At 43.3% G+C, this 266,067-nt stretch overlaps 3 protein-coding genes and 1 non-coding gene across 6 annotated transcripts; 2 read left to right on the top strand and 2 right to left on the bottom strand.

Moving 5' to 3' along the window:
* Window positions 1-25,435: 25,435 nt before the first annotated feature.
* Window positions 25,436-77,142, bottom strand: WDFY1 (WD repeat and FYVE domain containing 1). Its single transcript, XM_043444783.1, has 12 exons — window positions 76,935-77,142; window positions 57,227-57,294; window positions 52,230-52,303; window positions 45,056-45,110; window positions 43,398-43,548; window positions 41,568-41,680; window positions 39,377-39,503; window positions 38,323-38,428; window positions 33,612-33,713; window positions 31,690-31,820; window positions 30,039-30,147; window positions 25,436-29,017 (listed from the first exon to the last, which is right to left on the bottom strand). Exons 1-12 carry the CDS (start codon window positions 77,069-77,071, stop codon window positions 28,958-28,960), a joined length of 1,233 nt encoding a protein of 410 aa, XP_043300718.1. The 5' UTR covers window positions 77,072-77,142; the 3' UTR covers window positions 25,436-28,957.
* A 3,975-nt stretch (window positions 77,143-81,117) lies between these two features.
* Window positions 81,118-88,732, top strand: MRPL44 (mitochondrial ribosomal protein L44). The gene is made up of 4 exons (XM_043444784.1): window positions 81,118-81,332; window positions 82,884-83,352; window positions 86,874-87,052; window positions 87,879-88,732. Exons 1-4 carry the CDS (start codon window positions 81,154-81,156, stop codon window positions 88,048-88,050), a joined length of 999 nt encoding a protein of 332 aa, XP_043300719.1. The 5' UTR covers window positions 81,118-81,153; the 3' UTR covers window positions 88,051-88,732.
* A 9,359-nt stretch (window positions 88,733-98,091) lies between these two features.
* On the bottom strand, window positions 98,092-162,502 carry SERPINE2 (serpin family E member 2). 3 transcript variants are annotated; one of them, XM_043445495.1, is made up of 9 exons: window positions 162,372-162,502; window positions 125,911-126,191; window positions 122,683-122,910; window positions 116,822-117,019; window positions 107,277-107,475; window positions 105,194-105,294; window positions 102,989-103,075; window positions 99,870-99,953; window positions 98,092-98,719 (listed from the first exon to the last, which is right to left on the bottom strand). In XM_043445495.1, exons 2-9 carry the CDS (start codon window positions 126,167-126,169, stop codon window positions 98,682-98,684), a joined length of 1,194 nt encoding a protein of 397 aa, XP_043301430.1. In that variant the 5' UTR covers window positions 126,170-126,191; window positions 162,372-162,502; the 3' UTR covers window positions 98,092-98,681. The 3 variants fall into 3 exon arrangements, with proteins under 3 accessions (XP_043301430.1, XP_043301431.1, XP_043301429.1); XM_043445496.1 differs by lacking the exon at window positions 162,372-162,502 and adding an exon at window positions 161,766-162,038; XM_043445494.1 differs by lacking the exon at window positions 162,372-162,502 and adding an exon at window positions 161,134-161,155.
* Window positions 162,503-223,201: 60,699 nt separating this feature from the next.
* Window positions 223,202-223,273, top strand: TRNAC-GCA. The gene has a single exon. It is a non-coding gene; the product is annotated as a tRNA-Cys (tRNA).
* Window positions 223,274-266,067: the final 42,794 nt, after the last annotated feature.

The following is a 266,067-nucleotide window of genomic DNA, read 5'->3' as shown; positions in this document are numbered from 1 at the left end:
TCCAACCATCTCATCCTGTCGTCCCCTTCTCCTCCTGCCCTCAATCTTCCCCAACATCAAGGTGCTTCAAAAAAATTAACTGTTTTTGGGACTTCCCTGGGTTTCTCTGCTGGCTCAGATGGTAAAGAATCTGCCTACAATGCGTGAGACCTGAGTTCGATCCCTGGATTGGGAAAATCCCCTGGAGGAGGGCATGGCAATCCACTCCAGTATTCTTGCCTGGAGAATCCTCATGGACAGAGGAGCCCAGCAGGCTACAGTCCATGGGGTCACAAAGAGTCAGACGTGACTGAGCATCCAGTGGCTAATACTTCATGCTGCCAATGCAGGCGGAGCAGGTTTGATCCTTGGTCAAGAACATAAGATCCCACAGGCTGTGCAGTACAGCCAATAAATTTTAAAAAAGAAACAGTTCTTATTGATACTAGATGTTCATGATTTTTTCCTCAGGTAAAAACAAAGATCTCACTCAAACTTTCTGTCCCCCAAGACCAGTAGAGAATTTGGAGTTCTGAGTTTGCCCTCTGTCCTGGCATCCACACACAAAGGCAGTTATTTTTCAGTTCACTTCTGTCTGGAACACTCCCTAATAGGAAGCTTTCCCCAGGAGCACCTCAAAGGCAAGGCACAAGCTACCCCTCACTTTCTTTCTTTTTTTTTTTTAACCCCTCACTTTCTAACATAAATGATTAAAGACCTCACAGCTTGTGAAGACCCCAAAGTCACTTCCTTATTGACAAGCACCACATCCATACACCACCATTCCTTTCTTTGCTAAGCCCAATTTCACTATTCTGTATTTTGTCCCTACTGTGTGCTGGGCACTGAGTTAGGTGCATAAGTTCCATTGGATGAAATAGACAGCATCCCAGTGGATTATAATCTAGTGGAGAATGGAAAGTAACCAGTATGCCAGCAAGAACACTATCACTGGAAATTGTGATAAGTTCTATGATGGATAAAATCAGAGGCCAGAGTGTAATGGGGAATCTACCTAGAGGGGGAATAAAGGGAGAGACTCTTTGATGAAGACATTTAACCTGAGGGCTGAAAGGGGACCTGCCAGGTAAAGGGGAAGGGAGAGAACAGGTGAGTGCTTGGAGGGACTGAAGGAAGGCAGGTGGAGCTGCAACCACCGGGGAGCAGAGCATTTGTGAGGCAGGAGATCCTCCAGGTTCCACTTTTACAACTGGCCTCCTGTTTGCACTTCATGGGACCCTAAGACCTGAGCTTCAGGCTGAATATTTACAACTAGTCTCCTGCTTGCATTTCCTGAGAGGGGAGATAGGAGGGCTCCAGGTAAGGCATTTACCATCAGCCTCCTGTTTGCATTTCAAAATAGAAATAACAACAGAAACAGGGTAAATAGACAGTCTTTGTCTCTTGCAAACACCTTAAGATAACAGCCAAGGCAAGAACAAAGAGGGACAAAACCCTGTTTTTGTTTGTAAAGGATTAAGGAATCGCCACTCTCCCTCCCCCCACTTCTTGGGGCAAGGGAGACACTACACATGCTAGAAAGGCTCTTTGGGGTCAAAAGTCAGAATAATGCCAGGCTTCCTCCCAGAAGCCTTCCTGTCAAGATCTCCTGCTCAGGAGAAAATCTTAAGACAAATTAGCCAGAGGGGGACAAAACAAGATGATTGGCCTAAAGGAAGAAAAAGACCCAAGAAACTGTCCCCTTATACTACAGCCATGAAATTAAAAGATGCTTGCTTTTTGGAAGGAAAGCTATGACAAACCTAAGCAGCATATTAAAAAGCAGTAACTTTGCCAACAAAGGTACATGTAGTCAAAGCTATGGTTTTCCAGTAATCATGTACGGGTGTGAGAATTGGACAATAAGGAAGGCTGGGTGCCAAAGGATTGATGCTTTTGAACTGTGGTGTTGGAGAAGACTCTTGAGAGTCCCTTGGACTGCAAGGAGATCCAACCAGTCCATCCTAAAAGAAATCAACTCTGAATATTCATTGGAGGGACTGTTGCTGAAATTGAGGCTCTAATACTTTGACCACCTGATGCAAAGAGCTGACTCATTGGAAAAGATCCTGATACTGAGAAAGACTGAAGGCAAAAAAGAAGAGGTTGCAAAGGATGAGATGGTTAGATAGCCTCACCAACTCAATGGACATGCATTTGAGCAAACTCTGGGAGATAATGGAGGACAGAGGAGCCTGGCGAGTTGCAGTCCTTGGGGTTGCACAGAGTCAGACACGATTTAGCGACAGAACAACAAGATAAAGGATTTAAACTTCCCAAAACCGTGACTCGCTCTCTGAGTTCGCCTGTGGGTCTTTCTGCATGTACTTTTCTTTTCCAATATACTTTTTTCTTTTCTCCTTACCTTCTGCCTCCTCGCCTGAATTCTTTCTTGACAAGGCAGGCAAGTACTAGGGATCCAGGCCCTAGCTGCTGGCCTCTGTGGTCTAATGATTTAGGATTCCTGGTCTGGGAACTAAGATCTTGCTCCCTGCTACTGCTCATTGACATTTGCTGCTGCGTGTGTCCCAAATCAGTTGGAGAATATCTTGGTCCCAAGTGAGGCAGGCCTTGAGGTCTCTGGTAGAGATAGAATTTTATTTTTAAAAAACCTTAATTCTCTTACCTTTCTAAACAAAACGGGCCTTAGGAAGCACTGCTATCAATAAAGCTAGTGGTGTCAGTGGAATTCCAGCAGAGCTATATAAAATCCTAAAAGATGATCCTATCAAAGTGCTACACTCAATATGTCAGCAAGTTTAGAAAACCCAGCAGTGGCCACAGGACTGGAAAAAGTCTGTCCTCATCCCAGTTCCCAAGAAGGGCAGTATTTAAAGAATGTTCAAACCACCGGACAATCGCATTCATCTCCCACGCTCATAAGGTCATGCTCAAAATTCTGCATTCTAGGCTACAGCATTATGTGAACCAAGAACTTCCAGACATCCAGTCTGGGTTTGGAAAAAACAGAGGAACCAGAGATCAAATTGCCAACATTGGATCATAGAGAAAGCAAGGGAATGCCAGAAAAACATCTATGTCTGTTTCACTGACTATGCTAAAGCTTTTGACTGTGTGCTGTGCTGTTCTTTGTCCAACTCTTTGTGACCCCATGGACTGTAGCCCGCCAGGATCCTCTGTCCATGGAGATTCTCCAGGCAAGAATACTAGAGGGGGTTGTCTTGCCTTCCTCCAGGGGATCTTCCCAACCCAGGGATCGAACCCAGGTCTTCCACTTTGCAGGCAGTTTCTTTATCGTCTGAGCCACCAGGAAAGCCCACGAATACTGGAGTGGGTAGCCTATCCCTTCTCCAGGGGATCTTACCAACCCAGGAATCAAATCAGTGTCTCCTGCATAGCAGGCAGATTCTTTACCAGCTGAGTTGCCAGAGAAGCCCTAAACATATTTAAAAACACTTCATTTGGAGAAAGATGTTTTCATACGGTTTGGGTGAAAATGAAGCCATCCGACAGAACCGTGCCATAAACACCACCACCAAGTGCAGACTTCCAGGCTAGAATCCTTCCCGAGACCATAGTTCCCGCTTGCCTCTTTCTGGTCCAGGACCTGGCCACACTCTGTGTCACACGGTCACCACTGGGTACGTCTTCTGTTTGCTGTTAGTGTGAGGGAAGAGAGCCTGGATCTGCCTGCTCGTCTAGGAACAGGGGCACCGGGGTCATGGGTACCGAGTCTGGCTGCACAGTGTACCCCACGAAGTGGGGAGGCAGGTACTGCCCCTGATGGGGCACGATCTGGCTTGCTGGCAGTTGAGCACAATGTTCATGGGCATGTTCATGTACACGTTGCTCATGGTGCCCGCAGGCAAGCAACAGTTGGTCTGGGACCTGGTCAGGGGTGCCTGGGTCCCCGAGTTGGCGCTGGAGCTGAACTGTGTGGATCATAACAAACTGTGGAAAACTCTTAAAGAGATGGGGATAACAGACTATGTTACCTGTCTCCTGAGCAACCTGTATGCGGGTCAAGAAACAATAGTTAGAACCTTGTATGGATCAACTGACTGGTTCAGAATTGAGAAAGCAGTACAAGGTTGTTTACTGACACCCTGTTTATTTAATTTATATGCAGAGCACATCATGAGAAATGCTGGGCTGGATGAGTTACAAGCTGGAATCAAGATTACCAGGAGAAATATCAACAACTGCAGATATGTGGATAATACCACTCTAATGGCAGAAAGTGACAGGAATTAAAGAACCTCTTGATAAAGGTGAAGGAGGAGAGTGAAAAAAGCCAGCTTAAAACTAAATGTTAAAAAGGCTAAGATCATGGGCATCCAATCCCATCACTTCATGGCTTTCTATTGAAAGGGAAAATGTGGAAGCAGTGACAGATTTCCTCTTCTTGGGCTCTAAAATCACTTCAGATGGTGACTGCAGCCAGAAAATTAGAAGAAGATTGCTTCTTGGCGGGAAAGCTATGACAAACCCAGACAATGTGTTAAAAAGCAAAGAGATCACTTTGCTGACAAAGGTGCGTATAGTCAAGGTTATGGTCTTTCCAGTCACCTGTGGTTGAGACAGCTGGACTATAAAGAAGGCAGAATGCCAAAGAATTGATACTTTAGAACTGTGGTGCTGGAGAAGACTCTTGAGAGTCCCCCAGACAGTGAGGAGATGAAAACAATCAATCTTAACAGAAATCGACCCTGAATACTCACTGGAAGGACTGATGCTGAAGCTGAAGCTCTAATACTTTGACCACCTGATGTGAAGAGCCAGCTCCTTGGAAAAGACCCTGATGCTGGGAAAGATTGAAGGCAGAAGGAGAAGAGGGCGACAGAGGATGAGGTGGTTGGATGGCATCATCAGGGCAATGGAAATGAACTTGGGTAAACTCTGGGAGATGGTGGGGCACAGGGAGGCTTGGTATGCTGCAGTCCATGGGGTCGCAAAGAATCAGACACAGCTTGGCGACTGAACAAGAAGAGACAAATGGAGAGATTTCTCTGGGCAATCCAATGGTTAAAACTCTGTGCTTCCAATGCAGGGGACAGGGTTTGATTTCTGGTCGGTGAACGAAGATCCTACCTGCCGCAGAGGGCAGCCAAAATTTTTTAAAAATTTAAAACAAAATGGCACCCAAGTCTCATTAGTTCCAGTGACTAACAAATTTATGAACAGAATGTTTGTCCCCTACCCCTCTCTCCCCTCTCTGAATCCTTTTATAAATGGTGTCACCCATCTCAGCCCTTGGCAGTGAGGTTATTTGCTTATCTGAGCTCCCCCATAAGCAACCCAGGAAATCATATTTCTTGAAATAGGGAGTTTTCCACATTTACCACTGCTCCCATATGTAATCACTGAACATTTGCCCACATAGTTCTCTTGTATTAAACTACACTTCCAGGCAAAAAGAGGAGTGTGCATATTAGCCCAGAGCTTGATTTCTGGTAAAATGAAGCTCTCAGAGGAATCTCTGCTGGATTTAAAGACTAGATTCTAACAGTCTTAGGAGAGTTAGGTGTTCATATAGCTTTCAAAGAAGACCAAAAGAGTGAGCTGATTTCAGCCAAAACATGGCAGGAGAGACCCCGTGTGTTCATTTTGAGTAAGAGCTACTGGCATGAACCTGGTTTTCCCCTGATTAGAAACAGAAAGAATAAATCAGGAGCTTGGAATGAACACAATCCACTACTATACATGACAGATGACTGATAGGGACTTGTCTAGTCTAGGCGAGAGAACCTGTACGAGAGAAGATTCTGAAAAAGAATGAATATATGCGTATGTATAACCGAATCACTTTGCTGTACACCTAAGCCTGACAAAACATTGTAACCAACTATACGCTAATAAAATTAAGAACTTTTTAAAAAAGCAAATGGACTCCAGTTACATGCCTGACAGAGAGCAAGAATGTAATCAATGTTTGTTAAACTGAAATTCATTGATTTGAATACTTAGATTAAAAAATCACAAAAAAACAGAGACATTTCTCCCTTTTATTAATTTTATTTATAAAATATAAATAAATATATTTTATTTTTATAAATATTTTATAAATAAATATATTTTTATAAATAAATATGAAAATAAAAATAAATATTTTTATAAATAAACAAAATCTCCATTTTATTAATTTTATTATAAAAATAAGTGACATTTCACATTTAAAAAAAGAAAAATATTGGAGTTAAGTGTAAAAATGTCCTTTATGCACCAGAGCCATTCTTAAGAAGTTTTTTTTTTTTTTTTGGTAATTAGTTGCCACATTTCCAAATACAACTCAATAAACGAGAAAGTCAGCTCAGATTCAGGGGCACTAAGAAATAGGAAGTCAGCCTTAAAAATGCATTCCAACACACATTAGGTGCAGACAAGTACTGTTTGATTCTGCTTACACAAGCTACCTGCATGCGTGCCTGCCAAGTCGCTTCAGTTGTGACCCTATGGACTGTAGCCTGCCAGGCTCCTCTGTCCGTGGGATTCTCCAAGCAAGAATACTGGAATGGTCTGACACACCCTCTTCCTGGGGACCTTCCCAACCCAGGGATCAAACCTCTGTCTCTTACATCTCCTGCAGTGGCATACCTTCTAAGTTGTTTCAGTGTTTCAGTTATCCCAACTCTTTGTGACCCCCTGGACTGTGGCCTGTCAGGCTCCTCTGTCTATGGGATTCTCCAGGCAAGAATACTGGAGTGGATTGCCATGCTCTCCTCTAGGGGGTTTTCCCAACCCAGGGATTGAACCCACACCTCTTACATCCTGTATTGGCAGGCAGATTCTTTGCTACCAGAGCCACCTGGGACACCCGTACATGGTACCTAGAATAGTCAAATTCATAGAGTCAGAAAGAACACTGGTAGATGCCAAGGGCTGGGGATGCGGCAGGGACTGCGGAGTCAGTGTTTAATGGGGACAGAGTTTCAGTTCGAAAAGTGAAAAGTTCAGGAGATGGATGATGGTGAGAGTTATACAACGACGTGAATGTACTTTGTGCCACTGAAATGTACAGGTAAATATGGTTAAAATAGTATGTATTGTATTATGTGACTTTTACCACAATAAAAAACATTAATAAATAAATGGATCTGCAGAAAAGAAAAAGAAAAAGAAGTCAGGTCAGTAATGAACTGTCTTTCAGCCTTGTGGGGCCTTGGTGTTACCTTCAGTGAACATAGTATGTTTGGCCCATGTACTATCCTGTGGCCATTTCAACTCTAAACCTTCAGGAGCCTGTGATGACAACTGGAGATCTGGGTTCTAGTCTTGCCTTTGCCTTAGGTGGTTAAGTCACTGAGCCACACCCGGTCTCAGGATCAAGAAGGAGCTAGGGGATTGGATTTAGGCTCTTCTCAGCTGTGTTCAACTTGTAACTTTCAAAGCTTCCACCCAAATTCCCAGGCCTGAAAGAGTCCCCACTGCAACTTGTCCAAATATATGGCACTCCCCAAGCTTGGCTCTCAGTGTTTGGGAACACTGTGGTCTCTGTTCCCAAAAAAGAAGACCTGAGTACAAAGGCCAGTCGGGAGCCAGGGAAGGAAGATTCAGACATGAAACCATGGGAAGCAGTTGGACTCTTCAAACACCCTCTCATCAAGCAGGGCTGGGAACTGGGTGGACGACCTGCTTGACACTATCTCTGCCTGGATAAGGACTCCCAGACTCCACCCTGCTGGGCACGAGGGGCCTCTGAGTGTTTTGCAGGCCTCTGAGATACATTATTATTCTTTGAATTTCTAATCTTCTGGCCCAGGCTGGTGCATCAAAAAAGTTCAAATTTATTGGGCATTGAATGTGGCAGGCAATGTTCAGAACATTTTGCATGTATTAACTCATTTCACCTTCACTACAAGACCCTCTGCAGGTAATTACTGTCCCCACCACATGGGTAAAGAAGTCTTAAGCCAGAGGTTAAATAACCAATTTGAGACCACACAGCTCCTAAAGGAACCTCAAGTCCAGGCAGTCGGCTCCACAGCCCATGGTCTTGGTCACCCCCCAGTACTCTGATCCCCCACAGCTCTGCAGAGTGGCTGCCTAATGAATACATGTTGAGTGAATCCATGTTGAGTGAATGCTTAAATGAATCAAAATGCAACTCACTTCAAGATTCAAGATCCCACTGAGCAGTGTTCCTAGGTTCCAGATTCTCCCGGCCCCTTCCCTTCCTTTCTGGTCCCTAAGGGTTTCTCGGCCAGCAGGGCAATTCCTGGCCCATGGAAGGTGCTTTCCCTTCAGGACAGCAGAGCCCTTTGGCTACTTTTGGAGAGGTGGCCTCACCCATAATCACCAGTCCTGCTCACTCAGATTTATGTTTATTTTTCTTTAACTGATAACAAGTACCCCCGGGCCTGGGCTAAGGAACGCCTGCATGCCCTGCCCAGTATCGGCATTTTGTTAAAGCAACCGGTGTTCTTTTTAGGCTGTGAACCAGGAATTCAGGATGCCATCAGGCCACACACCTTAACTCTCCACCCTAAAGTGAGCCTTGCCTCAGGGAACATGTCTCACACACCCCTCTATCCCCCATCAGCCTCTCCAAAGCAGGTTCAATCTCCACTTTAACTCCACCGTTTCTAGTGAAGGGAAAGAGGAGAGAGAAACTAGTATCTAGTACGAATGCTAGGCTAGCTACTGCAAAAACTTTATGCTTTCACATATACAATATTATTGTACTGATTCTACAGGTAATGAAAGCAATGAGTGGCCAGGATGTTTGCATAACTTGCCAGTGTTAACCTAGCCAGTGAAGAGCAGTGCTGGCATTCAATCCCAGATAAGTTTGGGAGCAAAGTCCATGCTCTTTCTACCGCATGCTATGTTTGAAGGTGCTTATTAGCACTTCCCCTGGGCTTCCTCTAGGATGCCAGAATCAATGTTTGGGTAGGAAAAAAACAAAACAAAACAGTATTTAAGGACCATTTCTTTATCTGCAAAATAGGAATAAAAATAGTTCCTACCACAAAGGGTTCTTAAAAGGATTAAATGAAAAAACCCAAATGAAGAATTTAGCACCAAGATTAAAAAAGAATAAGCACCACTACACTTCCTCTTCCATTATTTTCCTCCTCTATCTCCTCTGGACAACAGGTGAACAAAAACTAGAGCTCATACAAGAGAAGCAGTAATGCCAGGCCATTTGGAAGATGAAGGAGCAGTGTGGTGGTTAAAAAACAAAGAAAAGAAAAGTAGGTGGGGTAAACATGTAACTTTACATCCAGACAGGCTTGGTTTCAAATGAATACAATTTAAAATTGTATGCTGGGACTTTCCTGGTGGCACAGTGGTTGAGAATCTGCCTTCCAGTGCAGAGGACATGGGTTTGATCCCTGGTCTGGGAACTAAGATACATCATGCTGCTGGACAGCTAAGCCCCTGAACCTCAACGAAGACTCAGCACAACTAAAGAAATAAAATAAGTAATCATACGCTAGCAGCAAACATGTTTTCAGTAAAGAATAGTTAAATTCTGATTCAAAAAAAATTTTTTTTTTTTGGCCACACCACGCAGATTTTGTGATCTTAGTTCCTTGACCAGGGAGCGAACCCAGGGCCATTGCTGGGAAAATACTGAGTCCTCATCTCTGGACCACCAGGAAAACTCAAAATTTTTAAAGAACTGCTGGAAATTCAACAGAGAAAATCACACATGCAAAGAGAAAGCAACAAATAACAAAACACAGAGTTCTGAGATGTTATGTGTTGTCATGGGCCAGCGCCCAGCCTGGTGGGCTACAGTCCATGAGGTTGCAAAGAGTCAGACACCACTGAGTGACCACTATTCCCATACTGAAAGGTCTTCCAAGGTGGCGCAGTGGTAAAGAATCTCCTAGCATGAGTCACAAGAGATGTGGGTTTGATCCCTGGGCTGGGAAGGTCCCCTGGAATGGCAACCCACTACAGTATGCTTGCCTGGAAGATTCCATGGACAGAAGAACTGGCGGGTTACAGTTCATTGGGTTGCAAAGAGTTGGACATGACTGAGCACACACACCCACACACACCCATGCTAAAACACAAGCACTGGATTCAAAAACAAAATGCAATTCAATCCTGTGCCTACTTTTACGTTTTTTTTTAATTTCAGCATAGCTCAGTGATTAAGTTGTGACGGACTCTTTGAGACCCCATAGACTGCAGGACTACAGGCTTCCCTGTCCTTCACTATTTCCTGGAGTTTGCTCAAACTCATATCCATTGAGTCAGTGATGCCATTCAAACATCTCATCTTCTGTTGTCTCCTTCTCCTATTGCCCTCAGTCTTTCCCAGCATCAGGGTCTTTTCCAGTGAGTCAGCTTTTCACATTAGGTGGCCAAAGTATTGGAACTTCAGCTTCAGCATCAGTTTTTCCAAAGAATATTCAGGACTGATTTCCTTTAGGATTGACTAGTTTGGTCTCCTTGCTGTCCAAGGGACTCTCGAGTCTTCTTCAACACCACGGTTCAAAAGCATTAATTCTTTGGAGCTCAGCCTTCTTTATGGTCCAACTCTCACATCCATACATGACTACTGGAAAAATCATAGCTTTGACTATGTGGATCTTTGTTGGCAAAGTAATGTCTCTGCTTTTTAATATGCTGTGTAGGTTTGTCATAACTATTCTCCCAAGAAGCAACCATCTTTTAACTTTGTGGCTGCAGTCACTATCTGCATTGATTTTGGAGGCCAAGAAAGTGAAATCTGACACTGTTTCCACATTTTCCCTATGTATTTGCCATGAAGTGATAGGACCAGATGTCAATATCTTAATTTTTTTTATGTTGAGTTTTAAGTGAACTTTTTCACTCTCTCTTTCACTCTCATCAAAAGGCTCTCTAGTTCCTCTTCGCTTTCTGCCATTAGAGTCGTATTATCCGCATATGTGAGGTTGTTGATATTTTTCCAGCATGCAAAGAAGCTATTCTTTGAAGGTGAACATTTTCAAGTTTATTTTTATAAAAATATGGCAAATGGTAAGAAAGAAGCTTATTAAAGTGTTTTAAGATTACAGTTAGAGGGAGCCAACGTAGGAAAAGCTGTAAATTAAAGATAAAAAGGTGAAATGGCACGGACCTACTAATGGTTCATAACATTGTATAGGAGGCGGTGATCAAAACCATCCCCAAGAAAAAGAAATGCAAAAAGGCCAAATGGTTGTCTGAGAAGGGTTTATAAATAGCTGAGAAAAAAAGAGAAGCAAAAGGCAAAGGAGTAAAGGAAAGTATATCCGTCTGAATGCAGCATTCCAAAGAATAGCAAGGAGAAACAAAAAAAACCTTCCTAAGTGAACAATGAAAAGAAATAGAGGAAAACAATAGAAGGGGAAAGACCAGAGATCTATTCAAGGAAATTAGAGATACCAAGGGAACATTTCATGCAAAGACGGGCACAATAAAGGATAGAAACAGTATGGTCCTAACAGAAGCAGAAGATATTAAGAAGAGGTGGCAAGAATATACAGAAGAACTATACAAAAAAGATCTTCACGACCCAGATAACCATGCTGGTATTGATCACTCACCTAGAAACAGACATCCTGGAGTGCAAAGCCAAGTAGGCCTTAGGAAGCATCATTACAAACAAAGCTAGCAGAGGTGATGGAATTCCAGTTGAGCTATTTCAAATCCTGAAAGATGATGCTGTGAAAGTGCTGCACTCAATATGCCAGCAAATTTGGAAAACTCAGCAGTGGCCACGGGACTGGAAAAGGTCAGTTTTCATTCCAAACCCAAAGAAAGGCAATGCCAAAGAATGTTCAAACTACCACACAATTGCACTCATCTCACACGCTAGCAAACAATGCTCAAAATTCTCCAAGCTAGGCTTCAGCAGTACATGAACCAAGGACTTTCAGATGTTCAAGCTGGATTTAGAAAAGGCAGAGGAATAAGAGGTCAAATTGCCAACATCTGCTGGATTATAGAAAAAGCAAGAGAATTCAAAAAAAAAAAATCTGCTTCATTGACTACACTAAAACCTTTGACTATGTGGATCACAATAAACTGTGGAAAAAAATTCTTAAGGAAATAGGAATACCAGACCACGTTATCTGCCTCCTGAGAAATCTGTATGCAGGTCAAGAAGCAACAGTTAGAACCAGACATGGAATAACAGATTGGTTTCAAACTGAAAAAGGAGTATGTCAAGTATGTCACCTTGCTTATTTAATTTATATGCACAGTACATCATGCAAAATGCCAGGCCAGATGAAGCTGGAATCAAGATTGCCAGGAGGAATATCAATAACCTCAAATACTCAGATGACACCACCCTTATGGCATAAAGCAAAGAGGAACTAAAGAGCTTTTTGATGAAGGTGAAAGAGGAGAGTAGAAAAACTGCCTTAAAATTCAACATTCAAAAAACTGGATCATGGCATCTGGTTCCATCAGTTCAGTTCAGTTCAGTCGCTCAGTCGTGTCTGACTCCTTGTGGCCCCATGAACCGCAGCACACTAGGCCTCCCTGTCTGTCACCAACTCCCAGAGTCCACCGAAAACCCATGTCTATTGTGTCAGTGATGCCATCCAACCATCTCATCCTCTGTCGTCCCCTTCTCCTCCTGCCCTCAATCTTTCCCAGCATCAGGGTCTTTTCAAATGAGTCAGCTCTTCACATCAGATGGCCAAAGTATTGGAGTTTCAGCTTCAACATCAGTCCTTCCAGTGAACACCCAGGACTGATCTCCTTTAAGATGGACTGGTTGGATCTCTTTGCAGTCCAAGGGACTCTCGAGAGTCTTCTCCAACACCATAGTTCAAAAGCATCAATTCTTCTGCGCTCAGCTCTCTTTATAGTCCAACGCTCACAACCATATATGACCACTGGAAAAACCATAACTTTGACTAGATGGACCTTTGTTGGCAAAGTAATGTCTCTGCTTTTTAATATGCTGCCTAGGTTGGTCATAACTTTCCTTCCAAGGAGTAAGCGTCCTTTAATTTCATGGCTGCAATCACCATCTGCTGGTTCTATCACTTCATGGCAAATTGATGGGGAAATAATGGAAACAGTGAGAGACTTTATTTTCTTGGGCTCCAAAATCACTGCAGATGGTAATTGTAGCCATGAAATTAAAAGACGCTTGCTACCTATGACCAACCTAGACAGCATATTAAAAGCAGAGACATTACTTTGCCAACAAAGGTAGTCTAGTCAGAGCTATGGTTTTTCCAGTAGTCATGTATGGATGTGAGAGTTGGACCATAAAGAAAACTGAGCACTGAAGAATGGATGCTTTTGAATTGTGGTGTGGGAGAAGACTCTTGAGAGTATCTTGGACAGCAAGGAGATCCAATCAGTCCATCCTAAAGGAAATCAGTCCTGAATATTCATTGGAAGGACTGATGCTGAGGCTCAAGCTCAAGCTCCATTACTTTGGCCACCTGATGTGAAGAGCCAACTCATAGGAAAAGACCCTGATGCTGGGAAAGATTGAAGGCAGGAGGAGAAAGGGATGACAGAGGATGAGATGGTTGCATGGCATCACCTATTTGATGGACATGAGTTTGAGCAAGCTCCAGGAGTTGGTGATGGATAGGGAAGCCCGACGTGCTGCAGCCCATGGAGTCCCAAACTGTTGGACATGACTGAGTGACTGAACTGAATTGATGCATGTTTTAAAAATCCTTAGTATGCAGTAGCTTCTGCATAACTTTCTACTCAGTTTTCTTTTTACAGAGAATGACTTTATTAAAGTTGTATATCTAGATACAGATCTATATCTTTATCCCATAGGGCTCTTTTACTAACCAAGCTAACTAGTCCTTTGCTAACCATCTTCATATCCTGCTCAGTGTTCCTGTCTCAACACCAACTAAGGAGTCATCTCCAATTAACGGAAGCTTCCCTGGAAGATGGACTTTTCCTCCTTGTTAAACTCTGTGTATCACTCAAAGACCCTGTAATTTTAATTAAGATCCAGATAGATTATCAACAGTCCCTGGACAACCAAAATTTCAGCTAATGATTTCTCTCATTCTGTCATCGTGTGATATAAAATCCATTGCTATATTCATAGTGTTTTTCTTAAAACAGTGCCAGAAACTAAATATGTGAGAAAGATATTTGAATAAGTGAATAAATAAATAAACACATGAATCAATATTTACCCTCTTTGAAAAATGGGTTCTTCAATGCTCTACTTTTTAATTTGACTTTGTTGAAAGCACCAGTTGGCTCTAAGTAATAACCCAATATTCTTTCATTTCACCAGAAGTATATAGAAGAATATATTGGACCCTTTTTTCCATTGAATTAACTCTGAACTCTGTGATGCTGGGAAAAATTAAAAAAGGGAACAAAGCTACAAGACTTACTCGTAGTACACACACTTCCTTTTATGTCATTTTGGACACTTGATTTCTAGACACTGAGCACAAACACTGAGATAAATTCTATAATGGTATCTTATTTTCTGAGATGTAAATGCCGCTCTGAATCCTGCCATGCCGTGACTTAGTTTTGAGGCTTAGGCAATAAGCAGAAATATTCAACATTCTGCATTTAATTAGAAGCTTTCATTGAATTCATTAGGATGCAGATATTTTACATCAGGAGATTAAAGAACAATTAAAATGATTATAGGAGTACGGAAACAACTTTGAAACTAGTGAGAATTCTCCTAAATGTGTAATTGCATTTTCAACACAATTAGGCGCTTAATTGTGTACAATCCTTAATTAATACATTTTAACATATAAACCCTTAGATTGGGTAGGGGGGGAATGTCTTTGTCTACTGCCTTTTGGCAATCTGAAAAATATATGGAGTTTTCTCTCTACCCTTTACCCAATAGGTTGCTCACGTTTTGAATGGTGAATCTAGAGTATGTCATACAGAGTGAAGTAAGTCAGAAAGAGAAAAACAAATATCATATATTAACACATAGATGTGTTAGGGGGAGCACACTGACTGAAACCGCCCACCCTGGCCAGGCACCGTAGTAACCATTTGCATGAGTTCTTTTACGACAGGAGGTCCAGATAAGGAACACGAAACTAATAAGCCACCACCAACCGGCAGAGTTCAAGAAAGGTCGAAAAGTGACACCACATGTCCAACCGCCTCCCAGAATCCTTCTCTCTGGCAGCCATCTTGGCTGAACAAGGCGTGCACCACCAGGAAGGACTCTGAGTCAGAGTGACTGGCTAAAGACAACCCAGAAACTAATCCCATCACCATAAAACCCGAGACTACGAGCCGAGCCGTGACAGAGCAGTTCTCCTGGGTTCCCTTACCTACTGCTCTCTGTCCCAGCACCCTTTCCCAATAAAATCTCTTGCTTTGTCAGCACATGTGTCTCCTCGGACAATTCATTTCCGAGTGTTAGACAAGAGCCCGCTTTCGGGCCCTGGAAGGGGTCCACCTTCCTGCGGCATACGTGTCGACTGAAAAAGATGCACAACATGAGAATTGCACGTTAAGTTTTATTTGGGGCAAAATGAGAACTGCAGCCTGGGAGACAGCACCTCAGATGGCTCTGAGAGACTGCTCCAAAGAGATAGTGGGGGGAGGTCAATATATGTGATTTCAGGGAAGGGAGAGTTCATGAAATCAAGCACTTATCTTATTCTACTAGTCCCAGGAAGCTGATGTGACCACGAAGGAATTCAGTGTTTTTCTAGATATGAGAAAATGCAAAGATTGGGATCATGAAATTCGTTCCTGAAAATGTCTATCTAAAGACCTGTTTCACCAGTTTTCCTGGAGCACAGAGTGACTCATTGCCCATCCTGAACACCCTTTGGGTGTGTTGAAGGTCAGCAGCTACAGCAGCACATGATTCCACGCCTTCAGAGGCAGATGGCAAATGCCCTTCCTTGATAAGTGCCAATTTGTAGTTGACATATGGAATCTAGAAAAATGGTACAGATGAACCTATTTTGCAGGGCAGTAACAGAGATGCAGACATAGAGAATGGACTGCACATGGGGTGGGAAGGAGAGGATGGAATGAACTGAGAGTAGCATTGACATATATACACTACTGTGTGTAAAAGAGATAGCTAGTGGAACCTGCTGCTAGTGGAACCTGCTGCTAGTGGAACCTGCTGCTAGTGGAACCACAGGGAGCTGACTTAGATGGGTGGGATGGGGGAGGTGGGAGGGAAGCTCGAGAGAGAGGAGATATTTGTATATATAAGGCTGATTAACATTGTTGTACAGCAGAAACTAGAACAACATTATAAAGTAATTATACTCCAATTAAACACTTTTTGTAAGTTTTGAGTGGTTCAAATTCATGTAAGTATAATCTGTTTAATATTTGTAAACAATGGTTAAAAGTTTGACATTTTTTACCGTAATTAAATATGAAGATTTGAGAGAACACTATATTGAAATTACATTTCTTAATTTTCATTGATCTACTTTTACAAGTTGGGTTGAAATGTAGCAGGAAAAATTCTTCAAGTAAGTCATTGTATATCACTTATGTCCAGGTTTTATGAAGACTAACAGGTTTTTGGGAACAGAGGCAGAAAGACAAAATTGTTTAAAACAGTCAGCACTCAATTTAAAAAAAAATCAGTCAAGAAGCTAGGTATAATTTCAAAAGAGAGAAAAAAAATCAATAACCTTCATATATTCAATTACCAATTAGAGGATATAATGAGAAGCTTTCAAATCAATAAAATGAAAAGAAAAAAAAATTGGGGAATAAATTTAACACAAAATGTGCAAAACTGTAAAGGAGAACCAAAACCACTGGTTAGGGAAGAAAGATTCCCCCACCAAAATAGCGGGTATTTTGGGATGTGACCCTATCAAGAGTCTAGGGAGGTAATTATACATGCTGTGCTGCTAGTAGCTCCGTCGTGCCCAGCTCTCTGCAACCCCATGGACTGCAGCTTGCCAGTCTCCTTTGTCCATGGTGATTCTCCAGGCAAGAATACTGGAGTAGGTTGTCGTGCCCTCCTCTAGGGGATCTTCCAAACTCAAGGATCGAGCCCAGGTCTTCCACATTGCAGGCAGATTCTTTACCGTCTGTGCCACCAGGGAAACCCAAGAGTCCAGCAGACATGGGCATTTATGCAGCAGTAACTCCTCAGCCAGCCCTGCTACTGTTCTTCAATATCCTCCTATTGCATATCTCCATAGACTAGAAGTCTATGAAGATGTAAGACAAAAACGTAGTTTATCAGGCATTCCTAATTAACAGATCATCGGGCATCATAGAGAATTCAGATGTCAAAAATAAAATGGTGCCGAAGTCAGCACAGCAAAGATCCAGAAACTATAGGTAACTTATATACCTATGCTTGGAAACCCTAGGTACTTATTACTAGCTAACTATATGTAAGACTCAAAGAAACTTGACTTCAACCATCTTTGGCAGCAATGTGTTCGACCTATACAAGATAATAAAACAGTAAGAACAGAAGCCATTCAAGTCGAATGGAGTAAATCAAGTTGATTTGTAAGTATAAGGATACTGGAAAATCTATCAGTTCAGAAAAATGATTTAGAAGGCAGTGACACTGTTTGTTGTTGTCGCTAATTTTCGTCTGACTCTTTTGTGACTCCGTGGGCTGTAGTCTGTCAGACTACAGGTGCTACAGTTCCTACAGGCTCCAGGCTCCTAGGTCCATGAGATTTTCCATGCAAGAATACTGCTGTGGGTTGCCATTTCCTTCTAGGGGATCTTCCCAACCCAGAGATCCAACCCACATCTCCTGCATTGGCAGGCAGTTTCTTTACCACTCCATCACCTGGGAAGCCCTGTGATACTTTTTCGTCAATAATTTTGTCCTACACAATTGCATAGTTAAGCAACATATTATGATAAAGTAATAGTGAAAATGCCAGCTGCTAAGATCCTAGAAAAAGACCTTGATGCTGACCCTGATGCTGGGAAAGATTGAAGACAGGAGAAGAGGACGACAGAGGACGAGATGGTTGGATGGCATCACCGACTCAGTAGACATGAGTTTGAGTAAGCTCCAGAAGATGGTGAAGGACAGGGAAACCTGGTGTGCTGCAGTCCATGGGGTCACAAAGGACATGACTGAGCGACTGAACAACAACAAGGTCCTAGTGGAGGAAAGCCCCCTGCCCCCCCCCACCCCCCTAACCAGGGTGCAGCAGAATCAACAGGCAGTAGAGTCGAAATGGAATTGAAATGGCTCTTCCTCTTAGTAGGTTGGGCAAGGTCACTGAACTTTCATGTCTCTGAACCTTTCGGAACTTTAGTTTCCTTCTCTGTAAAATGAGGATTCATCCTCATTCATGAATGTTGTGTGAAATCAAGCAAACAATGCACAAGGAGTATTAGTTCAGCATCTGGTCTGAATCAAGCAAAAATGCAGAAGGAATATTGGTTCAGCATATGGTCCGAATACGCTGGGTACTTTTTTGTGGTATGAGGTTCAGATAAAGGTTCCCAGCATCTACTCTTCAGCTCAACAACTGATCATAATTCTGAGCTATATGTCAGGTTCGTCCTTCCAATGCTCAGGGCAAACCTTGGAGCCTTTTCTGACTGAGCCACTGTCTTTTTGCCTAGATTACTCCCCATTCTTGCTACTACAGGCAAAGAACAGCAGAGTGGCTGGTGACCCTCCTAATACAAGAGTCAGATCACATCGCTCCTATACTGAAAACCTTCAGATGGCTCCTACCTCATTCAGTAAAAGCCAACATCTTTGCAGTGGCCTCCACGATCCAGCCCCCACAAAGCACTCACCTTCTCTGCTCTCTCCTTCAGACCACGGCAGCCACTCTGCTCTCTGCTGCTTCCTGACACACCAGTCTCACTCCTGTCTAGGAACCTCTGATCCAGCGGTGTTCCCTCCCTGGGACCCCCATCTTTGATTTCCACTTAGCTATCTTCCACATCTCCTTTGAATGCTTTCAATACATATCACCCCAATCATTCTGACAAATTGCCCCCTACCCCTCACCTACACACTCCACTTACAGCAATCTGCTCTGTCCTCTCTCTGTAGCACCATAACATTTGAGTATGGGTGTGTGCTCGGTCGTGTCTGACTCTTCGAGACCCCATGGACTGTTGCCTGCCAGGCTCCTCTGTCCAAGCCATTTCCTTCTTCAAGGGATCTTCCCAATTCAGAGCTCCAACCCACCTCTCCTGCATTGACAGGCTGACTCATTACCAGTGAGCCACCTGGGAAACCCACCTTCGAAGTATGCTGTATAATTCATCTATCTTTTAGGTTGATTGTCTGTCTCCCACTGCAAGAATGTAGACTCCACAAGAGCAGGGTCGTTGTTTAGTTCACTTTTTTTCAAGGATCTACAATAGTACCTATACATGGTGGAAATTCATTTTTCAAAGAATGGTGTTGTGTGAATACAAACACAATATATATGACACACATCTCATAGTAACGTTTCAGTGCTTGGAAAACTGGAAATTCCATAATTCAGAACTCCCTATGCCCTAATCATGGTAGATAACTTGCATTTCCATAATGGGCAAAAACACCGAGAAAATTGAGCATCCTTAAATGTGGCCCATATAAAATCTGAACATGCTTAGTGCAGACTGGGGGTTAATTCAAAACCAAATTCAATGTGGCCAAAAAGAAAACCTCAAAGAAAAATGTGGAGTGGAAATAGGGGGATGAGGCTTGGTGGGTAGGAATGTGGAAGAAATCTGAAGAAAAAAATGTGGATCATGACCCATTAGCTATAGGCATGTAAAATACTCATGCAAAATAACTCATTGTTTCTGAAGAAGCTCATCAATACTGTGTTGACTTGGGTCCACTTTTCTTGCTAGGGTTGGGGGTGGGGTGGGGAGGGGTGGCGCTCTGCCCTCTGGTTCCCAGATGGGGAATTAATGGCTCCTTGTTCAGGTTATTCTATTGCTGTAAAACAAATCACTCCACAACTTAGCAGCTTCAAACAAGCATTTTATTTTGTTGACAGTTTTGTGGGTCTGGAATTCAGGAAGGGCTCACCTTGGCAGCCCTCAACTGGGTGTCTCTCCTGCTACGGCAGTTGGCAGCTGGATCCGCAGGCATCTGAAAGCTCAGCTGGGCTGGACATCCAAGATGTCACATGCACTCGGCTGGCAGTTAATGCTGGCCATGCTCAAGCTCGGCAGCTGACCAGAACACCTGTTGGTCTCAGGTGCCTGGTGTCCCGCAGAGAACCAGGTGGAAGCTGCAGGGCGTGTTCTGATCTAGCCTCAGATACTGCACAGTCACTTCTGCCACATTCTATTGGAGAGTCACTAAGGTTGGCCCAGATTCAAGGGGAAGGCACATAAGACCAACCACTCAACAGAAGCAAGGTCTAAGCATTTGCACAGATATTTTAAAATCACACACCCCATCAATCACGAAGCTGCAGAGTGAAGTTACATCTGATTAGGTCTTATGATGATCAGAAAGCTGGAATTAGTGTTTGATGTTTTAGAAAGGTCTCATGTTCCCTGTGTACTTAGCCTCTATAGTATCTCCCCACTTTTCTCTAACTGCTCCTTCTGGCCTCTGGAAACTGTTGGAGTAGCTTGGAAGGAAGGACAGGGTAGGCAGGAATGATGGCAATGGAGGAACAGGAATTTCACACTACCGACTCACTCCCTGAGAAAATTCAGTTAAGTTCCTTGTCATTTATGCACACTGCATCCAAACTGTACACATACAGGCAATGTTATGTATTTATTTTTTAAAATATTGCTAGTTTAAAAATTTTTTTGGCTGTGGTGGCACAAGGCTTGCACAATGAGTCTTTGTTCTCAGGGATGGAACCGATGCTTCTTGAGGTGGAAGCACAGAGTCTTAAGTAAGCACTGGACCACCAGGGAAGTCCCACCTCGTTAATTATTGAGTGCCTACTGAGGTCTATGCTATTTGCACAAATTCTTGGTTCCACAGAGTTAGAGCGATGAACACAATAGCTGCGTGGCTAGACACGCAGAGTGAGCAAGGACAGCACAGAGGTCAGGGAGGTGATGACTGGACTGTTTACAACTAGGGGGTCTACTGTGGGCGGGGTGGAGTTTTGAGGGTTTTGTGTGCAAGAATGGGAGATCAGAGTCGTGTTTTAAAAGGCATGTTGAGAAAAGGCTGGTAGGGGTAGGAGCTGGGGGACGGGTTAGGAGGCCACTGGCACAGTCCAGATGCCAGGGAACTGAACCGTGGTAACAGGAGCCGGATGGTGAAAAGCGGCCGTACTGGGAGGATGCACTTTGAGGGTAGAGCCACTAGGCTTGTACTGAGGTTTGGGTCTGCAAGCTTGTCTGTTATTTCAACACACGTTTGCAATGTGGGACTCATTAGATAGATACAGCTGATAGACTCCTGCAGCAAAAGACAATTCAATGTCAATAAAATACAAACAACATGAAAGTACATTAATAATGTAGAAATAAAGTCCCAAGTCACTTGAGCAAAAAATTATTTTTATGTAAGTAAACCCAGAAATAAATTTGTTTGACCATATGCTTTTTTCCTCTGGGGTGGGTTGCCATTTCCTCCTTCTGGGGGTCTTCCTGACCCAGGGATCGAACCTGCATCTCCCACAATGGCCAATGGATTCTGTACCACTAAGCCAAATGGGAAGTTCCCTTTTGACGCCACACTGGGTTAAGTCCACCAGATGTTTCTACTTCATTTTAGAAGCTGCTCTCTAATTAGTTCCTCTAACTCTAGGTAACAGCTCAAGGAAGAGCACACAAAACCAACGCATTCAGCCTGATACGGCATTTTCAGTGGATGGGCAGAAACTCGGGTATGAAGGGCAGTGATGACACAGAAAGGCTAGTTCCCACCTTCCAGAGGCTCTCTGGCAGGAGCCAGTGCACATGTTAGCAGGCCATCACCATGCACGTGGCAACTTTCCTGTCGTGATTTAAAGTATGTGGTGGGTACAGAAGAAGAGTTTAAATAAACCTGCACATGTTGGAAAATCATCTTCCTCTCTGTGACTTCAGTTTTCTTGAATTCAACAAGTTGTGGGATCATGCAAATTTTAATATCACTGCATTAACTGGGAACAGCCTACAGCTAGGGAAATACTTGGTTACCATTATATTGTCAAAAGAATTATCATATTTAATAAGGGAATGACACTCTGAATTCTGAAACAGTAAAATCATGAAACATGTAAATGTAACATGAGACTCTACTAGGTGAGTTTGATTGTTTCCAGAGTCTACAAGTTATTGGCCATTCTTAAATGTTGCAGGGATAGATGATAATCCCCCTTATGAGGGAAGATCTAAATAAAAATCCATTACAAGTGTCATAGGCTTTAATAGCCATACTTTAGAAGAGTGATTTCCAAGTTCTTTCAAATTTTTTATTTGGGGACACACCTACATTCGTTGTTGTGCATTAATCTATTTCAGATAAAAATAAAATTTACTTTCTAGAAGGAATTTTTTAACCACTTCGAAATGATGCAAAAATAAGAAGAGTATCATAAATATCATAAAACATAGACTAAGGATCCCTGTTCTTTAGAGTATATGGGAAATGATTGGTTTGTAAGAAATTTTGGCATTATGTTACCAAAGAAACCACTTATCAGGGCCACCACTGATTCATGACTGGGCAGGGGAGCATGATAAATAGAGTCCTAATGGCCCATTGGAAGAACTGATGTTGAAGCTGAAATTCCAATACTTTGGCCACCTGATTTGAAAAACTGACTCACCTGAAAAGACCCTGATGCTGGGAAAGATCGAAGGTGGGAGAAGGGGATGGCAGAGATGGTTGGATGGCATCACTGACTCAAAGGACAGGAGTTTGGGTAAACTCTGGAAGTTGGTGATGGACAGGGAGGCCTGGCGTGCTGCGATTCATGGGGTCATAAAGAGTTGGACATGACTAAGCAACTGAACGGTCCTCTCGATCTCAAACACTAGGGTGTTGGGAAACATGCCACATGACCCTTAACATTGTAAATAAATTTCTATTACTTCAGCATTCTCCCGAATGTCAAGTTCAGGATTTAAACTCTCTTCAAAGAAAAAGCAAGATGGAGCACTAGAAAGAGGAGCATGGGTTTTGAGGTCAGACGGGCCAAAGCTTGACTCTTCAGTCTTCCACTTGGGTTTGACCCGGGAAACTTTCTCTCAGGTTCCAACTCTATACTACAAATGACAGAACTCATGGTCTCAGAATGCATTACTCAACTTCATGGGAAACTCTATGTGTCAATACGGGACAAGCTTCCTAAGGGATGGTCTGTATGTGCGGTGAAGGATATAGAAAGAGATCTAATTATACTGGTGTCAAGGAAACTCAGGGACTAAAGACTGGTGGATGGGAAAGGAAGCTATATCTCAAGTACCTACATTCCCTCCCGAGAATGTTTTCACAAGTCAGCCAGGTAACACCTAAAAGGGAAGGCAGGACACAAGAACTTGTTAGTCTGCTTCCACTTCCCAAGTAAAGAGAGACCAGCTCACCCTCCAGCAACCTTGGAGATATGCATATCAGGCCGTCGTGACAGCAGCAGGGTCACCCATCAACCTTTCTTCCTCTGCACCCTGTCCACTGAGCGGCCTTCCTGGGGTTACTGGGGTTCTATCTAGACTGTCCCACAGAAACTCAAACGTTAATAAACTGGAATTTCATAGACTGAGACACTTAAGCTATGCCTGTTTATCGCCTGTGCAAAGGAACCAATTCAAGTATTGGCAATGGTATGAGGATATTCGCAATAAGAGCAAGAACTTAGAATAGATATTCTTTGACCTAGCGATTTTTACTTCTAAGAATGCATCCTAAGAAAATAATTGGAAAAATGGACAAATATGAATATACAAGCACGCTGAGTTTAGTATTTTAAAATGTTTAGTTTTAATTGAAAATTTAAATATTCTAAAAATGTATAACCTAACTTCAACTAATGGCATCAGTGAAATAAAGGACGGTTTAGTCACATAATGGAATAATGGAATACAGTTGTTCAGGCTAGATTATGCTGCAGCTAAAAATCTGTGGTGTTGGAGAAGACTCTTGAGAGTTCCTTGGACTGCAAAGAGATCAAACCAGTCAATTCTAAAGGCAATCAGTCCTGAAATTCATTGGAAGGACTGATGCTGAAGCTGAAACCCCAATACTTTGGTCTCCTGATGGGAAGAACTGACTCATTGGGAAAGACCCTGATGCTGGGAAAGACTGAAGGTGGAAGAAGGGGACAACAGAGGATGAGATGGTTGGGTGGTATCACTGACTCGATGACATGAGTTTGAGCAAGCTCTGGGAGCTGGTGATGCACAGGGAAGCCTGGCGTGCTGCAGTCTATGCGGTGGCAAAGAGTCAGACACGACTGAGCAACTGACCTGAAAATCCTTACCTCAGCAGACTAAAGCAACAGAAGACTGAGTAACACCCACTGCAGATCCAGGGCACGTTGGGTTTCATGGGATGGCTTGGCATCCCAAAGAAACTGGTGGTTAAGCCTCTTACCCGCAATTAAATGCTCCTGACTGCACGTCATGGGCTGAAGCAAGTCACATGGCCTTACCCACCTTCACAGAGCTGGAGGCTGACAGTCCCAGTGCACGGGCACAGAGCTAGCACCCACTTCGACTCTGCAGCCGCTGATGAGGCTAACAGGGGGCACCACTTCTGGGCATGGGGCAAACTCTCCACACTACATCAGGTGGAGCAAGAAGGCAGGCACCCCTTAACAACAGATCTATAAGTATGAGTCCTGCATGTATACATGCATTAAAAAAAAAAGCAAAAATGCTGGGAAGATATATAGCATAAATTTAACAGTGGTTTCTCTGGGTGGTTGCACTAAAGAATTTAAAAATAAATATTTTAAATACTTTTTTTGGTATTATCTTTTTATTTTCCTTTTATTAAATTGTAATAAACATATTATTATATTTTTTTCTTTGGCCACGCTGCACACTTTGTGGGATCGTAGCTCCCTGACCAGGGAGGGAACCAGGGCCCCTGACAGGGACAGCACTGAGTCCGAACCACTGGACCACCAGGGAACTGCCAATAAACACTCTGATGATGAGAGAAAATAAAGCTTTGGTTCTTTTTAAAAAAAAAAAAAGCCCTCAATAAACTGCTATTCTGATCTCTAAATCAACCCCTAATCAGCTAAGCCGAGAATTCTGTTCTCCCGGATCTGAATCATCCTGTGTTTCTTGCAAAAACCTGAGCTGTTTGCGAGGGGACCCAGGGCAGGGCTCATGCTCTCTCCACGAGGCTCAGGGCTCTCAGGGGGCCTGGGTATCCTGAGCAATCTCACTCCAGGGCCTCATAAACTTCAAGACAGATCATACCTACTTCCTTTATACCAAACCCCCATTACACGCTAGCACATTAAGGCAGGCATGTGCCTTATAAAGAAGGCACGTGCTTTTGAGTCAGACGGACAGATAAGATCCACTTGGTCTTCTCATTTGTAAAATGGAGAAAACCGCCTTGCAGAAGTGTCACCAGGACGGAAGAGTATGAGGTCGGCAAGGCAGCCAGCACAGAGGCAGCACTAAACTCATGGCAGTTACTCCTGCTGCGCTATGTCCAGGTCAAACAGAACAAAAGCTAAATTAAACAACAGGGTAACAAGCAAGGAACACTTTATTGTACGCATGTTCTCAAAAAAACACAAAAACAGAACCCACAAACAGGAGCAAAGAACAAAGGTTTCTAGCTCTCTGGGACACGCAGGGCACCCTATTTTATAGAAACGTAGCTAGTAGTACAAGACAAAATGTACTAATCAACATTGCCCTTTGCCTCCCTAGTCAAAAAAGTCTAGAGAGAAAAACACTTTAAATTGTGTTCTAGTATAAATTTGTTGCACAATTAAACATCAACTTACTCAAAGAGTTATTGTGTAGTAAACTGCAGAAAATAGAGTAGGCGTTCAATGATCTGCTCACAATTAACAATTAAGCAATAGACACACAAATACAGCATGTATTACTTATTTGTTAAACTCACATTTATAATGAGCAGACGGTTTATCATTAATAGTAACCGGGTTTCTTACATTTTAAGGGATACCAGATCCAGGAATGAAGTAGGAAGTAATTAATGAAAACTGATTTTAGAAAATAACTCCATGAATCTGAGCCACTGTGATTTTATTCCATACTCAGGCCAGTTTCAACAGTTTAAATCTAACAAACTGAATGCTATAGGGGGAAAACAAAGTGACACCACCTTCTAAAGTATAAAGTAGTATGTTTCGTTTATGGCCTCTAGGCAGCAGGACAGAACTAAGACACAGTAAACAGATTTACAGTGTAATGAATGGTCTGCTTCCATCTAATGCTATAAGAGTATATTCCTATCACTTCCACTAATAAAGAGCAATTTTAAAACACGTTTAGAAGGAATTGGCAAGTCTTGATCACGAACCTTTTGTTGTTGTTTTTCAGTCACTAGGTTGTGTCCCACTCTGCAACCCCACGCATACTAGATCTAAACAAAAGGATCTTCTCTTAACATTCTGTTCTTCATGATCCCCAAGAGGGACTCTGCAGGAGTATTCAGGAATGGAAAAACTGGTAAACCATTATTTGAAGAACTATATATTGTAAATGACACGTTTAAGAGTAATGCAGTCAAAATAAGGCAATAACCAGAAGTCTATACTCTCTGCGCCCAATCACTAAAATTTTTACCCACTTCTATAAAAAATATTACCCCATTTACTACCTTGCGTGTGACAGAGACAAGACAAGCCTACCATATGTATGTTTAAAACAAAAAATGGCAGTAAGCTCTGGTGGAAAGAAAATATATTGAAACTTTCTCCTTTCCTTTTCCAGATACCTGGCTCCAATTCTTTCTGACACAGACCTCTCCCTCTTGATTTATGTTAGCTTCACCCCTAAGGAGGCGCTGGATCAGCCTTACACTCTCTATGAAACATTAGGTTTTTCATTAGGAATCTGTTAAAATTAAAAGTCAAAAAGCTATGGCATATCCTTGACAGCTACGGAACTGCTCAGGCCACCACAGACATCATAAAGTCACATTTTACAGAGGCTGAAGGAAAGCAAAACCGTTGTGTAGCATTCTCCAGCATGGCAAGGAGTAGTTCATATTCTCTTTTCCTTTCAGGACTTCCGAGAATCCCCAGCATAGCACCTGTGTATGTATGAGCTGAACCAGTAATTGAACTAAGCTGACATTCAACACTACTGTTCAAGTTACCACCACTCAATTTTTCTCCTGGATTATGTCAGCAACACACATTCTGCAAAGGGCCTAAGGCAAGTTTTGAAAGAAAACATCTTTTTCAGGTGATATAACACAAAAATTACAAGGAACAACAAAACCCTTCAGTCTTATTTCTGAAGGCAAGTCAATGTCTACTGCAGATCATTCTAGAACATGATGACCTGACCTCCTTTCCTAATCTGTGCCACTGGCCATTAAGACATCTTAATTGCCTGTCTTAAACTGTTATTAAAAACACATTTTCATTAACAACTGTTATTTAAAACTGTTTAGTCCCTTAGTTATGTCACACAGAATGATGCTGTCTTGGTTTGATCCCCTAAAAGCAATGCAGTAGTATTTTTCTATATCCATTAGTAAGACTTAACAAAAATACTGCTGCTATCTATCTTAAAATCTATCCTTAAAATAGTCCTAAAGTAACAAGACACATGATCTACCGTCGAAGTGAAGTCGCTCAGTCGTGTCCGACTCTGCGACCCCATGGACTGTAGCCTACCAGGATCCTCAGTCCATGGGATTTTCCAGGCAAGAATACTGGAGTGGGTTGCCATTTCCTTCTCCAGGGGATCTTCCCGACCCAGGGATCAAACCCGGGTCTCCCACATTGTCAGTAGGCAGACGCTTTACTGTCTGAGCTACCAGGGAAGCCCAGTCTGCCATTAAAAACAAATAAATATTTGAATATTAAAAGACAGGCTCCCCATTTCCTACCTCTTCCCCAATCCTGGTACTAAGTGGCCAAAAACTTTTAAATTAAAATGCCACGTGATAGCAAGAGATTTTGCTAACTGTTCTGGGAGTAACTTACAAGTTGGGAATACCTGTGCAGGACATTGCTAATAGTCACTGCTCTGGGTTACCGATTTCTTCCTATGAAGTAAGTTGTAATTAAAAGTCAACCTAGTTTAAAAAGCTTTGGAGTTCTCTTCTGAGGTGTCTACTGAAGTGTCACGGTATTTACAGGGGCTCATCCTGGGCTGCAAATAGACTGTGTCTTTCAGGAGAACTGGGCTGTTCCACGGAGCGGGCTGCTCGTTTCCCATCCCAGTCACGCTGGTAGCTGGGTTTGCCATTAGTCATCCCTAGTTGCAATGAGGAAAAAGTCAAGCGGCTTGTGCGAGTCCCGTGTTAACAGCACCATAGAGACGTCTTGTCCTCAGAGCACATCTGGGGGACAGGGAAGGGGGTGGACTCCCGTGGTCAGTATAGACGCCATACCGCTCACGTGGTGACAACCGTAAGGGTCCGCCCACGGCACGCTGGCTGGGACGGGAAACAACTGAAGCAGACCACACAGTAAGTGTAGACATTGCCCCACCCGGAGAGGACAGGTACCCTGAAGAGGTCTGTCAGTGGCCAGGGGTGGGGAATGTTCACAGACGCCAGTGGACGAGGAGGGTCTCTGGGTTCCTAAGACCCCTGCACCGCCCCCCTCCGAGAGAGAACGCAAGTCCTCCTCCCTGGAGTCCCTGCTCTGACCGGGGAGATGCGCAGGAGCCCCCGGGTGCCTGGCAAGTCTGGGGGGAGGGGAGTGTGTTTGCACTTGGAATTGCTTGAAGAAACTTCTAGGCTTTAACTCTTTTGTTCAGTGTTTTTCTTCTGAAACTCTCGTGTGCTAAATTACCGTCTCGGCACACGTCAGCTCACCGCTTGCAGGACGTCTCGCTGGAATAACTCCACTCCTCGGGGACCCACTACGTCGGTCCCCACGGATAGTTCCACAAATGCCCAAAAACACACGCTCACGTTTTGTTCTTTATAAAAATGCTGATTTGTTTTTTAGTGGCTGGCTGTCCATCCACGTGACAGGGACTGTGGAGCTAGAGGGAAGCGTCGTGTGTGGGGGAAGGCGGCCGCCGCGAAGACTCAGACCCCGCCGGCCCCGCATCAGTGTGGAGAGAAGCCGGTGGCCAGACTGCAGCCCACCACAGGCGTCATGTCCCAAATCTGCAAGAGAAGGAGGGGGAGGACCTGGAGAGGCGGCGCCGGCCACGTGGTCCCCGGGAGGACAGACAGCTGGGACACTGGCCAGCGGGTCAAGACACACAACTCATCCTCTTCTTTCCCTGTAAAACCTTCTGGAGGTTTACACAGTGACAAGACAATGTGGTTGGCTAAAACATAAAAAAATGCTTATAAGCAGTATTTCTCTCAACACCTGCAAATTACATCATAATAATGTTTCACTACAATTTACTTTTATTTTGACTAAAAAGCCCAGTGGGGAAAAGCCCACTTCTTAAATTGTGACAGTTTTACAGGGATTCTCAGGTGGCTCAGTGGTAAAAGAATCGACCTGCCAAAGCAGGAGCCACAGGAGACATGGGCTCAATCCCTGGCTTGGGAAGATCCCTTGGAGGGGGAAATGGCACCCCACTCCAGTATTCCTGCTGGGATAATTCCATAGACAGAGGAGCCTGGCGGGCTACAGTCCACGGGGTCGCAAACCGTTCGAGACAGCTGAGCGACTGAGCACATACGTATGCACGGCAGTTTTGTAACTCAAGAGTGGTACTGAGGATAAAGTGCTCACACTCAGCTTGTGTTAGTCACTCAGGGATTTAACACAGGGAAGTATGGTTATTTCTTATAAATGGGGAGTATTCTACCCAGGATAAAGGACCATTAGCCAAGGAAGGAGCCACCAGACAAAGAGGTCAGCTAAGGCCAGGCAGTGGGAGGGAAGACCCTGGGGCCGGCTCAGGGCAGATAGTGAAGAGGGGTGGCAGGCCCTCACCAGCTTACTTGGAGAGACTGAGACAGCGGAGGGAGACGCCACTGGACTGAGCTGCCAGGAAGGGCATGCAAACTCACAAACATGCAATTTGTTAGCCAGGGCTTTCACTTGGCCATGGGGAGTTCATCCAAGGGAAGGCGAGCTTGTCCATCAGAACTGCCTTACACACTCACAGCGTGTCGGTGGAGCAGTCTGCACGGAGGTGCTAATTGGGACAATTAGGCAGCTTACCTTCACCACGCGGTCGGTCCCGCAGGTTACCATCAGGCCCCTAGCGACGTCCATGGACATGTGGGAGATGTTATGTTTTCCTTCGTGGAAGGTTGCTAGAGATGTCCGACTGACAGAGAGAAGAGAGGCCCTTTAGACTCATCTGACGGTTTCTGGAGCTGAGGGAGGAGTCCTCTTAGCAACATAAAGGAAATATTTACAGTAACAGTGTCAAAACTTGCTCCCCGAAATGTGGCTACGGTTTTGAAAACCAAGTATAATTAAAGGATGACACAAAGCCTAAGTTGCAGGACTGGTTTTCGGGGTTTTTTTGGTCTTTCTTTGTTTCTGGTCTTTGTTTTTGGTTGTGCCGTACGACCTCAGGGATCTCAGTTATTCAACCAGGGACTGAACTTGCACCCTCAGTGGTGAGAGCAGAGGTCTAACCAATGGACCCCCAGGGGATTCCCACAAGCAGTTTTATAAAGGATTTTCTAAAATTCCCAAAATATTTGATTTTTTTTAGTGGACAGGCTGGTACATTCCTAGACATCAGAACGAGAACCTTTAACAGAGAAGAGGAACTACTCTGCACGAGATCACAGGCTGCAGGCTCCCCGCGAATCCAGGTGGGAGAGGCAATGCCATCCCTGGGTACTGACCCTCACTCTGCTCCAAAGCCCGCACCCTGGCCCCATCACCAGCTCGCTGACCACTCCAGCCTTCCTACTTGGGCATCCACCAAGGTGTGCCCGGCTACTGCTTTCCAAGATGATTCAAAAAGGAGCACAAGTGGAGAAGGAAATGGCACCCCACTCCAGTATTCTAGACTAGAATATCCCATGGACAGAGGAGACTGGAGGGCTATGGTCCATGGGGTCACAAAGAGGTGGACACAACTTAGCAACTTAGCACGCATAGCTGAAATTAACACACCAAAATAACTCAACTGCATTTCAATAAAATATTTCTTAAAAAAAGGAGCAAGAGAAAATGCTGGTCCTGCCTTCATGGATCTGTCTGATTCAGGACTGAATGGGGGACAGATGTGTCTTGTACACAGTTATCTAAGCACAGATCGCTAGGTCAGACTTCATGCAGGAGAGAAGGTGGGTCTCCAGGGTTTTCCCACTAATAAAACGCTCCTGAGTGTGAGCACAGGTCAAAGCTGGGATGCCTCTGAAGAGTGCCCGCTCAGCCACCCAGCAGTAGGCACACAGCCTTGACCCTCACAGCACTCCGAGTGGCTCGGGGGCTCAGACACGGCCACTCACGGCCTGAACAGTCTGACCAGCATCATTCCTCAAAGTGTTTGGGAGAAACCTGTCCTGAGTCACAAATCCAGGGCAGAATCCTGTCCTTAGAAACTGTTTACGAGAGATAAAAGATCAATACAGTTGATCCTTGAACAACACAGATTCAAACTGCACCGATCCACTTATATCCGGATTTTTTTTACTAGTCAATATAACAGTGCTAAATGATCTGCAGACCCGTGGATAGGAGGGTCTAAGGTATACCCAGCTACACCCAACTTTAAGTTGTACCCAGATTTTCCACTGCATGGAGGACAGGACCTTAACCGTTGTGTACAGGCTGACTGTGTACCCGTGTCATTTCCCGGGCTCTCCTGCTGCAGATGTACACACATAAGACAGAGACAGGCACTCACTCCTCGTCCTTGATGGAGTCGTAGCAGGAATCGCAGACTCGGACCTGGAACTCGAAGCCCATAACGGGGTAGCTGGAGCGCTTGCTGCTGCACTTGCCACAGACAGCCTGCCCGCACTTCCGGCAGTGATGCTTCCGGAAGGAAGGAGGGAAAGGGGGCGTTAACCTCCTGTTTTAAGGTACGTGGTTTCCCTTTGGAGTAGGGGAATGGGATTGGGGGATGATATGCCCTGAATGATACTGTGAAGTCACTTCAGTCGTGTCTAACTCTTTGTGACCCCATGGACTGTAGGCCGCCAGGCTCCTCTCTCCATAGGATTCTCCAGGCAAGATACTGGAGTAGGTTGCCATTCCCTTCTCCAGTTCTTGAATTATAATCACCCTTAATTCAATCTATCAATTAACATGCCAAAGGCAGACGATTTCAACACTTTCAAGGATTTCCAAATATCCTTGCTTTGTTATTGGTCAAATACTGACTTTTATTCATTTATACTTTCAGCCTAGATGACAACAAACAACGTTAAAAACAAGTTCAAGCTCATTTAGGAACCCAAATGGCTAGACTTCGGGAAGGAAAAACTGATTCTTATTAACAAAAAAAAGTTTGGAAGTAAAGTTTTAAATGTAATTTGCCCTCATTAAGAAACAAATATCCATTATCATGTTTTGCTATTTCTTTTACTCTTTCAAATTATGATTCTGTAAATGAGCTTCAAGAACATTGCAAAATAGTCCAGCTATTATCACTACTTTTATATATATATATATATATATATTTTTAAACCACTAAAATTTTGTGACCCATACCTTCCCATGCTCTTCTATTAGCTGTTAACTCATAAGATTAAAATTATTTCTCCATGTTTCCTTTGAAATAGGGACTACTTCACCCACCAGTTACTACCAGCCATATGTTGTGAGAACAAGGCTAAAGACAGAATATTGCTGCAATTTCTGAGCATTAGAATGTTATGAGTGATAAAATAATTCCTACACTGGAAGTCTTATATCTGATCTTGCTGTAGAGTAGCTTCATAAGTAAAAGTTTATTGACACACACAAACTTTCCACCAATTCCTTAGAGAGGGTACAACCCATAAGAAAAGCATTTAACATTGGCATTCCCTTTTTACTTGCCTGCACAAATTCACATTCAATCTGAGTGAGTGGCTACCTTCAAGGCTGCTGTAAAACTATGCTTTTTGTAGAACTTTAGTATTACATGAATAACTAATGGTAAGAGCTTCCTTAAACTCTATAGGCTATCTGGAACATGTTTCTTCAATTAATTTACAGAATTAAAAAACAGTACATACTTGAAACATGCTAAACAGAATTGCTCCAAGTACACTCACATGGAACAATCTAAAATTCTTACTGTCAGAGTATTCCAGTGAGGGCTAATCTGTTACATTTTATCTGTTCATGGAAGTTTAAGGCTTAGAGGCCGAGTTCATTCTGACTTTGTGCTGGGCTGGTACAAACACTGAGTTTAGCAAGTAATGGCTTGTAAATCCATGGCTGATTCACGTCAATGTATGACAAAAACCACTACAATATTGTAAAGTAATTAGCCTCCAACTGATAAAAATAAATGAAAAAAAGAAAAAACAAACAAACAAGTAATGGCCCTAAACTCAGAGCTCTTTCATCCATTTACAAATAGGCTCTGAGGGTTTTCTGGACATCCCTGATTTCCCAGTGCAGGATGAGCGACAGCACACTTTGGGAACGTTAAGTCTCACCATTTACCCCAGCAAAGAGCTACTCGTGTTTGTCACACAATGATGGTGACATCACCAATGCAGGAATTAACAGCACTCATCAGGAAAAGTGTGGTTCCAAATAAAATGTTAGACCGATCATATAAACAACAAAACACGTGACTAACACAGTGACAGCTGGATGCCAGCTACTCACCTGTCTCAACCCCAGTGTCTTCGTGTCCCACATCTGCTTAATATTCCAGAAAAAGGGCTGCTCACATTTCTGACAAGAATCACTTTCCAACCACTGAGGAGCCTGGGGGAGGAGAAAGTCAGACCCAACATCAGAGCATCTGCTTATTTATACCGAGTTTTCAGAAATTAATACAACAGTTCTAGACCTCACAGGGCTTCTCTCCCCCCCTTTTTTTTAAATTTCTCTATGCATTATAGTTGTTTCCATATTTATTCAATATTACGTTTGTGTTTTGAGTAATCTTTGCCATTTTAACAATGTTTTCAAGATTGTTTAATTTTAGATTGTTCAACCTATAGACAGGAGGGAGGAATTCAATCTGCATTATGAACTCTTAAGAGTTGTCCTTGCATATTTGACCTCCATCACTTGGCATCATATACATGCAATAAAAATAGAAAATACTCTAAAATTATACCAAAGATCATGAAGTTAGGAATAATCTTTTTTTGATTGTGAAAGTTAATACTCAAGAAAAATTTATCTGATAAGACAATGATGGGAGAACCAGAGAAAACAAACTACACTGACTGACCCTTAAGAAATCTTCAGTGAAGATGGTCAGTTTCATAGATTCGAGAGGGTGGTTTAAAAAGTGAGTATCCCTAATTCTTTGTTTCCTATTGCATCAAAACCTTTGGCTTTCCTATTTCTTATTTTAGGTATGGCACTAGAAGTATTTCTACATAAGCCAGCCATTACAAAAGTCTTCCTGGAGTGGGGGTGGAGAAGGCACCCACAAACAGAATGAAGCAGTCTAAGACAGAAGAGCCTTCTGTAAATGACTGGGGCAATGCTGAAGGTGGGAAGGGAGGACAGAAAGAGCGAAGAGGAAATACATCCCCACGTGACAAGGTTACTACCCGATGTAGAACTGCTCGTTTCTGTGATCAGGGAAGAGAGAAGGGGGGTTGAGAACCCTGCCTGTGAACAACGTCCCTCAGGGAAAACCCGAGACACAGTGGGGCCTGCTGACAACACCCCAGGAACGTTAAATTGCAGTGGAAGGAAAGCAGGGCTGCTGGCTAGTCTTAGCTTGTGACACAGGCCAGTGTAACTCCTGCAACACCACCCATGGCAGCGATACTCAAGTATGAGCACACAGTGGGTGAGGCTGTGAGCATTAAATGTGTCAATATTCGCAGGGCTTTGCACAGTGCCTGGTTACACAGCAAGTGCCACATAAGCCCACCAGCGTGCCAAGGGGTTTGTTTTGCTTCATTCTCAACAACCCTAGGAGATGCAGAGCAACATTCTCTCAGTTTTACAGGTAAAGAAACTGTGGCTCAGAGACTGAAGTGACTGTCCATGGTTGGTCAATGGGTGGAGCCCCCAGGAGATGCAGGACTCCAGCCCACATCTTTGCACTTGTCCACTGCTCTCTACACAGCCTCTGGACACGGTCCTCTTTACTTCAACAGGGTCTCCAAACATGTTTCTGGAGTATGACAACCAATGGGACTGAATTCCTGCCCTCAGGGAGCATAATTCTGTCTAAGGGTTAGGGAAGAATATCATTTTGCTGAGCTGGATGGGACAGGGACACACGGAAAGAAAAAATATGCTTAAAATAATCAGATAACGGACAAAAAAACAAACTCAGAAATAAATAGACTTTTTGGAACATATTTTAATATAAGAAATAACCATAATTCTTTTAATAGGATTAAGTGTTATGGTGTAAGCTCTCATGAACCATTCTACTGAATGCTCATTCTCTAAGGAGAAAAAGCTTTCTTTTGTGCTGAGAAGAGCAAAAGAGAACATTATTCAAGTATTCTCACTATTGCATTCTCTTTTCTAAATCTTGTTCCATCTGCCTAGCCTGGACAAAGATGATATAATAAGAACCGCAGGGCACTGATAATCTGTTTTGCACTAATGTATAAAATACTTCTCATTCTGTAATCAACTAGCTCCAAATACAATCTTCTCCATGTGGATTTATTATGGCTACTTGCTCATTTATGTCTCTTGCCTCCTTCCAAAAAGGAGTCTGTTTGATTACAATCTGGCAGAGACTGTCTGCTTCCAACCTGCCTGTGTGGTGGCCGACAGCCACAGTGGGTTGGAAACGCCCCAGTCAGTGTTTCCAGGTGACTCAGAAAGAAATTCCCAGCAAGGACTGTGGGGCTAGAGAATCTGGGGTTAATCTTCCTAGCCGGTGCCTAAGGAAGTCCTACAAATTGTAGAAAACCCTAAAGCAAGGTCAGAATCTCATATACCAGAGGCTGCTTACTTTTGCACTTATATTTACTCAGTTGGTAAAAACAAAACAACAACCAAACCAAAAAATCCTACTAAAAATATTGCATCATTTTGACATAATTTTCTTTCCCACCAACACTGCCAACCACTGAGACAGTGTTACCAGCCAGTGTGCACATGATTTGGGATAATTGTCCGTAAGTGATTCGGAGGAAAAGAGTGCACTCCACCCCCATCCCGCAGGAAGCACCTTGAATGAGTGGCCCCCCCAAAAGAAGATGGGACTCTTTCCCTAGAGAAAGAAAGATAACCTCACACTCACATAACCTTGGAGGTAGGAACCCTGCTCCTACTTTCCACTTCTAAAAGGACTTAGCAAGGATGAGAACAGCGGATTGATCCAAGTAACTAAACCCTTACAAGAGGGTTTAGCTAGTAGCATCAGGCCCAGATGGTCTCCTCCCCCCTGATTCACGGAACACATCCTCTCCCCATCCTCCCTGAGTTTCCTGCTCTCTCAGAATTAGACTGAAGAGCAACAAGTCTAGGAAACAGCCTGGCGTACTGCAGTGCATGGGGTTGCAAAGAGTCGGACACGACTGAGTGACTGAACTGAACTGAGGAAACAGCGTGGTACACTAGCCGCTGATGTTGCATGAAGCTAGAAGATGACAAATACATAACCCAGTTCAGATAAACCGTTGCAAAGGCAGCATTACACATTCTGTAATTCTGAGTCAATTTTACATATGTTTAATAACAAGTTATTCTAAGCCTTGCCAAAAAGCTTTCTAGAAAATTCAAACAGAGAAATTAACCAGCAGACATGTCATCAAGATTTCCTCTATTTGACTTGTCTTACAAGATCAGTAAAAAACTAGCCATCAGGACTTCTCCAGATTACAAACGAAATTTTATTATTTATAGAGTAATCTATTTCCTTCACGGGATTATAAGTTTCTGGCAGCCAAGAATCTTTATGTATAGAGCACAGTAATTATAAAGTCTGAAAGTGTAATGTCTGTAAAGTAATGTCACTGGGTTTTTTTTTTGTCTTTTTGTTTTTTAATAGACTGAACCGCTCTGATTATGTCCCCAAGGGGATGCTAAAGATCAACTGTATTCAGGGAGAATCAGACTCGCGAGCAATCAGAGGTAACACAAAGCAGACATGGGCAGGGCTTGTGGGGAACGCTGCGTTCACACCTGGCATCCGCTGCGGTGGGCAGCAAGCTGACCTTCATGCTGTGTAAAGGACAGCACTTGGAACATATCGCCTAACATCACCGTATGTGTTGTTTTTGACTAGCTGCTCAATTGTGCAATCCCATAGACTGTAGCCCTCCAGGCTCCTCTGTCCATGGGATTTTCCAGGCAAGAATACTGAAGTGGGTTGCCACTTCCTTCTCCAGGGGATCTTCCTGACCCAGGGATCAAACCTGTGTCTCCTGCATTGGCAGGCGGATTCTTTACCACTGAGCCACCTGGGAAGCCCTGTCACAATATGTACCACAATACAATATAATTTCGAGGTATATGTGCCTAAGTTTCCAGACTTCAGGGCCACCGTTTAGGTAATCAAGAAATGCTTCTGAAGTTAAACCGTAAGTCCCTAACCCCCCTCACAAAAAAAATCTTCTTTGGAATCAACACCACTCTCTACATCGCAGGTTGTAGACGTCACTTGGAAAAGGCAGCTAATACCTATACTGGTAAAGATGAGAATGGAAATCCTGCCTGGAAATCATCTGACAACATCTATAAAAAGCCTTAAGAATGTACATACCCTTGACCCTAAGGGTCTATTTTCAGAATTTTGTCTGAAATAAATAATTGAACAATCACACAATGACAAGGTCAAAAATGTTCACTGCAGCATTATTTAAAATAGAAAAAAAAGAGATTGTTTATAGTGTCTGTCTAAATAACTGGAAGAGAGCTGAGAAGTCATCTCATTCAATTATTTCACTTGATGGAAGAAGGAATGGAGACGAGGAAATCAAGGCACTTAAACTGAGGTCTCCTGAAAAGAACACTAGAGTGACACGGACTCAGTGAGACAGAACTCATGGAAAATAAAAACAGAGAATGGGGAAATATTTTCCCAGATGAGCTATGTCCCTGGTGAGTGTCTCGGGGGTCCCATGACAGGTGTGGAGCAGCACCCTAGAGCTCCTGCCTGCAGTCCACTCCCTGGATCGGCTGGACCGTCTCTAGCATCCTCTCCATGAACTTCCCTGTGAAAATCAGCCTAAATGCCCCACGTGTGTACTGCGTGTCCCTGTGGAAACTCTTCAGTGAGTGGGGGACACAGTGACTGACACGCAGGACCTCGCTGGACAATAACCAGTAAGCACAGCGGTGAGGGGCTGGGACCGCCTGCATCTTCAGTCAAAGGGTGGAAAACCAAGAGGCGGGTTGTGGGACCTCCCCGGGTCAACCCTGCCTCGCCCTCTCTCACCTCTTCTCTGCTGACGTCCATGTTCCACACTGCAATTCCACCATCCGAGGAGCAGGAGACCAGCTGCCTCGTGAGCTGAAGGTAGCACAGCGCCTGCACCTTGTCACTGCAAACAGACAGCAGTCACTGTCTCAAACCAGGAACACACGCACCGTCTTCACGCAGGCTCCAACGTCTCCCCTCGCTGGAATCTGCATTTTATCGCTAACTATTTGGTATGGTCATCTGGATCCCTGTATATACTTTACCAGGCATTCTATAATGTATTATACAGAATAACAGTTACTATGAAATAAACGCTACTACCTTCAAATCCATCATTAAGAACTGCAGGGCAGAGAGGAGGTGGTAACCATAGTCTTCTGGACCAACCACTATCATTTCTTTCCAGGTGCACAAGATTGCTTCTGAACAAGTAGGTGTTCAGAACTTAAGAGGTGTTACCTCTTAAAGGAGGTGTAACTCCCTTACTTACATAATCCATAAGAACAAGCAATTGAAGACGATGGAGATTAATGGTGTGCACACAGGTGCGCACGCGCGCACGCACGCGCACACACACACTCTGACAGGGTAAGGGAATCTGCCCTGCTCCTGCATGCTTGTCTGCCTCCTCCTCTGGACGCCCCAGGAAACAACCTCCTGACTTGTAGATTTGTGGGGACAAGCTTTCCTCTCCTCGGCTGCTTTTCAACTTGACTCTGCTCGTGGCCAAGCAACAGACAAGCCTACCCAACGAGGAGGAACGGGTTCCTCCTCAAGACTAGATGGCAAAAACCTGAGCATTAAAACGCCATAGCTTAGGCGAAGCAGGACTGGGTCAATCCAGACATTATTCCTTAATGAAATTTGCTAATGAGACTGGCTTAAGTGTCATACGCCCACGTCTGCCTGAAGCAGACATCTCACTGGGGTGACTTCTTGACAGAGAAAGGTGGGAGAGAGCCCGATAACATGGACAGCTGAAAGGATGCGATTTGGAGACAGGGGTCTCAGAGTACTCACGCCTCTCCCCAGCTTGATCCCACTCCCCACCCTCCCCCGAGTCACGCACTGGTGGCCCTGGAGCAGGAGCGTGCGGCCCTTCCTGCCCCCGATGTCCCACATGATGACGCTGTTGTCGGACGCTCCTGAGAAGAGTAACCGTTGAACAGGGTCCCACCAGAGGCAGGCGATGCTCCCTAAGGGTGAGAGAGGGAGGTTAGCTGGAACTTTCCGCTGGCACATGCACAACTGACAACAGAAGGCTGAACCAGGACCAGCGAGTCTGGATGTAAAAATGCACCTTTGTCGTACAAAAGGGCGTCTAACACTTTATCATGAGTCACGGAGGAGACACCGCACAACCCCTACCCAAGCTACAAGATGAGGCTTTTCAGTCGTTGTACATCAGACTACTCTGAACACAAAGGTGTTTAAAAGATTTTCCTCCTCTATACCAAAAATTATAAAATAGCTGTACATGAGGGTTAGTTCAGAAAAAGCTTTTGAAGGAGGGGGGGAAAACGCTACCAGTATCTAAAGAGCAAAGGCAATGAAGGTTTCAGGGGTTTTCTAAGATAAAAGGCTGGATTATTCCAGGTCCCTGGGACTTTGTGGGTGTCCTATTCCAGGATGCCTCTGTTTAAGGAAATTAAGCGTCTTAGAGGAAAGAAAAAAAATGTGAAATTGTACCACACGATTATGACAGAGAATATAGGTAAAAATCCAAATCCTACGTTTCACATTCTGTACTGACTAAACTTACTAAATTTGATACCCTTGGGAAAAATCTTTCTTTTAACAGATTTCTCTTTCAACAGATCTCTTCATTGTTCTACTAATTTCTGTTTGCCTAGAAAAAATTAATAAACCAATTAAACCAGTCATACAAGCTAACAGTACTTTTGGTGGGTGTATAGAAAACTGGTAAAGCCATATTCAAAAGCAACCCACAAGAGACTAGTTTCTCACAGAAGCTTAACCAAAGGGAAAAAAGAAGTACTGTGCAAAACTGGCTTCAGGGATCAATTCTGCAGAAACCCTAGCCCTGTTTGATCTTATGACCCATGTTTTTCAGCTAGAGCCTAAGAGCAGACAAGCCAGCTCTTTCTACATGAACCCTGCTGAGCAGTTATCAGAACTCATTCCGTCCTGAGCAACCCAGAGAACACTTAAGAGCCTGGGATCATGAGACCATGAGTCATAAACAGAAAGTGGTTTCTGAGGGCCTGTGTTTTCCTGCCTTTAGATTTATCTACTCAAACTTACTGTCCTTCCCTCCCCCTTTTCCTCTACAAGGTCACAGACTCAGACTTATCTAAATAAATTACCTATAGAGGACATTTAAACTTGCTATACTTAAAAACACTATTTTCATACATCAATCCATCATTAATTCCTTCAACAAACCCCTAATTCTTCAATCTGAACCAGATGGTCTCAAAGCTTCTAATCTGTTATGAAATACAGTCAATTGAGCTTTAAAGCCTTTCCACGAAACCCTGCCAACTCACTATGCTACAGAAATAATAGAATTCCGCCCAGTCATTCTTTTCCCTCAGTCCCTCTGCAGTGGATGTTTCCCAAATAAAGAACAAACCAGCTCATACACGTCTTCCAACTGTACTAACTGACCTACTGCATCCTGTTCGATGTCCTAGAAAGTGACAAATTTAAAACGGTAACAACCACCTTCTTCCAAAGATCCTACCATTTATACGAAATTTTAAAAAGGTCTTCTGAAAGTAATTTAATTAAAAAAGGGAAACAGAACAGAAAGTAATGTCACACAAGTATTACAAATCTAGAAGGGATCTGAACAACATGAAACCTAACCCTATACCTTGCCTTCACTGAGTTTTCACTCTTTAAGATCTTCTGGGACTGAAGTCCCATATCTGGCCAGTCAAACTGAAACCTGACAAGATCTTAGGGAGCTAATCAATCATGAAACCACAGAGCCGAAAGCTAGATCTGGATGCCCATATTAGGTGAAAAGGGCTTCCCAGGTGACGCTAGTGGTAAAGAAACCACCTGCCAATGCAGGAGACATAAGAGACTTGGGTTCGATCCCTGCATCAAGAAAATCCCCTGGAGGAGGGCATGGCAACCCACTCCAGTCTTCTTGCCTGGAGAATCCCCATGGACAGAGGAGCCTCGAGGGCTACAGTCCATAGGGTTGCAAAGAGTCGGACACTGAAGTGACTGAGCAGGCACACATGCACACACATTAGGTGAAAAACAGCGGTGATCACACAGCCTACCTTCATGTCCTTTAAGGGTGGTAATAACTGAACAGGTGCTCTGTTCAAGTTTCAGCAGGGTGATCTGTCCAGAGTAATCGCCGACAAACGCATACTGAGTATCAAAGTCATATCTGTGGAGAAGCAGTCAAGGATGTATAAAACAATCTGTCTCCAAGTTATAAAGCAGAAAATGTACATTCTATAAAGGGTAAGCACAAACCTAAAACTATGAGAAAAGAAACACTCCACTGAAAATCATACAGCATGGAAACATCAAAGAAAAAAATGCTTTAACCGAGAATTATCAGGAAAATTAATATTCATTCATTCAACAAGCATTCACTGAGTACCTGTTATTATTTCAACTGATATCCTAGGAATTGGCAACAAAAAAGATAAAAGAGCTGACAGAGAGAGAGAGAGAGAGAGAGACATAAAAATAAGTAATCATATTATAGTAAAGTTTTAAAAGGTAAAATAATAATGAAAACAGTCAAAAAGAACTGAAGAAAAATGCTTTTTATGAAATTATCTCTGGAAATAATGTAAAACTGACAGCAAATGATGTGAACTCATCTTCTGGGGGGCCTAGATGATTCAGATTTAAGTGAAGAGGATGGTTTACTTTAAATTGCTGTGAAGAGTTTAGCCATCCAAAAGGCAGTCATTTGGGATGGTAGTAAATTTAAAATTTAAAAATACATTAACTATTGGTAACAACTTATTATTAACACTCGGTTACTCTATGGCCATAGCAGTTTGTGGCAAATCAGGTGTCTACACACAATAAGGTAATTACTGTTTTAATTTCAAAACATGGATCAAAAGGAAGACCACAGGCTGGGCCACAGTGATGTGATTCTGTCCTATTTTCTATCAATCCATACGAAAGCCTAACACATAACAGAAAAGCTTATATAGCACATGATACATCTGAGTAGTCTTCCCTTGTTTGATTCTAAAGTGTATGGTACTATTTTAAGTATCTCATGCTGTACATTCATTTGTACCGAACATTGTTATAAAGGCTCTCAATGGAAGAAAGAATTTCACTACACCAGATGTCCAACACGGAAAGAGAAAATACCATGGGGTGTTTGCCTGCGGCTGACAGCCTTGACCTTGCCAGCACTAAGATACACTCGTGATGCAAGAGCGCGTTCTACATGAAACAAATCCAACAGAGCCGCAGAATTTCAGAGTCATATAAGGATTATGAACCCTCCTCAAACACACACAAGAAAACGACAAAACTTCCTTGTAGCCCTTTTATGAATTCCAGGGTCACAAATTCTTGTATTCTCTTGCCAGGTCTGCAAATAACCCACTACTAGAAGATTCATTCCTTTCTTCCCCTCTTTACACAACAAAAAGTCTTTTCTTTCACTTCAAAAAGCAAAGGAGTGAAGGGAGGGCTCTGCATTAACGAGGTTTAGATTTTCTGAGATTTCTGTATTAAAACACCTATAGCACACCCCAGCGGAGAACAGCAATTCATTTATTACTTTTAATAAACCATTTTTAAAAGTATTTCATTTGTTTGTTTTAATGTGGACCACAAGTCCTTACTGAATATGTTACCATAGTTTTTCTGTTTTCTGTTTTGGATTTTCTGGCCAAGAGGCATGCGGGATTTTAGTTCCCCGACCGGGGATTGAACCCACACACTCCGCACTGGGAGGTCAAGTCTTAACCATCAAGTCCCAATAAACCGATTTTATACCCAAGAAAGGAGAGACAGAAATCCTTCGATTTTATGTGAAATACGTAGGAATCATTCAGCCTTTAGATCTCGATGAGCAACTTAGGATCAGATGCAGAGCTAGCTCCTGAGACCGGGAAGGATACTGCAGACACGAGGCCCAGGAAGAGAAGAAGTGCCTCCCGAGCATGTTCCCGCTGCGGGTGCACATCCAGCTGACGCACTTGTCGTGGCCAGTGCTGATCACCCACTCGGTGGCCAGGCCGAAGATGATCGCCGTCACCCGGTTCTGATGAGCTGTGGGAACAGAGAAGAAACAAACACGACCTGGGAAGCCAGTCTCAGTGGGTGGGAACTGGAGCTCCCCTTCTCCACCCTGTCAGCCTGCAGACTCACAGGCTGGACAGGCCCACCCCAGAGAGTCTGTACTCTGAACAGGCGACAGAGAATCTCTCCAACCCCCAACCCATGATCTAATGGGCAGGCTCTCCAAGGCCCTGCCCTCTGCCTCCCTGCAAGGGAGGAGACCATCAGAAGCTACAAATCGTTAAAAGGATAATGCTCAAGAGGGATTCAAATAATATCAGAGGACAGATTAAAAAAAAACAACCATCAAACAACTATCAGTGAGTTTCACGTGGAAATCAGTAGTCTTTTCTTAACAGAACAGGTTTGTTTGTTTTCTACTGTCTGTACCTTTAGTGCTTTGACTCTTCAGAGAACACTGGCATCATGAAAACGGCAACTGAGATTTTCTGAAATTAACTTTTCATCATTTCTAAGATGAAGCATTTGTAAAGTTCCACATTCCAAAGTAATAGCTGAGAATGAGGAAGGTATTCTATTACCTAACTTCTGGAATATTTGTATCTCCAGGTCAATATTAAGCCATATCAGGGCAGTGACTCTACTTTATGTGGAGCAGGGTCCTGCATACAGCTGATGTTTAATAAATGCCCAGTCTGATGAATGAAGTCAGAAGCTAGACAGAGACACATCTGACCTTACTCTCAGCTGTACAGGCTGCTTCAGAAAAACAGAGGGACTGTTTCTTATAAACTAACCAGAAAACACTACAAACCCCTGGGAATGTGGGCAAAGTCGTGAATTCATAAAACATGACAAACGGTCAACATCAAATCACATTTAAATAATTTTAAAACAGAACTATTTTGACTATCAAACTGGCAATAAGCATTTAAAAAGAGCAATGAAGACTTAATGAACAGGCACTTTCAATCACTACTCATTAACTCATTAAAATATTTACACTATTGCTGGAGTTTTGCAAAATAAATCTAGAGTATTAAAAAAAAGTTTTAATGTTTCACCCACATATTCTACTTTTAGTAATCTATCTTAAAGTAATCAGAGTTACAGGATCTGAGTCAGTAACCACCAAGGACACACACACACATATATATATGAAATTACTTTTACACATATATATATGAAATACACACAGGTATATGTAAACACACATACATATGTACATACCATCATATATTTTAGTTTGTGTTATCAAAAAATGGGAGCAGTACACACTTTCAAAAATAGAGGAATGATTAAACTAAATCTGACACATGCACCCAGTGGAACAGTATATAAAATTTCAGATGTTAATAAGCAGGAAAAGGATGTGTAAATAACTCTGAAGAGGTAGCAGCCTCTTATGTAACTGGGGTAACCAACCTTTTAAAAAGTTAATGTGAAAACCTAATTTTGATCATAAGACACGGTATTCTAGCTTGTTGTGTGTATCTACGTGTATATGTGTGCAACTGAGTGTGTGTATTATAATTACCTGGGTAGGTCTTGATAAAGTTCATTTTATTAAAGTCTTCAGAAACGTGAAATTCCTAAAAGTAAAAACATGCAATAAGAGAACAGTTATAGTTTTAAAAACAATGGGAACTTATCTTCCAAAAGAATGTAAAACCTAAAACTGGCCATCACCAGCCTTATGACTCAAGACTGGCTCCATAAGAGCAGTAGGAAATTGCTTCCTGGTCCCGTCCTTATGACACTATTTCTTTTAGAACCAGACAAGTAAAGAAAGTGCTGCTGACCACCACAGAATTTTTGTCTAATTCTTCCTCCACAAATGAGTGCTCTACACTTCCTTTCCCTCTAATTGCAAAGGAGGCATCTTGCTAACTTTGCTCTCTTGGTGTCACTAAAAGTTTCTCAGGATGATACATCCAAAGAAAAGTGATATACAAAGACCCATTACTAACAGAGTTCTCAGCACCAGTGAAAATAAGGCATTGGGTATCTGAAGCAACAGAAGGGGCACATTACATATATTTAACACACACACACACACACACACACACACACAAAGAAATGTAAAGATTGTGGTGGTTTTCCTTTTTTATCTTCCAAAGTTTTTATGGACTGTGTAATACTTTATAACTAGGAAAAAATTAAAAGTATGTGCTTCTTAATGAAAAAAATGAGCCTCAGGCATAAGACTAAGATAAAACTCTAAAGAAAATGCACTACTTAAAAATTCTATTGATCAGTGCTAAATTGGTAAGCTCTTAACTGTCTAGATAATATGGACATTATGAATTGTTGATTGGTCAGGATGAAAAAAACCCACAAAGGAATACTGATTTCTTGTCCTTCATCTTGGTTCTACAAAGTACAAAAATGTATTGGCATTTTATATATACTAATCTCTGTTGGGACTCATAACTCAGTCGGTAAAGAATCCACCCACAATGTAGGAGATTCAGGTTCAAGATCCCCTAGAGAAAGAAATGGCAACCCACTCCAGTATTCTTGCCTGGAGAATCCCATGGACAGAGGCGACTGGCAGGCTATAGTCCAAGGGGTCACAAGAGTCAGACATGACTTAGCGGCTAAACCACCACCACAATCTCTGATGGGGGGAAATCAACAGTTCGATACTAATGCTCAATTGGACTTACACGCCCCTTTCCGCCGAAGAGCTGTAAGGGTTTTATATGCCATCCTATAATGGCAGTACAGTACCCTTGAACCAGGAGCCACAAGAAGGGTCCCTAGAGAAAGAAATCCATGGCCACTGCCATTCCTGGAGATGCTATTTGAGGCCTGCACTCCTGGCCTCTTATTATGTGTATGCACATCACCATATTCCGATTAAAATCTTCAGGAGAAAAACAAGACCACTGGCATTTATTATCACACAACGGATTTACAGCAGCCCAAAACTGGTGGGCATCAACCCCCAACCATGCAGATCCCCCACCCCGCCCTCCGTTCTCGCCACCTATTGTCCAGTGAACTTCTTATGCAGAGCGCCTAGCTCCTTCCTCCCTGGCTCGTAAACACACTCAAGACTTCTTCTAATTTAAAAAGCAAAACAAGTGAACACAAAACCCTCTTAACAATGCTAAAACTTTCTTTGCCCCCCCCCACCCCATCCCAGCCAAAACCTTCCTATAGATCAGCCCACACTCGACACTCAGGCTTTCTAGCTCCTCACCCTAGTCACTCTTCAATCCGCTGCACCCCAGGGCACCAGCCCACTGCATGGCAACGGCTCTCCCTGCAACCACCAGCTGCTAATTGCCATCCCCAAGACCATGTTCCTGTCTTGATCTCATCCTCTCTCTGCCCCACCGGAAACTTACTGCCCCTCCAGGTTCCACGACCACACTGTCCTGGCTGGTCCTCCCACCCCTTGGCCCATTTCACATCACCCATGAATGGTGTCTCCCTGGTATCTTAACTGTACCACGGATCCCTCACTATCCTTTCACTCTAAACGCCCTCTCCCCACACACCCCTATGCCATCTCTTAATAAATGATAGTACCATCCACCAGACACTCAAGCCAAAAACCCAGCTGTCACCTGACTTGCTCCTCTCCCCACCGCTGCAGCCGACCTGCCATAGCTGCAGCTCAAGACATCTGCTTCTGTCCATCATCACTGCCACAACCTTCTCACCCAGACAGCGACAAGAACTGATATTTCCGCCTCGATTTTTAAAATTTTTGTGGCAATATAACTGATTTATAACATGTGTTAGTCTGCGCTGTACAACACAGATGAACAGGCACACACACATAATCCACTCTTTGTAGATTCCTTTCCATTATAGGTCACTACAGAGTATTGAGTAGAGTTCCCGGTGCTATACGGTATATTATTATTTACCTATTTTACATATAAAAGTGTGTATATTATCAATCCCAATGTCTCAATTTATTTCTCCCCTCTAGATCCCCCTCTGCTAACAACAAAATCTGTTTTCTACATCTGTGACTCTATTTCTGTCTTATAAATAGATTCATTTGTACCATGTTTTACCATGTACATGTAAATGACATCATATATTTGTCTTTCTCCATCTGGTTTACTTTGTATGATAATCACTAGGTCCATCCATGTTGCTGCAAATGGCATTATTTCATTCTTTTATGGCTGAGTAATATTCCATCTTCTTTATCCATTCATCTTTCAATGGACAGTTAGGTTGCTTCTATTGTATACAGTGCTGCAATGAACATTGGGGTATATGTATCTTTTCCAATTAGAGTTTTCTCTGGATATATGCCCGGGAGAGGATTGCTAGATCACATGGTGGTTCTACTTTTAGTTTTTTAATGAACTGCCATACTGTTTTCCATAATGGTTGTACCAATTTATATTCCCATTAACACTGTAGAAGGGTTCCCTTTTCTTCACACCCTTTTCAGCATTTATTGTTTATATATTTTTTGATGATGGCCATTGTGAGGTGATATCTCATTATAGTTTTGATATGTATTTCTCTAATAATTATTGATGCTGAGCATCTTTTCATGTGCCTCTTGGCCATCTATATGTCTTCTTTGCAGTAATATCTATTTAGATCTTCTGGCCATTTTCTGATTGGGTTTTTGGTTTTTTTTAACACAGAGTCGCACAAGTTTTCATATATTTTGAAGATTAATCCCTTGTCAGTCGCTTCATTTGCAAATTTCTCCCATTCTGTGGGCTTTTTGTTTTATGGTTTCCTTTGCTTTGAGAATCTTTTAAGTTTAATTAGGTCCCATGTGTTTATTTTTGCTTTTATTTTCTTTACTCTAGGAGGTGGATCACAAAAGATATTGAATGCAATTCATGTCAAAGAATGTTCTGCCTATGTTTTCCTCTAAGAGTTTTATAGTGTCTGGCCTTATACTTGCATTTAGGTCTTTGATCCATTTTGAGTTTATTTTTGTATACAGTGTTAGAGAGTAGGCTGGTTTTTTTTTTTTAGCTGCACTGCATGGCTTGCAGGACCTTGGTTCCCTAACCAGCCAGAGAAGGAAGAACCCAGGCCCTCAGCAATGAAAAGGCTGAGTACTAACCACTGGACCACCCTCCCACCTCCACTCTTGTTGCCCTTCAATCCGTTCCCCACTGAGCAGCCAGGGGGATCTTTGTAAATTAAATGATACCATTCTTCTCCTGCAAACCCTGGAAGAGCTTCCCATGGGTGTACAAAACTGAAAACCTCACCCAGACCCACAAGGCCTTGAATGACCTGCCCTCAGCCCACCTGGCCCATCACCCTAGCGCTGCCCTGTCACTCAGCACCAGCCAGCCAAGAGGACGTCCTGCAAGTCCTCAGACCCACAGACACCTCCTGCCTCGCGCCTCCACACATGCCTTCACTCCTAGAAAACCTGCTCTGCCTGGCTGTCTCCTGCCTGCCCTTCAGGCCTCGGCGGGACCTCACAGCATTGGAGCAGCCCTCCTTCCTGCCGATCCCGTCTGCTGGGCGTGGAGCCACACACCTCTCTGCACCCTCTCCTTCCCACTCCTGTTCATTTCTCCACCGCACCCAACACAACCTGCAATGCGACACTGACTTGTGTATTACCTGTCCTTCTTACTAGTCCAAAAGACCCCTGGGAGCAGGGCCCATGTCTCCTTCCTTCTTAATTAGCATTCTGCAGGATGCCCAGTGCTGAGTAAAATCTGAACGCAAGGCTCTCTCTGCCCTGCTCCAGCCACCTCTTCAGTCTTACATGTTTCATGCCGCCAAGCCGCTTCATTCTTGTTCTCTGCACACACTCTGACCTTGCAAACCCCTCTGTCTTTGCTCATACAGTCCTCTGTGTCTGGAAGTCCTCCTCCTCTCCTGTTAACTCCTTGCCACCCTCCAGGGCTTAGCACAGTTGCAGGCTGCCCCTGCCACTCTCTCCGGCCAGGTGAGTCCAGGTGCTGGTCTGTGCATTCTTCACTTGACCTGTGATGGAACCCCACTAGCTAAATCTTACTTTTTGCTACCAATCCCAGTTCCGTAAAACAGTGCTACTCAAAATGAGGTCTGCGGACCACTGGTCCTGATTAAAGAAGCAGAAAAATAGGGAATAAGTGTTCAGAAAACTTTCCAGCAATTTAACATCGTCATGACATTCAAGCAGATAAAGTTAAAAGTGAAAGTCATCCAGTCGTGTCCAACTCTTTGCGACCCCACGGACTGTAGTCTCTGTCCACAGAATTCTCCAGGCAAAAATACTGGGGTGGGTTGCCATTCCCTTCTCCAGGGGATCTTCCCGACCCAGGGGTCAAACCTGGGTCTCCGGCATTGCAGGCAGATTACCATCTGAGCCACCATGGATCCTTACAAATTTTCTCACTCAATAATGTAATATTCAAATTATCAATCCAGCAAACTAAACTCAAAGCAAACCGAAGGAAAAATAAGAGCTGAAACACATTATCAGAGAATAGAAAAATAATAGAGTAAACAAATCAACAGAGAATGAATGAAAACTGGTTTTTTGAAAACAAAAAAACACCTAACAAAATTGACAAACATGTAGCAAGAGTGGTGAAAAAAAAAAAAGAGAGAAGCAACTCAAACTACTAAACTCAGGAATGAAAAGGGGACTATTAAATCTTACAGAAATAAGAAGGACTAAAAAGGCTGCTATGAACAATTATATGCCAACAGATGAGATAAGATGGATACCACTTCACACTGACTAGGCAATAAAACCAGAAAATAATAAGTGTTGGTAAATATGTAAAAATTCAGAATCTTTATAGATTGCCAGTGGGAATGTAAAATGGTATAGCAACTTTGGAAAACAGTTTGGCAGTTCTGTAAAAAATTAAACACAGAGTTACCGTATGACTCACAATTCCATTCCTAGATGTGTATACCCAATAAAATGGAAAACTTGGGTTCACACACAAACTTTTATGTGACTGTTCATAGCAACACTATTCATAATAGCCAAAAGGTAGAAATAACCCAACTACCTATCAACTAATGAATGGATAAACAAAGTATGGCATATAACAGAATATTATTTCACCACAAAAAGGACTGAAGTATTAATTCAAGCTGCAACATAGATGAACCTTGAAAATATGATGCTAAGTGAAAGAAGCCAAATATAAAAGGTTATACATTTTATGATTCCATTTACATAAAATGTTTAGAACGAACTCAGAAAGTATATTACTGACTGCTAGGAACTGAAGGAAGGGGTAATGCAGAGTGATGGTAAAGGATATTGATTTATATTTGGGGGTGGGAGGCACTGATAAAAATAATCTAGACTATTAACGGTTGTATAATCTTGAAACTATACTATAAAACCACTGAACCGCACTCGTTAAGCTGGTGAATTTTATGGTATATGAAGTGTATCTCAATGAAATATATGCACACACACCTTGTGGCTCTGACAGTAAAAAATCTGCCTGCAATGAGGGAGATCCAATTCCATCCCTGGGTCGGGAAGATCCCCTGGAGAAGGCAATGGCAGTCCACTCCAGTATTCTTGCCTGGGGAATCCCGTGAACAGGGGAGCCTGGCAGGCTACAGTCCATGGAGTCGCAAAGTCGGACACGACTGAGTGACTACACTTTCACTTTCAATCTTCTAACTATACTACAAAACCAGTGAATTGCACACTTTGGTGAATTTTATGGTATACGAATTACATCTTAATGAAATATATGCATACACACACATACAATTAGACTTACAAAAACACCAATCTCTAACAAATTGAAAATTTAAATGTCTGGTTCTTCACCAAAGATGGTTTGAGAAGCACTGCCTCAAAGAGTTACACGAGTTGTTGGCTGAATGACTAGTCCCTGATCTTGTTCTTCTTCTCCCTCCTGTCATACACACACATACACACACACACACGTGTGCGTGATCTCCCCCACGTCCTCCTTGCCCCAGTCTCCTCCTTCATGGGCTCAGGGATGGGGGCTGCCATGGGACTCATGACAATGTACAAAGGCTGTGCATTGTGGGTCAGCCTGAGAATCAGCCATCAATCATCAGAGCTCTATGGAGCTACAGCTGGTCCCTGACTTAGGATGATTCAACTTAGGATTTTTCAGTTTTACAATGGTGTAAAAGCAAAACACATTCAGCAGAAACTGTACTTTGAGTTTTGAATGTTCATCTTTTCCCAGACAGGTGATAAGCCGTACGATCCTCTCTCGTGATGCTGAACAAGGGCAGCCACAGCCCCCACTCAGCGTCCTGAGGGTGAACAATCGACACATAACCATTCTGGACTCAGACAGTCATTCTGTCTTTCCCTTTCAGTACGGTATTCGATAAATTACATGAGATACTCAATACTTTAGTATAAAACAGGTTTTGTGTTAGATGACTTCATAGGCTAATGTCAGTGTTCTGAGCATGTTTAAAGTGGGTGAGGATAAGCTATGATATTCAGTAGATTAGGTGTATTAATTGTATTTTCAACTTATGATATTTTCAGCTTACAATGGGTTTATCAGGACAAAGCCTCATCATAAGTCAAGGAAAATCTGGAGTTTATTAATTTATTAATTAATGCTAGTTAATTCTAGCATTAACTAGAATTAATCCATTTTTGGGTCTACCATCTGTACTGAATGAAACATTTCCTAATGCCAAACAACTGGGCATTCTTTGTTAACTTTATTTAAACTGTCCAATGGTGAACATGGGGAGGTCAATGCAATGAATACATTCTGGAAGCTACCTACCATCACGGCTCCATTATCCTGGCCCACAAATATCCGTCTGCTATCATGATGGTAAGCCATAGCAGAGCAGGGAGCTGCCAGAAAGACAAAGACCATGTTACGAGCAGAGCTAAGCACGTTAAGTCATTGTTCAAGGTACGTTATTAAAAAGAGCTATACAACTTAGGTTTAAAAAAGAAAAAAAAGAGGGCAAAGATGTTTTATTTTTAAAAATGTTATTAAACTTCTTTCTGCTGTTTTAGTTTCAAATTTTAGCTTTAATAACCTTCCAAGTTACTTTTATGACTTTGGGTGAAGCAAGTCAGCATGAAGTTTCATCTGGTTGAAATTCCTACCTGTTTCTGGAAAGGTGTGGGGACCAGTGTTTAGAGAAGGTGATCTGCCACCCAAGCTCTGTGGGTCATCCTCCCCCTCCTCCCTTCCCCATCACAGGCAAAACAGTAGCGGGCATCTGTGGAAAGAGAGGTGTCCAGTACCACAATTCCCGTTCCAAGGCATGTGAGCAGACTGGGAGGCTACTTTGGGATTATTTGTTGTTGCTTTTTCCCCCGATGGTCAAAAAAAGTTCCATTTTGCAGTGACTCATACAATCCCAGTTTGTTTCTTTGTCCAAAGCAGTGTCATGTGACTGGGACAGCCTGACTCTTCCCATAGACACAACCCTTCCAGGTTCCACCTATATTTCTTCCAAAACGCGTCACCAGAGAATGAGTTTCAGAAAGGAGAAACTTTAAATCACTTCCTTCTGCTAAAAATCAAAACTAAAGTGATTTAGAAAATCAAACACTTGGAAAAAGAAATACTCGGGTTCACTTCAACCTTAAGAATTTTAATTGACCACAGAAAGAAATGAATGCCAGGAAACAAACAAACAAACTTGAGCTTACTTTGAAATAAAATGTCTTATAAAAAAGTAGAAGAGAAAAATCCTATAAATGAAGTTACCACTTGAAAACAGTCTAAGGTCTTTAAATACCATGGCGGATATTCTCCACCAAAGGAAGAAAACTGGAAGAAATGCTGGATTGTACTCAAAGGCAGAGACATAGTTAGCTGCATGATCAGACTATAAAAAAAGATTATTTCAGTTGCATTCCAAGAACTATCTCGTTGAAATGTAGATACTAAAATTGTCTACACACCTAACAATCAGAATAGACTACAAGTTTGTACACCCTTATCCACCATATTGATGTTTGAAACTACAAAGAATGATCCTGTTTAAGGATTATAAGCACAAAGATACATGTTTCTTTGTTTTAGTCACTAAGTCGTGTCCAATTCTTGCAATCCCCCTGGACTGTAGCCCACCAGGCTCCTTTGTCCATGGGATTTCCCAGGCAAGAATACTGGAATGAGTTGCCATCTCCTTCTCCTGACCCAGAGATCAAACCCGCATCTCCTGCATTGGCAGGCAGGTTCTTTACCCCTGAGCCACTGGGGAAGCCCAAAGATACATGCTATTGTCACACAAAATGCTCTTTAATAATCACACACAAAATTATCTTCAACAAATCAAATCCCTTTGATGATTCTAAAGATTCACTGTCATCATTTTTGCTTGCTTTTCAGTTGTTACTAAATCTTAATATTTTAGTTTTAAGCTTCTTTTCAATTCTTTTTATGCCCAATCCTATAACAAACTGCACATGAATATGTAAAATCTCTCCTTTGTGTAAAAATTACAACATGCTGAGTAATTTTATAAGGTTAGAGACTTCTCACATTAAAAAAAAAAAAGCAAGCCTTCCTGGTTTATTTGTTTAGTATATAAAAATGTTCTGACTTTTTTCCTAGAAGGGAAGCTTCTAGTTACGTAGTTTTTTTTAAAAGATAATCTTTTTTTTTTAATGTGAATATTAACATAGTTTTATAAAAAAGAAAAACACAAAACATCTTCCAAATCAGAGACCTTTTAAAGAGGTCACTGCAGTACAAAATCGTTTGCTTTAAACTCTAGTTTTATAAACAAAGGGTTTTCTGGAATACAGCCAGGCTCATTCATCTATGTATTCTTTATGACTGCTTTTGATTCTGCAACGGCAGAGTTGAGAAGCTGCCACAGAGACTGTCTGGCCCACAAAGTCTAATATTTATGTCTGGTCCCTTGTAGGAGAAGTCTGTGGACCAACCCCACACTGTGGTGAGCAGTCCAGTTCTGGAATTGGATGCACAGGACTGGAATTCCAACCTCTGGCCTCAGGTTCCTTGTCTACTAAATGATGAAAATATCATCTTTCTTATAATAGCTGTTGTGATGATTTGGTAAAATAGTACCAAGAAAAATGCATGAGACACATAGTAGATGGGCTTTGCAGGTGGTGCTGGTGGTAAAGAACCCACCTGCCAAAGCAGGAGACATGAGAGACACAGGCTTGATCCCTGGGTCGGGAAGACCTCCTGGAGGAGGAAACAGCCACCCACTCCAGTCATCTTGCCTGGAGAATCCCATGGACAGAGGAGCCGCGCAGGCTACAAGCCATGGTCCGTGGGGTTGCAAAGACCCAGACGTGACTGAGCAGCTGAGCAGGAGCACACAGCAGAAGCAGAAACTGACAGGTTTTTCTTCAGCTAAAGCAGATTCTCAAAGTTATTTCTGTTACGTGAGGTACTGTTATGATTCATAACTGGTCCACGAACAGCGATACTCTAAGGTTTCGCTTACTGATCACCTCTGTTGCGTCACAGAGAACAGTTTAAATCTGAGGATGACCACTAAAATGTTAACTGGTGAATCTGCAGCAGTTTTTAGAGCAACGTGGTACTTTTCTTCTTGTGTTTTGAATTTAATTTTAAAAATCACCCTAAAACAGACAAGCAAATTTCTCAACATTCATTCATTCTGTTTTCTTCGGGCAGTGTTCCCGCAGTTTCATCAGCAGACACTGCTCCAGCTGGAGGTAACAACCAGCCATCTGGAAGCAACAGGCTGCATGCATGTATACAAACACGAAGGTGTCAGTCACCCATGGCAGAGATGCTGGGCCTGTTCTGTCCTGTTTTTTCCTGGTCCTTCCAGCCACAGAGTTCTGGGAGCTACTTCCGGAGCATACAGTTAAGCCAAGCTAGCAAGGGATGGTGATGGAGAAAGCAAAGCCATGTGCCCAAGACTCAGAAGCCCAGGAAGAGTGTGCTGCTGCTGCTCGGCCCTGGTGTCCCGGGAGAGAAATCAGTTACAAAGCGAACTAAGTATCTGGGGGAAATGCAAGCCAAGGGGTCACTGTACTAAATACTGGACATTAGTACAAAAATCCATCTTAGACTCTCCTTGTTCTAAAGAACTCCACAGCTGAGGTCTCAAGGAGACTGAGCTGTGGCCAAAATCTGAAGTGTAAGGGAAGGGGGAGGAGGGAGGAATCACAGCCAACAGCATTAATAAGACCATCCACAAGGATGACAAACCATCTCCCAGCACTGTTGCTGTGGCTATTTCCAGCTACAGACCCATCACTGGACCATTGGAAGTAAGTAGTTACTCACCTAAGAGAAGCCCTTTTTTTTTTTCGGTTGAGTAAAAGGTAGGCTCAGTGGATGAAGGTGCTCCATCTATTTCTGCCCCGCTTCCTCAAAATCCCAAAGTAAATTTATTAAATGGGCTTGTAAGGACATTTACTGAGACAATGGCCACTTCATGTTCCCACATTGAGTAACCAAGGTGACCCATCCACAGATAAACGCGGATGCAGGACAGAAGATACTACTGCCTGCACAAGAGACCACGACTAGGGTTTCAGGTGGTCTTAACACACTACGTACATACAGTGAAGTTATACTTTTTATAATAGCTTTTTATAACTATTTTATAATTATATAAAAGGGTCCTTTTATAATAGTTAGCTTTACACCAGTATTCCAAAAAGTCTACTTCATTCTCATTGAATGGTTATCAAGACAGAGAAGGTGACCGGCCTGCCCAAGCTGTTAGCGGAAGGTAAGACAAAGGAAAATCCTGATAAACTACTAATTCTTTGTGCAAATGTTTATAGGATCGAAATCCTGCAGGTACCCTGCAATAAATGTGCAAATGAGAAAGTGCTAGCAAGACAAGCCGTGCTTGGAAGGGTGACTCGAGCTGACTGAATAGAATCTGCTGAATAACTGGCTACTTTGCGTTTGTAACACACCCCACAGTCCCTGCAGTAATTCTTCACGGAGCCGCAGTGTCCACAGAGTTTGGCCCTGGCACGCGCTCTTCTTTGGAGAACTCGGTATGGTCTTCAGTAACAGACCATCAAGCCTGCCCCAGAACCGTGTCTTTTCCCAGGGGGGGCCTCTGAACACTGAAACCTTAACTGAGGAAAATCTCCTCATTAAGGACCAAAACCACCCGGACACAGCAGCTATGATGCCTTCCATGTGGCCACTGGGGTGGCAGGACTCGATTCCAGCTTGGACCTGGGTGGTACCCAGCCTCCTTTTTTCAAGAAAGGATGGAGAAGTGGGAGTGAAGGAGACAAAGCTTAGATTGGCAGGAAGGGCAGGATTTAACTGCAATTTTATGTCACTGCATCTCAGGGCTCTTCTAAAACATCAATGCAAACGTTTTATCTTTTGGGTTTATTTTTAGAACATATTTGACTACTGGGAAAAAAATCTCCATTTAGTATGTTTCATGCCTTGGACCAAACTTCTCAACAGTATCCAGAGTTTATGAAAAAGCACAAAAGGCCAGGTATGAGGCAAAGGAGTGTTCAGAATCCTGTTTTAGTGTCAGTATCAGCTATTACTAAGTAGAAAATTACTACTAATATAAGTTGGCAAAATGAAGACAAAGGAAAATGGGGGAGGTGGGCAGCTTTCCTCTTCCTTTTTTTTCCTCCAAGTTTTGTCCAAGTGATTCAGTTAAACCAGTTGACTCAGCTTCCTTTTTGCAAGAGAAGGGGAATTTTCCTGCATTTTAACACAGAATACTGTAGGTATTAGGTAACCAACAAGCTCATTTTGAAATTTAAATCATCAAAGACATTCTTCTTGGGTGCAACAGTGCAGCTACTCACAGGCCATTGTGTGGTAAATGCTGGGCCAGTACTGACCGCTGTCTCTTTTCAGCCATACTCGGATAGTCCTGTAGAAAAAAGAAAAGAATGAGTAGTCTTTAATAAATTTATCCTGTCACCCAAGTAAACTTCTTATTTTCAATACTATTTCCCATTGACCTTATAACATTAATCGATTGGACAAATTAGACAAATACACACACATACACACACAGAGTACATGGTATATTATACTAGTATGTACATGTCTACACATACACACATACTCTATATATTTATTGTTGCTATTCAGTCGCTCAGTCATGTCTGACTCTTTGCGACCCCATGGACTAGAGCAAACCCAGGCTTCCCTGCAAGCTGGCCAAAAAGTTCATTTGGTTAAGTGACTACACTGTTCAATAAAGTTCTTGGTGAAAATGAAAAATATGTCTTTTATTTTTACTTACTTACTTTATGGCCAGCCCAACAACCCAACTGACTACCTACAGTTATGTCCATACATGGTAAGTTATACAGGAACCAGGAGTCAGGATTCTGAATAACATCAATAACATGGAAAGTGCTCATTATATAGTGATACACAAACAACGCTGAGGACTACCGACTCTTGCCAACCAGCTGCAAACTTGGTGTCTTGGCCATCTCACCCAAAGGAGGAGAGTGCTGCTGCTGCTAAGTTGCTTCAGTCGTGTCCGACCCTGTGCGACCCCATAGACGGCAGCCCACCAGGCTCCCCCGTCCCTGGGATTCTCCAGGCAAGAACACTGGAGTGGGTTGCCATTTCCTTCTCCAGTGCATGAAAGTGAAAAGTGAAAGCAAAGCCGCTCAGTAGTGCCCCAATCTTAGGGACCCCAGGGACTGCAGCCTACCAGGCTCCTCCGCCCATGGGATTTTCCAGGCAAGAGTACTGGAATGCGTTGCCACTGCCTTCTCCAAATGAGGAGAGTAGCTGAAGTAAATGGAAAGAAAACGTTTCTGGAGAACTGGGAGAGCCCTGCATACAGAGTGGAGCCCACACGGCCGCTCATTCACCGAGAGCTCCCAGCCCGCTCGGCCTTGGGAGGAAACCTTCCACACCAGTCCCCGGGCCTCGCCTCTCACCAGAGCACATGCGGGAGGTGAGGCAGTCCTGCCCACAGGCGGGCAAAGGACACACGACCCAAACAGCCCGGGTTCAGTATTTTGGCTCATCCCTCAGGAGAACAAGGAGGAGCGCCCCTCCTGCACACCACCAAGCCTCCGGGAAGCTCCGGGCCTCCTTCCCTTCAGGGCAGGACACTGGCCGCCCTGGCCGGCGCAGGCGTGCTCTGCTTCACCTGAGCCCCAGCTCTCTCCGTGGCCCTGACCGTCAGCTCTGTCACAGCCACTCTTGTATTTCAACGGCAACGAGATTCTGGCTCACCGCCAGCACTGAATTAATGTCTACAACCTTGAGCTAGAATACATTAAGGCTAGGCGCTGACACTCTCCGTTTCCATTCTGTTTGAAGTTCGAGACAAGGAAAACTGCTCTCTGAGGATAAAAACCAGAACAGTGGTTGCTTCCCAGGTTGAGGAAGGACAGAACACAGCAAAGGATACGAGAGAACCTTCCGGGGCCGTGTCACCGTGGGGAGGTGGTGACGTGGGTGTATGCATGTGTCAGAATCTGCCCGGCTTATATAAGATTATTGTAAATGATGAGACCGTAATAAAGAAAGGCTAGATGTTGACCCTCATTTATCCAAATAAGTACGATGACTGAGCAGCACAGCGGGCATCATGCTATTTTATGTGTGACCTGGAGACAGGCCTGAGTGTATGAACTGCCGTTTGTCCCATCTTCCAGCCACGCCACGGCGGACTGGTCACCACGGAACCTTTGCCAAGTTGAATCCAGGATTTTCCTCTACATTGTCCCACCTCTGATCACCACTGGTCAGACCAGAGAAGAGATTAGTCAGTTCCCTCCCGGGGAAATCAGAAACCAGGAGAGAGAAACAGACCCGTACCTCTCCAGGAGCTGGCATGACTGTTTCTGGCCACACGTTTTGCAGTTTGGACTGGAGAATTCTGTATGTTAACAAAGGGGGAAGAATGAAGCCGACCTATGAAGAGAAACTGGAGACAGTCCACGTGGAGGGTCCTCACGCCAGCTGCTCTTGAGGCCCCTCCTGTGTTCTGAGGGTTCTGTGAGGCAGACGCCCCAGCATCCTCACCACGAACACCCTCAGCAGCTTCAGCGAATCCGAGTGAGCCGTTGTTTGCAATCACGCAGGTACTAACATACCACGTCTGCATGGACACCATGAAGGCATGATGACACGCAGTCTCTCTGTTCAAGCGCCATTAAATGAGCTGCTACGTCACAAGGGTCACAAAGCCAGACCATCAGGCAGACTCCTTCATGAGTACCTAAAGTTCAAGTTCACATCCCAAACTAAAAGGGAAAGCGGGACGCAGATCAGACTAAAGCATGTGTAAACAGATATATACTTTTTATTGTTTGTAGTTCAACATCTTAAATCAAAATTTGACACTCTTTGAGCTAATGTTTAAACCGCTCTGTTACTATTTGTGGGTTCTTGGTTACCGTTGATGATTATTTAGTTTTCTTCTTCCACAAATCTCAGAGGTTAAGACATTTCCATGAACAGAAGGAACAGAACAGGAAGAGAAGGGGACAACAGAGGATGAGATGGTTGGATGGCATCACTGACTCAATGGACATGAGTCTGAGCAAACTCCGGGAGTTGGTGATGGACAGGGAAGCCTGGTGTGCTGCAGCCCGTGGGGTTGCAAAGAGTCGGACAGGACTGAGCAACTGAACTGAAGTGATGGAACAGATCTTTCTAGTTGGAAACCATTTAAATGAAGTTATGAAATAGAAAAAATAGTTAATGGCATGGGAAAATGTTCATGATATAATGTTAAGTAAAAGGCCCTATATAAAATTGGTAATACCAACTTTATTTTACAATACATCTGGTCAAACCTCTAGACCCAACTATCAATCTATAGGAAATGCAGAGAGGAACACAATAACCGCCACCACTGGATTTTATTCAGCAAAAAAGCAAGACTGCAGGAAACTCTGTAGACAAATGACCTAGTTTCTTCAACACCTAATTTGCAAGGAGGGAAACACAGATGGAGGACCAGCCTACCACTACAGAGGTTTAACAGACACATCAAGTAATCACCATGTGGAGACTTACTAAATCCTGATTCGGCCAAACTGTTACATATGCTGCTGCTGCTGCTGCTAAGTCGCTTCAGTCGTATCCGACTCTGTGCGACCCCATAGACGGCAGCCCACCAGGCTCCCCGTCCCTGGGATTCTCCAGGCAAGAACACTGGAGTGGGTTGCCATTTCCTTCTCCAATGCATGAAAGTGAAAAGTGAAAGGGAGTCGCTCAGTTGTGCCTGACTCTTAGTGACCCCAGGGACTGCAGCCTACCAGGCTCCTCTGTCCATGGGATTTTCCAGGCAAGAGTACTGGAGTGGGGTGCCACTGCCTTCTCCAACTGTTACATAAACATGCTTATATTATCATGCTGCTGCTGCTGCTAAGTCACTTCAGTCGTATCCGACTCTGTGCGACCCCATAGACAGCAGCCCACCAGGCTCCCCCGTCCCTGGGATTCTCCAGGCAAGAACACTGGAGTGGGGTGCCATTGCCTTCTCCAATACTGTCATGAAACAGCTACAAATAGGAACACTGACTAGATATCTGATATTAAAAGATTCTGTTCTTAGATGTGATAACACTGTGGCAGGCTTCTGCTTGTTTTTTAAGAAGTGAGCAGTACTTCCAACCTAAGACACTGGATCTTGCCCCTGTTCTTGGCACGTCCACCACCGCCCAATGCTCACCACTCATGCCTCAGGGCAGCCTCCCCCAGGTCACCTGGGGTCTCCTCCCTCCAGACCACCTCGGGTATGTCGACCACGGGCAACAACTCCCAAGGAGCCACGCATCCCGCTGCCCCTGGGCACAGAGGCCACGAGTGGTGGTCTCAAATCAGGGTTTCAACTGACATGCTTGTGATTCCCATACCCAGACCCTGCATCCTAGCAAGCTGTCATCCTCAGGTGCCCAAAATACTGAGCTCAGGTTGCGTCCAAAGCCCCCGTCCCTCACCTCCCTACCAAGGACTTTTCTCTCCAGGCAGGAGTCCGCCTGGGCAGCACACCGCAGGATGAACAGCATCTGGCATGGCCTTCCATACCTAAGGGCTTCCCTGGTGCCTCAGCTGGTAAAGAATCTGCCTGCAACGCAGGATACCTGGGTTGGCTACCTGGGTTGGGAAGATCCCCTGGAGAAGGGAAAGGCTACCCACTCCAGTATTCTGGCCTGGAGAATTCCATGGACTATAGTCCACGGGGTCGCAAAGAGTCGGACACAACTGAGTGACTTTCACTTTCACTTTCCCTCACCTAAATTAATCAAAAGAAGCTTATAATGATGATCCTTAGGCCTGAACTATGAACACAATATCACATTTTGTTGACTATATTTTGTTATTTAGTACAGAATACTTATGGATACATTCCATTACCTATGTTCAACATAGGGGATGAAACATAAGGAATTATAAGTTAAAGGCCAACTCTCCTCTAAGCGTTAAATCTGCTCAAGGAGGGAGTTCCCTGGTGGTCCGGTGGCTAAGACTCCGTGTTCCCAATGCAGGGGGGCCTGGGGTTTGATCTCTGGTTGGGGAACTAGATCCCATATGCCATAACTAAAGAATTGACACACGCCTCAACTAAGAGTTCACAGGCCGCAACTAAAGATCCTGTGTGCCAAGACTAAGACCCACTGCAGCCAAATAAATAAATAAATATTTCTAAAAATTACATTAAAGCCTGTTCAAGGATTCTACTCTATTTGCAAACAGGACAGTAAAAGCCAAGGCACTTGAAGATGAGGGTGTCAGGCAGCACCTTCCTTCACTCAAAGCGATTAACAAACTAAGCTCCCTATCTGTGTGGCTTTAAGGGTCTAAAGATCAGAATGCTGATATATTCTAAAACTCCCAAAAATCAACCCCAAAAGTTGTAGTCACAATGCGCCGGTAGTTCAATGGAGGGGTCAGGGGACATGCTCTTGCCTGTGTCTTCTTGAAAGAAGAATGATTTCAGACAGCAGAGAAGCTGCTGTGAGCGGAAAACCTTAAAGTCATCTCTTCCAAAATTCAATCATCTAACCTGAAAAAATCATGCTTTAACTTCATGAAGCTTCAGAATGATAAACTAGCCCAAGGTCAAAATGGGACCTAGCTAGACCCCAGGAACTTTGAAACACAGTAGTATTTCCTTTGAGGACAAACAACAGCACTACCATCTGGTCTGCAGCCAGCTCAAGCGGACACACTAGAAAATTGGCAAGACTTACACTATTTGTTGGGGGTGTTTCACCTGAAAATTGTTTATCACATTCAGGCTGAGAGAAGACCATCCTTGCTTGCGAATCAGGTTCCAAATCAGGCAGCTGACCTTGATAGCTGGCTCTCCTTCTGTACTCACACGTTCTATCTAGAATTCCTTTCTCTTTTTCCAGGCATACTCCTTTACTTTCTTGGGTGACAAATTAAAATCTCCCACTTCTGAGATAAAATCAAAACAATATTAAGTTCAACTCCTAATACTCCAGCACTCTCAAGAAACTACGTATTAAACAAAGTTGTATAGCTTCTATTAAGTAATACAGAAATTTGTTTTGTATTTAGGATAAGTCTCCTTGGTTTAAAAAATGGTTATCAAAACAGGCTTAAGTTGGGCTGTTTTATTTTTAAAAATCAACAAATTCCACAGACTAAAAAAATTTACTATTCAGCAAATTGGAAACAAAATCTACTGTTCACAACAATACAGTTTAGCAACATTTTAGAGGCACAAACTATTAAAAATTCCTGAATGATATTAATAAACCATATCAAAGCATCAAGATCAGATGGCTTTATTTTTACAAAAACCACCTTCATGAATGTCTAAGCCATGTTCTATGTGTTACTCGAGCAACTCTTTGCGACCCCATAGACTGGAGCCCGCCAGGCTCCACTGTCCATGGGATTCTCCAGGCAAGAATACTGGAGTGGGTTGCCATTTCCTTCTCCAGGGATCAAACCTTGGCCTCCCGCATTGTGGGCAGATTGTTTATCATCTGAGCCACTAGGGAAGCCATGCTCTGCACCGAGATAAAACAGCTTCCTTTTCCTTCACTGTTTTGACAACTTACACCCACTCACTTAAACTCACTGTATGTTTTGCTTGCTGCTTATTCTACCCATTTTTCTAGTAGAGGGATTTTCTTTGATAGTCTAAGACTGTGTCAATGTAGATTAAAAAAAATTTTAGAAACATATTCATTTTGCCAAGCTCTATGTTTAGGTTATTTTAAAAACAATAGCCTGAAACTTTTCCAAAAGGTACTTAGAAAGGAAATGTGTCATTTCTTCCAGAGACTACATAAGTGCTTTTTAAAACTTCCTACACTCCTGCTGATCCTGTGGAGGGCTCTACCATCAGTCTGCTTTGCCCTCCTAGTCTGAGAAGCACGAACTCATGTGGGGCTGCAGAGTTTTTCATGGAGAGAGGAAAACAGGTCTCTTTGTAAGACTATAGCCCTACTGTATCCACACCAAACCATCATCCGATTTGTGTTGCTGTTCACACCAGTGGATCATCATCCATTTAATTTCTGGGAAAATGAAAATGCCAAAGCTGGATTGTATTTCTTTATTTTAAATATTTTAGACTGAAACTGCTGAGCAGGGCTAAGCAAGAAACAACTGAGAACAACAATAACGTACCATTTCCAGGGTTCTCATGATTTTTTGTCAGCACTGTACATTAGAACTACTTCTGTGGCAAGAATCCTGTTCCCTTGAGTGAGAAACACATTACCTACCTAATAATAACAATAGTAATGATGATGATGATGATAAAAGCAACAATAAATTGATTTAGGAATTCCAGGCTTGGCAACTGATTCTGCAGAAATTTTTTAACAGATGAAAAGAAAAGAACTATGTATTTTAAAAAGTTCATATGAGCCTTATTCAAAGGAGTAAAAATTAAGGGAAAATGCCATATAATCAAACGGGTTAATGACATTATTAATTCAATAGCCTATATAGTCACTAAAATGAGTTATGATGACCATGTAAGCATGAAGAAATGTTTACAATTTTTTTAAGCATAATAAAAGATGATGGAACTAAATTGCACAGCCACGCTGAGTCAGTCTGGGCAGAGAGGGCAAGAAGGCTGATGAGGGGCAGAAAGAGAGAAGTGAACAGGTCTTTGAGGCAGACTAGGATTTTGGCTTCTGAGGAGGGCAGGGTGGGGAGTGGTCCCCAGAGAAAAGATGGAGCAGCCGAGAAGCAGGAGGACGGCAGGGCCGACAACTAGGAAACACTTTGTCATGAGCTTGGGGCCTCCCTGGTGCTCAGACAGTAAAGAATCCACCTGCAATGGAGGATGCCTGGGTTCCATCCCTGGGTCAGGAAGATCCCCTGGAGGAGGAAATGGCAACCCACTCCGGAATGTTTGCCTGGAGAACCCCATGGACAGAGGAGCCTGGTGGGCTACAGTCCATGGGGTCGCACAGAGTCAGAAACAGCTGAGCGACTAACACTTTCATAAGCCCTGAGATACACAGGACTTATTCTGTCTGATTTTCAAGTGTGGCTATCTCAAATTCTAAGTGTGAAAACCGTCCACTCCCTGGAAGCATGCTTAACAAACTGTTACCACTGAGAGCAGGAGAGGGTGGGGAGTGGAACAGGGTCAGCCTGAAGCTCTGGGCAGCAGCAGGCTCCAGAAGCAGTGCACGCGTGCTCACTCGCTCCGTGTGTCTCTGGTCACAGTCTGTGAACCCAGGGACTGTAGCCCGCCAGGCTCTGTCCGTGGGGTTCTCCAGGCAAGAATACTGGAGTGGGCTGCCATTTCCTCCTCCAGGGGGTCTTCCCGATCCAGGGACCAAACCTGCATCTTCTGCAGCTCCTACACGGGTAGGAGGATTACCACTGAGCCACCTGGGAAGCAGAGGCAGTTTCAAACAGGACGCAACCACTTTCTTTTCAGTGCGGCAGACTCTAAGAGGCTCTGTGGCCCCTCGGAGTCCGTCTGATGTATCCATGGAGGTCAGCATAGAGGGGTGAGGAGGGCGTGGACATAAGGGCGAGAGGTGTCGGGTGGATGGGGCCTTGAGAGCAACAGTTACTCCCTGGGATCTGTGAGCAGGGGCAGAGCTGAGCAGGGAAGTCTGGGGCAGAAAGGCAGGAAAGAGAAGGCACCAAAAGGCAGGGACTCACTGGCCTGAAAATTACAAGGCAATAAACTGTGACTCTGTGCATTCAATATCACAGTAATCCAAGTCTATGCCCCAACCACTAATGCCGAAGACGCTGAAGTTGAACTATTCTACAATGACCTACAAGACCTTCTAGAACTAACACCAAAAAAAGATGTCCCTTTCATCATAGGGGACTGGAATGCAAAAGTAGGAAGTCAAGAGATACCTAGAGTAACAGGCAAGTTTGGCCTTGGAGTACAAAATTAAGCAGGGCAAAGGCTAGTCCAGTTTTGCCAAGAGAACCCTCTGGTCATAGCAAACACCCTCCTCCAACAACACAAGAGACGACTCTACACATGGACATCACCAGATGGTCAATACCAAAATCAGACTGATTATATTCTTTACAGTCAAAGATGGAGAAGCTATATACAGTCAGCAAAAACAAGACTGGGAGCTGACTGTGGCTCAGATCATGAACTCCTAATTGCCAAATTAAGACTTAAATTGAAGGAAGTAGGGAAAACCACTAGACCATTCAGGAATGACCTAAATCAAATTCCTTAGGATTATATAGTAGAAGTGACAAACAGATTCAAGGGTTGAGATCTGATAGAATGCCTGAAGAACTATGGATGGAGGTTCGTGACATTGTACAGGAGACAGTGATCAAGACCATCCCCAAGAAAAAGAAATGGAAAAAGGCAAAATGGTTGTCTGAGAAGGCCTTATAAATAAATGAGAAAAGAAGAGAAGCTAAAGGCAAAGGAGAAAAGGAAAGATACACCTATCTGAATGCAGAGTTCCAAAGAATAGCAAAGAGAGGTAAGAAAGCCTTCCTCGGTGATCAGTGCAAAGAAACACAGGAAAACAATAGAATGGGAAAGACTAGAGATCTATCTCTTGAAGAAAATTATATATAACAAGGGAACATTTCATGCAAAGAGGGGCACAATAAAGGATAGAAACAGTATGGGCCTAACAGAAGTAGAAGATACTAAGAAAAGGTGACAAGAATACACAGAAGAACTATACAAAAAAGATCTTAATGAGCCAGATAGCCACGACTGTGTGATTACTCACCTAGAATCAGACATCCTGGAATGGGAAGTCAAGTGGATCTTATGAAGCATCACTACGAACAAAGCTAGTGAAGGTGATGGAATTCCAGCTGAGCTATTTCAAGTCCTAAAAGATGATGCTATTAAAGTGTTGCACTCAATATGCCAGCAAATTTGGAAAACTCAGTAGTGGCCTCAGGACTGGAAAAGGTCAGTTTTCATTCCAATCCCAAAGAGAAACAATGCTAAAGAATGTTCAAACTACTGCACAATTGCACTCATCTCACATGCCAGCAAAGTAATGCTCAAAATTCTCCAAACTAGGCTTCAACAGTACGTGAACCAAGAACATCCAGATGTTCAAGTTGCACTTAGAAAAGGCAGAGAAACCAGAGATCAAATTTCCAACTTCTGCTGTATCACAGCAAAAGCAAGAGAATTCCAGAAAAACATGTACTTCTGCTTCACTGACAATGCTAAAGCTTTTGACTGTGTGGATCACAACAACCTGTGGAAAATTCTCAAAGAGGTGGGAATACCAGACCACTTTAACTGCCTCCTGAGAAATCTGTATGCAGGTCAAGAAGCCACAGTTAGAACCGGACACAGAACAATGGGCTGGTTCCAAACTAGGAAAGGAGTAGGTCAAGGCTGTATATTGTCACCCTGCTTGTTTAACTTATATACAGAGTACATCATGTGAAATGCTGGGCTGGATTAAGCACAAGCTGGAATCAAGATGGCTGGGAGAAATATTAATAACCTCATATATGCAGATGACACCACTCTAATGGCAGAAAGTGAAGAAGAACTCAAGAGCCTCTTGATGAAAGCAAAATAGGAGAGTGAAAAAGCTGGCTTAAAACTCAACATTCAAAAAACTAAAAGATCATGGCATCTGGTCCCATCATTTCATGGCAAATAGATGGGGAAACAGTGGAAATAGTGACAGACTTTCTTTTCTTGGGCTCCAAAATACCTGCAGATGGTGAGTACAGCCATGAAATTAAAAGATGCTTGCTCCTTGGAAAAAAAGCTATGACAAACCTAGACAGTATATTAAAAAGCAGAGACATGACTTTGCCAACAAAGGTCCATCTAGTCAAAGCTATGGTTTTTCCAATAGTCACATATGGATGTGAGAGTTGGACTATAAAGAAAGCTGAGTGCCGAAGAATTGATGCTTTTGAACTGTGGTGCTAGAGAAGACTCTTGAGGGTCCCTTGAACTGCAAGAAGATCCAACCAGTCCATCCTAAAAGAGATCAGTCCTGAACATTCATTGGAAGTACCTTACTAGAGTAGATACATAAAAATCAGACTAAAACCAACAGGTTTAAGAAAGAAGCACCTATTCCAGGGAAATGAATCTGTGACCTGCTCACAGATACTCCTGATGAGGAAAAGAGGTTCCTTTGATCTTTTCCAGCCCCTTGGTTTCACTCTGTCAAAGAACTGATCAAAAGCGAGTTACAAACATACTTTAGGAAATCACCAAGTTTATAAAATCTCATTTACATATGCTACAACACAGTAGAGAAAAGCCAGATTAAAGCATAATTTTCCTCCTGAAAAGCACTGGCTCTCAAACCAGGAGGCACCTTGGGCAAGACATGATTAATACTGTTTTCAAACCTATCGCTCAATGAGAACATACATTTGGGTTCAGTAATATATTATTTTCTGGTATGATTACTTTGAAAATCATGCCCATACTTTGATAAAGAGATTCAAACAGCACACAGGTGTTTCTATAAAATCCCAAAAGGCCAATTTCTACCTTGCCTGATATATCAGCATTTCTAAAACCAGCTCTTTCAAAAAGCTCTCCAAAAACACCCTGATCATCCCCAAAAAGCTCTCCAAAAAACACCCTGATCATCCCCAAATAGCTCTCCAAAAAACACCCTGATCATCCCCAAATAGCTCTCCAAAAAACACCCTGATCATCCCCAAAAAGCTCTCCAAAAAACACCCTGATCATCCCCAAACAGCTAAATTAAAGCAATTTAGTCATCTTTAAATTGTAAACTGATACACAGGGCTTATTCATTGAATTGGCTTAAAAGAACACAGAATATAGCATGTGTTACAAATTAAGCCCCAAGCCTGTTTCCTGATTTCTTTTAAACTTGGGGAAAAAAGTAAGTTTGGGGAAACCTGATTTTCCAGTCGCTCTTAGGATTAATGATGTTATTTTATACCTTGGTAAATGACCAAACATTTGTGTTACCTACTACAAAGGATGTTTTTTCCTAGTCTGACAGTACCTCCAGGGTTACAGATAAAAATGTGCAATTCTGATAGCCCAAGTAATTTCTTCTGATATAACACTAAGATGTTAGCCTAAAAGGGAGAGGAGGAGAGGATGTGGTACAATCTTGTTTCAGTCGCTTCACTCGTACCCGACTCTTTTGTGACCCCATGGACTGTAGCCCACCAGGCTCCTCTGTCCACGGGATTTCCCAGGCAAGAATACTGGAGTGGGTTGCCAGTTCCTCCTCCAGGGGATCTTCCCTACCACGGCATCGAACCCACGTCTCCTATATTGTCAGCTGGGTTCCTTAACAATGAGCCACCAGAGAAGCCCTAATGGTTCTATCTGCTTTTATCAAATAAACAGCAGTTTCCTTCCAGCCACGTCTCTTGAACTTTGCCTTATTCATTACTAGGGCAGAAAGCAGCCTTCCTCTTTGAATAACAAAGGGGGAAAACACTAGATTTTTACTGAATTAACAACTGAAAGGCAGGGGAACTAGTCTTTTTTGTATAAAGGAAAATCAGATTAGCTTAGACAATTTAAATTTCCATCCCCTTCTACAGTCTAGGGAAGGAATCCTGTCCACGACGACAGTGACCCTCAGACTGCTGATTCTGTCACCGGCAGACTTTTACCCAGGGGCAAAGGACACATGCACCTTTGCCAGCCCCTAAATTAGAATAATGGCTCCACAAGCCGGGTGGCTGGGTCTTCTACCTGAGAACATGTTTTCTTTCTGACTTAAGGAACCATTCCTGTTGCTATGTTTCCACTGTCAGCCTCAAAATTATCTTTTGTGACCTCTGTGCTACCCAGGAGGGTAAAACCTATTACAACCTCTGAGGAGCAGGAGGAGAGGATGGAGTCAGTCCACGTAGGGTCCATGCAACATTAACTTCCGAATTAAAAAAAAAAACAAAAAAACGTTCCAAACTCTTCACACCCTTGAAACACAAGGGCAAACAAAAGAAAAACAGCTGGAGACAGTGAAGCTATTTCGCAATTCTGGTCCAAGCTTCTTCCAGATTTATTTATTGAGGATTTTCTCAAACTAACATTTGAGCGACTTCCCTGGGGGTCCAGGGATTAAGATTCTGAGCTCCCGATGCAGAGGGCCTGGGTTTGATCCCTGGTCAAGGAACTAAATGCCACAAGCCACAACCAAGAGTTTGCATGCCACAACTAAGACCTGGCATGGCCAAATAAATAAATATGGGGAAAAAAAATGAAACAAAAACCAAACTGCCATTTGAGAGACCACTGACCTCCTGCTTTCCTTCTGGGAGTCTGGGATTTTGGCACATGTGAGGCAGAGGCTGCCTTCAGGAACATCCCCCAGTGAGAGCCTGGGTAGCCTGAGCCTCTAACCAGCTTGCAGGTAGCCAGTGTGAGTATTTCACACGTGCAGGGATAACTCCTGGCTGGGGGAATGGAACATCTCCTGAGAGTCTCTACAGGGCCGGGACTCCTGGAAGCTCACGCCTGGTTTCCTCTGGACTTCACCCCATACCTTTCCCTTCATCGATTTTGTTTCCTGTCCTCCCACTGTAATACATCGCGGCCGGGAGGATGACCACACAATGGCAGTCCTCGTCCTGAATCCAGGAACCCGGCAGTGGTCTGGGGGTTCCCTAACACAGCGAGCAGGGCAAGGACTTTTATAAATAGAAACATGGGACTGACATGACTTGTAAGCGACCAAACGCGGAAATGCTGAAAAGGCATGACTCAAAGACAGTTATAAGATCTAAGGTCTGTAAGGGACCCCCGAAGTAGAAGCTCTCAGTTTATACACAAAACCAGAAAGTTAACTGCTATATTTTTGTTGTCTCGCAGTGCCTAAAAATAGACTCTTTCATTTGTGTTACAAAATAAAGTGAAGAAGTGAGAAGTCAGAAGCCTGGACAGGAAAGCATCTATTGCTCTGAAACTATTCTATTCAGGCAAGAGATTTTTCACTTTATTTGCACACACACATATATACCAGGGGCTTCCTATGTGGCTCAGTGGTAAAGAACACACCTGCAATGCAGGAGACGCCAGAGATGCCAGAGTCAGACACAACTGAGCACGCACGCACATGCATACTCAAAAGTCACAGTAAGCAAAGACATGTTTAGCTTCTGATGAGATTAAAGCAATTAAGTGCAAAATAAATGGGATGGAAAATAATAATAGCCAACACACATGAAGTGCCTCCTCTGTGCCAGGTACAGTTCAAAGTGCTTTACATGTGAATTCATCTAATTCCCACAATTAGGAGCCTGGAGCCTTATTTATCTCCATTTTACAGATGACAAAACTACAACACTGGGAGAAAAAAGTAACCTGCCCAAGGTCACATGGCTAGGATTCAAACTCAGGCATCCAAGATTCAGAATCTGTTCTAAACTATGCTATAAAAGAAAATGATCTTAATGAAAACCCACTCCTAACGACACAGCAACAGACGCTTTCCTGCCCAGGCTTCCAACATCTCACTTCTTCACTTCATTGTGTAACACAAATGAAAGTCTATTTTTAGGCACTGCAAGACAACAAAAATACAGCAGTTAACATTCTGGTTCTCTGTATAAACTGAAAACTTCCAGCGACACCAGGTTTCCTCCCAAGGATAACACTTAAAAATCAAGTTGCTTGTTTATTTAGCATTGTTTCTATGAGAACATCTACTAAATATACAGTTTTCCTTCAACCCATCTTAATATGCTTACAAATGTCTAAAAGGAAACAAACAAACAAACAAAAATAAACAGCTAATGTAATGGGGGGGGGGGGGGGAGGAAGATGCTACCAAAAATATTTTAAAAGTTGGTCTTCTGTGATCTCTATTGCTTACCAGCCTAAGTGCAATATCCTAAAATATACGCAATCTCTCTTTGTTTGACTTAGGCCAAACAAAACAGTTTCTTGCAGAAATCAACCTTGACCTTTAGGCCCCTGAAACAGTAGTATCAGCAAGCAGCTCTCCAAACTCTATTTTTCAAAAATGAAGATAGCTAGCCCACAGCCTGAACTTACTGGTAAGACTTTTAGTAAGATTTTACCTTTAAAAAAATGCTATCTATCCTTTTCAACCAACTGTCTAAATTGTTGGTGCAACTCAAAGCAAAGAAGTTCAGAAAGCAAACGTGTCCGGGGAATCATTTCCTGTTGCCTCACATTTCAGTTCTGTCCTGAAAGTACAGTCTCACTTTGTTTCTCTGACCAGGAAAATGACTGCTGCAGCTAAATTCTGAAATGTAATACTGAGGTTATTACTTTTATTTTTACAGTTTCCTGACTAGAAAGACAGTCATACTCCACTGACTCCAGAATATCATTTTTTCACTTTACCAGTGCATCAATTTTCTACGCTGCCTGCTCAGATATTCTAGTTCCAACGTGCAACTAACTGAAAACTAAAATTTAAAAATACTAAGGTTTCATGAAGAACGAAGCTTAAACAAAGGAATCTGTGTGTGTGTGCTTAGTCGTTCAGATGCGTCCAACTCTGAGACCCCATGGACTGTAGCTCGCCAAGCTCCTTTGTCCATGGGACTTCCCAGGCAATAAATACTAGAGTGGGTTGTGATTTCCTCCTCAAGGATCTTCCTGACGCAGGGATTGAACCCACATCTCCTGCACTGGCAGGCAGATTCTTTTATCACTGAGCCACCTGGGAAGCCTCAACAAAATACAAATGAATGCATGTGAAAGAGCAGCACCATTCTCTGTCAACCCTTCAGGGCACAGTAATCCCTGAAGGTTTCCGATTAGACCCCTAAACTTGCTGCCCAAACCATTAGCAGTGACTCCAGGTCCCATGGAATTAAGCTGAATCCTCCATATTAGTTTATTACTCCTTGGGGGAATTCTCTGTATTTAGCACTATCAGATGTAGTTTGGTTTTACTAGGAAATAGATGGGTATATGTAAATGGCTCCAGGCAAATACATCCCATAAACTGACCAAAAAAAAAAAAAAAGAGGATAAGGTATAAACAATATTCTTTCCCGGTGCCTCTCCACAGACAAGCACGATGAATAATTCTTTTGCATAAAGCAATGGACCTCCAAGTGTGACCAGCAGCATCAGCGTGGACATCACTGGGAACCTGACAGAAAGGGAAACTCTGGGGCCCAGCCCCAGACTTACTGAACCAGGATCTTTGTGCTTTAACAAGATCCCTCTCCAGGTGACACTGATGCACATGCAAGCTTTGAGAACCACTGTCTAGACAAATCAGACAAACAAGTGCATTAAGCCTAGACAAGGGTTTCTCCAACTCGGCATTAATGACACTTGGGGCTGGACAATCCTTTCCATGAGGGACTGTCCTGAGTGTTACAGGCTGTTCAACATCCTCTACCCACTAGATTCCAGAGTACCCTCCCCCAGTTATGACAACCAAAATATCTCCAGATATTGCCTAATGTTCCCCTCCCCCCAGAGGACAGCGGCGGGGGCAGGGGAGGGTGGGGGGAGGGCAAAAGGCAGAATCCTAGCATTTTACACTTGCTGCTGGTGTAGTCAACCACTGACACTGCCTTAACTCAGCGTCTCCAAACATGCAGGGCCAGGTACATGGCAGAAAGAACCAGGGCCTCAGAGTCAGACCTGGGTTCAAATCTCATTCCCGTCATTTACTGGCAATGTGACCTTGGGCATTAATAATTACTTCAGTGCCCCTTGCGCCCCAGTTTTCTAAATGGCCAAATGCCCATTACACCTACACTATGTTCCATAAAAGTCCCCGTGGGACCCGCAATAAAATGCATTGGTATCTCTGCAGTAAAACAAATGAATACTCATGCCACATGGAATAAATGAAGATTACAAATACTCTCAACTACGGAGATCAAGTTTTAGCACCAATGAGTTTTCAGGCCTAACTCACAAAAACAAACAAAAACACCTCTGACTTTTACAATACCTTCAATTTTGGAACTGTCGATAAGAGAAAGTGACTGAACCCACCTCACAGGCAGATGTGAGGACTGGATGCAGTTACATACATTGGTCCAATTCTGTACTGAAAGAGGGAGGGGACTTTTAAAAGGTTAACTTTGCTATTTTTAAAGCACAAATTCTGGAGGACTTCCCTGATGGTCCACAGTCCCAATACAGCGGTCCTGGGATGGATCCCCGGTCACGGAGTTAGATCCCACATGCCACAACTAAAAAGAACTCACAGGGGTCTTCCAGGTGGTGCAGTGGTAAAGAATCCGCCTGCCAATGCAGGAGAAGCAAGAGATGCAGGTTAGATCCCTAGGTCGCGAAGATTCCCTGGAGGAGGAAATGGCAACCCAGTCCAATATTCTTACCTGGACAATCCCAGGGACAAAGGGGCCAGGCGGGCTACAGCCCATGAGGTCACAAAGAGTCAGACATGACAGAGTGATCAAGCACACACATGATGCACCTAAGACCCCCTCGTGCCAAGTAAACGAATAAATATTTTGAAAAAAAGAAAGATTTCAAGTACACATTCTGATGGTGTCTTTGCTTGCTCTAAACTCTTTGATGGTCCCCCACTGCTCACAAACTGAAGTCCAAATCTTAACAGTGGCACACAAGGAAGATCCTTCTATAACAGGACACTGGGCCTTCCAGCTCTCAGTACACTTTCTGCTCTGGGCATCTAGAAATAACCATGGTTCTGTACCGCCTGCGATTCCCTCCTGTCCTTTCCCTCTGCCTGGACCAGGGTCACAGAGACCCCACCTTTCATCAATGATATCTCCTCCAGGAGGCTTTTCTTGAAACCCAGCGCTCACCCAAGGACCCTCCTTCCCTTCTGTCTCCCCAGCACCCAGGGAGTGGAGAGCACAGGCCATCTCTTCACCACACCATCCAGCCCTTTGCGAACAGCAATTTCAGCGTCCGTGTTTTCTACCCACAGATCTAAGATGGGCCTGGCACACAGTAAATGCCCAATAAATGCTTGTTTGATGATAAACGGTGGTCAGTGTTCTATTCCCTGGCTGGTTCTATCAGGTTGGAGGCCATAAAATAATGAATCAGAAGTTACATAAGGGCAAGTGCTATGACTTTTGCTCCTTGTTCTGTCTAGGGCCTGGCACTCAATAAGGAGATTGTTTCTGAATCTATAAATGAGTGAATAAACAAACGGTTGAAGAATATGACACAGACTTATGACAATGTAAAAACAAACCACCACATCCAACAACAACAAAAACCTCATAGCCATGTGCTTTCATAAATCTCATAAAGTGTAGAACCTGCTACAAAGAGTGTCCTGCCTCCCAGGAAGTTCCATGGGCCTGAAACACAAATTAGAAACCCGAGGCCCCAACCCCCACCCGGTCCAGTCGTCTGCCAGGACCCTGCTGTGCCTCCATGAAAGTGTCTCCCGGAACACTTCAGTCCCAGAGCAGTTAAGTAATCACTTTCCATAAAACATTGATCAACACTGCTCCTGGCCAGTAATCACAAATACTCAGCAATTTACCCAACACACATGAGTCATTACTAAAATATTTTACTGAACAAAGACAGCTAACTTGTATAAAGTGATGTCTCCATCTATGTTCATATCATGCAAATATCATTATTCTGTCCTTTGTCTTTTTTTTTAAACAGTCCCCTCTTCTCCCTGAGAGGACAGGAGACTTAGCAACTGAACAAGAACAATTTCTGCCTGTGGCTCAGGTACCCCAGTTTCCTACTCCTTCCCAGTGACACACCCACATCCAGGTTTAACCAATCACTCTCCACCTCGTTTGCGGTTAGTTACTCCTAAATTGCCTGCTCACAACAAACTCAACTCAAAAGCAAAATACAAAGGTCAAATAGGCGCCGGGGGTTTCAGGTTTCCTCTTCTCAGTGGGAGCAGGCCCTCAAAACTACTGACTACAAAAACTATTGAGGAAAGGCTGTACCTTGCCTCCCACTTTAACAAAACAGCAGAACCCTCCTTCTTCCAGAAAGACTTTCCACTTTTGCAGTATCACCGTTTAAGAACACTCACTGCAGCAAGCAAACAGTTTCTCTCAAAAACATCAGTCATTTCCTCCAAATTCCCACAGTAAAGCCACTAACCTTTGAAACTTTCAAGGGTTTACAAAACCCTAAAGTTACAACACAAACAATCTCTCTCCCATCCAATCACAAAACCCTGGAAAGACCAGAGAGCTGGACTGGGGAATCTTGGGGTGCATTTCTGTGCCTCCCCACGAACCTCAGTTGCCTCTTGGGGAGAATGAGAAAATCGCACCGGATCAGTGTTTCCCAAAGTATGATGAGCAAGACGCCCCGTTAACAAGACAGAGCTGACTTTAGGTGCACATAGATGAACGTTTTAGCCATCAATTTTTTATGGCAAGGGATAACTGGTTTTCCATTAACAGTGGAAATATCAAATTTCTTTAAAAATAACAGCATTTTTATTATTCTTAGAGTCTTTTTTTAAGTGAGTCACTTTTGGGGGGGGGGACACACATTGTTTTGTAAATAACAATTCAGGTGGTTCTAACAGCTGTGGAAAAGTAACTGATCTAGAGACCTGGTGAGCGCCCAAAGAGAGGTGTAAACCCCAGTATAGGGCAGAAGTGTGCTGAAGCCCCGGGAGATTTGTTGCAAGAAGGGGATCCTTGGCACCCGGTCCCGCGGGAACCGGAGGCCAGTCCTGGCTCCCAGAGAAGGCGGCCTGGAACGGACAGCGGAGGGGACGCTTCCAGCTCTGGGCAAAGGAGAGTTGGGGTAAGCGGGGGTCCCGGGCTCGAAGGGCATACCATGGGGGGTCTCGGACCAGAGGGGCGCGGCGGGGATGAGGGTCTCGGGCTGGGGGAGTGCAGTGGCCGGGGGTTGGGACAGGTGTCCCGGACCGGGAAGTGCGAAGCACGGACCGGGGTCGGGGACCAGAGAAGCGCGGCGGCGGGACGAGACTAGAGGAACCCCACGGGCGGGAACTCGAGGGAGGGGGTCCCGGCGACCCAGACGGGCTGGCGGGGGCCGACGGGCCGCGGGACCCGGGGGCCGTAGACGCCCCCACGCGGAGAGGGCCGCGGCCGGCGACCCCCACGGCCCCCACACCCGGGCGCCGGTGGAATCCGGGCAGCCCTCGTCGCGCCTCGGCCCCGCCGCGCACCAGCCGCCGGCCCTACCTGTCTTCGCTGGCCGTGATCACTCCGTCCTCCTTGGGGATGAGCAGCGCGGCCGTGACGGTGTCCTGGTGCCCCTCGATCTTGCTCAGCAGCACCGGGCGGCTGCTCTGCGGCCTGGAGTGGATCTCGGCCGCCATGTTCGAGCGGCGGCGGCGGTCTCCGCGACGGGCGGCCCATCAGCTGACTGCGGGCGGGCGGGGACCAGTTGGGTTTCGCTTCGGCTCCCTCGGCCGCGTGGGTGCCGCGCCGCCGTAAGCTCCCGAGTGCTTCCGCCGTCTACCGTATTGGCTGAGGAAGCCGCGCAGCTAAAAATTACGTGGCCAGGAGAGAGGCCTGTAAAGGGGCTCGCCTGAGAAGTGGGGGAGGTTACAAAGTTCGAAAAGGAAACTCATGGGTCCAGGAATGGATTGAGCAGTTGGCGGTGAAAAGAAATTGTCCCTTAAACTAGAACCTATCGAAAATAACAATACTATACTGTATCCATTCTAAGAAGCCTTTGTTTGGACCACACTTCCATTCCAGACATGTTAAAGTGCGAAAAATAAGAATGCAATTTAGAATCTTTGAAAGGCACTCACAGAGTGGTGACTGTATACCAAGCACGATCCTAAAATCTTTATTGAGTTCAGTCAGTTCAGTCACTCAGTCGTGTACGGCTCTTTGCGACCCCATGGACTGCAGCACACCAGCCTTCCCTGTCCATCACCAACTCCCGGAGATTGCTCAAACTCATGTCCATTGAGTCGGTGATGCCATCCAACCATCTCATCTTCTGTCGTTCCCTTCTCCTCTTGCCTTCAATCTTTCCCAACATCAGGGTCTTTTCCAACGAGGCAGCTCTTCGCATCAGGTGGCCAAAGTATTGGAGCTTCAACTTCAGCATCAGTCTTTCCAATGAATAGTCAGGACTGATTTCGTTTAGGATTGACTGGTTTGATCTTGCAGTTCAAGGGACTCTCAAGAGTCTCCTCCAATACCACAGTTTAAAAGCATTAATTCTTTGGCCTCAGCTTTCTTTATAGTCCAACTCTCATATCCATACATGACTACTGGAAAACCATAACTTTTTGACATGGGTTATTTTCATCCAGATAACAATTTAAGAGGTGAAGAGGTGAGTGCGCTCGCAGTCTCACTTTGGAAATGAGAAAACTGAACGATGGAGAAGTCGAATCACTTGTTTAAGGTCATAAAGCTATGAGAAAGAGAAAAGCAGCCCTTGACTTCTAGGAGTTGGCCTGGTACTGTCAGCCAGACTTGGGTGTTGCTGGGAGCTGGCTGGATGCTCACAGCTAGTATCTGTGGAGCATAAATGTGCGCATAAATGTTGCTGAACTGAATTTGGATCTGTTAGCCCAAAGCACAGCAAAGCTACTGACACCACACTGTAGTGAAGGAAAGTCAGTATTTATTTGCAGGGTGGCTTCCCTGATGGCTCAAACAGAAAAGAATCTCCCTGCAACACAGGAGACCCAGGTTTGATCTCTGGGTAGAGAAGATTCCCCTCAAAAAGGGAGTGGCTACCCACTCCAGTATTCTTGCCTGGAGAATTCCATGGACAGAGGAGCCTGGTGGGCTACAGTATGTGGGGTCGTAAAAGAAAGAAAAAAAAAAAAATGACCAAGCAACTAAGAGAAGGAGAACAGGCAGCTCACGCTCAAAAGAGCCAACTCCCAGAATGGCTTTCAGGGAAGGTTTTAAAGGCAACATTTGGGTAAGGGTTGCAACTCATGACTTTCTTCTGGTTGCTTGGTGGTGATGCGTTATGTTTAGAAATCTTAATCGTCAGCCTTCTGGTTCTGACTGGTCTAGGGTACACGTGCTTAGAAATCTTAATCGTCAGCCTTCTGGTTCTGACTGGTCTAGGGTACACGTGCTTTTGGTCAGCGTATAGTCACCATTCTCCACCTGGGTGGAGGGGGGGTCTTAGTTTCTGCAAAACAACTCAAAGATATGTATCAGATTGCTAGACTCTCCCTTGAGGAGGAGCGAGGACTGTTATTGCTGAACTATTGTTTAAGCTATTATTACTTTTCTTGCTGGCTGCTTTTCCTTTGTTTCTGTGTTCCCTCAGTCCCCTAATTAGTAACTACTCTTTGGAACTCAGGAAAGGTCAGTGACTAGAGCATTTTTCTATAAGCAAAAAACTGTGGCCCCCCATTTTCTTTAATACTCCTCTTTCCAACTATATTAGTAGATCATTTATTAGAGTATTTCTCTCAGTTAATGAAATACAAAAATAACAGTTCCTTGTGCTTTCTTAAATTTATGTGAATGACATTCCATGAATTTTCAGTATTTCACATGCAGTGTAACACAAAGCCCAATCACAATCCCCTCTCACCTCTTCTGCGAGAACTTGCTTCACCCAGAAATACATCAGCTTGTTTTGCCATGTGTGTCAAATCCCTCTTTTCTTCTCTCCCTGCCCATAGGGAACCCTTTTACAAACGGGAATGAACCATTCAGATTCTTCCTCTTGATTGGTTAAGCTAAGAGATCTGAACTGAGTTGTATGACCTATCAAAGAAAAATGAGAGCTGGACAGGTTAATAACATTCTATTTAGGAACTTTTTAGGAACTATTCCCCTAAAAACAGGGGAAAAGAGACCCCAGCAGAGAACTGGGCTCAGTTTCCAACACAACATGGACAAGTGGTGATTTTTGAACTGTAGTATTGGAGAAGATTCTTGAAAGTCCCTTGGACTGCAAGGAGATCCAACCAGTCCATCCTAAAGGAAATCAGTCCTGAATACATACTGCAAGGACTGATGCTGAAGCTCAAACTCCAGTACTTTGGCCACCTGATGCGAAGAAATGACTCATTGGAAAAGACCCTGATGCTGAGAAAGATTGAAGGCGGGAGGAGAAGGGGACAACAGAGGATGAGATGGCTGGATGGCATCACCGACTGGATGGACATGACTTTGAGCAATCTCCAGGAGTTGGTGATGGACGGGGAAACCTGGTGTGCTGCAGTCCAAGGGGTCGCAAAGAGCTGGATACAACTGAGAGGCTAAACTGAACTGAAGTGGGGATTTAAAGCCAAGGAGTAGGGTAGAGGTTAGTGGCTGGAAACGTACTAGGAGGAAACATCAGGCGTACTAAGGGATTCTGCCTCAACTAAGTTTACAGAATTCGTACAAAAGGCAGGCCAGGGTGATCAGACATAACTGGAGGATAGTAAGGTTTATGAATTTGATAAGATATCAAGGATTGTCAGACATCGGGTGAGGGGAGCCTCTCTAAACTGACTTAACTTTCTTGTTGAAACTGTGATGCAGGTCTGTCAAGGGGACAGACTAGAGCCTGAGGTGGAAGCCTTGTTGAGAAGAGGGCTTAGAGAAGCCAGACTGAAGTTTGGTCAAGGAGAATCTTTGCCAGATCCTAACACTGAAGATTCTTGAGCTAAGTCGTAGCATGCTTTGGGATGGTTTTGGTCACCACCCCCTGTATGTTGTTATGAACCAGTTTTCAGGGAGGTGAATGTGAGTGAGATGTGTCCAGGAAGAAAGGAAGGAAGAAGATTGATTACAGTGGAGGCTGACTACAATAACCTAGGAGAGGAGTAGGCTAGCCATCAGATAGCTCCTGTGGAAATAAACTGAAAGAAGACTTGCCACCTGGACAAAAGAGGGTATTTGTGGAAATAGGAACAACTGAAGACATAGGAGTCCAACTTGGGTGACTATGGGGGATGCCATTAACAAGTAGAGAGATCACAGCAAGAGGTGCTCTTTCAACATCTACATGTTTTGTGGGCAGTTCAAAATTTGAGGATTCAGACAATCTTTTTTGGTGACTTAATATTAAGTTTAAAAAATAAATTAATAGTTTGGTAAGAAAGCAATATTCATTGGAAGGACTGATGCTGAAACTGAAGCTTCAATACTTTGGCCACCTTATGTGAAGAACCGACTCATTGGAAAAGATCGAAGGCAGGAGAAGAAGGGGACGACAGAGGATGAGATGGTGGGACGGCAAAGAGCCAGATACGACTGAGCCACTGGACTGAACTGAGGGGAAAAAATAAAAAAACTAAACAAAACAAAACCCAACGTTTGCGCATGCCCGCTAAAACACCCCCACTGGCCTCCACCCACCGGGCGCCGGCTCAGCCCCCGCCTCTCCCGCGTCTCCCGGTTTCCGGGGGAACTGTGTTACCGCGACACTGCTCCGGCTTTCCTCCTTCCGCCCTTCATTGCTTTCTCCGGTGCAATGGCATCCGGCCTGACGAGGTTGCTGCTGCGAGGTCCCCGTTGCCTTTTGGCAACGGCCGGCCCCACTCTCGCCCCGCCGGTTCGGGGAGTGAAGAAGGGAATTCGCGCCGCTTTGCGGTTTCAGAAGGAGTTAGAGCGGTGGCGCCTGCTCCGGTGCCCGCCGCCGCCGGTGCGCCGGTAGGAGTCAACCGGGGAAGAGGTTAGGGGTGGCGGTCGTGGAGCCGGGGCGCGCTCCCCCACGGATTCGACCGGGTGGCGGGTAGGGCTGCTCATCGCTCGTTTGCTCCTGGCTTGACCCTAGTTGTGCGATAAAGACACCCGCGGGTCGTGGACGCGTGGCGGAGGCCAAGGGAATGCATTTCTGCCGAGGAGTTGGGCGCGTGGCTGCCCCCGACGCTCTTGGAACTCCCATTTGGAGTCCTGTAGACTGAGACTTGTGAGAAATAAGGCCGGCTGGAGGGTAACCTTTACCCGGGCTTGTGTATCTTAGCCCCTGCGTTGTATTGCGGCCTCAGAATTCCTTGGGTCCGGACAAGAGGGAGGAAAGCACACAACAGTATTGCGCTATAGGGCAAGTAAGAAAGAGAAAAAAAAGTACACAATCACAAGTCCGCTGTCCAGAGGAAAGCAAACAGTTTGGCTTTAGGTTTTTGCCATAATTAATCTTGTTCTGCTAATGGAAAGTCTGGTAGGAAGACCCTCAGATCTTTCTATAGCTCCAGAAAAGATCCCCCTATACATGAGGTTTTGCATCTTTTTAATAATGTTTCTTTGACGTATAGTCGTGGCCGTACAAATAAATGCACCTCACTCTTTGATGGCTCCGTTTGGTGCGTGTTTGAGTTACTGTTGCTATTACAACCGAGTAACACCGAATAGCTTTGAAGTTATTGCTCCTTTGGAAATTTAGTATGAAAATTGATAGCTACTTCAATATTGCCCTCCCCGCCAAAAAAGCCGATCTAGTTTATACACGTGGTAGGAATATATATGTTCGTAGTCCTATATTTTTTCAACACAGAATATTAAGTTTTTTCCTAAAAATAATAAAATAGTGTTCCTTCTTGATCTACATTTGGTTATAGTGAAGTTAGTCGTTTTAGGCTTTTATAGTTGTTAAAACTTTATATATTATATAGATTATATATATTTTAATGACTTACAACCCAGACCTTTATGTGTTGCAACCCTTTTTTACTTGAGAATTTTATTTTTGGTTTATTGTCTTTAGTTTTAAAAAGACCTTTTAGTCCTTGAGAATGATTGTGAAGTTTTAACCTACTTAAAATATTGATGCTAGATTTTATTGCTAATTTTCAATGAATGCTTTCAAATCTTAAAATACAAGATAAATATAATGTACTTAGTGTTTATGACTTGAACATATGAAATTATAATTTGTATTTCATGTGTAAGTATAAAGCATAGTTCTGTGGTTATAACAGTAGAACCTAAAAGTGAGGATAAGGTTTTAGTCTCTGTTGATGAACTGCTTTGATGTGGCAATTGACTCAGAGGGACAATTGATCCAGCAAAGGACCACAAGTAATCATCTGACATAAGATTCAATTTTTAGAAAATCAGATTCTGGAATTAAAATGAAGCTCAATCTTTTAAAATTTTCTTTATATGATTAAAGAAAATTGCATCACAATGAGAAATGTTTGCGTCACTGCAACATCTTGTTCTCTTTACTGTGTCTTACTGTCTTCTATTTTACATTTTCAGTTCAGAGAAACCCAACTGGGATTACCATGCTGAAATACAAGCATTTGGCCCTCGGTTACAGGAAACTTTTTCGTTAGATCTTCTCAAAACTGCGTTTGTTAATAGCTGCTATATCAAAAGCGAGGAGGCCAAACGCCAAAAACTCGGAATAGAGAAGGAAGCTGTTCTTCTGAACCTCAAAGATAATCAAGAACTCTCTGAACAAGGGACATCTTTTTCACAGACATGCCTGATGCAGTTTTTTGAGGATGCGTTCCCAGACTTGCCCATGGAAGGCACTAAAAGTCTGGTTGACTATCTCACCAGTGAGGACGTGGTGTGTCATGTGGCCAGAAACTTAGCGGTGGAGCAACTGACGCTGAGCGCCGAATTCCCTGTCCCCCCAGCTGTGTTACGGCAGACTTTCTTTGCCGTAATTGGAGCCTTGCTACAGAGCAGCGGACCCGAGAGGACTGCACTCTTCATCAGGGTAGGTGATTGTTAGTTGCACATGCTAGAACATGCTTGAGGTAGAAAGAAAAATTTTTTGTACTTTACTTCTTTGTGCTATGACCTTGGCAGGTTACATGTGAATTTTTCTCCTGATCTAAACTGAGAAAGACCTAAAGCTTTTTATCAGTTCACTTCAGTCACTCAGTCATGTCCGACTCTTTGCGAGTCCATGGACTGCAGCATGCCAGGCCTCCCTGTCCATGATCAACTCCCAGAGTTTACTCAAACTTGTGTCCATTGAGTTGGTGATGCTATCCAGCCATCTCATCCTCTGTCGTCCCCTTCTCCTCCTGCCTTCAATCTTTCCCATCATCAGAGTCTTTTCCAAGGAGTCAGTTCTTTGTATCAGGTGGCCAAAGTATTGGAGTTTCAGCTTCAGCATTCAGTCCTTCTAATGAACAACCAGGACTGGACTCCTTTAGGATGGACTGGTTGGATCTCCTTGCAATCCAAGGGACCCTCAAGAGTCTTCTCCAACACCACAGTTCAAAAACATCAATTCTTTGGCGCTCAGCTTTCTTTATAATCCAACTCTCACATCCAGACATTACTATTGGAAAAACCATAGCCTTGACTAGACGAACCTTTGTTGGCAAAGTCATGTCTCTGCTTTTTAACATGCTGTCTAGGTTGGTCGTAACTTTTCTTCCGAGGAGCAAGCATCTTTTAATTTCATGGCTGCAGTCACCATCTGCAGTGGTTTTGGAGCCCAAAAAAATTGTCACTGTTTCCACCATCTCCCCATCTATTTGCCATGAAGTGATGGGGCCAGATGCCATGATCCTAGTTTCTGAATGTTGAGCCTCAGGCCAGCTTTTTCACATTCCTTTTCATCAAGAGGCTTTTTAGTTCCTCTTCGCTTTCTGGCATTAGAGTGGTGTCATCGGCATATCTGAGGTTATTGATATTTCTCCCTGCAGTCTTGATTCTAGCTTGTAGTTCATCCGGCCCAGGATTTCACATGATGTCCTCTGCATATAAATTAAATAAGCAGGGTGACGATATACAGCCTTGATGTACTCCTTTTCCTATTTGGAATCAGTTTCTTGTTCCATGTCCAGTTCTAACTGTTGCTCCCTGACCTCCATACAGATTTCTCAAGAGGCAGGTCAGGTGGTCTGGTATTCCCGTCTCTAAGAATTTTTGAGTTTGTTGTGATCTGCCCAGTCAAAGGCTTTTGCATAGTCAATAAAACAGAAGGAGATGTTTTTCTGGAACCCTCTTGCTTTTTCAATGATACAACAGATGTTGGCAGTGTGATCTCTGGTTCCTCTGCCTTTTCTAAAAAAAGCTTTTTATGATAGTATCATTATTATTCCAGTTGTCTCTTATTATTGAGGACAACATCAGAGGTGAATTAAATATTAAATTTAATGTTCACCTCATGGCAGGACTGCAAGCCATGTTTTTAGCTTTACATCCTAAGGGACAAGGGTAATGCCTGCACAATAGACACTCAGGTGTTTAGTGAGTTAAAGAGTCCAAAGGACATGGCCGGAAGGTGTAGTGTGACTTGAGAGCTCCTTGCTTAAGTACCAGCTGTTGTTCTGCTCTTCTGAGTAATACAGTCTTGGATTTCTGAGTCCCTATTCTGGGCTTTGCTGGTGGCTCAGATGGTAAGGAATCCCCCTGCAACTCAGGAGACCCAGGTTTGATCCCGGGATCAGCATGGCTACCCACTCCAGTATTCTGGACTGGAAAATCCCATGGATAGAGGAGCCTGGCGGGATACAGTCCGTGGGGCTGCAGAGTCAGACACAAGTGAGCGAGTAAGACTTGGATTATGTACGCCTGCTTCCTTGTTAGCCCATAGCTTGTTTAATTAAAACACTTAATTGGTGTGATTTAACTCCACTGTCCTTTTAGACGTTGTCAATTAAGAGAAGTTTTATTCTTTGCTTTTGGATGAAAGGTCTTTTCTTACATAATGGATAGTCCAGGCAATCACGTTAAGTCACAAAAAGAGTCTTGATTCAGGCCTTTGAAATCAGGTGTTTTAAACCAGTATCCCTTACTGTTGGAATCTATGTATTTAGTTTTGACACTAAGTTGATCTGATCATTTTGATCAAGAAGGACACTCGCATTAACCAGCACTCAGACTTCATTCATAGGTAAGGTCTCCCTTCCAACTTCCCAGCCAGGACTTATCTGTCTGTCTGTCTGATGGAAGCAGGTATGTTAACTGACACCTCTGGAGATGGAGCTGAGGGAAATGGAAAGGAAAGCAGAAGGTGTTGACTTGACTTGATGGCTAAAAGCTGGTTTAATGCTTCCTGAGTCTGCTCACTGTTTAAAACAGACACTAGTGAGCGTTTTGTTCCCAGCTGGAACCTTACAGCCATATACCTTCATGTGCTTGTCAGCTTCCAGTTTTCTGGAAAGGGTTCCTTTCAAAATGACATCCCTGCTGTGAATTCCACTTCAGGTCTTAAGGATTTTTATACCCCTGACATCAGGTGTGGACTTCGGCCCCATTACTGCAGGTAACTAGACTGTTGCTTTAAACAGGAGTATGTGTTGACTGCCAGTTGACTGAATGCCCATTGCCTCATATTCAGAGGCCAGGGACCCTTTGAAGCCCTCTAGGCTTGAGGTGAAAAGGAAAGCCTCACCTGCCCCCTCTTTCCCCTGCAATTGAATATTTTTTTCTAAAGAAACTGTAACAAAATCCTCCCTTGACCTCCATTCTCTCTCAATCACTATAGCTTATGTAGAGTCTTAGAACTGTCTTAAACAATTTTGGTCACCATTTTGAAATTTTCACAGGGTAGTCATGAGGCCATTTTGGAAATACTTGTTTACCATATTTGAGTGCCTTTGTTGACAATTCCAATTATAGATCCTCATAAAGATAGATAATTCAAATATCTTATTTCTCAGTCAAGAGCTGTGACATCTCCCATAGTAGAACTAACTGTGTTGGTGGTCTAGTGGTGAGCACAGCCAGTCTCCATAGTAGAACTGACTGGTTTGAATGGTCTTACTTCATTCATTTGTCACCTAATAGTTATTGTTTCCTGTGTGCAGGCACTGTGCCAGGCACTGGAACTGGAGTTTAATAGGCTTCGATCTTTGCTCACAGCTCACAGGCAGAGAGAGTGGAATGTGGACAGTGCCCCCAGGTACTGTAAGGCATAGAGGGAGCTCAGAGGAGGCGACTGCCAATTCCAGCAGGGTTAGGGAAGTTTTACAGAAGTGACATTTGCCCCAAGAAGGTCATTCCAGGAAGAAACCTTGAGGAGCATGTTCCCTTTGCTGTACAACATACCCTTATACTTTCCTTATTTTATGTTGAGTTGCCCAAAAAGTTTCTTTAGGTTATTCTGTCACATCTTATGGAAAACCCAAAGGGACTTTTTTGGTCAATGCAGTACATAGTAGCTCATACCTCTTAATCGTGTTGAATTTTAAAATTTCTGTTAAAAGTGAACTTTGAATTATGGTCCTTATTTTCCTTATACTAATTTAAATGTATAAATTATGTTTTTACATGCAGGACTTCTTAATTACTCAAATGACGGGAAAAGAACTCTTTGAGATTTGGAAGATAATAAATCCCATGGGGCTACTGGTACAAGAACTGAAGAAAAGGAATATTTCACTTCCTGAATCTAGACTCACTAGGCAGTCTGGAAGCACCACAGCTTTGCCTCTGTATTTTGTTGGCTTATACTGGTTAGTAAAATTTTAATTTTCATAATATTGATCAGAAGTTTTAAAAACTGACTTTTCACAATTCAATAAACCTCGAATTGCATTAAAAGATTTTTTGAAAACCTCATTCCTTTGGTGATCTAGTCACTACTTCCTTTCCTGCTGGTCATCCTTAGGGGAAGGTAGATAATCTGTGGTTTGCTAATAGTAGCTTTTGTTAACCAACCATTCACGATAGAAATCTCATGGAGTATCCTGCTAATCTAAATATTTCTTTAGAAAAAATTTGACTTGTAATAGAGATTTAACCCCAGTCCACACTTGTAACCCTTCAACTGAGCCTAGAACTGAAAAAGAAACTGAATGTTGTCCATCAAAATAAGTTAGCCTATGCTGAGAACTTTTAGGTTTCTTAGTAACAGTTGACCTGCCTCAGGTTGATTTCAGGTGGATAGAAGTGTTAAGTGTAAAGTGTGAATATTTATAATGACTTTTAAAATTTAGGTAAATATTTTTCTGATTTTATATGACATAGGACTTTGTAGGTATAAAAGCAGTTGAAGACATTGCAAAGGAGAAAATTGATGGTGTTATAAGATGTTTCATCTTTAGTTTTAATTGAAGTGCAAAGCAAAATGAGATGCTCTTGCTTATCAGATTGGCAAGCCTTAAACGCATCCTTCATCAGGAGTTCATACACTGCTGATAGAAAGAAAAGAAAAGGCACAATATTTCTGATAGCTTTGGTGAATATTGCTGCCAAAATTAGACCAGGGAAAACTGATGTGTGTGCTTTGTTTTATGATGCACCATGTAATTTCAGGCTATTGTTGCATTTTATTCCTAGTGATAAAAAGCTGATTGCAGAAGGCCCTGGGGAGACAGTACTGGTTGCAGAAGAAGAAGCTGCTCGAGTGGCACTTAGGAAACTTTACGGGTTCACTGAGAATCGCCGGCCCTGGGACTACTGTAGGCCCAAAGAGCCCGTGAGAGCAGGAAAGACCATCGCTGCCAGCTAGGCAGCCGGAGACACGCAGCCTGAAACTTGTGAGCAAAAGAGCGAGACGAACAAGCGTCAAAAAATGATCCAAGCTGGACATTTTTTAAATTGTAAAGAAATGTGTCTTATTCTTCATACTGAGTTCCTAAAATTGAACAAGTATTTATCAGGTCACTTCTTTTATTTTCTTTTTAGTCATTTTTGTTCTGTCAAAAATCTTTTGATCTTTTGGTATTTTCCTGATAAATTTTAACTCAAATTCTTGATCTTATTATTGTATTTAACTTGTACAGTTAGGTATATTTTATTCCCTTCTGACTTTGACATATCATAATTTGAATGTATGTTTTACATGAAGTTTGCTGGAATGCCAGTTAAAAAAGTTATTCTTCTTGTATTTCATTGTAGCTTAATTTGATATACCCAGATTAGTGAACTCTGCCTCTCTAGTACAGTTTTAGCTAAAATAGTTATAACTTTTAACCTTTAGAAATGTCAGGTGCTGATTATAACAATTAGGCATTTACGATAACTTAGGTGGCGACTACCGAGCCTGTGTTCCTAGAGCCTGTGGTCCATGGTAAGAGAAGCCTAGGTTTAAAATTCTGTATGCAAGTTAATTTCATAGCTATTTAATTTCCATAAAATGAATGGCGGGGATGTACATTTTATGCTTTTAAAATAAAACATGAAAATCAAAAGCAGATTAAAACATTGAAGCTAATGGAAGAATAAAGTATGTATTTATCAGTTTAGTATTCTATGGGAGAAGGCAATGGCAACCCACTCCAGTACTCTTGCCTGGAAAAGCCCATGGACGAGGAGCCTGGTAGGCTGCAGTCCATGGGGTCACTAAGAGTTGGACACGACTGAGTGACTTCACTTTCACTTTTCACTTTCATGCATTGCAGAAGGAAATGGCAAGCCACTCCAGTGTTCTTGCCTGGAGAATCCCAGAGACGGGGGAGCCTGGTGGGCTGCCGTCTATGGGGTCACACAGAGTCGGACATGACTGAAGCGACTTAGCAGCAGCAGCAGTATTCCATAATCACAGCGACCATGTCCCAAGCATGGCTGTTAAATATCTTATTGTAACACATTTAATTCAGTAGAAGACACATCTTAAGAGTGTGTCTTTCTGATTCTTTAATCCTTTGTGTTCAATTCAGTAATCCTCCTACTGCAAACTCCCTTTATTTCTTTTCAACTTTTTGGCAACAGTAATAATTTTCAGTTTCAGTCTGCCAGCAGTCACTCCCCAGAAGTTAACAAGAAAAGTGGGAGTTAAGAATAGAAAAGAGGTAAAATGTTTAAACTGGTAACACTTTCTGCCATGAGATCTTTTTGTAAAGGAAGAGGAAGAGTCTTTGAAACTCCTAACCAGTCTCAGGCAGCAGTTTCAAAGTGGACTTAATATCATCTAGGAGGACTTACTGGAGAAGGAAACAGAACCCACTCCAGTATTCTTGCCTGGGAAATCCCATGGATGGAGGAGTCCAGTGGACTTGAGCCGTCACAAAGGGTTGGATACGACTTGGCAACTAAACAAGGTGAAAAAAGAAGACTTACAGCTATGACAGCTAACACAGAGACTGCTTTTGAAGGGGAGTTTGAGAATTACCTAGTTGGCTGGATTAGTTAGGTTAAGGGTAAACTTCTTCACCTTTCTTTTGAGAGTAACTCCAGCTCCTAATAATTCAGCACAGGGATAGAGGACCAAACCCAATAGTGAAATGCTACCCTTACATGTATCATCCACAAGTAGACACATAAGCATCTCATTGACAACACAGGAAAGAGATACTATATAAAAAGTTTCTGGGAAGCAAAAGATGGTATGTATCCTCCAACCACTTCTCATCCAGCATGTGCTAGAGCAGTGTTCTAATTTTATTTTAGTTGAACTTTTTTTTTCCAAAAGTCTTTGGAGAACTCAGTTGCAAACTGAATAATCCTTTCCTCCTCTGTCAGTTCTACTGGTAGATATCTCCTGCTCAGGGCAGTTTGCAAGACCGTAATCTACAAGTTTGGAGGGGAATTATCTTCACCCTTAGGTTTTTCAAGCTTCTAATCCTTGAATGCTTTTAGGGTTACACGTGGAACAAGTCTAGCTCTCTAGTTCATAAAAACTACTTTCTAGTGTAGCATTAGTTGCTCAGTCGTGTCTGACTTTGTGACCCCGTGGACTGTAGCCTGCCAGGCTCCTCTGTCCATGGAATTCTCCAGGCAAGAATACTGGGAGTGGGTAGCCAATTGCTTCTTGAGGGGATTTTCCTGACCCAGGGATTGAACCTGGGTCTCCATTGCAGGCAGATTCTTTACCATCTGAAACACCAGAGAAGCCGGTACCTGTAAAAAGCACCAATTAAAATACCATGAACTAGAATGCAGAAGACAATTTATACACTCTCGCACTTCCATGTGAAGTAGCTTGAAACTTGGGACCAACTTGAACGACTACTTAATTTGCTATATGAGAGTAAGTATTACAGAAGTTTGATGTGTGGGCAAGAGGAGCATGTGGGTATGAGGGTATTGCCTAAAGGACTGTACTCAAGAGCATTCAGTGACCATTCCAGGACCCCTTTTTGACTGATGTCTAGTCCATGTTGAGAAGACCGTCGTTACGACTGTGGGAAGTTGATTGGATATGAGAGCACTGACTCAACCTTCGTACCGGAGAAAGATGTTGAAGTCATTTACTTTGAAATTCTGACACTCCCATCCTCCAGTTTCCTCAGCCCCCAAAAGGTTCCTTACCCAAAAGTGTAATATTGATGTCTATAGACTCAATTATCTAAGCATCATTCTTTTTTACTGTAGTTCATACTGTTATTATATGCATATATAAAATAGGGCATATTATTCTCAAAAGTGTTTAATGTGGTTTTAAGGAAGTGAAATATTAGTAAAAACTATCCCTGCAACTAGACATTATAGTAAGTGAAGTAAGTCAGAAAAAAAATAACATGGTATCACTTATATGTGGAATCCAAAATACGGCACAAATGAACGTAATTATGAAACAGACTCAGATAAAGAGAACTAACTTGTGGTTGCCAGTGGGGATGGGAGAGGAATGGACTGGGACTTCTATATTACATATCGAATCGATAAACAAGAATATTAAGCAAAACAAATACACCCCCCCACCCGCTGCCCCCAACTATTATCCTAGTTAGGAATGAAACAAGGCTGTTTTTTTAGTGTTCAGCATGTTAGGGATTTGGGCCACAAGATGGTGCTCTAACCCTACTTCTCAGTGAAGTATGCGTGGCATGCAAAGTAACAGGGGGAACACTTTTCTCCCCAAACGGGAAAGATTGATTACATGGAATTATAGCGAAATACGACTTCTAGACCTCCTACAGCTCTCTTCTGCGGCCTCGCCTTTTCTCCCCTCAGGATGTAAGGAATTTCACATATGAGCAATTCACTTCTGATGAATGAGCCAATGTTTGGACCTCGTTTTATCTTTACTAGAAAGAGTGAAAATTTAAGGGTTGTCATAGATAATACGTAGAAAAGACCTTTTTTTTTTTTTTTTCTTTTTTTGGCCCCTTCTTGTTATTCTTTCCTCCTCTTCTTTATGATGGAAGAAAATGCATGGCAGAGGCAAGGGACACTGTCCATCTTGACACTTAATAAAACCGGATGTGGCCATCCTTCTCATGGGGGTGGGGGTAGGGTGGGGTCCAGCTCACAGCGTTCCCCAGCTGCAGGCAGCCCCTTGAGGACATGGTCAGGCAGCATGCCACACACCTCTGCATCTTTAAGCCCACCTTTTCTCTTCCCTTCAGCAGATCCCCGAGTCTTCTCTCAGTGAAGCCCTCTAGCATGGTTGCTTGACCCTAGAGCCATGGTTCACAACTTCTGTTGCTTCTCAGAGCATTTGAAAGCCACAGTTCTGGGATACCAAGGCTGATTGCTATACTGAATTGAATCTTGCAAACTGAGGACAATTTTTCCAAGAAAAAAAATGCATGCAGTCAAAAATCACAACCGCAAGCACACAGGCTTCTGAAAGAAGCAAGCTTTCTTGGCATTAGTAGTGTCTGTGCTTCCCACTCAGTGTTCATTGGCTCTTGTCCAATTACCTGGCTGCCTGTTAGTTCTCACTAATGACCAAAGAGTAAGGGTTTTAAGAAAATTTTTTGAGATGGAGAAAATTGAATACGTTAGTTCATTCCCCTTCAATTGAGGAGGAACCCATTATTTGATTATTCAGTGAACACCTTTTTAACCGATCTGTTGTGTGGTAAAATTGCACAGTGAACGTGTGACTTTATTTTAATGAGTTTTGCAGAAGAGAAATGAGGATATTGTCAGCTGGAGAAGGACATTTTCAGTCAGACGAGGAAGGTCTATCTGACTTTCTGATGACACTTTCTTTACATAAACTATTGGTATCAGCGTCTCCACAGCAAAACATGTCAGTAAGAAAGATTTATCAGCAGACGATACAGTTAATGAGGCAAATGCAGTCAAAACTCAGCACAACCCTCAGACTAACAACAACGATCACCATTAGGTCAGGCTCCTGACAATCTGCCACTCAGGTTTTGATCCTGGGATTGCTTTTCATCTAAGAGGGACAAGCACAAAGGCCTACCTGTCTTCTCTTTACCTTCTGCAGCTGGGATTATAAACTTTACTTAAAGTTTTTTGTTATTTTTTATTAAACTTTTTTTCTAATGTGGACCATTTTAAAGTCTTTATTGAACTTGTTAATAATTATGTTTTGGTTTTTTGGCCACAAGGCATATGGGGTCTTAGTTCCTCAATCGGGGATTGAACCCACGCCACCTGCGTTAGAAGGCAAAGTCTTAATCATTGGACCACCAGGGAAGACCCAGGATTACAAACTGGATGAAAGAGGTACAGCATTAAGGAGTTTAAAAATTTATTTACATTTTGCTGCCTCATATACAATAATCTGCAAGCAACGATGTACCTGGCATTGTGTGGAGTAGTGGTTTCTCGTTTAGCAAATTCCTCCTTTAAATCAGAACTGCATCCTTTTTTCTTCAGGATTTCAGTGAGTGTCAGAGGTGCAGTTTGGGGAATCTTGAAAGAAACAGAGCTTAGCCAGCGGTGTTGTCCACTCTTTGGCCACCCAAAGTGGACTCTTGGTAGGACACAGTGTCTTTCTGCATCACAGGAGGTCAAGGACACAGCAGTCAGCCATCAGCTTACAAAAAACCTCACCTCTCCCAGGCAGTCACCACCAATCACATCTACTCGGCCTGTTCCCAGCAAACTCCACCCTTCCTCCTTCAGTTTTTTAGGTCCCTTAGTGCAGAGCTCAGGTGTCCTTCCATTTTTAATTTCGGAAAAACAGAGCTACAGGGACAAAAGCTACCCCTTTGTGTCTTTTTGTAAAGTTCTCTTAGGACTGGCATTTTTTTCAAGTCATCTGTCATCATTTCCTTTTCAGGACAAAGACTCAGGCCGACAAGACAGCGCTTTCAACTTACTTGGGTCAGTGCCCACTCTTTTTCCCATTGTGTCTCAGGTGAATTGAAATCCCCGTCTCATTAAGTGTCCAAGGAGTGAGTTTCCTGGTTGTTGATCTCTGCTTTTCCAGCTTGTCCGGGGGTTTTCCCCACACCAGCTGCGTGTCCTACAATTCAACTCAATTTCAACACTACCTACCTGGAGAGAGCATCAGGTTCCATAGATTAAGGGCTCAGAAGACTGCTTCCACTTGACATGCCAGTTGGAAGCTCAGGTGCCTCTGACCCACTGGCTATAAATCAGAGGTTTCCATGACCCTTCCGTGGGTTCACTAAATTTGCTAGAGCAGCTCACAGAATGCAGAGGAGTGTTTCATTTACTAGATTACTGGTTTCTTATAAGAGGACATAACTCAGGGACAGCCAGATGGAAGAGATCAATAGGGCAAGGGCTGAGGGAAGGGCAAGGGTAAGGAGTTTTCAAGGAGCATGCTGCCCTCCCTGTATCTCAACTGTTGAGTTCACCAATCCAAGAGCTCTGCAAACCATCATCTTGGGTTTTCACAGACTTCATTTCATAGCCTGCTGCTGTTGCTGCTGCTGAGTTGCTAAGTCGGGTCTGACTTTTGGTGACCCCATGGACTGTAGCCCACCAGGCTCCTCTGTCCAGGGGATTTCCCAGGCAAGAATGCTGGAGTGGGCTGCAATTTCCTTTTCCAGGGGATCTTCCTGATCCAGGGATTGAACTCCCATCTCCTGCATTGGCAGACGGATTCTTTACCACTGAGCCACCTGGCTTCATAAGCATGATTGGTGAAATCATTGGCCATCAGTGACTGATAGAACCACTAGCCAGCCCCCTAACCCGAGAGGTTGGGGTGTGGGGCCCCCAAATCACATGGTTGGTATTCCTGGTGACCAGTCCCCATCCTTGGGAGCTGCAAGTTACCTTAACATATTAACATAACAAAAGACACCTTAATTGTGCTCCTCACTTAAGACATTCCAAGAGTTTGGGGAGTTCTGTGCCAGAAGCCGGGATGAGGAACAAATACTTTATATATATATTTTTATTATAAATCACAGCACCACAGCAAATATAATCTTTTACCCCAGGTCTGTCATCTTTGTGGCAATCTCCGTATTTTAAATTTATTCCAGTTTCCTTCAAAGTGTTCATAAATGTTATCATTTTGAAGGCAAGGCCTTCAGACCCACTAAGTGTATCAAAATATAAAAGTTGAATTTTAGAAAAATAATTTGATGAACTTTCCCACTAAATCCAGGAATTATAAACAAGGTTTACGAATCAGCTCCCTAGGCTGGGACGATCCCCCGGAGAAGGGCATGGCAACCCACTCCAGTATTCTTGCCTGGAGAATCCCCATGGACAGAGGCGCCTGGAGGGCCTGTAGTCCATGGGGTCACAAGAATCGGACATGACTGAGCCACTAAGCACAAACACGAGTCAGCCAGGATCAAAACTGGGTATTGACTGATGAATATAAAAAAAGTTAATAGAAACTGCAGTAGGACTGGAGGCCAGAAGGGGGAGCTCTCACACCTGTGAAAGATGAACCCAGCAAGGAAAAGACAGACTTTTTGTACCAGGCAAAGACTCAGCCTGTGGGAAGCCATGAACCCTTTTCTATCACAGCTCTCAACTTCCTGTTCTCCTCTATAAAAGCATTTCCTTCTCTTGCCATGGGGGTAGATAGTACTCCTCTCACTATAGTTGCATATCCCAAATTGTAATTCTCTGCTTATCCCGAATAAACCCATCTTTGCTGAAGAAATACCTGGCATTCTACATGTTTTAGGCCAACAGGAGGAAGGGCTAAAGATGAGCTAAGTTGAGCAGATCAAATGAAAGAGAGAGGATATACAGATATATATGGGCTTCCCCCATGGCTCAGAGGGTAAAGAATCCGCCCACGGGGCAGGAAACATGGATTCGAAGCTTGGGTCAGGAAGATCCCCTGGAGGAGAAAAATGGCAACCCATTCCGGTATTCTTGCCTGAAAAAAATCCCATGGACAGAGGAGCCTGGTGGGCTACAGTTCACAGGCTCGCAAAGAGTCAGAGACAACTGACTCATAGATATATATAGCCTGAGACCCTTGGTGTTATGAACCTTCCATGTTCATAACTTCCACATTCAAAACTTCCATGTTCCAAGTTTTATATATCATAAATTTGAAACATTAAAATATTTTGAAGAAGCATTTAGAAATGAGACCAGATACTGCCAAATTTAACATGCCCAGTAAAATCTGACTAATTTACTGGGGAGCAGACTGCCTGTATTACATAACAGGGCCACTACATTGACAAGACAAACTCTTTTGGTCCTTTCTGGAATGAGAAGTGCAGAGTCGAGTCTTAGTGCTGCAGGCACTTTTATATCTTCCTGGACTAACGAGCACTTGGTCCTACTTCCTTATCTTAAATATACACTTGCAATAGTTAAAGACTTTTCTAGGCTAAGATTCTCTCACCCTTCTAAAATCAAGCCACTTAGGGAATGGACAATATTTATCTTTGTACTGCCTGGTACTTGGTACCCAGCAGGAATACGAATGAATGACTGAAGTGTATAATTCTCAAATTACTACTAACATTATACCTTTTTAAAACTATTCAAAATAACTGGATGGGATCATAAAATTCAACACCAGTAAAACTAGCATGTTTGCTAGAATACAAGTGGTCTCATGCAACCATTCAAATTCTTTTACACTTAAATCAGGAAAACAATTGTCCCCTCGCTCCCTTCTCTCTTGGTTAATAATCAAGGTGGTGGTTGTTCAGTTGCCGAGTCACATCCGATTCTTTACAACCCCATGGACCGTAGCTAGAGAATACTAGGGAAGTTTGCCATTTCCTTCTCCAGGGGATCTACCCAAACCAAGGGATCAAACCCACGTCTCCTGCTTGGCAGGTGGATTCTTTACCTCTGAACCACCTGGAAACCCTAACAATCAAGGTATCCACATTTAAAAAGTTGCAAACAGCAAGACTCAATCTATCTGACAAATAATTGTAAACGACAAACTGGTGAAGAGTTGAACATGAGGTTTTAACATACAAGGAGAGCAATAGAGCTAATGGGTTTTAAAAAAAAGTAGTTTTTGATTACTATTCTTACAAACTATTTTTACTTAGAATACAAACTATTCTTATTTAGATAAGGGTACCCAAATCTCTAGAAAATTAATAAAACAGATAAAATAAAAATGGTAAACTTAGAATTGTGATGAGTTCTCCAAAAACACAAAAGACAAAAAAAATCCCACAAAAACTTGCTTTGAAAAACAAGCATTCTAGCCTATCATCAAAAATGAAACCACCACTGTCCACCGGGTAACTTCTTTCTGCTCTTGCTACCAAACCCCTCCCTACCTTTGCTGGGAAACCTCAGCCCTGGCCTGAGGCACCCTATCTGAAATTAGAGACAGGATTTCTCTGTGACAGAAGTTCCCCTGAACTGATGCTTTTGAACTGTGGTGTTGGAGAAGACTCTTGAGAGTCCTTGAACTGCAAGATCAAACTAGTCAATCCTAAAGGAAATCAGTCCTGCATATTCATTGGAAGGACTGATGCTGAAGCTAAAGTTTAAATACTTTGGCCATCTGATGTGAAGAACCGACTCCTCATAAAAGACCCTGATGCTGGGAAAGATGGAAGGCAGGAGAAGGGGATGACAGAGGATGAGATGGTTGGATGGCATCACCAACTCAATGGACATGAGTTTGAGCAAGCTGCAGGAGCTGGTGATGGACAGGGAGGCCTGGCATGCTGCAGTCCGTGGGGCTGCAAAGAGTCAGACACGACTGAGTGACTAAACTGTGGGTGCTGTGCTAAGTCACTCAGTTGCATCCGACTCTTTGCAACCCCATGGACCATAGCCTGCCAGGCTCTTCTGTCCATAGAATTCTTCAATCAAGAATACTGGAGTGGGTTGCTATGCCCTCCTCCAGGGGATCTTCTCGACCCAGGGATTGAACCCAGGTCTCTTGTTTCTCCTGCGCTGGAACAGACGGAGATTTGGGGAGGTGCTGGCGTCAGGGGTTTTTTTGCTGTTTGCCTAAGTGCAAAGGTTTATTAGAAGAGGTTCCTGCTGCTGCTGCTAAGTCACTTCAGCCATGTCCGACTCTGTGCGACCCCATAGACGGCAGCCCACCAGGCTCCGCCGTCCCTGGGATTCTGCAGGCAAGAACACTGCAGTGGGTTGCCATTTCCTTCTCCAATGCATGAAAGTGAAAAGTGAAAGTGAAGTCACTCAGTCGTGTCTGACTCTTACGACCCCATGGACTGCAGCCCACCAGGCTCCTCCATCCATGGGATTTTCCAGGCAAGAGTACTGGAATAGGGTGCCATTGCCTTCTTTGAGAAGAGGCTGAGGTATTTTTAAAAGGCTGTTTCTTTTGTTGTATTTTCAAATAGCAGAGAAATAGCTTTTTCTTCTTCTTCTTCTTTTTTTTTTTTTACTACTCATAACACTTTATTTTTACTTTGTACAAAATACAAAAATGCAAATCCAAAGAGTACAGACCAGTAGTGACAGGCACACTGCACAACAGCAAACCTTGTCTAGCAAGACATTAGTTTTTTAAACTTTATTTTAGTGGATACATGCATTATATAAAATAACAACAACAAAAACACACAAAGAGGGTAAAGATTTCACTATTTCTACCCCCAAAGTAATGCAAGATTACTTTTAAGACTTTGGATGAGACCAAAAAAATTTTAAAAGGCCAATAATATTTTTTTCATATAAAAGTAAAAGCTACCATAAAATGTCCTTTTTTCCCCTCCCCCATCACACTGACTAAATTTTTCTGAAAAGCCACACATATAAACAAAACAAAACAAAAATCCTAAACTGGACAGTAAATACTCAAGAGGGTTGTTAACCTAGGTAACCGCTCAGTAGTTTAAAGAATCTTTTAGACATTTTGAAGCCTTTCTATTCATTTCTCAGTACAGTGTTCCACCATCCTGCCCTTTTCCCCCTTAAGACTTCCCAGAACAGAAATGCTGCATCATTGAGTCTCTGAACCTAAGAACTAGTTTTGAAAAAGAAAGTCATGTACAAAAATATTTAACAGAACTAGGAAAGATGTAGGAAAGGAGTCTTTTCTTCATAGCAAAGTAGTCTTTGCTTTGCATGGTTCCTTCCATATATTCTTCAAGGTTTGTTTATCTGCCCCATGAATAAGACAGCACCTAGAGAATTAAAAGGAAAGAATGCATAACTCTAGTCTTTCAGATAAGATGGAAGGTATATCTAAGGGGAGGTTTCTGGGCTGTCCTTAACCCCACTGCTCTTAAGCAATGCTATCCAATGGAACTTTCTGCAGTGATGGGAGTGGTCTGCATCTTCACTGTCCAATATGGTAGCCACTGGTCACGTGTGGCTATGGAGCCTTTGAAATGTGGTTTAAGAAACTGAATTTTAAATTACATTTCAATTGTTGTTGTTTAGTCACCAAGTAATGTCCAACTCTTTTGCAACCCCACGGACTGCAGCCTGCCAGGTTCCTCTGTCCGTGGGATTTCCCAGGCAAGAATACTGGAGTGGGTTGCCACTTCCTTCTCCAGGGGATGTTCCCAACCCAGGGATCGAACCCAAGTCTCCTGCATTGGCAGGTGGATTCTTTACCACTGAGTCACCTGGGAAGCCCTTCATTTTAATTAAAGTTAAAAAGCTAAGTCTCACGTGTGGCTAGAGGCTCCTGTTTGGACTGTTTGGCTCAGGAGCACACTAATTATAATGATTAAGATACAGTGAGATAAAAGGATAGGAGGCAGCTTAGGTTATTGATCAAAAGCAGAGTAAAAGCTAGAATATGTTAGTTTCTACTCTGCACCAACATGAAGACAACCTCTTCACAAAGACAGTCTTAATTATTCTTCATAACTGTACTAAGAGTTAGGAATTACTGTTATTCTAATTTTAAAGATGAAGCTAAAAAACAGAGCCAACTTTGAACCCATGACTTGAGGAGCTAAGATTGACTGAACTAACAATTCTCAGGTCATAACAGCAGGGTGTCCTTACAAAGGTTGAAGACATGTAGCTTCCTGAAAAATTTACCTAATTGCATTTATTTAAAAAAAAAAAAAAAGTCAGCAGATGTCAAAAAGCCCCAAAGGACTGCAGAGCTCTTCAGGTGTTAAAAAAAAAAAAAAACAAAGAGACAAAACCTAAAATCCCATGTTTTAGAGATGCCATCACACTGTGTAAAAACAGTCTGATTCTCCTTTCTCTGCAAAGGACTGTTACATGACTCAAAGTGTTGGCACTTGCTGACACATGGGAGAAGGATTCAAAGCTGCACGATGGAGTGAACAATGGGAGAGGACAATCACTCACCTGTAGGATTATGTCGGATGAAAAACAGAAAAGGTCTGTCTACTATAAACCAGGGAGGCGATGACCTTGCAATCAGAATCGCAGCTGCGGGAAGAAAAGGAAAACCCATTGTACACCCAGCATGAGGCCGCAAAGGCAGCATGTAAGTCAAGGCAGGACATCATTCCCGTCCCAGAGGCTGGCCATGAAACAACAGGCCCCGTGGTCACCACTGACAGCACAGCCCCCATGGGCCAGGCCCTTTCCAATCCACCTCATTTAGTTCACACAAGCCCATCTCCTTTCAAAAACATGCTTACTCCAGGTAGCGCTCTTAGGAGGATGAACTGAAACACACTACAGCTCTTAGAACAATGTGTGTGTGTGTGCTCAGTCGCTCAGTTGTGTCTGACTCTGCAACCCCATGGACTGCAGCCCATCAGGCTCCTCTGTCCATGGGATTTCCCAGGCAAGAATACTGGAGTGGGTTGCCATTTCCTCCTCCAGGGGATCTTCCAGACCCAGGGATCGAGCCTGTGTCTCTTGCATCTCCTGCATAGGCAGGTGGGTTCTTTAACAGTGTTTGCTACTTAATAAGCACCCAATGCATAGTCACTGTTACTATTAACTGCATTTCATTCATACCATCTACCTAGCTAAGGCCTGGCCCCTGGTCCTTCTGGCCTATCCAAATCCTTTCCCGGTACCAAGGACCAGCTCACTTCTCATCCATTTTGTCTGTGCCTTCTCCTTTGGGCTCATCATCTAGACTTTCTTCACATTGCCAGTGTAGACTGCTCATCTGGGGCCTACCACCTGACGTTGCTGTTCTGGTGTGGACACTGGAAGCAAACGTATCTATGCTTATGGTCTTAGATACGTTTTCCCTGCCCTGTTTCCCAATGGTAGCTTTGATCTAATAAGCCAGTGATAAGGCCTTGCAGAAGGGCAGAGGCCTGGCATAACTGCCCCATGCTTGCTGCGATGGCCTAGTCGTCTTCCTCAAGCCCCTGGGAAGCTTTAATGACTTGGGCTTGACGTTGTAAGGGAAACAGCTACAGCTATGCTTGGACAAACCCCTCAACCTAGGGTTATTACAATTAAATCAAAAGTCAGCAAGAGATATGGACTGAACTGTATCCCTCAAAATCTGTCTGCTGAATCCCTAGCCCCAAGTGTGACTGTGTTTGCAGACAGGGCCTTTAGGGAATCTTTATTTCATTTTCAAATTTTTAAATTGGATTTTGGCTGTGCTGCGTCTTGGCTGCTGCACGGGTTTTTCTCTAGTTGCGGCACGCAGGCTTCTCGTTGTGGTGGCTTCTATTTTTGGGGAGCACGGGCTCCAGGGCGCAGGGGCCTCAGTGGGTTCGGCTCCCCGGGCTCCAGGGCACAGGCTCAGGAGTTGTGGCGCATGGCCTCAGTGGCTCCACGACACGTGGGATCTTCCCGGATCAGGGATCAAACCTGTGTCTCCTGCGCCGGCAGGCGGATCCTTTACTACTAGAGCCACGAGGGAAGCCCCAGGAAGGCTTTCAGTTTAAATGAGGCCCTGAAGGCAGGGCTCGAATCCAACAGGACTGGTGTCCTTACAGGAAGAGAGGGAGAGGCCAGGGCTGTGAACACAGGAAAAGCTGTGGGGGGCACAGTGAGCGGGTGGCCGCCTGCAAGCCAAGGAGACAGGCCTCGGGAGACACCAATCTTGACAACACCTTGATACTGGACTTCTGCCTCCAGAAACGAGAAGTACATTTCTGTTGCTTAAGCCGCCTACTCTGGGGTAGCTTGCCATGGCAGTCCTGGCAGACTAACACAGCAAGGCTGGCTTCAAGGGCATGTGACCTGGGCAGTCACAAGACCCCACACTCACAGCGGCCCTACACTTGGTCTAGTGCTTTGTGGATGCTGACTTGAAATTTTTTTTTTTAATATTATTTACTTATTTGACTGTACTGGGTCATAGTTGTGGCATGCAGGATCTTTAGTTGTGGCATGTGGGGTCTAGTTCCCTGATGAGGGATCGAACCCAGGCCCCCTGCACTGGGAGCACAGTCTTAGCCACTGGACCACCAGGGAAGTCCTTGAAATTCTTAGTAAGTTTTGAACAAAAGGCTCCATGTTTTCATTTAGCACAGGGCCCTGCAACTTACATAGGCGATCCTGATAGTACTAATTGGCAACACTGCTCAATAACTTTGGCAAAATTTAGATGTCATTTTCTAGCTCTCTGTTTTAAATGCTATTTTAAGGAAATAAAAATTAAATGCTTATTCTAGAAAGGCAATAAAGGGTCTATTTTGAGTCCAAGTGGTACATTTTAATGACCAGAAATATTTGACCCAGTTACAAGGAAAGCTAAGACAGTCACTTTATGAGTTCACAGAGTTTGGCCAAATCTATTCATCCAATCTCATATGGATAATTAGGGGGTACAAAAACCAACCTAAGACTGTTCTGTTTTCTCCTTCATTATATGAGCCATTGAGGAGAAAGCACATGGGGAAGTTCTAATTATCGAGGAAGGCTATGGAGCAATCCTGCCAGAATTCAACAGTTGCTTGCTAATTCTTCACTTGGTCCTGGATAGACTCGATTGGCTATTTTCCTATTAGTGGTTGCTAGTATTTTGTGTTTCAGTATGAAGATGGGGCTTTTCTGCCAATAAGAAGGCACAATATGCTTGATCTATCTGACAGTGGGGGCGGCAGGTGTCAGTTAACCACCATCCTTAGGTCAAGTCTGAGGGGTCCTGTTTTTATGAAGAAAGATGTATTAGAACACAGCCGTGCCCATTTGCTTGTATAGTCAGTCTATTCTGCTTTCACACTGCAAAGGCAGAGCTGAGAAGTGGAGAGGGAGCCTGTACGATTTTATCAGTTTATGATAAAATCATAAACTATGTCCCATCCCGCTCTTGACAGAAAAGGTCTGCTGACTCCTGTCCTGGAGGAATTTCTACTGAAGTACTTTCTGTCATGGAACAGACCCTGAGCTTCATGGATGCGGATTTTCCCAAATTCACCACTGTCTCCCAAGGGTCAGCCCGCAGCGCCTGGCTAGAAATCGGCTCAGGACACAGTAGCTGGGTTGATGAAGGGACGGGGTGTGCTTGCTCCCGGCCCCGAGACCCAGGGCTTACTCACTTGTTGCTGCTGAAGCTTTGGTTCCATCTTCACTGACTTCGATTTTTGCTTTTTGCAAGATGTGAGAAACATGAAGGTTTTCTGACCCTGTTTCCAGAAAATAAAACAGAAACAGCATTTGCTTGATATGTAGGCCGCTGGGTTGGGTGAGAGAAGTAATCTTGAAGCCAGGACAAGTTTCAGTCCTTAAAAGGGGTTAGGAAAGGGTGGGACGGATCGAGATAGCAGCATGGAAACATATACATTACCATATGTAAAATAGATAGCCAGTATGACACGCGGGGAGCTCAAACTATGACAACGTAGGGGGATGGCATGGGGTGGGAGGGGTTTCCAGAGGGAGGGACATATGTATACCTGTGGCTGATGCATGTTGATGGATGGCAGAAACCAAAACAATATTGTAAAGCAATTATCCTTCAATTAAAAATAAATAAACTAAAACAAAAAACAAAAAAGTGTCAGAAGAAGTGACTTCTGACAGTCCCCGTGATGGAAGGGTGTAGGGTGACTGTCACTGTGGTGAATTTCAGTCTCTGCTAAGGAACTGTGATGTCACTTCACAGCAGGGAGTCCAGGACCCCAAGTGTGTTAATGCCTCGGTCGGTTCAACTCCGATCACTTAAGAATTTTATTAAAAAAAAATAAAAAGAGGGGAGCTTTAAAAAGGTAATCTAGTTTTCTGGAAGAAGCAAGCCAACAGTATTACTTTTCAATTACAGAATCTCAGATCCAGAAAAAATACGGAACATAAACACAAGGAACCTGTGGCCCAGTGTTAAGAAACTGTCTCCCAGTCCCATGGCTCATTGGTGGCAGAGTAAGAGCCGTCTTTTCCTAACAGAAGTCCCTCACTTCAGGGCTGAGTAGTGACCGAGGAGGAGGAGCCAGGCTCAGAACTGCAGCCAGGCCCCTGGGACCTTCTACTGAACACCCTTTCCTTCTCAGCAGATCTCACCATTCCAGCAACACCCACTGGGGTCAGCATCTGAGGAGGATGCAAACAGAAGTTACTGTTGACCCTGAGGGGACACAGGTCTGGTGCGAAGGGAGAAAAGTGCTTTTTGGGTCGTCTGCTTTGAAATCGTCTGCACTGGTGCTCGGCTCTCATGACTGATTGTGAATGAGAGACGCGTTTCCAGGGCCCTCATCACCTGCACACGGTTAAACAGAACGTCTCAGAAGACTTTCTGGCAGCTGCTCCTCCCTCGGAACACCTGTGAACACCCTGTCACAGGTATCTAGTATTTAAGCTACAAGGCGGGATCCTGAAGGGGAAAGTGCAGGGTTCACTGGGATGAGGAACCTTGTTCAGGCGAAGATGCTGAGTCAGTAGGTCTGAGTCAGACCCACGATCGTGAATTTCAGACAAGGAGATGCTAATACAGCTGGATAAGGGAAGAGAGTTTGGTTAACATGGGATGAGAGTCTCAGAATATCTATGGAGCTGCAGTTTTACCAGGGGAGTCGCATTAGTCCCCACGACAGGTACCTACGTGTTCACTAACAGGCAACTGAGGTTGGTACTGAACTATTCTCTTATCACTAAAGGGGAAAAGTATGAAATGGAGCACAAATAATGTTTAAGCCTTGTCTGTGGAAGAAGCTGGCTGTGCTATCAATTAAAAAGACAAAGGACCATCCATTGAGATATGACTCTAGGGAAAAAAATTACATGTAACTGGCAAATGAAGGGATATCATACCAGCTGTGTCCTAGATGGTTTGGCAAAGGCAATTAATCAGCCTCCTTTGAATTTATATTTCAGATTAATGGGATTGAGATGCCAAAATCCTATTTGCACATACTGGCATCTGCAGTGGTTTGGTGGAAGTTAAGCCATTTGAGAGCTCAAACACTGTTGATCTTGAAAATTTGAAAATACAGGGGAAAATTGTGCATTTGGAAAAAGAAGAGACTAATATCTAATTAAGAGCCAAATTTTTAGGTAATGGAAACAATACATGAAGTGTTTCTTTAAATGCATGCAGTCACGTAGGTTTCCCATGAAATGTACATAGGAAATGCCTCATGCTGATATAAGTGTGAAGGCTCAGTAGCATCATTTGGCAAGGCATCCAATGAAACACTGAAGAGCTTTATAGCAACACATTCCTAATGTTGACCTTTTCTTTCTGAATAAATCAGAAACTTGGTTTATAACATACTGTTCAAGTCTAAGAGCAAGTTTTAAATTGAACATACTCGTTATTTTTGCAAAATTCGCCTTTGATGGATCAAACATATCGGTGATGCCAAGGACTTTCAGCGGCTCCTTCAAATCTGTTTGAGCTACAGCTGTGAACCTAGCACAAAAGCAGAAAACAGAGGAAAAATCATTATAAATGATACAAAAGGATATAATCCATGCCAGTGGAAAAAAATGTTTACAGACATGTTTGTAAATGTATACTCTGAACAGTCATATCTTAAATTTTAACCCCAAGATTTAAGTACCAGGTAAGTAGAGAACAACCCATCTCTCAAACATGTACATGGCAAAACGGAACAGTAACAGCAAGTAGGGGGGTCCTCACCCTCATGGGCAATAGGCTCCCCATTCCAGCCCAAGGAAGAGCTATGGAAGTACTTTCTCTCATGCTGAATGGGGAGATGCAGGGTTGCAATAGGAAATAATCTCCGTATTCTCTTACAAGTTAATTGCTAAAGGGATGTTGCCTTTAAGCTTAAATTATACCTACTGGCCCATCTCTGGGAACCCTGCCTCCCAGGTATCAGCATTAAGCTAACAGACTTTTGTTTAGCTCATAAGAAATAGGCCAGGCCCACCTGTGAATGATTGCAGGGAGGAAGAAATTGACACATCCCCTCCGGAGACTGATGGAAACCAGGAAATGTTCCACTTTACTCCCTCCCCTTTCAGTATAAAAGAAGCCTGAATTCTAATTCAGGCAAGATGGTTCTTTGGGACACCGGTCCACCATCTTCACAGTCTGCTGACTCTCTGAATAAAGTCGCTATTCCTTGCCCCAGCAACTCATCTCTCTCTCTCTTCCCTTTCTTTTAGAATATTTATTTATTTGGCTGCTCCAGGTCTTAGCCGCGGCACTCGGGATCTTTGATCTTTGTTGTGGCATGTGGGATCTTTAGTTGTGGAATGTGGGACCTAGTTCCCTGACTGGGGATTGAACCCAGGCCCCTTGCATTGGGAGCAGGAAGTCTTAGCTACTGGACCACCAGGGAAGTCCTAGCAACTCATCTCTTTATTGGTTGCTCAATGAGCAGTAGACTTGGTAACAGGGTATTGACAAGTGTTCAGTATTCTACAGTCTATCCCCGTATCCAACCACAGAACCACCATCGTTATTGGGATTGTGGATGGTCAAAGGGAGGAGATACATTCCTGCTAGTTACGTGTTTGCATTCTGGAAGCATTTTATCATTAAAACTGGGGCATTAGGAATGACATTCCTTTGCGTATGATATGGATTTGTTGGATACTTGGACTATCTGGCGTTATAGCTATATATGTAAATGTCAGTTATTAAATCTGTCATCAGAAGATGTGTTTACCAGATTTTATCACATCCTGTGGGACAGCAGCAAGGGTAAGTGAGCAGACTCATCACAGATGGGCTATAATGGTAATTTACCATTACAATGATAATTTATGTACATCACCAGCCTATTCATTTACGGCAAGCACTGCCTTATGTGAAGGCTTATTTTACAACAAAAAACTCTTGGGAGGATTATTATAATACTTATGATGAATATATGCCTCTGATTGCTTAACTCAGTGATTAGAGAATTAAAAGCTATCAGAACTGGAAGGTATGAGTGTGTGTGTGCTCGATCGTATCCAACTCTTTGCAACCCCATGGATGTAGCCTGCCAGGTTCCTCTGTCCATGGGATTTCTCAGGCAAGAATACTGGAGCGGGTTGCCATGTCCTATGCCAGGGGGTTTTCCCGACCCAGAGATCAAACCTGCACTGGCAGGCGAATTCTTGACCACTGAGCCACCAGAGAAGCCCCCTTTGAACAGTGAGCATTACGAAAACCCCTTGTAGTGCCACTGCAGCTTGTGGTCTGGTGGAGGGCCTGGTGACCAGGCTGTTTTCTCTCCGTCCCCATCGTCATTATCCTGCCACGGAATAGGCACGTGGATTGAAAACCAACTTCTACAAAAGCACAGCTTTGTATTCCCACCATGTAATTTCTGCACAATTAAGTGGGGCTGGTGTTGCGCCAGCCTTCGGTTGTCCAGTACGGGACACAGTCACTCCCAGGGCTGTGTTTCCTCTTTTAGGGACGGGGCTACTTACTTGGGCAGGATGACCTGCACGCGCTTGGGCACCATGGTGCTCACCCAGCTATCGATGGTCTTGGTGCTGATGTGAGGGACGATGGCGGACAGCGGGACGGAGCTCTCTGTCGGCAGCGCGATCAGCATGCTGATGCTTTCGCCGTGGTAGGGCAGCTCAATGAAGTTGTACCATAAGCCACTGGGGGTGCTTGTCGACCCTAAAGAAATCAGAGGCAGGTTCAGGGCACCCTTGGTGACGTCCAGGAGGGACACGAGCGGTTGCTGATGGCCAGGGTAGCTTTTATTTATTTCATTGTGTTGACTTTGGGGCACATACTTTTATTGTTCTCCATTTTTTATATGCCCATTTCCCAAACATGTTTATTCACCTTTTGAATCTTTCAGATCCTCGGGGCCGACCACATACTGTGTGAGTTAGTCGCCCAGTCACATCCAACTCTTTGTGATGCCATGGACTGTAGCCCACCAGGCTCCTCTGCCCATGGGATTATCCTAGGCAAGGATACTGCAGTGGGTTTCCATTTCCATCTCCAGGGAATCTTCCTCACCGCACCCCCCCCCCCCCCCCCCAGGCATCAAACCTGCGTCTCTTACGTCTCCTGCATTGGCAGGTGGGTTTTTTACTGTCTGAGCCTCCAGGGAACCCCCCACCACACACCACACAGTAGGCATCAACAAGCACTTCATTTTCAAAGGATGGCCATTCATGCATCCATTCTCCTTTTAACAGTAAGAAGATGACTGATATTCAGGCCCCATATGTATTTTTTTAAAAGATGAGAAACAGCTCATTTTCAAAATCAAGATAACATTCAGGCGAGTGTGTCAGGTGGTTTGGTCCTAACTGCTTCGCCTTTTATTTCGTTTTTTGTATTATAAGATATCTAGAAGACAAATAAATGCCCAGCCACATTCATCTACACATTACTCACTGCTTTCCCCCTTCATTTTCTGTTTCTATGAAAGCTTCCAAAAACAGCTTTCTTAGAAAGTCAAAGATAAGGGCAATTATTTCTTCCTTCCCTGGTAAAGAATTCTTTAGTCTAGACATGTCTAGAATGCCTTTGGCCACACTAAATCTAAGTAGAATTAAACCAGATCACAAGGCATGTAGAATACAGTGCTTTGTAAGAAGCTGACCTTTATCAGATGGATGAAGGGGTGAATGTGAGCTGCCTAAGCATGATTCTTTTGGTGGAGCCTCCGTGTGTGTGAAGAAAAGTTGGGGGTGGGTAGCTTCCCCTGTTTAGGGTCCGCTCTGTGCCAGGCCCACACCAACCATGCCAACACATTTAGGATCTACAGCACCCCACAAAGTAGATTTAAGCCGTCCTATTTCACAGCTGTGAAAGTGAAAGTGTTAGGCACCCAGTCGTGTCTGACTTTGCAACCCCATGGACTGCAGCCAGCCAGGCCCCTCTGCCCACGGGATTCTCCAGGTAAGAATACTGGAGTGGGCTGCCATTCCCTTCTCCAGGCGATCTTCCCAACTAAAAGGTCGAACCTGGGTCTCCTGCGTTGCAGGCGGATTCTTTACTGTCTGAATCACCAGGAAGAATTTTACAGTTGGGGAGGCTACAATCAGAGACACTAACTAACCTGTCAAGAAGAGACACGAGGCTGAGAAGTGGAGCAGAGCTCCTTATTGACTCAGTACATCTAAACCCAAAGGTGCTCCTCCTTCACTCCCAGACCCCCTACTCACACCTCATCCATTCCGGTAACTACCATCAGGGCTTTCTGATAGTTCATGGTACCCGTGCTTACTAACAAAGACCCAAGAATGATTTAAACCAGCACTTCTCACAAAGTCGTCTAGAGAACACACAGCCTGCAAGCCACCTGGTAGACAAAATGAATTCCACATCCCAGGAAGCACCGGATTCTTCTTGCACATTCATAATACACAACAATCTGAGCAAAAGGCTCTGAGAGGTCCCGAAGAAAACTGTTCAACTCTAGTTATTCCCAGGTTTCCCAAATTAATTTGACCTTAGAATCCTTTTATCCCACATGAAGGGGCTTCCCTAGTGGCTTGGTGATAAAGATTCCACCTACCAATGCAGGAGACAATTTCTGGGTTCAATTCCTGGGTCTGGAAGACTCTGGAGAATGAAATGGCTGCCCACTCCAGTATCCTTGCCTGGAGAACCCCATGGACAGAGGAGCCTGGTGGGCTATAGTCCGTGGGGTCACAAAGAGTTGGACAGGACTTAGTGACTACATAACAACAATAATCCCCTGTGCAGCATTCAAAACATTTAGCAACTAAGCAGTACAACTGAGGATCGCCCATCAGAGTAAGCCACAAGTGCAGTCATGGCGGGTGTTGGGGAGAAGCCCAGGGCGCGGGTGTGGGGCCCAGAGGGGCCGTGAGCATCCCAGGAAAAGAGCCTTCCCCAGGGCATGCCTGAGCATCCCAAGAAACCTTCACACGAGCCATGCAGTGGGAGAGCTGTTAGAGTTAACTACGTGAATGGAAAATCAGCATTTCTGGATCATGTGGAATTCTGAAATGTTTTCTTGAACACTTCCAGCTTTAGAAGAAGACCTCGGTGATCCTGGTGAGGTTCCTTAACCTCTGTGTGCCTCCTGGTTTGGAGAACAGAGAGATCAGGAATACAAAAAGTGTGGAGAAATGTATAGCCAACAAGGTCCTACTGTAATAGCACAGGGCACTCTGCTCAATGTTAAGTGGCAGCCTGGAGGGGGGACTTGAGGGACAGCAGATACACGTGTATGTGTGGCTGAGTCCCTCCGCTGTCCACCTAAAACTATCACAACATTGTCAATCAGCTATACTCTAACATACAATAAAAAGTTAAAAAATGTGTAGCCCACAAGATTATTGTGAGGATGAAGTGAGAAGCCATATACAAGGTACTCAGCGGGGTTTCCCTGGTGGCTTAGTGGTAAAGAACCCACCCACCTGCCAACGCAGGAGATGTGGGTCTGATCTCTGGCTTGGGAAGATCCCCTGGAGGAGGAAATGGCAACTCACTCCAGTATCCTTGCCTGGGAAAAATCCCACGGACAGAGGAGCCTGGTGGGCTATACAGTCCTTGGGGTCGCAGAGTCGGACACAATTTAGCAACTAAACAACAAGGTTCCCAGCAGGGCCCAGCCACAGTGGGTGCCCAGTGAACGCTGGCCCCCTCTTCCATCATTCAGCGGACAAAACATTTAAGAATGAGAGAAAAGAGAAAGTGAGTTTCTCTCATGATCTTCACTTGACTGTTCTTTGGGGATGACCTTTGCTAACCACTGCATCTGAGACAAGGAACTTCAGTAAGCCCTTTCTCCAGATAGGGGTTGGGAGGGAGGTCCCAGGCAGATTCCTTATATGAGCCACCAGGAATATGACAAAATGGTGAAGCTCTTAGAATACATGACTCTACAGGAGGACACAACAGGATCTCCTTGAGGAAGAAACATGTGAGCAATCCGTGGGTCACCTGGTGTTTCCTCTTCCCATCACACGCCTCTGCCTGTGGGGCTGCCCAGGACACACATGGACCTCTCTCTCACCCAGGTTCTGTCTCAGACTGCCTGAGAATCCAAGATGAGATGCTGTGTCTTTCCCTTGCATCATAAAATGGTCTCAGCAGAAACTGAAAATGATGGGAAAGAGAGAGAGAAAAAAAAAACACCCACTTCCTAATAAACCTTTTAATTTTCAAAGAAAACATTAGGTTCCTATGCTGGTAGAGCTCACTTCTGGAAACTGTGAAATGTGGGAAGTTGCTAATAAAGGACTGCTCCGTGGCATGAAATAGGACCTGGAGGCGTTCATTAACCACTTCTAGAAGTGTTTACTGTTCTGGTGAGAATCAGGGTCGTGAAAAATGAACTTATGAGCTGGAGTGTGTTCCAGGTGGGGCGAGAGCTGCTACTTCTACCAGGGAATCCAGCCTCGAGGGGACACATCGTTAACTTATCAGTAAGGTGAATAACAGCTAATCAATTTGCATCTAGTCGCTCACATCTGCCCGATGGTCCATTTCTCCCCAGCCCCACTTCTCATCACAGGAGCAGATGACAAATGTCGGCTGGGATGATTCCATACACAGCCCCCTTCCACGCTTATCTTTACTTGTGGAAGTGAAAGTGAAACTGTTAGTTGCTCTGTCATGTCCGACTCTTTTCCACCTCAGGGACTGTAGCCCACCAGGCTCCTTTGTTCACAGAAATCTCCAGGAAATAACCCTGGAGTGGGTAGCCATTCCCTTCTTGGATCTTCCTAACCCAGGGATCAAACCCAGGTCTCCTGCACTGCAGGCAGATTCTTTATCGTCTGAGCCACCAGGGTAAAAAAACACTTTTTCTCTCCGTCCACCCAATCATGGAAGTAGCATGGTTTTACAGAGGGCAAAGGTTAAAGACACAATTATCTGGAGTCAGAGGACCTGGATTCAAACCCTGGCTCCAACACACTAGCTCTGGGATTTGGGCAAGTTCCTGAACTCCAAGTCTTAGTTTCTCTATCTGTAATGGGATGATAGTATCCACCTTACAGAGCTGTTGTGAAAACCGAATGAGATATCTCACGCCTGGAGCTCAGCCCAGTGGCTGCACAGAGCAAAAAGCCTTCATCTATGGGTATGGGCAGCTTTGTAAGATACTTTACTTCCGGAGTGTCAGAATCGATCCCTCGGGAGAAACCACACCTGCTTCAGTGGGGCACAGCTCCTGGGTGGAATGAACCAGGCGAGGAAGTGGCATCTGGGGATTTTGTGTCAAAGCAGGGAGCCTGTTGCCATCCCAGACCTCTTTCTGCCCCAGGCCCTCCATCCTTTAACATCTGGGAAGCAGACTGAGTGTTCTCCAATGAGGAGAATTCCTGGAGTGTATAGAGATGTGAATGGATCAGCCCCATTCATTCTAAAGAGAAGGGAAAGGGTAAAAGAGGGAAACTCAGTTTTTTCTCTTAGATGAATGAAAGTGAAAATGTCAGCTGCTCGGTCGTGTCTGACTCTTTGTGACCCCATGGACTGTAGTCCACCAGGTTCCTCTGTCCATGGGATTCACCAGGCAAGAATACTGGAGCAGGTTGCCAATTCCTTCTCTAGGGCATCTTTCCAACCCAGGGATCAAACCCGCATCTCCTGTGTTCCCTACATTGCAGGCAGATTTTTTACCGATGAGCCACTAGAGGAGCCCTCTTAGATGAATGGTGATCCACAAAATCTTTTAATGAACAGGCAAAGAATCAAACATTGAAAATACAGAGAAGATTTAGAACTTTCTGTAGGGGGTGCTTTGGGGATGGTCTGGTTTTTCTGGAAACCCCTGTAAAGTCCTCCAATTCCTACTTTAAGGCCTATAATGGAGGAGATAACCAGGGTTCTTAAGTGTTAAGAACCCTTCTCAGCCTGTAAAAAAATATTCAGTATCAGGAAAGCTTTGTATACAAAAGTCCGTCTAATTACTTCTACTACAAGCAACTTTGTGGATTTCAGACTTCTTAAGGAACTGTTGAGGCTATTCTTAAGTAGAAATCGAAATACATATTTGAGAAAAAGAAGCACACGTTGATCCACTGTACATAGTAGTCTACAATCAGGCTGCAATGGAAAGGGAGTCTGGGGAGAGTTGATGGAGAAGGAGATGTGGTTGAGTACTGGTGCCATTTGGTGGGCGAGGGAATACTGCGGAGAGAACCAGATGGTGAGGGCAATAGTGTGTCTACCTGCGGGACCAGAACTTGGTAGACAACTCAGGAGAGATGTAATATGGACACACAGGTGTGAGCTGTATGCTCAGAGGAGAGTGGAAACTGGAAACATACTCTATATTCACAGAACACACGTGCACATATACATATACATGTATGTCTGGATTCTTCTGTGGTCTTTTTCAAAACAAGCAAGTCTCTTAAGTCTAAACTCATAGCAATAAAAATAAAAAATCTGTTAAAAACTTTGACTCAGCAATTCCTATCCAAGGAAATTACCTTTATTGATTTATTCATTTGGCCATGCTGCGTGGTTTGCGGGATCTTAGTTCCCTGACCCAGGGCCCTGGCAGTGGAAGCGCAGCGTCCTAACCACTGAACCAACAGGGAATTCCCAAGGAAATTATCTCCAGCAGTTCCAACACAAACATCTAAAGATTCATGTACAAGAATGCTCATTCTAGTGTTGTTACAGGAAAAAAGTAAATGGCCATTCAGAGGATACTATGATACGTGGAATGCTATGTAGCTGATAAAAGGATCAAGTAGATACAAAGAAGTGACATAAAGTTTTCTAAGGGAGATTGTCTAATAAAACAGATTACAGAATAGAAATTATAGTGTAATCTCATGTATGCAAAAAGTTGCACAGACCTATTTTATATATCCACAGAAAAGGTCTCAAATGATACACCAAGCACTTAATAGGAGTTTTTATACTGGAAAGGGGATTATAGGAGAATATTTTCTTTCTGCCTTATATACTGTTACGTTTGAAGATTTTGCAATGAGTGTGAAATATACTTCCACTAATTTTAAGGCTTTTTTTTTTTAATGGAAAAGTTTCTGCCCTCAAAGTGCTTACAGCTTATGGAACTTAAGTCAGAAGGGTTTTCCCCTCCTATTTCCATCCTCTCCCTTACTGTTTTACTAAGTGAATCCTCTCAGAGACCTTGACATACCACAAAGTCAGGAAGGCTGATAAATGGGTAAATGGAATAGCAATGTTCCAGCAAAGTGACCAAGGATGGCTCAGCTAGGCTGAGGCCCATGAGAGGCTAGGCAGCGGGCACCAGAGGCCGTGTAAGTGACCAGCTGCCAGGACCGCCTGCCTCCCAGCCCTGGCTGGTCATGTGGGTCAGACAGTGATGAGACAGGCAGAAAATGGGTGACCTGCTGGGTGGTCTACTGTCATGAAAACAAATGCCTGCCTGCGGCCACCATGGACTGCTGGGCTTTCTTCACAAGACAAACTGGCCCCCTCTTTCCATGAAAAACTGCCTTGCCAGCCAAAGGGGGAAACCTGGGAACAGACAATACCACTGGACTCTACTGTATGGTCCATGGAAGGCCCTGGGTTCCAATCCCAGGTGCAGAAAGTGCGGCAGGAAGGACAGCCCCCGGCCACTTGCAGTGTTGACTTGGGAGGGAACAGGACCAATGGGACTTTCATGGTCTACTTTGAAATCAGTACAGGTGAGTCAGGGTCCAACGGCGAACAGGCAGGACACCAAACTGGGGCAATTAAAGTGGAGTTTCATGGAGGGACCACTTACAAAGCAAGGGCAGAATACAGAGGAGTCATAGGATGGTACCCTGGGTCACAAACATAAGCGCCATTACCAGCCTTAGGCGGGGAGGGCCGAGGGGAGGGGGTGGTGGCCGAGACAAAGGGCCCTTGGGCAGGTCCTGACAGTGGGGGACCTTGCGTGGAGGGATGAGGCGGCCCCGGTGACGCAGGGAGAGCGCTGGGGTGCCAACGCCTGACTCCACCACCTGCTGGGTCACCCCATCAGCCAACCAACAGGAAGCCCAGGGGCAAGGAAACCCACTGATGCAGCCTCCTGGGGGCTCAGAAGGGAGGGGAGGAGCGAGAACATGAGTCAGAGAAGGCGGGGAAGAGACCCTCCACACCATGGACCATAAGAATGTATTTGTCTCACTTTCTGTAAAGCGCACACATACTCTTATTAATTGAGAAGCCACCTAGAGATAAAACTCCCAGGAAACACCCTATATGTTGAAGAAATTCCGACAAATACAAACATTTTCATCTTCATGGGTATGTCTACAGAAGCCTTGCATTTCAATCCTTCCTGACTTATTATTTTTCAGCAATAGAAATATACAGTGAGGCCCTCTCCAATTTGGTTTATTAGAATGTACAAAGACTGATCTAAAACAAAATAGCTTTTCTTCAGATAGAAGCTAGAGGCAATGCTAGTGTTCCAAAGATGTAGGCAACGTAACCTGAAAGTGATTTATAGACAAAATCAGTCTTCTATTTTTAAAATTTTATTTATTTGCTCTTTTTTTTTTTTGGCCATGCTGTGTGGCTTGTGGGATCTTAGTTCTCTGACCAAGGATTGAACCCATGAGAGTTTGGAGACCTAACCACTGGGCTGCCAGGGAACTCCCAAGAGACGTTTATTCTCCTCAGTTTCTTCGCATGACACCTTTCTATAGGACTTTTAAATACATACTATCTTTAAAAAAAATGTACTGAGTAAGTGACAAAACACCACCTGGAAGCTTAATAAATGACAAGGGGGAAGAAAAGTGACTTTGGTTATTGCATCCCTCCCATGAGTCATTCCTTAATTTAAAGAATTAGGCAGCTAGAGATATGAAGAGAAGAGCCTGATCTAATATATACTGTACATGCAAATGGAGTGCTTGGGACCCACATGTCCACATAAAGGTTAACTTATAAATGAAAAGGAAGTGTAACTGGACCATGAGTATTTCAATGAAAGCAGGTTTATAAAATAATCACCAGCCTTAGTTCTCTGTGGTAATGAGGCAGAAATGGGTCATTTTCTCTCCCTTGACTATAAAACTGACATATGCTCATTTAAAAAATTTTCAAACTCAAGGAAAAAATAATCACTTGAAATACTACCACTTAACATTTTACTGAACATCCTCCAAGACATGACTGTATGAATATATAGAAAGTATTTTACATAAACGAGATGAAACAGCATCTGCTGCTCTGTAACTTGTTTTCTGAAATCAACCACATATTATATAACTTTCTACTTATATAAATCTAATTGTCATGTGTGTTCCACTACGTGTACCTATATAGCTTCTATTTGTTGCCGGTGTGTAATTATCCTCAGATTATAAACTCCTTGGTGTGAAACTGTTGGAGCACAGCTTCTAGAAAGTCAGTCAGACCACAGCCCTCCCACCCCCACAAGGATGCCCCCCAAGGGCATCCACGTGCCCCACACCACAGCCATGACTGGGCTGGCCTTGTCAGTCTCTGCAATTTTTGCTAATCTGATCAGTGGAAAAGAAATCTAATTTTTACTTTCAGTTTTAATTTGGTAATATAAGATTGCTAATGATGAGTTGACAATGCATGCATATGTTTACTGTCCATTTATACTTCTTATGTCCTAAATTGCCCTTTTATCTTTAAATTTCAACCTAAAAGTGATGCATGTGTTACATATACTTCATGTTGCTGTTTAGTCACTAAATGGTGTCCTACACTTTCACGACCCCATGGACTGTAGCCCATCAGGCCCCTCTGTCCATGGGATTTCCAGGCGAGAATACTGGAGTGGGTTGCCATTTCCTTCTCCAGAGGTTCTTCCTGACCCAGGGATCGAACCCACGTCTGCTGCAGTGGCAGGCGGATTCTTTACCACTGAGCCACCAGGAAAGTCCATACTAATACATAACCTTTGTAAATAATGCCAAGACTTACCATGAGCTTTTAAAAAATCCTGCCCTCCCCTCCCCTGTCCTTTTTAAAAACTAAAAAGGCAGACTGCTCCTGAACTTATTGACAGCATGCGAGGCCCTTTCCGAGGCTGGCACATTCGAGAACACAGCCTCACCCAGTGTGCACTCACCGCAGCGGAACACAGACAGCTGGGCCAGCATGGGCACTTGGTAGGATTTCCCGTCAGCTGCCACAAACGTGCGCTTCTTGGTGTTCTCAGGCAGAAACCGTGATCTCCACAAACCCTTAAAATACACCGCGTTGACCAGGACCAGTCTGGTGAGGGCGCCGTTGAGAAGATCTGGGGACAGCAGATTGTCGATCATACCTGCGCAGGCAGAGAACAGACACGGGGGACACTTGGGACCGGCCATTCATCAGCGCAAAAGGCAGCTGAGGGATCGGGGGGAATGAAAAAATCTAACAAGTGTTAAGATTCAAAGATTTTTAAAGTTTAAAAATTCAAAGATTTTTACAAGACCTTTCACAATATCCTCTTGTCCTTCTAATTGTTTTCCTCACTAAAAATTAAAAGCTGAAAACAAATTAAAAATCAGTGAACCCAGAAAAGACTTCAGAAACCCTCTATTTAGAACAAACTTTTCATCAAGAAATTCTTTTAAAGTTGTAGGATATAAGAACAACATATTAAAAATCTGTATCTGTTTCTATACACTCACAATGACCAACTAAAAAATAAAATGAAAACAAATCTACTTACAATAGCATCAAAAATTATCAAAGGAATATATCTGATAAAAGCACAAGACAAAAACACTGAAAAAAATTATTTTATAACTAATTCCCTATAAGCCCCCTGTTTTAAGAACATTTTACTTATCCACATAAACTATACTCATTAATTCATTTCTGTGTTTGATAATAAGGATCTGTATGGCTGCCAGTGAGGGCTTTTGGTCGGCACAAGATAAACTGTTGTCATGTTGATTTATTTTAACTCCCGGGTTGATTTAATCCCAGTTAAAAATAAAGGAACACTTCAGCCTATGCAATGTTATCAAAGCTAAACGCTTAAGTTCTCTTAAGATTTTAGGAATGTGGAGCATTAGTTTGGAATCCCTGGTTATTACAAAGCTACTTAAAGAAGAGGTAGGACTAAAATCGGTATCTATATTGATGGGTCAGGGATCCATCTAGGCTCATATTACAGAGATTAAAAAGAACCAGGGTCTGTCTGTAGGGAAGAACTATTTGTTAAGGAAGAGCTCTTCACAAGACATCGGGATGGTCCAGCTTGTTTGTGTCGGAGTGAAGCAGCAGATATCGTTGTTGTGGTTTCAGGATGCTCCTGTGAATGCATGAAGATCCCCCTCAAGTACTATCTCTGCCTGAGGCTTTGGATTTTCATTTAGGTTCCTCTTGCTTGGCTTTTAAAGATTCAACTGTGTGTGGGTGTGTGTGCGCACCTGTGTATGTGTGTGTATCTGTCTCTGTGAGTGTGTACAGGTTTAAGAGAGATCACTAATACCAAAACTATTAAAAATGAGTTCACTGTAGCTTTTAATCCAAAAAGTACCTAATATAAATGCCTAGTTACAATACATTAAACGGTGGGAATAAAACCAACAGCTTCTGAAGAAGCAAGACTATCTAATTCAGCAGAGAGCTTTAAGTCCTTTTAAATGAAGCTCAAGGAGACTCAGATGGACAATAAACAGATGTTTATGTGCGTCATGGTAAAGGAGAACACCGGGATGGATACCCTGACCCGCAGGGTTCTCAATAAGTCAGTGTCCTCACTGCTCTTTACTTACACCAGGGGGCGCCAACGCCCCCTTATAGCAGGATCTGCAGGAACACAACTGCTATAAATAGCCATCTTTCAATGCAAGGGACCTCTGTGAACACTGGATCCTGTGGGAAGGAAGTGAGAATTCTGTGCTCCAGCGAGTCGGATTCTCAATAGCTGTGTCTTGCCTTCACTGGGACCATTATCCAGTCCAACTGCTACATACCTTTGAGACACAGCTCAATGGTCCCCTCTTCTTGTATCTCTTCTCTGACCCTCCTCCCATCTCCCAGGAGTTTCCATAAAACCCAAGGTGCAGCACTATCATTACACTGCAGCGTTTTATTCTAGCCAAACGTAACATCTGTCTCCCTCAACTAAACTGTGAGCTGCACAAGAGAACCTTGTCTTTCATTATTGAAAAATCACACCTAAGATTCTATGTTCGCTCTTCTGTTGGTGCACACCAAGAGTCTGAAGCAATCTCTTCTGCCCCTTTTCCTGAGACAAATAAAGCCTCTTATTGCCACTAGGTTTAGGCTGGCTCAGTGGTAAAGAATCTGCCTGCCAATGCAGGAGGCACAGGTTCAATCGCTGGGTCTGGGAGTTCCCCTGGAGAAGGAAATGGCAACTCACTCCACTATTCTTGCCTAGCAAATCCCAGGGACAGAGTAGGCTGGTGGGCTACAGTCCATGGGGTCACAAAAGGGTCAGATACAACTTAGCAACTAAACAAGAACACTGCTACTGGTAGAACTAAGATATAATAAGGGAACACAAAGAAATAAGAAGAAAAAAATGCATGTTTAGAGGCAAGGAGGGACCTCCCATCAATAATTGTCATGAACATGCATCCATCATCTATTCACCCATCCATCTATCCATGCATTCATTTCTTCGATGCCTGCCTACCATGTGCCAGGAACTCTTTTAGGTAAGAAACCAAAACAAAAATAAACCCTGTCCCTCAAAAAGCTATAGATTAGAGCGAGGTGGAGGCTTACATAAGTGACTTGGAAATACAATTGTAATAAATATCCTGCAGTGAAAGTATGGATACTTAAGGATGTGAAGGCAAGTAAGAGGGGGATTCGATCTGGTCAGTGAGATCAGGGATGGGTGGGCTCCTTGAGGAAGGATTACTTGAGTCCACAACTGTAAAAATAGCTCACATTCACCAAACATTATTTCCAAAGTGTCAACCACTCTGTTAAATGCCTTATGAGTACTATTCATATTCCCATAACAGCCTTAATGTTATTATAAGAATTCTAATAGGTACCACTGTCTTTTTTTTCTTCAGTTCTTCTTTTTTTTGCTGCACCACGATGCTGGCAGGATCTTAGTTCCCCCACCGGGGATCAAAGCCATGCCCTCGGCAGTGAAAGTGCTAAGTCCCATCACTGGACATCAGGAAAGTCCCGGATCTGCTATTATATCATCTCCCCATTTTACAGAGGAGGATGCTGAGGCACAGGGAGGTTAAGTAACCAGGCTGATGTTACACAGCCAGTAGGTGGCAGAACTGATACTCAAACTAGGCACTTACGCGTGTAAGGGCTATGCCATTCATGAGATAGTGTGAAATCAACAGGCCAGGGGCTACTGGAGAGAGAAAGCATTTCAGGAAGCAGGATGCACGGGGGTGTCTGTGATTGGAGACAGGATGGCCGAGAGACTGGGAGGGGGTCGGCATGGCTGAGTCCGAGGCCACAGAAGGGGGTCCCAGGCAAGCCATCACCATATCCCTGGCACACTGGGAAAGCTCCCCCACCCTCTGCAGGGCAGGATTTGTCATCTCCACGTGGTGGTCTTCCACATGTGGACTGATTTACCTCCAGGGTCTCTCTGAGACCTCGCATGTAGCCACGTGCCTCTGAGTGGGGCCATCTGCAAATCTGTAGGAGTGTTTCTGGCTGAGTGGACAGTGACCAGAGATGCTACCCGTCTTGTAATGTTCAGAACAGCCCCACACAATGAATCGTCCTACTTCCTGCATTAACTTTCCAACGCTCCGCTGCAGAGTCATGTTCCTGAGAAACCTGCTCAAGGTCATCTGAGCCCAGAGCCGCATTTTTCTTGTTGTAAACACAAAGTATTTTTTTTTAATAATTTATTTTTAATTGGAGGATAACTGCTTTAGAGTATTGTGCTGGTTTCTGCCATATATTTTGAGTACTGTTGATGGACACTGAATTTGCCAGGAAAGTGATGACCACGCAAACCAAGAGGAGCCGGTACTTGTTTTGGTCGGAAATTTACAAAGAGTTTTGCAGTGTTTTAGGAAAAAACCGCATCAGTGATGGTAACACAGCCTGTGGTTTTTCTGTCACCAGTAGGGCGGGCCTGACTCAGTCTGCTTTTGTGGCTGTCAATTCACAGTATGAATGTCAATTCCCATGTCAATTCTTATTCTAAGATTCTGTTGCATATTCAGGGGTGGCTGTATCCAAGGGTTTACCTATTGAACTACATCCATAAACTACTTTTGTTTTTCCTAGTATTACAGCTTGGCATTATATTAACTTTTCAAAATTTATGTATGTGTGCATAGGTTACAGGAGCTATGCATTTCACTTCAAGAGAGTATGAAAATCCTTTTTTGACAGTGGGGTCTGCAGGGTAGAAGAGCACTTTTCTAGCCTTACTGCTTTCCTTTCCCCAGATGCTGTGAGCAATGCATTGAGTCAGTGTGTGTTCAAAGTCGCCTGAAACGGGACTTACTGCTCCCAGGACACAGTACAGGAGACTAGGTGGGGTCTGATGTCACATCACACAGCCACTCGGCATCTGAGTGCCGTAAGCGTCCTGCCTCAGTTCTCAGTCCTACAGGCTCAGAAATCACACTTATCCCCTCCCACTCGCTGGTCTCCTGACCATTTCGTGGTTTCAGGATGGGAGCCTAGGTTGCACTGTGCAGGGTCGTGTTGAGAAGGGATGGCACGGGTTTACCAACACCACCCTGGCTCTCCTCCACCCTCCAGAGCATCTTTTCTAGCCACTGATGTGATTTGCAAATATTTGCCTTGACAAGTCTGGAGGGAGACTGGGGGAGAACTTGCTTTAGTGTAGAAGGCGAGGCCCCTGCCTCTGAGCTTCTCCTTAGCAGACTGGGGTTCCAGGGATCGGAATTCTAAACACATGCCATTCTGATGCTGGAACCATGCTTTTGAGAGCTGTGACCGGAAGAGACAGAGTTTCTCCAAGTTTCCTCTTTGGGCTTATTCTCCATTTTGAGTCTCTTTTGCTTCCACTCTGATGACCTTAACTCCCCCCACTTTGTGAAAGACAGTTTCCAAATCTCTGTTTTTAGCCTTAAATTTTCTCTGTTGTTCTGTACCTATCCCACCCCCTGAATGTTTCCACCTGAAACTGCACTTCACAAATGAACAGGCTAAAAACACTGATCTTAAGACACTTCTTCAGTTTCACGGGGGAAGGGACGCACATGCACAAATGACCATCATGGTGGACATGCTCTATCTAATGAAGGGCATGGTCGTGTAAGCACATGCCAACCACAACCCACCAACACACCTACTTCCTGCGATGACAGAGGCGAGAGGGGAGGAAGGGGAGGAGAGAGGCAACACAGGAGCAGGGGGCCGAGAGGTCCAAACTGTTATGTAGAAAATACGCTACAAGGATGTATTGTACGGCACGGGGCATGTAGCTAATACTCTGTAATAACCGTACATGGAGTGTAACCTCTAAAACCTGTGAATCGCTACACTGTACACCCGTACCTTATGTAATACTGTACATCAACTATATTTCAATAAAGAGAGACAGGAATGTGTGGGGAAGGCTCAATCCCAAATCTTAAAGGCTGAGAAGCACATTCTGGGTAAGGGGGATGCAAATATAGAAGCAGGAAGAAATGAGCAAAAAAAAATCTGCAGAACAGACAAGGGCCCGGGGGCAGGGACCTGGACATGAGATGCATCGAGGAAGAAAGAGAATCCCCAGAGTTGTATTCTGCCCTGGTCCCCGAGCCACAGGGAGACAAGTCCCCGGGGTGGGGATGGCACGAGCTATGCCCACAGCAGGAAAAGGGAAGGAAGAAGAAAGACTGAGCCTCGAGGCTGCTAAGAGGGGGAAGGACGGTGCAGTCAGTGGGGTCCAGGGCTTTCACCACGGGCGGGCCACTGACCCCAGGTAGGGTCTCAGAGCCTGACTCACGCCTTCGTCCACAAAGCAGAAAACCACCCTACTCGTCCCCGGGACCCGAGGCCACTCACCCTGCGTCTCGTTCCTGACCCACGCGTTGATGGATGCACAGGCGGAGGCCGGGTCCTCGAAGTCCGCGTTGCGGACTTCACACTGGAACACGTCCTTGTTCCTCGTGACGAAGGGCACTTCCATCTTAGAGTCGTTCTTCACAAACACGGCGTTGGCCACCGTCACAATGTCTTTATTCTTCTTGGAGACGATGGCCTTGTTGATCTTCTTTAACATCTTACCGACTCCTGAAACAGAAAAGAAAAAATGCAGCGATGTTTCCGTAAGAATTTAAGGCTTTCTTTTTTTTTTAAAATATTGTCTACAGTATGAAAAATAAGGATAGTATAATAAAAAAGATGAGTATGAGGAGCAAGAGACTAAATCATCTGATTTTTCAGAGGTCTCCTGTTAAGAAAAGAGGGGAGGGTGGGAAATGACATATAACCGTTAACAACCCCTCAAGATCAACTGCGGGCTTCCCAGATGGCTCAGTGGTAAAGAATCTGCCTGCCAATGCAGGAGATGCAAGTTCGATCCCTGAGTTGGGAAGATCTCCTGGAGAAGGAAATGGCAAGCGACTACAGTATTCTCGCCTGGGAAATCCCGTGGACAGAGGGGTCTGGCGGGCTACAGTCAGTCCATGGATCGCAAAGCATCAGACATGACTGAGCACACAGACACACAAGATCAACTGTACGTCTTGCCCCAAAACAGGCATCTCCCTGGGCTTCTCTGCACCTTTTCCGTGGAGAGCTCGCTCTCCTGGGAGATGGTCTTGGCAGCAGGGAGACTGGCACCCTCGTCACTTATGTACCCATGGGGAATCAGCCCAAGGACTCTCCCTAATCCGTCTCTCTTTCTTCTGAAGCGCTATTTCCTTTCCTGACAAAGATTTAACAGTTCAATTTCTTGTCTCTATTTTGAAAAAAAAAAAAAAAAGGTGTCAAAAAAGCATCAGAAAGACTACGAAAAACTGCCATGCGCCACCATCCAAGAACAATGCGATTTTTACTTGATACCAAGCTCACAAATAAGGGGACTCATTTTATGACAACATAAGCTTTACTTTTGACTTCCCTGGTGGCTCAGACGGTAAAGCGTCTGCCTACAATGTGGGAGACCCGGGTTCAATCCCTGGGCTGGGAAGATCTCCTGGAGAAGGAAATGGCAACCCACTCCAGTATTCTTGCCTGGAAAATCCCATGGATGGAGGAGCCTGGTAGGCTACAGTCCATGGGGGTCACAAAGAGTCGGACACGGCTGAGCGGCTTCACTTTTCAGTAAGCTTTATTTTACATGAGTGACTTGTACGCGCTCCATTTGGTTTCAGGGCATGGAGAAGAGGGAAAGAAGTTATAGAGGATGAAATGCGTGCCTACAGAGAGCTCGACTTACAGATCTGTCTAACTGTCCTTTCAAAATGACACTGTCCTAAAACAACCAGCAGAGTCACCTTGACGGTCACTCTGGAAGAGGGCAAGTGAGAGCCCCACAGTCTGGCCCTTTGTGAAGCCTCTGGGGACCCCACCCCTCATGGGTTCTGAGGGGCAGGCCCAGCAGGACGGGCAGGCCCCCTATATGATGAAGGGACCAGCCGACGTCAGGGCCCAATCCTGGCACTCATTCCTTTCAGCTGCACGGCCTCCTCTACGGGCCCCGGCCCCCTCCTCAGAAGAGGTCAGGGCAAGTCCTCCTCCCCTGCCCCGGACTATCTCACCTCCCTCCACAGCCAGTGTACCACCATCCTGAGTTCCCAGAGGCTGACCCCAAACCAAGGCCTGACAGCCCACGCAGGCTCTCCAGGATGAGTCTGTCGTGTGAACTGACGGTGAGTGACTTTGGGTCGGGGGAGGTTGCCCACCGACCAATATTGTCAACATTTTAGAAATACTACCTGACACGGATGTGGCTCGGCGGGAAAACAAACAAGAATCTAGTCGCTCTTTTGAAATGGTGTTGGCCGGCAGAGCCTGACCGGCCCTGGGAGAGGCCAGGAACCCTATGGGTGGTTCGCTCTGAAGTTATAAATCACCAAGAGTTCTGTGGGCTTCCAACGAGGGCAGCACAGCGTGTTCCAAGCATTTAGTCCTCCTGCGCTTCCAACAGGTGAATGAACTGCAAACTCAAGCGGAGGTTTCACGCTATGCAAACAAGAGTAGGGGCCAGCGTAAGGGGGTGGGGGCGGGTAGGCCTCTGGGGCTGGTGGCCCCAGAGGAGGCTGCTTGGAGAAGAATCTAGCTGGGGTGCAGAGGGAGGCGCGCAAGCTCCCAAACCCCCATCTCTCTGCTCCCAGGGTCAAAAGGGTCAAGATTCCTAGAACCTGATGGCCAGTGGGAGAGGAAGAACGTGGGTGCGAAAGCACACTCACTTCCCAATAAAGCAACCACGAACCAGATGTGAGAAAGGACTTGTTCAAGGTCACGGCGCCTGCTGGTGCCAAAGACCAGTGCTGCCCCCCGTACCCCACGCCCTGGGGAGGTGGTGGACGGGGACTCGGGTGAGAAAACCTGAGCTAAGGCTGAGTGACAACGCTTGGAGATGTAAGCTCCTAAGTTTAGGCAGGTAATTCAAACAGGGTTTTCTTTCAAGAAAATGAAACCATTCCTATTGGGCCTTACTGGAAATCAAGCTTTTTATTTTGCAACAGTGATAGAGTCACAGGAAGTTGCAAAACCATATATTTTTCCCTGTATATTTCTACCTTTCACCTGAATTTCCCAATGATAGTATCTTGCGTGACGGCAGGATACAGATCCACAACCAGAAAACTGCCACTGGCCCAGTCCCCGTGCACTTGTTTTACATGCATGCATGTGTGTGTGCAGCTCTTTGCAATTTCATCGCCCATGGAGACTCATGTGTCCACCACCAGTGAATACGCAGATGGATTCCCTAGCACAAGGCTCCCTCCTGCTGCCCGCCAAGGTCACAGCCACCCACCTCCCCAAGCTTATGGATTTAAAAGCATATTCACAGCCTTAATGCATTCTGAGCCCTGTACACCATGGGGGTGGGGCGGACAGGAAGTTTTGTTTGAGATGAGAAAACGGGAGCATCGAGCGATCAAGTGCCTGCCTGTAGCCCCACAGTGGCAGAGCAAAGCCCAGAGCCCAGCTCTCCGCCCCGCCACTGGCTCTTAGAGGAGGCTGGCCCTCAGGCCCAGGGGGCACTAGCGAGATCCCTCCCGGCTGAGCAAGGGCCCTCCTGCCCGGGACACCTGCACAGCCAGGCCCTGGCACACGCACCGTTCACACCGTATCTCATCACCGTGGTGAGCTGCTTCTTGGTCCTGCCATCGGCTCCCAGCTGTAGCATCCCCAGGACGGACGCGATCCCGTGCGGAGAAATGATGATGTTGTCATGAGGCTGGGACTTGACGATCTGATTGAAAACCTGGATGCCGGTGTCGGAGCCAAGTTCCTCCAGAGACAGAGGGTTGAACTGGGAGCCCACAGAAGGCAGCATCACGGAGGCCACCAGGAAGAAGGGGAAATGCCAATTCATGGTTCCTTCTGGCAAGGACAACCTGGAAAAGGAGACGGAGAAAATGTTTACGTTCTACACTGAACAAACATTTCTGGAGGAACTACTTTGTACTCAGGCTGCCCTGGTGGCTCAGTGGTAAAGAATCTGCCTGCCAATGCAGGAGACACAAGTTCGATCCCTGGGTGGGCAAGATCCCCTGGAGAAGGAAATGGCAACCCTCTCCAATATTCTTGCCTGGAAAACCCCATGAACAGAGGAGCCTGGCAGGCTACAGTCAAGGGCTCACAAAAAGAGTCGGACACGACTCAGCGGCTTAACAACAACAAAACAACTCTGTACCCAGGTGGCTGTGATTTACTAAATTCAGTGTAACTGCACATCTTTAATATAGTCAAGGTAGAACAGCATAGATGAAACTGTTTTCCTTTATATTTTGTGAGGGGGATGGGGAGCGAGAGGAAGGAAACTTCCAGCTGCTGGTCCCAAGACTGCAGCAAACACGACTCTAATCGTTGTTTCTTTTTCGTAACCACCCTTCATCCCATCAGACCGATATTTACCGAGCACCTGCAATGTTCCAGGCCCTTGTCTCAGTGCTGAGCACAGACTGCAAAGAAAACGGCTGTGAGCCCTGCCCTCCTGGAGCTTATCTTCCAGAGGGGAGACAGAAAATCAGGAGGCAATAGAGTCACTTCAGAGAGGGATCAGGGTCACGACAGTATGAACGGTGGGTTTTCAATCAGATCGTCAAGTCCCGGGAAGCGGTAGGGGTGGGGCAGCATGGGCCTGGATGGGCAGGGAGGTCACTTCTGCAAAGGGACACATGCGCCAAGGCTGGAGGAACCAGAAGAAGTGCAGATCAGGGGAAAGGATGCGCCGGGCAGAGGGGCAGAGGGGCAGAGGGGGAGCAGAGGTGGGTTGTCAGAGGTCGATGTGGCTGCAATATAAGGGACGTGGGGAGGAGGGGTCGGGGAGGGGGGTGAGGAAGAAAAAGGGGCCAGATTCTGAAGGGCTTGTCGAGCCCCATCTGGCTCTTGCATTTCATTCTACAGGTCGTGAGACCCACTAGAGGGTTTGAAGCAGGGAGTGAATCTCTTAGGTTGCTGCAATCATCTTATTAACTGCACGTACACGATTTGTACCATAAGCATATGATTTTCTTAACTAAAGAATGCTTAATGAAACTAAATTTAAGTGAAAATAAATGTAAACCTGCAAGAGGGCAGAACAATCTGCAAATTCGTCCACTGTGAAGATGGCATTGTTTACAGATATTCTCAATTGTGGTGATTCCTCTGAAATACGCTTTCTTCCTTGATTACTGCTTACTGAACTTTCTTTGGCTGTGACAAGTAAGAGGCAGGAAATTTACATGTGTTTATGGAAAAGCCAATACTCTCGTTAAATAAGAACTTGGCAGCGGCAGCTGGTAAAACCAACGCAGAACTCAAGACGTGGCTCACGTGGCTCCTCCCTAGATCTGAGCTCCTGATGGGCACACGTTTCTCCAGGAAACAACTGGTCCTCCTGTTACAGGCTTCCCTGGTGCCTCGGATGGTAAAGAATCTGCCTGCAATGCGGGAGACCAGGGTTTGATCCCTGGGTCGGGAAGGAAGATCCCCTGGAGAAGGAAATGGCGACCCACTCCAGTATTCTTGCCTGGAGAATCCCATGGACGCTAGGTGTATTTACATGGGGAAGGTAGGGGGTGTGTCTTCAGAGAATAAGACAGAGGGGAGCCTTTCAGCAGAGGTAACCTGGAGTGAGGGGAAAACAGTGTCCATGTGCTCCAGGGAAGGAAAGGGAACCAGGACAGCATCAGGCAAACACGGCCATGTGTGTTCCCTTAGTTTAGTCACCAAGTCGTGTCTGACTCTCTGCAACCCCGTGGACTGTAGCCCGCCAGGCTCCTCTGTCCATGGGATTATTTAGGCAAGAATCCTGGAGTGGGTTGCCATTTCCTTACCCAAGGGATCTTCCCGACTCAGGGATTGAATCCTTGTCTCCTGCGTTGGCGGGTGGATTCTTTACCCCTGAGCAACCTGGGAAGCTCCGTGTTCTCTTGCCTTCCTCTCTATTTACTTTGCCTGCTCCCCACCCCAGTAGATGTTCAATAAATGCATGTGGGATTAAACTTGATGCCTTATATATATTCTATTTTTGTTATTAATTATTTTTCATTGCATCAAAATAATGTTTATTGAGCATGACTAGAAAATGATCCCTTTTAAAAATTTATGTATTTCTGGCTGCACACAGGTTTCCTCTGGTTGTGGAGCAGGGGCTCTAGGTTTGCAGGCTTAAGCAGCTGTGATGCACAGGATTTGGCTGGCCCACAGCATATGGAATCTTCCCGGACCAGGGATCGAACCCCTGTCTGCTGCATTGGCAGGTGGATTCCTAACCACTGGACCACCAAGCAGTTCTTAAGAAAATGATTCTGTTCAGTCCTGAGCCTCACTCACTCTTAGCTTCAAACGTTTCCCAACAGATTGAAAGGCACTGGAGTGGGAAGAGGCACCCACTACTTCCCCACCTGCTCCCCACCAAACACGCGGGACCCCGAGGTGAACCACTAAGGCCATCGTTCAAAGGTGACGGTGTAAGATTCTTTATATTGGGAAACAAGCACGTTATAAAAAATTCAGAATATTCAGAGCTCGTCCAGAGCTTAATTGTAGAATGAGTGTGTAAATGCAGCCTGTCTAAATTCAAAACATGTAAGTGACCTACATACACTCCCACTCAGGGCTTTCCTGTGGCCAGGGTGGCCTAGTCTGACTCTGGCACCTCGGACCAGGTCTAATACTACAACAATTCTCTGAGTTTCTTTTGGCCTGGCTGACAATGCAGAGCTCTCCAATCCTGACTATGGACGCTTTACTCAATGCATCCAAAAATTAGACAACAGACACTGTGTCCACACCTTCTCCCTCCCTCCCCCCACACCCCCCGCTTTTTTTTTCCTGGAAATAAATGTCCTCTTTAACCTTTAAGATACTACAAAGCCAGCATAAATATAAAACAGTCAGTACCATCTTTGTTACAAATGGCCAAATCCGGTGACTGGTACCAACTTCATCAATCTGAACTGTTGACTCTTGCATTTTGGTGGACTCTGGCAGCTGCCTTCAGTATGCCATAATCCATACTCCCCAAGCCTCCCAACAAAATTCTCCTGGATTAGCAAATATTTGAATCTGCATTCTCAGAAAGGACATCAAACTGGTTTAGCCTCTGCTAGCTTAAAGCTGATTTACCCAAACACTACAGATTTATGTAGAAGCTTGTAGAAAGGATTGGTAAGAAAAAGCTACGTTCCAAGGTCTTGGAATCAGCAAAGACTGTCTCCCAAATAAATAGCCACCTTATTTAGCAGAATTTTGCTTGGTTGTGAATTTTAGCTAAAAGAACAGTTTCATTATAAAGTGGGGGAAGTCTGCCAGGGGTGTTTTTCTTGGTTCCTTGGATTGGGAAGTATTTGAGAGATGTCTGTGTGTAGTTTCATAACAGTACACTGGGACAGGGTCAGGGGCTGTGCAGAACTTGGAATCAGAGCTGTTTGTGATTGATGTTCTGGGCATAACTTCTTCTTGGCCTCAGTTTCATAGGCTAAACGCTCAGTTGTCTAAACTTACCTGGCTTGTGCACATGTCTAAGATTAAGCTTTTACTTCTTCCCAAAGTTCTGTAGCCAGGACAGTGGGTATTAATCCAAACATTACTATCAGCTGATAACATTCCTGATATGAATACATATTCATGTTCAAACAGTCTTTTACATGAAATAACTGTTAGAGTTATCAGGCTTTGAAATGCTTACTCTCTAGAAGGAAGAGATTCTCATTATGGGAGGAACATAATAACATCCTATTTTTTTAAGAGAAATTACACTTTAAACGTTCAGGTAAGAGAAGCAATAAAGATGTGGCCCAAATGTACTACACAGCATCAATATGGACGATCCTAAATCTATCTAAATGGTTCAATTGCTTGAATAATCTTTTCATAGTAGTGAAAAGTTTCTACTTTAAGCCATTCTTATAGGGAAATCACAAACCTATAAATAAAGTCATTATTACAGGTGAAAATGAAAAGTCTCTCAGTCGTGTCCAACTCTTTTCAATAGTCCATGGAATTCTCCAGGCCAGAATACTGGAGTGGGTAGCCTTTCCCTTCTCCAAGTGATCTTCCCAACCCAGGGATCAAACCCAGGTGTCCCACATTGCAGGCAGATTTTTCTACCAGCTGAGCCACAAGGGAAGCCCATTATTACAGGTATATCCTTCCAAATGTGGGCTTCTGTTTCCCCATGAACTTCTAGTTTCTCTTACTTCAAATCTTTCCTTTCCAGAGTGAGGAATGTTTTTGAGCTTTAAGTGAGATTTAGTGTTGTAAATTTGGCTTCCCAAATGGCACTAGTGATAAAGAACCTGCCTGCCAATGCAGGAGACACAAGAGACGTGGGTTTGATCCCTAGGTCATGAAGATCCCTTATAGTCCCCGATGGGACTAGCCACCCCCTTCTCTTAATTCCCACAGCATTTTCTATCTGCACCTCTCGTTTTGTTTTTCAAGTATTTTTATTCCCTCCCAACTAGCCTGGAAGTTCACAGAAAGCAGGGCCAGAGCACTTTAGAACCCCCATGCCCTCAGGTTCTTGTTTAGGGCCCTGCCATTGCGAGGAGGGAAGCTAAATCTGAGCTCTAATCCAGCTATGTGAGGTTTTGGTCTGGAAAACAAGATGCTCTAGAAATATTTCAGGCCAGCAGTCCCTGACATTTTTGGCACCAGGGACCACTTTCATGGAAGACAGTTTTTCCATGGACCGAAGACGGGAGTGGGGGGGATGGTTTTAGGGTGACTTGCGTAAGCAACACACAGCCTAGCTCTCTCGCATGCACAGTTCACAGTAGGGTTAGTGCTCCCGTGAGAATCTAATGCCGCCGCTGCTCTGACAAGAGGCGGAGCTTGGGATGTAATGCGAGTGATGGGGAGCGGCTGTAAATACAGATGAAGTTTTGCTCACCTCCTGCTGTGTGGCCTGGTTCCTAACAGGCCAGAGGCAAGTACTGGGACCCCTGTTTTAAGCATCTAAGTTAGAAGATGTCACATACAATCTAGATGTAGAGTTCTTCTCAGGAAAAAGGAAAATGGATGGGCATCCCGGAACACAGGGCCCTCATTCCCACGGCAGACAGCCTGCTCAGCAACCAGCCCCGGGGCTGGCGCCTGCGTTTCTGCATCTCTGGTTCCCTCTGCACCCCACCGCCTCATCCCTGCCAGTTGCCGCCGCTCACATTACCTCCCTTCTGGAAAGGCCTTGTGGCCAAATTCCTGCAACTGCTCATCAGTTAAACAACGGGGGACCAGTAGAGCTGGTCACAAAAGATGAAGCTTATTTTCAATCTTATAAATTCTTTCTCTCTTTTTTTTTACAAAACAAAACATCTTTTACATATAACACATGAGCAGATGATAAGTAATATACTTGTCAGCTCAAATGATAAATAATGTGATATCTGTCGAGTCTATTTAAAATAACAAATAAGATGTCTATAAACAGTTTTGGGGGGAAAACACTGGAAACACTCTTTTGGTGCCAACTCTTAGCCAGATGATTCCCATCTGTTTTAAGAGGACACAGGAGTGTCTAATAAAAAAATGCTCCATCCCTTCTTATTCTCTAAAATATGTTTAAAGTGATGTATCTGGTAAAATGTATATTTTTAAAAAATCTTTCTGTCATAAAAGATTTCAAGTATATGCAAAAATAAATCCTCAATATCTAACATCCAGATAAAATAACTGTTAACTCGTGGCTTATTTTCTTTTAAAAGCAAAGATTATTTTGGAAGCAAAGGCTAGACAGTATATACTTCAAAGTATTTTCAACATACACTCTAAAACTAAGGACTACGTACACATATTATCCCCCTCAAAAATTAATATCTCTTTATTATGTTAAATATCTAAGCAGTGTTCAAATTTTCCTGATTGTCTTCCATTTTTGCAGTTTATTTAAATCAGGATCTAAATAAGCTCCGTACCTGACAACTGGTTGACATGTCTCTTGTCTTTTTAAAAATCTTTCCCTAGCTACGTATTTTTCCTGCGAAGTCTTTCTTTGAAGAGACCAATTTGCTTGTTCCATCGTTTCCCAGTCTAGATTTTGCTAAATGCATTCATGTGATGCTGTTTAACAAGCTCCTCTGTCTTCCTTACTTTCTGTAAACCCATACTTAGACCTAGAACATTGGTCTGCAGACTCCTGGGTCAGATCTGGCCACACTTGGTTGCTTTCTCTCCGGTTGCATTTGAGTTCCTACCAGCAAGTTGAACAGACAGCTGCTCAGTTGGACCACAAAGCCAAGAAGCATTTACTACCTGGCCCTTCACAGGAAGTTTGCCCACTTCTGCTCCAGAGGTTGATCAGATTTAAATCTCTTTTTTTGCAAAAATATTCCACAGAGGTTTTGTACACGGGGCTGGAATCAGGAGACAGAGGCTGTCTGTCTCTTTTTTGTGATGTTAACACTTACTCATGATCATTCCCTAAGTGCCTTGTTTTATTATGGCTTGCCAAATGGTGCTGTTGTAACTCTTTCTTTATTAGTTGGAATATTTCTATAAAAAGAAATTTCCCATAACCAACTATTTGGTTGTCTTGAGGTTCAGTTTGTATAGCAAAGTAATAATCCCTTCCTTATATCATTCTCCAAATAATGACTTGGTTACTCAGAATTCTTAATGCTAACCAGAGGGGGTGTCCTTGTTTGTTTGCTTAGTATAATTATGAATGCATGTTTTCCAACATATTTTAAGGCTTGTTATTGACTGAGATGCTATTACTTTTATTGATGCTCAGAACAAGCCTCTTCAGGCTGGCCCCTGAACCTTTTATATGACCCTGCAGTCTCAATAGCTTCCTTGTTTCTGGTTTGGCAAGATGTTCTAGGCTTGTTTGACATACTTCCTGTCCCAGTTGGAATCAGATACTTCTCTAGGGAACTCTGGTTCCTTTTAGTGGGAGACAGTATTTAGAGACCACAATCTGAGTATCCTGATCAAATAAACCCTAAATTAACTGTGGGGATACTGGGCAACAACAATGTGGAAAAATACAAAATCCATTTACATCCCTTTCTGGACTGCAGCCAAATATTAAAATTCAAATTATGGAAGGCAGATTGTTTACATGTGAACTGGTTTGCTTCCCAGGGCTATACAGCCCTTATAGTCCTGGATGCTGAGAAGATGAGGGTATGAGCTGGGCATTAAAAGTTGGGCTAGAATAATTAAAACAGATCACCCTCATATGGAGGTGGTAAGTCTCCTGGATCAACCCCATCCTGAGTGAGATCCTAACAATGCAAGCTCCTAGAATGAACAACTGGCCCACAGCATGACAAGGAGAGTCCCCCAGTTTATCGGGGGGGGGGGGGGGGGGGGGGGGAGGGGAGGCATGACAATCAGCTCCCTCCCTTGATAAACGCTGACATATTCTCAAGTACTAGGAAACTGGAAATGGTTAATATCCTTCTGATTTCAGTGCTTGTAGGATCCTAGAAACTTCTAGGTTCTTGGAAACTAAGACCCTTCATTAATTTGCCTCTGGATTAACCAATTCTTCTAGCAGGGGGCTACAGGAGGTAGAGAAAAAGAACAGCTGCTGCTGCTAAGTTGCTTCAGTCATGTCCGACTCTGTGCGTCCCCACAGACAGCAGCCCACCAGGCTCCCCCGTCCCTGGGATTCTCCAGGCAAGAACACTGGAGTGGGTTGCCATTTCCTTCTCCAATGTGTGAAAGTGAAAAGTGAAAGTGAAGTCACTCAGTCATGTCAAACTCATAGCAACCCCATGGACTGCAGCCTACCAGGCTCCTCTGTCCATGGGATTTTCTACGCAAGAGTACTGGAGTGGGTTGTCATTGCCTTTTCCAGAAGAACAGCACATCAGATTATATTAGAATCATGACATCTCCCAACAGCTTTCTTGATAGAGCTTCCCAAAGAAGTAAATGTGAAGGAAAGGCGTTGGTCTGCCAGACTGTGACCTCTAAGAGGCCTGAAGTAGGACTGTGCTGCCTAGCCATCAGGCCAATGCTTCTCACCAACGCTTTGCCAACAGGCAATAGCCTAACTGGTAAGGGTACCTGGCAAGAGGCAGCCTGGAGAACTTCAGGAGTTGCCCTACGCAGGTGAAGTCCGTGTCTGCAGAGTGACTGTGGCTGTTAATGCACAGTAACTGAGGTTAAGTCTGGTCCTACGATGGAGAGAGGGGGACTCCAGTCCCTCAAACCTCTACAAACATTACTGACATATGTCCACCAGGATCTGTCCTTGTTTCCAAATATCTACCACATTCTCTTAAGATAGAAAATTAGATAAACAAGCAAAATTAAAGGGCATCTTGATATCCTTCTTGGGAAGCATATGGAGCGCTATCTGAGTGAGTTAGCATTCTTAAGACTTAGGAGAACAAACAGGAAATGCCAACTGATAAAAGTGACAGCAGATCGGTGGCTTTAAAATGCCTCCTTTCAGGTTACTGGAGAGAGGCTGAGAGAGACCTCTTTGGATTTTTTCTTAAATTTTTTAAGACTTCAAAGCAGATGCTTGATCTGTGACACTAATTCCTTTTGCCAAAAAGGAACCTAAAAATACCCAGGAAAGAAATGTTCAGATACGGAAATGTATGGCAACAGTGTCTAAAAGGTTCCTTCAACCAAGAGACAGATATTGTAAGTACGCTCTAACTGACATCCAAGTGCCTTTCATCCACACACCATTCATTCCGAAATCTCTTTTGGGGTGAAAGGGGAAGGCTAGGAGAACGAAGGTAATTGGGGTTTTGTTAGTTGTCCATCTCTTTTTTTATGGTTCTTTTTTTAAAAATTGAGAATTGTCCAACTTTTAAAATACAAGATAATGGGACGTTTATTTTCTTTTCCTATAAGTGTCAGGGGAAATTTATCTAAGTTTCAAAGCCCAGTTTTACCATCCACTAACGAAGAGATCCAAGGCAAGTCACAATCTTTATCAACTTCAGCTTTCTCGTTTACTGCATTAGAAATCAAATTTCAAGGGTGGTCATGGGAATTCCGTCTGCACAACAGAAAGGCAGACAGGACCGAGCACAGTGCCTGGCTCAGAGGAGCAGGCTCAGTAAATGCTGTCTCGTGCCCCTCAATGCTCAAACAGTCTCTGATTTTTGTTTCAATAGCTATTAAGAAAGTCTCAAGGATCGAGCTAAAAAAAACAGGTTAAACAATACTTACACCTTAATAGAGCCCTGTCTGTATCTTTACAACTTCTTTAGACAATTTACGGAGAAGGAGATGGCAACCCACTCCAGTGTTCTTACCTGGAGGATGCCATGGACAGAGGAGCCTGGCGGGCTACAGTCCATGGGGTCGCAAGAGGCAGACACGACTGAGTGACTAAACCACCACCAGACTGTTTACAACACAGAGCAACAGAGCGCTGGCGTGTTCCCACATCTTTATAAGAGAAAGAAGGGGTTTTATAAGGTGGGAGTGGAGATAGGTAGGGCTTCCCAAGTGGCGCAGTGGTAAAGAATCCACCTGCTGATGCAGGAGACGCGGGTTTGATCCCTGTGTCAGAAAGATCTCCTGCAAGAGGAAATGGCAACCCACTCCAGTATTCTTGCCTGGGAAATCCATGGACAGAGGAACCTGGTAGGCTACATCCACGGGGTCACAAAGACTTTCACAAGACTAAGCAACTGAGCATAGGAGACAGGTGAGTATGTTCCAAAAAACCTTTAATGGTTGTGTGATATGTTTTTTTAGGCTGCTGACTTGGGCCATGAAATGTTTTACATGTGATGTCAAGTCCTACAGACTTCCTTATTGACAAATCTTTAAGACACAACAGTTTATATGGACGACTCTCTAATCAATAGCCTAAAATACTAGAGTGATACAGACTGGTGGTTCTCAATCTTTAGAACAAGGCAGCACATTCTTGAGACCTAAGAAAAGTATTACAGATGCTTCATGACTAATTATATTTTTAGTACTGGGGCAAAGATACAATAAAATACTACCATGAATTCATAAACACTATTAAAATGCAAATTCTTTCTATCTATACATAGTAGCATCTTGATACATTTTAAGACAATCATGTTTTGAGATATTATTTATTCAGTCTATACTGAAAGTTAGACCAGGAACATGACTTTTCTGACCCCTGAGAATAACTACAGGTTGTCTACAGGTCTTCAATTTGTAGGTGAGAAATCAATGCTCTCTAGACTGTTGCTTTAAAAAAAAAAAAGAAAAAGAGTGAACAGTAAGTGCTGAAAGTGTAAATTGATAAATTTTTTTCTGAAAAACAATTCTTGGTATGAAAATTCTTAAAAGTATGTATACCTACTGGAACAGCAAGAGCTCTTCAATCTTAAGGTAACAATAATAATTATAAAAGATTTGAGCCTAAAAAGGTTCACTGTGGAGTTGTTTCTCATAGCAAAATCACTGCAATATTCTTTGCAATAGATAATTGCAACAGCGATGATCACTGCAATCTAAATTTTCAAGGGAGGGACACCGTGGGTGACCTCCTAGCAGCTCTGTGCCCTTCTCCTCCAGCTCCTGTGGGCTTTGAAGCTAACTGTATGTACCCGTTATTTTCAGAGGCTTGCTACTGCGAGTTGGAGCCCACAATCTTAGTGGGTTGTAAGTGGCTGGGAGGTTACATACACCATTCTGCCCAGAAAAATTAAATAAACTTCCCAGCTCATACAGATCATACAAGGTGAAGAGATGTCTGAAAACTGACACATTTAGCCAGTCTATCATGCTGACTCTTGGGATGCAGTTGAAAGGGTCAGCTGAGGGAAAAGTAAAGAAACACTGCCTTCTTTCTACCTCTCTGTCCTGTGCTTAAATCATCAAATACTCAGAGTAAACAAGTGACCACAGCTCTACATAGCACAGGAACTGAACTGAATGCTTGTTCCTCCAGGGCCCTGGTTCCAGCTGGGAGGGGACGTGACACTGCCCCCCTCCCCCTGCCCCAAGGGACATTTGGCAACGTCCAGAGATGTTTGGGTTTGCCATCCGTGGGAGGGGGTCCTACTGGCTTTTCACGGGTTGAGGCCAGGGACGCTGCCTGAGCCGGCTCCCTGCTGCAGAGAGTCATCCAGCCCCTAACGTTAGTTGTGCCGAGGATAAGAAGGCTGTTCCAAAGCACAAAGAAGCACACGTGTGCACTCTTCCCCCGTGTGTCACGACTGACTTTCCTTAACTTAGAATCGAGGCTTCAGTCTGATCACAGGCTTGTTTCTTGTCAAAGTGACAAATGTCACAGTGACTCTCCCTGGAACTTTGGGCTCGAGGCTTCTCTACCTAGGGGAGGAAGGCATCCTGCCCGTCCCTTTCGGGAATCCCAGACGGGAAACTTTGTGTTACCATTAGATAAAGCTGTGGCCTTATCAAATCGGGCTCTTCTACAAGCCTGTGAAGTTCTGCTGCTGGAGCAGGGGGTGGTGCCCGTGTCACCCCGAGCCCCCTGCAAGGAGCAGCATGGAAGGCGTTAACAGCGGGCCCAGTTGTCCCTGCACCGCGGGAGGACCAGCCCGAGCCTCCCTCTGCTGCGGCTCACCCCTGGTGTCCCTCCCATGAAGCAGGAGTAGCCAGTCATTACCCCCATCAGCCTGCCCCCTCCCCACTGCCTGCTCCTCCACGCCCCATAGTCCTTTCTCTGCCCCCCACCCCCCCAGTGGCTCAATGGTAAAGAATCCATCTGCCAATGCAGGAGATGCAAGAGACGAGGGTTCGAAACCTGGAGAAGGAAATGGCAACCCACTCCAGTATTCTTGCTGGGAAAATTCCATGGACGAAGGAGTCTGGCAGGCTATATAGTCCATGGAGTCACAAAGGGTTGGATGTGACTGAGCACGCACGCAAAGCAAAGCCCGCTCTATCATTCAGGCTCACGGAACCAAAACTGCCAGGTACAGAGAAAAGCCTGAAACACTCACACATACCCTACATTTATACTTACGGCTGACTGCGCTTACTCCTTGGCATGTTTCTGAACTAATTATATTCAGTTACATGCTTAGCTAAGCAAAACTGAGCCCAAACCTCTATTTTCCTCCCTTTCCTCATGAAAAGGGAGCAGAGGCCAGCAAGAGAGGGAAGGAGACTCAGCTGATGAATGCTGAATTGCGTCTCCAGGCAAGCCCTACGCCAAATTACCCGCAAAATGCCACCTGCAGGAGGTTCCCGTTCTGCCCGCAGAGATGTCCTCTTTTTCTCGGAAAGAGCGTTCAGAGGTAGTGGGAGGCCTCCCAGCCCTGGGGATGAAGGAGGTACCTTTTCTAGGCTCTGAGGGCCCCTGCCCTGGCAATGTTAACAGAGGATGTGGGCTTTAATCGGGCAGGAAGTCGAAGACTCCTGCATCCTTACTCCAGGCAGCAGGGGAAGGGGGCGAGGAAACTGTACTCAGCTAAGAAGAGAGGAACTCTAGATTTAGAAGGCTCAAATTCACAACGAAACCTGCTTGGTTCTTTTGAAATCAGGTGGTCTTTCTGAGGATGCCACATAAAGAACTGTTTAATGAGGCAGTACCGTTGGTCCATTTATCAATTTCACAAATATTAACGAAGCATTGGTGTGCCAGGAAGAGGACTGGGGGGACAATCTGGTCAGAACGGGCTCGGCACCTACCCTCTGGAACAGAGTCTAGTACTGTGGTTCTCCACCAGGGTGGTCTGTCCCCCAGGGAACATCTGGAAACAGCTGGAGGTCTTTGGTCATGACAACTGGGCATAGCGGAGAGGGTGCTATGGGCATCTAGTGGGCAGAGGCCACGGTGGTGCTCAATACCCTCTGAGGCTCAGGACAGCCCTGCACAAGGACCTGTCCCCTCCATAACGTCAAGAGGGTCGAGGTTGAGAAACCTTGGTCTAGAGGGAAACAGACTTCAACGAGACCATCATGAATCCTGGCTGGATATTTACATTCATACTGACATATCTGCTTTGCAAGTATGTACAGCAAGTACAATGTACAACAGAGGACCCGAGACACCCCTGGGGAGAAGGAGGGGCAGGCAGGGTTTGGGGAGGTGCTCTGAGGAAGGGCCAGCCTTGCAGGATGAGCTCAAAAGGACAAAGGGGGTGGGGGCTGGGGGCAGGGGAGAGTGCTCCAGACAGAGGATCTCATGTGCAAAAAAGTCTTGTGTTAGAAGGTACTGTGGATGGTTCTGGAAACAGAGATTTTGAAATTTTTTTTTTTTAACACCATCATCATCCTACAGTCCTTGTAGGACCAGGTCTACCCTGGGGCCATAACCTTGAGGAATAACTCATCATGACACATACTTGAGTTTAAACTAGACAGAAGCTGGAAGAACAATGCTTCACACTCCAATATCCATCCTGTCCCCCTGCCTTCTTTTCCAAAATCAGATACTGCACGTTAGAAGAGGCAGGAATCAAAACCCTATTTCGTCTTAGATTCGAAACTAAAATTATGACTCCCATAACAAAAAACTGATGAATTAGACCTGGTGGCTCATTGGTAAAGAATTTGCCTGCAATGCAGGGACCCAGGTTTGATCCCTGGGTCAGGAAGATCCCCTGGAGAAGGGAATAGCTACCCACTCCAGTATTCTTGCCTGGAGAATCCCATGGACAGAGGAGACTGGCAGGCTCCAGTCCACAGGGTCACAAAGAGTAGGACACGACTGAGCGACTAACACTTTCACTTTTCACTTTCATAAAAAATAAAAATATTTGCTCTAAACAAACTTACAGTTGCCAGGGGGAAGGGTGGGGGGAGGACAGTAAGGGAGTCAGGGATGGACATGTACACTGCTGTATTTTAAATGGATAACCAAGAAGAACCTACTGTATAGCACAGGGAACTCAGCTCAATGTTATGTGGCAGCCTGGATGGGAGCGGAGTTTGGAGGAGAATGGACACAGGAATATGTACAGTTGAGTCCCTCTGGTATTCACCTGAAACTATCATAGCATTGTTAATCAGCTATGCCCCAATACAAAATAAAAAGCTAAAAAAATATTTGCTCTACCGAGGACTCGGCAAGGACGATGAAAAGACAATCTACAGATGAGCAGAAAATATTTGCAAACATCCTATCTAACAAAAGTCTAGTATGGTATCTAGAACACACAAACAACTCTCATAACATAAAAGTAAAAAAACATCAAACAGTTCAATCTGAAAATGGGCCAAAGAAACAGACTGACATTTCCTTGAAGAGAACATACAGAAGGTAAAGAAGCCCGTGAAAAGATATTCAACATCATGAGCCATTAGGGAAACGCAAATTAAAACACCACAACAGTCTGGTACTACACACCTATCAGAATGGCTAAAATAAAAACTAGTGATAATACCAAATGCTGGAGAAGATGCAGAGAGTCTGAATCGCTCACACAGTGCTGGTGGGATTGTAAAGGGGTACATCCATGCGGGACAACAGTTTGGCAGTTTCTTGTATGTGTTGAACCATACAATGCAGCTATCTTAGACATTATTTAAGAGAAATGGAAACTCATCGTCACACAAACACCTGCACCAATGTTGTAGCAGCTTTATCTGTAACAGCTTCAGACTGGAAACAACCCAGATGTCCTTCAACAACTGACTGGTTAAATAAACCGTGGCACGTCCTACATGGAACACAGCACAAAGCAGGGACAAGCCATGGATACACACTGCAACTGGGATGGGTCTCAAGGGAATTACGCTTGAGTGAAAACAGGTAATTCCGAAAGGTTACACACTGGGGAATTCCCTGGCGGTCTGGTGGTTACGATTCAGTGCTTTCACTGCTGGGTCCCAGGTTCAATCCCTGGTCGGGAAACTAAGATCCCCTACAAATCACATGGCATAGCCAAAACAACAAGCCCAAAGGTTGCCTATTGAATGATTCCACTGATAAAATAGTTTTAAAATAACAAAATTACAGAGATGGAGAACATACCAGTGGTAACCAGGACTCAGGGGTCTGAGAGGGAGGTGGGTGGATATGACTATAAGAGGCTGACGTGAGGGGTCCTGGTGATGAAACTGTTCTGTGTCTCGACTGTGGTAGGGACACAAATCTACAATATGATGAAACTGCATAGAGTCAGCACACACACACACAAGTACACGTGAAACTGGATGAAATCTGAACAAGGTGGATGGACTGTATAACACAATGTTAATGTCTTAGTTCCAGTACTGTAGCTATAGTATATAGCTGAGTACTACAGTTGTGCAAGGGCTTTCCACGCGGTGCAGAGGTAAAGAATCTGCCTGCCAATGCAGGAGACACAAGAGACGCAGGTTTGATCCCTGGGTCGGGAAGATCCCCTGGCGTGGCAAATGACAACACACTCCAGTATTCTTGCCTGGAAAATTCCATGGACAGAGGAGCCTGGCAAGCTACAGTCCATGGGGTCGCAAGAAGTTGGATATAACTGACTAAACACACACACACACACATAGTTGTGCAAGATGATTTTTGTAGGAAGTAGGTGAAGGGTTACCGGCGATTTCCCTCTACTGTTTTTTGTTATGGCATATCAATCTGCAACTATCTTAAAATGAAAAATTAAAAATAAAAAGCATTATTTTAAAATTTTAGTCAGCAAATGCACCTTAAGACAGACCTTTTCATTATTTACTTTCTTTTCCCAATACTGCAAGCACACTAAAAATGTCAATATTCTAAAAAAAAAAAAAAAAATGTCAAAACTATGTGTCTGAATAATTCTGCCTTTTCATAATTCTTTGAGAGAGCACCAATTCTTAGTTTTCTTGGCCGCTCTAAGCTCCGGAGACAACCACTCAAATTCAAACTGGGTCCCCCACCAAGTCACTGCCTGATTTCTGACAAGCACTATATTTCACCTGCCTACTGCACAGGGCACGTAACAGTAGTCCCTGCTGATGCGCTGATGTGAGGAATAAAAAAGGGTGACACAGCTCAGGCTCTTTGGACAGTTCCTGAACACCAAGGGCTCAACCAAGCTGCCTCTGTCACGATTCACGGGGGGTCAAGGAGTCCTTGGGTCTCTGTCCTCAGTCTCCAAATGTCGACTCTTCAGCCCATCCGAACAGTTCTTCCTCAACTGCAAAATTTCCCCAAGTTCCAATCTCTGAAAATCAAAGGGAATTTTTAAAGCTGCCTTTTCTGTTTTATTCATGGTCTTTTTGCAACTGTGGACCATTTCCTTCATTTCTTTGGGCTTCAAGGATCTACCGTATGACTTTATCAGAGTTTCACGTGTGGGCACAGGTCCTCATGGAAGGGACCTGAAAGCAGGCCTGCCCTCCTGGGTAGCAGCTGGGCCCCGTGATGCCTCCTCGAACAGCCCTGGTGATGGTGTCAGGGCAGCTCTAGAAATTTTTTTTTTTAGAAAAATGTATCTGATATCACTGGGTGACCTAGGATATGGCTATCAGGCTCCAGTGACTTCCTGGTGCTCCTTCTGAGACTGCCAGGCTCAGGTATAAGGTGACATGCTTCCTACCAGCTGAAAATGAAATAGGGCAGGACCACACCGATGCAATTCAGAAAAGTTTCAGCGTGGCAAAGCCAGAAGAGCCCTGTCTCGGAAGCATGGATGGTGAGCCGAGTCTCATTACTGTTTTATTTGCTTAGGTGGAGGGGAAGTCTAATACAGAACATGCCTGATGATTGCCCAAGGAAGCCATTTAGAAATCATTCTGAGCTGCACTGGAAAACCTATTATGATGGTAACTGGAGAGAAGAAGCAATCCGGGAGAAATATGTTAGATTTTAGCTCACAGGGCAGACTCTAAAACCCAATGTTTCTTTTGAAAAGAAACACAGGGTAGATAGATACAGAGAAGTCCCCTTACCCGTTTTCACAGAAATTCTACGATGGGAAGAAAAAGGAGCCCTCCTCTCTAAACTTGAGGTTCCACCCTGAACTACCTACATCCCAGTAAGGGGGCTCCCCTCCTTCCAAGAGTCTAAGCAGGAAGTCTGGGAGCCACCCTGCATCCTCTCCCTGACCCCATTTAACCATCAACAAGCTCTATCCTTCTACTTCTGAGATGCTTCCTGAATGGTCTATGTTCTCCACCTCCTTTGTGCTCAGCAAGCCACTGACAATCCTGAAAGAGAACATCAGTCTCCCACATCCAACCCAGGTCTGCACTGTCCAGTGACCTTGCTGATAGGGAAGGCTGACCTTGACCCTTGGCACCAACACCTGCATCAAACAGGTCTTCCTCGAACTCTTACCCTCCCACAGCCTCCAACCTGGCCAGTTTGCTCTGATCTGGCTTCCTCTGCAGGTACACTCTCCCCCTGGCAGCATTCAAAGCCTGCCAGGCTCTTTCCAGACTCAGGCTTCTGTAATCCTGCTCTGACTACCACACTTGTGGCCTCTTCTTCTCTTTGTGCCTGGGGCGGGGTGGGGGGAAAGAGTACTTTTTCTGTCCTGTTCACACTTCCCCAGCATCCAGTGCTGCCCAGGGGACAGCACAGTGCTCTCTCGGTAACCAGGCCGTCGATGAAGAAGCCAGGCCTTCGGTAATCACCTGAATTCACCTCATGTAATAATACTGATTCGGGGCCTCCCTGGTGGCTAAGAGGTAAAGAATCCACCCTATAATGCAGGAGACATGAGTTAGATCCCTGGATGGGGAAGATCCCTTGGAGGAAGAAATGGCAATCAACCCTAGTGTTCTCACCTGGGAAATCCCATGGACAGAGGAGCGTGGCAGGCTACAAAGAGTATGGTCGCAAAGAGTCAGATACGATTTAGTGACTAAACCACAACCAACATCGATTACAGAAGCCACCACCTTGCAAGCACTGACAGGTTCATTCAGATTTTTCCATTAGATGTTATGGAAAAATCCAAACGAACCTTTTGACCAACCAATATTTAGGGAGTCATTTCTTTTTTAAAAAAACAAACAAGAAAAAAAACATTCTCGAGCAGGGCTTCACAGCTTTGGCACTACTGACGTTCCAAGTTGGATAGCTCTGTGTTGCAGGGGATGCTCTGTGTATCGTAGGGTGTTGAGTTGTCTCCCTGGCCTCTCCTATCAGATGCCTGTGGCACCACACACGTGGCTGACAACCAAACGTCTGCAGACACTGGCAAACATTCCTGGGAGAGAGGGGCCTCACCCTTGGCTGAGAGCTGTTGATCCTGAGAAAAGTTAGATACTGGTGGTTAAGACTTCAATTCTGCCCACAGAATGCCTAACTGACCCATGCTTTGATTGAATTGCAGGAGCAAGAATGCATTTTTTCTAATATCTAAATATGTTTTTTGCATTTTTTATTTTGGCTCCTGGGTCGGGAAGATCTACTGGAGAAGAGATAGGCTACCCACTCCAGTATTATTCGCCTTCCCTTGTGGCTCAGCTGGTAAAGAATCCGCCTGCAATGCGGGAGACCTGGGTTTGATCCCTGGGTTGGGAAGATCCCGTAGAGAAGGGAATGGCTACCCACTCCAGTACTCTGGCCTGGAGAATTCCACTGAACTGTACATTCATGGAGTCGCAAAGGGTCGGACACGACTTTTACTTTGCACTTTCATAGCCCATTAACAGTGTTGTGATAGTTTCAGATGAACAGTGAAGGGATTTAGCTACACGTAAACAGGTATCCAAAGGATGCATTTTGAGGGGGCTTGCCACGTGGCATAGGAGATCTCAGTTCCCTGACCAGGGATAGAACCCACACATCCCTGCAGCAGAAGTGCGCAGTTCTAACAACTGGTCTGTTTCAGGGAAGTTCAAGAATGCATTTTAATACAGTGTTTCCTAACCGGCACTTACATGTTTTCAGTTCAGTGCAAATATGCATTTCAAGCCTCTAGTAACATTTATGAACAACTCTTGAGGGGCTGGTGGGTCCATCCTGAGAGACTCAAGCTAGCTTCGCTAGGTGACGGGCTGAAGTGAAACAGGAAGCAAAGTGTGGCGGAGGTGGAGGGACGGAACACGTAGTCCAAGAAGAACTGGGGGAAGGATGAGGCTTCTCATGTTTGATCTAACCTTCAATCTGTGTCTGGTGCATGAAAACAGGAGTGCACGACAAGAGGGCACCTTAATGCTTTGGCTCCTTGCTGAGTGCCCTCCTGCAGGCAGCCTTAAGTGCTCTTTCTTTCCACGCTGTGGCAGAGCCCAGGAATGAAATGGGAAGGATGGAATCTCAACATTGCTCTCACCCTGTCGACCACATGCCCCTCAGACTAACATAAGGCTATTGAGCTTGGAGGAATTCAAAATGACTTCCTACTTTTACCTGCCACACTGCAATAATATTTTCAATTATTGGTTAAACTGCAAGTACCCCCACGAGTCATTTAAATAAATCTCACATGTATGAAATAGCCAATTGTGTTCTCAGAGCTATTCCCAGCTGTAAAAATAGACCCACACTGAATGTACTTTTTTCTGCAGCTAATTGAAAATACTGCACGTAGAATGCATGAGCGAAAGCCCCCAGGAGGAATTTCAATTTGCGTTCCCTGTTTTAGAATGTACAATCAAACGCTGTCTTAAAGTGCTCTGCACATTTGAGTCAATACTGCTTGCCTGAAGCCCCAACGCTCCTACATTTTCACACCAGGAATTGATGACCTGAGGTTTTTAATGCTCCAAGTGGCTTTTTAAACAATGGCTTTAAGAGGGCTGTGTTTTCCAAGAATACAAACACTCCTGGACTTGATGGATTCAGACCTCTGCAGCCCAGAGAGGCTTCCCAGGTGGTGCTGGTGGTAAAGTACCCACCTGCCAATGCAGGAGACACAAGAGATGCTGGTTTGATCCCTGGGTCGGGAAGATCCCCTGCAAGACAGCATGGCAACCCACTCCAGTATTTCTGCCTGCAGAATCCCGTGGACAGAGGAGCCCGCCAGGCTACAGCCCACAGGGTCACAAACAGTCAGACATGAGTTAAATGATTTAGCACACACAAGGCCCAGAGAAAATCCCCCAGGAGGCAGCAATGAGTATTTAAACAAAATCCCAAAGGAATATTTAGGAAGATGACCACTCTATATTTACACCATCTTCCCTGGTGGCTCAATCTGTAAAGAAACCGCCTACAATGCAGGATATCTAAATTCAATCCCTGGTTCGGGGAGATCCCCTGGAAAAGGGAATGGCAACACATTCCAGTATTCTTGCCTAGAGAATCCCAGGGACAGAGGATCCTGGTGGGCTTCAGCCCATGGGGTCACAAAGAGTCGGACACAACTGAGCAACTGACACACCACTCTATATTTATATGTTGTCTGTCGCGACACCCTGGCAAGAACCATCCAACCAGCAAAGTTATGCAACGCTTAGAAACCATCTGAAGTGACGGGAAGTATAATTTCAAATTTGGGTTCAATCATCCAACACTGAGGTTCTTCCTTTAGTCTGACTCCGTTTTTCTCGCTGAGGTCCCTGCTGGTGCTTTCTGAAGGAATAGGGCGAGGGACGGTGGAGCAGGGGAGGGGAGGTGTTCTAACTTGGTGTCCACTTGGATATGGTGGTGGGGTAAGACTATTGAGCCCTAGGCCTGCCTGTGTGGGATAAATCCCATCCCTGCTCTGTGACTCCACTCTCCCATCAAATCAGTGATACCTGCCCCTGCCCCCATCCTGCAGAATCCACATACAAGACACCATCCTGAGAGGTGACCTGGCCACTCTTTGGTCCCACAGAACTCTTCCTCATGGGACAGGCCTTTACACAAAGCTGAGGGAGAACAGGGATTTCTGGAATTAAAAATCAATGACTTACAACACTGTTAGTTTTCAGTTTCAGGTGTATAGAACTGTAAATCAATTACACTCCAATAAAATTTTAAAAAAGAATCAGCACCAGATATACGGAAAAAAAAAATCACTGACTTAATGAAAGTTCTCCTCACCCATCTCTAACCTCTGCTATAAGATACTGCAGTGAGAGATCATTAGGGATGGAGGAGGCTGAGTTTCTTTTTGTCATGAAGTCACAGTTTTCTCTTGGGCTCCAAACTCACTGTGGATGGTGACCACAGCCATGATATTAAAAGATGCTTGCTCCTTGGAAGAAAAGCTATGGAAAAGCTGCTGCTACTGCTGCTAAGTCGCTTCAGTCGTGTCTGACCCTGTGCGACCCCAGAGACGGCAGCCCACCAGGCTCCCCTGTCCCTGGGATTCTCCAAGTAAGAATACTGGAGTGGGTTTCCATTTCCTTCTCCAATGCATGAAAGTGAAAAGTGAAAGTGAAGGCGCTCAGTGGTATCTGACTCTTAGTGACCCCATGGACTGCAGCCCACCAGGCTCCTCTGTCCATGGGATTTTCCAGGCAAGAGTACTGGAGTGGGTTGCCACTGCCTTCTCCAATGGCAAAGCTAGACAGCGTATTAGAAAGCAGAGACATAACTTTGCCATATAGGTCCATATAGTCAAAGCTATGGTTTTTCCAGCAGCCATGTAGAGATGTGAGAGTTGGACCATAAAGAGGGCTGAGCGCCAAAGAATTCATGCTTTCAAACTGTGGTGTTGGAGAAGACTCCTGAGAGTCCCTTGGACAGCAGGGAGATCAAACTAATCAATCTTAAAGGAAATCAACCCTGAATACTCACTGGAAGGACTGAGGCTGAAGCTGAAGCTCCATTCCTTTGACCACCTGATGTGAAGAACTACTCTTTAGAAAAGGCCCTGATGCTGAGGGAAAGATTGAAGGCAGGAGGAGAAGGGGATGACAGAGGATGAGATGGTTGGATGGCATCACCGACTCAATGGACACAAGTTTGAGCGAATTCATGGAGATGGTGAAAGACAGGGAAGCCTGGCGTGCTGCAGTCCATGGGTCTCAGATTCAGATGTGACTGAGCGACTGAACAACAAAGAATGTCTCTCCAGCTTCTCAGGACCAGTTATGTTCACCAACAGGGCAGCCAGCGAGTCACTGCGCACAGGAGAGGGGAGAGCTAATTTATGAAGCTCTTCCTGTGCGCACAGCCCAGTGGATGCATCATCCTACTGAATCTCACATCAGCCTTTTGGGTTTGAGCTGAAGTAACAAGAGATGCAGAGAGGCTGCGTCATCTGCCTCACATCACACAGCGAGAAAGAGGCCAGAGACGACGTGGACATGCCCACCACCACGTGACAGACATTGCCAGAGGCTTCTCCGGGAGAGAGGGCAGAGGTGGTCCCGTCACTTGCCTCCCCCTGTCCACTCCCTCTGGGTCCTCTTTCACCCCCGAGTCAGAGCTCAGGGTTGGCGCTGATCCCTGCCCCCAGCTTCGCCTCGCCTTCTGCTCCTGGATGCTGAGCAGTGTTCTGAGCACATCTGCCAACCCTCCGCCACGCTGCTGCAAGAGGCGCCCCTTCTTCCAGCATGAAAGTCTCTGTTTTTTTTACGTTCTAAGTACCATCTGTGCTTGAATACATGGTGTCTCCCAAACAGGACAGTTCCCTCGTCCAGCAAGAGAATCCCAACACCTCCACCCCAGCGCCCCCGTCCCGCAAGTTCTGGTCAACATGGCTAAGTATGTGAAATCACATATATTATGATCTAGAAATAGAACCTTTCCATTTCCACCTTCCGTGAAGCAATTTAATTCAGAGTTTTCCCCAGACATCTTCTCCATGCCTGTCATCGCTTTTTGAGTCTAACCATTTCCCTCAGCACATTATCTACTTTCCTTCCGAGCTGCCTGTGATACTGTACTTTTCAAATCTGTGTGTGACACTTTATGAAAAAAGTCTATCCTAAGCCATAAGAAGCCCCCCCACAGATCATCAGAAGAGTGGCCCTCACAGGCAAAACTATATCCGCGATCCCCACAGCATATTACTGGCTGTGTCACATTTTAAAGTGACCCTTTGTGGCTTAGATAAAATTTGACCTGACAGAGTAGCTAACCTTCTCAGCAAACCCATTTCCTCTTCTACTGAAGGCAGAGTGATAGCTTGTGCTGTAGGTGGGAGTGACTATAAGACTGAAATGCAGTCAATGAAATGGGAGTAGAAATGTTGCCCACAGGCCTGGCCCATCCAGACCTGCCATATGCAATCTGCCGTGACCTTTCTGGTTCCACCAGCTTGATGCCAATCAGCATCATGCCCTCGGAACCGACCTGTTAAACGAAATGGAACCACGTGATGGAAAGAGGCTGTGTCGCTGAATCACCAGGTTGGAAAACAACACACCAATCTGGGGCTTTATGCAAGTGGAGAATAACGTTCCATCACGTCTGAGCCATGGCACATGTTTGGGTTTATTTGTTACAGCAACTAACATGACCATAACTAACACGACACATTCAACATTTGGTGATTGTGAAACGATGACCTCAGGAATAATGACTAAGCCTGTATTCAATTTCTCTGCCTTTTTAAAAAAATGCCTTTTCATCATGCAATCTCTCTAAGTGCTCATACTAAGTATTGATAAAGGTGATTTCAGGCTTATGTCCTTTCTGCCTGTGTTCTCATGAGTCTCATCCATCCGGGGCTTTTGCTAAGCTCTGACCAATAAACATATCAAGATCTTTGCAAAATGGAAGATTCTGTAAGGACCGTAATATAGAGCAAACCTCTCTTTGTCTGAGGGACAACTTCAGAAAAATTTTCACTTCACATTCACAGAGTTTTTGAACTAGGACATTCTTTTTCACAGACAAAATTCCCCCATTTTAGTGCCTTTGGGGGCTTCCCAGATGATATTGGTGGTAAAGAACCCAGCTGTCAATGTAGGAGATGTAAGAGACATGGGTTTAATCCCTGGATTGGGACAATCCCCTGGAAGATGGCAAGGCAACCCACTCCAGTATTCTTGCCTGGAGAATCCCATGGACAGAGGAGCCTGGAGGGCCACAGTCCACAGGGTTGCAAAGATTCAGATACAACTGAAGTGACTGACTTAGCATGCATGCAATGCTTTTTAGTGACTCATTAAGGCATCCCCAAGGTACCAGTTTGGCATACCTGACCCAGAAAAGAGCAGGCCTTGCTGCAATTCGGGACACTTCAGTGTCTTGAAGTCTAGAGTATTTACTGAAAGTGAAAGTTACATGCAAGTAACGTTTTACACTTTCCAAAGTCATATGTTAAAACTGTCATATTTTTTATGAGATCTGATCTCTCTGCCATGGAGAAGTTATTTCCATGTATTTAGCCATAGATAGCCCATGAGAGACTAAATGACCAACTTTTATTATGGATACAAATCAGTAAATAGCAATTCTACACAATTTAGGGCAAAATGGATTCTGTGGAGAGTAACCTGAAAGAAGAAGAAAGGGCCACATTACCCAAGAGGGCCGTCTGCACGTTTGTGCTTGTCAGCCACAAGCCAACACGTCACACTGGGCACACTCTTACCTCTACATATACAGACACACACATACGAACACACATGCATTGTAGCGACTGACATTTAAACAACTCCTCTGAGTAAAAGGCTTTAGCATCAGCATGGCTGAGCCTTCCAAGCTCCTGAAAAGTGGGTATCACAGCGCTCAATTCAAGGGGAAGGAAACTGAGACCTGGACACAGTCCATTTCTTGCCCAGCTTCCTGACCCTCAGGGAGCCTCCAAGTTCCTCATTCACAGAACATCCTAGGGCTGCTCAGGTGACCTAACTTGTAATATTTTCTATTTCCCTGTCTGTAAAACAGGAACAGTTTAATCTCTCTCTGCAATGAAGCTGCATCCTTATCATCTCCATTCTTTAGCTTTGGAACTGGAGCTCAGGACTGATGGCGGGGAGTGGGGGTGGAGGACGCAGAGAATGTTTTGCAGACATAAAATTACTAAGCATAGAACAAGACACTTAATCCAGGTTCATTTGACTTTCCAAGTCACCCTCATCCAGCCATGGTCTGTGGGTTCGACCACCATTGTTTAGCCTTGGTTGTTCCCTGAAAACACTGTTTCAGAATCAAAAATCTCTACTGAGACACCCAGATCTGGAGTGAACATCCCATGGGCATGAATCTCAGAAGGGTGCTTCACACACTTGAACCTCAGTGTTCTCATCTGTGAAGTACGACTAATTTCCACCTTACTTAATTTCCATCTGTTTAGATTCAACAAGATCGTGTATAAAAGGTGTCCCATAGCACTTGACACCCTGATGACCCACTGATCTTTCACTTCATTCCCCGTTTCAAGCATCTTCTGGGCTCCTCTGTGTCAGGTACTGTGGAAGGAGACCAGAGGAATAAAAGAGACTACAAAATCCTGAAGATTTCCTAGTGGGGCGGAGAAGACACACACAAATAAGTAGAACACATGATAGAGAGTATCAGAAAAGCACATTTCTGCCAATGTGTATATAAAAAATATACTTATCCTTCTTAAAGAAATTTTAGACTACTAAGTGATATACATGCATGAAACAACTCTGTTTTCAGTAACTGCTGAATCAATTCACATTAGTATGACTAGCACTGGTCATGATTAATGACCTAGCTGCACAAGAAGAGGTTCACTATGAATACTTCGGCATCTCTGGCCAATCTTCTAAGTTGCTACTTTAATTAACATGTCTTTAAGAAATGAATACAGGTTTGGCAAGACACCATATGAGTCTATCACTAAAGTAACTTCAAAGAGAAAACTTTTCTTTTTAGAAAGAAAACTCTATAATTAAGTCATCACCCAGAATCTCCTTGGCATTTCCCAACTCATTGTCCAAGCAACAATTCAGGTTAGGGCATACACTGGGTGCTATAAAAAGTCCCACATGTATATTTGCCAGTAACATTCTTAAATCATACTAATGGCAGTTGAAAATACATTTCCTATCTAGGAATGTTGGCAATGGTTAATCCAACATTCACAGAACTCTTTTGTATAATGAAGGCATCAAATCATAATTAGATGACCATGTGCTTAAAATGGCTATTTCTGGATATATGGATATCACTGGATACAATAAAATGACTTTTTCACAGTCAGACAAACAAGAACAAAAGGGGAAGACTTTGGATGCTACATCTGCAGAAACCTAAATATTAAAGATTACTTTTACCTAAGATTACTTTTCCTACTGTGCAATTTATTCATTCTTCATAACTACAATAAGAAAAAAAAACAGCACCCAGTCTGACAAGGCCAGCCTGCAATATGCCCCTAGAAAGACCTAATGGTAATACTGCTGCTTATGTTTCCTCAAAGGTGGACTAAAAGTGAGTTTATTTCATGCACCAGCTATCCTTTGCTCTGTGGCCAATACCAGAGGAGCTGGAAGCCTGTGGAAAAGACAGATGATCAGCTGATCACTGGGAATACTGTTCACGAGAATTTTACAGAAAAGGGGTCTGGAAACTAAGTATGCAAACACAGACAGCAAGTTCCTCATTCATGAGGTCAAAGGCACAATGAAAACACAGGTCCCAGGAGTGAAACGTTCACATGGACTACTGTGACGAATAGAACCCCACCTCCATCTCATGTCCTGGAAGTCAACTCCAATCGAGGCTCTGTGCTCAGCACCTAAAGCATACTCTCCACTGCATCCTCACAACACTTAAGATGTGATTACCTTCATGCCCAGTTCACAGATGAAGAAACTGAGGCTTGGAGAAGTCTAGTAAATTGGCTACAGCCCCCTGACCTCCAGCTAGTATCCAATATAATCTAGATACAGATGAAAGCCCATTCATCTCTACATGTTCCATACTCTTAATTACTACACTATACAAAGGAGGAAGAGGAGGATGGGGAGAACATATACCACAAGATATGACAAACTCTGAAATAAAGTTAAAGATAAAGAAAACCATAAAAACAAGTTAAATCTCAATGTTTTAACCTAAGTCTACACAGTTGTGGAGTAGACATCCTTTAAAAATATGTCACCTTTGTCCTTTAGTTCAGTTTCATCCAGCTTAAACATATGTTATTCTCTTGGACTCTGCGTATATGCACTCTACCTTTTCAATCCAAAGGTCAGTATTAATTTTAGAGTGTGAGTCCCAGGAAAAAAACAAGTCTCTAAGAAACAACCGGGCCCAGGGGCCCAAAGGCGTGAAAACATTACTTCAAAGCTAACACAAAAGTATTAGCCTCTTTCCGTCTCTGTTTTGATTGTCTTATTGAAAGACATTATACAGCAAGGAAAGAAGATAGTCTCTTGAAAGGGGGCCCGTGGTTTGACACGGGTTTCTTTTTGAGAGGTTATAAATATTGATGAGTCATAAATCTTTGGCGGTTCATAGTGTGAGCTCAGAGCTCACACGTTTACAGACCTGGGTTCAGGCTCTGGCATTGACACATACAGACTGTATGAGTAACCACGGACACCTGGGCGGCTATACACTCTTCTGCACAACTGTCTGAATGGGAATGATGTTAATATCTGTCCTACAAGCAGCCATGAGGCTGGAGGAGAGACGCTGAACCTCTATCAAACCTCTGCATACAAATACTAACCAGCACACTTCTCTCACTACTCCTCCTTCCTCTGACTGCAGGTTTCGACCATGTGACTCAGAACCTAGCCAATCACAGGCTCTCATTCCCCTGACCACAGCCATTGGTCCAGGGAAAGGCACATGACCCAACCTGAGCCAATCAGAGTGCGCCCCTGGGATTTTTTTTCTGACCTAAACAGCCAGGAAGCTCATCTTTCCTCTTTAATCCTGAGGCTGTAGGAAGGTCAGCCTGAAGGTGCCTACAGTCGTGGTTCAGAGACAAGACATGGTGGGAAAGAAAAGAGGTTCAAGGACGTGTCTCTAGTTCCGGCCACCTCCAGGGTCAAAGCACCCTTACCCTGGCTCCGGGTCAGCAACGTAAGCCAGTAGCTCCCCCCAGGCTCTCCGTGTTTTTGAGTCAGTTATTTTGACTACACTTGATCATACTTCTGCACTTGTAACCAAAAGATCAGACAGTAATTAAAGTGCATATAATCTAATCAGTGACCAAATCCTTAATAAAAATAATTTTCTCCTAAGTGGATTCACTGGTTAAAAAAAAAAAGACCAAAAAAAACATTTTTTTTTTTTAGTAGAAAAGGCAAACACCGCCATTATTTATACGGTATTTTCTCAAAAGAAAGAAAAATCTATTTTCATTTTCAGTCACCTTGTTCATTTTCCAGTGGGGTTCATATTCAATGTTAAACTTTCTCACCTGCCCACATTCACTTTCAAGATTTGGCCCATAAAAACTGGGGCCAAAAACAAATAGTTATTTTTTTCTATAGCTGTATTAGTTGGCACTAAATGCAGAGGGTGTGTGGGGGGTGGGGCACGGGGCGGGGACAAAGGACTGATGCTATTTTTATCATGCTCATAGAAATTCCCCAGGTTACTGGACTTCTCTCTGCTGTAAGGTGGGGGAGGTCATTACAAAAACAAAAACAAAACAAAGTATATTCACCAAGGTCTGCAGTCATTGTAAGAAATCCTTTCTGCTTTTTCATAGGATTTATTTATGTTTTACATTAAAATATCTCCATATTATCATTCTCCCAAGAATGAACTGATAAAAATAGAAAGGCACAGTGGGCTCCAATTTTCCAATTATCTTCTGAGGCAAAGGGCAAAGTCTGAGGTCAGACTGAGGCAGGAGCATGGGGTGTTCCTGGTCTCATCTTGAATTAGGGCATCCACCCCAACCTTTGAAGGAATTCAGGGAGGAAATGGGGATGAAATGTTTGTCCAAATGCATGAATGGAATTACAAATAGAAGACTGCTGAGGCTCAGTGGCCATCCCCATGCACAAAAAAGAGGCACAGAAGGAACGCCAACTTCTCTGGACTGGGCTGACATCCAGACCTGGAAATCTAACAGCAGAATAAAGGGAGAATCATTTACTGTGTAAATTGACTTGGCCTGTTGGGTGAAAGGTAGCATTTCTCAAAAGAGAAATAAAACTGTCCTAGTCTTTCAGTGTTCTTAAACAAATTGTGAACTTAGAGATAAGAAATAACCTAAAGGTGTAGTTTATTGCATCTGACTCCATTCCATACCTAAGGGTGTTTTTTTAAACCCAATATTGATTTTTAGATTAGACATACAATCTACTCATGAGGAAAGATGGTTCTGCAAAGAGAAGGAGGACACATTTATGAATGGAGACAGAGGTTTACAAAGAAGATCCCAGTATACGGGACTCAATGTATCACACATTTTTATAAATGCCTCCAAGTAGGAATACAAACCAAATACATCTTCCTGTTGGGCCTCAATGCTATTTCTGAGCCCTAAAGAGCCAAACTGAATGATTTATTTGGTTTAAAAGAAAAAATGAAAGAGAAGAATTTCATGCAGATAAACATATAACTGCATTTCAGAGAAAATTTCATCTAGGCCTGATATTTATGAGAAAGCTGGGTCAGAAAGGAACATAAGCCAAGAAGTTAAACTGTTTTGTTTTTTTTTTAATAAAACATTTGAGATCACTATTTCAACACACCTATTGTATAGGTAAGGAAATTAAGATCCAAATGGTCAACTATATAAATCTTTTATGGCACAGTGCATACCCTCTCCCAACCCAGGCCTCCTTCCACTAAACTTAGCTTAAGACATTAGCCAAAAAACTGCCCTGGCAAAAACTGAAAAAAAAAAAAAAAAATCATAACAACAAAAAATGGGTCAGAAAGAAGGCATGCTATCACCATCATTGAAAAGGTTAGTGGAAATAAGCTAGAAGGTCTTCTACCTTGTGGGCTTCCCTGGTAGCTCAGTGGTAGAAAATCCGTCTGCTAATGCAGAGGACATGGGTTCAATCCCTGGTCTGGGAAGATCCCCTGGAGAAGCAAATGGCAACTCACTATAATATTCTTGCCTGGAGAAACCCATGGACAGAGGAGCCTGGTGGGCTATGGTCCATGGGATCGCAAAGAGCCGGACACTACTCAGAAACTGAACAACAACAATTCTACCTTCTACAAATTGTGAAATACGAAGTATAGCCAGTGGACTTCAAGGAAGACAGAACGAAGCCAAAAAGGGTTCAAATGAGGATAAATGAAGTGAACACAGACACAGAAGCCCTTCTGTGTTAGACTTCCGCTTTTTTCTCAGTAATGTTCTGTCTTAGAAGACATGGTTGATCAAACATTCTTTTTATGTTAGGATATAGATTGATTAAGTGCAGAAGTACCAGCACCAGGGGTAGAGGTCTAGAGGCAGAGCTCCCCTTTAAGCCCAGAAGACAAGCACTGGTTCATAAAATGTGCAGAAAACTTATGAAAGATATGAAAATGGTTTAGTTCAACATCCATTAAACGCCTTTGGGTCATGCACCATTGCTGGTGCAAATGTAACCAGAACTGAAGCACAACTTCACACCATTTGGGAATCTGGTGGATAGAGCATGTTGCCATGACACAGTAACCACCATCAGAAAGGCATCCATTGGGTAGTGTACATGTGTGTGCATACCACATGTGCATCAGGGAGGACTGGCGGATACTACTTACTGGTCTTCAGGAAAGACTTTTTGGAACAGGTGACACGAGATGTGAGTCCTGAAAAAGTGGAAGTTGGCCAGACAACGAACGCAGAAGATGGAGAAAGAGAATTCCAGGCAGAGGTCCAGTAGGAGCCAAGATAAGGAGGCAAGGGCAGCATCATGGTGTGGTAAGTCTGTAGGAAGTTCAGTTTTGCAAGAAAATAAAGTTGTGGTGTTGGAAAAGACTCTTGAGAGTCCTTTGGAGAGCAAGGTGATCAATCCAATTGATCCTGAAAGACATCAACTCTGAATATTCATTGCAAGGACTGAAACTGAAGCTGAAGCTCCAGTACTTTGGCCACAGATTGAGGGCAGGAGGAGAAGGGGGTGACAGAGGATGAGATGGTTGGATGGCACCACCGACTCAATGGACATGAGTTTGAGCAAGCTCTGGGAGATAGTGAAGGTCAGGGAAGCCTGGTGTGCTGTAGTCCATGGGGTCGCAAAGAGCTGGACACAACTTAGCAACTGAACAACAATGCAGCAGGGAGATGGGAAGGGACTGAAGAAAGCTTGGCCTTTGTCAAGTCATTACAAATGGCCAGCAGCCTGGGGAGGTGCTGGAGAGAAGGGCCCTGTGGCAAGTTGTCTGGCTGAGTGCTGACTTGTGGGATAGGACTGCCCAAAGGGAGCTAAGTGCTCTTGGGAACACAGTGCATGACTCTGGGCACCATGTGAGATGAGCTGAACCATGTTCCAAGGGCTGAGGTCTTCTGGCTTTGGGACATTGAATTCAGCCTGCCCTGTCTCCTCCTGTGGTAATGGGGCAGGAGGAGGGTGGTGAGGTCTGTGGAAATGGTTTATTATCAGCAGAGACTGCATTTCAGTACAGGTGAGCCAATACCAGAATTATGTATCTGCAACCCTCCATGGAGAGGCTCAAAAGTATTTTGAGAAATTCTGGTACAGCAACTTTAAATGTGAACAGAAAGATCACCTCTTCAATCTGAGACACTGACCTTGGGACACAACACAGCTACTCCTTCAGAATAGGGCTTTGTCCCCAAGAGGAAAGCGCTGAGTTTTCTCGGGAGGGACACAAACGGATTCTGACTTGAGGGGCCCACGGTAAGTAGGCCCAGCAGCAACGTGGACAATGGTTTGAAAGGCGTACAAAACTAGTGTGAAAGACCAGGCAGGAGACGGTGCAGTCAGTCACTCAGGACTGCCCGTGGTCATCCCCCAGCCTGTGGTTGCCAGCTCAGAAGACCATGGGCGCTGGGAAGCTGCTGTAAGGGGGGACCATGGGTCCAGGGGGAGTGGAAAGCAAGCAGTCTCCAGCCTACCCGGGCCCTGGGAGCTCCATGCCAGCCACGTGCTGCTACATGGCAACGCAGGCCTCCTGTTCCAGGGCCCCTGGTTTTTAAGAGTAGCTGTAAATCCAAGTGATAACTCAACCTTTCTAAAGGTTAACTCAATTTCTGTAGACATGTGTTCAGGCCAACGATATGTCTGCCAGCTAGAAATGGCGCACTGGCCATCACTGTGCCACTTCTGGACTGCAAAGCAGAACCAGGCCACAGGTTTAAGCTGTGGTTTAAGGGATTTCACAGCACCAGCACTAGGACTCGGTGACTGTCTGGATGTGGGGGGCTGGTGGCTGCTGGAGGAGTCTGGCGACCCTGGGAGGTCCCTGCTTTAGCCCCCTGGTGAATGGTGGCGCCATCACATAAGACAGGGGACAGGTTTTTGCTAAGGATGAAACAGGTATGGGGTGGATGATTAAAAACTAAAATCGCTTTTGGACTTATTGTGGGAGCATGGATCAGCCCACTAGATTGGAGGGAACTAGCTGAAGATACAATCTGGGACTTTGAACTGGTGAAAGTGGAAGCCATGGTAAAATGGTAACTCAAACATTCCTCATAGAGCTCAATATGGGTGAGACCTGAGCCCCAGGAAACCCCGGGAGGTAGTGGAGTTGCCAGGGAGGCAGAAGGCAAACCAGCAGGAGATGGCAACTAGGGAAGAAGAAAAGTATCCAAGAGAAAAAGAGGAAAGATCCATACCCAGTCCTGCAGAAAGGTCTACAGGACATCCTCAGATCCTTCAGGAATTATGGTGTCTCAATGGGGAAAAAATGGAAACAGTGACAGACTTTATTTGCTTGGGCTCCAAAATTCACTGCAGATGGTGACTGCAGCCATGAAATTAAAAGACCCTTGCTCCTTGGAAGAAAAGCTATGACAAACCTAGACAGCATATTGAAAAGCAGAGACATCACTTTGCCGACAAGGGTCCATATAGTCAAAGCTATGATTTTTTCAGTAGTCATGTATGGTTGGACCATAAAGTAGGCTGAGTGCCAAAGAATTGACACGTTTGGGCTGTGGTGTTGGAGAAGACTCTTGAGAGTCCCCTGCACATCAAGGAGATCAAACCAGTCAATCCTAAAGGAAATCAACCCTGAATATTCATTGGAAGGACTGATGCTGAAGCTGAAGTTCTAATACTTTGGCCACCTGATGTGGAAGAGGCCGACTCATTGGAAAAGACCCTGATGCTCGGAAAGATTGAGGGCAGGAAGAGAAGGGGGTGACAGTGACAGAGGATGAGATGATTGGATGGCATCCTCAACTCAATGGACATGAGTCTGAGCAAACTCTGGGAGATGGTAAAGGACAGAGAAGCCTGGCGTGCCGCTGTCCATGGGGTCGCGAAGAGTTGGACACAACTGAGCGACTGAACAATAACTCCTACTGTGGGGAGACTGGCCAGGTTGCAGAGTTGAGAAGAAAGGGGAGCCTGAGGAAGGGTTAACTCACTTAAGAAGACCTGGATACACAGGTGGTCACTTAGATGAGTTGGGGATGCAGGGACAAGGGAGGTTATGATGCTTTTAAAATACTGTTAACGTGCACATCTGTGGCTGATTCATGTCAATGTATGGCAAAACCACCACTATACTGTAAAGTAATTAGCCTCCAATTAAAATAAATAAATTTTTTTTTTTAAAGAGTTCATAGGGAGTCATGAGGCACTGTCAGATGTGTCTCTGTCTCTCTGATCTTCTCTTAAGTCCCTGCCCATCCCCCGATTTTTCTTCTATTATTCTACCGTATTCCAACTCTATCAGAGCATAGTTATATTTGCTTTCTGTCTGTCTGCTTCCACAAGAAAGACTGTTTCAGAAGAGCACGGACCTGCTATCTTTACCATACATCAGGGCCTAACAAAGTGCCCGGACACAACAGGTGCTTAAGATTTCTTGGATGTGGGTAACTGTGGAAAAGTCTGTGGGAAGGAAATGGGGTGGGACATGCAGAGACATCAATCCAGTGACTCCTGTTTTCCCTGCAGAATGGGTCATTAGTCACCTGCCAAAGGGGAAGGAGGGTGGGGAAGAGATCTCCTATGGTCAAGAAGAGTTGTGATGGGAGGACCAATCTGCAACCCGGAAGGAAGGAGCCTGTGGTGCAGAGACACTGAGATGCTGATTTCAGAAGCTGAGCAACTCTGGGTGAGGGCAAGACCCGGATGTAGAGGACCCAGTAGCCAGAGTGGGTGGAGATCCCTGGAGTTGAGCTGGTCAAAGAAGCAGGCAGGGGAGCATCTTCTACGTGAACTGTGGGACTAGGGGAGGAGAGAAAGCCCACGGGACAAAGTCATCCATGCTGTGGGAGACGGACTGGTTGGCAGAGGACGGCTATAGAGACGGGTAGCTGGGGCCTGACTGGGTCCCCACCTCATTTTCAACTCTGCCACCTCAAACAATCTCTGACTAGTATTTGGTTACTGACGTGTGGAACTGAAAATTACTGTCCTTTAGAGACTGACTCATTTCTGTCCTTTTAAAATTACACTAATAAGTGAAGTTCACGGGAGACGAAATTTTCTGCATAGATTGATTTTTTAAAGAATAAAAAAAAAGAAAGATGACATCTTGCTGACCTTCTAATTGCCCTGCACTGTACAATATTTTTGAACCACATTTCAAGCAAGAATCAAAACTCAGAGTTGAAAGAAAACTTACATGATTTCAGCTAACACCTTCATTTGCATGCCTGAAGAAAATTTTCGCTGAAATATTGCAAACAGCCCATAATTACTGATTTATATATGCAGACAGCATTGAAGGTATCTTCAATTTCTGAAGTGTGCTTTAGATATACAAATTAGCAACGCTTACATTTTTCCCAGTTATCAGTGTTCAACTTTCGATATAAAATCTCCAAAGTATAAAATTATCACGTAGATTGCTCCTGAACAGTTCAGAGGGGTAATCTGCTTCCTGGCTTGAAAGAGGAAGTCAAATCTTCAAACACCTTTTTATGTTGATGCTAAATATAAGAATATAAATATAAAAATGCTCCCTGAGAAGTAGTCAAAGCAAGACACAGCAGCATTAGAGATTTCTCGAGAGAGACATAGGCGAAGATTATTTTTCGTTCATTAAAACAGTAAAACCTTTGAGAGCATCTTCCATGATACCTGAAGGTGGAGTGCTGTCTTATGTAATAGAAGCCTTTCCTCTGCACTCAGTTTGTAGGCAAATTAAACACCCAGTTCCCCCAGAATTTCTGAGTACTTTCACCTTACCTGTAGGCACTAATCTGTATTGCAAGTCCCATTGCGACAGGCGATTAAAAAAAAAAGCAAAGATCTGCTCCACAGGGTTAAATCGGAGGCAGGAAACCAAAGGCTCTCCCCCAAACCACACGTTACCCCCACTCTGCTCAGGCAGCGGTAACAAGTAGGAGTCCGTAGGAGTCCTCCGTAAGAGGAGGTGCACCAGTAAAGTACGGGGTAGGGGACGCCCGCGAGTACCTGTGTACCCCAAGTTCAGGGTCAGGGGCGCCCGATAGGACGGACCGGCAGCAGCCACGGCGGCCCCAGAACTCCCGGTCGCGGGCACACCTGGACGCCACCGTAAGCGCGGCCCCTCGGCTCCCCGCCCGGGTCCCACCCCGGCTCCCCGAGGGGCCGGGCGCGCACGCCGCCGTGGCCGAGGCAGCCCGGTCTGACGAGACTGAGAAAGTTCCTCCGCCCGACGCCAGCGCCCCCGGGCCCCGCTCGCCCCGCAGCCTCCCGGCCGGGCGCAAGGTCACGGCGCGCAGCCTGCGGCGCGCGGAGCTCCGGGACCGTCCCCGGCGCGGCGGGCAGCCCCGGCCGCTCCCCTCCCGCCCCTCGGGCGCCCGGGATCGGCCGCGGGCGCGCAGCCCCGTACTCACCGCCCCTCGCTCGGGATCCCCAGGTGGCGGCCGTGGGGCGCGGCGCGGCCGGAGCCGGAGCCGGGTGTTGGCGGGGCGGGGGAAGTCGGGGGAGGAAGAGCGGCGAGGAGTGAGGCGGCGGCGCCTGCACAAGCCGCGCAGCCTGGCAACCCTACAGCGCGAGCCGCCGGCCACGGCGGCGGGGGCTTTATCGGCGGCCCGCGCGGCCCCCGCCCCTTCCTGCCGCCCCCGCCCCCGGCCCGCCCCGCCCCGCCTTCCCGCCGCCTTCTTTGTGTGCCGGCGGCCGCCGCGTCCCCGCGCCCGCACTCCGGGGCGCCCCCGCTCCCGCCGCCGTCCCGCCGAGGCCGCCCCCCGCGGGTTCCCGACCCGGGGCTGCGCCGGAAAGCGCCGGGAGACGCGCCGACCCCGAGGTGCGGCGCCAGCCCGGGCCGTGCTGCACGTGGGTCGCCGGGCTCGGCGGGGGGTGTGGGAGGCGGGGAGGGACCCAAGGACTCGCGGCGCGTCCCTGGGACGCCGGGCGGGTCGTCTGGGCTTGTTCTCCCACCCCCCACCCTCCCCAGCCTGCCCCGGGAGAGACGGGGTGGGACGCCCCGGGAGAGTGCCTACCGTTCCGGGTGATGGGGTGAACGGTGCCAGGTCGCGGCTGGGGAGGGACAGATCGCCCGGTGCCCCAGAGCCGACTTCTCCCGGCCTCGGGGACAGAGGAGCGGCCGCTGGTCGCCCTAGGCAATAGGCAGACGAGGGAATCCAGAAAACTGGATTCCTGCTTGTGGTGACAGCGTAAGGTACCCGCAGAGCCCAGGGCATCCGGCCCTTCCCAACCGGCTACTGTCGCCGATGGGACCTTGTGCGCCGCAGAGGGGCACAGACCCCAGAGGCTGGCGACAAATCACTGTCCCGCTTCCAGCTGTGTTACCCAGATCTCCCGTATTCAGCCCTCCTTTGCGTCGACTTAGGTTCGTGGGTACCCAACTTGAATGACATATAATTTATGTCGCCCTTAAACAGTGCGGAATCCTCATCACCAGGCCCACGGCCCCAACTGTGAGGGGGAAAAAAATGTAAATCTGAAACACATCCTTGAACTAAGCTTGCACGTACTGATGAGAGCAATTTGGACTCTTGGAAGGATTTTCACAGCCTCTCATAGAGGGAAACTATCTATGGGAGGTTTGGTCCTGAAACAAAAAGGAAACAGTTCACAAAGAGAAAATGCCTTTCACTGCTTTACTCTCGTGTCTAGTATTTATATTCAGTTATATGCAGGATACAGATCCTTTTTCCTTGTTCCCTCTGCCTGAAATGCTTTTTTTTCTCCCCATGGTCTTCCTCATGACTACTTCCTTTTACCTCCGGTTGCAACTCAAATGTCACCCTCTCTAGAAAACCTTTCCTGGTCACTTGAGCTAAAGCCACTTCCTTCTTTCTCCAACCCATTACATTGTTAATAACTCTCATCATGATTTTTTTTTCACCTGTTTCTTGGCTAGTTTTTTCCCCCATCCTTTCTCATTAGAATATATACTCCCAGAAAGCAGGGAAGAGAAACCAGTTGAATATGGTTTCTAAGTCACCTAGTTCTTAGTGCCTGGAGCCAGTACTCCATCAAAGTAGTTGCTCAATAACTATGTTTTGACTAGTGGGTGGGCAATGCCAAGTGACTATTAACAAGGTTAGGTATTGCTCCAGGGACAGCGTTATCGCTTGGTCTCATCTGGCAGGGTGAGCTGGAGCTGGGAACAATGAGATGGAGGTGGAAGAGGCTAGAGGAGAAAGCCCAGAGGTGGAGAAACTGGAATTAATGTCTTCCAGATAGGAGTCATCCAGGGGACCAGAGGAGAAACAAACGAGAACCAAGATGTAGGTGAAGCCAGCTTCTGAAAGCCTGCCTGATCCCCCCATCCATTTCTATCTCCATCACTTTTGAAAACATTTTATTTATTGTTGGCTGCACTGGGTCTTTGTTGTTGTGCGTGGGCTTTCTCCACTTGTGGCGAGTGGGGGCCACGTCCTAGTTTCGATGCACCGGCTTCTCATTGCGGTGGCTTCTCTTGTTGCAGAGCACAGGCTCGAGGGCTCGCGGGCTTCAGTAGTTGCAGCTCGTGGGGTCAGTATTTGTGGCATACTGGCTTAGTTGTTCCCGTGGCATGTGGAATCTTCCTGGACCAGGGATCGAACTGGTGTCCCCTGCGTTGGCGGGTGGATTCTTATCTGCTTACTCCATCACGCTTTTTAAATTGAACACTTTTATTGAGATAATTGTGAGTTCACATTGCAGCTGTAGGAAATATCAGAAAGGTTCCTTGTATGTTTTGTCCTGTTTGCTCCAAGGGTAGCATTTTGTGAAACTACTGTGTAACATCACAATCAGGATATTAACATGGATAGATTGATTCATGTCTCAAACACTTTGGTAACTACTTTCAATTTCAAATTTTCAGTAAAATTACTCTGATTTTTGAAAGAAATGAAAAAATATTATTTTAAAGGGTTTCAGTTTCTTGTTTTAATGGAATCAACATTTTTTTAAGGTGAAAAATGTTTTATTTTCCCAATTAGAACATAGTGAGGGTTCAGATTCTTCATCTGTAAAAGACAGTCCGAAATCTTTGAAACTTGTTTCTGACCATTCACTTCCCCGCTCTACCCAGTACTGTCGAAGGAACGTTTTGAGCAATACTGTACATGACTTGTCAATTCTGAAATCAGACAGGATGCAGTGTTAACTAATATGCTGAACTATGCCTAGCCACTAATGGGCCTTTCTCTCTCCTTGGACATTGGATGAGACTGCCAATGAGTGCCTTCCAGAGGGAAGTGATTCAAGACAAAGACCCATTCTGCCAGTGCGATATGCTGGGAATATCAACTATGCTTGCTACAGAATGTGCATGGAGGCTGCTGGCCAGTCTCCCCAATGCCAGCAGGAGGACACAGGTACAATCTCCCAAGATTTCCATGACACTCAAGTGACCAGGCACGTTGACACCCATCATTAGAGGCTGCCCCAAAAAAGTTGTGTTGTTCCTACCTCACTTGGTGCCCATGAGCAGCAGTTCCTCTGGCGTTTGACCCTCACTGAAATGGATTTTTCATTGGTGTGCATTTTAAATCAGCATTTCCCTCCTGTCTCTACCTCTGTTTTATTTGAAAAATCCAAATCGTTTAACGCTCCTACCCACTTCTTTTTTTACGACTTCACATTCATAGCAGGATTTCATTTTGTCCTTCAATTGTGTGGCTTGCCTTAATCCTCTGATAGAGCTTCAAATTGTTTATTCCTTAAAAAAAAAAATTTTTTTTTTCAAGTGACCTGGAGTTTAGCCAGCTCCAGCCAGTCTCTGAGTTTGGCTTTGTGTCCATAAGCCACAGTTGGGAGAAATGCAAGAAAATGCCCAAACAGAATAAAACAAATGATCTATTTAGTCTCGTTTCCTCTCTTGGAAGAGGTCCAGCTTTGAGTGCTTTGGAAGAAGATGAAAATCACCCCCCCCCACCCCGCCCCACCTCCACCGTTCTCTCAAACACCCAAACAGTATGACCTTGTATTTAAATAAAAACTACCCTTAGCTCCCAATGGGTGATGGTGTTTTGTCTGGAAGAACTACTGATGTTTCTATAATAAGATAATAATGGTTGCTCCTCTCCTATCTAACCCCTATTTAAAATACATTTCATCACAAGTCGACTTGTTACACAACTTCACAGATGCAAATGCTGTTTCATAAGATGGTTTTAACCAGAGGCAAGGAGATTGGTTACAACAGTTCTCTTAGACAATTAGTTTCTGGGGCTGTTGCATTGGTCTGATTTTTTTTTTTTTTTTTTTTTTTTTAGCTTATAATAGGCAATTGTCTTTTTATTTCCCTTTCAAGTTGGCTTTCAGATAAATCCAGTGTCCTCTTGCTGTAACTTCTGAAACAATTCACACTTTCCCATTGTCATCATTACTTTTTCCCAAGAGCTTCAGAGAAAAGACATTGCTAGGTGCTGTGTTGAGGATGACTTGCTACTTATAGTTGAGCAAAGAAAATGGAACACCCGGGGCGCTGAGGGTCATTGTGATGCTCACCCATTAAAACAAGAGCCTAACTCTTCTTCCTTTTATCACTGAACATGGATGCCACGTCTCTTCTTTTATACTCTCTCTGCTCTCTCTTCATACCTGCATCACTGTGTCTCCCTCACCCATCCCTCCACCACCCTTCTCTCTCAAAAGTTACCAGTAACTTCCAATGGCAACCCTGGTGGTTTTCCATCATTCGTTATCACACTTGTTCTCTTGGCACCATTGAACTCTGGTGTTTTGTCCATTTTTGAAATGTCTTTGCCTTTTCTCTCTCTTCCAGTTCCTCAGCCAGCCTTTATCTTTGGCTCATCAAATTGTCCTCCTTCCACATGTGGGTGCCATATACTTGTCTGCCCTCAGCTGTCTCCTCTCCTTCAAATATTCTGTCAGTGGCGGGACCATTGATTGATTTGTGGCCACCCCTATCTACTCCCTGTCTTTTGATTGCCAAATCTGGTTGCCTTTGGAGAATTACCTCTCCTGCTTTATGCATCACCTTATTGGCAGTGGATTACAAGGTGTCTTTACTTCTAGCCAAGAGATGGCCATATGACCAAACTCAATGGATCCCTTCCCAGGACCCTGAATACTGAAAGGAGTGGGGAAAGTAGTTGGAACTGACTCATCCTAGCTTGCTAAGATTGTTTATGAGTTCTTCCCATCTGGATCTCCAGAACTGCCTTGGTCCCTGACTCTTCTGATTAGAAGTCCTCACTGGACTCTTCTTTAGTTAGATTTGGTTTCTGTTGCTTGTAACCAAGAATTCTTAACAGAGACATTCTAGATGCATGTAACTTTGCTTAGTTCTGGATGATTTCCAAGCCTGTATCTACAGATGGCCTTGACCCCTGTTCAAGTTCCTACTTACATTATCTTCAAATACCTGGCAGATACTTCTAACTCATATCCCACCATCACCTCCCACCTAACATGTCTAAAGCCAATTTATTATCTCCCTGCCAAACCATCTCTTCCTCCTGAAATCCATAAGGCAGCAGTCCCCAACATTTTGGGCAACAGGGAACAGTTTCATGGAATACAATTTTTTTCCATAGATAGGGGATAAGAGGGCTGGTTTCAGAATGATTTGAGCACATTACATTTATTGTGCACTTTATTTCTATTATTATTACATCAGCTCCACCTCAGATCATCAGGCATTGATTGGATCTGAGAGGTTGAGGACTCCTGCAATAAGGGTTTTAAAGGGATGACTACCATCTCAGTCACAGAAATGAGAAAGATGGAAATGAATTCTGACAACACCTCTTCCCTTTATTTATCCTATATCCAGCCATTGCCTGAATGGGATTAATAGCGTCTTCCTGACATCTCTTATTTATCCCTTGCCCTTTTTTTTTCAGATTAGTTCAGACTCCTTTCACTTCATACCTGGACCACTCCAATATATCCTAAACTTTCTGCTTCCAGATTCTATCCACCTCTGCCTGCTTAATTTTTCTAAAGCACTGCTTCAATTATGCCACTTCGTTGCTTAAAATAGTTTCATGCTTATCACTAAGGTCCAAATTCTTTGGCTTGGGCCATCTTTTGTAAAGGTTGGCGTCATAAGTTCTGGAGTTAGAGTGCCTGGGTTCAAATACCAGTCTCATCAAAATATTTTTTTTTTCAAGTAACTTAACTTCTGAGCCTCAAGTAATAGTATAACCTACACCAGAGTTATGTGAGAACCAGCTGGTCCATGAAAAGGGTTTAGCTGAATGTAGATAGTAAGTGCTCAGTAAAAAAAATCATTACACTGAAACCCCGCCACACTCTAACTCTAACCTACTTTGCTAACCTTATCCTCTTATTTTCTCTAATATGTTCATAAAGGCTTTACCAATGAGAATTACTCATCTTAAATTTATATTATAGTTTTCTACTATTGTGCCTTTGTTTGAACCATTCTATCTACCCCAAATACCTTTTCTCTCCACCTGTATCCATTTCTAGCCTTGTATTATGAACTATCCTAATCTTAATGCCTTAAAGTAGCCATTTTGTTAATTCACAATTTTATGGGTTGGCTGGGTAGCCTTCAGCTAGGATGGGTCATCTCTGACTCACCCAGTGTTGTCAGACATGCGCAGCTGCAGGATTCAAAATAGTGCCACTAACATGTATGGACCCTAAACAGGCTTGGCTGGAACTCCATCTTCTCTCTCCTCCACTTTGTTCATCTTTATGGGCCTTTACCCTCCTTCCATATTTCAAACTGAGAGGCTTCTTTCTATGTTGATTTTCCAGCAATACGCAGACTTCTTTACATGATAGCGCAAGACTCTGAGAAGGTGAAACCAGAACTTGCAAGACCTCTTAAGGACTAGTCTTGGATTTAGTACAGTGTCACTTCTATTGCAAGGCTTCCCTGGTAGCTGATAAAGAATCTGCCTGCAATGCAGGAGACCCCAATTTGATTCCTGGGTTGGGAAGATCCTCTGGAGAAGGGATAGTCTACCCACTCCAGTATTCTGGCCTTTAGAATTCCATGGACTGTATAGTTCATGGGGTCACAGAGAGTCAGACATGACTGAGCGACTTTCACATACATACACTTCTGTTGCATTCAGTCACTTCTGTGACATTCAAAGTAGAACTATCTCAAAGAAGGAGGAGTAGTAAACTCTGCTTCTTGATGAGAGAGACAATAGTCACCAGGGGCTGCGATAATAATATATCACAGACTTGAACAACAGACATTCTCACACAGAGATCTTAGAAGTCCAAGATCAAGGTACTCTTAGGGTTGGTTTCTGGTGAGACCTATCTTTGTGTCTTACAAATGGCTGCCTTCTCACTGTGTCCTCATGTAGTCTTTTTGTGTGTGTGGAGAGAGAGCAAGAGAGAGATCTTTGTTGTTGTTTCCTTTTATAAGGACACCATTCGTATTGGAGAAGAGCCTCACGCTTTTTTTCCTCACAGATATGCAGAAAATACCACTGTAATGGCAGAAAGCAAAGAGGCACTAAAGAGCCTCTTGATGAAGGTGAAAGAAGAGAGTGAAAAATCTGCCTTAAAACTCACTGATCCCATCACTTCATGGCAAATAGATGGGGGAAAAATGAAAACTGGCAGATTTTCTTTTTATTGGGCTCCAAAATCACTGCAATAGTGACTGCAGCCATGAAATTAAAAGACACTTGCTCCTTGGAAGAAAAGCTATGATAAACCTATATGGCATATTAAAAAGCAGAGACATCACTTTGTTGACAAAGGTCTGAATAGTCAAAGCTATGGTTTTTCCAATCCAGATGTCAGCATTGAGCCATAAAGAATGCTGAGTGGTGAAGAATTGACTCTTTCCAACTGTGGTGCTGGAGAAGACTCTGAGATTCCCTTGGACAGCAAGGAGATCAAACCAGTTAATCCTAAAGGAAATCAACCCTGAATATTCATTGGAAGGACTGGTGCTGAAACTCCAATACTTTGGCCACCTGATGCAAAGAGCCAATTCATTGGAAGAAACCCTGATGCTGGGAAAGATTGAGGGCAGGAGGAGAAAGGGGTGACACAGAATGGAATAGTTGGATGGCATCACTGACTCAATGGACGTGAATTTGAGCAAACTCCAGGAGACAGTGAAGGACAGGGAGGCCTGGTATGCTGCAGGCAGTAGGGTTGCAGAGTCAGACGTGACTTAGCAACTGAAAAACAATCCTAATTACTTCCTTGAAAGGCTTATCTTCAAATTAGCCCCACACTGGTTGGGGCTTCAAAATATAAATTTTGGAGAGATACAATTTAGTGTAAAACAAGAGAAGTGGAAAAATCACTTTGCAAAGGACCCGCAGAATGGGAGGGATCAATTTTGGACTTAATTCACCATCTTTCTCTGCCACTGAATTAATAAGTTTCATGCTTCACAATTTCCCCCTCTCAGCCTAGCTGGTGTTGAGATCTCCTCACTCAGCACTCTTGCAGCTCTAAGTACGGGTTGTTTATGTCTCATGACCACATCCTGTCTTGGATATAAGCTTTTGGTTTAGGCTCTAACTTCAAGGCAATCACCATTTTTTTCATATCTTTGTTTTCATGCAGTGCCTTGCACAGAGAAGGTCATAGTAAATGTTTGTTGAATGAATGTTAAGCATAACTAATTTTACCAGTTTAAAAAGTGACAGCCACTCACAGATAACACTAGTTTTGACACCTGGGCAGTTAATATGCTTCACTGCTTCTTCCGTGTTCTCTTCTAGCTTCCAATATCATTGCCTGGGGGTGGAACTAGAAGACCAGACACCGGGAACCGGAAGGCCTAGGTTACTGTCCCATTCTGCCTCCTCTTAATTGTGTTTGTGAGCAAGTAATATGATTTCTCTGAGCCTCAGTTTGAAAGAAGAATAGCAATGCCTTTTTAGGTTTGTCATGAGAGGGAATATGATATTTAACGGTAAGCATTTTTTGAAATCCAAAGAACTTCACAGATATTATTACTTGTATTACTCTGGTCTGGTTGGGCTGCCATAACAAAATACCATAGACTGAGTGGTTTAAGGAACAGAAATTTATTTTCTCTCAGTTCTGAAGGCTGGAATTCCAAGACCAGGGTGCCAGCATGGTCAGTTTCTGATGAGACTCTCCCCCTTTGGTTCTGGGTGCCTGCTTTTCAATGTGTGCTCACATGACCTCCTCTTTGTGCCTGTGAAGGGAGAGAGAAAAAGAGAACTCTGGGTCTCCTCTTATAAGGAAACTAAGCGTATTGGATCAGGGCCCCACCCTCATGACCTCATTTAACCTTAGTTTCTTCCATAAAGACCCTGTTTCTAAATTTTGTCACACTGCAGGATAGGGCTACAACAGATAAATTTTGAGGGGACAAGCATTCATTCATAACATTACTATTGTTTGGGGCATCTCAGGTGGCACTTAGAAGTAAAGAACCCACCTGCCAATGCAGGAGACATAAGAGATGTGAATTCAATCTCTGGGTTTGGAAGATCCCCTGGAGGAGGAAATGGCAACCCACTCCAGTATCCTTGCCTGGGAAATCCCATGGACAGAGGAGCCTAGTGGGCTATAGTCCAAAGGGATACAAAGAGTCTGACATGACTGAAGCAAATTAGCAAACACGCACTGTTGTTTTTTCTGGGAGAACACAAACATTCAGCCCACAACATTATTATTGTTAATTTTGAAACATACAATTGATTGTTTTAGTTTTTTTTAAAATATTTATTTATTTGGGTGCTCCAGGTTTTAACTGCAGCATGTGGAATCTAGTTCCCTGATCAGAGATCGAACCTGGACATCTTTCTCTGGGAGAACAAAGGCTACCGGGCCACTGAGGAAGTCCCACAATTGATCTTCACTGGTCTATCTTGGTTCTTTGTTGATTCTGCTCTATACCAACTCTTCTGGTGTGCCTTCCATAGTGCCTGGCACACCATAGAAATCAATAGATAATAGCATTTATTATTGTTTTTCCAGTCCCTATGGACAGATGTTTGGGAAGGGGAAAGTGAAGGCAAGTGTTCTGAGATTTCCAGTTCTAAACAGAAGGAACGACTTTTTCTAGGTTACCAACCTCACCAGGTTAGAAAGCTGTCTTCAAATGTTCAGGAAGATCCTTGAGTTATCAAAGGTGACTCAGATTGCAGAGTGAGAATAACCAGGGTTTAAAATCTCAAGAATGGCTTCTGAGTGAAAAAGAAAAAACATTTTTTTAAATCACAATTTGCTTAATAATCTCTATAGCCAGTCACAGGGCAGGAGTGAAATGCATTGCCTCTTGCCTCCCTGTAGGGCAGTTCTTGCTGTCCCAAGCTCCCAGCATCTCTGTTGTGGAGGAGTTCCCTGTGTTCTACCCTCTTCAGCTTCTGCCTTATCACCTCTCCTTACACACCATTTTAGATTTAATGCAGATAATCATGTCCCATCCTTATGAGACTTTGAGAAAAGACTGGTTCTTATTGAAGAAAAAGTCAGTTATTAAATCATACCAGACATAGAGATCCATTGTCATTTTTAAAGTAATAATTCCATAAGGAACCACTGAAGAAGACTTTGTAGTCTTTCCAAACTATGCTTTGTGCATTTCTACCCTGAAGGATCTAGGAACCAATGACTGAACCTCAAGGGAACCTGTAAGTGTGATCTTTGACTAACTGTATCTTTTAACACACACTGTTGATGCCTGTGTCATCTTAGCATTGAACATTTCTTCAAAGACTCCTAGAGTGAAGAAGGAAACTTACTGATCAACAGGCCAGCATTTCTTAAAGTATGATCCAAACCAAGATCATCTTTGAGATTCTTATTAAAGTTGCACCTGGGAATCCATCTCAAGATCTATTCGTTCAGCAGCCATCTCAATATGAATTTTTTTATAGACATCACTTATACACATACATCTAAACACTGATGTAGTCCAAGCCTTTACTTCTTTAAAAAAATGTTTAATTGAAGTATAGTTGATTTACCATGTTGTGTTAGTTTCAGAGGTACAGTACAATGATTCAGTTATACATGTTTATATCTATTCTTTGTTAGATTCTTTTCCCTCATATTATTACAAAATATTGAGTAGAGTTCCCTGTGCTATACAGTAGATTCTTGTTGTTTACATATGTGTGTGTGTGTGTGTGTGTGTGTGAGTTCCAACCTTCTGACTCCCCTCACCCCTTTGTGACCATAAGTTTGTTTTCTGTGTCTGTGGGTCTGTATTACCAAAAGTTTTACTTTAGTTTTAGGTTTGAAGGATTTGTTAACAAAATAAACCACTATTTACTCACAAATAATTCCAATTTTTTATAGAAGATAATTTGGCTTAATCTCAATATACAGTCATTAAAAGGAAAGAAATAGAAACAACAGAGAGAAGTAATAGCATATACATCACCAAATTGGGCCGACCTACATCCAGAATTGAACAGTGCTGGGAAGTCCCTCGTTAACAGCAATCTGGAATCCCGAGTAAGAAAGTGTCCTGGGAGGTGCATCCACTCCACGGGTGAGAATTTGAATTGCAGTTTGGGGGGCTCCCCCTTATAATCTCAGGCCACAAACTGATATCATTAGTTTGCATGCAAAAATGCAGCTCTGGTTTTACATCTGCAATGCTGTTTGTTTCACCTTGTGAGTCACAAAATTTCTAGGCCCTGGGCTAGGGGAGAGGGGTCCTGGCCAGACCCTCAGGGGTTTAAGAAATTATAGGGCCCACTCTCTTTCTTATCTAAAGTGCTGCCTCATCTGCTGTGCTTGCAGGCAGTCACAGAATCCTGGCAGTGTCCAGGCAGGTCAGAAGCAGGTCAGAGGCCTGCTCTCCTGCTTCTGAATTCTGAACAAGATTTTCTCCATTTTAATTTAACAGGTTCTATTTCTGTTTTGTAAATAAGTTCATTTGCTTCACTGTCTTTTAGACTTCACACATAAGCGATATATATGTTATTTTTCTTTCTCTGCTTGGTGAAACCCTTACTTCTGAAGACATAGTCCTTAGACTGGTGGTATCAGTATCATTGAATAGCTTATTAGAGATGCAGAATCTCAGGCCTTATCCCAGACCTACTGAATCAGAACAAGATCCCCACTAGAGCCATATGAACATTCAAATTTAAGAAGATTGCTCAAACTCATTTATATATAAGGCAGCTGGGATCCAAGAACCCAGTTGACTTGCCCAAGGTCACATGGGTAAACCATGGTGTCATATGGGTAACTGGATAGGAACCTATGCTTGCAGTCAGGAGGACCCCTGTTCAAATCCAGGCACCCCTATTTTCTAGCCTGTAATTTTAGGTAAGTCCCTAAACATAGCACTAAACTTCCCATTATTCATTATTAATGAGGTTTCATAGGCCTGTTGAATAGGTAAAATGAAAAGCATGTTAAGAGCACCTGAAAATTTCTCAGTAAACAGCTCTGATGATCATTACTCTAACTTGGATTTCCTGATTCTGTGCTGCCTCCTAGGCATCCCATGTTGCTTGCAGGAAATGGGAAAAATAGTGCTTTGGATAAATTTGGTCTTTTTGAGTCTATTCTATCTAATTTACATTCTGGGGTTTGAAAGAATGAGGACAAGGGTGGGGGCCCTCAAAAGGAAAGTAAACACAACATGATACAGCTGAAGATTCTCAGATCCTGCTTTCCAACTCCTCCTAGCTTGGCCCTTCCCTTGTGTCCAGCAGAGCCAACCACCCCCCTGGAGAAATGATCAGGTGGGTGAGGTGTTTGCACATTTCCACTGCCTTCAGGGGCTTCTCCCTTTCTTCACCCTCCTCTGACCCCCAGCATTCTCACACAGGCTCCCTGCAGCCTTCCTAAAGGGGGCTCCTCCTCTTCCCATCTCCTGGAAAGCTCAATAAACTTAGGGTCTTACCCCAACACATCAAAAGTCACCTTCTCTGTGCCTCATTCCAGAGGATGGGCCAAGCAAGGTGATAAAGCAAATATAACACTTGCTTCATGCTAATATTAAGTTGCTTCAGTTGTTGTCAACTCTTTGCAACCCTATGGAATGTAGTCTGCTAGGCTTCTTTGTTGATGGGATTCTCCAGGCAAGAATACTGGAGTGTTGCCATGCCTTCCTCCAGGGGATCTTCTGGACCTAGGGATCAAACCCATGTCTCATGTCTCCTGCATTGGCAGGCAGGTTCTTTACCACTAGCGCCACAGGGGAAGATTCACTCCCTTTCAAATAATATTTGCATTTTGATAAGCTCTTTTCTTGTCTTAAACACTAAATAGCGAGCAATGTATTATCAAGTTGTTAGGGCATTTATATGATGCTGTAGGCTCATCCTACATTCTCTACAGAGTCCTAGAATCAGTCATTTCTTGAAGGAGCCCCGATTCCTTTTATTGGGGAGCAGCATTTAGAAACGAATATCTGGGCATCATGTGTGTTTGTTGCTGCTGAGGCGTGGGACATTGCCAGAGTCCCTGTGCTAAAGTTTTAATGCATATGTTATATCCATATATATGATACCCAATGGCTCTGAGAGTGTCCCATCTCTTGCTCACTGTACATCTCCTGCTTGACCAGCTTCACCTACACTCTATTTACCTAACTGACCTTTCCTCTTAGTCGTAGAGCCCAGTCACTGAATGCTAATATACTTGCCCTCGGCCCCAGCTGGTGATTGTTCTAAACTCTAGGTCACAACCATCTCTACTAGGATAGTTTATCACAGGGCCATCTCCTTCTGTTGGTTTCCCTAACATCAATTCTCTGTATAAACGGTAACCTCCCTCTCCCCTTTCCCACCCCTCTCCTCTCCCCACCGGTGAAGACTGCTGCCATGTCCTGCTTATTGTCTGCCACACACGGTGGACTGTCACTTCAGGACCTTGCTTCCAAAGTCTAAGCTCCTCCCTGTCCATTAAACCATTGATGTCTCTGTAACTGATTCTGGACTCTTTTTTCAGTCTTTTTTTTTTTTTTTATGGTTCCAGCAAGCAAGATATCTTTTTTTTCTCCCCAATTATTTTTATTAGTTGGAGGCTAATTACTTCACAATATTGTAGTGGTTTTTGCCATACATTGACATGAATCAGCCATGGATTTACATGTGTTCCCCATCCTGAATCCCCCTCCCACCTCCCTCCCCATCCCATCCCTCTGGGTCATCCCAGTGCACCAGCCCTGAGCACTTGTCTCATGCATCCAACCTGGACTGGCGATCTGTTTCACACTTGATAATATACATGTTTTGATGCTGTTCTCTCAGATCATCCCACCCTCACCTTCTTCCATAGAGTCGAAAAGTCTGTTCTATATATCTGTGTCTCTTTTTCTGTCTTGCATATAGGGTTATCATTACCATCTTTCTAAATTCCATATATATGTGTTAGTATACTGTATTGGTGTTTATCTTTCTGGCTTACTTCACTCTGTATAATGTGCTCCAGTTTTATCCATCTCATTAGAACTGATTCAAATGTATTCTTTTTAATGGCTGAGTAATATTCCATTGTGTATATGTACCACAGCTTTCTTATCCATTCTTCTGCTGATGAACAAAATAGAAAGCCCAGAGATAAATCCACGTACCTATGAACACCTCATCTTCAACAAAGGAGGCAAGAATATACAATGGAAAAAAGACAACCTCTTTAACAAGTGGTGCTGGGAAAACTGGTCAACCACTTGTAAAAGAATGAAACTGGAACACTTTCTAACACCATACACAAAAATAAACTCAATATGGATTAAAGATCTAAATGTAAGACCCAAAACTATAAAACTCCTAGAGGAGAACATAGGCAAAACACTCTCTGACATAAATCACAGCAGGATCCTCTATGACCCACCACCCAGAATATTGGAAATAAAAGCAAAAATAAACAAATGGGACCTAATGAAACTTAAAAGCTTTTGCACAACAAAGAAAACTATAAGCAAGGTGAAAAGACAGCCATCAGAATGGGAGAAAATAATAACAAATGAAGAAACAAAGGATTAATCTCAAAAATATACAAGCAACTCCTGCAGCTCAATTCCAGAAAAATAAATGACCCAATCATAAAATGGGCCAAAGATCTAAATAGACATTACTCCAAAGAAGATATACAGATGGCTAACAAACATATGAAAAGATGCTCAACATCACTCATTAACAGAGAAATGCAAATCAAAACCACAATGAGGTACCATTACATGCCAGTCAGGATGGCTGCTATCCAAAAGTCTACAAGCAATAAATGCTGGAGAGGGTGTGGAGAAAAGGGAACCCTCTTACACTGTTGGTGGGAATGCAAACTAGTACAGCCACTATGGAGAACAGTGTGGAGATTCCTTAAAAAACGGGAAATAGAACTGCCATATGACCCAGCAATCCCACTCCTGGGCATACACACCGAGGAAACCAGATCTGAAAGAGACACGTGTGCCCCAGTGTTCATCACAGCACTGTTTTTTCAGTCTTGAGGCTGAGCAAATAAGGGCTTGCAGGCCTGTGGAGTACATCCTAACACATAGATGTGAAATAACCCACTCATTGCCTCTTAAACCTATATCCTGGATGTTTACTCTGATTTACTCATGAGAAAAGGGTTTCATGTGTTCTAGAATACATATCTTTGTAACACTGGATGCTTCTGATTCTTATTCATGGGAAAATACACTCTGTACCACACTACAGCAAGACAATTAGCTCAATAGCAATTTTATCTGACACCTATTAATATATCAAGATATATATTCATAAAATACATTCTGGGGGATTGGGATGGGGAATACGTGTAACTCTATGGCTGATGTATATCAATGTATGACAAAACCCACTGAAATGTTGTAAAGTAATTAGCCTCCAACTAATTAAAAAAAATAATAAATAAATAAATAAAATAAAATACATTCTGTACTCAGATCAAAATCTGGCAATAAGTCTGTAAAGTTGCCAACCAATGTGTAGCACTAGTGGTTTGTCTGTGAATGCCACTCCCCTTTCTTGCTAGCAGAATCTGAATTTCATTCAGACATCTATGTCTCTGATACCTATCTTAGAAGTAAATCCTCTTTAATACTGGCCTACGATAATTTTATTCTCTTTGCCAATGCTTGGTTTAGAGGTAGAAATGATCTGGAGGGAAGTCAGTTGGCAGGAAGCTTCTGAAAAAGGTTGTCTTGATGATAAAAAGTGGTTTGTACTGAAAGGGGATCACTTCTGTTTGTTGCCCAGAACTACAGCAATCACGCTGTGACTACAGGAGGAACTAAGTTACATGCTAGGATGGAAGAGACAAAAGAAGGACTCTGAGTCTTTGATGATGTCACTGAGCTGCCGAATTAACCAACTCAAGAGATGCCCTACCTAGGAACACCAAAGTCATATGAAATAATAAACAGCCCACATTGTCTTGAAAATTTTGAATTGTTATTTCTTTTACTTTCAGCCAAAAGCATCATCATGAATACATCCTACTTTAGAATATTTTAAAGCAATTAACTTTTGGGGGAATCCAAAGCCTTTTTCAGAATTCATGCATTCACTCACTCATTCATTTTAAATAAATATTTACTGAGAAATGGCAGCCAAAAAGGGATTGATCAATAATCACATACACATAAAATGAAAAACTGTGATAAGCGGTAAGAAAGGAAAGTATAAGAAACTATGTGAGGGAAAACTGGAAGGATATAATTTAGACTGAAAGGAGTGGTGTTAAGACTTCACTTGGCAAGTGATGTGTGTGAACAGAGGTCTGAAAGCAGATATAGGAGGAGGAAGGTATAGGGATGGGGCACAGTGTATGCAAAGCAGCAGCATGATGCCCTGGAGGAAACTGAAGATCTATCGGATGAGGCTGAGAGGTTGCGGGAAGGAGTGGTACATCTCAGACTGAAGAGGTCTGCAGGCTCCAGATAACACAGGATAGGTCCTGGAGACCATAACAATTTCTCTCTTTCTTCTAAGAGAAAAAAAGAAATAAAATTATGTGCTCTAAGCTGTGCTTCCCTACTGGCTCAGATGGTAAAGAATATGCCATGCCAGCAATGCAGGGAACCCAGGTTCAATCCCTGGGTCAGGAAGATCCCCCAGAGAAAGAAATGGCAAACCACTCTATTATTCTTGCCTGGAAAATTCCATGGACAGAGGAGTCTGGCAAGCTACAGTCCATGGGGTCGCAAAAAGCTGGATATAACTGAGTGACTAAAACACACACACACACACACACACACAGAGTTGTGCAAGATGATACCTTTGTAGGAACTAAGTGAAGGGTTACAGGCAGTTTCCCTCTAGTGCTTTTTGTTATGGCATATCAATCTGCAACATACAATCTGCCCAAGCCTGCAAGGCCATGGCTTTCCCATGACCTCACCTTTAAAAAAAAAAAAAAAATTGGCTGCACCACACAGCTTGTGGGTGGGATCTTAGTTCCCTGATCAGGGATCGAACCAGCACTCCCTGATTGGAAGCGTGGAGTCTTAACCACTTGACTGCCAGAGAAGTCCCCAACCTCACCTTTTTCCTCCCACCTCTCTATGTACCATCTCTCCAAATATTCATCTTGAATCAGGATCACAAGAATCATGAGAAGTGCGCTGACAAAAGCAGAACACCCATGGAGAGCAGAGCAAAAGGGAAGAAATGAAGAAGCAAAAGCAAAATATTTCAGTGGATGAATGGGAGTGGAAGGGTGGAACCCTCTAAATCAACAGGCTGCCCCCATCAGCTCTGCATCTTAAAAGATTATTCTGGCCCTGGTTTGAGTCTGCTGGTTAAGGGTGGGCACGAGCATAGGTCAGGATGCCCCTGGGAAGAAACAGCAGAAGCTCTGACGGCTCAGACCACGGTGATGGAAGAAGAATACAGGTGCAGATATAGTCCAGGGAAGCAGTGATAGGACGGAGAAAGGGTGGGTGGAGAGTAGTGTCTCATCAAAGCCGTGGATCCCATTTTCAGGAAAATGAACATTCACAACGTTTTATATAAATACAGTGACTCCTACTGCGGACTCCTGAAACTGCCTCAAGGGGCAGAGTTGCACTTTTAGAAAAAAATGTACGTCCTTCATCCCTACTTCTGATAGCAACTGAGCAACAGCCAGGCTGATGTTATTCTTTGTGAGGGTTGCCCCAGGTGGTTCAGTGTTGCCTGACCTGAGTAAAGCCACTGGCTTTAATAGCCCAATACCCGCAAGACCAGGGCGCTGCCTGTGAGGAGACTGGTCAAGAGGATAGCGCAGGAAGGGCTTTCATAACTTTTTTCCCCCCCAAAAAAATGAGTAAAGAAGAAATGCAGTTTCAAAATGGGAAAAGCCAGTGGATATCTAGGGGAATTCTGGGCAGAGGTGAGAGGAGGCAGGCCCCCAATAACAGAATGGCCAGGACAGATGCCAAGAAGTGGGAGGGCATACAAGAGGGAGCAAGGTCACGTCAGGTCCCGTGACTTCCAGCCCTGCTTTGTGGAGCCAGGAAGCTCACAGCGGCCCTTGTCCTGGTGGCCTATGCTAAGGAGCGCAGCGCCTGCCCCACATCACCTAGGGCTGGTCCATCAAACCCGTCTTCTGTTTTGCAGCCTGTGTTAAGCGTTAGTCAGTCAGTTGTGTCTGACTCTTTGCGACCCCATGGACTGCAGCCCACCAGGCTCCTTGTGTCCACGAGATTTCCAGGCAAGGATACTGGAATGGGTTGCCATTTCCTTCTCCATTGCAGCCTGTGTTATGATGACGTATTCCAACTTGGTCCCCAAGGATGTAGGGACACCTCCACAGGCCTGTGGGGGGCGGGTAAGCAGACTCAGACTGGGCTAGAGCAGCAGGGACTGAAACAATTGGGAGTGACCCATTTAGGAGATCCTGCCCAAGGAAGGTAGCTAGCCATCTTAACCAGCAGATAAGATTGGGTTTAATCAGGCCTGGCATTAGCAGCCAGCTGGTCCAGTTTGAAGACCAAAGGTACAGTAATAAGATCTCTGAGTAGTCATAGTAACCAGCATCAATGGTTAGTATTTTGAATCCAGTGGGGGATACATTTGGGATGAAGCAGCGTTACCGACAAATGGCTATTGGGTTGAGAACAGGATTCAGCTCACTGGAGAAACAAGGTGGAAGGAAGGGGCTGAGCAGGTTTTTTGGATTCTAGTCCAGCAGGGAATGAATCAGGACCTGGCTGGATACAGTGAGGGGACACACACAGTGCTGGCTGTGAGCAGGGCTTGGAGGGAGGACACAGGTTCTGGTTCCCGCTCTGATCTTTTAGGTGACTGTTTATCTAGGCTCCGGTTCAGACACAAGTGTGGCCCTGCTGGTTTGGCAGCTGGATATGTTGCCAGGCTTGTCTCTCATTGGCTGATGAGTACAGTTTGAATAACACCTACCAGGTAAATGTCTCTGGTCTTCATCCTGGGCCTGCCTGAGACAATCAGACTTCAACACTGGCATATGGATTTTTGCTGAGATGTAACCCTAGAACTGCTCACCCCTCCATTCATTAGACTTTCCTCCTCGCAGGATTTCCCTTAGCCTGCCCGGTCCAGAAATTGTTCTCTTGGGGTGCTGGCCATTCACCACCCTCCTCCAGAATCCTCAGGCAGCTGCCCACCAGACTGGGCACTCCGTTTCCACCTCCAGTGCAGGGGATCACCCTGGTATCACCCAGCCATTTCTAGTCCGGGTCTTGGAGCCAGATTTCCTGTTCTGAGTTCTGGCTCTGACACTTCCTATGAAGTAAAATCTTGAATAAATTTCTTCACCCTCTGAGCCCTAGTTTCTTTACCCATAGATGAGAAAAATAACCCTAGAGCAAGGGTGGATAAAAGGATTTCATGAGGCCATGCATGTGAAGCACTTGACCTAAAGCTCAGCACACATAAATACTGCGTGATATTATTATTATAGCACATGATTGGTTGGTCTGGTTGGTCTTAGAGCTGGTGCTGCCCACTGCCCTGGCCCTGGCTCCTTCTTATTTTGGCTTCTGTCCTTTCTCCACCAGTCTAGAATGCTGCGATACTCTCAGGCCAAGGTGCCTTAATGTGCCTTAGGGAAGTTCTGCCATTGCATTCATGTGAGAGGATATTCACATGTATATTAATATACATGCATGTATTTTTACAATTTTATTTATTTATTTTTGTCTGTGCTGGGTCTTCACTTCTGCATGGACTTTTCTCTATTTGCAGGGAGCAAGGTCTACTCTCTAGTTGCCATGCGAGGGCTTTTTATTGCAGTGGCTTTTCTTATGGAGCAGGGGCTCTAGGGTGCATAAGCTCAGTAGTTATGGAGGATGGGTTCAGTTGCTCCAAGCCATGTGGGATCTTCCCAGACTGGGGATTGAACCCATGTTGCCTGCATGGGCAGGAGGATTCTTTACCACTAGGCCACCAGGGAAGTCCCACATGCGTATATTGTAAAGGAAGGCTAGGGATCAAATTCCATCAGTTTAGTATGATTCTTCCTTTTTAAAAAATCACTTCCATCCTGAACGGAGAACAGATGGACCTCTACCGCTTCTGAAAACATAGTGAAGGTGACACCTCTTCTTTCAGAAAAGCTTGTTAAGGGCTGAGTACGTAGGATTGATGGGAGAAGATCATTTGATCCTTCAGCTTGGTTCACAGCAGGACTGGAATTGGTTTAAGAATGGTAAACATACAAGAAGATATTTGTAGGAAGGGCAACGACATGTTATTCTCCACCATCGCTAATAATAACAGTATAAAAGTAAGTTAATTATAAGAGGCGAAAGTCATGGCATCTGGTCCCATCACTTCATGGCAAATAGATGGGGGGGAAATGGAAACAGTGGCAGATTTTATTTTCTTGGGCTCCAAAATCACTGCAGATGGTGACTGTCACCGTGAAATTAAGACACTTGCTCCTTGGAAGAAAAGTTATGGCAAACCTAGACAGCATATTAAAAGCCAGAGACATCACTTTGCCAACAAAGGTCTGTACAGTCAAAGCTATGAGTTTTCCAGTAGTCATGTATCAGTATGAGAATTAGACTACAAAGAAGGCTGAGCGCTGAAGAACTGATGCTTTCGAACTGTGGTGCCAGAGAAAACTCAGAGAGTCCCTTGGACAGCAAGGAGATCCAACCAGTCCATCCTAAAGAAAATCAACCCTGACTGTTCTTTTGTGTGGAAGCTGAAGCTCCAATACTTTGGCCACCTGATACAAAGTGTTGACTCACTGGGAAAGACCCTGATGCTGGGAAAGATTGAGGGCAGGAGGAGAAGGGATGACAGAGGATGAGATGGTTGAATGGCATCACCGACTCAATGGACATGAGTTTGAGCAAAGTCTGGGAAATAGTGAAGAACAAAGAAGCCTGGTGTGCTACAGTCTATGGGATCACAAAGTTCAGACTTAGCAGCTGAACAACAAGAACAACCAAAGTCAGTTTAGATACAAAGAAGAGAGGACAGAGATAGTTCTAGCAGAATAAGCTTAGAAAATACAAAACTTGGAATTGTCCTTGAAGTCACGTTTAAGATATAAAGTGCAGTGATGTTACCATAGGCAAGCACTCAATGTGGATCTGTTTAGTCTATATGGTCTCACAGGGCGGTAGTAATTATCATGGCATTTTCCCTCGTAATGGGTAAATTTCCTTCTCCTTCACCTTTTTTTTTTGTTTTTTTTTTTAGATATTTGAAATACAACCTTACTCTGATTCTAAACAAAAAGGAATGGGAATGACAGTAACAAACAAGATTCCACCTCTCAATATTGTCATATGACTATAGCAGTCTCATATTTGAAACTCAAGGAGGAAACAGCTGTGTTCCAAAACACCTAAATATGCAGGTCCAAAAAATGAAGGTACTTTTTTTCAACTGCCACATTCACTCCAAAGCCCATCCATCTCCTTCCGCGTCCAAAGATTAAGCACATGTTCTGCTTAGCTATATAATAAAGTGGCAAACACACCACACCACTGACATCACAGGACAGTTGCCTATAAAACTAGACTTCTGACACTGGGCCCCAGCTTCACTTTCTCACAGGTCATGATCTTCATCCAGGAGAGCATTTGTCTGAGCAACCTCTGAATCATTCTTGTACTGTGCTGCCAAGGCTGGGTCCGTGACCACCTCTGGCAGGGAAAGAGCAGGCAGGCATGGTGACAGACTCCAAGTTAGGATCTCCAATCAGTTTTCTAGCAAGCCAGAGGAAGGGCTTTTCAAAGCTGTAGTTACTTTTGGCGGAAATGTCATAGTACTGAAGATTCTTCTTTTGGTGGAAAACAATGGACTTTGCCTTAATCTTTCTGTCCTTAATATCCACTTTGTTGCCACGCAACACAATCTGGATGTTCTCACACACTCGTACCAAATCTCTATGCCAGTTAGGCACATTCTTGTAAGTAACTCTCGATGTTACATCAAACATTATAACGGCACACTGAGTTTATATAATAGTCATCTCTTGGTCCACCAAATTTCTCCCGACCAGCTGGATCCCATACATTGAACTTAATTGGTCCTCTGCTGGTATGGAAAAAAGAGGATGGACCTCAACACCCAAGGTAGCTATATTCTTCTTCTCAGATTCACCAGTCAGCTGATGTTTCACAAATGTAGTTTTTCCAGTACCACCATCATCAACCAATACAAGTTTGAACTAAACTTGGGGTTCTCCTTGGGCAGCCATCGTGATGTTACTTCCAGAAGCATCTCCACACCCGTCTGACTGAGGCCTCCTTCACTTTTTAAAACTGAAAAGTTTCATTATATTTTAATTGATGTATAGTTGCTGTATAATCTTATGTAAGTTACAGGTGTATGATACAGTGATTCACCGTTTTAAAGGTTATACTCCATCTATGGTGGTGGTGGTTTAGTTGCTAGTCATCCAACTCTTTGCGACTCCACAGGCCATAGCCCTCCAGGCTCCTCTGTCTGTGAAATTTCCCAGGCAAGAGTACTGGAGCGTGTTATCATTTCCTTATTCAAGGGATGCTCTCAACCCACATCTCTTGCATCTCCTGCATTGGCAGGTGGATTCATTACCCCTGAGCCATCTGGGAAACCCCATACTCCATTTATAATTATCACAAAATATTGACTATCTTCCCCAAGTTGTGCAATATATCTTTGTAGCTTTTTAAAAAATTAAATTTAATGTTTTGTTGGAGGATAATTGCTTTACAAGGCTGTGTTAGTTTCTGCTGTACAACAATGTGAATCAGCTATATGTATTCATGTATTCCCTCCCTCTTGAGGCTCCCTTCCACCTCCCCCATCCCACCCCTCTAGGGCATCTCAGAGCACTGAGCTAGCTCCCTGTGCTTCCGACTAGCTGTCTATTTCACATGCAGGAGTGGACACTTGTCAATGTGACTCTCAATTTGCCCCACCCTCTCCTTCCCCCGTGGGTCCACAAGTCTGCTCTCTATATCTGATATCTTTTCTTGCTCTGCAAATAGTTTCATCAATACCATTTTTCAAGATTCCCATATATATGCATTAATATACGATATTTGTCTTTCTCTTTCTGACTTACTTCACTCTGTATGACTGACAGATAATATTTGATCTGTATGATTGATGACATATTTATTTATTTGGCTGCACTGAGTGAGTCTTAGTTGCATAGCACACGGGATCTTCAGTTATAACAGGCAAAATGTTAGTTGGTGGCACGTGGGCTCTAGTTCCCTGACCAAAGATCGAACCCAGGACCTCTGAGTTGGGAACACAGAGTCTGAGCCACTGGACCACCAGGGAAATCCTGCTTATAGCTTGTTTTATACCTTATAGCTTGTATTTCTTAATGCTCTCCCCCTATACTGTCCCTCCCTTGCTTCTCCCGCTGGTAACCCCCAGTTTGTTCTCTGTATCTGTGAGTTGGCTTCCTTTTTGTTATCTCCTTCACTTTTCATTGTTTATGTGTGTTTTCACTTCCCCATATTCTCTACTCCCTTTTTCATTTTGCCTTCGTGACTATGTTGCTGTTGTTCAGTCTCTCAGTTGTGTCCAACCCTCTGCAATCCCATGGACTGCAGCATGCCAGGCCTCCCTGTCCTTCACTGTCTCCTTCACTCATGTCCATTCAGTTAATGTTGCCATCCAACCATCTCATCCTCTGTCACCCGCTTCTCCTCCTGCCTTTGATCTTTCCCAGCATCAGGGTCTTTTCCAGTGAGTCGGCTCTTTGAATCACGCGACCAAAGTATTGGAGCTCCAGCTTCAGCATCAGTCGTTTCAATGAATATTCAGGACTGATTTCCTTTAGGATGGACTGGTTGGATCTGACCAAGGGACTCTCTGAGTCTTCTCCAGTACCACAGTTCAAAAGCATCAATTCTTCAGTGCTCAGTCTTCTTTATGGTCCAACTCTCACATCCATACATGACTACTGGAAAATCATAGCTTTGAGTACATGGACCATTGTTGGCAAAATGATGTCTCTGCTTTCTAGTTCACTGTCTAAGTTCACCATAGCTTTTCTTCCAAGGAGCAAGCGTTATCTTTTAATTTCATGGCTGTAGTCACCATCTGCAGTGATTTTGGAGCCCAAGAAATAAAGTCTGTCACCATTTCCATGTTTTCTATTTGCCATGAAAGGATGGAACAGGATATCATGACCTTCATTTTTTGAATGTTGAATTTTAAGCCAGCTTTTACACTCTCCTCTTTCACTTTCATTAAGAGGCTCTTTAGTTCCTCTTCACTTTCTGCCATTAGGGTGGTGTCATCTGCGTATCTGAGGTTATTAATATTTCTCACATGAATCTTGATTCCAGCTTGTGCTTCATCCAGCCCAGCATTTCGCATGATGTACTCTGCATTTAAGTTAAATAAGCAGGAGGACAGTATATAGCTTTGATGTACTTCTTTTCCTATTTTGAACTAGTCTGTAGTTCCAAGTCAGGTTCTAACTGTTGCTTCTTGACTACATATAGGTTTCTCAGGAGGCAGGTGTCAACTACCAACTGGCATTTACCAAGAGCATTGCCAATGGCTGAACAACAAAGGCATTTGCCATCTGCCTCTACAGAGATTGTACCCCTTGCTGCAATAGCTGTTGACCTTCAACAACCCCTGAGGGAGTTCAGTATGCAGTGAGGCACTCTGTGCTCCAGGGAATCTGGTGGGACAGGTCTTTAGATAGTTGGATGTTTTTAAGAACAGATTTTATTATCTTAATCTTTGCATCTCCTCATATCTAGAAAAGCACTAAATCCCTTCATGGTGACATCAGATCCTCATGACTAACAGAAACCTTCTGTAAAATGAGTGCTTGATGGCATTGAACTTCCCCTTCACCATAACCTTATATATTTACTTTCCCCCACTGCCACTTTGGAGCAGTCTCTCAGAGCTATCAGAGATGCTGCCTCCTGAGCTGTAGTCCTCATCTTGCCCCAAATAAAACTTAACTCCCAACTCTCAAGTTGTACATCTTTTTTTAGTCAACAGTTATGGCAACCATGAAGGGACCCAGAGTAGACTTCCTTCCTTCCACTGGACTCTGTGAGGAACTGGAGCTTTGGTACCAGCAGCGGCCACTTGCACCCATTTGCCTCCTCGGAGAGTGCAGACGAATTTGGGTAAGACTCTCCTGGTTCTCGAATCTCCCATATTGGTTGAGATTCTGAGTTTTATTTGGTGGTGGAGCAGGTTACCTGCTTCCTCCCGATAGAAAAGATACTGGTGGGGGTGGGGGGTGGTGCCCAGGTGAAACATCTGGGGCACACCCACTCATGGTTTAGACAATGAGTGGGGCTTGATTGAAAGATACCAAGAAATTCCCACCCAGTCAAAAGATGCTGGGTAGGAGGCTGGCTGACAGATGGCAGGGGAATTGCCCACCCAGTGGAAAGGTACTGGGGAGGGGGGCTTGATTGGAAAAAAATCAAGAAATACCTGGGGCTCGGCTGAAAGATGCCAAGGTCGCTCTGTTGTAGGAGACTCAATGGGATTGGCTAAGTGGTTAAGTAAGAGGTTGATCTGACAATTTTCCTCAATTTGACTGCCATTATAGAATTTGTCAGGATAAAAGTGAGGTAAATAGTTGAGAGCTTTGCTCTGAAGGAAAGGGACAAGACTCCTCCTGGCCAGCTTCAGTTTTCTCAGGTGTCTGAGAAATTTACGGGAGTGGTGGAGGCCTAGTCCTCATACCATGCAGTGGTCCCATAGGGAACGTATTATGGCCATAAGAACTGGCCATTCAGCAACCTGAGCAGCCACGGTGGTCTCAAATTGCTGGAGGCAGAATCTGAGACACGTAAGAAGAGCTGAAATGACTCTGGGGAGGCTCCAGGAGGAGTTAAGCTCACAAGCATCAATGGGCCCACTACCTAAGTTCATGAGTGTTTTTTATACCTGACAAATTCAGCTTAAAATGGGAAACAGAATCTCTCAAAAACAGAAACAAAGGGCTGTCAGAAAGCTAGCCTCTGACTAACACCCTAGCCAGATTCGTGTACAATATGTACGGAGCTCATAACTCGCAAGTACCTAGTTAATTGGAGAAATTATACTAAAAGAGATGTCAACCTAAAATGGCCAAATTGGGGTTCTTTTGATATTCTAAAATTGATATTTTTGCACACACAATTAGAAAAGGCCGGCTGTGCTTTGACTGGTATCTAGAAGCTTCTAAAACAGGAAATGATAGAGTAAATTCTTTGCAGAAAATCAACAAGAAATTTCTTGAAACTATATCAAAACTAAAAAAAAAAAAAAAAAAAAGGCTGTTAGCACTGACTTTGCCAGGTCGCAGGTCTAGTCGAACTGGGAAGTCACATTTGGCATTTATGCCATTTGGCTTTTGATTTCTGGGCATCATTTTACCATATTTTGGGGGCAATCTTGCCACTTGGCTTTTGATTTCTGGGCATCTCTTTGCCTTTTGTTTCATTTGGAGTGAAAGTTCTGGTTTGGTTTGGTTTTGTTGGTTTGGTTTGAGTGGACAGACATCTGGAACAAACTGCTCAAGCTAATATGGGAATTGCTCACTGTAAGGTTCCACACTCCACCTGGGAACCCTTTGGGAAAAAAGAAAAAAATTTTGATGGCTCAATCTATAGCTGTGATCCAATGACAAGAAAAATGGTCTAAAAATGTTAGATCTTTATTGACATAGGATAGGAAAATGGACCGAAGTTCCCTTATGTCCAGAACTTCCTCCTATAATCAACAGCCGGGGACTGATCTAACTAAGACGGCTACTTCCCCAGAGGGATAATCCCTGCTGGGACCAATCTGCCCTTGTTATCAGCCAAGTTGACCACTATCTGTTCTAAATTTTGGCTTTAAAACTATGGTCACAAAAAAATACAATTGTTTACAAAGTGGTCACAATATTCTTTAGATTCCAGAGGAAGCTTGAAGAAAAAAATATCTCTTTAAGAATTCTTGCCCTAAAAAAAAAAAAAAAAAGAATTCTTGCCCTGAGGAAATAACTTCTATACCTTTAGACCAGAGCTCTCTGGATCACTCATCTAGATCATCTCTAATTCCTGAAACCAAAAGGAAAAGAAGGGGAACAAAGTCTTTTAAAATCTTATTCCAACTATTTTTTATTCATAACTAAGCTTGGAAAACAAAGCTATAGGATCCCTTGTGTCTATTTGAATACATGTATGTCTCAGTGTGTGTCTTTGGTTTTGTTTTGTTTTTTTGATAATATTGTTGATTGCTGAGATCAGTTTGTAAATGAGCTCTAATCTAATTGGCCTTAAAAAAAAAAGTAAACACTTACAAATCAAATAATTCTAAATACAAGAGAAAGTAACCTAAATGAATTTCAGGTTCAAGTGAACTGGAAAATGTTCAGTATTAAATACCTGATATTAATGTTTGTTTGTTGATCTAAATAATGTAGACATGTCTAAGAGTAATTAACATTAAGTAGAATATTTTCACTGTACCTAGGTTTAATGTGTTAAATATCATTATATCTGTTACAAGTTTGTCAGCAAGGAAATTACCTCAAGTGAAGAAATTTCTAAAGCAATGTAAGTGAGATATGAGCCTTTAGATAGATTCTATTAAAAGTAATTATGCTCTTTAGGAATATGTGTATAAAATAGTCTCTCCAGATTGGAGTAACTTGAACTTCTAAGCGTTGTGCTAAACTAAGTGTTGGAAGTCAATTGAATAGCTATGTCATTTCCAAATAAAATAAGATTTTGAAACATTTACTACTAAACACTGATTTCCTCTTACAGAGAAACTAAAGAGATTTAGGATTAAAAATAAATGATGTTTGATGCCATCCTAAAGTGTTCTCTCTAAGAAAATTAAGGTTTCAGAAATTATCACTGGTATTTATGCTCACCAATTTATAAAATGCTAATATGAAAGTCAGTTCTTGGTTGCTTAAGGGAAATAGGAAGTGTGTTTTCAGTAAAGAAGATATGGGAACTGGAATTGCATTTTATGAAGGGAAAAAGAAGTAAGCCTGACTTATAGGTGGCTTTTTAGGATGGGAGTACACAGTAATGGGTACAGAAAGTGATAAAGTTTGTGAAAAGTGAACCATGAGGAAAGAGTTTTGTACATGGTTAGGTCTAAGTTTAAAATAAAGTTAATTAAGTTTACCTTTTAAGTAAAGTAAGCTGGTGCAAAAGCTTTAATTTAGCTTTTCTTTCTGTTAAGAGGACACCTTTTCTTCAGATACTGAACTGCCTTTGATAATAGATTTAAGTTTCTTTATCTCTTAAATGATCTGTTCTGAAATCTTTATTGTTACTTTGGTGAAATGAATAGCTATTGTTTCACAATGACCTATAAACCTATCTAACTGAGTGTTTTTAACCATTTTGATATTTGTTGACAAAATTTCCTAAATCATTCTAATGAAGAAGATTTCTAGCTAATTTTGGGATGCTTCAGAGGGCCCCTGAAACATCCCAAAGAGAGATATTACACTAATCAGGTTCATTTTGTATACAGAATTACATGGGGCATATTGTCAAGTGAGTAATAAGTCTCAGGTTATATTGTATGGTAAATGTTACTAATATAGATATCCTAGAAACTGTATGGAGTTCCTAATTTCTGATATGTTTGGGTAAAATGTTATCAGGTGTAATTCTAATTACTATCTCAAAATATTGTCATAGCACTAACCAAGTTTCGCAAAGATGCTTCCTCTTCAAGAAGATTTATAAAAAGGACTTTTGGATAAATATGTTTTTGAACTGGGTAAGGATTCTAATGGAAAACCTGATGACTTCACAAAGGTTAACAAAAGGACTGAATGAACTGGTGAATATGTTTATAACTTTTATGGTTTCTATCTGAAAAATTACTGATTTGAATCTGTGTTTTCCAGGTGTAAGGAAAAAACAAACCTTCTCCTCAAACTAATTATGACAGTAATTTGGTAAAATTATATTTTATAAACAAATTGAAGCATTTATCTTTTCTCTCTATCTGAACCCTCCAGAGACTGGAAGCTCTTAGTTGCCAGGAACTTTATCAGATAAGTTAGGACGGTTATCCCAATAACAAGCACAGCATCTCAAGGAATTTTGGAGATCTTGAAAGGGAGGAATTTACTTAGATCTGTTAGGCAAAATCTGTGATAAGCCTTTGGCATGACTTTTCTAGCCCTGAAAGGTTTTATTTTAAAAGTTCAGTCTGAGACTATAAAAGTCTCAGCAAAGCAAACAAGTTTATGATCAATTATGGTTATATAAATCATCAGGCCAAGTTTATTGAGACCAGACCTATATTACAAACAGGTTTTACCTTGGTTATATTTGGTAAAAATGATGATGATTTTAGGGAGAAAGAGATGTTTGAATGAATGTTAAATCCCAGTTTGTTAATGGAAGTCTGTGTCTACTAAGACCCGTTTCCTGGATAGTTCTTTGCTGTTAGGGTATATTAATATAAAATTTAATTGAATTATTAAAGGCCACTCTAGGTTATTTCTGAGGCTTATCTCAGTAATCTGTCTTTGGATGAAGATCAGATACCTCACACATGACCTGCAACCAAGACTGGAAGAAGACATAATTTAAGAAATTGTCTCCAACCTGGATGGAAGGACCTTTCTATTAGGTACTGTTAACTAACTCATGCACAGTGAAATTGAAGGGAAATTAACTCTTGGGTTAACTCCCACTTTCAAAGGCCCCTAAGCTGGACTGGTCCATAGAGAGACCTGCTGACCTCAGACTCACCTTAAAATAATGCTCAAACAGAGGAAACTACACTACACTAGGATAAGGAGAAGATAACATCAGAAGTAGGCAGCTTGCCCAAAATGCTGATCTGACTCGTATGGTCATTTATGATGTTCTTGATTCCTTGGACCTATGCCTATCAATCAAATGTTTTCTATCATGGACATGAGTCTATGCTAGTTTAAAACTCAAACCAATTGTTTGGTTGTGGCCAATTACCTGTGTCTAGTACTTCTAGGTTACCTTGGTGGATTTCTGTACTCTAGGCCTCTGATTAGATACCCCCCAGGAAATTTATTTTAAATGAGTGTTCAGTCCTGTTCTGTTTTTGTGATATTACTAGATGGGATCCTCTCATCTGGCAAATTAATAATACCTGCTCTGATGCTGGCCATAGATTTAAGTTTTCTCTTAGGGTCATTCAAACTCAGAGTGACGAGCTAAGTAGCAATAAAAAAATTAACCTCTCATCTATTAAAAGGAAAATTCCCACAATTATGGGGTGGATCTGCATGGTTAACACCAAGCTATGGTCATTTAAGTTTAAAAGCTCCTCTATGTTGGGAAGGGTTAAATCATACTAAAAATGATCAACCTGGTAATTATGAGACAAGACTGGGTGCTTTATGAGCTATGTCTGTTATTACCCTTAGAGAGAGTGATTGGTATAGAACTCAGTGGATTTGTAGCACTAATTTATAGCCTTCACATCTACAGGGATAGATACGAAGGTGTAGCCTGGGATTCCCATAAATTTAAGGTCATACATGTTAACAAATTAGCGGTAACCCCAACCAATCTACCATTGGTATGATCACAGTGGGTCAAGGATCTGTATTCTACTGGTATGACCATTTAGCAGCTTTGGTGCGTGTGTGTGTGTGTGTGTGTATGTGCATGCGTGCCTTCAATGGGGTTAGAGGATGTAATTGACAATATCTAAGCTGAAACTCCAATACTTTGGCCACTTCATGGGAAGAGTTGACTCACTGGATAAGACCCTGATGCTGGGAGGGATTGGGGGCAGGAGGAGAAGGGGACGACAGAGGATGAGATTGCTGGATGGCATCACCGACTGGATGGACATGAGTTTGAGTAAATTCCGGGAGTTGGTAATGGACAGGGAGGCCTGGCGTGCTGCGATTCATGGGGTCGCAAAGAGTCGGACATGACTGAGCGACTGAATTGAACTGAAGACTTAACAAATTTCAAAAGCTTTAAATGATAGTAATCAGGCTATTAGCCTATTGAATTTTGATCTCTATGATGAAAAAGGCAGTGCTACACAACTGCAAGGCCCTTGACACCTTACAGCATCTCAGGGAGATATCTGTGCTATAATTCAAACTGAATGCTGTATTTTCATACCTGATAAATCCTTTAATATAACACATTTGAACCACAGGAAAAATCAGATTTCTGCTTTAAGTGACCCATTCCCTAGTCTTGATGATCTTTTTTTAAAAAAAAACTGGGTTGGTGTGGGAGGCTCATGGCTAAAATATTTGCTTTTAATTCCACTAATGTTATTAACTATGCCATTTGCATTTTGCTTGTTTCACAGGATTATTATTTCTTGTATTACCAAGTGTATGACTGAGCCTCCAACAAAAATGATGATAGACTTGAGGCAGTTGATCAAATGTATGGTTGATATATGGTCAATGATTGTAATAGTATAATTCTAAGTGTGAAAAGATGCAATGAGAGGGAATACTTTCCTGGACCATAACTAGAAGACAGGTGTCCAGAGATCTTTGACTATTAAGACCTAGTCCAGTAATAGCACATTGAATGACTTATCAACCAAAACCCAGAACTGGGAGCAAGCCTTCCCAGCAACGTGGGACAAGATGGTTATGAAATGCCCCCCAAAGTATGGTTGAATGACCACAACGGGCCATGTCAACTACAAATTGGCACTTACCAAGAGCATTGCCAATGACTGAACAACAAAGGCATTTGCCATCTGCCTCTACAGAGATTGTACCCCTTGCTGCAATAGCTGTTGACCTTCAACAACCCCTGAGGGAGTTCAGTATGCAGTGAGGCACTCTGTGCTCCAGGGAATCTGGTGGGACAGGTCTAGAGAAGCACCAGATCCCTTCATGGTGACATCATATCCTCACGACTAACAAAAACCTTGTGTAAAATGAACGCTTCATGGCATTGAACTCCCCCTTCACCAAAACCTTGTATATTGACTTTCCCCCACTGCCACTTTGGAGCAGTCTCTCAGAGCTATCTGAGATGCTGCCTCCTGGGCTGCAGTCCTGATTTTGCCCCAAATAAAACAACACAGAGCTCTCAAGTTATACATCTTTTTTTAGTCAACACTGTTAAGGTGGTCTGGTATTCCCATTTCTTTAAGAATATTCCACAGTTTGTTGTGATACACACAGTCAAAGTCTTCAACAAAGTCAGTGAAGCAAAAGTAGATGTTTTTCTAGAATTCTCTTGCTTTTTCTATGATCCAACGGATGCTGGCAGTTTGATCTCTGGTTCCTCTGCCTTTTCTAAATCCACCTTGAACATCTGGGAGTTCTCAGTACACATACTGTTGAAGCCTCACTTGGAGAATTTTGAGCATTACTTTGCTAGTGTGTGAGATTAGTGCAATTGTGCAGTAGTTTGAACATTCTTTGGCATTGCCTTTCTTTGGGGTTGGAATGAAAACTGACCTTTTCTAGTGCTGTGGCCACTGCTGAGTTTTCCAAATTTGCTAGCATATTGAGTGCAGCACTTTCACAGCATCATCTTTTAGGATATGAAATAGCTCAGCTGGAATTCCATCATCTCCACTAACTTGTTCATAGTGATGCTTCCTAAGGTCAACTTGACTTCACACTCCAGAATGTCTGATTCTAGGTGAGTGATCACACTGTCATGGTTATCCAGGTTCTTAAGACCTTTTTGGTACAGTTCTTCTGCATATTCTTGCCACCTCTTCTTAATCTCTTCTGCTTCTGTTAGGTCCATACTGTTTCTGTCCTTTATTGTTGCTCATCTTTGCATAAAATGTTCCCTTGGTATCTCTAATTTTCATGAAGAGATCTCTAGTCCTTCCCATTCTATTGTTTTCCTCTACTTATTTGCATTGTTAACTTAGAAGTCTTTCTTATCTCTCCTTGCTATTTTTTGGAATTCTGCATTCAAACAGGTATATCTTTCCTTTTCTCCTTTGCCTTTCGCTTCTCTTCTCTACTATTTGTAAGATCTCCTCACACAACCATTTTGCCTCTCTGCATTTCTTTTCCTTGGGAATGGTTTTGATCACTGCCTGCTGTATAATGTTATGAACTTCTGTCCATAGTTCTTCAGGCACTCTGTCTATCAGATCTAATCTCTAGAATCTATTTGTCACTTCCGCTGTATAATCATAAGGAATTTGATTTACCACTGAATGGCCTAGTCGTTTTCCCTACTTTCTTTAAGTCTGAATTCTGCAATAAGGAGTTCATGATCTGAGCCACAGTCAGCTCCAGGTTTTGTTTTTGCTAACTGTATAGAGCTTCTCCATCTTTGTCTGCAAAGAATATAAACAGTCTGATTTCAGTATTGACGATCTGGTGATGTCCATTTGTAGAGTTGTCTCTTGTGTTGTTGGAAGAGGGTGTTTTTCTCTTGGCAAAATTGTTAGCCTTTGCCCTGCTTCATTTTGTACTCCAAGGCCAAACTTGCCTATCACTCCAAGTATCTGTTGACTTCCTACTTTGGCATTCTAGTTTCTATGATGAAAAGGACATCTTTTTTTGTGTTAGTTCTAGAAGGTCTTGTAGGTCTTTGTAGAACTGTTCAGCTTCTTGGGCATTAGTGGTTGGGGCATAGACTTGAATTACTGTGATATTGAATGGTTTACCATGGAAATGAACCAAGATCATTCTGTCATTTTTGAGATTGCACCCAAGTACTGCAGTTCAGCCTCTTTTGTTGACTATGAGGGATAGTCCATTTCTTCTAAGGGATTCTTGCCCACAGGAGTAGATATAATGGTCATCTGAATTAATGACTATAGTAAGATCTTTTTTATGCCTAATTAAGCTGAAAGCTAATACCCTCTCTCCTTTCAAATTACCCTTCACATATTTTACCTCCCACCTTCACTCCAGGCCTAGTCTATGAATTGTTTTTAATAGTATCTTAATCTTGATCGGCTTCCCTGGTAGCAAAGCTGGTAAAGAATATGCCTGCAATGCAGAAGACCTCAGTTTGCATCCTGGGTTGGGAAGATCCCCTGGAGGAGGGTTAGGCTACCCACTGCAGTATTCTTGGGCTTCCCTGGTGACTCAGATGATAAAGAATCTGCCTGCAATTTAGGAGACCTGGGTTCAACCCCTGGGTTAGAAAGATCCCCTGGAGGAGGTCATGGCAACCCACTCCAATATTCTTGCCTGGAGAATCCCAATGGACAGAGGAGCCTGGTGGGCTACAGTCCATGGGGTCACAAAGAGTTGGACACAACTGAGTGGTAAGCACAACAGGTAAGTCTGGTTGTAGAGCTGAAGATGATAGAGCAATGGGAGGGAGATATTTACTTTAGGTTTTATTCAGCTTTCCAAAGTCTTTTGGGCATAGTTGTCTATGTAGACTTCTGATGTTTGAGTTCTCAGCACCTGCTTTTTGTTCTTCAGATTATGGAGCCCTGATTTTGCTTTGGGGACCCACCTCCTTTCCTTCTATACACACCATTGGATGTACTCCTTTTGGATCTGAGGCAACCTAGCCCTCCCTTGGGTGAGATTAAGTAGGTGTCACAAGTTAGGCCAAGTGTCTTCCTGGAAATGGAATCATAAAGAAAATTGGCACAAAAAGACTGAAAACAGCTGGAGGTTGTTCATCAAGACAATGACAATTTGAAGGGGTGACGTATTAAAGAGATTCTGGCACCTCATACTTGGAGCTACTCCGTTCCTTGTCTTTTCAGTAGTCTGTGGGGGCTTTTTATTTGTTCATTTTAGCTTTTCTTTTGATTATGAGAGCCATCCCATATCCTTCTCAACAAGTTCCTTTTTGCTTAATTTAGTTACAATTGACTTCTGTGCTGTAAGCACAGAACCCTCAAAGACACTCCAGTACACTCTTCTTTAATAGATTATTAAATATTACAAAACAATTCCCATATGTCCTTTTAAAAAACATCTTTTCTTGCTTTAAGGCACTAATAAAAATGTTGATTATTGGCATGGAGATAGTTGTAACATTTTGGGGAAGTCACCAGATGGTGACATTACATATTATTTCCTAATCCAATTTATCTTGAAATGTGTGTTTGTTAAATCTTGAGGAAATGCCTTATCATCATTATTATGTTATAGCTCTCCTTTAAAGAAAACAAGCTACAGAATATCCTGTGGGGATAGAATTTGGATGTGATGTAAGCAGTTCTTTGGCAGTATCTCAGAAGTATGTACTCTAACTTCAAAAAATTTATGTCTGAAAGCAAACAAATATCCTCAGAAGGGGAATATTTCCTAAGTGGATGAAGCCAATATGTAGATTTTATTACAGCTCTGTCAGGAAGCAATGACTTATACATTGCTGTTGCTCACACATAAACCTTTCACAGAATATGATAAATGCTTCTTTGATATGTAGGCACTACTCTCAGACAAACCCTCAAGCAGTGGACTCTGACCAGAAGCCATGTATGTGATAGAAAAGAACTTTGGATTATATAGAAAATTGAAGATTAAATTGTTATTCAATATAATAAGCAGGGGCTAGAGAAGAGTTTTACATTTGTCATAGGAAGTCCATGGGTACTTTTTTTTTTTTTACCAGAGATTTTGGTAGATCAGATCAAAAGAAGAAGGTGATGGTAACACTGAAATCAGTGCTGCTGTCTATGAGAAACTCTCATTGGTAATATCAGCTTCTACCAGAAGGGAACAAAAAATTTTTTTTAATTTATTTTTTTTGTAATTGAAGTATAATTGCTTTACAGAATTTTGTTGTTTTCTGTCAAACCTCAACATGAATCAGCCATCAGTTCAGTTCAGTCGCTCAGTCATGTCCGACTCTTTGCAACCCCTTGAATTGCAGCACGCCAGGCCTCCCTGTCCATCATCAGCTCCTGGAGTTTACTCAAACTCATGTCCATCAAGTTGGTGATGCCACCCAGCCATCTCATCCTCTGTCGTCCCCTTCTCCTCCTGCCCCCAATCCCTCCCAACATCAGGGTCTTTTCCAGTGAGTCAACTCTTCGTATCAGGTGGCCAAAGTATTGGAGTTTCAGCTTCAACATCAGTCCTTCCAATGAACACCCAGGAGAAACCCAAGAGAAACCCAAGTAAGATGGTAGGTGTTGCAAGAGGGCATCAAAGGGCAGGCACACTGAAACCATAATCACAGAAAACTCGCCAATCTGATCACAGGACCACAGTCTTGTCTAACTCAGTGAAATGAAGCCATGCTGTGTGGGGTCACCCAAGACAGACGGGTCATGGTGGAGAGGTCGGACAGAATGTGGTCCACTGGAGAAGGGAATGGCAAACCACTTCAGTTCTTGCCTTGAGAACCCCATGAACAGTATGAATCAGCCATAGGTATACATATAGCCCCTCCCTCTTGAAACTCCCTCCCATCCCCCTCCCCATCCCACCCCTCTAGGTTGATACAGCACCCTGCTTGAGTTTCTTAGCCAGACAGCAAATCCCCGTTGGCTATCTGTTTTACATATGGTGATGTAAGTTTCCATGTAACTCTCTCCATATTCTCATCCTCTCCTCCCCTCTCCCCATGTCCAAAAGTCTGTTCTCCATTGCTTCCCTGTAAGTAAATTCTTCAGTACCATCTTTCTAGATTCCATATGTACGCAGAATGGCATATGTATAACAGAATGACATATGAATTTGAAATTTTTACGAGGATTTTCTATTTCTCTTCTAATTCTGGTTTTGATTTCTCTCTTTCACAAATGTTATCAGTTAGCTAGTGCTGTGTAACAACCACTCCAAAAAGCAGTGGCTTAAAATAGCAAACATTACTTAGCTCATCAATTTGTGTGTTGGCTGGGTGGTTCTTCTGGTCTTGGCTGAACTTGCTCACGCATAGGTGATGGGTTCATGGGCTGGCTGCTGGCTGGCTTTGCTGATATTGGCTATACTCTCCCGTGTTTGGAGGTGGAAATGGCAACCCACTCTAGTATTCTTGCCTGGAGAATCCCATGGACAGAGGAGCCTGGCTGGCTCCAGTCCCTGGGGTTGTAGAGAGTCAGATATGACTGAGCAGCTAACACTTTCACTGTATGTTTGTCTAAGATGTTCTCAGATGGAACAACCAGGCTCTCCTCTACTCATGTCCAGGCTGAGAGAGAGACTGAGAGAAATGGCGGGGGGTGGGGGGGGGTGGGGGTGGTTGCGGCGGCATGGGGTGGGGGCGGGGAGGGGTTAGAAAGAGAGAACAGGCAAGCAAGGTATTTTTTGAACTCTAAACTCAGAATTGGCACATAGACCCTTCTATGCCCAGAAGAGGAGATACAAAATCACATTGCAAAAGGTATGGATACAGAGAAGCATGAAAAATTGTGGCCATTTTTTATTTCTCACACTTAGGAATATTGCAATGCTGCTAGTCTGGTTGTCTGTGTGTGTATGTCTGTCGGTCTGTCTCTGTGTGTGGTGTCAAATGAGAAGAATGGATGGAAAGGGATAGTGGACCAGAAAGGAGGGTGGAAGAGAAGAGAGTTCATGTGGGTTGAATGTCAGAAAGAATTTTGGGGATTTGGTAAATAAGAGGCTTCCAACAGCCTCAGTGTAGAAGAAAAATAGGGGTAAGAGGAAACAGCATTTGGATACGCATTCCCATGATTTAAGAACTTGATTTCTTGATATTCTATAAGAGATGCAGTAAAGAATGAAATTTCTATTATGTAATCTTTTGGGCTATTGAGCCATGCATTTTTAAAATGCAACTGTGTAAGGCAAAGCACTGCGGGGTCCCAGGACTCATTTGGATTAAGCATTTAGTCTTCTAAAGGAAGATCTTTTTTTAAAAAAAAAGCTCTACCAAATTTAAGGAAAAGTAAAACATTGACTCTCCGCCCCCTCCCCCGCCCCTGTCCCCCGGGAGGACAATCAATCACATCTTGATGTTTAATATTTCCTGAGCACCCTCAGGTTTAGCAAGGCAAAATTTTGAATGAATGTGGTGTTTTCTGAAGACTTTGTGATCTGAGATTTTTCAAATATCCGTGGGAATGTAAAGAAATAATGTATTGACTAATTTCTAGGAGCACGATGCTGCCAGTTTATTTGAACATTTGACAGCTCCTCTGAGCCCACACACTTCTCTTCACCCATTTCTATAATAATGGTGTTAGTGCTTAAGATCTGTAATACCTACAGAATGAATGGGAAATGCCCTGAAAGGTAGACTAACCTGTAATTCAAATCTTGACTAGCTACGTGAGCTTGGGCACATTTCTTACCTGACTAAGCTTTTCTAAACTTTTAACATGAGGATAGCAATCCTTTTGCATACGTTTGTAGTAAGGATTAAAGATAATGTATAATCAGTGTTAAGCACATACATGTTTATTTTTGACTCGTTAAAAAGAGTCTATAAACCAGCCCTTATTGAACCAATGTCAAGATTATAGGATTTCCCAAATTTGGTCAAATAAGCTTGTTTAAAGTCCAGTATCATGAAAAAAAAAAAAAAAAAAGTCCAGTATCATGAACCAACAAAGACCCCTTTTATTCCAGTTACTTATAAGAGAAAACCAAGGGTGTAGCTATGAACTTAGGTGTTGGTGTTAGGTTTTATATGCTATGCCACTGGGGCCATTTACAAATAAATCGATCATCAGGTATAGTTTTTATTTTCTGTATAATTATTCAAGATCTCAGGGTACTTACAATTTACTTGGTGAAAAAAAAAATAGAAAACTTTAAAATACAGTGAGTATTTAATGAAATGCTTAAACTTGGAGCTTTCTGGCCTTCAAGGAGAAATCAGTAAAGGCTTAAGAGGATCTTGAAAATGAGGCAAGTTTCAGGGTATAGACATGTCAAAGATAGAATCTGAAAGAATGCCTGGAGGGTAATGTAGACCAGAAAGGCAGGTAAAAGTTAGAGATATGAGTGGGTGCAGGCTGATCTGGTGGGGAAAAGTAAATGGAAGGTTTTAAATGTCTTTGAAGACTCTTGTTGGGGCAGAGGCTATATTATCACTACAATTTCTGAACAAGTGGAAGACATCCTGAAGATTAATGCATGGCAGGGACCTCCAGACTCTTGAGGCAGAGCCTGGAATCAAGTGTTGGTTGGCAGGAAGTCAGGCATATAGCGACAGAACCCTGCCCAGTGTAGTGGTGGTGGGGCAGGAAGACGTCACGGAGACTCTTCACTACTGGAGTTCTGGAGGGCTTTGGAGTTTTGGGTTCTCCTGGGCCCCACTTAGTCAGCTGACCACCAGTGTGACCCCGGCTCAAATCCCTGCTTTGAGTAAAGATTCAGAAGGCAAAGTCTGTCCTGTTGGGTCCTGTCTGATGAAGTCAGCATCCCTTTCCTAGTTGTCAAATTTGCAGCTCCCCAGGTACCTGCCTATTACATGTTTCCAGCAATGCCTAGGCCTTCAAGTGCTAGACAAATAGGAATCAGAACAGTGGGCCTCACCTGGCAGTTGATATAAGAGCTACAATTTTCTTTCTATCTGAACTCAAATGAAACAGAAGGCAATTCTCTCCCTATCCCCAGGCAAGGGACAAATAGGAAAGTGGAACATGGGATGAAATAACATGGGTCATTCTCTTAATGACTATCGTTCATTTTTGCCTTCCCTAGGTTGCTAATTATAGATAAATTGGTCCTCAGGCCACTTCAGGGAAAAGTGAAGGTCAAATGAATCCTCTAATTCAAGAGTCAGCTGGACTTATAACGCTATACTTTTCTAACAGCTAAAGGATGAGAACTTATATGTTTTAAACAAATGATTTCTACTTTGTCCATTCATCTAACTATAGACACTTAGGTTACTTCTATATCTTAGTTACGGCAAATAATACTGCGGTTAACATTGGGGTACATATGCTTTCTTTCTTTCGTGGGTGTGCTGAGTCTTTGTTGCTGCACATGGGCTTTCTCTAGTTGTGGTGAGCAGGGACTACTCTCTAACTGTGGTACTCGGGCTTCTCATTATGGTGGCTTCTCTGGTTGTGGAGCACAGGTTCTAGGGGGTGTGGGCCTCAGTAGTTGCGACTCCCAGGCTCTAGAGCATGGGCTCAATAGTTATGGTGCATGGGCTTCGTTGATCCTCAGCATGTGGGATCTTCCCAGACCGGGAGTCGAACCCATGTCCCCTACGTTGGCAGGCAGATTCTTAACTACTGGATCACCAGGGAAGTCCTGCATATGTTCTCTTCAGGTAAACACCCAGAAGTGAAATTGCTGAGTCATATGATAGTTCTATTTTTAATTTGTTGAGGAATCTCCATACTTTTTTCCATAGTGGCTACTCCAATTTGCATTCCCATCAATAGTGCATATGGTTCCCTTTTCACCATATCCTTGTCAACACTTGTTATTTGTAGACTTTTTGATGATAGCCATTCTGAAAGATTTGGGGTGATAACCTCATTGTGGTTTTGATTTGCATTTCCCTAATGATGAGTGAGCATTTTTTCATATGTCTGTTGGCCCTCTCTATGTGTTTGCAAAAATGTCTATTCAGGTCCCTTGTCCGTTTTTTTTAACAGGGTTGTTTGTTTTTTGATGTTGAGTTGTATGAGCTCTTTGTCTATTTTGGACATTAACACCTTAGGGGATATACTTTTTGCTAATATGTTCTTCCATTCAGTAGGCTGCCTTTTCATTTTGGTGATAGCTTCATTTGCTATGCAAAATCTTTGTGTATATATACATATATAGTACACATTCACAAATGCACACATACACAGTGGAATATTAGTCAGCCATAAAATATGAAATCTTGCCATTTGGGACAACATGGGCAGATCTAGAGGGTATTTTGCTAAGTGAAATAAGTCAGACAGAGAAAGACAAGTATGATATGATCTCACTTATATGCAGTATCTAGGAAACAAAGCAAACAAAACAAAATGAAAACTGATTTATAGATACAGAGAACAAGTGGGTGGTCGCCAGAGGGGAGTGGGGTGGGGTGGGGATTATTAATATTAAAGAGAATTAAGAGGTACCATCTCAATGGACATGAGTTTGAGTAAACTCTGGGAGCTGGTAATGGATAGAGAAACCTGGTGTGCTGCAGTCCATGGAGTTGCTAAGAGTCAGACATGACTGACTGAACTGAACTGAACTGAAAAGGTACAAACTTCCAGTTATAAAATAAATAAGCCACAGAGATGGAATAAACCACATTAGGAGTATAGTCAATAATGTTGTAATAACTTTGCATGGGGGTAGATATCTGGTTACCAGACTTATTGTGGTGAACATTCTATAACGTATGCAAATATTGAATCATGACATAGTATGCCTGAAACTGGCATAATATTGTATATCAACTATATTTTAAAAAACACTTCCGTGTTTCCAAGTTGGATTTCAGCATGGAAGAAAGAAGGTAAAAGATTCAACTGGAGAAACCTAAAAGGCAAGGTAAATTCCCTTCTTGTTTAAGGTGTTTTCTTATGGAGAGGGTCTGTCATGATGTGAGAAGGAGAGGATGAGAGAGAGTATTTTCTTGAAAGAACACAAATATTAAAATCTAACACTTAAATATTTACCTGCAAATCATATCTCGGCTTCCCTGGTAGCTCAGCTGGTAAAGAATCTACCTGCAATGCGGGAGACATGGGTTCGATCCCTGGGTTGGGAAGATCCCCTGGAGAAGGGCATGGCAACCCACTCCAGTATTCTTGCCTGAGAATCCCCATGGACAGAGGAGCCTGGTGGGCTGCAGTCCATGGGGTCGCAAAAAGTTGGACACAACTGAGCGACTAAGCACAGCACACAGATCATCTCTATAGAAATCAACAATTTAAAACAAACTGTGGAAAATTCTTAAAGAAATGGGAATACCAGACCACCCTATCTGTCTCCTGAGAAACCTGTATGTGGGTCAAAAAGCAATAGTTAGAACATTACAGGGACAACTGACTGGTTCAAAATTGCGAAAGAAGTGCGATAAGGCTGGATATTGTTACCTTGCTTATTTAACTTATATGAAAAGTACATCCTGCAAAATGCCAGGCTGGAAGACTCACAAGCTGGAATCAAGATTGCTAGAAGAAATACCAACAACCTCAGGGATGCAGATGATACCACTCTAATGGCACAAAGTAAAGAGGAACTAAAGAGCTTCTTGATGAGGGTGAAAGTGGAGAGTGAAAAAGCTGACTTAAAACTCAGCATTAGAAAAACTAAGATCACGGCATCCAGTCCCATCACTTCATGGCAAACAGAAGGGAAAAAAGTAGCAGCAGTGACAGATTTTCTTTTCTTGGGCTCCAAAATCACTGTGGATGGTGACTACAGCCATGAAATTAAAAGACACTTGCTCCTTGGAAAAAAAGCTTTGACAAACCTAGACAGCATATTAAAAAACAGAGACATCATGTACATATAGTCATGTACATATAGTCATATGTACATATAGTCAAAGGTACATATAGTCAAAGCTCATGTAAGGGTGTGAGAGATGGACCATAAAAAGTCTGAGCATTGAAGAACTGATGCTTTCAAACTGAGGTGCTGAAGAAGACTCTTGAGAGTCCCTCAGACAGCGATCAGATCAAATCTGTCAATCCTAAAGGAAATCAACTCTGAATATTCATTGGAAGAACGGTTGCTGAAGCTGAAACTCCAGGACTTTGGCCACCTGATGCTAAGAGCTGACTCACTGGAAAAGACCATAATGGTGGGAAAGATTGAACACAAAAGGAGAAGAAGGCAGCAGAGGATGAGATGGTTGGAGAGTGTCACCAACTCAATGGACATGAACTTGAGCAAACTCTGTGTTATAGTTGAGGACAGGGAAGCCTGATGTGCTGCAGTTCCATTGGGTCGTGAAGAGTTGGACACAATTAGAGACTGAACAACAATAATAAGCCATTGATATTTATTTATTCAACAAATAGTTGCTAAGGATCTATCCTGTGCCACACTCTGTCCCAGGAATGAAAAAAAAAATGTCAGTAAATGAAACAAATCCCTATTCATGTGGGGTTGACATGGCAGGTAGAGAAGCTGGACAAAAGCCGTATAAAAATACACTCTGTCAGGTGGTCCTAAGTGTTCAGAAGAAGAGTAAGTCTGGGAATGGGAGTGGAGAGGGATGGAGTTGATGATGGTGACCTGCTCTTTTAGGCAGAGTGTCCAGGGCAGCCCTCTCTAATGGGATGCTATCTGAGGGAAGTGAGGAATGGGGCCATGTAGACTGGGCCCAGGGAAAGGGTGGTCTGTGTGGAAGAATCACCACATAGGATAGTCAGATAAAATATAGGACGTCCAGTTCAAGTTGAACTTCAGATAAAAAACCAAATTATTTTTAGTATAAGTATGTCCCCAATATTGCATGGGACATATTTATACTAAAAAAATTATTTGAAAATCAACTTGAGCTGGGCATGCTGTATTTTATTTGCTGAATCTGGAAAGGCTTGTTGGTCTTGAGGAAAGAGTATACTTGGTGTTTTCAAGGAACAAGAAAGCCCAAGATATGAGCAAGAGGAAGACTGATAGGAGATGAGGTCCTTTAGGTGGCAGATGGCTGGGTCGCAGGGAGTCTTTAAGCTACTGTACTGACTTTGGCCTTGGCCTTTGAGTGTGATAGGATAGCAGGAGGCTTTGAGCAGAGAAGTGTCATGATTTATTCACTTTTTTTCCCCAAACGCTTAATGAATTTCATTCTATACTCATTCAAACAAATTACTGAACATCTACTAGATTTCCTGAGCTAGGACAATGTTAGGATCCTGTCCCTACACTTAACAAAGTAGACAAATAACCATATAGATGTTTGGATCGGCATAGGTGGCTCAGCCCAGAGTACCGTTGGTAGATGAGTTACCTGGGCCAGAAAAGTCTGAGAAGCATTTTGGAGGAGGTTGGACTAAATGGCCCAGGAAGGATGGGTGGAAAGGATCATATTCTGCTCCCCCCATCCCCCCCGTTTTAAGCCTTGTAGATGTTGTCCTCTAAAATGTGAAAGGAGCTCCAGGGAGCCTTTTAGCTTCTGCACCCAATGGCCCCTAGAGACAGGGCTCCCCACTACATCATACAGAACAGCACATTCAGAAGCAAGCAAATCATAGGAGGAGCATCTATCCCCACGTAACATGTCAGAGGACCAGAAGTCTGAACAGAGCCGAAATGGATCTTCACCACACTGACACACCACATGCACAAACCTTGTCTGGAGTGAGAATATGCACCTCAGTAAACCATTTTATAGAAAAAAAATCATTACTTTTCGCCATGGAGTCCTATCTCTGTTAGCACCCAGGAAAATTCCTGGTGCCCCAGAGAAGCTGAAAAATGTTTGTGGAATAAATATCCATCTTGTTCATCAGTTTGCAGAATGCATTTTGAAATGCTTCCGATAGAGTAATCAGCTTCTTCAATTAGCTCTAATTTAACTTTTTTTTTTTTTTCCAGACTGCCTAAGTGAGTACAGAAGAGATTTCATCTCCTTTGGCTTCTCTGAAATGGCCAGAGAACCTCAGAGAAGAATAATGCTTGTGGTCTGGAGCCAGGGGACCAGCGCTGTGGATTTCCTGGTTCTCAAGGAGGGGTATGCCTCTGCCAGTTAGGGGAATGCAGTCAGTGTAGATCCTCCACGGGAGAGCCTGGGTAGGACTGGAGGACTGATCTGTGTGCAAGCTTCTTTATTCTTCAGTAAAAAGCTATTTTAGGCTTCCCTGGTGGTCCTGTGGTTAAGAATCTGCCTTGCAATGCGAGGGACACTGGTTCGATCCTTGATCCCAGCAGATCCCACATGCCACAGGGCAACTAGGCCTGTGTGCCACAACTACTGAGCCCACATATGCAACTACGGAAGCCCAGGCACCTAGAGCCTGTGCCCTGCAACAGGAGAGGCCACGGTGATGAGAAGCCCGAGCAGGGTGACTAAGAGCATGCCCCACTCGCCCAACTAGAGAAAGCCCACGCGTAGCAATGGAGACTCACCACAACCAAAAAATAAAATAAATAAATCTTCAAAACAAAACAAAAAGGCTCTACCAGGGCAATGGCTACTGCCCTTCTCTGAAGAATGCCAAACACATTCAGAAACAAATTGACGGAGATTCCCTATTTTCATTTCCTAGGCCTGCTATGACAAATTGCCATAAACTGAGAGGCTTAAAACATCAGAGAGAAATTGATTCTTTGCACGGTTCTGCAGTCCAGAAGACCAAAACTCAGGTGTCGGCAGGGCTGTGGCCCTCCAGTCTTTAGGGAAGAATCCTTTCCTGCATCTTCCATCTTCTGCTGGCTGCAGATGTTCCTTAACTGTGGCAGCATCACTCCCATCTCTGACCCCATGGTCACATTGCCTCCTCCTCCTCAGTCATAAGATTCTCTACCTTATAAGGATATTTATTATTGAATTTAGGGCCCACCCAGATCCGTATCTCAATATCCTTAACTGACTTACATCTGCAAAGACCCTTTCTCCAAGTAAGTTCACATTTACAGGTCCCAGGGGTTATGATGCAGTCATATCTTTTTGGTGGGGGAGACACCATCCAATCCACTATGGGGCTTCTCTGGTGCCTCAGGGATAGAGAATCTGCCTGTAATGCAGGAGACTCAGGAGACACGGATTCAATCTCTAGGTCTGGAAGATCCCCTGGAGGAGGGCGTGGCAATTCACTCCAGTATTCTTGCCTGGAGAATCCCCATGGACAGAGGAGCCTGGTGGGCTACAGTCAGTGGGGTCATAAAGCGACAAAACCAAAGCGACTGAGCACGCATGCATGCATGCATCCAATCCACTATACTCTCCCAAACACAAAACTGGGAGAGGATCAAGAGAAAATGAAAATGTATGAACGAAGTGAGAATGTGTAAGAAGATTACTGTTATTGTATAATATGTGCAAACGCAGACAGCAGCAAGTGTTGTCATTGCCTCCCCTGTAAACCCCAGCATCCACCATTCCCACACACCTATGGCTTCTAACTGCAGACACTTCTCACACTCTGCCTAAGTATTCCCTCTCTTTGCTGGATTGTGTTCGCTCCAGAGCAGGTGAGGCAGAACTAAAATTACCAAGGAATTAATGGTCTAGGGAAAGGATTCAGCAGATGACAGAGGTTAGTTGGGGACAAATGCCCCAGCTTCCTTACTTTTCTTTTTAAAAAATCATTTATTTATTTATTTTTGTCTGTGTTGCATCTCTGTTGCTGCATAGCCTTTCTCTGGCTGCAGTGAGCAGGGGGCCTCTCTTGTTGTGAAGCGTGGGCTCTAGATGCTTGGGCTTCAGTAGTTTCAGCATGCGGGCTAGATAGTCACTATGTGTGGGCTCTAGAGCATGGGCTCAGTAATTGTGATGCAAGGGTTTAGCTGCCCCTGCAGCATATGGGATCTTCTCGGACTAGGGATCAAACTGGTGTCTCCTGCATTGGCAGGAGGATTCTTAACCACTGGTGATTCTTAACCACCAGGGAAGTCCTTCCTTACCCTTCTTGAGGAAAGCAAGTTCTACCCAGCCTTTCAGAGGTCCCTGGTGGGACTGAGTCCTAATTGCCCACATCATTAACTTTCTTGTTGACTTCCTTTTTTTCTCCAACTCACATCCTTTTTCCCCTGTGAGTGCTTCCTGGGATTACCTCCCCAGTAATCTACCTGCATTCAAATAACTAGACTCAGGGTCTGCTTCAAGAGGAACCCAGCAGAAGACACATTTAAGCATATGTGCTTTCATTTGAGAGCTTATTATGCCAAACAGTGTGCTAACAACTTTATCATATCTAATTTACTCAGCAGCAGCAGCCATTTGAATGCCACGTTCTTATTATCACTTTACAGATGCAAAAACAGAAAGTAAGCATCTTGCTTACAAGTTCACAGGTAGTAAGTAGTACAGGAAAGCTGGGATTGGGACTAGCTCTATGGAACTTCAAAATCCACACTCTCCTTAAACCCTTTGTGATACTTGATTTTTATCTTCAAGCTCCTGTCTTAGGTAGCCCAGGGAACAAACTGTGAGTTGGAGGTTGGTCAGTAAAAAGTTCATTGGGGAGTGTCAGCCATATCAGTACTTATGAGAGATCGTGAGTTGGTCAGAGGAACACATTGGACTGTAACACACTATAAACAAGACTGAGTGCTAAAGAATGGATACTTTTGCACTGTGGTGCTGGAGAAGACTCTTGGGAGTCCCTTGGCCAGCAAGGAGATCAAACTAATCAATCCTAAAGGAAATCAACCCTGAATATTCACTGGAAGGACTGATGCTAAAGCTGAAGTTCCAATCCTTTGGCAACCTGATGCGAAGAGTCGACTCATTGGAAAAGACCCTGATTCTGGGAAAGATAGAGGATGGGAGGAGAAGGGGATGACAGAGGATGAGATGGTTGGATGGCATCACCGACTCAATGGACATGAGTTTGAGCAAACTCTGGGAGATAGTGAAGGAGGGAAGCTTGGCATGCTGCAGTCCATGAAGTTGCAAAGAGTCAGATGTGACTTAGCGACTGAAGAACAACAACGGCAGTCACAAAGACCTCACCCTGTTTTACGGGGAGCTCAGAAACTGAGATGGCCCTTCAGTGTCGTCCTGCCGTGAGGCAAAGGGGGTGGTTATTTATATTCTCCTAGGATTGTCCAGTCACTGAACATGGGCTGCCAGTGAGAAGAAGGCATGGTTTTGTGTGAAGTGGCTCTACTTCGCAGAGGACAGTTTCTGGAGGACGACTCATCTGGAAGTCCTCTGCTGTCAACATTGGCAGCAACAGGGGGCGAGGGTATCAGAACCTTGAGAAGGAGGATCTGGGTGGAACCCTAACACGTGCACGGCTGTTTATCCTCTAACTGCTTGGATCCACTGTTTGTCATATAATACATTCTGGGGATAACTCTCCTTGGATTCTATATATCTATTTATCTAGAGATACTTACAAGGAAACCGTGAGTAGGATGAACTACGGGTCCCATCCCTTTAGCTCATCTCAGAGCTGCAACTAATTTGCCTATTCCAGATTTCTCTCACCCTCAGCTGTCACTCCTGCTGGTTCAGGTGAGTTCCTTGTTGGGATGACCCAGAACCCCCGCCTTGAGAGACCTGAACATTGGTCAGTCCACTCTTCCCAGGCTGCAGCTGCTACATTTACCCATTCACTATCAAAACTGGGCACGATTGCCAAAAGAGGCTCAGCTGGGTCACCTGGGTATGAAATATAATCTTCCTTCTGGAACAGCAGCCTCATCTCCTCTGAGTATCAGAATCAACCACTCCTGCCTGGGTAGAGGCAACTTGTTTTGCCTTCTTGTTTCTTGGCACAAGGAGAGTGAAGTGACTAGGTGCAGCCCAGTAGCTTAAAGTTTGATGGGACCCTGGCTTTGCCCCTTGGTGCGTGTGTTTCCATCCTGGGAACTAGGACCTTTACATCCACAGGAAGCAGAGTTTTGAAGACCAAGAGCACTTCACTGAGCTTGATGGCTGATGGGACCACTCCTACTTCCGCCCATTGATTCTGTATACCTGTGTTCTACCTTCTGTGGGCCAACATCATGCAATGGAGACTGATTTAAAGTAAATGCTGAGTCCTGGCAGGGTGGAGGGGAGGGAAGGTAGCTCCCTTTCAGAGTATCTCCTTCAAGATGGTGCCTTAATTATACCTTATAAAGTCCATTCTATTGCTCTATCAGGCCAGCAGCTTCAGAGTGGTATAGTAAGTCATGGGACCAGTAGAGCCCATGGTCATGTGATCCCTCAAACACCTCTGTGCTCTAAAGTGGGCTCTTTGATCCAACATGACGTAATGCAGGACCCATGTCAGTAGATCAGATGCTCACACAGTGTTGCTGGCTGAGGTCCTGTGGGAAGAAGAGGCCAACCCAGACCCCATGAAATGTGTTTATATGTCTGTCAGAGTCAACTACTGTGCCTTCTGTGGTGGAGAGTTCGAGGTAGTTCTCATCAAGAGATGGTGTCGTGTAAAGCATCTGAAACAAAGGCTTCAGTCCATCCTGCAGGGCGCTTGGGGGAAGGATGGCCCCTTAGGGTGGTCTTAATTTAAGGAGAGAGGGCTGACACTTTACATTCACGTCCCCACCAACCAGTCATTGCATGCTGGCGGTCCCCGGAAAGGTAAAGACTTCAGGACAGGCAGCTGGTTTCAGCTGCCGTGGATTCCCAAAGAGCAACCCAGCTGAACGCCTTCATTTCCAACCGCCCCAGCAGCTGGGGAAGGAGCTGACAGCATAGCATCTACTAGAGCTCATTTATCTTCCGCGAGTGAGACTATGTTTGCCACTGTTTTTCTTCCCGGGAGAATAGATTGGCTCTGAATGGTCCTTTCTCAGAGCAGTTAGCAGATTGTTGGAGGTTTTTAGAAGAACTATTTCAGTGGAGTGTTGGGAGGAGGTAGGAATCCAGGCATAGAAGAAATAACTCTGAAAAAAGGAAACTAAGCTAATGACTCTAAACATCTCTTACAAGAAACTTTGTTGAGAAGAGGGAGTCTGTAGATTTGCGGAGAGTGAGTTAGAATATCTTCCTTCCCCAGTAAGTGCACTTCCAAAATAGATGTCTGGGGTTGTGGGGGAAGTTTGGACAAAGTTTTTCTCTGTGATAAACTAATTAGTCCTCAGGGGAACCAAGTCTGCAGTCCCAGTTTCGTTACTTCCATTCCAGCTGAATCGGCTGGCTGGAGAGCAACCAGGCTTCAGGCAAGCTGCAGCAGTTAAATCCAGGATTATCTGGGAGGTCAAGATATTGACTGAGTCAGACAGACGGGGTGGGTTTACATACGCATTATCTACAAAACATTTATATCATAGCGTGTGAGGTCTGATGCTAGGGAGTCTAGTGGGGTTTGGCCGAAACTTTGAGGAAGCAATCCTATTTATGCCCAAAAGGGAGAATAGATTTATTTTTTAAAAAGATGAACATAAATGACTCTGGGATATTTTAAAGGAACAAATTTGAAGAAGGCTGATAGATTCAGATGCAATCAGAAGTTTCCATGTTATCAAAAGAGCAAGTCCAATGCAATTGTACTTTCTGGGCATCATTTTTGCTACACATCTGCTTAGTGTATAAAATACTGAAAACCAAGCTCATTATGCAATAAATATAACTGTTGGCCTGTATCCTTCAGGCCTGCCAGCCTTGTAGTTGCCCAGCCTCAAGACAGAAGAAAGAGCCTGAGATAGCGACAGAGACACCAGTGATTTAACAGATGGGGGTCTTACACAGCTGATGCAAGGTCCTGGGGCAACAATGCTCCCACGGTGTGCAGTCGACAGAAGGCAGGACACAGAAGAAGGCTTCGTTTCCTGTGGGAGAGGAGGTTGCGTCTTATAGGGGAATTGACATCAGGGTAGTTCATCAGCTACCAGGGAAACCAGCAGCACGGGGGAATGTCTTTCACAGACCCTCGGGTTAATGACCTTCGCAAGGGTGGATGGCTCCCTTTAACCAACCAGCAGGTGGCGCTCTTCTGGTCTGAGGGACAAGGAGCAAACATATTCATGGAAATACCGTGTAGGCGAAGCAGGGACTGTTAAAGCAGCAATGTGCAGATAGCAAGAGAACAGCCATCTTGAGTGGCCTGACCATATAACACCTGATGAGAACAGGTGGGATTCTCATCTGCTCGCGAATCGTCTGAATAATTTCCTACGTCCTGTATTTGAATTTTTTCCCCCTTGCCAGGAAGCGCTGCTCTCAGTCTAATCAGGAAGAAGTCAAGCTGGTTTGAGCAGAGCTACAAGTGTGAAACGGAACAAAGCTTCAGCTTCAGTCCTTCCAGTGAATATTCAGGGTTGATTTCCTTTAGAATTGACTGGTTTGATCTCCTTGCTGCCCAAGGGACTCTCAAGAATCTTCTCCCGCACCACAATTTGAAAGCATCAATTCTTGGGCTCTCAGCCTTCTTTATGTTCCAACTCTCACATCCATACATGACTACTGGAAAAGCTATAGCTTTGACTATATGGACATTTTGTGGGCAAAGTGATGTCTCTGCTTTTTAATACACTGTCTAGGTTTGTCACAGCTTTCTTTCCAAGGAGCAAGCGTCTTTTATTTCATGGTTACAGACACTGTCTGCAATGATTTTGGAGCCCAAGAAAATAAAGTCTGTCACTGTTTCCATTTTCCCCCATCTATTTGCCATTAAGTGATAGGACTGGATGCCATGATCTTAGTTCTTTTAAATGTTGAGTTTTAAGCCAGCTTTATTATATGGAATTGAATGAAGAGTTGAACCAGGTATGTGTAAGAGTCAGGCATGGTTCATCCTTGGACATCTTAAGCATGTCCTTTATCGGAGAATAGTCTGGATTGACCTCATGCTCAGCAACATTGAAAACACCTTTGTATGCTCAGAATCTTTTTCTTATGCCCCTCCAAACTCTTATCATGGCTATCTCTTTTTCTTCCCTCAGAGATCTGAGCTTACGTGCCTCTTATGTCTAAAGTTGGGAGCTATTATTTGATAGGCAGCTGCTGTATCTAAAGTAGATACTTCCCTGTTTTTCTCTTCCATCCTGTTAAGAAAAAATTTTAAGAGCTTATAGCCTAATTTGTAATCATCTTGGAGCTTTCTAGGTGGTGCAGTGGTAAAGAACCCACCTGCCAGTGCAGAAGATGCAAGAGACACACGTTCGATCCCTGCATCAGGAAGGGCCCTGGAGGAGAAAGTGGCAACCACTGCAGTATTCTCGCCTGGAAAATTCTATGGACAAAGGAGCTTGGCAGTCTACAGCCCATGGGGTCACAAAGAGTCGGACATGACTGAACACACGCGTTGTAATCGTCTTATGTATGTGTTCGTCTATTTCACCCAGCTGGATGTAAGCTCCATGAGACCATGACCAACTGTGCATTATTTCATAGTCAAATCCCAGTGCCTGGTACCTTGTGATCAGCCAATAAGCTCATGCTGATTGAATAAATAATAACAAACAGGTTTGGTTTGAAAAGGATGTGAAGGCAAAAGCAGGGCTTCCTTTTAGTGTCAAGGCATAGAGTTGGTCTTGGTCTGTTATTAACCAGCTCCCTAACTTTGGACACAGCTTTCAGTCTCTCTGGTCTTCACCTGTAAAATGTTCAGCCTGACTCTGCAGTTATATGACTAGAACTGAGACAGACTGGAGACATTTTGGACTTTTACAAGTGTGCTGGTTTATACTGTAGCCTCACCTCAGGAGTTTCTCTTTCTAATTGATTTATGTACCTTATTTTTCATAAAGCAGTTTGTTCTGACCCAAGGTGTATCTACAGCCAAAACTGAAAAAGTCCTTATTGGAAAAATACATCCATGTAATTAAATTCCAGGATTCATGATTTCCCAAACCACTTTACAGAGAGGATATGGCCCATCAGTGTTGAAATTTCCAATAAAAATTCAATCAAGCAGTAGGGTCCACCATTCAAAATGGTTACAAATAACATATAGGAAACTCAAAACTTTTGTGGTCTGTTCAAAATATTTCACATGCTTGAAGCAATGGCCTTATTTACTAAGGCATCAACAACTTATTCTTTCATGTTAAGAACAAAGATATTGAGAAATCCCCTTGGCAGATTTGTTGGTGGGGACAAAGGCATACTATTACCACTATATTTATTCTTTGACCACAGAAAAGTGGTCATCAGGGTTCAGAAACACATGACCCACACATGAGTTGCCAGTTGAGCCTCGGTTTCACGTTCTTTTGTATGGGTCAATGTCACTTTCATTAGCACCACAAGTAGAAGGAAGTCAGGTCTGATTCTCTTGGTTTCTGTGATATCAGCAAGTCTTTCTGGGGTCGAGATGATTTCTAGGACCTAGCTATTCATTTCATCACCCTTAAAACTCTAGTGGTGGCTTCCATTGGGGGGGGGAGGGTAATGTAAAGCAAGTCCCAGCATCTATAATGGTTAGTAGCATTATTTACATTTTCCTGAGTAAGTTGCATTTAGGTGACTTTGTGGCATAAATACTACTTAGAGCACCGAATTGCTGAGGTGGAGAAATAGGTAACAGGGTAGAGGTGAGCTCAGCTGCAAGGACTCAAAAGACCATATCATCTGGGAATGGCTGGTCTGGAAATGAGATGCCTTAGATAACATCACTGACTCAATGGGCATGAATTTGAGCAAACTCCAGGAGATAGTTGAAGGACAGGCAAGCCTGCCTGCTGCAGTCCATGCGGTTGAAAAGAGTCAGACACGATTTAGCAACTAAACAGCAACAACCAGGATACTGTGGCCAGGCTACTGTGTAGAGACTTCATCCATGGAAACGTGGATGACCTAGTGCCTTTATTAATAGTGCACTATGATAGAGTCTTTAGTTTGGATTCGTACTCAGAGAGTGATTAAATGCATTGCTGTGTTTTAAGATGGATTAGTAAAAGCTTATAAACCAAGAGGGCGTGTCCCAGAAGAAGCAGACTTTGTTTTTAGAAATCTAAATTCCATTGATATTGACTAGACAATTCTTTGAGCCAGTGGTAAACGATGTATTTATTCAAACCTCAGATTCAAGTCTCCATAAGATCAAAGAAAAAAAAAATGTTCCAACATGTAAGTAAACACACTTTGTACCCTTGTTAGGGCTTCCCTGATGGCTTAGACAGTAAAGAATCTGCCAGCAATGTGGGAGACTCGGGTTTGATCCCTGGGTCGGGAAGATCCCCTGGAGAAGGGAATACCTTGGTTAATCTGCTCCAGGAAAAAGTAGTTCCCTCCAGCCTTCCTCTTAGAACTCATCAAGATTAGGAAGTCTTTGCTGCATTCTCCTTTTTCCCATTCAACTGTACTTTTTGTTTTGCACACCAAATGGCATGTGGGATCTTAGTCCCCAGACCAGGGATTGAACTTGCACCCCCTGCGCTGGAAGCATGGAATCTTAACTACTAGACAGCCAGGGGAGTCCTTCTCCTTTTTCTTGTGTTTTTCCACTTTGCTCTCTCCCGTATCCCAAAGCCTTTCATGAAAATTTCTCCAGCGTGCTAGACTATTTGCCTTTTCCCTTCTTTACTTTTAGTCAAGAAAAATCTATTTTCTCTCAGCCCCAGAACCTTCTAAATGTGTGAATTTTAAAGATTCCTTTCCCTTCATGAACACATTATAGGAAATATGAATATAGATAGGAAATACAGGGTGTCCATTAAGGATAGAAACATAGATAATATTATGCTATTTCTTTATATATGGAGGGTCTCATAGAGAATAATTTACATATTTACTTTTTCCCCAGACTCTACGGACACCCCTTATATTGCCTAAGTCCCCCGGCTTCCAAGGCTGAAATCTATGATGGGAGTTTGAGGCTTCGTTGTTGCTGCTCAGTTGCTAAGTCACGTCTGACTCTTTGTGATCCCATGGACTGCAGCACGCCCAGGCTGCTCTGTCTTCCGCTGTCTCCCAGAGGTATCTCAAATTCACGTCCATTGAGTCGGTGATTCTATATAACCATCTCTTTCTCTGCCGCCACCTTCTCCTCTAGCCTTCAATCTTTCCCAGCATTAGGGTCTTTTCCAGTGAGCCAGCTCTTCTCATCAGGTGGCTAAAGTATTGGAACTTCAGCTTCAGCATCAGTTCTATTAAAAAATTATTATGTTAAGCTGTTCTTAGTCACATACAACAGAGAGTAAGAGTTTATTTGCTCCTTCCTAACAGCAAGTTTTGCCAGGGCAGAGAGTGGGCAACATATAGTGAAATGGAAACTGGGAGATGGGAGGAATCATACAGGATGGTTAAGGCAGAGAGGCTCTGGTCCCCTTCTGCCACTCCATCTCATCACCTTCTCAGTTTCTGCCAAAAATAAATGGTTGGTGCCTAGTAGGTTATATTCTCCCTACTGTTCTCAGCCTGGCTAATAACCAAGAAGTCCTAAATTACTTCTTTCTTCTGGCTAACTGTATTCAGTCATTTTTCTTTTTTGTTTTGTTTTTGACTTTTTATTTTTTATTGGAGTATAGCCGATTAACAATGTTGCGACAGGTTCAGGTGCTCAGCAGAGTGACTTAGCCATACATATTCATGTATCCATTCTCCTCTAAACTCCCCTCCCATCCAGGCTGCCACATAAGGTTGAGCAGAATTCCCTGTGAAACCTACAGAGTTCCCAGTAGGACCTTGTTGGTTATCCATCTTAAATATAGCAGTGTGTGCATGTTCATCCCAAATTTCCTAACAATCCCTTCCCCCACCCTTCCCCTTGATAAGAGTCATTTTTCATTCTCTACAATGTGCCAGGCAGTGTGCTAGTTGCTGGATGTGTGTTAGCAAATAATGCATGTCCCTGCTTTCATGGGTCTTACAATCTAGGACTAACAGGAAACAGGCAAAGAAATAAATAAACCTGTAATCAAGTGTGATTAGCCCCATGAGGGAAGCAAATGAAACTCTGTGATCAAGAATAACAGATAAGTGACCTTTATTATATATCAGGCAAGAGAGCTTCTCTATGGAGGTGAAAAGAAAAGGGAGAAGGGCCATAGATGTGAACAGGAAGATGAATGTCCCAGGAAGGGAAATAGGAAGTGTGGAAACCATGACTTAGAGGGCAAGCTGGAATTTTAAGAAGAATGTTCAACCATGAATCACTGACTCTACCTAAAATCTTCAGCAAATGTTTTCATGCATTGAGTATTCAATCATAAGATGATTTATATAGTTGTCATACCAGTTGACTAGTTTCTGGATTGGGGGATATCTGAGTAAGATAGAAGGATAGTATTTTTAAATATTTTTTTAACCTTATTTTAAGCAACCGAATACTAGATGTGGGGGGATTGGGTTGAGAGGAAATTCTTGAAGTCTAAATGAAACATAGGAGCTTCCCAGTTGATGCTAGTAGTAAAGAATATGTCTGCCAATGCAGGAGACTCAAGAGACGCAGGTTTGATTCCTGAGTTGGGGAGATCCCGCCTGGAGTAAGAAATGGCAACACACTCCAGAATTTTCTTGCCTGGAAAATTCCATGGGCAGAGAAGCCTGGCAGGCTACAGTCCGTGGGGCCACAAGGAGTCAGACATGACTGAGCCGGAGCACACAAGCACACAATGAAGCAAAATTTTTCAATAGAAACATTTTTAAAATGTTTCCTTTGAATTCTATGCACTTAGTCTCACCAAAACTCTTTTCATTGTTGACACATTTTTGAGTGTCTGGGTCTCAAGTCTCCAATCCTCATGCATCTCAGAGAGAGGGGCATAGTTGGGGAAGAGGTTTTACAAATGTGGTACAAGATATCACAACTGCTGGGAGTTCTTAGCAGTGCCTTGCGTAGGAAGAGGAGGCTAGCTGAGCTGAAGTTCCCTTCAGCTCTCCAGTGCTATGGTTGTCAGGATGCCAGTGTCTTTTGCATTAACCATCCCTTGAGTGTGTGCCTGTCAGACTCTCTTCTTTTGGAAAACTGTCCCTTCCACCATGATGGTGGGACATCAGCCATGTTTGTCTTGACCTAGGGTGGGCACGTGACCTGAGACTGGCCAATCAGAGTAGCTCTTTACTCTGGTCATGTTGATTGGGGTAGCCATGAGCACGTGACTCAAGCAAGTCCCACCAGAGCCCTCCCATGAGATTTTTATGTTGGGAATACTGGAAGATAGTCTCTTTCTTCCTCCAGAATCAGAAGATAGAAAGACAAGGTGTGCTTGGGGCCATGAAAAGATGTCTTCAGGTCAGATGGAGAAAGGGCCTGAGACTATACCCGAGCAGTGGTGAATGGGAAATGAAGAGGGAGTGAGTTCAGATCTCACAAACTGAGCCCCAGATATCACTATCCTTGAAACAAGATGCACATATCAGACTTCCCAGCCAACACACTGTCTTTTTGGCTGAAATACTAGTTTGAGTTGCATCTCCATCTCATGCAGTCAACACAACTTTGAATTTTTTTTTTTAATTTTCACCAAATCTTGATAGAAAACTTAGATATAAATTCATGTATGTGTTCCATCCAGCACCAAACATTCGCAGCTTCTCAGGGAGTACAGTTAGGTAGCTTTCCTGGACTCCCTCAAATTTGTAACAGAAGACTTTTAATTCTTCAAGTACAGATTACCATCCTGGAAAAAAAAAAAAAAAAAAAACTAAAGCATTTGTGATAAGAACAAATAGTAATAAGAATAAGTTGCTTAAAAGGAATTTAACTTTATTACAACCTTCTTACCTAACTGGAAATATAACTTTCAGATAAAGCTCTGTTCTCATCCTTAACCAGAAAACCTATTTTTTCCCTTAGGTTGGGAAACAAGCAGAAATATTTGTTTCTCTTTCTTGGAATTAGAAAGAAAATTCATAAGCTGCCGAGGTTGGTGACCTGTATTTGTGACTTGCACAAACTGCTTCTACTTCTTTCTGAATGTTGAGAATAGTGGGGTTGTTGTCTGGTCATTTAAACCAATCCTGAAGATGAGTCATTAGATTTAAACCCCAGGAAGTGAAGACTCAGAGGGAGAGGAGTTGAGCCTGTGACCTCCTTTTCCATCCTTGCTCAGTGTAGTGAAGAAAGAAAATCTAACCTGTGGATAAACTGGAAACCCTCGAGGGGTCCTAACTTCAGACCCACTTCTATCATGTTTAAGAAACTAAATAATAAGGTCTGTTAGCCTCTCTCAGTTTCCTTACTCAAATGAGTAAGAGTTCTCATGATAATTCCATGAGAAATCTTGACCTGATGAAGCAGTCATCAGCAGACATTGTTAGTGATCTTAACACACAAACGCTTGAAATGCCACTTAAGGAGCAAATGGCTAGTCTCTGGGGGAAAATAACCACTTAGCCTTGGAATCCCAGCTGTATTTCTGCCAAGTCAGGTGGGTCTGGGAAGTCCTAGAACCCTGTTTTATAGGATAGCATTCCTTTTCTTCATCCCCTTTAGCTACTTAGTGAACATGACCCAAATGTCATATCATAATGCTCTGGGGCAAATCAGAAACTATCCAAGCTGGAAAAAAACTTATTCACTTTCCAGATGAAGACAGAGTGACTCACAGGAGTTTTGAAACTTGCTCAAGGTCTCATAAAGGTCTTATAATTTTTAAGGGTGGCTCAGTCACCAGGGGTGATGCTGAAGTATTAGACATTTGTCACAAATTCTGCCCAACAGAATGCATTGGCATTTTTTAAAAAGTATGTACCTTACAATGCTGGTGAACAGAGGTTCTGGGCATAGGTTTTGCTAGACAAATGAATTTAGGAAATAACATGTACTGTATCTTTTCTTGGAACATACTGACGACACCGATTCTACAGTAAAAACTACATTTAACTATATTTATCTGAGGGTTTGGACTTTCTTTACCTAGGTGGCTCAGTGGTAAAGAATCCTCCTGCCAATGCAGGAAATGCAGGTTTGATCCCTGGGTCTGGAAGATCCCCCGAAGGAGGAAATAGCAACACATTCCAGTATTCTTGCCTAGGAAATCCCACGGAGAGAGGAGCCTGGTGGCCTACCGTCCATGGGATCACAAAAGAGTTAGACACAACTTAGCAACTAAATAACAGCAACAAAAACCAGCATATTAAATGACAAACCTAGATGGCATATTAAAAAGCAGAGACATTACTTTGTCAACAAAGTCTGTCTAGTCAAAGCTACGATTTTTCCAGTAGTCATGTACGAATGTGAGAGTTGGACTATAAAGAAAGCTGACCACTGAAGAATTGATGTTTTTGAACTATGGTGTTGGAGAATACTCTTGAGAATCCCTTGGACATCAAGGAGATCCAACCAGTTCATCCTAAAGAAAATCAGTCTTGAATATTCATTGGAAGGACTGATGCTAAAGCCGAAGCTCTAATACTTTGGCTACCTGATTCGAAGAACTGACTTATTAGAAAAGACCCCAATGCTAGGAAAGACTGAAGGCAGGAGGAGAAGGGGACGACAGAGGATGAGATGGTTGGATGGCATCACCTATTCAATGGACATGAGTTTGAGCATGTTCCAGGAGTTGGTGATGGACAGGGAAGCCTGGTGAGCTGCAGTCCGTGGGGTCGTAAAGAGTCGGACACGACTGAGTGACTGAGTTGAACTCAACAACAATCAGAGAATTTGCCCAATGTGTTTGACCAAGACACACTTGTTGTGTGGAACATCCACCAGCTTGAGATCAAAAGTGGGAAAGATTGATGTTAGCTGTTTGGTGTTTGTTCTGCCACAAGAACTGTCTCCTGGGTACATTTTTCACTTTGTCCTGGGATTTATTGGGCCAGTTTAGATTTTATTGAAAATGCTAAATTAAAAATTAAATATTCCACTAAAGGAAAAATTGAAGCATATTGTTTCTGGTATTTTTATAGTACATCTTAGGAAATACCAAAGTACCATAACCCAGTGAAAGTTAGCCTGTGGTTCTTGGAATCAAACAATCTGACAATTAACTATCTGAGTAAACTTGAAATATGAATCCATGAGTCAGGATGAACAAACCAGCTCTGCATGGGTGTGCCTAACAGATGAGGAGTCATTAATAACCCTATGTGGATCTATTAGCCAACACTACTGAACATCTTCCAGTGAAATTGCTACATCTCTCTAGAAATCATTTCAGATGCCTCAGGCAATGGCATAAGTGAATAAAAATGAAAAGGAGAGTGGTAGGAACCATGTTGAACTGGAGAGTACTTGATCACTTAAAAGCAAAAAAATAAAAAGGTTTTTATCCTATGTCTTCCAAACAAAACTCACCTGGGGGCAGTATTAGTTGCATGAGATATCAGTGTACAGCCCTTGTCTTGAACTGAGAGATGTGCATGTGTGCTTACTTGCTTAGTCGTGTCCAGCTCTGTGACCCCATGGACTGTAGCCCCCCCAGGCCCCTCTGTCCATGGGATTCTCCAGGCAAGAATACTGGAGTGGGTTGCCACTGAACCAGAGATGGAACCCATGTCTCCTGCATTGCAGGCAGATTCTTTACTGCTGAGCCATTGGGGAGGCCCCGAAACTGAGAGACAAAATTTAAGTAATAGCAGCCAAAATGATCCTAGAAAACAGTAACGTTCTGCTATCTGGTAGGGCTAGGGAACAGAGCAGATGGCTTATCAACATCATGATTTCTGATTCACGATTGCACGCCATGAGTTTTATCTTACCAACAACATGCAGATTTGCCATTTCCATGAAATTGGCAGAAGCGAAAATGTATTTAGCATCCCAACTTGACTGATTATTATTGATTCTCTTAATGATTCATTATTGCAACCCACTCCAGTATTCTTGCCTAGAGAATCCCACAGACAGAGGAGTGTGGCGGGTTATAGTCCACGGAGTCGTAAAAGAGTCAAACACAACTTAACAACTAACATCAATGATTCAGAAGACACTAAAAGTGCCTGGTGATGCTTTGAGCAGTAGTTTCATTGTATCAGGGAAATTCAGAGGGGGACACAAGGAGGGATTTCTCACTCGAAAATAAGAGTAAATGCTCCTAGGGAACTTGCTGCGATTAGGTTAGATCTTTAGAATTTGCTGGCCACAATTTAGAACAAGAGAAGATTGCTAAAAAGTGAATGAAAGGTTGAAAGTCAGTAATCACATGAAAACGTAGCAGGACATGGCTTATCTTATTTGTAAGCGTTGCCAAGAAGCGGCTACCTAAAGCAGGTTTTCAAGAGAGGAATGGTAATTTCTTTTTGGAAGAGGTTTTTAAATTAGGATAAATAATCCTATCATCATTAATGGTGAGAGTACTTGCCTTCCTAGATGCAGAAAAAGCCATGACCTGTGCTGGTTGCATTCTGATTCAAGAGCATTACCAAATCTTCCTCTAGGAATTTCTGAACACGGTAAAATCTCTTTGTTAATTCTCTAGGGGCAATGTTGTTTCTTCTCTAGCCTCAGAAACATTCCCATAAAGCCTGTTACTGTGCCACACCAAGTGTAGGCACTTAATGTCACCCAGGAAAAAAATGTGTTCACTGAAAGAGCAATAATACTGGCCAGCATTGACTGACTCTTTGCTATATAGGGGTAAGCACCAAACTGGTGCTTTGTGTGTGTGTGTGTCTGTGTGTGTGTCTGTGTGTCTGTGTGTGTGTGTGTCTGTGTGTGTTCCTAGTTGCTCAGTCCTGTCTGATTCTTTGGGATTCCATGGACTGTAGCCCGCCAGGCTCTTCTGTCCATGGGAATCCTCAGGTAAGAATTCTGGAGTGGGTTGCTATTTCCTTCTCCAGTGGATCTTCTCAACCCCAGGAGAGAACCCAGGTCTCCTGCATTGCAGGCAGAATCTTTACCATCTGAGCCACCAGGGGGACTCTACAAAATGTCATTAATTCTTACGGTGACCCCTATTTCTCAGGTAAGGAGACTGAGCCTCAGAGAGGTTCATACCTCCTCTATGGTGACATGACAAAGATACAAGTGACAGGGCCAGGATCATATGCTTTTTTTTAAAATTGTAGTAAAAGTCATATAATATAAAACATGCTATTTTAACCATATTTAACTGAGCAGTTCAGTGGCACTAGGTACATTCACATAGTTGTATGAATGTACAATGAAACTCTCACCATCATCCATCTCGTGAATTCTTCATCTTCCTAAACTAAAACTTTGTCTCCATTGAACACTAACTCCCCATTCCCCCTTCCCACCCTCTCTACCTTCCAGCCCCTGGTATCTACCAATGTACTTTCTGACTGTATGAATTTAACAAGTCTAGGCATTTCAAATAAGTGGAATGAAACAGTATTTGTCTGCCCCTAATGTGTATAGGGGCTTCCCTGGTGGCTCAGATGGTAAAGTGTCTGCCTGCAATGCGGGAGACCCAGGTTCGATCCCTGGGTAGGGAAGATCCCCCGGAGAAGGAAATGGCAACCCACTCCAGTACTCTTGACTGGATAATTCCATGGACGGAGGAGCCTGGTAGGCTACAGTCCATGGGGTCACAAAGAGTTGGACCCGACTAAGCAACTTCACTAAGTCACTAAATGTGTATTGGAATGTGTTTTTAAAGTTAACTTAAAATATGTTCTACAAATAGATTGTACCTTCTACTTTGCTATATAGTAGGTTCTCATTGGTGGTGGTGGTAGTGGTTTAGTCGCTAAGTTGTGTCTGACTCTTGGGACCCCATTGACTGTAGGCCGCCAGGCTCCTCTGTCCATGGGATTCTCCAGGCATGAATACTGGAGTGGGTTGCCATTTCCTTTTCCAAGGTTCTCATTAGAGCCTATTAATATTTGCAAAGCAGAAACAGAGATACAAACATAGAGAACAAATGTATGGATACCAACGGGGGTGTGGGGGGAAAGGTTGGGAGATTGGGATCAATATACACATGCTGTTGTGTATAAAATAGATAATTAATCAGAATTATATGCTTTTCAACATACTCTGTAATAAGATATGGATTTGCAGAAATAGAGGTGTCTGGGGAACAAGCAGGATTTGGGGAGGGAGTTGCTGGAATCTATAGAAATTATTGTGATTTGGGAAGATATGAATCAAGAAGAAATTTGAAGATGAGTGAAACAGGGCTTCAGAGAGAGGAGGAGCACTGCAGAATTACAAGGGCACAATGCCATCATCTTATCTGAGCTTTAAAACTAAGTGATGTGCATATTTTGGCCATGTGACTGGGACCCTGCTGAGAACTTGGGTTAAGAGCATGTAGTGGGTTAAAAGAGAGTTGGACCATAAAGAAGGCTGAGTGTTGAAGAACTGACAGTTTTGAATTGTGGCGCCAGAGAAGACTCTTGACAATCCCTTGGACTGCAAGGAGATCAAACCTGTCACTCCTAAAGGAAATCAACCCTGAATGTTTGTTGGAAGGACTGAAGCTGAAGTTGAGGTTCCATTACTTTGGCCACCTGATGTAAAGAGTTGACTCATTGGAAAAGACCATGATGCTGAGAAAGACTGAAGGCAAAAAGAGAAGGGGGTGGCAGAGGATGAGATGGTTGGTTAGAAACACTGACTCAGTGAACATGAGTCTGAGCAAACTCTGGGAGACGGTGGAGGACGGAGGAGCCTGGTGTGCTACAGCCCATGCGGTCGAAGAGTTGGACATGATGACAATGGGTTGAATAGTGTCCTCCTAAAAAATATGTCCAAGTCTTAACTCCTGGAACTTCAGAATGTGATCTTATTTGGAATAAGGGTCTTTGTAGATGTAATTAAAGTAGAGTTCTCCAGTTAAGATCATTAAACCCAATGATGAGTGTCTGTAACAGACAGAAAAGAAGACAGAGAGATACAGAGCAGAAAGCCATGTGAAGATGAAGGCAGATATTGGAGTAATCTGTCCACAAGCCAAAAAATACCAAGGATTTTCAGAGCCACTAGAAGCTAGCAGAGAGGTACAGAATGGATTCCACCTCAGAATTTCCAGAAGGAACCTATCTTACTGATTTCAGACTTTTGGTCTCCAAACCATAAATTATTTGTCTGTTTTAAGCACCAAGCTCATGGTAATTTGTAGTGACAGCCCCAGGAAACTGTCACATTTGTTTCTGTCGATCTGCTTCCACAGAGTTCCACAGAGCTCTGGTGTCTCGCCAGGGTCAAAGTCTATCTTTTGAGAAATGGCTTCATGATGGAGAAATAAAGCTGAATGCTTTGGTTTGGAAGCCAGAAATGGGTCCCTTAATGTGACCTCTTGGGGCTTCCCAGAAAGCATAGTGGTAAATAATTCTCCTGCCAATACAGAAGATATAAGAGATGCAGGCTCGATCCCTGAGTCAAGAAGATTCCCTAGAGTAGGAAATGGCAACCCATTCTAGTATTCTTTCCTGGAAAATTCCATGGACAGGGGAGCCTGGGGGCTATAGTCCATGGGGTTGAGAAGAATCACGACTGAGCACACACACAGATACACATACACACACACACAATATGACCTCTTAAGTGGTCAATTTTATTTTCTTGCTGCAGAATTTTTCTAAACTGGCACTAAAAGCAGATCATTAGTTTGAATTCTTCAACTCCTCATCTCTATTTCTCTTTAATTCTTTCTGTGACCTGGCCTTAAACAATTTATTCCATATCAGTTTCTTGGTTGGTAAACCAGGACTGCACCATCAGCTGCTTTACTCAACCACTGGCCAGAGAGACTGAGCAGTCTGAATTTAAGAAATGTCACAGACGTGAGCAGTACTAAGCCCAAGGAACTGGTATCATCGCTGTTTCCAAGTTCCCTTGTCCCAGAAGCTGTTGCAGCCTTAACCTTTGGTGTTGCAAGTTAGTGATGATCCCCCTTAAAGGGTTAATAATCTGGCATCAACATATTCCACCACAGATTCATAACGTAATGTCTCAGTGGGCACCGTCAGTAAGTCTGTCATGGAAACAACGGCCCAGAGCTCTTAGACGATGCTCTGAGATATACCGTTACTGAAGGTTCAAAACACACATCACGAGTCTGTAATGAGCTAAACCACTTTTTCCCAGTGGACATGTCTATCTAACCTATGCTACACTAACAGGTTCCTGTGGGTGAGAGGCACTCAAATACACCGCAAAGATGTGAACAGGTAAGAAACACATCCCCCATACTCAAGACTAGTCTGTGCAGTGTCCAGCATCACCTAGCACCATCACACTATTTCATTTCCTGTTCCATTTTGCTGTCATAGGGTTTCAGTAAGGTGGTGTCCTGGCAGCATTTCATCTGTGCTACGTTTTGAAAACATTTGCTCTCTTTGCTGGTAAAGGCAGGTAAATGTGATGCTTTCAGTAGGTGAAGCAACAATGCTCTTTCCACCTTCATCAATGCTAAAAAATCCCTTCTTACTGTTTCACTCAAAATTTTTGGCAGGTATTTCTCAACAGTTTTTTGGTGCAGCAACACTTATAGCAGACAAAGTTTTTCTCCATTGAGCATGCATTCTGGTGGGGAGAGCCAAACAGCACACAAATAATAAATATATGTACAAGATCCAGGTGGTGATAAAGGGCTGTAAAGAAGAACTAGGCAGGATAGGTGGTTAGAGGCTGTTGATAAGCACTTTCTTCCATTTGGACAGCCATAACAAATACCATAGGCTGAGTGGTTTACACAAAAGAAATTGATTCTCACAGTTCTGGAGGCTGGAAAGTCCAAGGTCAGGGCACTGGCTGATTCAGTTCCTGGTGAGGGCTCTTTTCCTGGCTGGCAGATGGCCACCTTTTTGGTGTGTCTTCACATGACAGAGAAAGAGGAAGTGCTTATAAGAACGCAAATCAGATTCAGTCTCCATTCTTATGACCTCACTTAATATTATTTCCTTTTCCAAATATAGTCACATCTGGGGTTATAGCTTCAACATGTGAATGTTGAGGGGACACAATTCAGTCATAGTGGTGGGATGATGCAAGTTGCTATTTTATGTAGGGTGGCTGGGACAGGCTCCCCTGACATTTGATCTGAGAGATAAAGAAGTGAGGCAAGGAAACTTGTGGATAACTGGAAAACGCTTTCCAGACAGACAAACAGCAAAGGCAATGTCTCTAAGATAAGAAAGTGCTTGAAAAACAGCCAGGAGATCAGTGTGTCTGGAGTGCAATAAGCCAGAGAGAGAGTAAAAGAAGTTGGATTTAGAAGAGCTCAAGGGTTGGAGCAGGTTGTGTATTCCTTTGCAGACAGTGGTGGGACCTTGAGTGGTGGAGTGGTGTGATCTGACTTAAGTTTTAGGAAGATCTCTGTGCTGGTGGTGGTGGTTCTCAATGTATTTCTCTCTTGCTTCCTGTGGTAGTGACCCTCCAATAATGTCTCACAAGAATCCTTTCCCAACCTGTACACGTACATCTCTTCTCATTTCAAGAAGCAGAACTTATTTCCTCTCCTCTTGAATCTAAGCTCTTATAACTGACTCTGGTGATAATGCAGGGGATGTGACCTTATTGGACTGCTGCCCCCAGACCTAAACAAAATGGGTCATTTCTGCTTCTAGCCTCTTGAAACCCAGCAACCATGCTGGAGGAGCCCAAGGCACATGGAGACACCACATGGAGGAGAACCATGAGGCTGTGGTCTACAGCCCCAGCTGAGATCCCTCCCGGACAGCAGTTGGCATGGTCATGGGTCAGTGCCATCTTGGACATTCCAGCCCAGCCAAGTTCCTTAATATCTGCAGCCCTAGCCAGTATCATATGGAGCTGAAGTGTCACTCATCAGAGCCAGCCAATCCACAGGATCATGAGATAACAGAATAGCTGTTGTTTTAAACTACACATTTTAGAGTGACTTGTTATGCAGCTAGAGATAACCAGAGCACTCCCTCTCTCATTTTCCCCTCCATCCCTCCATTCTTTTTTCCTTCCTTCTCTCCTCTTTCTTCCTCTTTCCTACTTTCTTCTTCTTCTTTTCTCTCTTATCTTTCTCTCTTCTTCTTTCTTGTACACCATCTCTGTTCACTCTGTCTTCCTACATTCAGCCCACATAGAAGGGATACAGGCTAAGCTGTTATGTCTAAGGAAATATTTAGTAAGTAAGGGAAATAAGTAATTAGTCCATGAGAAAGATGCCTACCTACATGTCAGAGAATGGAAGGAAAAAGGTCTGGGAAAAAGGTAAACATTTAAGTAATGCTTTTTTTCTTTTTATTAAAAAAACTAAGATATAATTGACATATGACAACACTCACTTATTAGCCCACAGTGTGTTACAGATCAGAACGCATGGTGTGTCTGGGATTTCTGAAGAGTCTCAAAGGGTGAAATTAATGCATCAGTCTGGTTGAGCTCTTATCTGTGGGCTCCAGGGAAGAATCCACTTCCAGGCTCATTCAGATTATTGGCAGAACTCAGTTCCCTACAGTTGTGGGACTAAGCTCCCCATTTCTCTGCTGGCTTTTCGGCCAAAGGCTGCTCTGTTTCCACAAGCTGCCCACATTCCTTGCCTCATGACCTCCTCCATCTGCCAGTCAGCAAGTGTGCATGGAATCCTTTCCAGCTCCCAATCTTTCAGTTTCTCTTCTGTGATGAGCTGGAGAAACTCTCTGCCTTCAAAGAGCTCAGGTGATTAGTTCAGGCAGGGATGACAGAGGATGAGATGGTTGAATGGCATCACCAACTCAGTGGACATGAGTTTGAGCAAGCCCCAGGAGATGGTAAAAGGAGAGGGAAGTCTGGCGTGTGGCAGTCCATGGGGTTGCAAAGAGTCGGACACGACTTAGCAACTGAACTGAACTAAACGGAACCCAGATAATCTCCCTACCTCAAGGTCAATTATGGCATAAATGTAACCTAATCATGAGAGTAAAACGGATCATATTCACAGTCCCAGGAACTAGGCAAAGGTACACAGGGCTTGGGGGAGAGGACTGTGAGGACTCTCTTATAATTGTGATGGTCAGTACCACATCTTTGTACGTATTAGAGTTTTGCAAGACTTGGTTCTCTATGGAGTAGAAAGGTCAGACAACGAAGCTACTTGACTGTGAGCTGACATGCACAGAGACTTGTTTTTTGACTGAAGGATGAAAGAGGAGAGCTTTTGTTTTGTTTTGTCTGTGTCAGTGAGTGTCCAAGAGTGGTGGAAGAGACAAAAAGAACAATTCAGCTCACACTTCCCACTACCCATGTGAATTGACTGTGAATCCTGGTCATAGCTCTGCATTCAGGAGATTAAGTGGTTTTTTAAAAAATCTTCTTTTAAATAAAAATTTGATTTTTAAGGAAATATCAATGACATTTTATAAATCCCAGCTAAGGATGGGAATTTTGGAATTAATTTCTCTTTTACCACCTTTTGGGAGATATTTTTATCATTTCCCTTTCTAGAAGTTGCCATGAAATGTCCACAGACTTATTTTGCTTTGTTGTTGATAATTTGCATCCCAAGAAACACATTTCTTTGTCTTTTTCATATGATTGTTTAAAAAGTCATTCTGATTATATTACTCAGCACTGCTTTCTAGGTACCAGGAATCTTTTTGAAAACTTCAGTTGGTTTCTTTATTTTAAAGAATGTCCAGATATCAACAGAGGATAATTACCCCCAGGGTAGCTGTTCAAGAAGTAGACACATTACCTAAAAGTAGACAGGAATAATTTTTACATTAGTGATAGCTAAGGGTGCAAGGTTTAATGATGTGTTTATGTCAAATGTGCTTCTTGGTCATTCTAAGAACAACTTCACCAAGCATCACCTATCCCCTGACTTTATTATTAGGAGACATATTGCAATGTACTCTCACAGATAAGAGAATCGTGCCATTTGGATGGGAGGCTGAGAATGGGGGTGTAGTCTTGCCCAATCCAGGCAAAATTCATATTGTGCGGAACACTGGCTTTCGCTATGCTTCTCAAAATAGCTAAGCTTACTCCCACCTCAGAGTCTTTGCACATGCAGCTCCATTTGCCCGAAATTATCTCTTCCCATATCTCCAAAGGGCTCAGTGATTTCCATTGTTTTGGTGGGTGCTCAGGTACCACCTTCTCCAAGAAGCTGTCCTTGACCTTCATATGTGTCTCCTTTTCTCATGTTACATGCTTTCATTTTCTTCATAGCACTTGGGAAAGCATTGTTATATATATCCTTTGTAACCTGTTGTTGATGGAGACCTTTTATGCTATTTTTAGATAGCTGACTTAGATTCAAAACTGAGGACAAATCATTTGTTACATACTCCTGAATTCTAAAAATTGGCATAAGAAATCAGGACTGGCCCTTCCCTTGGGTCTATCTAAACAGCTGCAGAAAATGGCCCTGTTAACCCCAACAAAAGGGTAGGGAGAGTTTCTAGAGAAAAAAAAGCAGCAGGAAAGCAAGCAAAGGACCACTGGCTTTGTGTAAAGATGAGAGATTACTTCCTCCACCTCTGCCACGACTCTGCCCAGCCAAGTGACCCTGGAATCTCTAAGAGATTTGCTTCTGGAGTTGGAGTTGGGAAGACCACATCTGCTCCATGGAGAGAAGATTGGCTGAGCTATCAGGTGGGCAGGTTGACCCTGGTGCAGCTGCCTGAGTGCAGTGAGGGAGTTACTGTACATGTTTAATAAAGATTCTGGGGAGCCTGGGGTCATCAGAAAACAAGGAGAGTTTGTTGTGACTACTTCTCACCTAGAATTATGCGAAGGTAGGATGCTGAAGCTGAAGCTCCGACACTTTGGCCACCTGATGCAAAGAGGTGACTCATTGGAAAAGATCCTGATGCTGGGAAAGATTGAAGGCAGGAGTAGAAGGGGGCGACAGAAGACAAGATGGTTGGAGGGCTTCACTGACTTGATAGACATGAATTTGCGCAAACTCTGGGAAATAGTGAAGGGTGGGGAAGCCTGGTGTGCTGCAGTCCATGGGGTTGCATAGAGTTGGACACGACTGAGCAACTGAACAACAATAAAGGATGCTTAATGGAGCAGATGGGGTGCAAAGAGTGAGTTTGGACTGTGGTCTGGTGTACCTGGAGAACTAATATTTCCCATGGCTCTTAGAAGGCCTGGAAAAGGATCGCAGGGTTCTTTTTGCTCCGGGTCAAAGAGCACAGAGGCTGCAGGAAAGAACAGAGTTGCACTCTTGACCAGGTGACAAGGGAAGTGATGCCCACCTAGAGATCATTGGAAGGGGCTCAGTGTCCCAAAGTACATGCCCAGAGTCCATGATGAGATTCCATCATTTACAGACTATTTGGTCTAGCAGATGTTTTCCTAATGAAAATTTATAAAACCAGCTCAGTTAAAAGTAAGATATGATAGTGACAGAAGGTTTTAGCACTGCACCATCAGCTAGAAGCTTTGTTTGCCTAGGGCAAACTATCTGGTCAATGTCTGGCATTTCTTGATGACCATTTCATTATTTGGAAAGAATTCTAGACATAGTAAGACACATGTCCAAGATATTACCAAAGCAGATATTTTTTATAAATGTGAAGACAAGATTCTAAACAAGAGTATGATTCAAGAGGGAAGGGCATTTCTAAAAGTGCATGATGCAGAAAAGGAAGTCTCTAAAAACACCCCAAATAGTCCCCTAGGGAGCTATCGGGGGAGTGCACATTTTAAAAGGTCATGTACAAAAAAACTGAATGAGCCAGAGATAACCAGGAATGAAAGCAAGAAATGTATTGTGAAAGCAAATGATTGGGCTCAAGCAGCACTTGTGAAAAGGGAAGGAAACTGAAGTTGTAAGATCTGTTCTCAGAACAGAATATGGGGGAAATGGCCCAGAACAATGCTTTGGCAAGATAGTGAATGTTAGCAGGTAAGAGAGATGTCAGAATTTCCTTGGCCCTGTAGGGGGCAGGGATGAGTTGGGATTGTCATACATACACTATTGATACTATGTATAAAATAGATAACTAATAAGAATGTACTATATAGCAAAGGGAACTCTGCTCATTTCTGTGGTGAACTAAATGGGAAGGAAATCCAAAAAAGAGGGGTTATATGTATATAGCTGACACGTTTTGCTGTGAGGCAGAAATCAGCACAACATTGTAAAGCAACTATACTCCATAAAAATAAATAAGATAAAACATACATCCCTAAAAAAAAGGAATTTCCTTGCTCCTGCCTTCTTTAACCAGGGCTAATGGGCATCAAACTGTATAAGTATAGAAAAATCATCACTGAAAGAGACTTGGATTTTAAATAAATGGATAGATCTATCAAGTTACTGGATCAAGGAAAGAAAGTATTCAATTATTGCCAAAGTTATGTATGGAGTTTATAAAAATTCTAATTAAAATCCCCATGGCTATATGTTCACCAAAGCATATGTTCAAGAATGATTATAGCTGCACAACTCATTACAATGAACATTTGGAAATGATCCAGCAGAATGTATAAATAAATAGTGGATTCCCACAATGGAATACTATACAGCAATGAGAATCAGCAACTACAAATTACAATTTGGATGAATTTTGCAAACATAACGCCACCTGATGTAAAGAGCTGACTCATTGGAAAAGACCCTGATGCTCAGAAAAATTGAGGGCAGGAGGAAAAGCAGGTGACAGTGGATGAGATGGTTGGATAGAATCACCAATTCAATGAACATGAGTTTGAGTAAACTCTAGGAGTTAGTGAAAGACGGGGAAGCCTGGTGTGCTGCAGTCCATGGGGTCCCAAAGAATTGGACACAACTGAGCGACTGAGCAGCAACAACAATGGAGATAGATCAGGCAGGTTGAGGAAGTATGGCTCAGCTGGTAAAGAATCCGCCTGCAATGCGGGAGACTCGGGTTCAATCCCTGGGTTGGGAAGATCCCCTGGAGAAGGGAAAGGCTACCCACTCCAGTATTCTGGCCTAGAGAATTCCATGGACAGTATAGTCTGTGGGGTCACAAAGAGTCAGACACGACTGACTTTCACTTTCACTTGAGGAAGTATTAATTCTGTGAATATTTGAGTGTGTGCCTGTGATTTGTATACTTTTCTGTGTGAATGCTATACGTTAATAAGATGTTTCGTCTTCTGCAAGTAAAGAAACATTTCCATGAGCTTCTGTATTTCAGACCTACTCTTGCTTACCCCCTTTGAGGAGCTGCAGTCCAATTTCCCCTCGACACTCAGAACCAGTCTCCCCAGACAACAGTAACTCTTTTTTTTGCCGGATGATTCAGAAGCATGAGGAACCCAAAGTGACCAGGTGACAGTCTTGATTTCCAATTCAATGAAATCATTGTTGTGTCTACTGGTGGAAGCATTGCTCTCTTTGGAACTAAGACCTCTAGGCCAGCAGAACATAAGGTCACAGAGACAGGAAGCAAAATTTTTGCTAGTGTTGTCACTAAGGGTGATGGTAACTGGTGCCACTCCCATCTGACCTCTTGATTCCTGGACTCCTAAACCCTGGTTATGGGAGAAACAGCACCATATACTGAATGTTGGTTCAGAGCATACACAGCCTTCTGGAGAAGTAGGTGGCTAGGGATTGCCACCTCGCTAATGCTGTAACTGAAATCATCCTTTTGTTTCCTCACTTTGTCCTTCAAAATTCAGAGCAACCAGCCAACTCATTATATATTAGCTCACCCAAAATGTCTGAAAGTATTTGAAAATGCTCAAGTGTTTGAAAATACAAAAAGTTCTGTGTGATTGACTCTCCAGCGTCATGCCTATCCTTGCTTCTAATAAGTCCTTAGTTAGGACTTTCAGATGGTGATATTTTGCAGATCGTTCTTGCCAGATCACATCATAAATGATTAGTGCTTAATTTACAACTTAAATAGAGTTGTACAGCCACAAGGAATTCAATTCTGTAACAGTAAGAGAGCTAGGGAGAGGTTTCCAATCCTCAGATAAGAATCACAGCCCTTCTGACACCTTGAAACCCACTCAGGTTTGTGAAATGCTGACCTGCAAAAACTGTAAGTTTGTGTTGTTTTAAGACACTCAGGTTTGTTGTGCTTAGAGTGATGCTAAGCTTTGTTGTACAGCCATAGAAAATTAATACAGTAAGAACTGCTTGGAAAATTTTGAAAAAAAAGGAGTATTAAGAAAAGCTTTATTATTTGAGATTTTAAAATTCCCTTTAAAAGTTTGATCATCAAAACCATGTCATTCTTAGCAACAAAAGCTGATGAAGATCACCAGAACAGAACAAGTAGTTCTGTAACCAATGGAGCATGTACATATACAGATACAGTACCGAACATAAGAAAGTGGTTCTTAACATTGTTGGGAAAATTGACTAGATATCTGGGAGATAATGGAGTAGGAAATGGCAACCCACTCCAGTATTCTTGCTTGGAAAATTCCATGGGCAGAGGAGCCTGGCAGGCTATAGTCCACAGGGTCAAAAGAGTTGGACATGACTGAACAACTAAGACCCTCCCCTCTACCAGGGGGTAAAATTAAATTTATAATCTTACCTTATAGCTATGACAAGAATATTAAAGGGTTAAATCTAAGAAGTGAAATTGTGAAAAAAAAATAGAGCTGGGGAAAAATTTGCAAGTGTAAAATATGGTGCCATATACCATGTGCCCTAGTAAAATTCAAATTCCTAAATCTAGTAATTCTACTTCTAGGAAAGCATTCTCAGGAAACTCAGAAATGAGATAAAGATTTTTAAACAAGAATTTTTCTTTCAGCATTATTTATAATTCCAAAAAATCAAATAATAGAGGAATGTTTAAATAAATTATGATATTGCGTATGTGCTCAGCCGTATCCAACTCTTTGCGACCCCATGGACTATAGTCCACTAGGCTCCTCTGTCCACAGAATTTTCCAGGCAAGAATACTGGAGTGAGTTCCCATTTCTTTCTCCAGGGAAATAAATTATAATATAGTATTGATAATACAGTAGCATGTACACATACTACTTTTTTTAAAAAAAGTCTGAGTACATTAGGCAAAAATTTTTTACTGAAAGTATTTATTTGCTTACACTAAGATGTTAAATGGAAAAACAAGAAAAGAACTGTTAAATTACTTAAATATGCCATGTTTATATAGAAAATTCAGAAAATATATTAAAAAAGAAAAAAGTATAAACTATTATAATCTCACCATCCAGGACCAACCACTGTTACCATTTTATTAAATATATTTTTTTAATGCATGTACCCATATTTAAGTATAACTTAAATAGAATGATAATAATGCCTTATACAGTATTTTGTAACTTACTTTTCACTCAACAATATATACATATTTTATGAAAATAAATTTTAATCTAAAAATTTGACTAGCTGCATAAATTTTCATTTTATGCAAGTGATGTATTTAATCATTTCCATATTGTCTTCTTTTTAAAATTTTTCTTTTGCTCTAACATTTAATGGTGTGAATATCAATCTGATAACTAACTCATAGACTTAAAAAGTTACTTTAGGGTTTTTTTTAAAGCCAGGAAAATAATAAAAGTGTTATGATTTGTAGTTAATATGAAATTATAAATATATATGGGAAATGAGCTCTAAGATGATAATTTAGTAAGAAGGTTACTTTAGTTTTAATTTCTAAATGTATGAAAGCAGCTTTCAAAAATGTTATAGAAACAAATGTGTGTAGTTAAAAAATCAGAGATCTCAAGGGGTTACTAAGCAGCTCTATGCAGAAGGGTGAAGCTTGTTTACTAAGTCAGAGTGAAAGAGTGGTGATCCAGTTATTTTGCTTTGGAAACCCTAAAGTTAGAATGTAGAGAATATTTCTCTAGGGTACCATCTTCCACATAACGGCCTTAGTTCTCTTGAATCTTCCATTCAATCAAGAAAAGAACTCCTTGTTGGAAGGGTAAATTAATGCCTCTCCTGGGCACCTGTTCCTGGGGTGATTGTTGGCTTAACCTGTAGGTCTATAGACTTCAGTTGTTCCCCTGTCATGACCCACCCTGACCCTCTGTTGTACTTTGAATCCCTAGATTCAAGCTTTCCTGTACTTCTTGAAATCAGGCAAATCATTACCCTTCTCAGATGCCCACCCATCTCTCTACTTGTTATTGACCACAAGTTCCTCCACTTGAGTCATCCACAACTCCTGCGTCTGCTTTCCATTTTTCTAGTAGTTTATTGAAATCTTAAATCTATTGATGGTCTCGCCTTTCTTTTCTTTGTTGTGAGAAGAAACACAAATACCTATTACTATGCTAACAGCATAGTACCTGTTATTGCTGTGGCTATTATTAATCCATTGTAATAAATTTAGTGTGGGCAGAGATGGGAAAGGAGACAGATGCACTGGTCTAATATACCACTGTGGAGTGGAAGCTACCTACTCGTTTTGTTTCTTAATCTAACTTTATTTTTTAAATTTTTATTGATGTATATAGTTGATTTACAGTGTTGTATTAGTTTCAAGTATAAAGCAAAGTGATTTAGTTACACACATATATGTATATACACATACATATATATTGAAGTGAAGTGAAAAAGTGAAGTCGCTCAGTTGTGTCTGACTCTTTGCGACCCCATGGACTGTAGCCTACCAGGCTCCTCCATCTATGGGATTTTCCAGGGAAGAGTACTGAGGTGGGTTGCCATTTCCTTCTCCAGGGGATATTCCTGACCCAGGGGTCGAACCCGGGTCTCCCGAATTGCAGGCAGACTCTTTAACATCTGAGCCACCGGAGAAACCTACATATAAAAAAATAATAACATATATATTATTTTTATTTATTTATTTTTATTTTTTAGGCCACACTGTGTGGCATGCAGGATCTTAGTTTCCTGACCAGGGATTGAACCCATGCCCTTTGCAGTAGAAGCACTGAGTCTTAACCACTGGACCTCCAGGGATGTCCCGATGTATTCTTTTCAAGATTCTTTTTCATTATACGTTATTACAAGATATTGGGTAGAGTTCCCTGTGTTATACAGGGGTCCTTGTTGGTTATATATTTAATACTTTCTAAATCAAAAGTGAAAGTGGAAGTTGCTCAATCATGTCCGACTCTTTGCCACTGCATGGAGTATACAGTCCATGGAATTCTCCAGGCCAGAATACTGGAGTGGGCGGCTTTCCCCTTCTCCAGGGGATCTTCCCAACCCAGGGATCGAACCCAGGTCTCCCACATTGCAGGCGGATTCTTTACCAGCTGAGCCATAAGGGAAGTCCAAGAATACTGGAGTGGGTAGACTATCCCTTCCCCAGTGGATCTTCCAGACCCAGGAACTGAACCGGGATCTCCTGCATTGCAGGAGGATTCTTTACCAACTGAACTACCAGGGAAGCCCCATTTTATATATAGTAGTGTGTATATTTTAACCTACTTGTTTTAAATGTGCTTGATTATCAGCTCTAGAATGTATACTTAGCAAGTTAATATCAATTTCTTCATTTGTACATTGAGTGTAGCAAAACATGCCCTATCTACTTCTTAGATGAGATGGAAGGAAATTATCTTATGCATGCCAAAGGACTCTTCAAAGCACAAAAGCTACACACAGCCAGGGTTTCTTTTATTCCTTCAGTCTTCTTCCACTTGAAATATTGTTATTTCAGCTCATCATCTGACTCATAAAAGGTTTCTCAAAGACTATAGACTCTCTTCTAAACCTATTTTATGCTAAACAAAACATAATATGAATTTTTAATGGTCAAGCAAATTTGTTTTAAAAGGTATTACTTTTTGGATCACCTTTTATGGTGCTGTTTTCTTTTATTATTTCAAAATGTCGCTGGCCTTAGTGAAATATTATAATAGGCTAGAATATGCCAGGCTTTCTTTTTCTCCAATAAGAAAACCTATTAGCAGATAAAAGGAGAATAAAGTACTTGTGAAATCTTTAATCCATGTGTTAATTGAAAAAGTAGTTCGATTTCCTTGTTGCTGTCAGGTCGTTAGGGTCATGTTGCAGCTCATTCATCAGCCTCCAAAACAGGAGGAAATGTGGACTAGCTCAAGCAACTTGACTCCTGGTGTCTTCACTCAATGGAACTTTCCTATACTGCCTTGCCCTGTGCATTTTAGCTGACCTAAAGGCAAATGAAAAGCGGCGAATATAGGACTTCCCTTGTGACTCTGATGAAGCATCCACCTACTAATGCAAGAGGCAGAGGTTTGAACCTGGGTTCAGAAAGATCCCACGTGCTGTGCAGCAAATATGCACCGCAAATATTAAAGCTGTGCCCTAGGGCCCTTGAGCTGCAACTGCTGAAGCCCTGCGCCTAGAGCCCATCCTCTGCAGCAAGAGAAGCGTCCACAATGAGAAATCTGTGGATTGCAGCTAGAGAGCAGCCTCCGTTCCCCGAAACCAGAGAAAAGCCCATGCAGCAATGAGACCTTAAAAGATAAATAAAATTATTTTTTAAGTGGTTTAAAAAATAGTAAATATAACTAAGCTCTTATTCTTTCCCTGTGACTCAGTGGAGTTCACTTTTTGATGATTAATAACACCAAGACAACTTGCCTGTCGGCATGCACAGAATTCCCTGTCCAGTCATCGAGGAATCAAGCTGCATACACACAATAGACTTTCATCACTATACTAATACACAGTGTTGCTATTAAGCCAGAGATTAGAAGGAGTACAGAATGCATCCGTTGCTAGAAAATGAAGGATTCGGTTCCCATTTTCAGGCCCTCAAATTCTGCACTTGAACATCATGATTGCACCATAGACGGTTACTCTAGGATTAACCCAACTTGCTTTTATATCAGTTCCGCCCTTCATTTCTGGTTGAGGGATGGGGAAGCTGAAATATATTTTTAGAAGGTTTGTGATGCTCATAGATCATGTACCTGATGGTCATAGATCATATACGTGGGAGCAGCAAACACAAGAATGAATGGAAACAAGTGAGGCTTCTGGAGGTTTAGGCTCAGAACTGGCCCATTGTTCCTTCTGCCACACTCAGTTCGTCAAAGTAAGTCAAACAGAGTAGCCCAAATTCAAGATGGAAAATAGACTTCCCATCCTTATGGGAAGAACCGCAACACCGCATTGCAAGACTGCAAGTGGCGTGGATACAGGGAAGAGCGGAGAATGTTAGCCACCTGTGCAAAGTTAAAAATCCACCTCAGGGAATATGCTTTAAAATGCAGATTCCTAGGCCCTCCCCCAGATATCATTGTCACTCTTAAGACCAAATGAGCTTATTCTGTTTAATACTACTCCCATTCAGGGCTCTCAGAAAACCTGGGGAACTTTCTAGTCTACTCTATTGATTAGGGAAGTTAAAATGGAGGAAGTCTTGTTCAGGTTTCAGAAGCGGGAGAGCTGACCTCTGACTTAGCTCTGACCTGCCTGGACACTGACCGGATTCCATGCCTGCCTGCAAGCACAGCAAGTCAGGTAGCACTTTAGAGAAGAAAGGGAGTGAGTTTTGGAATCTCTTTAAGCCCCTGTAGGTCTGGCCAGCCCCCGGAGTCTAAGAAGTCTTGTGAATCACAAGATGAAACAAACAGCATTGTAAAAATTAAAGGAAAACTAGAACTGCATTTTTGCATACAAACTGATGATGGTATCAGTTTGGGGCCTGGGATTATAAGTGTGAGCTCGCAAAGCTACAATTTGAAGTCTCACCCTTGGAGTGGACACACCGCCTGGGACCCTTTCCCAGTTAGGACTCCAGATTGCTGCTAATGAGGGACTTCCCTGTGCTGTTTAAGTCTAGATGTAAGTCAGCTCAATTTGGAGATGTATACGCTGTTACTTCTATTGTTTCCATTTCTTTGTTTCCCCTAATGACTGTATATTGAAATCAAGTTAAATAATCTTCTATTAAAAATTGGAGTTATTTGTGAATGAGTGGTTTCTTTTGTTAACTAAATCCTTCAAACCTAAACAAAAATAAAACTTGTGGCAAAACACCATCTCATCAACCTCTTCCCTCTCTAAGACAAGAAAGCAGGCAAAGATTTCTCATAGCCTATTTTCTGCAAAATAAAATAAACCAGGCTGATCTTTTTCATTCCTTTTTAAAATACGGGATGCTTCAGGGAGGGATTATAGCTCCACAGTGTTTGTATACCAATGTTGCTGGCCATTTGGTCAAATTCAGCCTTCAGAATATGGTGCTATTCACCCGATGACAAAGTATTTCCAAAGTCATTCCCTTAACAAACATTTAATGGGTATCTGTTATGTACCAGGTTCTATAAACATAAAGGTATTAAATACAGTCTTTTTGTGTAAACATCAGTTTTATTAGTAGAAAGAAATTTATTGCCAGAAAACTTTCCAGGGGTGACTTGGAATTAGTGACATTAAGCAAATAACATATTTTATTATGTATCTACTTGAACTAAACATTGTCAAAAGACTTCATCTTGGAAATTCAGGTAATGTTTGTACTATAAGAGTACATATAAAAGAAAGAATTTAATGTTCAGATTCATTATTAGCACCCTTAAAATTTGTTTTCCTGTGAGCTTTTTCTTTGTTGGGGCATCTTGGTTGGAATTCAGTCTAATAAAGAGTGGAATAGATCTTAAAATTATCAAAATTCACAGTGTGACAACAGGTTGAAGAGGAAATTTTATTTTTTGGCAAGGGCGTTGGTATAGATTAGACCATTTCAATGTTTAAACTTAATGAGCTGTATCAGTGGGTCTCTCGTATATTTCTGAGTCTATATTAATGACTCTTAAATAATGAGTTCTTTCTTCCCTCTGGGAAACTTTTTCACGAGTGTCTGTTAAATGTGAAGGGCTTGGGATACATCAGTATACAAAACAGAGCTCCCTGATTTTGTGCTTCTTAGCTTCAGTGTTTTGAAATCCAAAGGATTTCCCCACCTTTAAAGGTTCTCAGTGCTGGTAACAGTACCTTATCCTTAAATGAAAAAATAAATTTGGGGGGAGATGTACTATTTTACAAGGAGCTGCTCACTTTATAGACTTCCTCCAGAAGGTTTTGATTTTGGATGATATCAATGGCACCTCCCCTGAAAAACAACCTATTTAAATTATGGAGTGCTGGAAAATAAAGATAGGAAATACTCTCCGAGGAGGCTGGTGACCTGAGAGTGTCTGGGGAGAAGCATGGGAATTTGGGTATTCATGGTTCCCAGAGAGTTCTGCAGAGCGGGAGGCTGAACAGGGAGGCACTCGGGCCAGACAGCCCCGCTCCAGCTGCGCGGCTCCGGCCAGGCCAGGGCCCACAGGAAGCCGAGGGCGTGGCTGGCCAGGGCTGAAGGAAAATTCCAGAGCCCAGAGGAGAGGGCCTGGGGGACATCACAGTGTCTTCAGCCTAGGCCTCTTTAAACAAACAACCACCAAAAACCTCTCTGAAAATAACAACAGAAGTCACTCGTACAGTGGGATTATTCAGAAACAAAATAAAACAAATAACATGGAAGGAGTTTATTTGATTAAAAAAGAACACCAACCAAAAAAGGGCTCCAGTCCTCAGGCCTTGTTAATAAAGGAGCCGTCAGTAAAAAGATATTGCAGAGGAAGCAGGAAAGAGGCGGTGGGCCCAAGGGAGCTGCTGTTTGGGGAAAAAGCCAAGTTTGGATGAAGCAGAGGCTATGGAAGATGGTCTGGGAGGAACTGGCCTCGAAATGATTGCCAGGGAGCGGAGCAGAGAAAGAAGGTTCTGAGAGGAATCTGAGAAGCTTGACTTAGTGTGTGGTTTGGGCCTGAGCACAGTCCTGGCCAAGGAGCCAGTGAGGTTTAGGAGTTTGTCTCCCTGACAGCCACATCCATCCTTCCCCACGCCCTTCACAGTCTCTGCCTCACGGAACAAGTCATGGCTCATTTCCACCAAACAGCTGCCCTAGTGTCTATAGCTTAGTTTTTCTGCTCCTTCAGGACCCTCGGAGTTTGAACCGCTCAATATATATTTGATATACATGTATATGGGCTTCCCCGGCGGCTCAGCAGAAAAGAATCAAGAATCCACCTGCAATGCAGGAAACACAGAATATGCAGGTTCGATCCCTGGGTTGGGAAGATCCCCTAGAGGAGGGCATGGCAACCCACTGCAGTGTTCTTGCCTGGAGAATCCCATGGACAGAGGAGCCTGGTGGGCTACAGTCCATAGGGTCGCAGAGAGCTGGACACGACTGAAGTGACTGAGCATGCACACACACATATATGTATATATAGGTTTGCCAGGTGGCCTAGTGGTAAAGAATCCACCTACCAAATGCTGGAGAAACAAGAGACATGGGTTCGATCCCTGGGTTGGGAAGATTCCTTGAAATAGGAAATGGCAACCCACTGCAGTATTTTTGCCTGGAGAATTCCATGGACAGAGGAGCCTGGCAGGCTATAGTTCATGGAGTTGCAAAGAGTCAGACTCGAGTGAGTGACTTAGCACACACATATATGTATGTATGTGTATGTAAACATATATGTGTATGTACTAAGGAGCTTCAGTCATATCTGACTCTGAGACCCTATGGACTGTAGCCTGCCAGGCTCTTCTGTCCATGGAATTCTCCAGGCAAGAATACTGGAGTAGGCTGCCATTTCCTTCTCCAGGGAATCTTCCTGACCCAGGGATCAAATCCCGAATATCCTGTTTGACAGATGGGTTCTTTAACAAATACCACCACCTGGGAATCCCATACATATGTATATCCTTGCTTAATAGACATATAGCACATAGCTTATATGATGTTTTACAAATATGAAATTCATTACTTATACTATAGTATGGACCTGTAGGTGCAATGTACATGTACATAGGGTGAGAAAAATGCTCTGAGGCCAGAACTGAACCAAGTAAGCAACCAGAAGTGAGATCACAAAATTAGAAATATCCTAATGAAAAGGGCAGGTATCAGATACATAGCCCTACCCTGCCCCACACTTGGAAAATGAAAACCTGGAGGACTGCAGCGTGTGTTCATCTCCATTTTAAACCGGGCTGGTTTTTACCAGGCCATCCTACTAACCACCCCCTTGGTAATTAGAGCACGTCTTAGCTCATTTCCTGCAGGCTGCTTTCTGCTCTGCTGAAGGCCTCGTGTGGGGCCCTGAGTTGGCTGCAAAAAGGAAAGAGATGCCTGTTCAGACATGAAGGACCTCCACACAAAGGCACGGAAAGGTACAGGTGGTTCAGATACTTGAGAACTGATTCAAGCCCAGCCATGCGGTTCAGCGAACACTTCCACAAGGCTCCGTTCCTGGGGTTTTTGGTTTGGATAAATTTTCTCAAATATGGCCTTTGTCCCAGGACTTACTTATGATATGAACTCAACTTTTGAGATTTTGCAGATGGGTGATTTGACGTAGGAATAAGTCTAAATACGGGAAGCACAGTTGTTTGTTCAATGTATATAATAAAAAGCATTCTACATTTGAGAATTTAGTATCTTGGTTGTTTCCTGGCTACGGGCCAGCTTTTGTCTAGACTTGTGAATCTACTCAAGTTCTGTCTGCAGCTTGCAGTAAAAGGTATCAAGATGAAAACCAGGGAGATTTCCTGCAGCAACTCAGGAGATTATCTCATAACCTCAGCCTCACTCTCCCCATTTTCTAATTTGTTCTTGAAACTACATGTACCTGCTGGTTCTTCCTGGAGAAGGAAACGGCAACCCACCCCAGTATTCTTGCCTGGAGAATTCCATGGACAGAGGAGCCTGGCAGGCTACAGTCCATAGAGGCACTCAGAGTCGGACACGACTGAAGCAACTTAGCTTGCCCCCCTGCTGGTTCACAAAACAGTATGTGACTGCCTTTCTTGCAACCTCCTTCTGAAGACTGTGTCTTGGGAGGTTCAGTCTATAGTTTCTCCCTCCCTAGGACCTTGTCGCCCTGACCACAATACACTGGTTCTCAGGTCTTCTTCATAACCAAATGGAACTGTAAGGAAATTCAGTAATGAGGTAGCTTGGGCTGATGCTGCCTGACAGTCGAGTTCATAGTGAAAGCTTCCACATTGACTCAAGTACATCTTCTCTCTTGGGGCCAGTGAGTGGGAAATTCATCAGGGAGAGAAGTAGGGAGAAAGAGGTATGCTTGTTCTAGGGTACAAGATGACCAAGGTCCTTGGAAGATAGTAGGCACTCAGTTTGTTAGAAGAAATTAAGCCTTGATTTCTCAGAGGAAAGAGCTTCATTTATTCATCATTTATTTGTTCATTCATCAAAATAGCTGACACATGTAATGCCTATTGATATCCTAGGCACTGTGAGATACACAACCTGAGCTCATTCTCAAAGACTTGACATCTACTTGGGCAATGAGATATAAAGTCAAATTCCAGTTTATGAAGAAAAAGAGTTGTGATTATTAGCTTTCCCAGAACCCTTTTATTTTTTTTCCCAACATCAGAGAGTTTTTCCTTTAAGTACAAAATTTCTTTTGAGGCCTCCCTGACTGTCTACTGAAAATTGTAGCCCACTCCTCTCCTTTCCCACCTCTCCTGACTTGTATCACCAATACCCTGTGTTTCTTCTGCTGGTCTTAGCACCTTTGAACACAGTATATGTTTGCTTCCTTGCATAATTCATTGGTTATTGCCTGTTTCTCTTGGCAAAAATTTAAGCTTCCCAAAGACAGAGATGTCTGCCTGTTTTGTTTACTGATATAGTCCAAAGTATTGATCAGTACCTGAAATGTGACAGGACCTCAGTAAAAATTTGAAAGATGTTAAGTGAGTGAAACTTGAAAAATCATGGATGAAAATATTTCCAAAATCTTTCTTACTCCCTGTCTTCTTAACTATAATATTCTGGATAGAATGTAAACTTTGGGGGCAGGAGGTAGGTGTTGTCGTACTGAACTATTCTTTGCTGAGTTTTTATAGGAGAGTAAGACTATTTTCTTTTATTCTAGGCCCTATAAGAATGCGGGTAGATGGACAATTTGAGTTCTGGTGTCAGCTTTCTCTTTGGTATCAGATGACCCGAGATTCTTTCTCACCACCATCCAGGGGAGTGTCTCACCGCTTCAAATTCTTGGGCTACTCAGCAGTGGACTTGGGTAAAACCAGAGAAGGAAGCCCGCTGTATTCCTGTTGGAAAGAAGACAAGAATTACCTTTGAGATCTTATTTTCTAACCTTCAATCATAAGAGTCTTTTAATCTAAATTTCATATGGCTGATTTATGGATAGAGGAAATGGAGACCTCTCACCAAAACAGATCCAGGTTCACACAGTTGATCAGTGGGAGGGGTGAGACTTGACCACGGGTCTGCCTGGCTTCAGAGTCAGTACTCTTTCCTTGCCAGCATTTTGCTTCTGTGAAGATCTAGAAATGTGTTCCTGTAAGCAATGTGCTCAAAATTCCATTCATGAGACTTTCACTGTGGCTCCTGTTTGCCCATGGTACTTTTACTTCCTGATTCTCCTTTCTTCCTTCCTTCCTTCCTTTTTTTTTTTTTTTTTTAAACCTTCCTTATAAAATTGAGGTTTCAAGTTCTAGTCAGAGTTCTAGTCAGAGATACTTCAGAACATATGCCAATGATTGGTATACCCTTGTTTCTGGAAGGTGTGAGTGGTGTGGGAGGGTATGGTGTCCTTTTGAAAACCGAATGTGGATTTGCAGATTAGTACGGGGTCTGGAGTAGCATGAAAGATAAGGTATTTCGACAAATGGCTCCCTTCAGGATGGGGCAGCCACCTATGATAACACTAGTGACAATAGCTTTGACCAAAAATTGATAAGGACCAGCTCTTAAATGCTTTTCCAGATTGAAAAGTAACACACTTTAGAGGTTTAAGAGAAAAAATTAATTACTAAAGCTCCCTGCACAGTGAGTTAGAAGAATGAAAGAGAAAATGACCTAATGAGATCAGGGTCACAGTAACACCACTTTTATTATCAAAAATATAAACAAACTCTCCCTAAGTTTCCCTCTGAGGAGACCCCTTAGGTAAAACTGGTCCCAGTTTGACTTCTAGCACTGAGATCCATTCTCCATGGAAATCCTCCCACAGCCCTGGGAGGTCTAACCGTGACAAATAACTCTAAGGCCCGAGAGTAAACACACAGTCTGGTCAGAGAAAACAAACTCTCACTTATGCAGAGCCCAAGGGTTCAGATTTCCTCTCACCATTTCTACAGCAGGATCTTGCTCTTAATCATTATTCCTGGCTTCTGACCAAACTAAAGAGTTCAGCTGCTGCCTCTTCTGTGGCCAGAAGTGTCTTTGCATGAGTCTCACTCTCTTCTTTTATCTTTACTTCCTCTCCTCTTTCCCAACATCGCCCTTATTTTTCAGATCCTTTTGGCCCAGACTCTTGGTCTCCACTTCTGAGAGGCCGTTTTCTTCCTGACTTCCTGACTGTTGACCATCCTTTGGTGTCAGATGGTCCTTGAGGGTTGACCGTTGAATCCACTTTCCTTATCCTCAGGCAATGGGAAGAGGGGGTGTGACAGTAGACTCATCAGGCAGTTTCAGTGACTTTCTTCTCTTTTTTAAAAAGTTTTGGCTGCGCTGTGTGGCATGCAGGATCTTAGTTTCCCAATCAGGGATGAAACACATGCTCTTTGCAGTGGAAGCACAGAGTCTTAACCACTGGACTGCCAGAGAAGTCCCTTCAGTAACTATCAGATTTAGTTCTTTGGCTGATAACATGGAGACATGAGGCTATCCTCAGGGCTGCAGGGTCTCTGATATCATTCATTCATTAAGTCCCTCCTTTGTTCATGCCTTCAATCTCCCAACGTACTGTTTCATGACCCTATGCCTTAGGGCTTAGAGAGAAATAAAGGCAGGACCTACTGTCCTATTTGAAATGCTTCACTTGCATGTTCAAATCTCTTCACTTGCGTGCTGTGTCCAACTCTTTGTGACCCCAAGGACTATAGCCTGCCAGGCTCCTCTGTCCATGGGATTTTCCAGGCAGCAATATTGGGGTGGGTTGCTATGCCCTTCTCCAGGGGATCTTCCTCACCCGGGGATCAAACTTAAATATCTCTTATGTCTCCTGCATTGGCAAACTGGTTCTTTACCACTAGCACCACCTGGGAAGCTCCTCTCTTCAATTATTTAATTCTTATTTACTCTTTAGATTCCAACCCAGTTAACACCTCTTAAAAGAATCCGTCCCCAACCTGTAACTGTCTGCACTCACAGAATCCTTTTTTCCTTCCTTAATAGCACTTACCACAGTTGATGCTTTTATTTTTATATGTGATCATTTGATCATTGGTTTTCCCCACTAGATTGTAAGCTGAATGTTTGTTTTGCTGTCTAGAATATTCAATATATAGCAAACATAAAATAAATGATGGTGTAATGAATGTAGATAGATCAGGAGATGATTACAATACTTTTAGTGTGATGGCAGCATAAACCTTGGTGTTCCTCTAATGCAGATGGGGTTTTGGGTGGATGTGATAAAGGGAAAACTACTGGAAATGACATTTGAACATTTGAGTCTTAGAGTGTGAGGAGGTGGCTCAACTAAGAACACAGTGGTGGGAACTTGTGGTGACAGACTTTCAGGTTGGGTGACTGTGAGCTGAACCTTGGATGTGGGACAGACTGTAGCTGGCCCGTTTGTGTAAAGGCAAAAGTCTCAGAGAGTCTGAGGTTCAGGGTGTAAGTTGCAGAATGGAAACATACCAGTTGAGACTAGGCACATAGATGAAGGACATGTGATGAAGACTTTGCGTGCCATGCTAAAGTGTCCTGACCTTATTCAGCAGGTGATGGGGCAGGGACTAAAGTGTTTTCCTTTTTTGCCTTTAAAGATTTTAATTTAACTGGTAAATACAACCTAATAGTGATGGTCACCAAGTACTAAGAGTAATTCAAGATACTGAGAAGAATCTAGTCTAGTCTGATAAGGGGTCAAAGGAAGGCTTGTTGGAGGATGTGGGGCTCAACCTAAAACATGCTGCTGCTGCTGCTAAGTCACTTCAGTCATGTCTGACTCTGTGCGACCCCATAGACGGCAGTCCACCAGGCTCCCCTGTCCCTGGGATTCTCCGGGCAAGAACACTGGAGTGGGTTGCCATTTCCTTCTCCAATGCATGAAAGTGAAAAGTGAAAATGAAGTTGCTCAGTCATGTCTGACTCTGTGCGACCCCATAGACGGCAGCCCACCAGGCTCCTCTGTCCATGGGATTTTCCAGGCAAGAGTACTGGAGTGGGTTGCCATTTCCTTCTCCACCTAAAACACGAATGTACATTAAAAAAGGGAGGAGGAGGAAGAGGCAGTAAAGTGAGAACATTCTAAGGAATGGGAATAAAAATGCTAAAGATGGGGGAAGGAGAGTGGTAGAGTACCATTATACTGGTGGCTTTCATTCATTAAAGATCGAAGTGCTTTAGATGAAACAGAGGCATGAACACACAGACTCCAAGCTCAGATGGGTACATAGACGCCACCGTACGTCACAGGCTACTGGAGGATGGCCAGGAAATTGCTAAACCTGCTAGTCCTGAAAGCAAGTTGCCAGGAGAAGTGGGGGTCCCAGAAAAGATGGGGGAAGCGGTGGCTTTAGAGCTCCATTGAGGTGAAGGAAGAAATCTGGTTAATGTTAGTGAAAGGAAAATTTTGTTCCTATTTCAGAAGCCAGGATTTTAGAAACTCATCCTTCATTTTCTGGGGAGAAAGAAAGCACTTTGGGGGTTTGGATGGTACATAACAGCCAGGAGTAAGGGAAGTTAGGCATCATTACCCTTTCCTCATTTGCGGTAAACTTCAGTGATTATGCTTCATTTCATGTCATGGTCAATGGGGCCAGCCGCTTTGTTATCTTACCACAATGCTTGTGTTTTAGGAAAATGCTCACCAAAGAAATTCTAAGAATATAATGCATGAGAAAAGGAAATTTTTGTCTTTCACTGGAAATAATTTATGACTCAATCATCATGATTTAATTAGGACTCCCTTGAAGTTCTCCTTTCTGGGATGTCCGAACACTTGGTTTTCATTCTTTTGAAGAATTCCTACTCTTTTACAAACCAACTTTTAATTATACCACTTGCCAAACTGCCTCTTTTTAAACTCAGGATTTCCTCAAATCCTCCAACTTCTGAACCCAGGAAGCCTAACAGTGTCCTGACTCACCAGCCTCTCTGATTCTTCCTTCGCTCCTCTGTCCACTTTGTGGGAGGGAATATCAGCCTGCGAACATCTTCGTTCCAAACAATTTAATTCTTAATATTCCCAAATGTCTCACCAGCCAAGGCAACACCTGTCAGGGCAGAGCGGAAGAGTATGTCTCCAGGGTTGGAACAAGGGCCCTGTCCTTTGTGTGGGGCTCTCTAGATGGACTGACCTCCTGCGGCCAGTTTCAGGGTAAATTGTGAAATCAGTGATCTCTGGCTTTTTCTCTTAATTTGTCCCAGGTTTTATTTCCTTTCCACTGTAGCCTCATCTCTCATCAACCACACAGCCTCAGCCTAGAAAGACCCTGGATTAAAATAAGTGTTGTGCTCAACTCCCAACTAGAGTACAAACTGTATAGACATTGAATGAGTTCTGGATGCTTCATTTATTCACAGAAGCAGAATCCCCATACTTACCCGCCATGTTAGCTATGAAAATAAAATTTTATGATCCATTTACAGGGGTTTTCCGAATTATTGAGTGCCATGTAAATGTGAAGGATATTGTTACTAGTGATGCCCAAAGCCTAGAAACTGCTGGGCTGTTTCCTAAACTTTCTTCTATTTATTGTAAGTTGTTCAGCCTGGACATAATCCCTCTTGGTCCTATGTGTTTGCCTCCAGTCTCCTTTCCAAAAAGGTCCTATATATTTTCCCCTCAGGTTCACATTTTCTGCCTACAGCATTCTACATAAGTATTCAGATTAATTTATGAGTATCAATGAACAAGTTAAAAAAAAAAGAAGGCAGCTGTGATATACTGTGTCATATACTTATATATTTGATTTCATTTAGAACCAGTCAATACTAGAGCTGATTCACTGGAAAAGATGTTGATGCTGGGAAAGATTGAAGGCAGGAGGAGAAGGGAGTGATAGAGGATGAGATGGTTGAGTGGCATCATCAACTCAATGGACATGAGTTTGAGCAAATTCTTGACAGATAGTGAAGGACAGGGAAGCCTGGCATGCTGTAGTCCATGGGGTTGCAGAGTCAGACATGAATTAGTGACTGAACAACAATAATACTTATGTATACTGTGGCAAACACATATATATTATGAAAAACAAACATATTAATGAACTAGTAAAAGAAAATGTACCGTATAGTTAGCTAGGTAAGAGTCATCAGACCGCAGATTCTGCCTTCTCTCTTACTCCCTCTCACTGGGTCTGTGATTTAGGCTCGAATTTCCAAAGGTGTTAGATAGGAACAGAGAGATCAAAGTGTGGGAACCGCTGGGTTAAAAGCAGCTAAATGAAAAAAAAAAAAAAGCAGCTAAATGAGTTATTTTTATAGTGAGATTCATGTGCACTGGGGATACTTAAGAAGGGGATTTATGCATCTTTTTTCAAACTTGTTGGATCATAGAATACTTTTTTTCAGAATGAAGCATCTGAATAGCTAATGTTTTATGGGATGCACCTTGGGAAAGTCTGCCTTTAGCAAATTTTGAAAAATGGGATAATGATAGTGATCATAGGAATTAAAAAAAAATTAATACGTACAGTAGGCCCTCATCAACCATCTACTTCATACACACACTTTGTTGTTGTTGTTTAGTCACTAAGTCCTATCCAACTCCTTGTGACCCGATGGACTGTAGCCCACCAGGCTCCTCTGTCCATGGGGTTTCCCAGGCAAGAATACTGTGGGGTGGGCTGCCATCTCCTTCTCCAGGGGATCTTCCCAACCTAGGGATCGAACTTGAGTCTCCTGCATTTCATGCAGGTTCTTTACCACTGAGCCACCAGGGAAGCCACATATATTTGTACCAGGTACCCAAAATAGTCAAATTCAGAGTCAGAAATTACATGAGTAGATGCTGGGAAAGACTGAAGGCAGGAGGAGAAGGGGACGACAGAGAATGAGATGGTTGGATGGCATCACCGACTCAATGGAGATGAGTTTGAGTAAACTCTGGGAGTTGGTGATGGACAGGAAGGCCTGGCGTGCTGTGGTCCATGGGGTCACGAAGAGTTGGACACGACTCAGCGACTGAACTGAGATGCCAGGGGCGAGGTGGTGGGGAGGTAGTAGAAAGTGGAGAAGAGGGTTAGGGAGTTGGTATTTAATGGGAACAGAATTTCAGTTTAGGAAGGTGAAAAATTCTGGTGATGGATGATGGTGAAAGTTTCAAAACAATGTGAATGTACTTAGTGCTACTGAACTGTACAGTCAAATATGCTAAAATGGTATATTTTGTGTGATTTTTTAAAAAATAAAAATTTATGTGACAATAAAAAAAAATTTTTAAAAACAAGTAATATGTGGACATGTAATCAAGGGTTCTGGACTTGAAAGGCTTAAATAGCAACCTCTCACTGCTCTCATATGAAAGATATTCAGGGCTGATGCTCAGAGGATGTCATGATGATGACAAATAGGAGCACAACCTCTGATGGGCTGTGAGCAGGTAGTGACTCCCTCTGCCTGCTGGCAAAGGGATTTGCAAGCTTTTCCATGATTCAGGCATTCCCGGATCAGGCTGTGGGCGGCACAGAAAGTACTGACAGGATTTCAGGGCAAAGAGTGCAGGTTAGCAAAAGTCTCACGACTCTCTGTGATCATGCTAAGGACTCTTGAGTAAGAAAGGGAGTTTGGAAGACAAAAGCAACGTGGAACCCTCAGGGAAGGAAACAGAGAGTCCCCATACAGAGGCCTAGCCTTAGCGACTCTGGTTAAACTGGATACCAGCCTTTTAGTAAGAGGAACTAAAAATCAATTTAAAACCCATTGTCTTCCCTTCATGGTTTCTCATGTAGGCCTGTGTTTAAGACACTGGAACTTGTTCTCATTAGGGGTGTGGGATTGGTCATCCTCAATCTTTTTCAATGACTTGTATCTCTGTCATAAATCTTACATTAAGCACACCCCAGGAGGAAGATTCAAGAAGAAGGGAACTTATGTGTACCTATGGCTGATTCATGTTGATGTATGGCAGAAACCAATTATCCCTCAGTTAAAAATAAATAAATTTTTTTTTAAAAAGGAACCCCTCAGGTATTCTCTCAAGGGCTTATCTGCTGAGGGTGGACCAGACAATCAAGTTCTGGCATCCAGAGGGGGCAAAAATAGGTTAGCAGTGCCCTTTATAGAATATTGTCTTACAATTCATAGCGTCAGTCACAGAAGGTATATACACACTGGATGCTTAATGCATTATCTCACTCATTCATTAGTTTGTTCCATATTCACCGAGTCCACAATGTTCCTTGAAAATCCTTTCTTTTTAACAGGCACTTTGATAAAATCTGGGAACTCAAGGTGAACACAACAGACAGGGCCCTGATTCTCATGGGCCTGTGCTCCAATGATAGAAAATACTTCAAAAATAAAAAAGAAAAGGAAATACTTCTTTACTTAATCCAGAAGGAAGGATGGAAGGGAAATCCTCCATCCCATCCAGGCCTCCTTATTTCAATCAGTGTCATGACCTGTGAAAGGCATAGCACACTCCCCTGGTCCAAAGGAAAGACCCTAATTTAGGGTGTCCAGGCAGCCTGGGTCAGTGGGAAGTAGCCCCGTGTCAGGCATCTGAAAAGACAGGGCATTGCCAGGCACTCAATTCTTTGCATGTAAGAACCGTCTTGCCAGTAATTGGCCTGGGTGCTGTGAAAAATCACATTTATTTTTCATTCTCTTCACCAGAGTCATTACCCAAGAAGACAAGGACCTTTCTGCCCTGATTCAAGGTGGAAGCTTGGTCCAGATCTACCCAAGATGACTGGCCACTCCCAGGCAAATGGGCATGTTGGACCTCAAGTCAGATTCCCACTGAGGAATGTTCTTAGCACACAATCTTCTCCCTCGATTCACTCTCCACCTTCTGGCTTTAAACACAAGAGGCTATTTAAAATGAGATATTGTGGAAGAATCTACAGATTACTATTGTGTGAATAAAAGCCTAACTTCCTGTTCTGAACTATAGTCTTTCCTGTGTTTCCAAGTAACCTTGATTGTACTAAAAATGATGTCAAGTTTTTCATCAACTATAATTCTGATTAGGAAAAGGACTGTTGTAAATGGATGAAGGTTGATGCCAATAGTCAACTCAAAGTTCAAATAACACAGAAAAAAACATTGTTTTGACTTTTCTGGATGGGAGTGCAAGATGGATATAAGAGAAAAAAAAAAGAGAAATGAAAAGAATAGTTGCAGGAAAAGGCATTCTGACAAATGGTGGACATTTCCCTTGAACTTGGTTTTCATTAAGATTCAATGATAAACACAGAGAGATTTTATAAAATTGTGAAAAGTTAAGGAATCTGGGAAAATAACGAGAGAGAGGTAGCTCAGATGTTAGAGTGCGCCTGCAATTCGGGAGAAGCAGGTTCCACCCCTGGGTTGGGAAGAACCTCTGGAGGAAGGAATGGCTATGTGCTTCAGTATTCTTGCCAGAGAATTTCATGAACAGAGGAGACTGGCGGGCTACAGTCCATGGGGTCACACAAAGTTGGTCATAACTGAGTGACTAACACTTGGAGTCCACAAGGATGCATCTCAGTCTGAATGTGTTTTTTCCCTTAAGCTATTTTGATACTATTTGCTAGCTTATGATCAGTTTTCTTTTTATAAGTATGTGAAATGGTGCATCTGCACAGATGGCCTCAAAGGTTTTCTGCCTGGTCCTGATGACCTTTCCTAGTTTTCATTCATTCATTCATTCACTCACTAAATAGGAGAATACCTCCTATGTCCAAAACACTGAGAATTTAAGAATTTCAGAGGCTACTTTCAGAGAGTTATAATCTACAGGGGGAAATGAAACACTGCTCAAATGCAAGATACAATACAAAATATACAGGAAAAAAGTAATTGGAAAATAGAGGAAAGAGAAATCAGTTTTGGCTTCATATTCTCACTTCTTAAGCTTTAACCCAAAGCCAGCACAGCGTTTAAGGGCATGGCCTTGAATCAGATAGGTGGTCTCAGCTCACAACTCTGTCACTGACTGGCCGGGTCACCCTGAGTGTAATATTACCCTCAGTAAGTTTCAGCTTTCACATATGTAAAATAGGAATATTAATAATGGTAATGTTAATAATCATTATATCCACTTTTTTCCTTCCAGAATTATTTATTTACTTATATTGAAATATAGTTGATTTACAATGTTACATTAGTTTCTGGTGTATAGCCAAATGATTCAGCTATCCATATATATATATTCTTTTCATATTCTTTTCCATTATGGTTTATTACAGGATATTGAATATAGCTCCCTGTGTTATACAGTAGGACCTTGTTGTTTATCCATTTTATATGCAGTCATTTGTATCTGCTAATCCCAAACTCTTAACTTATTCCTTCCACTCCCTTTCCTCCTTGTAACTATATTTGTTTTTTAGGTCTGTGAGGCAGTGTCTGTTTCATAAATAAGTTCATTTAGGGATTTCCTTAGTGGCTCAAATGACTAAGAATCTGCCTGCAATGAGAGAGACCCAGGTTCAATCTCTGGGTCAGGAAGATCCCCTGGAGAAGGGAATGGCAACCCACTCCAGTATTCTTGCCTAGAGAATTCCATGAACAGAGAAACCTAGTGGGCTATAGTCCATGGAATCACAAAGAGTGGGACACGACTGAGTGACTAACAGGCATGTCATATTTTAGATTCCATATATAAGTGATATATTAGGTTTTTTTTTTCTTTGTTTGGCTTATTTCACTTAGTATGATCATCTCTAGGTCCATCCATGTTGTTGCAAATGACATTATTTCATTCTTTTTTATGGTTGAGTAATATTCCATTGCATATATGTACCACTTCTTCTTTATCCATTCATCTGACAGTGCACTTTTAGATTACTTCCATGTCTTAGCTCTTGTAAATAGCTCTGCTATGAAAATTGGGGTGCATGCATCTTTTTGAATTAAGATTTTCTCTGGAATAACATCCACTTAAAATTTGAGGACAGAATAAGATAATAGCTATAAAGCACCTAGCAGGGAGAGTGGAACATAGTACGTGTTCTAGACCCCACAAATAAGTGATACCATTTGTTTTGTTCTAGATCCCACAAATAAGTGATACCATGCAGTATTTGCCTTTCCCTGACTCGTTTCTTTCACTTAGCATAATACTCTCCAGGTTCATCCATGTTGGTTGTTGCAAATGGCAGAATTTTTGTCTTTTTAAATGCTGAAATATATCTCACATTTTATTTATTCATATATCCATCAACACACATTGAGCTTGTTTCCATACCTTGGATATTGTGAATTATGCTGCAATGAACATGGGAGTACAGATTATCTTTTCATGATAGTGATTTTGTTTCCTTTGGATATATACCCAGAAGATTGCTGGATCATATGGTAGTTCTGTTTTTCTCTTCTTGAGGAACCTCCATACTACGTTCTATAGTGGCTGCGCTCATTTACATTCCCACCTACACTGTACCAGAGTTCCATTTTCTCCACATTCTCACCAGCATTTTGTTATCTCTTGTCTTTTTGATAACAAACATCCTAACAAGTGTGAGCCCAGTTCAATCCCTCAGTCGTGTCTGACTGTTTGCAACCCCATGGACTGCAGCACATCAGGCTGCCTGTCCATCACCAACTTCCGGAGCTTGCTCAAACTCACGTCCATCGAGTCAGTGATGCCATCCAACCATCTCATCCTCTGTCGTCCCCTTCTCCTCCTGTCTTCAATCTTTCCCAGCATCAGGGTCTTTTCTAATGAGTCAGTGCTTTGCATCAGGTGGCCAAAGTATTGGAACTTCAGCTTCAGTTCTTTCATTGAATATTCAGTACTAATTTCCTTGAGCATTGACTGGTTTGATCTCCTGGCTGTCCAAGGGACTCTCTAGAGTCTTCTCCAACACCACAGCTCAAAAGCATCTATTCTTTGGTGCTCAGCTTTCTTTATGGTCCAACTCTCACATTCATAACAGGACTACTGGAAAAACCATAGCTTTGACTAGACGGATCTTTGTTGGCAAAGTAATGTCTCTGCTTTTTATTATGCTGTCTAGGTTGGTCATAGCTTTTCTTCCAAGGAGCAAGTGTCTTTTAATTTCATGGCTGCAGTAACCATCTGCAGTGATTTTGGAGCCCAAGAAAATAAAGTCTGGCACTGTTTCCATTGTCTCCCCATCTATTTGCCATGAAGTGAAGGGACCGGATGCCATGATCTTAGTTTTCTGAATGTTGAGTTTTGAGCCAGCTTTTTCACTCTTCTCTTTCACTTTCATCAGAAGGTTCTTTATTATCTCTTCACTTTCTGCCATAAGGGTGGTGTCATCTGCATATCTGAGGTTACTGATATTTCTCCTGCCAATCTTGATTCCAGCTTGGGCTTCATCCAGCCCGGCATTTCACATGATGTACTCTGCATTTAAGTTAGATAAGCAGGGGGACAATATACAGCCTTGACTTACTCCTTCCCCAATTTGGAACCAGTCTGTTGTTCTATGTCTGGTTCTAACTGTTGCTTCTTGCCCTGCATATAGCTTTCTTAGGAGGCAGGTGAGGTCATCTGGTATTCCCATCTCTTTAAGAATTTTCCAGTTAGTTGTGATCCACACAGTCAAAGGCTTTGGCATAGGAATAAGAAGATGCTTCCCTTAAGGAAGGCTCAAGACAGGAAGGAGTCCAGGTCCCAGAAGTAAGGTTGGAGTGAGGGGGGCTTCCTGGAGGAGGGTGAGGCCACCGGACTGGTGCAGAAGTGGTCTGGGGACAGAAGTCGTGAGAGTCGAGAATGGGTCTGGGTTTTGGTGGCAGAAATAGAAGGCCTGGGGAAAGTGAGGTGGTAACTTATTGTGGTTTTGATTTGCATTTCCCTGATGATTAATGATGGTAAGCACTTTTTTCATGTACTTGTTGGCTATGTGTATGTCTTCTGTGACCTGTTCAGGTTCTGTGTCCATCTTTTAACTAGGTTATTTGTGTGGTTTTTTTTTTTTTAGTTATATGAATTATTTGTTATTAGAGTTAATAGTTATATGAGCTATTGAGTTATATGAATTCTCTTCACACTTTAGATATTAACTCTTTATTAGATATGTCTTCCCTGGTGGCTCAGAGGTAAAGACTCTGCATGCAATGCAGGAGACCTGGGTTTAATCTGTGAGTCAGGAAGATCCCCTGGAGAAGGAAACGGCAACCCACTACAGTACTCTTTTTTTTTTTAAACTAATTTAATTTAATTGGAGGCTAATTACTTTATTGTAGTGGTTTTTTGCCATACATTGACATGAATCAGCCATGGGTGTACATGTGTTCCCCATCCTGAACTCCACTCCCACCTCCCTCCCCACCCCATCCCTCAGCATTGCCCCAGTGCAATGGCTTTGAGTGCCCTGTTTCATGCATCGAACTTGGACTGGTGATCTTATTTCACATATGGTAATATACCTGTTTCAATGCTGTTCTCTCAAATCATCCCACCGTCGTCTTCTCCCACAGAGCCCAAAAGTCTGTTCTTTAATTCTGTGTCTCTTTTGCTGTCTTGCATATAGGGTCATTGTTACCATCTTCCTAAATTCCATATATATGTGTTTGTATACTGTATTGGTGTTTTTCTTTCTGACTTACTTCATTCTGTATAACAGGCTCCAGTTTCATCCACCTCATTAGAACTGATTCAAATGTATTCTTTTTAACAGCAGAATCATATTCCATGGTGTATATGTATCACAGCTTTCTTATCCATTCATTTGTTGATGGACATCTAGGTTGCTTCCATGTCCTGGCTATTATAAACAGTGCTGCTTTGAACATTGGGGTACACACACCTCTTTCAATTCTGGTTTCTTCCATGTGTATGCCCAGCAGTGGGATTGCTGGGTCATATGGCAGTTCTATTTCCAGTTTTTTAAGGAATCTCCACACTGTTCTCCATAGTGGCTGTACTAGTTTGCATTCCCACCAACAGTGTAAGAGGGTTCCCTTTTCTCTGCACCCTCTCCAGCCTTTATTGTTTGTAGACTTTTTGATAGCGCCTATTCTGACTGGCGGTTAGTGGTACCTCATTGTGGTTTTGATTTGCATTTCTCTGATAATGAGTGATGTTGAGCATCTTTTCATGTATTTGTTAGCCATCTGACTACAATAGTCTTGCCTGGAGAATTCCACAGACAGAGGACCTTGGTCCCACATGGACGTGGGGTCCCACAAAGTCGGACCCAACTGAGCAACTAACACATACACTACGTTATCAGATATGTAGTTTCCACACATTTTCTCCCATTTCATAGGATGTGTTTTCATTTTGTTAATGATTTCCTTTGCTCTGCAGAAGCTTTTTAGATTGAAGTAGTTCTTGGTCTTTCAAATGAGGATTATAATATAACCACTCTAGAGGGTTATTGAAAAAATTTAAAGAGATGAAGTATATAAAATGTAAAAAAAAAAAAGCTTGATGCATTGTAGACATTCAAAGTCTGCCTGTGTTTGAAGAAAAGAATAACATTTTCTGCTTTTGCTTCATCATTGACCTACAGTGATTTTGCCATATAGGCCCTACTCAGAATATAATCATATGATAGCCTTCACCGTCTCCTGAATAAATTAAGGAGGTTATACAATTAGTAGTGAGGGGGGAACGCTAGAATATCAATAGGAAAACTATGAAAACTTAGTAAGTAAAGTCATTTCAATTATTGGTGTTGTCTCCCCACCCCCCCGCTGATTTTTTGATAATGATTTTAAGTAGTAAATACATGCTGTGAGTGTAGTGTTAGCTACTCAGGGATTATAAAATTTAATCTACTTTAGGGCTAATTTAGGAGAATTGAAATTGGACTTTGAACTATATGTTGGAGTTGCTAAACAAACAGTTTCATCTGGAATGGGTGAAAAAGATAATATGGAGCAGAGACTTCCATGGATAACCCTCAGTGACTTGACTATCTCATTCCTTACTGGAACGACTTGGGTCTTGTCTGCCCTGAACAGGTGAGGAGTTGCTTGGTGAGTGCTGTGGTTTACCTTGCTATTCTGAGTGGTCACAGTCCAGCAACAGCAGCATCTCCCCAAATCTTGTTATAAACACAGCATCTGGCCCCCACCCCAAACTAAACAATTTGCATCTTAACAAGATCCCCATTTGCAAGATGTGCACATCGAAATTTGAAAAGCAGTGGTCTAGAGAGTAAAGGGATAATAGAATTTGTAATGCCTTGGTTATATTACAGGTTGTTGGCCTCCCTTCTGTACAAAGAGAAAATGGAGGTCTGAGTTGTAAGATGAGAATGATGAGGTTCTATACCTAAATTGTCTTTTGAAGATGAGCCAATTTCTTGGCACTCAAAAGCAACAGGACTGCAGAAAGAAAGATCATTGTTTAAACCATATACTACACGACAAACTGTAATCACTGGCTGATTGGAAAGACCACTCTAAGTCTCCTTGTTACTTTTCAGGTGACACTTAATGACTAGGAAACATACCTGCCTAGCGGGTAGTTCACTGAGCATAGCTAATATGCCAGCCACTAAGACTGCAGAGTGAGTGAGGTTGCCCAGTGAATGGACCTCAGAGAAGCCTCTTGTGTTACAGTAGTGCCCATTCAAGGATTTTACATAACCTTAGGGAAGATTTGTTCTGGGCTCCAAGACTATAGAGCTTGCAAGATTTCAGGTAACTGTAATCTGCCTATTGTGGAACACATAACGTCTGGCATTAACGATGACACTTCCATCTAATGTGAGGGTACTAGATTCTCTAATGACCAAAGAATTAGTTCTGGTTAAAGGCCCAGGTGGATTTCCCAGGTGGTGCTAGTGGTAAAAAATCCGCCTGCTGATGCAGACACAAGAGACCTGGCTTCGAACCCTGCGTTGGAAAGATCCTCTGGAAAAGGAAATGGCGACCACCCCAGTATTCTTATCTGGAAAAGTCCCATGGACAGAGGAGCCTGGCAGACTATAGTCCATGGGGTTGCAAAGAGTCTGACATGACTGAGCACTTGTCAGCAGCAGCAAAAAGTCCTGCTAGATAGCAAATAAAAATATAGAGCAGTTAAATTTCAGATAGCATTTAATAATTTTTAGTGTAAACTTATGGATTCCTTGGGTCTTGTATGTTATCTGGCAACCCTAGCCCTTTAGAGCTGGCACTAGATATTTACCTAGGATCTTAGGAAAATTCTATTCAAAGAAGAGTGTGTCACCGCTATGACTTCCCCGAGGATATGCATTTCTGGCTAGAGGATTACACAGCTTGTATTTTGGAACCAACCTCAGAGATCATCAGCTTTGTTTTTCTGGGTTTCACAAAGATTAAGTGACTTGCTCAGGGCAACAAGGCTGCTTATTTCTGGATCTACTTTTCCTCATGTGAGTCATCTTGAGTAATGTAGCCTTGAACCTCAATGTACTAAATTTGACGTAGAAACTGTTCTTATAAATGGTCTGAAAGTAATAGAGGGCGGGGTGGAGGAGGGATGACAAGTAAACAAAGGCCAGGAAGTAATAAAGCTAGGCATTAACTATAGAGACAAAGGACCAAAATGCTTCAAATGTGAGTTACGTTAAGGTTGTCATGATAGTTATAACATGTACATTTTTTCTGTTGAATTGAAGCTATGGAACATGGTTGGAATTTTGTTGACCGTTTTAAAATGCATCATATTAATCAAATTACTCCAAATGTGCTATTGACTCACTGCATTAAAGGCACAAGAGATTTGTAATTAGAAAAAATATTGCTGAACCATAAAAACCTGTGCTACCCCGAAGTAAATACTGTTATCTTGGGAAGTGCATAAGAGAGAGAAAAACTTTATCTAAAATGAGACCCAAGATCCCGGGAGATAATTTACAAAATCAATTTTTAATATGTACAAGTCAGTTCAAGGAAAAGAAATAACAGGGCTGCCTATTGAAATCTCAACACTTTTGAGCCCTCTTCTGGCCAGTAGTTGGTGACAGAAAATTCAAGACTAAATAACCTCTGGTGAATAACAAAGGTGTGAAAGCCATCATAAATGTATTGAGGCTTTAAAATAAAAATTAAAACAAAATTGTTTCACTGGATCAGATGAAATATTACTGTAACTTGACTTTATTTTCTCCTCTCTCATCTCTGCTATATGTCTACATAAAGGGAAAACATATAATAATCATGACAGTCACTTCAAAGCAACAAGTAAACCTGTTTTTCTTCTGTGGTAGAAGGAGGGAATGAAATGCATTCCTTTCTAAACATCAAGAAAATTGGATTATGAATCCCAGAATAGCTTCATAAATATTTGTACTTTATTGGGTGTCACATTGGTAGTAGCCTCCCATCAAGGACCCCTACTGTGCCCCTTTTAAGATTAATTTTGGAGATTATGGATGCTAAAGAGCAATTTACCCAGTGGAACCAAAACCAAAGCCAAAAACTTGTAATAAGTGAAGCCAAACTGCCTGGAAATACAGCATTGTGCTTCTGTTCCTCAAGCCATTCTAGGAATCACCAGCCTAGAAATCACACCAGAGGTAATTTTCAATTCTTCTGGGTACAACCTCACATGGATATTTCTGGAACTACCCAACACTTAAGGAGAACTCCAAATAGACAATGGTGTGTCCTAGCGCTAACCCCCTATCCTGTGACCAGACCCAGAGGGTAGCACTTGGGTTGGGGTTGGGAGTTCAGTGAAGACGATGTGCATTTCATTTAAGAAAAGTATTAAGAATACCCAGCTAAGTAAGGTTTATGTTAGAACATATTGCCACATTTTTAAAAGAGATTTTATGGCTCTGATTGGAAAACATTAAAACCTTAACAAAATGTTCTGAAGGTAGTAAGATTGTGGCAAAGTAACTCCACTGTAAGAGCCACAGTGATGAATATTTTAGGGTTAAGTTCAAGGAATTACTGAATGCTTTGATTATTGCCTTGAAAGAGGATTGCTCCATGGAAGTAAATTCAGGTGGAGCATATGAGGCTTTGAGTAATTGCTTTGCAGCAGACCCTCCTAATAAAAAAGTGGAAAACATCAGAAATTATCAGGAGCCTGTACAATTCTATAGAAAAAAAGAAAACAAGTCTTGTTCTTGACTCTAGTGGTGTTAACAATGCTTAAGAGACAGATACTTTGCACTGAGGTATTACATTAAGGCTTTTGTAACCAGAATAAGTTTAAATAGAACAGATCTTCCTTTGAAAGATCACTTGCCAACAAGAGTCCATTGAAAATGAATGGTTAAAATTATTGGGATACTGTGTCTTTCTGATAATTATCAACTTAAAAAAATAAAAGAGAAAAATTTCTAAAACCCAAGTATAAATTCAATTACAAATGTGATGCTGAAAGAACTTCACTGGAGGCTGTTGCGTTTTCCCCTCAATTTATTTATGCTACAAGGTCACCAGTTCCCACCGGGATTACAATGGTGGATGATCCAGGACCTACTCAATCATGTAATAAGGCATCAATGCAAATGAGAGTGGATTTGAGCATGGCTGTTATCTAGACTCTCAAAACTGAGTTATCAAAGGAAGAAAACCCTGTTGAATCCAAATATTTTTATTTTTACTTAAAAAAATTTTTTTTTACAATTTTTTTTTTTTTTAATGTGGACTGTTTTTTAAAGTCTTTACTGAATGTGTTACAATACTGATTCTGTTTTACGTTTTGGCCTTTCGACCTGAGGAATGTGAAATCTCAGTTCTGCCACCAGGAATTGAACCCACACCCCTTGCACTGGAAGATGAAGTCCCAACCACTGACCTGCCAGGGAAGTCCCTCAGATGTTTTTTATAAAAATGCCCTGATCTAAAGCATTGATGTGCTTAGGTGTGTGTGTGTTTTGGTGGTAGAAGAATGTCAGTGGGAAGGGAGATGAAGGACAAGCAGGTGCATTCAAACAACCCTCATCATCTAAAATAGCTTTGTTTCCCATGGGAAGATGAGAACTTGTACATAAGTACAGAGCCTTTAAGATCTTGCAAGACACGATGACATGACTGTTAAAAAGTAATTGTGTAATAGACAAGTTACATAAATCTCCAGATGAGCACTTGGATTTCTCTTTTTATTTAATTTCTTCTGTAAAATAGAGTACAAAGCCCAAGAAAGCCCCAAATTTTCCAGTGAGTTTCATTAACAGCCGATTTTTTTCCCCACCAAAGTCATCTCAGGCCTGAGATGTCAAGTCTTTAACCATTAGCTTCACAAGACCCATAAGACTTCCTTTGTATTTGTAAACTACATTCTTCCTCCATATTAAAGAAACACAATTCTTTTTTTTTATGCAAATGGCTGCCGTATTTCTGCTAAAGTGACAGGGACACAAATAAGGTAAAGTGACACAGTGGGTGGGAAAGGGGTAGATGATGCAAGATAGCAACCTAATATGAAAAGATAGGTGTAGCCCCTCCCCCTCCAAGCTAAGTTAGCTTTGGACCAGTGTTAGCAGGAAAGCAGATTTTGTCCTTCAGCAGGGAGGTTTTAAAAGAAAAACACTCTGGGTGAAGGGCAGAGTTAGGGTCAGGTTAGGAGGAGGGGAGACATTTGGGGGCTGGGGTGATCTGGGCTCAGTGTGTGGCAGGCATGAGAAGGTCAAGCGGAAACGCAGGGCTAGAGGTACCAGGCACAGGTTTGAGTGTTCCTTCCAGCCCACCCCACACTGTCCCCTGCCCTGACGTCCTGCAGGGGGCCGGAGAGCTTTCCCCAAGACCCACTGTGTTCCAGGCACTGGCCTAGGGTGTTTGTTTGGCAAAGTTGATAATTCTTGGAAAGCCCTCCTCTTGAAATCTGGCTGTTTTCTCCTTTAATCACCAGTTTTCTTCTTTAATCATCACCTTGGAGAGGTTACTAACATGTTTTAAGAAATGTAAAGTCCCAGAGAGGATACACGTATGTGTATGGCCAGTCCCTTCGCTGTTCAACTGAAACTATCACAACACTGTTAATCAGCTATACTCCAACACAAAATAAAAAGGTGTTTTTTTGTTTTTTAAAGAAATGTCCCAGGTCAACATCTTCATCCCCACCCAGCTTACCCTCAAGTAGAGTTCAAGAGGTAGAAGCTGATTTCATCACAGACATAAGCCAAGTGAAGGCAGAGGGCACATTCCATGGAAAGTATGCTCTGCGAGGCTGCGTGTAGTTGTGTTGTATTTGGCCCAAGCTTTCCTTTACTGATGTGCGTAATTGAGAGGTCCCCTGCTTGGGGATGAATCACATCCTGCTTTGGTAATACGGTAGTGAAGGAGTCTTTGGGGCCTAGAAAAGAGAACAACAGTCTCAAAGGCCCCTTGCTGAATCATCTAACTTCGGAGAAAACAAAACAGAATTTTAGTTCCACCCTGATGCTCCAGGCTAGTTGCACCTATCTGGGACTTAACCCCTGTCCAGAAACCTTCCACCCCTTACACCTGCCCAGAAGACTTATCGCCCCCTGTCTGGGAACTTTGCACCCCCTACACCTGCCCAGAAGACTTGTCACCCCCTGCCCAACTACAAATGTCATCTCAACAAAAGAATACTCAAAATATCCCGCCTGATTAACATTTCCCTTATCGCTTCCACAAACCTCCCTATAAGTATGAAGCCTCCCTGATCCCTCTGGACGCTCAGCCTGGTCATTAGGCCGACTGTTGCCCCTCCTTGCCTGTAACCTACTTCTGTTGAGGTCGTCTTTCCTTTTCTGCCTCGCCCGAACTATACCCTACAGGTAGGATGTTTTCAAAAGCACATGGCCCATGAGAACTTGGTTTGGCCAGAAGTTCATTTACTCTTTATCAGAATATGCTTTTTTCATTTTGATCTTCAAAGAGTTACAAGAGTCTGTCTTAGAGCCTGTGGATTAGTGTCGGAGATAGGGAGAATGGGCATGTCGAGGTCTCTGTGAAGTGTCGGTCGGAATTCTGGAAGGCCAATGGAAGTGGGTAGAAGAGAGAAGTGTTGACCACAGTCAGAATGAGCTGGAGTGGGGTGAAAAGGGCACCAAGAGGTGAATGAGGGGAAATTGAAAGGAGCCTTCCTTAAACCAGAGAGGTTTCAGAATGGAGGTGTACTAGGCAACATTTAATTATATCTTTAGGCTCGAAAGTTATAACTGTGATCCGACTCAAGACTCTGGGGTTTTTTTGGTTTTGTTTTCTGTTTGTTTTGTTTAGTTTGGCCCCAAATGCCTGAAATTTTAATAATAAAAAACTCGTGTTATGAATTTAATTTTTTCTAAAGTTAGTTCCTTCTCTATTGACCTGCAGAAAATGAAAATCCTAAAATATATATGACAGGGTATCACTAGCCTAATTTTTTGTACTTCTTTCTTATTCTGCTCAGTTCCATCAGAAGCATCTACCCTAAGCACTTACCTAGATTAGCTAGAATCTGGGTTTTACCTTCAACAGATAAAAGAACATTGTCAAGACTCTGTTTTGAATCAGTGCATGTACTTCCCAAATTGCTGTTGAAATGACTTTTTCAGGACAAGAGAATGAGGCATTTGCATTCCCAAAATGTCAAGGAATTTATGCAGATACAGCAGAACAGGGCCCTGACTGAGCAAGCCTTGACAAACTGACTTTCAGAGCCCTTCTAGGTAGTAGAAGTGACTCTCCTCTCTGCAGAAGGTCCCTCATGCATCCAACTGCAAGTGTCTAAAGTGGAAGAAGAGAAGGAGCTTCTGGTTTCAGGACTGGAAACATGGCCACAGTGTGCCTGTTGACCACATCTTTGGTGTGCAAAGCAAGCTGAGGAACCGAAAGCGCAGGCTTTGACTCATAGGGACTCACTCAACCGGAGAATAAAATATATTGTAAAATCGTAAGAGCAATGTGATATGTCAAGGAAAAACAACTAAACAGAATATAATATCCCCAAATCAACTGTAGGGTATATTAAAAATTAGAGAGGCAGTTTGGTGTAGTACTTACAGCATTTAGACTCTGGAGCTAGCCTGATTGAGTCTGATTGCTGGCTTGCCACTTAACTGTGTGATCACCAGGCCCTCTGTGATCATGCTCTTCTCAGTAAAAAGAAGACAATAATAGCAACTCCTGGGGTGAGGATGAAAGGGGCTAATATATGAAAAGTACTTAGCATAGTTTCTGGAATATAGTTATTATTCAATAATGGTTTGTTATCATTATTGCATAGGAAAAGTCTCATTTTTAAATGAGAAAACATTATGATTTATTTGATAAAAAGTGTTATGACAATTGGCTAGATACACGAGAAGAAAAATTCAATCCTTTCTTTATATTCTACTCTAAAATAAAGTCCAGCTGAATTAAGAACTGTAACTTCTAGAGGAAAATACAGATGACTATTTAAATATTCTTGTGGTAGAGAGAATCTTTCAAAAAAGGAGGAAGGTAGAAGGGAAAGGAGAATAAATTGATTTGATTATATTAAAAT

Source organism: Cervus canadensis, chromosome 24 (assembly GCF_019320065.1).
Source record: "Cervus canadensis isolate Bull #8, Minnesota chromosome 24, ASM1932006v1, whole genome shotgun sequence".
In the NCBI taxonomy this organism is placed as follows: domain Eukaryota; kingdom Metazoa; phylum Chordata; class Mammalia; order Artiodactyla; family Cervidae; genus Cervus; species Cervus canadensis.
The sequence above is the reverse complement of the archived record's forward strand: the minus strand, read 5'-3'. Positions and strand labels throughout refer to the sequence as shown.

What these genes read in the sequence shown, in the direction of transcription:
- SERPINE2 (XM_043445495.1), bottom strand. Translation starts at nt 126,169, where the DNA reads ATGAATTGGCATTTCCCCTTCTTCCTGGTGGCCTCCGTGATGCTGCCT. An exon ending in GATGAGATACGGTGTGAACG is followed by an intron (nt 122,911 to 125,910) that starts GTGCGTGTGCCA and finishes TTTCTGTTTCAG; the next exon opens with GAGTCGGTAAGATGTTAAAG. An exon ending in GAATTTTGCAAAAATAACGA is followed by an intron (nt 103,076 to 105,193) that starts GTATGTTCAATT and finishes TTCTGGAAACAG; the next exon opens with GGTCAGAAAACCTTCATGTT.
- WDFY1 (XM_043444783.1), bottom strand. Translation starts at nt 77,071, where the DNA reads ATGGCGGCCGAGATCCACTCCAGGCCGCAGAGCAGCCGCCCGGTGCTG. An exon ending in TGGACGTCAGCAGAGAAGAG is followed by an intron (nt 33,714 to 38,322) that starts GTGAGAGAGGGC and finishes CTCCTCCCCCAG; the next exon opens with GCTCCTCAGTGGTTGGAAAG. An exon ending in GGACCGACCGCGTGGTGAAG is followed by an intron (nt 29,018 to 30,038) that starts GTAAGCTGCCTA and finishes CTTCTCTTGCAG; the next exon opens with ATTTGGGACATGACGCCTGT.
- MRPL44 (XM_043444784.1), top strand. Translation starts at nt 81,154, where the DNA reads ATGGCATCCGGCCTGACGAGGTTGCTGCTGCGAGGTCCCCGTTGCCTT. An exon ending in GGACTGCACTCTTCATCAGG is followed by an intron (nt 83,353 to 86,873) that starts GTAGGTGATTGT and finishes TTTTACATGCAG; the next exon opens with GACTTCTTAATTACTCAAAT. An exon ending in TATTTTGTTGGCTTATACTG is followed by an intron (nt 87,053 to 87,878) that starts GTTAGTAAAATT and finishes TTTTATTCCTAG; the next exon opens with TGATAAAAAGCTGATTGCAG.